We start from the raw sequence: 288,358 nt of genomic DNA on the forward strand, positions 1-288,358 counted from the left end.
CCAACCCAGCGCCGTCACCAACACGACAAGAGAGCCTGGCTGCCCCCCAGGAAAGCCCTTTTCCTGACTTGGACAGTCCAGTCCTTGTTTTCATAGCCTAAATCATGATTGGTCATCTTACAGCACTTAAAATTATAAGTGAACTGGTATACTGTCGCCCCAGGTAACAGGATCAGGCTGTCAGCGAGCATACGCTCTGCCCTCTGCCCTCTGCCTTTGCCTTTGAAACATTTATTTTCCCTTGTAATGGAAGAACTGTGAAAGGACTCCCGTCATTCACACACAGCTACTGAAAACGCGATGTTCCTGCCACGGGTGTGGCCACCAGCCCTTGGGAGGTGGCGACCAGGAGCTGCAGGGGAGGGCACAACCATCCCTCTGGAGAAGGCAGAAAGAACATTAGGGATGAACAAAGGCTTGGGTCCCAAGGTCTCCCATAGCAGAAGCAAAGTTTTAGAGATAGGGGAAATATTCTTTGGTGTAAAATTCCAACTATGTGCTCTTTGAAAGAAATATCTAAAACTTAAAGACACAGAACAGTTGAAAGGAAAAGGGGTAAAAAGATGAAGTGGACAAACTCCTACCTGGGGGAACTTACGAACTCAGCCTCAAGTAGAAATAGAATACCTAAATAGTCTTATAACCATTAAAGAAATTCAGTCAGTAATTACAAATCTTTCTTCAGATAAAACTTTAGGCCCAGAGAGTTTTACTTAGAACATCTACCAAACATCCAAGGGACAAATACTGCCCACATGACATACACTCTTCCAGAGTATAAATGAAGAAGTAACACTCAGCAATACTGTCTATGAGATTCATATAATCTTAATAGCAAAACTTTAGCAGACAATAGGATCTAGAAAAACCACCAGTCTGATTTCACTTAGGAACATAGGTGCAAAAACCGTAAGCAATACATTGTCAAACGAAATCCAACAAACAAAGTAGATCGTGATCAAGTTGGGTTTATCCCGGAAACACGATTGATTTAACATTGGAAAGTCAATGATCATACTTCACTGCGCTAATAGCTTTGCAGTGCCAAGCAGGGGGTCTTAGGTGCAGCTCAACATTCAGTCTCGTGAGGGGACCACAGGCCTCTCGGTACCAGTATCCTCAGAAAGATACGGCACAGGGACCACTGCTCAACAGGACCATGCCGAACGTTCTTCCTGGGAGTCTGCAGCATCCAGCAGCAGTTCGCACAGTCATCCATGAGCTGTCTTCTTTGGCCTCCCTAATGACATCTCAGATGCCAGGAGACAAGATTCATGTCAGGTGGGTGCAGACGCTCCAGCTTAAAGTCCACATCTCCTCAGAAACCAGTATCTCTTGCAAGCATTCCACAGGCATAGGTGCCAGACTCTTCGTAGACGAGAGGCCTAATTACGTGTTACACACTCAGAAGCGCCCAAAGCTGTGGCTCCCCTATAGCTCTTACAGTTCAATCACAGTCCCTTCCAAACCAGTGCAATTTACCAACCAGGGCTCATTTTCACCATAAGCCCGTTTACCTAACAACATAGGTGACATGCTGTCTTATCAGATAACTAGGTGAGTTAAACAAAGGTCAACTCTTAAGAGAACAGGGAAAGCTTCTGTTAAGCCCTGTTCATAATAGATTAAAGAAGAAAAATCATTTGATCTCTATAATGCATAAGAGCATTTGATATAATTCAACATTTATTCATGACAAGAACACCTGCAGCAAATCTCATATTTAATGGTGAAATATTGAAAGCATTTTCTTTAAGATCAGCAATAAGACAATAATGCTTGAAATCAATATTTCTATTAAACTTTGTACTGCAGTCTAGTCAGCGTAATAAGGCAACAAAAAGAAATAAATGACACTGAACAGGAAAAAATAAGACTATTATGATGCAAAGATTATATGATTATTCAAATAGAAAACCCAAAGTAGCCTGCAGGTAAGTGATTAGAATTAATAGTTTTACAAATTTGTCCCTTAGATGTATATATAGCAGGGGTGCCAAAAAAAAAAAAATGTATACACATTTTAAGAAAGGAAAACTATTAAAATTGTAATACTCAATATACACCGATAATAAACGATAAATACAAGTCACATTTGACTTCTGCAATTACAAGAGGTGCTCAAAGTGGTTCCCATCAGGGTTCAGACACTTCTGATTATGGCGAATTACTGCTTGAGCAACATTGACCAAAGTGTCCACTTGGATACATTTTTTTGGCACCCTGGTATATGCTTGTATAAGCTCTAGCCCAAGGACAAACTATTGAATCTTATTTTGTCTTTTCTAGTTAATTAAGCATTTTGAATTAAATACATGAGGGTCATTATTCACACACTCGCAGCCTCTTAGCACAGGATCTATAGATGTATATGTGTGGGAGTACCTGGATGTACAGAATTGGTGCTCAGACAGAGTAGCTCTGCGACACACACAGAAATGTGTTCTGAGGAATTCTAAAACTGTTATTTAAAATCCTAACTTTTACTTTTTATCATTTGCTTCTTCCTCTTAAAAACAGTCAACAATTAGGTTAAAAGGGCTAAAATTTGATTAGATATAAATTTGAAACATTATCTTTTGCTTGAAGGGTGTCCCTGTGGTGTTTTGATACTAAAATTAGGTTAGATTGAAACAGTAAAATGGAGCTTATAAGTATAGAAATTTATTAAGAAAATTTACAAGCTTAAAGACTGCATACAGCTAATTAATTTATCTCACAAACAAGAAATTAATATTAGCAGTTACATAGTGCAATTCAGAGCTTCCCGGAGAAACACTCGGACTCCTTCGGTGTAGCACTGGGAGGACTTCAGTTCCCTTAACTGCAAAATGATAAAGTTGCATTGGATTCTTTCTGAGATCCCGTCTAGGTCTTAAATTGTTTCTACGTCCTTGAATAACCAAACTGATCAGGATATAGTAGTGGAGAAATAAAATTAGCCAGTTTCTCCATTCTATTCCCTTGTTTCCCCCATGGCCTGGTTTGTTATTTTTTGAGACTGACTTCTCCTCTATTTATGTTTACTACCCCACTGTTCATCCTTTCCCTCTGACTCTTACTTATCTTGCTGGTCTCCATTTCTGTCCTTGGTCATAAATTCAAAGTATTTAATAAACTAGTCATTTAGAAAAGCAGAGACTAGATGTCTTAAGTTCTGTTCTCTGAGCAAGATGAACCTACAATGAGAAATTGATTCAAAAGAGCAAAGCTTTTGGATATATCTTATCTGATACAAGCAATAAATTGAGTACAGGATCTCCGACAACCTTGGACAAATTATTGAAAATGTCAGTTTCTTACCTATAAAATTAGAAGTTTGAAGTAGGTGATCTAAGTTTTCTTCTAATCCAATTTGATGAAATTGATACTAGAGAACGCAATTGTTCGAGGGGGTATCTGACTGAATGTCAGTCCTAGGATATTTACATTGATAGATAAAAGTCAAATTTTCATTCAACAAATTTGTGCCATTCACCATCAGCACTACCTAAGCTTAGGATGCAGAGGGGAATAAGAGAACAGTTCCCACCTAGTTTAATAATTTAAAACAATCATCATAGAAAATACAGTGAGTGAATTTGTTATTTTCACTAAAATAGAAAATGGGACAAATGAATTTTAAAATATTTAAAATTTAAAATATTTAAAATAAAAGTATTAAAATTTGAAATATTTTATAATTATCACACAGAATTAATTCAATTTTTGGATGAGATACTGAGGTTGCTAGTATGTTCTCCTCCTCAAAATTCTTTTCAAATAGTACCTGACAAGTTTAATATCTTTCTTTTCTTTTTTAATAGTTTTTTTGTTTCTTTGTTTTTTAATTAAAGTTTATTGGGTGACAATTGTTAGTCAAGTTACATAGATTTCAGGTGTACAATTCTGTATTACATCATCTATAAATCCCACTGTGTGTTCACCACCCAGAGTCAGTTCTCTTTCCATCACCATAGATTTGATCCCCTTTACCCTCATCTCCCACCACCCGTAGTAGACCCCTTACCCCCTGGTAACCACTAAACTATTGTCTGTGTCTATGAGTTTTTGTTCCTTCATTTGTTTGTCTTGTTCTTTTGTTGTTTTCAGTTTTATATACCACATATCAGTGAAATCATATGGTTCTCGACTTTTTCTGTCTGACTTATTTCACTTAGCATTATAATCTCAGGATCCATCCATGTTGTCACAAGTGGTCTTATTTCATCTTTTCTTACCGCTGAATAGTATTCCATTGTGTATATATACCACAACTTCTTTATCCATTCATCTATTGAAGGACATTTTGGTTGTTTCCATGTCTTGGCCACCGTAAATAAAGCTGCAATGAACATTGGAGCACATATGTCTTTATGGATAAATGTTTTCAGATTTGGGGGTAGATACCCAGGAGAGGGATTGCTGGGTCATGTAGTAATTCTATTCTTAATTTTTTGAGGAACCTCCACACTGCCTTCCATTGCGGGTGTAACAATCTGCATTCCTACCAACTGTGTATGAGGGTTCCTTTTTCTCCAGACTCTCCAACACTTGTTACTATTTGTCTTGTTGATGATAGCCATCCTAACAGGGGTGAGGTGATATCTCATCGGGGTTTTTATTTGCATTTCTCTGATGATTAGTGATGTTGAGCATTTTTTCATATATCTATTTGCCATTTGTATGTCCTCTTTGGAGAAATATCTCTTCAGGTCCTCTGCCAATTTTTCAATTGGGTTGTTTGTTTCTTTGTTGTTGAGTTGTATGAGTTCCTTGTATATTTTGGATATTACCCCTTATCGGAGGCACTGTTTGCAAAACTCTTCTCCCATTCAGTTGGTTGCCTCTTTATTTTGTCGATGGTTTCTTTTGCTGTGCAGAAGCTTTTAAGTTTCATATAGTCCCATTCATTTATTTTAGCTTTTACTTTCCTTGCCTTTGGAGTCAAATTCATAAAATGCTCTTTGAACCAAGGTCCATAGTTTAGTACCTATGTTTTCTTCTATGCAGTTTATTGTTTCAGGTCTCATGCTTAGGTCTTTGATCCATTTTGAATTAATTTTGGTACATGGTGACAGATAGTAGTCCAGTTTCATTCCTTTGTACGTGGCTTTTCAATCGCCCAGCACCATTTATTAAAGAGGCTGTCTTTTCCCCATTGTATGTTTTTAGCTTCTTTGTCCAAAATTATCTGTCCATATTTATGTGGTTTTACTTTTGAGTTCTCAATTCTATTCCATTGGTCTATGTGTCTGTTTTTCTGCCAATACCATGCTGTTTTGATTATTGTAGCCCTGTAGTACAAGCTAAAGTCAGGGAGTGTGATACCTCCAGTATTGTTCTTTTTTCTTAAGATTGCTTTGGCTATTTGGGGTCTTTTGTGGTTCCAAACAAATCTGATGATTTTTTGTTCTATTTCTTTAAAAAATGCCATTGGGATTTTGATGGGGATTGCATTAAATCTGTATATTGCTTTGGGTAATATGGCCATTTTAACTATGTTGATTCTTCCAATCCATGAGCACGGAATGTCTTTCCATTTCTTTGTGTCTTCTTCAATTTCTATCAAAAATGTCTTGTAGTTTTCAGCATATAGGTCCTTCACATCCTTGGTTAAGTTTATTCCTAGGTATTTTATTATTTTTGCTGCAATTGCAAAAGGAATTGTTTTTTCTATTTCTTTTTCTGAGATTTCATTGTTACTATACAGGAATGCAATGGACTTTTGTATGTTGATTTTGTATCCAGCAACTTTACTATATCATTGATTGTTTCTAATAGCTTTTTGGTGGAGTCTTTAGGGTTTTCTATATATAGCATCATGTCATCTGCAAAAGGTGATAATTTAACTCCTTCATTCCCAATTTGGATGCCTTTTATTTCTTTCTCTTGCCTGATTGCTCTGGCGAGGACTTCCAACACTATGTTGAAAAGCAGAGGTGATAGGGGACAGCCCTGTTGTGTTCCTGAACGTAGAGCAAAGGGCTTCAGTTTTTCACCATTAATTATGAGATTAGCTGAAGGTCTGTCATATATGGCCTTTATTATGTTAAGGTATTTTCCTTCTATACCTATTTTATTAAGTGTTTTAATCACAAATGGATGTTGTACCTTGTCAAATGCTTTTTCTGCATCAATTGATATAATCATATGATTTTTGTCGTTTATGTGATGTATCACATTGATGGATTTGCGGATGTTGAACCATCCTTGTGCCCCGGGGATGAACCCCACTTGGTCGTGATGAATAATCTTTTAATGCATTGTTGTATTCGATTTGCTAGAATTTTGTTTAGGATTTTTGCATCTGTATTCATGAGAGATATTGGTCTGTTGCTTTTTTGTGTGTTGTCCTTACCAGGTTTTGGTATCAGGGTAATGTTGGCCTCATAAAATGAGTTAGGGAGTACTGTCTCTTCTTCAATTTTTTGGAAGAGTGTGAACAGGATTGGTATTAGAGCCTCTTTGAAGGTTTGGTGGAATTTACTAGTGAACCACCTGGTCCAGGACTTTTGCTTTTGGGAAGGTTTTGTATGACTGATTCAATTTCATTAATGGTGATCGGTCTTTTTAGATTTTCCAGTTCTTCATGGTTCGCCTTGGAAGGCTATATGTTTCTAAGAACTTGTCCATTTCTTCTAGGTTATTGAATTTGGTGGCATATAGTCCTTCATAGTATTCTTGGATGATCCTTTGTATTTCTGTGGTGGCCGTGATAATTTCCCCTTTTTATTTCTGATTTTGTTAATTAGTGTCTTTTCTCTTTTTATCTTAGTGAGTCTAGCCAAGGATTTGTCAATTTTGTTAATCTTTTCAAAGAACCAGCTCTTTGTCACATTAATTTTTTCTATTGTCTTTTTGTTCTCTATTTCATTTAGTTCTGCTCTGATTTTTGTTATTTCCTTTCTTCTGCTGACCTTGGGTTTCACTTGTTCTTCTTTTTCTAGTTCTTTAAGGTGTAACATGAGGTCATTTATTTGGGATTTTTCTTGTTTCTTGAGATAGTCCTGTAATGAGATAAATTTCCCTCTTAAAACTGCTTTCGCTGCATCCCAAAATTTTTGGTAGGATGTATTTTCATTGTCATTTGTTTCTATGTATTTTTTTTATCTCTCCTCTAACTTCTTCTTTGAACCAGTCCTTCTTTAAAAGTACATTGTTTAATCTACATGTATTAGTGTTTTTCCTGCTTTCTTTTTGCAGTTGATATCCAATTTCAAAGCCTTGTGATCAGAGAATATGCTTGGTATGATTTCAATCTTCTTAAATTTGCTGAGGCTGATTTTATGTCCCAATATATGGTCTATCCTTGAGAATGTTCCATGTACACTAGAAAAGAATGTATAGTCTGATGTTTTAGGATGAAGTGCTCTATAAATGTCAATTATGTCCATTTCATCTAATGTGTCATTTAGGGCTGCTATTTCGTTATTTATTTTCTGTTTGGATGATCTATCCATAGCTGTCAATGATGTATTTAAGTCCCCTAGTATAATTGTGTTTTGGTCAATTTCTCCCTTTAGTTCTGTTAGTAGTTGCTTGGTATATTTCGGTGCTCCCTGATTGGGGGCATAAATATTGATGACTGTTATGTCTTCTTGTTGTATAGTCCCCTTTACCATTATGAAATGTCCATCTTTGTCTCTTGTTATCTTTTTCACCCTGAAGTCTGTTTCATCTGATATCATTATGGCTACACCTGATTTTCTCTGGGTACCATTTGCTTGGAGTGTCAATTTCTACCCTTTCACTTTGAGTCTATGTTTGTCCTTGTAGCTGAGATGTGTCTCATGGAGGCAGCATATGGTTGAGTTTAGTTTTTTGATCTAATCTGGTACTCTGTGCCTTTTTATTGGTGAGTTCAGTCCATTTACATTTAGGGTGATTATTGATATGTGAGGATTTCCTATCATTTAATCTTTGGTTTTCTGGTAAGACAGTGTCTCCATTGTTTCTTTGCCTTTTTGTTGTTGTCTATTATTTCTGTGTGGTGATACTCTGTGATCTTTTCCCCTCTGTTTCTTCTTTTATTTCTTTATATATTTCAGTTCTGGATTTTTGTTTTTGAGTGGTTACCATTAAGTTTATGTAAAAGAAAGTTTCATATTTAGAGTATTCCATTTTCTTCAGCATGCTTACTTTCACCATTCTGGTTCAGGCCTTTACTCTCCCCCCTTTTATGTTTTGGTTGTCACAAATTATCCCTATTTATGCTGGTCGAATAGCCTCCTTCAGTATTTCTTGTAGTGCATGTCACGTGTTAGAAAATTTCCTCAGCTTCTGTATGTCTGGAAAGGTCTTTATTCCTTCTTCATATCTAAAGGATATCTTTGCTGGATATATTACTTTTGGCTTTTAATTTCTTTCAATAGTTGTTTATTTGATTCTACTCCCTCCTGGTTTGTAGAGCTTCTGCTGAAAAATCTGATGATAATCTAATGAGCTTTCCTTTGTAGGTTACCGTCTTCTTTTCCCCAGCTGCCTTGAGGATTCTTTGTCGTTTTTGACAGCGTCAATGCAATGTGCCTTGGAGAAGGCCTGTTGGGATTGAGATAATTAGATGTTCTATTTGTTTCTTGGATTCAAGGATCCAGTTCTTTCCACAAGTTTGGGAAGTTCTCATTGACTATTTGTTTGAATATACTCTCTGTTCTCTTCTCTCTTTCTTCTCCTTCTGTTATGTCCATTATTCTTATATTGGTGTTTCCGATGGAGTCAGAAAGTTCTTGTAGAGTTCTTTGGTTTCTTTTAAGTCTCAAGTCTCTTTCTTCTTCCATCTGTGTCATTTCCAGATTTCTATCTTCAATGTCACTGATTCTTTCCTCCATCTGGTCAACTCTACTACTTACGCTGGCTATTTCGTTCTTAATTTCTTCCATTGAGTTCTTAATGTCCAGAAATTCTATTTGGTTCTTTTTTAAAATTTCAATCTGTTTGGTAAAATGTTCGTTTTATCTTAAACTTTCATTTCATTAAACTTCCTGTCTGTGTTTTCTTGCATCTCGTTGAGTTTTTTCAGAACTGCAATCTTGAATTCTCTGTCATTTAAGTCACATATTTCCATGCCTTTAAGTTCATTTTCTGGAGACTTTCAGTTTCTCCCTGAGCTGTCTTGTTACCTTAGTTATTCATGGCAATTAATGATTTATTTTTTCTCTTCTTAGACATTTACAGGAGGGGGTTCTGCAACAGGTTGATAGAAATAGGTCTTTCTTTTGTTTTCCAGTAGGTGTTGGTAGAATGTTTTATTTTTGCTCCAACTGCAGCCTTTTATGCTCTCTCATACTGTAGTGTTAATTTTCTCTGCACTATTCTGGCTTCTCACACAATGGGGGGAGTCCCTGGAAGGTGGGCGTCTCCTCTGTTAACAGTTCGCCTGGGTCATAGGGCGCCGCCTCCGTCGGGGGATGTGGAGAGCTTCTGAAGTTCCAAAGCTCTTCCTGCACCAAATTCAGAGCCTGCATGTTTCAGCAGCTCTGTTTACTCCTGCAAGGATCCACCCAGAAAGTGGAGACCGGGGTGGGGTGGATTGTGAGAGGTGGCCCAGAGCAATGGCGGCGACCACCACCATAGCCAGCCCCGCTTCCAGGGCTCCCTCCCCTTTGCCGGAACTAGTTGGCTGAGACTCTGTGTCTGCTAAGCAGTCTTCACAATTGCAAATATTCTGTTCTTTTGATCTGACACTGCTACTGTTCCGTTTCTAGCACCAGGCAGGTGGGGGCGGGGCGAGCTCTGGGAGGGTAGGGAGGGGGCGACTAGTCTCAGTGCCTAAGGCTCCGTTCTCTGCTCGGCAGTGAGCGCTTAAACCACCGTTTTCAGCCTTCTTCCCTCAGTCTTTTCTCCGAGGTCTCTGCCGTGAGCGTTGGGTTCAGCCGTGTTATATGCTGCCCCCTCAGCCCTGTGGGCCACAAGTGGAGCCCTAGCAGTCCGAGTTCTTCCCTCTCCCACAGCTGTGGTGGTTCCGGGAAGCAGCAAGCTCGGAGCACTGAGCTAGGTCTGCGTCCTGCACCCAAGTGGCCCTGTCTCCGCACTGCTCCTTCCCCCCCCGCCCTCGGGCGAATCTCCCACCTGTAGGTGATTTCAGTAGTGGGCCTCTTCATCTTGTCAGTCTGCTGTGCATGAAGTCCTTTGTGGAGTTATAGTTGTTTAATTTGTTGTAAATTCCAGGGGAGATTTCCAGAGCCTTTCACACCTCCATTTTTATCAATATCTTTCACTAAGAATAATTTTGCCTAAAATTAAAGAATAGATTAAATAGCCTTTTAATGAAGAGTGAGTGACACAGAGAAAGAGGAATCTCCAGATTGCTGATAGCAGGGTGAAAAAAAATGGAGCTTATCTGTCATTTATATGATTGGCTGAAACAGTTCTTTTTTTAAACATACATTTACCTCCTACATAAACCTGCTGTTTTTCTTCTTGTATTACTGTAACTTAATCAGAAATCATGTTTCTTAAAGATGGTTATTTTTAAATCATGTAATTAGCACATACAATTTTTCACTAATCTTGAGTTGCATATCTTAAGTATTTATTTCAAAATGGGAGCAAGGAAAGAAAAAACAATGTGAAATTATCAAATGAAGGGAAACAGTGTAATTGACAATTCTAAGTATATCTTCAAAAAGCACATGTTTACAAATGGGGTATCCATGCCAGAAAGCTAACAAATTAACTTACAGTTGAGAAATTCAGAGCAGCCATTATCTCAGGTACCATTAATATTTTCTTAGTGAAATTCTGAATTAGACCCAGTTGGTTTTCTTTCAGGGCCTATAACCCCAGCATATTCAGTATTTTATAAATGTGTTTTCTGAAGAAAACAAAAATTTCAATTTCAATACAATTCCAATAAAATCCCAAGGTTTTTTGGTAGAAATTGATAGGCAAATTCCAAAATCTATGTGAAAAAGCAAAGAAGCTAAAATAGCCAAAATAATTCTGAAAAAACTGATGCAAAATTTTTCACCCAGGCATTTGTTACTGTACTTCCACCCACTATGTTAATGATGGGTATCAACTTGCATATTCAAGCAGTTTTCTTTTGAAGCAATAAATGACAAGATTCCACTGTTATTTTCTTATTCCTTTTAGTATGTTGTAGCATTATGTATTTCTGTCAGACCTATTGAAGTGTAATTTCCATACATTAAAATTTACACGTAAGTGTACATTTTGATGAGTTGTGCAAACAATATTTTCCTCCTTGGTAAACAATGATCTAATTTTGGTTTCTATATTTTTGTTTTTTCTAGAATGTCATATGAATGAAATCATAGTATGGAGCCTAAGCTTCCTCACTTAGCATAATACTTTTAAGATTCATCTACGTTTTTGCTTGTATCAGTGGTTTGTTCTTGTGTCAACTTGGCTAGGCTGAACTGTTTCCCAGAATTCTCTTCCTGGTAAGCTTCCAGGCAGGGTGGTTCACAAGATACATTTCAGTGTGAGGTTTGGAGGGCAGACGTAAAGTAGCCGCCATTTTTTTTTCCATGCAGACACTTCCGCAGCTCTGACATGTTGTAACTGACTGGCTGGCTCAACTTGTTGGTGTGGGGCAGCAGTCTGGCTTACAATGTGCCACCTTTCCTTGGGTCCTCCTTCAGCTTCTCTGATTCCTGGGACAAGGCATCAGAATTTAGAAATCTGGCAAAGGGCAACTTTTCCCCAGGATATACACATCATCAAGGCTGGAGACTGAGAAATGACATGGAGGTGTCAGTTCATCCTACGGGTTCCAGCTTGTTCTTGTTTATTTCATGTTATATCTGTTTTTGTTTCCCAACTGCATACCCTGTGAACTCCAAGCTCTAGCACTAGATACATAAACAAGCCTCACCGAGATGGCTTCACCAATTCCAATTGGTGTAACGTCAACTCCCTGTAAACAAATCACTATACAAACATACACGTTGCCTAAAGATATCCTAGCTGTTCTGCTTCTCTGATTGAACTCTGACACATTTTCCCCTTTTTGTTACTGAACAAATTTCCATTGGCTGGAGGTATAATTTGTTTACCCATTCACTAGTTGATGGACATTTTGTTGTTCTCAGTTTGGGATAATGAATAATCATTCATATACAGGTCTTTGTGTCGATATATTATTCCAAAACATGGTATTTATAAATATAAGAAGAAATAGCTTTAAAAAATGTGATAGCCACTGAAAGTAGGAAAGGGACACAAAGGACTCTGATGTTGATGGTTTAAGTTTTAGGTCTTTCTTACCATGATTTTAAAAAAACCCAAAAAACCACTTACTTGTATATTTTAAAAGAGTGAATTTTATGATGTGAATTACAACAAATTGTCAATTTATAATCTAATTTCAAGTTTTATTCACTTTTTTTTTACAATATGCTATCATTTAAAACATACCTAAGTAATTCATGCATAAAGTAGGCACTCTATAAACATTTTGATTTAATAATTAGGTAGAGTTTTTAGAATGACTAAAAGTCCTGATGTAAAATCCCAACTGGGAAGTGCATAATTCCATTGTAGACAAAATATATAACTTTACAATAAACATTTGATAAGAATTTGCCCCAAAGAGGGAACACCCACAATTTGGAAATTAAAAAGTAAAAAGCAAGATGAAACACAATACTAATATACTCAGACAATGATCCCCGCATTTGTGAGGCTTACAGACCACGCATGGGCCACCTGCACCCTGGGGGTGGGAGGCCTTAAGACCATCTGACATTCAGTTAAGAAGATAATTATGTACCTAATAACCTCTTAACTGGAAATGTTACAGAAATATATAAGCAATAGCTTGTGAAAAATTTTTAAGTACATCTTTTGCACGAACACAGAAAATAAAATTTAATTTATATTCTCCAATTAAAAAAAAATCAATACTTTTCATCATAAGCAGCAAGAATGATCCCAAAATAAGCTGAGTCACTTTCATAGAAGCTACGTTAAATTCTGTGGAAAATATAATACTTTGGGAGGCAAGCTTAAGAACCTTAGTCCAAGTGTATAACAAATCCTTGTGTTCAAGGGTCTTTCAGTGTTCACAAAAACAAAACAGGCTATGACCACACATGATAAAGAAATATCTTCTAAATACTTATTTTGGGTTAGCTTTATAACTATGAACATTCATTCCAGCTTGAAAAAGAATTATAGCACTATTATGGTAAAGAAAACTAAAAGCTACCAAATGCCTAACCTTAGAGAAGTACCTGTGCAAACCTATAAACATAAATACTCTATAGCTACAAAACAAAAAGTCTACTAACTATATTTCTCAAAAATATACATAATTCTATAAAAATTTAAACACACGGACAATATCAATACATGGGAATGTATATATAAAATTCTAAATACAGTGATTTAAAATACAGTGATTACAACCATGTAAAAATAAATGCAGAAAGTGCTAAAAAATGTATACACATTTTAAGAAAGGAAAATACTGTATTAAAATTGTAATATTCAATACATACCAATAACAAAAGATGAATACAAGTCATATTTGACTTCTGCAATCACAAGAGGTGCTCAAAGTGGTTACCGTCAGCATCCAGACACTTCTGATTACAGCAAACTACTGCTTGAGCTACGTTGACCAAATGTCCACCACTTGTATCGCTGCACATGTTTCAATTTCTTCCCGAATACCACCAGAGTCATGAATGGGTACAACTGTCAGGCGTGTCGGAGGTTCTGTTGCACACTCACGCCTCCATTGTCATTGTACTTCCACAACATTCTCGAATTTCAAATACCACTTCAAAATGGTCTTGCACTCCTCGAACAACAACTGAGCTTCTGCCATTTTCTTTGACTGTCCTGCCTGTCTCATGGTGACGCTAGCATTCATTTGATTAACGCCATCTTTTGAGCAATCATATTACACACTGCTACCACAATTCAACTCAACTTCGAGAAATAATACATAGATAACATCTTTTAAAATGTGTATACATTTTTTTGGCACCCCCGATATATTACAATAACAAAATTGAAGTGAATTTAAATTTACAGAGACGTGATGAATAGATTCAAATATCCATTAAGGTTGTTTCTTTGTTGCTTAGGATTATAACAGAATAAGAAAAAAATAGATTATTATTTTAGACAAAACTATACTCCTAAACAATAAATAATGAATTATATGTGAAGTCCTAAAACAGAGATATAAAAAACTATGACTTCTATTATTTAAAGTTATCCTATATGGACAGAGATCAGCCCACTTTTGCTGATTTTCATTATCGAACTTTCTGGCAACCTGTACAATTATAACTGCCCTTTTCAAATATAAAGAGAAAATATTTTAGTTCATTGTTCAAATAAGAATACCAAGTAGCATGTTTACTCTGTCCTTAATCTGTTTTGCTCCTACAAAAAGCCACTAACAGAGGGTTTTAAAAAAACTAATTCTATATACATATTTTACATAACATATATTTATGCTATATATTTTAAAGAATGGCTTTTACATAATTGTTTAGTTCAATATATATCATTGAATTGCCAAGTTATGCAAACATAGTCTTTCATATTTATTATTGAAAATTATTTTCTACATGATTTAGAAAATGGTTAGTTTCTTGGATAAAACATAGCATATTTAGAAGTCCGAAAGCCAAGTAAATCTCTTATTTCATTTCGGAATTTTGACAGATCTTGGCGCAGTTCATTTAGATTTTCCACTGTTGCCTGATCTGTACTTTGCATCTTCTGCCTCATAGAAGTCAGGTAACGATGCACTAAGCAGCACATCACTTTTTGGTAGTTTTCATCTCTCTTTTGTTTCAAATTTCTCCATTCCTTCAAAACAAGCAATAATATGATACTAACAATGTGCATAAACAATATTTAAATATGGTGGATTTTTTAAAATAAAATTCACAAATGCAAACACACATCTTCTAATGCTTTAATAGCCTATATCCTTGCCACTGTGTTTTACCAAATAACATTGAACACTTATTTAAAACAAATATAGCCTACATATTCATTTTATTCATTCACCTGTATGCTTATTTAGATTTAAAAAGAGACTTAGGAAGCCTGTTTATAGAAGAGATTAGCAAACTAAGGACCCACAGGCCAAATATGGCCCACTTCCTGTTTTTTATGGTTAGGGAGCTAAGAATGGTTTTTACAGATGAACATTTACAATTAATTTTACAATAGAAAACAGTAATTTTGAACCCTAATTAAACAAAATGGAATTCCATTCTTTATTAATAGATCTGTATTATAAAAATTTATTACTCACTTATATTAAATTTCATCAATAAAAATTTAGTGGAAATTTATGTTCTTTCTTGTTATATTACTACTCACATAAATCTTTCATTTTGTCTTGGCCTGCAAAGCCTAAATTATTTACTATCTGGCCCTTTATAGAAAAAGTTTCCAACTTCTGGTTTATAGCAACATGTATTGAATGATTCATGTGTTGAATAACTTTCAAGAAGAATCAGAAAAATATGAGCTGACTCTAATAGTCAATCTTTATCTATGCTGACAGAATAGGTATTCTGAATATTTTCCATGTTTTAAAACTGAGACAAGATTTCATGAAACAATCGCAGCTTTCTCTCTCATTCTCAATAGTTACTGAGTCCTTACTTTATGTTATATCTATGCTGTGCTTCAGGGATACGAGAGTGGAAAAAAAAAAATCAGTGTCAGGCCTTAAGAAGCCTGCATGTTTATGTTTTAGGAAACATCTGAGGTTAGAAACTGTTAAAACGTCCACGTCGCAGTTCTAATCTCCTACCTTTAAACTGTTTTGCCGTTTAACCTTGCCTTTGGATGTATGCGAGCAAATCCACTTGCTGAGGCTACTGATCATATAGCAGCCTGTCTTTGGTGAGGGAACGATGTTGAAAGGGGGAGGTAAAGTACACTTGTCATCAAAGTAGCTAAGCCACAGCTTGGCTCGAGCAAACTTCCATTCTTTGTCTTCGTGATTCTGTAAGAAGCAAATGAAAAAGTAGTATAGGATGTGAACACACACACACACACACACACACACACACACACGAGGGAGAAAACAGGAGAAAGATTGTTTTAAACTGTCTAAATCTTTCCATACCTTGTTATGTATAAATTTGGTTCAAGATTTGCAGTTAACATACATTCTTTACATTAAAAAATCTAATTTTTAAACGATACTAATACTTACAATCTTCTTACACTTGGCATGATCTGCAGAGACTCTGCAGTTCTAAAGCAATGAACTTACTGCTATCAGCTGGAAGCTTTTGTGCAGCATGGCCACCAGCAGCTTGGTGAGTACAATCACAACCACCACGTTGTAAGTCCCAACGATGACGGCTCCCACAAAGGACTGCAGCTCTTCTCCGTAGCTGAATCTCGTGACAAAGATTGCCACGTGCGCTAAGGAGAAAATATACCAGAACAAAGCAAAGCAAGTGCCAATGAACCTGTAAAGACAATTACATTTCTGTTTAAGAGAAAATTAAAGAAATTAATTAGCAAAAACGAAGAATTCATTTATACCAACATCACCTAAAGAAAACATTGATAATCCAAGAGTACTTTATAAAATAAATTAAGTTGAACCCAGCAGTACAGACGTGTCTTACTTTTTTAAACAAAGAAATAGACTCAAAGGAAGATTAATGATCCCCATTTAATCTCTTATTGCCCTTCTGTCCATTCTCAGCACAGCGGCGTCTACAACCCTATTAATGCCTAATTAGATACTGTCACTCCTCTGCTCAAAAATTTCAAACAGTATCTCAATAGCCCAAAGTCCTTACAAAGGCCAAGCAGGTCCCGCAGGATCCCCGTCACCTTTCTGACCTCATGTCTTACACTTCTCCCTGGGATTCACTACCCACACCTGCCTTCTGGATCTTCCCTAAATATGCTAGCCATCCTCCATCTTGGGCATCTGCTTTGCCATCCCCTCTCTCTGCCAATGCTCTCCCTCCACTATCTCCTTAATTTCCCGATTCTTCACCGGCTTTATACCTTTACTTGAATGTCATCTCTGGGGGGCCTTCCCTCATTTCCTATCTAAAACTGTACCCTCTCTCACATATATCCCTCCTGACCCAAGCTGTGTCTCCTTCGCCCTTATCACTGTGTAATATATGTTTTATTTCTCCTTTTATCACCTATATTGCCTCACCAGAATATAAGCTCCATGATGTAGCTTTGCTCACTGATACTTCATTCACTCAGGTCTTAGAACAGTGTCTGGTATATAGAAGGTGTTAGATGTATATTTGTTGATCATTTAATCTTATTCCTTAAATAAGATGACATGACAGTAACTGAAGAACAGTTGGTACACAACAGGAACTCAACAAAGGTGTAATTCCACACCCTTCCCCATTCTTTTATTTAAGAATGAGGGGAGGTATTTTGTCTGCCTCAAAACTGGTTGTTCAATTCCTTATTGAACATAATTACAGTACACATGTATTATGATGAACAGAAAATTAGAGAAGAAAATTGTTCAAGAAGCTCTAATAATTCTGTTTGAATAACCTCCTAGCAAGTGTTCAGAATGTGAGAGTGTTTTGGTTGTAACAATGACTGAGAGTTGCTACTGACATTTAATTCTGGAGTAGCAGAGACGTTGAACATTTTCCAATATATGGGACTGACAAAGGAGCGCCCTTCCCCAAATGTTAGCAGGACACAAAAAGCCAAGGTCCATCTGTTGAGATGTGCTGTGGGAGGGGAGACGATGAAATAACTTGGGCCTGCTAATCACTTAAGATTCTCTATATGAAGATAACTATCCAATGATTCATGAAAAATAAGTACTTATTAAAAAGGAATTTCTTAAAGAAAATTTGAAGTTCTATTTCTGTAGGTACTAATTCACACGTAACAACAGAAAGAGAGAAAGAGTAGAAGCCACTGTAGGAGACACTCACGAGTGGAAGGTATCATTGCTTTGCTGTTCACAGAAGATGCCTACACAGTCCTTCTGCTCCTTTGGCGTATAGCCTTTATCATACAGTTGTGTCAACCCAATTGTGAAAGAAAACAAAACCAGAAGGAACATCCCAAGAAACTTTCCAAAATCTTGTAGCATCTGTCCCATTGAAATCTGTGGAATATATTACATAGGTATTCATTATCAGGAAAACAAAAATATGAAATATTAAACGACCAAGTAATAAAAGGAAGACAAACACATGAGCCACATCTACTCCTTTTCCTCCTCTGGCTGAGGTAGTTCAGCACGTTTAGAACATCAGAACCCCAGCTGCCTGACAAAAAGCCATTCTGACCACGCCAACACCACCTGTTGAATGGTGCATTACTTGTACCTGGACCAAGTCTGCAGAGGGCACTGTTCTATGAAGGTAGAGAGAGAGATGCAGATTCAAGAAAGAGCCTAATTTGTAAGGGATAAAAGGAAAATTTCTCACTCAAATCTAAAGGAAATTAAATGCTTATGTTTATAGTTTCTTAAAATTTACATATATATAATCATTCTGACATGAAGTATTTCATTTATTTGCAACCAATTCTAAACCAATTCCCAAAGGACAGCATTTCCTCCTCCAGGACTGCCCTAATATCTTCCGCTGAGGTGACTGAGTTTCCTTCATTTGGGGTCCATTCTAAGAAAATATTATGAGTGCAAGTCAAATGAGGGGTCTAGTATTAATATGACTATCTTTTGCAATGTAGACATCTGTAGTGCACCTGGGAGCTTTATCTAAGCCTAATTTCATTCTTTTTCCATACTTCTTCAAAATCTGGGGAATATGTACTTTTCATAAATACTTGGTGTTTAAACTGGCATACAAATTTGGAGAATACCTTGACATTACCCTTTTGACCTAGCAATTCTCTCCCTACAACTTTAGCCAATAGATAGGAAGTACACAAAGGTGCATGTATATATGCAAGGACTTTCACTGCAGTATTGTTACAGGCAGCCAAAAAATCAGAACATCCTAAATGTTGTTTAAGAAAATGAAGTACATCTGTAAGTATGTACTGTACTTTCTATGCTGGCATAGAAAGATATCCATAAAATATTAAGTCAAAAAGCAGGATGTAGAACTGTATTATAACAGCTCCCTTGTCCACTTTTTAAAAGGACATATCAGATACATTATTTTCAGATAGATATGATTTAATATGCACAGGAAACTTCTGGAAGTTTACACAAGAAACTTGGGCTAGAGGTAGGGCTAGAGGTTGGAAGGAAGACTTTCTGATTTGGAATTTTCTTTACTATATACATTTATTACTTTTAAGATACAAAAAGTAGTGTTTAAACATAATGCTTCCTCAAATTTAACCAGGTCAAATTTATATAATTAATTAAATCCAGCTTAATATAAAATTCCCAGTTGCCTCAAGCCTGTCAAAATAACCTATGCTGGGCACCACTGATACAAAGTGGCAGGAGCAGGCAAGTGGTCAGGCCCGTGCAGCCCACCAGTGAGCAGCTGATTAAGTGGGACAGGTACCCTAAAATGTCTTAGGCACACCACAAGCTGGCAACCCGGCTCGGCAGCAGTGAGGTCCAGTATGCCTGCCCTGCACGTGTGACGAGGCCATGTGGTGCTTTTCAAAATCTCATGCTTACCTCACTTGGCCCCATGGCAAAATTCTGACAAAACAAACAGGGAGCTTTTAGAATCAGAAAGCTTAAAGTGTATGGCTCACCTTGGAAAAGACATCATTTACTCAGACTGTGAGTGCTTAGAATAAAGCTGTAACATATTAGTAGAAAACTTAGTAAGTTAAGACAGTAAGAATACAGTAACTGCAGCAAAATAACTTCAGAAAAGATTGCCTTTGAAGAAAATTTAGATGCTGTAAGTTTATAGATAAATAGGCTTTTGCAAGAGTGGCCATATATATTTTAGTTTTAATTTTAAAAATGTAGTCCCAAAGTAGAAGCCTTAATTTAACATTACTAAGTTTTAAAGAGTAAGCATAACTCAATTTTAATATCAAGATGAGCAATATTTAGTCAGAAAACCACAAACTTCATGACTTGTTCTTTAAAAGCATGATATTAGTTCTCGTATAAGATGGAATAACCAAAAATAGTTACACTGGTATCACTAAGGTGAAGATTAGCTCCAAGAGCATACTAACCATTCGTATGAAAGGCAAACATTAAAAACACACATTTATTTCAGCCTGAGAAAGATTATAAGGCTTAGTTATTTGTAAAAAAACATAATGCTTTCTTAAATATTTACTTATTTAAAACTTAGCAGTTTTACTGCAGAAATATGAAGACATGAAAAGAGAAAATTCAAATGTCAATACTGAAATTTACACAGCAGTTAATACTAATACACAGAAAAAAAATCTTTCCTAGTAATCAGAAAGTGGAAATTAAAGCAAACTAGTAAGACAGTATAACCAAAAAAAGGCAGCGCCAAATGCTACTGATGTGGTGAAAACAGTGTGCTTTTATACTGCTTATGTGAATGAAAATGAACACACCCTTTCATAAAGAAACAAACACCAAGGCCCTACAAGAATCATATCTTTTAACATGTTAATGCTACTGAAGACATATCCTTAGGAAACAAATTAACAGAGGTGGAAAAAAAGCCTTCCACACTGAGCCTGTGTAGAACAGCAAAACCACACTGACAAAAGGAAGCAATAATAATAACCACTTCTGGTCACTCTTCCAAATCTTTCTCCAGAAAACCAGTAATTATCTAAAAATTCTACTGAGCCAAGTCATTCGTGCTCAAAACCAACTTCGCGTGTGTGACAATATTCAAATTCTTGGCACAGAGACCTTCAGGGCCCAGCTCAGTTTATCTCTTTCAGCCTCCTCTCCCCAACTGCAACCCATGGTCCAAGTGCAAGGACATCCCGTCTCCTCTAAGCATGCCATGCTTTTATGGCTCCATGTTTCTGTTCACGCTACTCTGCCTCTGTTCTTTGCCAAGTAAGCTTCTCATCCCTTCAAGGCCCAGACCAAATGCTTTTCTAACTCTCTCCGGCCACCTTCTTAGTCATGCTCCAAAGTACTCACTACATAATCTCTAAAACAGTATTTTTCACTTTATAGTAATATTTGTTTGTCTCTTCTAGTAGTCTTTGTGAACTCCAGAACCTGGCATATTAACTAAAATGATACACACATAACTACTTTTGATATGCCTTTTTATCTAACTACTATTTTCCACAAGGCATCACGTTATTTACCCTGCAAGGTAGGGAAGGCTAGTATGATTATCTCTATTTTTCCAAGTGACAAACTGAAGCTCAGGGAGATTTACTGAACTGCTTAGGGTAACAGATGTAACCAGAAGTACAACTGAATTCTTGTTTTTCTAACTCCTGCAACAGCTTTTCTAAAACCACTTTGTGGTTTTTATCTTAGGTTTCTCATTAAAAATTTGGGGCTGGGTACAATTAAGAAGGATTTAGTCTCACATAACAGTCTCCCTACACAGCAGGGCTTCTTGAATTAATACATGAATAGATATGCACAAAAAATGCAATGGTTAACATTTTACACCAAGTCTTTTTTCTAACACTTAGTTTCTCACCTATGAAAGGGATGGCCAAATGCTACATCAAACTCACTTACCTACATGCTGTTAAAGATTTGCCAGACTTAACCACAATCTATTTAATCAGAATCTGCGAGGACAGGACTCGAGAATGTAGGTTTCCCTTGCTGCCAGGTGATTCTGCAGCCTCACCAGTTTGGGAACTCCTAGACTACATGACCTCTAAATTGTCCTCTAGCTCTAACATTCTATGCTTAAAAGAAAATATCCATCCCCAAATGCAAAACACCTGAAATCACTCTTTACTCATCACGAATGACAATGTGCCGTTTATGTTATACAGGCCACCAAATTAAATCTAACAACTCCAGTAAAGGCAGGTAATCCACTAGGAATAAAGTAAGCAGTCGTGTGTCAGACACTAGGTTCCCTCTCCAAGTTTTCTGGCATTATTTTTCAGGTCTGCCATAGTCAGCTCTAAATGTAAACGGAACGGAGGAATGGATCTCACCATTTATGTAAAGCCCATCATGTGTCAGGCTCTCTGCTATGCATCTTATGTACATGGCCCAATTTAATCCTCACACAGACTCAGAACCCTAGACTCACAGAGATGGAGTCAGTCAGTCATGGGCAAGATTGTAACCCAAGCTGTGTGGTGATGTCTTTCCTTTCTGTCTAATCACCCAACTACCAGTTTTCAAGGTTGTTTAATTCATTTGAAACACATTAAATAAACCAGGAAAGTTTAAAAATCTATACATTATTAAAAACTGCCCACAGTATTGTACAGTAGACATTAACGAGGGAATCCTATTACTCTAGCATAGAAAACTGAGGCAGCTAGCTGAGCAGTTAAGACCATTTGCTCTGGAGCCAGACCCCCTGAGTTGGAATCCCAGTTCTACTACTTACCAGTTGTGTGACATTGTTCAAGTTACTTAAAATCTCTCTACCTCAGTTTCCTCCTCTATAAAATGGAAGAGTCTGCCTCTTAGATTGGTTGTGAGGATTGCATGAGGTAATAAATGTAAACAAAGATCTCAGAACAGCATCCCAGTAAGGACTCAAATGTTCAGTTATTACTGCCATCATTATTCATAGATTTCATCCCCATGCCTTTACCTGTTTAAATTCATAACTGATCTATGCCCAACCACGACTCTTACGTGTGCTGAGGTATACTAGCTTCCTTCATAAAATCAGGAGTACAAACATCTCAGAGCAGGTTGGCCTCCAGCGTCAGACAGACTCCAGTTCCACGCTTAACTATCCCTTACTAGTTCTGTGAACTATTTGACTTCTCTAACTCCTTAGAGTCCACATTTGCAAAATGGAATTAAAAATAACAAGGGTTGTGCTGAGGGTTAAATAAATGGAAAACATTCAGCACAGTGCCTGGTCCCCACAAAATGTCCAATGTTAGTTGCTGTTATTATTTTGAATGAGGCAACTACAGCAAAAGCTCTATTTCTCCATCAGCTATGTTCTTCTCACACCATTCAGCGCCAGTTTAACTTTTTTGTGTTTTTTTTAAATTTTTTGCATCATTTTTGTTATTTAATATTTAAAAAATTTTTCAATTACAGTTCACATAATATTTTACTAGTTTTATGTGTATAACATAGTGATTAGACATTTATACAACTTACAAAGTTATCACCCCGATAAATCTAGCACCTATCAGACACCACATATAGTTATTACAATATTTATTATGGGCTATAACTACCAATTCGTACTTCTTAATGCCTTCCCTTTTTCAGTCTCCCCAAACTCCTCCCATCTGGCAACCATCATGTTCTCTGTATCTGAGTTTGTTTCTGTTTTGTTTGTTCCTTTATATGTATATATATATTTAATTCCACATAGAAATGAAATCATATGGTATTTGTCTTTCTCTGTCTGACTTACTCCACTCAGCATAGTACCCTCTAGATCCATCTATGTTGTTGCAGATGGCAAGATTGTAATAGTCCATTGTAAATATGTACACTTCTTTACCCATTCATCTGTTGATGGACACTTAGGTTGCTTCCATATCTTGGCTATAGTACATAATATTGCAGTGAACACATGGATGCACATGTCTTTTTGAATTAGTGTTTTGGGATTCTTTGGATAATTACACAAAAGTGGAATTACTGGGTCCTTCCTTGCTTCTTGTTATAGCCTTTGTTTTAAAGTCTATTTTTCCTGGTATAATTATTGTTATCCCAGCTTTTTTTTCTGTTTCCCTTTTCATGAAATACCTTTTTCCATCCCTTTACTTTCAGTCTGTGTGTTTTCGATCTGAAGTGAGTCTCCTGTAGGCAGCATATGTGAGGGTTTTGTCTTCTTATGCATTCAGCCATCCTACGTCTTTTGGAGCATTTAATCCACTTACATTTAAAATAACTATTGATTGGGCCGGCCCAGTGGCTCAGGTGGTTAGAGCTCTGTGCTCCTGACTCTGAAGGCTGCCGGTTCGATTCCCACATGGGCCAGTGGGCTCTCAACCACAAGGTTGCCAGTTCAATTCCTTGAGTCCCGCAAGAGATGGTGGGCTCTGCCCCCTGCAACTATGACTGAACACGGCACCTTGAGCTGAGCAGCCACTGAGCTCCCAGATGGCTCAGTTGGTTGGAGCGCATCCTCTCAACCACAAGGTTGCCGGTTTGACTCCCGCAAGGGATGGTGGGCTGTGCCCCCTGCAACTAGCAATGGCAACTGGACCTGGAGCTGAGCTGCACCCTCCACAACTAAGACTGAAAGGTCAACAACTTGACTTGGAAAAAGGCCTGGAAGTACACACTGTTCCCCAATAAAAATCTTAAAATAAAATAAAATAAAATAAAATAAAATAACTTGATTGATATGTAGTTATTGCTATTTTACTACTCATAGTTTTGATCTGTTCTTCTTCTACTTCTTAAAGAAGTCCCTCTAAGATTCCTTGTATACTGGTTTGGTGGTGATAAACTTTAACTTTTTCATATCTGGGAAGCTCTTTATCTGTCCTTTGATTCTAAATAATAGCTTTGCTGGGTAATCTTGGTTATCATCACTTTGAATTATTTTCTGCCAATCCCTTCTTGCCTGCAAAGTTTTTGTTGAGAAATAAGCTGACAAGTCTTATGGGAGCTCCCTTGTAGGTAATTAACTGCTTTTCTCTTGATGCTTTAAGATTCCTTTTGTCTTTAAACTTTGGCATTTTAATTATGATGTGTCTTGGTGTGGGCCTGTTTGGGTTCATCTTTTTTGGGACTCTCTGCACTTCCTGGGCTTGCATGTCTATTTCCTTCACCAGGTTAGGAACATTTTCTGTCATTATTTCTTTGTATAGATTTTCAATTCTTGCTCTCTCTCTTTTCTCCTTCTGGTACCCCTATGATGTGAATGTTGGTACGCTTGATGTTATCTTAGAGGTCCTTTAAACTATCCTCATTTTTTAAGATTCTTTTCTCTCTTTGCTGTTCTGATTGGGTGTTTCCTACTACCTTATCTTCCAAATTGTTGATTCGATCCTCGGCTTCATGTAATCTACTGTTTGTTCCCTCAAATGTATTCTTCATTTTAATTATTGTATTCATTTCTGACTGGTTCTTTTTATGTTTTCTAGTTCCATTTTTATGTTTCCCATCTTTTTGTTGAAGTCTCACTGACATCACTGAGTATCTATACAACCTGTGTTTTGAACTCTGCATCTGCTTGTCTCCATTTTGTTTAGTTCTTCTTCTGGAGCTTTGTTCTGTTCTTTGGTTTGGGACGTGTTTCTTTGTCTCCCCATTTTGGCTGCCTCCGTGTGTTTGTTTCTATGTATTAGGTAGAGCTGCTATGTCTCCCAGTCTTAGTACAGTGGCCTTATATAGTAGATGTCCTATGGGGCCCACTTGAGCCAGGTGCTCCAGGTGTGTCCGTTGTGTGTGCCCTACTGTAATAGTTGAGCCTTAATTGTTGTTGGCACATCAGTGAGAGGGACTGACTCTCTGGATGATTGGTTTCAGGATTGGCTGTCACTACAGTGGGGGAACTATTGTGCAGGAGCTGACTCTACAGAACAGGATTCACTTTAGTGGGGCTTTGGTGCCTGCCAAGTCTGCCCTTTGGGTGTACCTTTTGTGGAAATGGTTGGGTGGTGCTCTGGTCTGAAGCTGGCCAGTGGGTGTGTTGGTCTCTTGGGAGGGGTGCTGGTGCAGACTGAGGTCAGCCACTGCCTGTGCCCTGCCCAGTTCCAATTGGGAGCTACAAAATAATCTGCAGATGGTTGCCACTTGTGCTGAGTTTGGAGGTGCTGTTAGTGCCAGGCTTGGGGGCTGCTTAGCAAGATGTATGGGGCACACTGAGGCCAGATGCTGCTTGTTCAGGGTTTGTGAACCTTTGAGAGGTTTTAGGGAAGTCCACAGCATGAGCCAAAGCAGGATGTTTGTATGGAAAAGCCACAGGAAGTAGCTTGGCTGGGCCCACAAGTTGGGTGGGGCAGGGTCTCAAAAGAATCACCAAGGTGGGGTGAACAGTGTTATGTTAGCTAGGTTGATGGAGACTCAGATATAGTGCCTGCCTGTGCAGGCTAGGTGGTGGTGGTGGTGGGGGGTGTCAACAAAGGGACAATGGCTTCTGTCAGCACTTCTGTCTAGGAGAAAGCTGCCCCTCCAGTCCTTGCTCTGAAGTCAGAAGATTCAGTTCTTCCCTGTATGTTCCTAGTGCCTTTTGAGCTGCTGACCCAGTGCTGGAGCCCAGAGCGAGTGAGTCTGTCAGAGAATAAGTCAGTATGCAGGCCCTGTAAGAGGATTGCCTGGGACTCCAGCAGTTCTCTGTCTCACTCATCCACAATCTCCACTGGTTTTCACAGCTAGAAGTTATGGGGACGTCTCCCCCCAGCATAGGGTTGGGAGGATTGGGACCCTGAACTGGGACCCCTCGCTCCTCAGGGGGGACCTTCACAGCCAAGATATCTCTACTGATTTTAACTGCCACAGCTCATTCCACATCTCCACCCTTCCTACCAGAATAGAGGTGGTTTCTCCTATATGTCCTTAGTTATAGGACTTCTATTCAGCTGGACTTCAGGCGATTCTCCATGATGGCTGTTCCGTAGTTTAATCGTAATTTTGATGTAGTCATGGGACAAGGCCAGCACAGCATTCACCTACTCCACCATCCTGACCAGAACTCAGCACCAGTTTCTCAGTTCAACAAAAATTCACTAAGTAACTACTATGGCAAGACAGTGAGTAAAGCACAGATGATGAGAAAAATCCCCATCATCAAGGAATTTTTAATTTAGTAGAAACAACATAACTTACAATTTAAGGCAAACTCAATTTAAATAGTCTTACAATTAAAATAAGCTTTAGGAAGTAGTCATAGAGGTTCAAAGTATTAAGTTCATTGAATGAAGTTATTCATTCCCATGGGAGTAGAAGTGTAGGAATAGATTTTCAAGTGGAGGGGGCACTAAAACTGGCACATGTTCCCTTTCCCTGTAACGTCTTATACCCACTTCCCTGGGAAGCCTTCTCTGATGCCTTAGGCTAAAGAGAGTGTTCTTCCTCTGAGCTCCCTATAGCAGCATTTACCACTCTCAATGTCACTGGCTTGCTCATCACCCTCAGTGAACTATGAGCTCCTTAAAAAGATACTGCAGCTTATCCATTTTAGTATTCTCAGCATCCAGCACCTACCAGGCACTCAATAAATGCAAAAGCATATGACGTATGTGAGATTAGTGATTGGTCTTGAACCAGATGGAGAACTATTTCAGGAAGAGACAAAGAGATGAGTATAGTGAGAGATGCCTAGAAAGCAAGTAGGGCCATATTGTAGAAGGCCACCTTTCAAAGTCTACCTACAACGTAAGTCACAAATGTAATACATTCATACAATCATAAAAATGACAAGTGCTAGGATAAAGGATCCTGCTGAATACAGGATCATTTTATATATTCCACCATGATGTGCCTAGGGCAGTACCAGTTTATACTAATTGTCCCAACTTAGTAGTTAATAGCATCCTTTTCATTCCCCCAAGTGTCTCCATTTGGATGACAAAACATGGTCATTCTACACAAGGCAGAGATCTGGACCCCTACAACAGGTTATATAACCAGTTAAAATAAAAGTCTGTCAACTTCTAAATCTGCAAAGATTTGGAAGGAAAAAATGTTAGTAAACAGGGATAAATTTGACAAACAACTGTAGTAATTATATAAAACATTATCTGAAATAACAGGCTATGTACATAAAAGGGAAAAGGTGCACTTTTGCTAAAGTAGTTAACTTATTGTCAATTTTCTTTTCACATGTCTTTTAGTTTTATATTTTTAACTGTATTTGTCTATTTTTATTTAGTGCCTTACTTATGATGAACAAAATGTAAAAAAGTATTATAAATTTTATACATAAAACTATTCTATAATACTTAGGTCCTGCTATGTAATACAAATCTATCATGTTAATACTACACTAGAAAACAAATGTCTTTATTTGAAAACTTCTTTAAGTAAAAGCCTGAAAATATGACTCTACAGATTCCTATTCAATGCCTATTTTCTGCCCTCTTCTTGACTAACCAGACGTTGATTTTTCTGAGGGACAATATGCTCAATTAAAAGTGCTTATCTCCTCAGATTTTCTTGTAGCTACAAATAGCCATGTGACCAAATTCTGGCCACTGAGATACAAGTGGAAGTATTTGGAAAACGATTGTTCTCTTGATAAAAAAGAAAGACAACTGGACCATGCTTTCTGCTTTTTGCCCTCTGCCTTTCTCCTTCTTCCTGCTGGATGCAGACTTGATATAATGACTTGCAGCAAAGCGTTTGCAACCACGAGAGCCAGTCACACTCTAAAGATGGCGACAACCTTTCATGAGAAGACTGCTTTGTAACACCATATTAATTCCACTTGTACTTCCAAATCCTTCAATTCTGAGATAAACCTATACTAGACAATCACACGGAGATAATCAATGGTTGCCTGGGATGAGGTTGGGATGAATATTAAATGCAAAAAGGTACCAAAAAAACTCTTTTGGGGGTGCAGATGTTCTATACCTTAATTATTATGGCTGTTAAACAAGTTTATACATTTGCAAAACTCATCAGACTATATAGTTAAGATGGGTGCATTTCACTGTATGCAAATTATACCTGAAAGATAATTTTTTAAAAATCATTTGCTGCACTAGATCATGATATTTAAACATGTATTATGATTAAGCTGCAGACATTTTTAAAAAATAGGAACACAATAAATATTTGTTGATCTGACAAATTGTTAGTTCTATGGCTATTAGAACAGTACAAATTATCCTGCTGGAGGAGAAATACACACACAACAGCTGACATGACAAATGCAATATCTGTATACACATCTATAGTTCTTTTGGGAAGCGACTAAGTCAGGAAGGCCTGACGCAACAGTTTTAAGAAAAAGAAATAGATAATTCACTAATGAATAATAATATTCTTTATCCTTTTTAATTCTTTGTAAAAATTTATAAAGAAATTTCCAGTCTAGAAACTTAGTGATATCATCAGTTTTTAGCTGAAAAACAATCAACATGCATGTAAAAATACTGATTCTTGATTAAAACGTTCACAGAAGATATTAGTGGCAAAATTAAATCAAAAGAAGAGATAGTCTAAACCAATGTTTCACATACTGTGTTTCCCCAAAAGTAAGACCTAGCAGGACAATCAGCTCTAATGCGTCTTTTAGAGCAAAAATTAACATAAGACCTGGTATTTTATATTATATTATATTGTGTTGTGTTGTATTATATATTATAGTATATTATAGTATGTTATAGTATATTATATTACACCCGGTCTTCTAGTAAAATAAGACTGAGTCTTATATTAATTTTTGCTCCAAGAGACGCATTAGAGCTGATTGCCCGGCTAGGTCTTACTTTTGGGGAAACACTAGGTACTATGTTTTGGAGAAAAACAGAGACGTGAGCGTATGTCATGAAAAATGGGTATGACACTAAATTTACATAATGATAGTTTGAACAAGGTCAAAAAAGTTTCTTTATTTCTTCCTCACAGGCTTTAATGTGAGTGTGTCTTAAACTTATTTCAGTCAGAGCATCTCATAGCACTCGGTTAAAGGGGTCACACTTCAGGAAACACTGTCGCAGGACGACAGCAGAAGCCAAATCAAATCAGGTTTTTCCTACATATTTTATTTACACATCTCTGGAGAAGTTAATTATGCCTTTTATTTAAAACATCCCCTTTAAAAATATAAGAGAATCTAAATTGTTAGTAAAATTTTACTTATCAAGGAAAAATAAATATTGCTCAGATTTTCAGACTTCTAAGATAACTTAGAGTACATGTAGAGCCAGTCACCTAGCAGAGTTAATCTCACCTTCTAAAAACAACCAACTCCTTAATCTGTGGGGTAAATTCAACCAATTATGAGTCCTTTCTTTAGTGTAAAGAGACCTAAAATTTTGTTGTGGACTCTCATGCATGATAATCATACTTTGAACAAATAACATACCATCTCAAAAGCTCAATTTCTTTAACTATAAAGTACTATAAAGCATAAAGCTAAACTATATAAACTGAAATTTTTTAGCTTTAAATATGCTATTTTCCAACTCATTACATTTAATATTTATTAAGTAACATGAAAGAGTATTTTTTACAATATAGCTTACATATTTTCAAAATCAAGAAGTATGAGTTCTGTTTGCACAACACTCCCCTTTATCCCCCCCTTATATTTATCATTTAAAACTTTAAATGTGAGATTCGTTTTGGTAAAAGGCAGATTTTTACATCTGAAGTGTAACTATACTTAAAACACATCTATGTCTGTGGATTGGGGGAGAGGGACAATGGACCACAGCTTAGTGAAGTGTGAACACCTCAAAGCAAAGGACTACCATTCAGCCAGATGCAAAGCATGAACACACTAAGTCCTTTCAATTGTTAAGTATTTTCCAAAGCAAAGTTTAACATAATGAGAGAACAATGTTCCAGTGCACAAGCAGAAAGACATAATAACAATGATATCTAATAAACGTTCTTTAAGAAATTTTAATTATTTACCTGTAATGGACCCAAGATAGAACTTGTTGTATACATAAAAAAAAGACGAAGATAACTCAGAACATTTGCAAATGCAAAAAGCCCTTCTGCCACCAGCGTAGGATGGAATGCATCCCAGTCCTTCCGATCAGCAAAGTCATGAAACTAAGGTTAGGAAGAAAAAGTCAAAGGTAAATAGCTCTCGATTTAGGAAAATAAAAACAAATATTCTGATTGTTGAAAAAATTACTTTAATTATGTCTCCTAAGGGATCTCCATTTATGTTTCATAAAGTTCTCTTCTTTATATACAAATAACATTTTTTTAACTAAATAAAAGATTCCTACATAGGTGAGGCAATATCAGTAACTCTATATGAGGTTTTGGCACAAACTCTTAGGTTATAAAAAAATTGTCATTAAATTTTTTATGAATGAAATGTTTACTAGTCTTTTTAAAATCCCATTAGACAAACTTTAAGTACCTTTGCGTGTCAATTACTATATTTTGCCGTGAATAATGTGCTCCTGTGTATAATGCACACCCACGTTTTTAGCCCAAACTTTCAGGGGAAAAAATGTTTCGTTTTAATTTTTTAATTTTCTTAGTAATTTTGCAACTCTGGTCATTGAACATACCAAACAACCATGTTCCATACTACCGATTACTTAAAGGAATAGATTTCTTAAATAAAGTAAAATGATGTAAGATAACCAGTTTGCTTTCTCTATAGTCTATGAATTTGTCAAAAAACAGAAAATATTCTATCTTTTATATCCTTGAATGTGACACCTCAGAAGAAATCTAAACTCAAGTTTTCAACAAAGATAGTTAACATAAAATCTATTACATTTTCTAGGCTTGGGGGAGTTTAAATCTTTATAAACGCAAAATTATGTCTATAAGGCTAGATTTGTGCCCAATTCTAAATTCAAAAATACAGGCATCAGAAAAATAATTACATTTACATCACTTTTTAAGCTATGTAACATCATAATCATGATTTGGAATGTGTAAAACACCAATAATGAATTCCATTCAGATAAACTTGTTTTTGTGGCAGATGTAAGTATCATGCGAATCAATGCAAGTAAGTAACTTGGTGTTTCCATTGGAAGTGTACACAGGTTAATGAGATACACAAGACTAGCTCAGATCTAAGGATTCGGCATTTGGGAGAAAGAAAATGCCTAGAAAGAAAATTTCAATCCAGTCTTGGATTCTGACTGTGTGGTCTTGGACAAGTTACTTAATATTTCTGAGCTTCGTTTTCCTGATTTGCAAAATGAGGATAAGGAAGGACATCTGTCTCTTAGTCCCTTTGAGGATAAAATGAGACAAAGTATAGCAAGTGTCCAGCGGGCCTGGCACATGGTAGGTAACCGACACTGAACGACAGCTAACACCCTTCACACTACCAGCAGGGAAGGGAGGAAACAATGCATGGTTCCCTCATACAGGGACCAGTGGAAACGGAAAACACACCAGGTACAGATTTGAGCCAAAACAACTCTGAGTTCGGTGCCCAAACCCCAGTTGTTTCCTGAATAAACTCCATTTGTGCCTCCAATTGACATAGTTAATAGTCACCTTGTTGTGAGCAACCACTTTGAGGGCAAAGGTTGCCAAATAAAGTGAATTCATGACAAAACTGAGCTGATTACGAGATTCTTCTAGAAAGTTTTCCAACCCTTCATACCAGAGTCTTTTAATGTCTGACCAAATCATCCCTAAAAAAAAAGGAAGAAAAAAAATCAGATAGAGCTCTCTTCATTCAATAATAAACTGAAAAATACTTTAAGACTCAAAGCATTAAATAAAACCCTTGCATCAGCCATAGGCTCATTCAGAAGAAAGAAACAACTTCTTGGTAAAAAAAATTCTCAAAATTTGAAAGAAAATAACCTTAAGTTTCATATGACAGTATACTTCCCAGAGAGGAATTTTAATAAGTGAGGTCAAATGAGCCTAAGAAAACAAATAAATTGATGCTACACACACACACACACACACACACACACACACACACACACCCAAAGGCTTAGTTCCTGATCCCTTTCTCTATCTACACTCACTCCTATGGTGCCCTCATCCAGTCTAGTCTAATGGCTTTAAGTATCATCAATGTGGCAGTCTTTCAAATTACTGCCTCTAAACCTCTCTCTTAAATTCCACTTATGTAGGTACTTGGCCACTCCACGTCTCCACCTGGATGTCCTCACATGTCCAAGCTGGACTCCTAATCCCTGCCCTGCAATTTGCTGCACTGGAAGACTTCCCCATCTCGTTTAATGGCAACGCCATCCTTCCAGTTGCTCAATCCAAACGTCCTTGAATCATCCTCGATTCACATTTCTTTGAAACCACACATTCAAAGCAATAGCAAAACCTGTTGGTTCTACTTTCAAAATATATTTAGGAGCTAACCTTTCTCACTACCACTTCAGATTCAAGCCACCATCCTTTCTTGCCTGGATTATTGAATATCCTACCTGGTCTCCATTCTTCTACTCTGATCTCCCTAAAATCCATTCTCCACACAGCAAGCAGAGTAATCCCTTTAAAATGCAAGTGTTATTTCTCTCCTCAAAACCCTGCAGTAACTCTCAGAGGGGAAAGGATTAACTGCAGGTAAGAACCCTTTCTCCATGGGAACATAACCTCATGTTATCTATTACAGTGGTTTCCTTGGAAACACACACTGTTAAGAAAATCATGGAAGGACAGCAGTGTTGAACAGTATGAAAGCAAGCACTGATTGGGAAACTGCATCTGGATTGGGCGGCCCCTGAGGTATGCACAGCAGGACGAGGTAGAAACAGGTTGGGAAATGCAGGCCTCAGCTTCTCTGTGTGATGCCCTTTCCGAGTGTGCCTGTGGTGGCAGCTATTACTCTTGGACTTTGTAACACATAGTTCCTGCTACATCTGAGGTTTCTCTAGCTGGGAAGCCCTCACCCACCCCTCCGGCCTCATCCCATACAACTGAATATGCCCACAAGGGGGCTGGGAAGTAGCCCCAAACTTCTGTAAGAAGTGCCAATAAAGATACATTTGAAGCTGTCAGGCTGTACTTCCTGTTTGTATCCTTGTGGTGCCAGGTTTGTACGTGGTGCTTCCTGTGAGGGTGGGTATCAGTGAGAACCCGTATCACTGCTACTGATTGTGGGAGGCGGGCTCTGCACTGTCACATCTACCCCCGCCCGTCACCCAGTCAAAACCACATGCCTTACAATGGCCTGCAAGGTCCTCCATTAGCTCTCCTCTCTGACCTAGTCTCTCATCAGCCTTTCCTTCAGCTGCTCCAGTCACACTGGCCCGCCTGGATTCCCAGCTGTTCTCGGAACACTCCAGACTCCTGCCTTCAGGCCTTTACACTGGCTCCTCCTCTGGCTGGAAGCTCCTCCCAGGTACCATTTGGCTAACTCCCTCCCTGCACATTGTTACCTACGGCCTACTCTTACCACCTTTAAAACAGCAAACCCCATGCCCCCACTCCCAATCCCCCAATTCTGCTTCTTTCTTTCTTTTCTCTTAGTACTTGTCACTTTCAAACATTGGATATAGTTTACTTATTATGTCTATTATTAACTATCTTCCCACCACTTTGGGGAAGCTCTTCAAAGGTAAGATTCTTTGTTTTATTAACCAATGTCCTAAATGTCATTAATAGTGCCTGATACATAATGGGTGCTCAAAGAATTTGCTAAGTGAATAAATATACACAAATAAAAAACAAACAAACAAACAAACAAAAAAAAACCCTCCCCCTTTTTTGGCCAAGGTTTCCTCCATAGTTATATATTCCTAGGAGTACCAGAGAACAGTAATATAATCCAGGATAGTTTTATGATACATTCCTTAAGATATTTTTAAAAGATTAAAAGTAACAAAAGAATAGAGTATTGCAACATAACATGGATGAAGATCAGGTTAAGTCAGTCAGAATCATTCTCTGCTTTAACAGACGCAGAATAATTCCCCTGGGAAATACATGGAGCATTCTTGAAAAACTGTTGATAACTTCTTAATTACACAGCATCCACATTTTACGTAGAAAAACATTTAAAAATATTTGCAGATCTGATAGGGAAAACTTCAAAAAATTCCACTTGGATGAGTTTCTATTTAAAATGAACAGATAAAGAGGGGGATAAAAAATAATAAAAATAAGATAAACAGATTAAAAACTATCCAAAATGTTAAACAAAATTGCCTACATTTTATTAACGTAAACACTGTGACACTGAACCAAAAAAGATGCTTACAGAAATGTGTTTTATTTCTGTAAAATGAAAATTACATCTAAAGGGACTCGGGAAAAATTACAACATTAGTTGGAGAAGATTTCTGATCAAAAAAGGCAGACATACGAAAAGTATGTTGCAGCTTCTGTGCAACATCCCACACCAAAAATAAAGCTAATACAGTTGGCGTATTTCATATTTCTGAATTGCACTGGAAGAACAAAGAATTTGAAACTATTATAAGCAATGCAATCATTACATAAACATGTACTATACCTTAGGGTCCTTTTTGTTTTTGTTTTTTAGAATTAGTAACTATCATTAGTGAGCCGGAATCCCATCATTTTGGGATTCCTCAAGGCTTGCTCCTAGGTCCTCTCCTCTTCTCATTTTATACTTTCTCAAGTGTCTCATCAATGCCCACAGTTTATTCATACATTGCCAACACAAGCTTAGACTTTCTCTTGAGCCCCAATTATGATATCCAATTGCCTGACTGACATCTCTTTCGGGTACCTCGAAGCCTTTTCAATTTCAGCAGATCCATAACAACTCAGGATCTATCCTCTCACAAATCCCCAAACCTACTACTCTTCCAATCTACCTATGTTTAATAATCTCCCTCTCCTTCACCTCCTACATAACATGTATTTCCATGTCCTATGGGCTTTACTTTGTAAGTATCTCTCGAATCTGTTCCCTTCTCTTTTTCTGTCACAACCACCCTAAGTCTGAGTCACCATCAACTTTCACTGGATTACTGCAACAGCCTCCTACGGCCTCCCTCCATTTACTCTTGCCAAAGCCCTCTCCTTCTAACCCATTCTCCACACTAGCCAGAATGAGCTTTCAAAAGGCAAATCCGATCATGTCACTCACCCAAAAACTTCAATGGTTTACCACTGTTCTTAGTACAAAGCCAAAATCACTTAACGCAGCGCCTGTTTCTACAAGCTTCATCTTGCTCTCCTCGCTCCAGCCTTCACTCAGTGCCCCCCGGGTACCATGCTTCCTCTTGCCATGGGATCTCTTTTCTATCAGCTTGGAATCCTTTCCTCTTCCAACTCTGCTAGTTGATTCCTTTTTATTAATCAGATCTTAGCTCTTTTATCACTTCCTCAAGATAGCCTTACCAGTCTCCTTGACTATGTAAAATGACCTTATAAACATGCTTCCTCTCCTAACTCCACGGCCTTTACTTACTAGCACTTAACACATTCAAGATTTTAAACTTTATATGTGTAATTCTCAAGTTATTGTGTTTTTCCTTTTTTTTTGCCTTAATTAGACCATAAGCTCCGTGAGTGTTGGGCCTTATCTGTTTCTGCTTGTATGTGAACAAAGTAGGTATACAACATTTTTAAAAATATGTTTTTATAGTTGTTGTTACATTCTAATAGTAAAATATTAAGTCAAAGGATACCATTAATATTCTGTACAATTCATCAACATATTGTTTCAGTTTTCCTACCTTGCTTTTTATAATGTAGCCCTACTTTTTTCTGGAGGACTAAGGAAACGAACAGGAAACAAACGTACAGAAGTCAGTCATCATGAGTCAAAAGTCACTGTGCTCACTGCATGAAATAATAAGTTGAAGGAGTGCCTTTAAACAAGCAGGCAAATGGTTCCTAAATGTACACTGAGAGCACATTCAGATCTATACGTTGAAGGAAGCCAGAGTGATCCAATCACATAACAGGCTGAAGAGACATCCTTGGCAAGGATTATTTAGATCTAAATGATGTAAAGCTGTGCTGAGAAAAGTAAAATTATTCCAGGTATTTTACTGACTTAACTCACACGGCACCCTTCTACTGAGGCAGACTATGGTTAGAAAATCAATCATATCGTGTGTGTGTGTGTGTGTGTGTGTGTGTGTGTGTGTTCAATGTTATTGAAAACATGGCCGTCATAATGAAAAGGAATAGCCGTAGTTTTACTATTTTTATGAAATTCAATGACAGCAGCATATTTATGCTGTCCAAAGAGTGGTTATGACTCTGAGCTCAATGAGTTCTTCCTCACTGTAAGAAATATAACTTTAATTTGATTCCTATACAGACATGGGTAAATTGAATTTTATTTACAAAACAAAGAAAATATTATTTCTTTCTCACTAGGATTTAAACAATAGGTTACAAATAAACAATATAAAATTTCCTTTCTTTGTGACTAAGGTATACACAACAATCTTTCAGAAGGTTAAATAAATAGAGGGAAAGTGCTTCTTAGAGATTCCTTTCAGCCTAATATTTTTTAACCTATTCAAATAATAATAGAAACAAGTTTCACATTGGGAAGACCTACAACAATGCAATTTGCAACTATCTATGATAAAGTACAAATTATTTCCTAAACTAAAATATTAAATTTTAGATAAAATGGCAGAAACACAAGAAATGTTAACAAGAAGAAATTATTTAATTCTCTTTAAACTAGAGTTCAGATGTGTATCATTTTTACTCTATCTACCTAATTTTAAACATTAATGCATCATGGATTGCAAACAGCTAAAAGTAAAACACACTGAAATCAAATTACTTGAAATTAACTACTTCCCAAGCAAAACTAAAAATCTCAAAATACACAAATTCTTTTTATAGCTGAAGAACTAAAGGTGAACATTTTATATTAACTCATCTCAAATTATTTAATTGAAACAATCAAGAACATATTAACCAATCAGTGCCTTATACCACTGAAGACTAAATTTCAATACCCTGTTACCCCACAGCAAATAGAAAGATAAGTGGGAAATGCTGAGGCTAAAAACAAGTTGAAGATCCAGAGGGAAACAAAGGAGCTGTCATTAAAAGCCCATCGAAAAACAATGGATTATACCTGAACTCCTCACCTTCCCTGCCACCAAAAAAGGGCAAGGGCAGCAGAAGGTCATTTAAAATCTTTATTATACAGCATAATACTTATAAAAAGCAATTTTCAGAAAGTAAGATGTCTTATGTATTTTTAAAAAACCTGTAATTTCTCAACAGATCTAGCTATCATTACAAAGAACTGATTTAGAGTGAGTCACCAGGGAATATGTAGCTACAAAAGTTCACTGGTTCTTAAAAGGAAAACTAATGATATAAGAAAGCAAAATAGTTAACTCTTAAAATGCAACTGAGTAAAAAATATATTACATTTCAAAGTACCTGAGAATAGGTTCAATCTCTTATACCAAAAAAGCATCCATGAGAAAAATTTGTTTTTCTAACAATCATGAACAATTTCAGAGACTGAGAATAAAACCACTGTACTTCCACATAATTAGGTAGAATATTGAATAAGGTCTCTGCTTCCTTATCGAGTTCAGGAACATTATCTTTACAAAAATGTTAGTTTAGTCTTCAATGATCATGGAAGTGTTCAAATTCCTGCTGTGTAAACAGTGTAAAATTACAAAGTGAACACAGATGTTTATGACACCACCAAGCAAGAGAGAATGAATAGGCCAAATAAAGGCAAAACCTTTCAAACGAACATGATACTTACCAATAATCCACAGTATGAGAAGATAGTCTATTCTTTCAAGGGCTGGCCCCATTGTGTTTTTCTTATCCTCATTGTAGACAAGAGAGTATAGGTTTAGTAACAGCAGGAATGTGAAATATGATGCTCCATGGATAATAAATTTCATAAAAGGTGTATGAATGATTCTGCCAAACTGAGACTTGGGAGCTATCAAATAGCACAGTGACAACACTGGCCAAAAGATGCCAACTGTTAAAACAGTTATTATCTTCTTACAGGTGGGCTTCCGTCGGTAACCTGACATCTGTCCAAACCAAACAGTGTTCAGGAACTGCTGGCAGTTAGACTGGGAAACAAACTGAGAAGGAGCACACACATACAGAGAAATGTAAAATAAAACCTGTGAATAGGATCTGACAATACCATTATTTAACTGATATTCAAAGTTTTAATAATAGTGTTTCTTTTATTTTTCTAAAACATAGGGAACGCTTCACGAACTTGCGTAGCATCTTTGCGCAGAGGCCAGGCTAATCCTCTCTGTATTGTACCAGTGTTAGCACATGTGCTGCCAAAGTGAGCACAATAATAGTTTAAAATCAATTTTACACAGTCCACATAGCTTTTTTTTCTTTCTTACATGTAATAAAGAGAATAAAGATTAAGAGCATAGACTCTGGAGCCAGATTACCTAGACTCAAATCCAGGCTCTGCCACTAATTAAATACCCTGAACAAGTTTTTAAACTTCTCTAAGTCTCAAATTTCCTTTCTGTAAAATGGGGATAATAATAGTATCTACTTCATCAACTTGTTATAGGATTGAATGTAAAGCTCCTAGAACAGCACCTGGTTCAGAGCAGTCACTACTGAGTATCAGTGATCATCACGAGCCTACTTTGCCATTTTTCAACATTCAATTTATAAAGACTCATAATAATATTTGTGAAATTTCAAAGTTATCAAACACAGTCCACAGAAACAGACTTTAGTCTACAAAACTAACGATCTCAGTTACAAGAAACCAAGATGCCAAGAGAGCAAAGCAATCATAGAAAAGCAATCAAAGTATAAACATCAGACACATTTGTGATGCATGAAAACACTGAGAATTTAAAATGCACTAAAGATACTCTTAAATCTGCTTACAACTGAATTCTGTGTGAGAAGAAAAGGAAAGATATTCCCAGATAAGAAGGACATTCTAGTTCAAGTACAGAAGTTAATTTACCAAAGTTTACAAAGCTTCCTGGTTTACAAATTCCAAGAAGCAGTATTTTCCCAATGCGTATAATGCTCACGCTGTGAAGTTAACTTAAGGATGCTGGTAACTGGACATAATGATGTGATCAGGTGTGAAACTGCCGCAGTAAAGCATAAGTGATCACAGCATCATTCAGGCATCGCAATAATATTTGATCACTCTTCTGTTTCCAAATGATTTATCCTGAGATCAATATAATTTGTAGAAGGTAATTTGCAGAACACTATAGTAAAAAACTATTATTGTTGTTTCTGTTGTTGTTTCTTGTGCTTATCAAGAAATTTCCTAATATGCTATACTTTTTTTTGGCACTTAAGTCTTACTTCATTCTTGATTCTTCTGCTCAGATTCAGGTGTTCTGAGGGAATCTTAATTTGTCCTTCAAGATGAAATACTGGAAAGAGAAATAGCCTTTCCTCCAACCCATTCCCCAGTGTAATAGCATCCCAAACTTAGTATCCAAGCAAGTATCCAAGCAATCTCATGACTGTTAGCTGTCCTTGCCATCCTCTACATAAGGATGATTCCATTAACAGTAATGCTGAATGTGCAATTGGAAAAGTTCTAAGTCTGTGGTGGATTTAAAACGTAGACACAATTTTTTTGATACTCTTTAAGAGGTGGGCTATCAGTGTTCCCTATGTTTCCATTCAATAAGCTTATGATTGCTTTAACCAGTAGGTTCTGGAAGAAGTGATGCTATGTAACTGCTAAAGGTCGGTCGTAAAAGGCCGTGCAGCTCCCACTCTGAGGACACTTGCTATAGGAGCCCTAAGTTGCATGTGAGACGTCCTGCTCCACTGAGGCCACCTTGCTGTGAGGAAGCCCAGGTTTCATGCAGGCTCGGCTCAGCCCTCAAGGCTTCTCACTCTACAGACTGTATTTAGCTACAATATGATGACACCGTGAGAGCCAGATTCGACTCCATTATCACGTCATGAGCCTCTCTGACTTGGCGTTACACAACAAGTGAACAAATAACAACGAGGAAACATAATATCGGATACTCTATTTTTAAACAAAAAGGCACTGTTACTATAGATGGAGCTATTATTACTAGATATAGAAAACAAACTATGACAGACAAAACGCAAGATGGAAACTTCTTTATGAAGTCACTTACGACATCTTATCTGCATAGCCACTATTTTGTAAAAACATTAAATTAATATCCCTATTATAATATTAATTGTTAAAAATAATAGCAACCATCACTGAACACTTAATGCTAGTACTCATTATACTAATGCTAGTACTCATTATACTAAACTCTTTAAATATGTATATCCTGATTTAATTCTTAAAATTAAGTCCAGACAAATTCAATAACTTTCCCTGGGACACAGTTTTCCTGAAGCAGAACTAGAATCTCAAGCTAGATGTGCTGCCCCAAAGCCATCAGACTACCGTGGAGGAAATAACTTAAAAATACCACAGAAAACCTCATACCTCCTTTTGGTTATATTTGATAGCAAGCTTGAGACGACTCAAATTCATTCTTTCTTCTAGTAATCCCCGTTTGTCCAGGGGCTCATCACTAGATGTGTGGTTTAGAATGACTTCCAGTTCACGTGAATTCCGGGCTTGTGCAAGCAAATCTTTAGCAAACATTTTACACTGCCGGGCTAGTTCCTCATAATCACTCCTGCAAAATGCAACAGTGGATTACTAGAAATGTCACTTCCATTTTCTATTTAAGCTATTTGCACTAGAAAATGTCCACTCAGTAATATTTTAGTTCCAATAGTGGTACACAAAATCTGAAGTCATTCTGTGCTGACAGCAAAAGAACCTATTGGTGCATTAATTCTCCACAGCTTTGGAGAAAACTGTAACACAATTATGTTCTGTGTTCACACCGATAATCTTAGATGAGCACAGTATTTCCTTATATATACTGATATTCCTAGAAATTCTGATAGTATTTATCAACCAGTTCTTCACTTAACTCCTTTGCCCTTATTCTCTGTAAGTTTGGTAGAAAACTTCCTTTTATATTACTTATCTAAGCAATTGATGATAATATCTTAACGCTATCCAATAAATATTATTACATAGTTTTTAGCTAAAAGTGTTTTTAATAATAGTCTTCAATATGTTTATGCTACTTCTGATCTTAAAATAGTATTTTGATTCACTTTTAAAGTGTTCATTTGAACAAAATACACGTTAGAAAAAAGATACTGTAACATGCCTAGTAAAGAATTCTCTTTCAGAATCACTGTTCTTTGAAACTTAAGATTTAACGTTTAAAAACTTTAAACTTTTTAAGGGCAGGCCTAAATCAATTTGTGAGAAACAAAAAAGTTTTAGTGGATAATTCTTTTTAAAAATATCAATTACGTAAAATATATGATTGAGTGTAATAACAATAAAGTTAGAAATAAATAATTATCAGTCAATTGGACTTCAGAAAATAATATTTTTATTCAATTTTTTTAAAGGGAAAATAGGAAGATTTCCCATTAATTAATTTTTCTATACAATGGGGTTTTCCATGAACTGGCTGCATAAAAATATAACTCAAAGAATTAATAGCTCTTTCATAGACTCTTAACATTTTTCTCTTCCATTCTTTGGTTTCCTACGTAACCAAAATACCTAAGAATAAATAGCTGTATTTCTTTAACAAATGAAGTGTTACCTGCTTTTTAGTCTAGAAACTAACTGCAGATGGGAACATTCTTCAAAAGTGTGTATTATTTCAAAGATATCTCATTTTCAGAAGATAAACACTGTAAAACCACTAGAGTCAAAGGTAAAATTAATACATTTTATATTTGCTTAATCGCTAATAGATTACTGGAAGACTAATAAATAGCTGTACAGTTTCGATGGAAATGTAGCCGACTAGACACAAGGAGTCCTGTGTTCCTTACAACTGCTCTTACTTTCAGTGTCCACTCTGTTCCTAGTTAGATGCTGGTGTAAGACATCTAACCTACGCGATCACATCCTTGCCTAAAACCAAGGGATCCTAGAAATGGATTCTGTGGTAACTTCCAAATCTAACTTTATTATTCTATGATTACGATATAACCATAGCAGTTGCTTCAAATCCTTTTTGGAAGGCTTTGAATGAATTCTATTTTACATGGTATTCTTGATAGCTCTGAGTTCTAGAAACTTTATTTTATATGGTAACTCAGAACTCCAACTATAAGATTATAATAGAAAATTCTTCATATTTAAAGGAATAATTTATTAACAGCCTCGTGTGCTAATAAAGTTAAAAGTAGCATCAAGTTACATTTTCACCATGTTCATCCAAGACTCTGTCATTTCAAGTTTAAATAAATTTTAATTTGTCCAAATTAAAATACAGTGGTTACAAACTGGAAAACTTATAAGCAAGTAGTTTTAAAAAGTTTCTAGAACTCACAGCTATCAAGAACACACTATGTACTGCTATAAAGGCAAAAGAAAATCACGGGCTTCTTTCTGTCCTCCCAATGAGAAATTTGAATTTTCCCAGTCTTAGCAAGGCACTGGAGGAGTGCAACATAAGACATGGGGCTCCCACATCAGCTGGACATGAAAGAGGTAGGGGCAGGTGTCCCCCCACCCTGAGACCGCACAGCTGGGACTGGCAGGAAATCTATTTTTTTAAATTAAAGTTTATTGGGGTGACAATTGTTAGCAAAGTTACAGAGGTTTCAAGTGTACAATTCTATAATACATCATCTATATATCACATTGTGTGTTCACCACCCAGAGTCAGTTTTCTTTCCATCTTGATCACTTCCTCCTCCTTTGGAGGGCCCCGGGGTACTTTTACAAGGGAAAGTCTCAAAGCTTTTGCTCAAGTTTACCAAATGTAGTTTTCTAAGGATTTTTAATGTTTAAATCAGTAGTTTAATACCTGCTTTTTCTAAAGTCTTTTTTTCCCTCCAACTTACTTCTCTAAGGGAAAACGATAACAGTGATTCTTTGGGTATACAAAGTGCCAGAATTACACTTAACTGTTAATTTCAGAAGAAAACTCTGATGCGGTCTTCATCCCTCTTGATCAGTAGCATTTTATTTATTTCTACATGTTAGGTTTCTCCTAATAGAAACTCTTACCAGACAGCGAAAAGGGAATGAGTCTGTGTGTGTGAAAGGTCCCTCACATACATAAAGTATTCCATACACTTCTGAAAGTGATGAAGGATCACGCTCCAAGGATGACTATGGAATGTGGGAATGGGGGCGGGGGGATTGTACAGAGAGCAGTTATAATAAGTCTGCTCTTGCTCAAGGCCACCTCCCCCCCTCACCCCCCCCACCCCCGCCCCACTAATCTTCACGCTGTCCCAGCAGGGATTTAAGGGAAGGAGTGATCTAAGAAGAACCAGGATCTATTCCACTGAGGGAGAAGGAAATCCCAAGTAGGTGGCAACAAGGTCTGGTCATCTTGGATCAAATGTAAATAAGTATAAATTATAATTTGGCCTGTGAAAAAACTAAAGCTGAAAAGGCTGTTTTGTTTTTAAAAAAAGATATAATTCATAATTTCCATTCATTCCTACCTGAATTCCACCTCCACAAGGCTTAGTTCTTTTAAATCAGCACTAAGTTCAAATGCTCTCAGAATGGGATCCTCCTCTGTTAACATTATTAGAGCTGGACTGGCCAAACAACGATATATATCAAGACGAAACCTGTGATAAAATTTGATTCCACAATATGAAATAAAATTATTATACACATATGATTAGTAATTGTAATTCACAATTTTCATAAATTTAAAATTACAGTATTATAAAATCAGAAGAAAACAAAACCAATATAATATACTTATTACAAGATAACCTGAATAAAAAGACTTTAAAAATATTTTGAGAAAGCATTTGAGATCTTGCTCCCTGGCATATGTCATCAGTTTGGCTCAAATAAACTCATAAAAAGTCAAAATAAATAAATAAATAGACAGATAAGTAAATAAATAATTTTGAGATATAAATATTGAAACATTTTATATCTATTGCTTCTGTTTTATTCTTTTCATATTCATAATTCATAATTGTTTTATTTCTTTTCATATTCAAAATTTTGTATTCTTGAATGCAATTAAAAATTTTTCTATTCTGAATCCAATATTATTTTAAATGAAATATGCTAATAACTAATACATTTTGATTACGATGAGGATGATTATTAAATTTTTCTTTCCCCAGTGATAAGATCACTTTAATATGCTATAATGCCATATATATATATATATGTATATATATACATATATATATATATATATATACACACACACACACACACACATACACACATACACAAACACGTATCACATGACTCATTCAACCAGGTTATTTTTTAAAGATGTTTCAAATCTTAAGAATGAAACCATGCATTTATTCATTATTTCTAGCTACCAGAGTACTCCCTTTATCTTCTGTAAACTAATTAATGTTCATATTAAATATCTAAACAGAAACCAAACCAGAAAAAGTTTGCTATAATGCTTACATTTATAAATACAGAATTCTTAATTTCTAAATTTGGTAGCTATTACATAATGTATTGTTTAGTTCATATATCCTTTACATATTAGAATTGCTAGATAAAATGGCATGTGTATTTTAAATTTTGATACCTATTTCCAAAGCACTAATAAGGAGAGCTCGCTTCCTCCCACATCTTCATTAACACTTTGCCATGCTAACAGATGAAAAATGGAATTTTAGAGTTATTTTACTTTGAATTTCTTTAGAAGCATAAGCATCCTTTCATGTTTACTATCTATTTATACTTCTTCTGTGAATTGTCTGCTCATTTTCATTAACCTATTTTTCTGGTGATTTTTTAATCTTTTTTAAAAATCAATTTGTAAAATCTTTTTTACATATCAAAGAAATTAGCCCTCCGTCTAGTCAAAAGTATCTTAAATACTTTTTCCCAGTTTGTTGTTTTTTTAACTTTGTTTACAATGAAGTTTTTCTATATGGAAGTTTAAAATTTTTATTTAAACAAGCTTATGGAAATAGTCCTTATTTACCTTATAAGTTTCATGTCTTACTTAGATACAAAAGTAGAGATTATGTAAGCCAAAGAACAAAGAGAAGAATGAAAATAAAATGAACAGAAATTCAGAGAAGTGGAATACTATTAAGTATAACAATATACTCGTAAGGGGAGTACCAAGAGAGAAGAGAAAGGAGAAAAAAATATTTTTGAAAATGGCTAAAATCTTACCAAATTTATTGAAAAACAATAAACCTGCACACCCAAGAAACTCAACAACGTCCAAGTAGAGACCCATAAACATGGCAAATATGCTAAAAGTCAAAGACAAGGAGCAAAACCTTAAAAGCAGCAAGAGAAAAAAGATGAGTCACTTACAAGGGAACCTCAATAAGACTAACAGCTAAATTCTCAGCAGAAACAATACAGACCAGGAGGCAGTGGGATAATACATTCAGAGCACTCAAAAGAAAAAAAAAAGAGCAAGCAAAAAAAATCACCTGTCAACCCCAAATCCTATATCCAGGATTACTGGATAGCTACTATTCAAAAATGAAGGTAAAATAAGAAATTTACCTAGTAAACAAAAACTGAAAGAATATGTTGTTAGCAGACCCGTCTTATAAGAAATACTAAAGGAAGTTCTTCAGGCTGAAAGCAAGTGATGGCAATTCAAGTCCACATGAACAAAGAACACAGTAAAATTAAGTATATAATTATAAAGGACACTATAAATGCATATTTTTTCCATTCATCTCTTAAATGATTTAAAAAGCACTTATTAAAAAAAGCAATTATGTAATGATATAGATATCTATATACAATGTATTGTTTGGCCTATAACACAGAAAAATGTAATATACTCGTACATTTAATATATTTGCCAATAATAGTATAAAGTAGGTGACTGGAATTAAAGCTGTAACAGGCGCAGGAAATGATGACAGACAGTAAAGTAATAAGTATAACAATACATTGTTGGGTTTGCAACATTAATAGATGTAATATTATAACAATTATGTCATTAAAGGAAGGAAAAGAGAATACAGCTAGCTGTACAGGAGTAACATTCTACATAATTTTAGAATTAAGCCAGTATAAATCTGAAGCTGATTCTGATAAGATGTATATGGTAAGTCCTAAGACAACCAGAAAAAAAAGAAACCCTGGAAAATTCATTAATAAAATTAAAATGCTACATTAGAAAATATATATTCAATGCAAAAGAAAGCACTAATAAAGGAATAGAGAAACAAGAGACATGAGACATATAGAAAACAAAAAGAAAAATGAGGCCGGCCCGGTGGCTCAGGCAGTTAGAGCTCCGTGCTCCTAACTCCGAAGGCTGCCGGTTCGATTCCCACATGGGCCAGTGGGCTCTCAACCACAAGGTTGCCAGTTCAATTCCTCGAGTCCCGCAAGGGATGGTGGGCTCTGCCCCCTGCAACTAAGATTGAACACGGCACCTTGAGCTGAGCTGCCTCCCGGATGGCTCAGTTGGTTGGAGCCTGTCCTCTCAACCACATGGTTGCCGGTTCGACTCCCGCAAGGGATGGTGGGCTGTGCTCCCTGCAACTAGCAACGGCAACTGGACCTGGAGCTGAGAGGCGCCCTCCACAACTAAGACTGAAAGAACAACAACTTGAAGCTGAACAGAACCCCCCACAACTAAGATTGAAAGGACAACAATTTGACCATTGTTCCCCAATAAAGTCCTGTTCCTCTTCCCCAATAAAATCTTTAAAAAAAAAAAAAAAAAAAGCAAAGCCAGTTATTTAAAAAAAAAGAAAAAAGAAAAATGACATGTGAATACAATTATATCAATACCATTAAATATGAATGGTTTGAACAATCCAATCAAAAGGCAGAGGTTGTCAGACTAGATTAAACAAAACATGATCCAACTATATGTTGTCTGTAAGAGACACACTTTGGATTCAAAGACACAAACAGATTGAAAGTAAAAGTCTGGAAAAAGATCTAGCATGCAAAGAGCAACCCCAGGAAAGCTGGGGTAGCTATAATAATATCAGATTTTAAAATAGAAAAAAAGTTACTAGCAATAAAAAGGGACATTTTATAATGCCAAATGGGTCTATCCATCAGGAAAATATAACAATTATAAACATGTATGTAACTAAAAAGAGAACACCAAAATACATGAAGAAAAATTGACAGAAATGGAGAGATTGGTAACTGAACAAGGAGAGTTACAGACCTCTATTCCCCACTTTCGATTATGGATAGAACAACTAGACAGAAGATCAACGAGGAAATGGAAGAACTGAACAACACCATTAACCAACTGGGTGTAACAGATATCTATAGGACACTCCATCCAACAAGGACAGATTATACATTCTGATATATTCTGAGATCTAATATTCATCTCCAGAAACTGATAGAACACATAGACAGAAAACCAGTAGGGACAAGGATGACTCAAACACTATGAAACAATACACATATGATCACACTGAAATTTCTGGAATGCTCACCCCAAAACAACAGAATACATATTACTTCAATAGTACATAGAACGTTCTCCACATTAGACCACATGCGAGGCCACAGAACTAGTCTTAATACATTAAAAAAAGAATGAAATCATACGAAGTACATTCTCCAAATAAAGCAATGTTTTCTTAGCTATGATACCAAAAAAGAGATAACTGGACTCCATCAAAATTTAAAACTTTTGCGCTTCAACGTACAATTTAAAAAAAAATTTAAAAACAAATAGGATGGGAAAAAAATATTTGCATATCATATACCTGATGAGAGACTTGTATCCAGAATATATAAATAACACCTACAATTCAGCAAAAGAGCAGATAACCAATTAAAAACTGCAAAAGAGATTTGAATAGACATATCTCCAAAGAAGATATATAAATGACCAATAAGAACCTGAAAGATACTATTTATATTAAATATCTAGAACAGGCAAATCCATAAGAACAGAAAGTAAATTTAGTGGATTCCTGGGGCTGGGAGAGTGACTGCTAACGGGTATGCGGTTTCTTCTTGCAGTGATGAAAATGTTCTGGAATTCAATAATGATGATCAATGTATAACTCTGTGAACATCATAAAAGGATGAATTTTATGGCATGTGAATTATATCTCAATAAAGCTGTTATTTAAAAAATACAGTATATTCTTCAATCACAACAGAATGAAATTAGAATCACCAGTAGCAACAAGTCTGGAAAATCCTCAAATGTATGAAAGTACAACAACACACTTTAAAGTAAACCACAAATCAAAAAAATTGAGAAGACAGTAAAAATCTTACTCCGGGTAATGTCTGTGAAGTTTCTTCCTATATTTTCTTCTAGGAATTTTATGGTTTCAGATCTCACATTTAAATCTTTAAGCCATTTTGAATTTATTTTTGTATGTGGTGTAAGGAGGTGATCCAGCTTCATCTTTTTGCATGTGTCTGTCCAAGTTTCCCAGCACCATTTATTGAATAGACTGTCTTTACCCCACCATACATTCTTGCTTCCATTGTCATAGATTAAATGGCCATATAGGCATGGATTTATTTCTGGACTCTCTATTCTGTTCCATTGATCTATGGGTCTGTTTTTATGCCAGTACCATGCTGTTTTGATTACTGTAGCCTTGTAGTATAATTTGAAGTCAGGTATTGTTATACCTCCCACTTTGTTCTTATTTCTCAAGATTGTTGAGGATATTCGGGGTCTTTTGTTATCCCATATAAATTTTAGGATTATATGTTCTATTTCTGTGAAAAATGTCGTTGGTAGTTTGATAGGAATTGCGTTGAATATGTATATTGCCTTAGGCAGTATGGACACTTTAACTATATTAATTCTTCCTATCCATGAAGATAAGGGGTTAATATCACAAATTTATAAAAAACTCACTCAACTCAACTCCAAAAAAACAAACAACCCAATTAAAAAATGGGCAGAGGACATGAAGAGACATTTTTCTAAAAAGGACATACAGATGGCAAACAGACATATGAAGAAATGTTCAACCTCACTAACCATCAGAGAAATGCAAATAAAAACCACAATGAGATACCACCTCACCCCAGTCAAGATGGCTATCATCAATAAATCAACAAACAACAAGTGCTGGCGTGGATGTGGAGAAAAGGGAACGCTGGTGCACTGTTGGTGGGAATGCAGATTGGTGCAGCCACTATGGAAAACAGTTTGGAGGTATCTCAAAAATCTGAAAATGGAACTACCTTATGATCCAGCAATCCCACTCCTAGGTATCTATCCGGAGAAATCCAAAACTCCAATTCAAAAATCTTTATGCACTCCTATGTTTATTGCAGCACTATACACAATAGCCAAGACCTGGAAACAACCAAAATGCCCATCAGTAGATGACTGGATTAAGAAACTGTGGTACATTTATACAATGGAGTATTACGCAGCCATAAAGAAGAAAGAAATCTTACCATTTGCAACAACATGGATGGACCTAGAGAACATTATGTTAAGTGAAATAAGTCAGAAAGAGAAAGACAAATACCATATGATCTCACTTATATGCGGAATCTAAAGAAAAGAATAAGTGAATGAACTAATCAGAGACAGTTTTGGAAACATGGAGGAAAAACAGAGGGTTGCTAGAGGGGTGGGGGGGTGGGGATAAGGGGAAGGTGAGAGGTTTTGAAAAATAGTCGGTAACCACAAGATGGTCATGGGGGTTTGAAAATTAATTTGGGGAACGTACAGAGGGATAGTGGATGGGGGAAAGGGGGTTCACAGTGTGAGGGATATAAATGATAAACGTCTAAGTTTTGCTTTGTCTTGTGCACCTGAAACTAATAAAAAAAAAATTGAGAAGACAAACCACAGGCTAGGAGAAAATTTTTGCAAAAGACCTACCTGATAAAGTACTGTTACATAAAAATATACAAAGAACTCTTAAAACTCAACAATAAGAAAACAAACAACCCAATTAAAAAACAGGCAAGAACTATATAGCCAAGACATGGAAACAATCGAAATGCCCATGGTAGACAACTGGATTAAGAAACTGTGCTACATTTATACAATGGAGTATTACACAGCCATAAAGAAGAAAGAAATATTACCATTTGCAACAATATGGATGGACCTAGAGAACATTAAGTGAAATACGTCAGACAGAGAAAGACGAATACCATATGATCTCACTTATATGTGGAATCTAAAGAAAAGAATAAATGAATGAACTAATCAGAAACAGTCTCAGAGACAGAGGAAAAACTGAGGGTTGCTAGATGGGGGTGGGGGTGGGGATAAGGGGGAATATGAGGGGATTAGAAAGAACAGTTGGTAACCACAAGATTGCCATGGGGATATCAAAGTCAATTTGGGGAATGTAATCAATAATGTTGTAAAGATTTTGCAGGGTATCCAATGGACACTTGTCTCATTAGGGAGACCACCTCAGGGATGATATAGATGCCTGATCACTGCACTCACTGTACACCTGAAGCTGAAAAATAACGAATGTCAACTGTAATTTTATATATATATACACACACACACACACACACACTCACACACACACACACACACACAGTTACAAGAAGCGGAGTACAGCATTAGGAATAGAGACAGTGGAAATGTAACGGCTGTGTGCGATGTCAGAGGGGTAGTGGATGGGGGGAGGGGGGTTGTCACAGTGTGAGGGATATAAATGATAAATGTCTAACTATTACATTGTTTTGTGCACCTGAAACTAATAAAAACAATAAATAAATAAATGGGGGAAAAAAGAAAAAAAAACAGGCAAGAGATCTAAACAGATACCTTACAAAGAAAGATATACATATAGCAAATAAGCATATGAAAAAGATGCACATCATATGTCACTAGGAAACTGCAATTAAAACAATGAGATACCACTACATACCTATTAAAATGTCTAAAATCCAAAACACTTACAATACGAAATGCTGGTGAGGATGTAGAGCAATAGGAACTCTCACTCATTGTTCGTAGGAAAGCAAAATGGTGCAGGCACTTGGGGAAATAGTTTGCTGGTTTCTCACAAAACTAAAAATATTCTTACCATATGATCCAGCAATTACACTGCTTGGTATTTACCCAATGAGTTGAAAACTTATGTCCACACAAAAACCTGTACAAGAATGTTTATAACAGCTTTATTCACAATTACCAAAACTTGGAAGCAACTTTGTCTTTCAGTAGACAAATGGATAAACTGTGGTACATTCATACAATGAAATATTATTCAGTGTTAAAAAGAAGTGAGTTATCAAGCCACAAAAATACTTGAAGGAAACTTAAACACATATTAGTAAGTGACAGATGCCAATGTGAAAAGGCTATATACTATGACTGCAATTATATGACATTAAAGAAAAGGCAAAACCATGAGGAGAGTAAAAAAAAAAAATCAGTGGTCGCCAAGGGCTTAGGGGGGAGAGGGATAAATAGGTACAATGTAGGGGACTTTTAGGGCAGTAAAACTATTATCTGTGATACTATAAATGGTGGCTACATATTCTTACACTTTTGTCAAAACCTTCAGAATGTAGAATACCAAAAGTGAACCCTAATCATTGGGTGATAATAATGTGTCAATGTTTGTTCATCTATTACAACAAACATACCACACTGGTGAGATGTTGATCAGCAGGGTGGCTGTGGGAGGGGGATAGGGATTATGTGGAAACTCTCGGTACTTTCCAGTCAATTTTGTTGAACTTAAAACTGCTCTAAAAATACAGTCTATTAATAATAAAAATCCATCAAAGAAGAAATCACAAGAGAAATGAGAAAATACCTTGAACACATTTACATTAGAAAGGAAGCAAAATCTAAAATCAATAAGCTCAATTTCTAGCTTAAGAAGTTAGAAACAGAGCAAATCAAACCCAAAATGAATAGAAAGAAATAATAAAGATCCAAGCAGAAGCAATAAAATAGAAAACAGTAAAACATTAGAGAACATGACTAAAATTAATGTTGTGTTTTGGAAAAAGTCAGCAAAACTGACAAGCCTTAGTTAGACTATTATCAACAAACGTATTCTGCAAAGGCTCAGATAATAAATATGTTAGGCTTTGAGGGCCCTAATATTTATATTGCAACTACCCAACTCTGCTGTTATGCAGTAATAGCAGCAACAGATAATATATAAATGAATGGGTATGGCTGCATTTCAATAAAACTTTATTTATAAAAAATATTGGTGGGCTGGATTTGGCCTGAGAGCCATAGTTTAGCAAACTGAGCTATAATGACCAAGAAAAAAAAGAAAAGGCACAAATGTCAAGAATGCACAAGAGTGCAGGCAGGAAAAAGACTATAAAGGATTGTGAACAACTTTACACCAAATTATACAACACAGGCAACATAGATGAAATGGAAAAATTCCTAGAACATCACAAATTATCGAAACAGATTCAAGAATAAGCAGCCCTATTGTAAGAAAATTAACTTTATATAATAATTAAAAATCATCCTGCAAAGAAAAGTCTAGACACAGATGACTTCACTGATGAATTCTATCAAACATTTAAGGAATAATGCTAATCCTAAACATGCTCTATTAGAAAACAGGAGGTGGGAACATTTCAAAACTCATTTTATGAGACCAGTATATCCTGATATAAAAGTGAGACAAAAACATCAAAGAAAAGAAAGCCATAGAATAGTATCCCTCATGAACATAGACACAAAAAATATTTAATATGTTAGCAAACTGAATTCAGTAACACATAAGATGAATTATGTAACACAACCAAGTGGGGTTTATCACGGGAATACAAGGTTAGTCTGACATTGAAACATCAATTAACATAACATATTAATAAAAAGCAAATACCATATAATCATCTTAATAGATGCAAAAAAGCATTTGACAAAAATCCAAAATCAATTTATAATTAAAAAGAAAACTCTCAAAAACTAGAAATAGAAATTTCCTCATTCTTACAAAGGATATCAATGAAAAACTTACAGCTAACATCATACTTAATGGCAAAAGACTTAATTCTTTCCTACTAAATCCAGAACAAGACAAGGATATCAACTCTTTCTACTGATATTCAACATCACCCTGGAAGTTCTAGCCAATGCAGTAAAGAAAAAACAATGAAGGCTTAAAGATTTGAAATGTACTGTCTTTATTTACAGATGACACAATCTTATATGTATAAAATCCTTAGGAATCTAAAAAAAAACCTATTAGCACTGATAAGTGAGTTTAGCAAGATCACAGATACAAAACCAATATACAAAAAAAATCTATTTCATTTCTATATACTAGCAATAAACAATATTCAAATGAAATTGAGAAAGCAATTCATGTACACTATTATAAAAACAAATAAAATACTTAGGAATAAATTGTAAAAAGGAAGTACAAAACCTATACACAGAAGACAATAAAACACTGCTGAAAGTAATTAGAAAGCTCTAATAAAATGGAGAGATATACCATGTTCATGGTTTGAGAGATTCAATACTATTAAAATGGCAGTTCTCACCAAATTGATTCAATGCAATTCTTCTCAAAATCCACGCAGGCATTTTTGTAATAATTGATAACTGATTTCTAAACTTTATTTGCAAATGCAAAGGACATAGTATAGCCAAAAGTTTATTATGTATATATAAAATGCAGGGCTTATACTATCTGATTTTAAAGCTTACTATGAAATTATAGTAATCAGGACAGAGTGATATGGGTTTAAGGGTAGACTTATAGATCAATGGAACAGAATAGAGTCTAGAAATAAAACCACATATATATGCTCAAATAATTTTCAAATAAAGGTATAAAGATAATTCATTGGGGGAAACAACAGTCTTTTCAACAAATGGTGCTGGAACAAATAATTGGATACTGCAAGTAACAGAAAAAGAGTTTGCCAAACTATAGTCCTCAGGCCAAATCCAGCCCACCACCATTTTTTATAAAGTTTCATTGAAATACAGCCATACCCATTCATTTATGTATTATCTGTTGTTGCTATTACTGCATAACAGCAGAGTTGAGTAGTTGCAATATAAATATTAGGGCCCTCAAAGCCTAACATATTTATTATCTGAGCCTTTGCAGAATACGTTTGCTGATCCCTAGTCTAACTATAAAGGCTTGTGAGTTTTACCGACCTTTTCCAAAACACAACATTAATTTTAGTCATGCTCTTTAATGCAAGGCTTATATTATCTGATTTTAAAACTTACTATGAAATTATAGTAATCAGGACAGAGTGATATTGGTGTTAAGGGTAGACTTATAGATCAATGGAACAGAATAGTCTAGAAATAAAATGTTAATCCTTACAAGGATACTTACAAGGATACGACCCACCAATTAAAAGGAACAAACTACTGATATATGCAACAATATGGATGACCCTCAAAAGATTATGCAAAGAGAAAGAAGCTAGAGACATAAGACAACATATTATATGATTCTATTTATATGAAATTTCTGGAAGAGAAAAAAACTAGACAGGAAAAGATCTGTGGTTGCTTGGCGCTGGGAATGGGAGCAGGCGTTGACCGTAAATAGGAAACTTTTTCCAGTGATGGAAATGTTAGAACATTGGATTATGGCCATGATATATAACTATATACATTTAGTACAAGTCATCAATCTTAAATATTTTTTTTAAAGCACTGTTTTGAGGCCTGTGGCATTATGTGATTATATTCTACATAACTCTCTGGGGTTTTGGTTTCATCAACACGCAGAATAATACGAAAATGTGTAATTCCATATTGTCCAAAGTCCTTTTAAAACTGTGATTTCATATGGTTCAACCTAAATATTTGTACAGCCATAAGAAATGGAGTAGATGAGGCAAGATTAACAACAGAGGCAAAATTAATGAAATAGAAGAAGAAACTTGAATGCAACCTGAATAGGCAGAAATTGGCAGAGGGAATTTCTAACTTCAATATGTAGCTGATAGCCATTGATGAGACTCAGTTTCCAACCTAACACTGCAGTTCAGAATCACATTTTGCAACCACTGCAGACCATCAAACTGGTAAGAGTGGGTAGCTCTATAGAGAGGAGGAGAATTAGGATTGCTTAAGGGACTTCCAATCAAAATTAAAGTTAGATTTTTTACAAGGATTTAAGCATTTATTCACACATTACTTGTATAACTAAAATAAATACTTCTTTTTTTTAACTTTTATTTATTTTTTAAGAGTGTTTTTCTAGGACGCACCAGCTCCAAGTCAAGCAGTTGTTTCAATCTAGTTGTGGAAGGCGCAGCTCACAATGGCCCATGTGGGGATCGGACCCGCAACCTTGTTGTTAAGAGCACCACGCTCTAACCAACTGAGCTAACCGGCCACCCTAAAACAAATATGTTTTAATAAAAGAATTTCATATTGCTAAGATAACTCTAAGCCTCACAGTTCACTGATTCTAAATGCCAACACCCTAATCTCTTGGTAGATACCTAGCTACCGGGTTTCCCTGAAAATAAGACCTAGCCGGACCATCAGCTCTAATGCGTCTTTTGGAGCTAAAATTAATATAAGACCCGGTCTTATATTGTATAAGACCGGGTCTTATATTATATTACAATAAGACCGGATCTTGTATTAATTTTTGCTCCAAAAGACACATTTGAGCTGATGGTCCGGCTAGGTCTTATTTTCGGGGAAACACAGTAAGTTTTACAAATTGAATTGCTCTTAGGGGTGAAGTGGGTAATAATACAAGAGAAAAGGGGAGTGTACATGAGGCTTACAGGCATTCAAATTCAAAATTATAAAATTATGTACATTAAACAAAGCACTTCTGCAAATTAAACTTAACTGGCAGTCCTTTACTTTGCTATCTCTCCCAATTTCAGTGCTTCTCAACTTTTCAAAACCTTTGTCTTCCTTTAATAGATAATAAAGATTCTGAACCTTAAAGTTACTTGAAATTTCACAACACATCTAATTTTTGAGACTAAAACCAATTATATTACTGAAAATGTTTCCCGAAACTAAATGTCCCACTACCTTTCCCTGCCCATTTAAACTTACTGCCCCTGGACGTCACCATCCCCTGGGACTACACCATCTCTGAAATTGAAAAAACAGTATCTCCTAGATACAAACTGCCTCACTTCCTTATTGACAGTACACCAAAACCTTTACCCATACGTCTTTTTACTCATTTTGTTGGCCTGCTTTCTTCTACATGTCTACTTAGCAATTCCTGGAAATGACTTTAGTCAGAGGCCTAAGACATTTGTTATAACTGTTTTCTCAAACATCGGTAACAAACTCTCAATCGCTTCTGCAAACATACCAAACCACTGGCAGTTCTGCAAATAGACCACAATCACATACTGTACTTTCTGCATAAAATGACTTTCACCTTTTAATTCTTATTCAAACTTAAAAGACTGAACTCAAGCCACAACTCTTCCAAAAGCTTTCAAAACAAGTAGTCTTCCCACCTCAAACCAAGCCAGGTAAAGAATTCTTTCCAGCCCCAAGCCCCACCCCGGCTACTTCAACTATAAACATATTTAACATGCTACTTGGAAAACAGCTGGGTATTTGGAAAATATTTATATTTAATATTAGTAAAGGATTTTAAAATGAGACAAAGCCTTAAAGATCATTTCTCCTTATCATTTATGAACTAGTCATTTTAAAACTATTAATAAAAGGGTAAGTTATATAGCCATAGCTATCAACAGATCTTGTCACAGAAAAATGCAGATCTCATTGTAAAATAGATTTGAAAATAGAAAAAATTTCCAGTCCAACCTCTGCAAATAAACATTACATTGATACCCAGGAGATTTTTCCACTTTATGGATTTGTGACTGTCAATCCACCAAAGATCTGTTCTTAAGATGAGGAAGGAGTGAGGGTAGATGGTTTACAGCTTGAAAGCTAATTCATATACTGTACAACAACCTTTAAGAAACAGGCTGCCTGGGACTTCCAGACCACATTTTCCATAGTAAGTATTATACGTGATACTATTTCAACCATATTTGATTTATATATATGTATATATATATATATATGTGTGTGTATATGATTTATATATATGTGTATATGTGTATATATATATGTGTGTTTTCATATATATGTATATATACATAAATAAAATGACTATATAATATGGAGAGAGAGAGAGAGAGAGAGAGAGAGAGAGAGAGAGAGAGAGAAGGCTTCTGCTGAAAATCAGAACCCAAGTCTGCCCAGACCATGCACCCATACACCTTATACAAGGTATGGGGTCTTGCTCAGCCTATCTAAGATGGGGTACTTTCTTGTTTATTCACGCCTCAGTTTTCTTACTATTTTCAACTGGGGAGAATAGGAAGAAAAATAGATTTAAATACAGTGTGAGAGAGGAAGTAAGAGGCATAACAGGTTGAATATTTAGTGAGATAGAAAACAATTTTCATTTTCTTATAAATAGTAAGTGGTATCTCCAGTCGTTTCATTATTGGAAATTCTCTTAGATTAATAAACTCTGCTTCTAAAAAGCAAACAGTGCTCCCACACCCCACCAGCAGGAGTATGGGATAAATTGGAAGGATTTTTCTAATTATTCATCATTTAGTAAACATTTCTAAAAAATACAGGACTCATTGCATCAAGCAAAAGAGGAAAGGAGGTAGAAGTTTGGCTTTCATAAGTCATCCCAGTACCATATTTTTAAAAAGCTACATAGAAAGAACAACGATTAAAAAAAAAAAGCTTCACTGACAAATACCTTACACTGCTGCATCCCACATCTATCTATTTATCAAAACCTTAATTTTCGAACCTGGAATGTCGGAGGCTGTCCTTTTTGTTTTTTGCAGAACACAGAGTGCACTCACAGCCAACCGCATGGGGCTTGGGCAGAGATACATCTTGTTTTAACAGCATGGTCAGAATTTCATAGTTGTTCCGGTGAGCAGCTAAAATGACAGGTGCAATGTCCATAGTTGTCGAATACTCAGGATTCTGAATTCGCTCCATTAGTTTCTGAAAAATATTTATACAAACGTTCAAAAGTTATTATTTGTGACTTCAAAAAAACGTATTTCTCTGAAGAATAAAATGAAAAAAATTAGCAGGCACGAAGACCATAAGAATTATTTTAAGGAAAATGGTAAACATTTTACTGAGATGAGGTTTTTTTTGAAACTTCAAAACTTAACTTTAATTAATATATGCAATATAATCATGACAAACAAAATCTTCAATAGGAAACGTGCACACAACTAAAGTGCTGTTTTCCTAACAAAGAAGTGAACATATCCAGAGAAATATTATACATTAGGAACAAGTGTTTAATATTCACAAGATTATGGAAACATGCATGACAAAGATAAAGAACAAGGATTTTAGAAACGGAATATGATGGGAAACAGAAATGTTAAAAATCGGCAGAGCATAAATGTGTGAGAAATACTCTAAATATTCCTCCTCTCTGGCACACCTTGGCACACTGAGAGATACGAAGCTACTTGAAAGGGGTAAGTAAGTAGGAAGCACTCATGATTCTGTATAATTAATTATCTGCATACTCCCAACAGTTACCCATACTATTCCTCTTGCAAATGCACAAAAACACTAACAATCGTAGCTCCTACTTAACAAATCCTGGACTGTTAGGTACTTTACATTTATCATCTCATTTAATCCACACAATACTCTGCAAAACTGAGCATTATGATCCCCATGGAGAAACTGAGGCTCAGAGAGGTTAATGTGCCGCGGTATGGAGCAGAGGGCGAGGTGCACATCGGCACCCCATCTGTATTACACGGGGGCCTGCTCTTGGGTCCCCACACTGCCTGGTGATGGCCTGACATTGGGAAAACCATAAGCAAATAAAGAATCAGGGTTAAATAAAAAGGTGGACTATTTTATGACTATTGCATATTCTTTCCACTGCTTCTCACTGTTTCAAAGAGTTTTCCCTGTGAGTTGTTTGATTCCAATAGTAAAAGCTGATCTAGTTCACAGTAATTTTATTAACATTACAAAAGTAGTGCACAAACTTTATAAAATATCTGAAAAATATAGAAAAGCAGAAAGAAGACTAAAAATACCCATCTTCCTACTACCCCAAAACCATTTTACAGTATATCTTGCCTGCCCTTACTCTATCACACCCCCATTTAAGGACATCTTTGGCATAAATGATTTGGCACCAATGATCAAAAACAATAGTCCCTAATATTCTGAAGATCAAGGATACTTTTAATGATCTCATGAAGTGATAGCCCAGAATCTTCCAAAAAAAAAAAAATTTCATGTACAGAATTTGGCATGCAATTTAAGGAGGTTCATAGACCGTATGCTTAAGATATTTTATTTTGCTAATTTAAATAACACTACCACAAACATCTTTATGAAAACATCTGTTTTGAAATTTAGTATTATCTCATTAACATAGAATCCCTGAAGTGGAATTATAGATCAAAAGGCCATGAACAGTTTTGCTCTTGATACATAGTATCAAAGTCCTTCAATAGCTTATATTACCAATAATACAAGAATGTACCATCTCACTCTTCAGGTTTACTCACCAGCACTAGGCATGATCATTCCCAATTTAGGAGTGAAAAAACTATCATGAAATATTAACTTACTTTCTTTTGAGTACTGGTAAATTTTACTATTTTCTGACATACTTATCTTTACCCCCCTCTTTTATGAATGGTTTATATATTATTTATTGGGGATTTCAAATTAATGAATTCATTTTAAAATTACACAGAAATTTAAAAATTTAGAACTTTTCTCCCTTATTACTGGTTATAAATAGGAGAAAATTGTATTCAATCCCTTAAGAGAAAAATGGTCCTCATTTTTCCTATGAAACACACTTAACTAGATGAAAAACACTATTAGAACTAGATAAAAGTCTATAATTTCATTGTTTATACTATAATCTAAGTACTATCAAAAACAGCTTGTATTAGAAAGTCAAAATTTATCTAAAGATAATTATGATAAGCCAAGAATACAAAATGAATTCACTGAAATGGTTAAGAAAATATCTGACATTGCCGATCTAGAAGTAATAGGGCTGTTAATATGTGATCTTGCTGTCACTGGAAGTATGCAAAGGAAGGCTTTTTGTTAAAGTTGAAGTGCTTTTTCGCTGAGTAGATGAAGACTACTGCAGCCTTACAACCCAAGATTCAATTGGCAGCGATGATTCAAATGGTGATGAAATATGAGACAGTTGCTCAAATACCCTAGCCCACCCACCCTCCCTCCAAGGAAGTAAATGGGTTAAAAGGCTAGACGGTGGACTAGGCATACCAAAAATAATAGTAACCGCAGGATAGATGACAAAAAATTGAACAGGACTGTAGATATTTCTGATCCTTTGGACAGGGGCTATATTCTTACCCCCTTTTTCTCTGCTCCTGTTGGTCTCTTACCATCACTTAAACTACTAGTTGGTACTATATTCTGGAGAAAGCCACGCTTACACAAACTTTTTCATAGTCTAAATTTGAGTAAAATATTTCAGTTAATTCATGATAAAGCATGCATTAGCGGAGTTGTTCGTCATTCTCAGATAATAGCAGATAATCTGCAATCAATTTATAATTCTTTCTTAAAATAATATTTTTCTTCTGAGTATAGCTGCCAGTTTATACTCCCAGAGTTATTTAAACTGCTTGTTTCACTAATCCTCATCAATAATGTTATTAATTTAAAAAATTTTTATATACAACAAATACTTCATTGTACAATTTGTCTGATTATTGATGACAACCTTCTACTCACAAAAGGAAGAAAGAAAAATAAAAAGAGTAAAAAAAAAAAAAATATCCTTAATCTGGCAACGAGATGACTGCTGTTAGGTAACATTTTGCTACATTTCCATACAGTTCTTTTTCTACACATTATTTTTAACTTTGGATAATATTATATGTACAGTTTACTATTCTCATTTTTTTCACTTCCTATTATAGTTTTCCATGTTCCTAAATACTCTAAAAAATACCACTTTAATATATATGTCATTTACATTTCCAATCTTCTATTTGGGGATGTTTAGATTATGTTATATGGTTTTCTGCATTGCTATAAATGAAGTTACAATTAACATTTTTATCCACATTTCTGACCATTTCCTTGGTAAGTCCCTAGACGAGGAAGCGAGGAAGCGTAAGTTAAAAAATATGAACATGGTACTTATTTACGCCATATCCTGCCAAAGTGCTTTCCAAATCACCCTTGAACCAATGGTGTAGGAAACTGTGTTATTCCCTTGCTATTAGTGATTTTTTTTTTTTAAATCTCTGCTAATTTGATAAGCAAAAATTAGTAAATTTGATTTTCAGTAAGGTTTAATAGTTTGTATTTTATTTTTCTGAGGTTTTTTTTCCATATCCTTTTCTGATTTTGGTGTTTTTCATTGGTTTGTCTAATAAAGAGTATGAATTTGTGATATATGCTGAAAATATCTTTTGCCAGTTATCTACCTGCTTTATAAATTTTGCCAGATGTCTGAATTCCAGAAATTTGAATCCTATACAGCCAAAGGCTGTGCCACTGTGATTTTTCTTGATTGCTTTTATGCCTGGAAAGTCCTTCCACTCCCAATCAGTTAAAATATTCACCTACATTTTCTTACAGTTTCATTGTTTATATTTAATTCTTACATTAATGTGGAAACTAATTTGTATTTTCAACTTAACCTGCAGAATGTTCCAAACTCAAAATACTGGTCTACACTGACAAAATTATGGAAATACCACTAATTTCAAAAAGGTTTCCTAAAAGCAATATTCATTATTCTTACAAGTGTCTACTTCCTTTAAAGCAATAATTTTACAGATTAAAAAAAAAATTTCTTTAAGACAAAATAAATTTGGGGGAAGAAAAAAATGGCAAATGGGGCAAGAGATCTATTTTGGTTTAGAAATCCAAATTAATAAACATTTAAGAGTACTAACTACTATACTTGGTCTTGATGATCGTTTTGGTCGATGATTAAGTAGTATATCAACAGCTCCCACTACTTCAGAGTCGATTGCCACCAAAAGTGCATCTGTGGACTTTAAAAAAAAAAAAAGTTAAAAATGAAAATGGAGAATAAAAAGGTAAACTATTTTTATTAATTCATAAATAAAACTCTTTTTAAGACTGAAACTGTGTTATATATATAACTGAATTTTCACAAATACAGACGCCCAACAGCACATCTGCTCGCCGTCGCAGTTCTGTGTGCACAACACGCATTTCTGAGTCGTCAGTAATGAGTGCTTGACAGAAGGCCTTGTTAATGGAATGCTGTGACCTACGCAATATTTAAAGGGGAAAATTTTTTTCAAGATCTTTACTCTTGAACTTTGGACCAAAAAATTCTTAACATTCCAAGTCTATAAAAGAAATTGCCAAGAACTGTTACTACAGTAAAGGGCTGTGCTCAGTCTCATAAAAACGATCATCAATGCAAAAGTGCTGATAGGGGACAATGGAAAAATCGGTAAGCGCGGCGGGTAGAGAAGGCTCGCAGCTCTCATCCTGAAAACGCACTCGGCTGACTGACATGGCACACGCCTGACATTAACATCAACAATCTTATCAAGTAACAACCACAAAGAACTAGGCTCCCAATGTCGTTCCGGACAGGGCGGCAACGTGACTGAAGAGCTTTCCTCCCAAACTACAGCTCATTTTGAAGCTTCAACTTTGACGAGGAAAAAGTTCATAGAAGCCGAGGAAATGGGGACTCTCAACTCTCGGTAACAAAGTCTACATACGGTTCTATCATGATCCTGGGCAACTGTGATATCAGGGTTTGGGGTTTCCTTTTGTTTGTTTGTTGTTGTTGTTTAAGGAAAACCCTTAAGACAGAAGGGAAGATGGGGAGAAATAACCATTTAATCTAAGAAAATGCCGCAATTATTTTCAATCTGTACATTTTTAACTGTTATAATCTTTATCAACTATTTAATGTTCTCTCTCTTAAAAATTAAATGACATCATATCTTTAATATTCTTTGTAGCTAAAAAGAATAAAAGTTTCATCTACTTTATCTGGATATATAAAAATAGGATTAAGCATCCCCAAAAATGTGTTGGGGCCCACATTCTCACCCCGTTCTCACAACCACCTATGTATTCTCACCCTTATGGAAAATTTAATTCATTATTTTATCCCTTAAAACTTTTAGGGTTCATTGGACTGCAGGCTGTTCTTTAAAATTTAGCATTATTATTCTCTTGGCAAACATTTCTCTTAGGTTTTTACTGTACTTGGTCAGGTGAAGCAAACAAACCAAGAGAACCATGTGTTCATTACTACTTAACATTTCATTTTTGATTTAAAATTTTAACCTATAAAGCTTACTATAGAAATGCCACTGCTCTCAAAGTCAATAACCAGGCAACTCCAACAACCTGAAATGTAGCCATGGGTGAATGCTGCGAATTTCCCCCCCCAAACAGTACTGAGCCATCACAAACTAACTTCACGGGCATTAACTCCCAGAAGGAACTGCCTCAACCACACAGACTTATGAGTATAGTTGTCTATAAATGTCGGGTATCTGGTTTCCCCAAGTACCCTTCAGATCTTTACTGAATAAGAGAACAGCGAGATTAAAACCAACAAAGTAGAGAACAGAATAAATGAGCAAATAAAACAGAAATAGACTCAGAGATGTAGAAAAAACAACAACTGTTGGTTGCTAGATGGGAGAGGGGAGGGAATGGGGGAGAAGGTGAAGGGATTAGAAAGAATAAATTAGTAGACACAATATAGTCACGGGGATATGAAATATAGTGTGGGGAATATAATCAATGATGTTGTAAAGATGACGTAAGGTGCCAGATGGGTATTAGACTTATCAGGAGGATCATTTCATAGACTGTGTAGATGCCTGACCATGGTGCTGTACACCTGATCCTGAGGTAGAAAAGTATTGTATGTCAACTATAAGAAATAAAAAAAAGAACACACACATACACACACATATATATATATATACACGCACATATATACATACATATATACTCATGGGAAGTGGAGTACAGCATGAGGAAGATAGTCAATCATATTGTAACAGCTATATAAGATGTCAAAGGGGTAGCAGATTGGGGGAGGCGGGTTATCACTTTGTGAGGGGTATAAATGTCTAACTATTACGCTGCTTTGTACACCTGAAACTAATAAAGTTTTTTTAAAAAACCACGGAGTAGGGAGAAAGGAAAAAAATTGCTAAAAGTTTACCATTGAAAAGAGAAGCACAGCAAAATCATTATCAATACACAGCAGTCTAAGGCCATTTAATGTAGGAACAAACATGTTAAGAGTTTGACTCTATGAAGCAAAGTAGAATGATTGCATTCTCAAAGATTCCCACTTACAATGGTAAAGTTAAATTATATTCAGGTACACTATTTAGTAAAAAATAAAGAAAGATTCATGTTAAATCTTTCAATTCTTAAAAGGATAAGCTTCAGGTATAAAAATATTTATATAAAAAAGTCAGATCATTTAGGAGTTAGTGTACATAAATGGTATGTTAGTTGAGAAATCAAAGGCATTTCTGAAAAGAATGTTTTAAATTATTTAAAAATATCTATAGGTATACAAAATACCATTAGTTTGGCTTCCCAATTTCTCAGATACTTGACCATTCCTTATTAAAATCTATTCAATTATATACTTACTATGTATTAATGAGGTTGCTATCTTGCTTCTTACCTCAGAATTTTTGACAATTCCCATGCTTTCTCTTCTAAGCTCAGAGTAAAAGCTACTTACTTCTTTTCTGACACTAAATATTTCACCTTGGTATTCTGTTTAATGCTCTTCTTTCTTCTATAGGACCTTGGTCCTTCATTTGCAGACAGCCCAGTCATAGTCCCCAGCTCCCAAAACACGAACTACATCCTTACCTTTGCTAACTTGACCTGATCCTATCCTTCTCTTTTCACTCAAGTTTTCTTCCTCTCACTTGGTCTAAGTTCTAAAATCCACGCATATCATTTTCTCTAATTCTATTGATGCGAGTTTCAATATCCAGTGGTCTTCCGTACCTTCTCATTTTCCTTGATATCTAAGCAACATACTAAAACTGTGTCTGGGTTTTTCACAACGCTGCACTATCCTAACTCCTTCAGTGAATTCCTTCCCTTCTGATGCCCTTTGTTAGTGGATATGCTCCCCAATAAAGAGCTGGCACCAGCCATGTGCTCTCCTCTGTGATTTCTCCCACTCACGATGTTAGTGATCCCCATGTCTCTGACTGCTGTATCTTTCCAGCCCGACCTCTCCCTAGAGATGCAATCTGCATCTGTAACTGTCCCCTGGAGACTGCCTGATACCCCCAAATAAACAAGAAATTCACATTTCTTTGCCCCAAGCTTGACTATTCTTCCTCTTTTTCTTTTATCCGCAAGGTCACCCATGTTTAAGATTTCCAAATCATCCTATTCAATTCTCCCCTCCAAATTTAAACACTAAATTCTATCAATTCTTCCTTCATAACATGTCTCACACCTGCCACTTTCTTCCTATTCTTACACACTATTCCAGTTCAGGCTTTAACCTCTTCATGTCTGGATTACTATAAAAACTACTCACCCAAGCAACAGTCTTCCCCATTTTCCATTTTTTAATGTATGGTACTCAACACAGCCACTAAACACAACACAACACTACAATACCACTGGACATATCATATCTTCCTCAAAAATCACTTCATGACCCACTATCTATCAGATAAAACCCAAATTCCTTAATCTGCAATCAGATCATTTTCATCAGTTTTGGTTTAGTTATTTTTCCAAATATTTCCCACTACTATCCAATCCAAATATTTTAATATAAGACTGGGTATAATATAATATAAAATAATATAATATAATATAATATAATACTGGGTCTTATATTAATTTTTACTCCAAAAGATGCATTAGAGCTGATGGGCCGGCTAGGGAAACACTGGTAAAACAGGTTTTCTCAATACTGGCCCTGCTGACATTTGGAGCCAGATAATTCTTTGTTTTGGGGGGCTGTCGGCTGTTCAGCAGCATCTGTAGCCTTTACTCACCAGATGCCAGTAGTAAGTCACTCCCAGCTGTGAAACCAAATATGTCTCCAGACATTGTCAAGTGTCCCCCGGGGGGGCAAAACTGTCCAGTTGAGAACCACTAGTGTAACACAAGATAAAATACATGCAAACACTCAGAGCGATATACAAGGGTCAAGTATTAGTACCACTCAGCACTTATCAAATATACTTTTGTACTTTTTAATTGACTTGAAATTCATATGTACTTTCCTTGTCCAATTAGTTTTAATATCCTTTAGTACAGAACTCATGTTTTACTTATTCATTTCCACAATCACACCCAATGGAAGGCCTTAGACATCTGCTGATTTATAGATAAGATACAGGTAATCTGAGATAGAACATGGGGAGCTGGAAAGAGCAAGGGATTTGCAGTCAGAAGATCAGGTTCAAATTTTAGATTTACCTTATTTTAGAGCTTTGGGCAGTTCATTAAAGTCTATGAGCCTCAGTTTTCTGACCTATAAAAGGAAACATCTATATAGACTGGCCAAGAGGTTCACATGTAATCAGGTATGTGAAGCACCATGTATGCTGCAGAATTATTATATGCATAACCATATGTGTAAAAAGACAAAAATGGGACCAGCGTGGTGGCTCAGGTGATTGGAGCGCCGTGCTCCTAACGCTGAGGTCGCTGGTTCTGTTCCCACATGGGCCAGTGAGCTGTGCCCTCTACAGCTAAGACTGTGAACAGTGGCTCTCCCTGGAGCTGGGCTGCTGTAAGCAGCCGGAAGTTGGCACATCGTGAGAGGCCACCAGCTGGTGAGAGCTGGCGAGAGCCGGTGAGACCTGCCTGAGCTGCTGTGAACTGCCAATCTACAACCGGCGACCAACTGCCTCAGACTCATAACACCAGCAGGGGCCAGGGAGCTGTGTCCTACACAGCTAGACTGAGAAACAATGGCTTGAACCGGGGTGGTGGGGGGAGGCAGAAGACGGGGGGGGGGGGGGGGACACAAAAATGATTATTATACCATAACACCTTTTTGTCCAGAATCGTCCGGGACTTCCTTTATAACCTTATTTTCTAGGTAACTGAAGCTTATGCCTTTAAGTGTTTAGTTTAGAAATTTAAACTATTTTGATGGAAGTTTTCTGCTTTTAGAAGTACTATATATAGTCTTCTTTCTTCCAAAGTAGTAGGCACTGAATATAATTTAATTTTTTTTACTGACTCTGGGCCATCGTTATAGACATTAATTACCACTCTACCTTATAGCTACCTCAGAGATGATCACAGAAGTAGTGCTGTTGACCTCTTTATTAAATAGTCGAGGTACAGTGCCTCATTTTGTTCCACTACAGCCCTCATACCCTTCTGTTGTCCCTCTAATTCTCTATGGATTAAACAACTAAGTAATGAAGTTTGTTAAAGTGGACTCTAAAATGAGAAAAAAGAGACCCTGAAGGAGGGCCCCAGAAGTACTCTTCCGAATAAAGTTCATAAATAGGAAACTTCACGTCATCTACTCTGGTTGCTCAGGTATTTTGTACTTACTTTCTGGTTCTCGCTGGTGCTCTGGATAACTGAAATTGCTAGGAAAGCAATTTCTTTTTCTACTCTAAATATGTATATGTAGAGATATTACCATATGTTGCAATACATATATAATAGAAATGTACATAGAACCAACCTACTTATATTTTTAAGTGTTCTGAGTGCTTCCTGATGTGTCTGTCTGTCTGTCTGTCTCTCTCTATATATATGTAGATATATGTATATATACATATATAATTACATTAAAGCTACAACAGAGCAAACAATAATACTATCTGAAAGAAAAAAAAAAGGGCCAGAATTCATGTGCTAAGTCCCATCACAGGCAACTCAAAAGGAAAAAACATTACTGAATTTCCTTAGAATCTCCTGACCAAATTCTTTCAAGACTTAAACACATGCCTGCTTTTCTGCCTGAACTGATAAAGACAGGAAAGGTTAATATTTTCCAGTTTTAAAAACTTCATTCACCTTTCGTTATAAGCAAACACTACATTTCAGGCAGAAAGGAAAATTTAATAAAACAGAGAAAAATCAGCAAATTGAAAATTATTTTGAGTCGGAGCATTTTGTTCTTAAGCTTGTAAATTATATAGGTCACAGAAAAACCTATTCCCCTGATACTTCCAGAACACTTGTACATTCTTAGATATATAATAATATAATCAAAACAAAGTCATCTTTAATAAGTCATAATTTTACCTGTCAGATGTTGTAAAACATGTAAGGGAGAAAAGTGAAAGTTGGGAGGAAAAAAAATAAACCAAGTCAAAATATTATAGTTTTTAAAAATGACTTTTGATGTATTTTTAAAACTCTTCGTGGCTCAAAACCAAATAAAAAGTGGAAGAGAGAGAAGAGAGAGAGAAAGGGAGGAAGGAAAAGAAGAAAGATAAAGAAGGAGGGAGGGAGAGAGGAAACTAGAAAGAAGGAAACATGGCACATCTAACAGTACTTAGAAGCTACTGGATCAAATTTTCTAGCCTTGTACCTGACAACCGTAGTCCAAAAGAAGCTGCAGTATATCCAAGTTTTCGTTTTCAATAGTTATGGTGACAGCATTTCTCCCCAGCACATCTATGCAATTTATGTTCAAATCACCTGAATTGTTTTCCTCCAAAATCTTTTTAACCATATAATAGTCACCTAAATAACAATACACAAACATAATTTAATATTCATGACATATTAAATGACTGTAAAGAAAACTTAGCCTGTTGATTTAAAAGATTAAAAAATATAAATTCATTTTTGTATATGGAAATGTGCAAAGAAAATGTGAACATTTCCTTGCTGAAAACATATCCTGATAAAATAATATTTACAACGGCTGCAAACATGAAAAATAGAAAAATTTTAATGTGCAGTTTGAGTAACTTATTAGTTTAAAATTCATAACTGAATGATTATAAGGAGGGAAACATTTAGAAGATATTTAAAAGTAATAAAGAATTTCCAGAAGCACAGACTGGAAGCCAGAAAAATTAGAAGCTTAAAGAATTTAAGTTTTACATCTCAAAAACAAACATGCATTTACCCCCACATCATAATGGTTTAAAATGAGATCTAATAAGTGGAGGATATTATGAAGAGGTTCTACGTACTTTGGAAAGGCAGTGTGAACGTGCACATGCTTGAGAAAAGAGTGCCTGAAATTCCTCTCCTCCCCACCACACACACACACACACACACACACACACACACACACACACACACGCCCTACCTCATGAATGAAACTGTTTAAATGACCTAGGGAACATTCAATTCACAAAACTCTAAGGCCGGACTACGATTAATGCTGGTAGAGGCCAAAGTCAGAATATTTCAAAGTAAAATTTTGACCTGTCAGGAGCACAGATTTCCTTCTGCCTAACTCTAGCCCACATTGAAACAGTTGACCCCTGGGGGAAAATGAGAATAATTAAGGAGGTAATCGTTTTCATGGAGGGTCCACTGTATGTCTGCTGATCAGCTGATGCAGTAATAAAGGGAATAAATTAAAAGGGAAATGCTAATTAACTAGACTAAGAAAGCAAAGTGGGTTTTATTTCATTTTACTTTGGAATAAACCATTTTAAGTGACTTGCAAATATAGTTGTTCCTTAGACATCTATGAATAAGAAACAGGAAAATAGAATAGAAACCAGAAAGAAAAAGAAATGAATGATTTCATGATAAAGAAAAATTGAATCCTAAAACTTGACTAAATGACTGAGTAAGAAGGTAAAATATTTGTTAAAATTTCAAATAAATTTGCTATTACTTTAAACCAATGACTTTAAAGTCACCACATATTTTAGAAGGTAAATGGTAATTATTTTTATGGCGTATTTCCTTGGTTCCCTCAAGAAAACTAGTCACAAAAAGAAATATTTTCCTCAGAGCAATACTAATTAAGACACTAATGCTCCACAGCAAAAACCTTCAAAACGCTTTACAAAATGAAGCTTAGTCACAAGTTGAACGAACAGTGAATACATAGTGAAAATGTATCACTACTACTGGAAAACAACATTTAAAACCTTATTTCAGATGAATTTATTTCAGTATCTTAGAATACTCTACATTAAAAATGCTGTATTTTCTTGGGTTTCACGATGTGTCTAAGTGAAGATTAATTTTTAATTTATCCTGCTTTGAATTCATTAGACTTTCTAAACTAAGAACTGCCCTTCATTATGTAATATTTTCAACCATTATCACTTCAAATATTGCTTCATCCCCATCTTATTTTTCCTCCTATTGGAACTTCTATTAGATATTATGTTGGATTGTCTCATTCCAACTTCTGTGTTTATTATTTTCCTCTTTCTTTTTCCTGCATTCTGGGTTAATTTGTTCAGATGGCTCTTCTAGTCACTTACTCTTCCTTCAATTACCTGCTGATTAACTCATTCATTGATTTTTAAAAATATTTTTAATGACTTTTTTTATTTCTGTAAGTTTTATTGTATTCCTTTCCAAATCTTTTGATTTACGTTCTCATGTTTTCCTTTCCTTATTTTAAGCTTTTCGTCATTTTAAACATACTTATTTTATCATCTCTATATGATAATTATCTGAAGGTCTTAGGGATTTAATCCTATTTGTTCTATCCACTGATTTATAATAATGGATGATGGTTTTCCGAATTTTTTAATTGGGTACTGCAAACTCATCTTCATGCAGCTTACCTGTGGGAATCCTGGCAGGCTAGTTTGAAAACTTGTCAACAAATATGACTAGAAAAGAAATACGAGTTCTTTTTTTAATTAACAGAAACTATTAATAACAGTGTTGATCACCACTTTATGTATCACACAGTTTTGGCATCCAAAGAAATTCCACTGAATCTCATAACTCTATTGATATGGTACTGGAATTCTTTTAGTCCTGGTAATTCATTTAGGCTCTTACAAGTCACAACTTATCATCTCTTAGTGATAAGCTTTTGAGCTGCTCGTTGCATATTAAACTACTAATCCTAGATCTTAAACTTCTCAGTATCACTAAATTTGGTGGAGTCAGTTATGAAGAAGTTATTTATAGAACTGGAAGCAGGGAAGAAGAGGAATTATTCTTGGGTGGCAATGATACCCACACAGTAAAATTTAATCCTTTAACATCTTTCCCCTCAGTCTATAACATACAAGATAAAGGGGCTTGGCTTGGGTTACACTATTTTTAACTGCCTAGATAGAAGACTGCGTACTAAGAATATCTCATCCTCCAAATCATGAAGAGGCCATTTTAGTTAAACTGAGCATTTGTTTCTTCCCGTCAGACAGATTAGGCACAAACATATTTTTTTCTCTAACAGAGCCTCACAAAAGCACAGGGGAGCATGTCCATTACACAGAAAGCTCCTAAAGCATAGGGCTGTGGTCAGTTCTTTCTTGGTAAAGCACTTTTCCACAGCCTTAACACAATTAAGAACTCGATATATTGGGATGATGATTTATAGAAAAGAGCAGCAAATTAAAAATGAAATAAAGAACACTTATGGGATCACTGCAGAGAAATGCCAATATTACAGTACTGTGAAGCAGCTAGCCGTTCAATGATTAATTAGTCAATGATTAATTATAAACTACCCACCAAGAGTTTGGTGATTAAAGTATTTTTTGTTAAAATAGCAACGAACCATATACTATAGCAGCATCGGTGATTTAAAAAACTCTCCTGCACAAAATACTTAAATGCTATGCTTAATGACAGTTTGTGAAATGTTTGTTGAATTTTGTCTACCGTACGTTCCTTATCTCTCCTTTCTGCAAAGTGTTCTTCCCCTTGTCAACATAAAACTTCTTAGTACCCAGGAAGTAGTCAACATAAACTACCCAGTACTCTGTATTTTTTGTTCCCACTGCCATCTTCTCCATCCCCTTCCTTCAAAATCTCCTCAAACAGCTTAAAAAAAAAAAAGTCCCATTAAATAGTATATTAAAGTGTTATTAAAACAGCAGCTTACTATTACTTCTCGCAGAAATGTTGCCCACTTTAAAAGTATGCTTAACCCAAAAGTATGCCAAGTTTATGTAGGAATTCAGGCATCAAAGCCTTAAAATGTAGCAAATCATCCCACAAAGGTGACACCAGACTCCATAGACTAGACTGAACCCAATGAGAAAGATGACATTCAGCTCTCTCCATCTCTTCCCTGACGCCAGGCTAAAATTTCGAGAAGAGCCTCCTGACTCATTAATTGCAAATAACTTTCCTGAGAATGCTGTTCCCGGAGATTCGGCAAGGCCTGGATCCTGGACTGAAACCTTTCATCAGTTCCTTTTGCTACGCAGAACTGATTAGTGATTATCAGCAAATTCAGGGGTTTACATAGGTTTAGCTCATAAATACATACATACTGAAAGCTACCATCTCCTCAACAGGTACTTTAAAAGAGATGAATTAGCGTGAGTTATATTTAGTTTAGATGTTGCCTAAATATATTAAATAAACCTTTCTCCAGCCAGCAGGCCTGAGGCACCACAGACTTCCACAAATGCAAGTGGCTCATTACCACACCAACTCTTCATGGGAGAGGAAAAAGACATGGGCGGTAGGAATTACTGCTTAATATTTCAAAAAACCCATTTATAGACAGCTCTTGCTTCAATTAACTTTTACCTCTGAATTGCAGCATTCTATGTCTAAAACTGTGCTTTCTGAGAATTTTACTTGGGGGTGGGTCTAGACTTAACTTTATATCACTGGCACAGGAACTTTCAATTTATCTTTTGTTCCAAATTTTATACAAAGAAAGAAAACAGTGTTGAATTTGAGATGATTCTGACCCATTTTCAAAATCAGTTAACACCCACTACTCAGTCGCCACTTCCTCAATCAGCACTTAACCTAAATCTATTGAACTTACTTACATAAAAGCTATAGAAACTATAAAATCTTTTTCTTTCCTAGTTTTTTTCTTTATTCCTTAATCTGTACACATCTTTCAAAGGCCCACCCATCCACTAACGTACACATAACCACCTCATCTCCACAATTTTTACTTTGGGAATTTTCCCTAAGAGTAATATACTATGAACATTTTGGATATGTAGAGTAAGATTGCTAAATGACAAGAATAAGAAACATATGAGATTTTCCACAGCAGATTTGCTCTGGTGCTATTAAAGTTTTTACTTTTACCGGATAAATATAATCCACATGAATCAAGGTTTATAAAACATTCATTGAGCAAGTTAAATCTATAACTAGTAAGTCCAAGTGTGGATGTGTCTTTTCTAACACACATTATTTCCATTTATTTACCTAAAACTTGATCAATATAACATAGTGGTTAAGAGTGCAGGCTTAATTTAAGTTAGATCCTAGTTCTACTACTTCCTAACTAATATAAAATGGGGGTAACAACAGGAATGGCACATGGGGTTGTGAAGATTAAATGAAATCATCTATGAAAAGCATATGCACTCTACTCCAAATAGCTGTCTTAGAAAATATCAGCCATTTGGTTTGATGAAACCTCCAGTGTGTAACAGTGGAAGCTATAGCTACTTCAGGAAACTTTTCACGTTTAGATTTGGTTTAGGTAACACTAAAGAAGGTTTAACAATATTAGTGAATACAAACATGAAAAACATAACACTACTATAACTCATTTTTTCCATGTAAAAATAATTTCCACAAGTGTAAGAAAGAAGTCATTTTTCCAACTCTAACCCAAAAGCTCATTTTAACATACCTGAAACAAAAAATACCTATTAATCTCTCATTAAAAATTTATATGGAAGGCAAAGCATGCATATTTACTTTCCACCCACACCCAAAAGTCAAATCTCTCCAAGGATCTTAATGATGTTATAAAATGGGAAACTGACAGACAATACCAAGGTATTTCAACTGGTATTACTAGACAGGCTACAAAACTGTCATATATTAAAACTCTTTTGTTTGAGATACATCATGCAATAACCCTAAACATATCTACTATACAAGTACTTACTCAACCATATGGCACGCCTCTGTCCTCAGTTTGACAGGAATGTGAAATTCCCTTTCTTGACATACTTTCTACTTGCTTTAAAATAACCACAGCTCAGTAAGCTGGGATAGTTGCAGCAGCCTCTAGTACAACACCATCTTCTCTCCTCCCCTCTCAGAGAATTTCTGAGGGAAAAGAACTCAGACAACCCATTCCAGTAATACTAAATAATTTTACATAATCCATAGCCAATGATCTTTGTGAGGTTACAAACATATATTCTGTTTCTTTACATTTTTAAGACAAATGCTTTTATAATTTAATACTATTACATAAGTACATAAAAAGTGGCTGACAGCAGACATAGGGGGACTTTCCATGTCAAGGTGTTTCCAAAAGGTGTGTAAATAAAATCCTATTTCAAAAGCAGTAAGAGAGGTTAAAGAGGCTGTCATTTATTAAAAACACACTCACACATACAAAAAATCCTCTGTAGCTAATCTTTTCACAGTGTAAGTTGCCCTTTGGGTTTATGTTCTGAAAGTCTGTATAATCCTAAGCAGTTTTCCTAAGTGAGCATGGCCACTGTTTAAGATGTGAAAATTGAAGGGAAACTTCATTTGAAATGATGTCAGGACAGAAGGGGGTGCTTACACACACTACCTGGAGAGGTCAAATTACAGGAAGGACTGATGGTCAATTACAGACCCCAACAGAAAATAGTCAACAGGAAAGAATTACCAATGGTAGGTCCCAATGTAAAAGATATACATCGGATTGAAACCAACAAAGTTCTCCGATCAACTTTTGTTCAAAACTACCCTTTCCAACTTCCTCCATTTTCTCCATAAAATAACTTTCTGAATCTCCTTTGTTGGTCTTGCCTATGGCTTTTGCTACAGCTTGCTCCTCCTGAATTGCAATTCTTTGTTGTTCCCAAATAAAACCATTTTTTGCTAGTAAAATACTGTTTTATTTTTAAGGCAACAAAGGCAAACTGAATAAATTTAGAATAGGGGCATTTACAGCACTTTTTTACACACAGGAAATAAAAGCAGTCTTAAGGCAATCAATTTCCCATTCCTTTTATTATATGCAACAATAGAAAGCATGCTTCAGTGAAAAGACTTTATTATGACCATAAAAGTGATGGATCTCTAGTTGTTTTTTTTAAATGAAAAACATTAAATGTGTTCCACACTTTTGCCCTGTAATTATTTTGCACTACTTTTATTTCCCAAAGAAGGCTCAGGAACAACAAACCTTTCTCTTCCATAAAAAGCACGAACAAAGTTGTTCTGTAAATTTGGATAAAGTCTGGGACTAAGGCTGAATTTCAGCAGTCCTGTCTTTTTATCACCACCTACCATACTGACATTCCTAATCCCATTCAACAGTCACAACACCAAGGCACCGGGTGGCTGAATAGAAATACTGTAACACAAGAAAGATTTTAAAGGAAAGGGAAAAACCAGGTGAGAGCCCATAAATACAAGGAGCCGTAGGCAAGGTCATACAATTTTCTCACTGGAAGGTCTGCAACTAGACAAATCCTTTGAGCTTCCAAAAAGGAAGAACCGAAGCCCTGAACGGGAGACCAGATCATTAAGGTGGTCAGCGGCAGAGATGGGGCGCATACCCTGTGGTCCGCGCCCCCACGACGCTACCTAAATACCGACTCCACCAAAGGAGGCCACGGCCAGAGTCGTCGCCCAGGTGCGGCGCGTGAAGGGTGGCATCCGGGCTGCTCCCGCCCGCCAGCTCCCCACTTAAAGGGCAGAGGCGAAGTGCGGCCGAAGCGCAGCGGGCTCGGCGGGACCGGATGCTCGGCGCGTGAGGAGGGGGGGTGCCCCAAGTTGAGGCCGCGGAGAGGATGAGGGTATAGAGGGCAGGGGCGCCCAGAAGCGGAGAAAGGGGTCTAGCTCTCACCCTTGTCGCACGCCAGCAAGAAAAGCTTCTCATTTAGGGTGTTCTCCTCCTTCACCTCCCGCACATCTTTTAGCGCCATCACCTCGTTCGGCGGCGAAGACGAGGATGGGGAAGAAGGCAGGGAGGAAGAGGAGGCGCCCGAGAGGTCGCTGCCCGGGTACAAAGCCGCCATCATCGCGCCCCAGGAAAGGGGCATGCCAGGAGGCGGGGGCGGGGCCCCCACCAGCCCCGACACCGACCCCAGCCCCGCCCCAGGGCTGGAAAAGGGGTGAGTCGTCCCCATGGCTGCTTCGGGGCGCGGCCCGTTGGCCCCAAAGGGTGTCGCCTCCCCTGGGAGCCAGCACTCGCCCTCCACTGACAGCCCCAGGTTGGTGGCGGCGCACGCGCGGCCCCGGGGCCAGCGCCCCCTGCCCAGCCGCCTGCGCCCAGGCCGAGCCGGTCCGCGCCCATCCGGAGACGACAAGGTGGCGCGCGCCAGGGCGGCAGCCGAGCGCGGGGCCGTGCCAGGAGCCGCAGGGGCCGCGCAGGGGGGGCGGCCCGGCCCAGCAGGAGGACGGGAGATCGGCAGGTGAGGAGCTCCGAGAGGCTATTCTCCGTCCGTCGGACTCCAGGGTTGTGGGAACCGCGGCCGAGCTGCGCAGCGATGAGATGCTAGCGTCTCTTCTCACGTCACTTTCCGCTGTGATAGCGAAGACACCGGGGCGGGACCTGCTGCCGGGACCGGCTCGATGGCGGGCGGGACCTGTCGGGGGGCGGGGCCTGCGAGCGCCCCGCCCCCTGCTCCTAGCTAGCGGGCGGCCGCGTGGAGGGCTTTTAGCTGCTGAGAAGAGGCGAGCGGCCCGGTGCACCCACTGCTTACCGAGGTTGCCGGCTCGAGGTAATTTCCCCGCCGTCTCCTGCTGCGCATAAATAAATATGCAGCGGTATGGTTAATGGAGCCTCTGACGACTTGGCGTTCTGTTGAAACCCCTTGTGGAATTGTCAGATTATTTCATATTCTTACGTCCTCTGCCTAAAGCAGAAAGGAGAGGGCCGTCGCCGTGCGGCAGACGTGTTTGTGTGTACTAACATTGGGCTAGCTACTCTCATTTCTAAAGACTATTCTTTTAACAACTCGTTTTATGATATAAAATTGGCATAACATTCTTGATGTTATGCATTCATTCGCATGTAATTCAGATGTACTGACATGTAACCACTGGATAAGCACATTTTTAGGATCTACTCTACATCACCCCTTCCAGTGTTTTCTTGTGTAAGAGACCTTTAGCATGAGAACTGCTACTTTAAGGTCAAGGTAGGGTTAACAGCCCTGAGCTTAAAATAACCTAATGGCCTAATTGTTAATTCCAGGATGTGGGCAGTAGCAGCACGGAGACCAGAAGTCTGGTAGCTTATCTCCTGCTCTCTGGAGCTATGTAGACTTTGTAGCTTATTTTAAACTCTTTGAAGCTGTGAGACTTGTAGTTCATCTTGTACTCCCTAAGACTATGAAAAATTACTAAATGCCTTAGCTATGTGAGAATTGTAGTTTATCTTGTACTCCCTAAGACTATGGAAAATTACTGAGTGCCTTAGAAACGCTATAAAAACCCTTGGCTTTAAGGGCTGGGGGTCCTTGTTAAAACCCGCTGCGTCGGGCAGAGACTGGGACCCCAGCTAGCTGGAAATAAACCTCGCTGTGTGACTTGTATTATCGTGTGTGTCCTCTGTCTGTCTGAGGGGGGACGATTCCAGGACTTAACATTTGTTCATCTTCACATGTCTAAATCTGATTTTAAAAGATGAGTGTTATTTTAGGCAAAAGCTAACTGAAGCACGGTAAGTGCTACTTGGTTGAATATTTTTTAATCAAGCTTTTAAAGCAGATTCTTGCACCTTCAAAACCTGGAGTGGGGAGAATGGAAATTTTCTCTTCTTGAGTAATTATTGCTTCCCACAACCAACCAGGCAAAAATCTAAATTGTGCTCTCAAGGCTTTACATTTTTAAGGCAATACATAAATTTACTTCAAAATATCTTATATTTGAGAGAAATATGTCCTGTTCTGTTCAGGTTGATTTGTACCGTCTCTGTTCCTGACACCACCAATTCCCAAATTTCCTAAATATATCTTTCTCATCAAAGTCCTCTTTAGATCTTCTCTAAGACGCCTTACGAGACAAGATTGCCACCTTTCCAAACATTTTCATGTATTTACTTCCCAACAGTTGATTATCTATTTTATCATTTTAGCTGTTTTTTTTTAACTTTAGTCGATTATAACACTCCTTCATTGTATGATGTTGAATACAGTTCCAAGTTTGTGTATTTGGTGGAATGTCAAAATTGCTCATTGTAAAACTGTGGCCAGTGAACACAGTGGTATATATTTGAGTTTATGTGTGTGTACTCTTTGTAGCCCGGTAAAATTTTTCTCAGTAGCAGAACCACTCTAACCATGACACATCCAAAAGTTCCAGAGTGTTTGAGGGTAAAATTTCAGATGGCTCAGAACCATACATAACACTTTAAAATCTATTCAAGCTTCTGTGTTTAGGTGATTCCTTATCTGTAGGACTGGCACAGGGGGCTGGATTAATTTCTTAGGTTCAGGGGAATTCCAACCTACTTTAGTAGACAATCCTAGGAGGCATTCCAAAGTATCAGAGGGCTTTTCCTCCTTCAAAGTAAGCCAATGTTTCAACTGCATCCTATCCCTCAGAAGTCTTTTTGAATCATCTCAGGTGCAGTATTCTCTCTTGCCTCTCTGGTACATTCTTTATCTAGCATAAAGTGGGATATTTTATCCCCTATATGATCTGTTTATTTTGCATCTGTAATATGGAGACCAGTGATGAGTTATGATAAACAATGGTATGCAAGATTCAGAAGGGACATTACTCAAAGCAACTCACCAAACCACTGGTACAAAAGAGAAGAGCTGCCACAGCTCAGTTGGGGAGGAGAAAATCCAGATTCAGATCTAGTCCTATAAGTAGAATCAACCCTCTCTACATCTCCCTCACTACTCCTAGGTCACATTGGCCTATTTCTTTTCCTTAAATGCCTACAAGACTCTTCCTGCCTTAGAGCCTTTGCACTTATGCCCTCTACTGAACGCTTATCACCGATATCTTCATAATTCATATCTCAGTCCAAATATCACATCCTTAGAACTTCCCTGGCCACACCAACCAAAATAATCTTCATCCCAGTTCCCAAATCAGTCTCTATCACATTTCACATTACCCTGTTTCATTTCTCCTACTGCATTTATCACTATCTAAAATTCCCATTTGTTTATTATCTGTCTCTCTCCACTAGGATGTAAGATTCTTGAGATCAGGAAATTTTGTCTGTATTTTTCTCGGCTAAATCTCAAGTGTCTGGCATCATACCTGGATCATAACAGACAAGTTTATGTTATTGAATTGACTGATTCACTAAATTATTTCAGCACAAACTAAATTTGTAGTAATCATACAGATGGTCTTTACTAAAATTCTTCATGTTAAAGGACCATAGAACCACCTTCACTCCCCTAAAAATAATCTAATAAAATTTTTGTTTTTATAATTAGTTTAGGAATTCGTTTTACTAATTAGGAATTAAGAATTTTGTTTTATTAACTATTTTCATTTCACTTTTCTTTTTTTGGAAAATAAGCTTATGATAGATTAAGTTTCAAGATTGTATACTTTTCTTTAAATGAAATTATTACTGACACATTTGTACATACACAGAATTTTTATTAAATATACTTTGTGAGAAAAAACCCTCTAAAGTGCTAAATTTCATGTAAATCAGATAACTTAGTAAATATAATGGTGAAAAAAATCAAAAGGGCAAACATGATTTAAATAATCTCACAAAAGAACAAGAACATATCTTAATCTTCAATAAGAAAACAATCATCAAAATATAAAAGGAAAGGAAATCTCTTGTAGAAGAATATATTTCATAGTTCCACCTGTTGATGATTTCAGTTTAAAAATTCTATTCTAAACACATGAACAGTCTCACTCTTACCAACACGTATATTTTAATCAATGGCAGAAGGGGGATTAGACTACTCATTCACACTGACATAAAGTGACAGCATTTATGTTCCACAGCAGTATTGCTCACTGGCACTAACAGTGGAAGATAGAGGAAGTAGACTTCTGAATTCATTTGTTAGCAAAAGAATTGGTCTACTGCTAAAATTTCAGACAAAAATAGTTTTCAGGTTTAGTTATTCCCGAGTAACACAAGCATTAACCAAACATTGCCAACTTGTAGGAGGCTGTGGAAAAAACATGTGAAAATACATTGAATATTAGCTTTGTGTTATTTTCTACTGAAGATACTCAGTGGGCGTGTTCTAAATTATTTAGGGCTTTATTATAGATCAAAATTAGCATCTGTAGTATGAAGCTAACATTATAGTGTCAACATTTCTTGAGATCCTCTAGCCAATGTTTGGCTATAAATATATGGAAGAAATCAGTCAAAAAATAACTATATGCACATCCAAAATGAGTATTTCTAAAAGAAATCTTCATGTACCAGATATCTACAAACTAAAAAGTACACACAGTGGGGGCACAACAAATACTTAATGGTTGGTTGACTGACCAATTATACATACTGTTTAAGAAAACCTGGGTAATTCAGATGCTATATATATATATATATATATATATATATATATACACACATTTCTCTAATAACATCCTACCAACATATATATGCTGCCTGTCATAATTAAAGCTGTATTACCAAACTAGCATATGTAAAGTATCAATGCAATTAAAATTGAGTTTTAAGTAAAAAGCTCTGGATTCTTCCATATGAGAATGAACTCCGGTTTATTCAAGAGTTAGTTCTCATATATAAAAAATTTAATGTTAATGGAACAATACTAGTCACTTAAAAATTTTAGGCAGTATAGAAATTTACAGAAAAGTTAAAGTTTTAGACCACATAGTTGGAGGAAAAAACAAAGGGATTAAACTGGATTATGACTTTGACATTTACGATCAAAATTAACACACACACACACACACACACACACACAAAATCAAAACACATTTCACAGCAGGACCTGCAAAAAATGTTTTGTATTGATTTTTTAACTATGAAAAAGAATGAATGTCTTGTTTTAATGAGACTTTCAGGAAACGAAAATAATTTAATCATGAAATATCAGCTTGATGATGAACATATTCTATTATGAGTATCTACTGGTAAATTAACTTATCTAAAAAGGTCGACAAATTCTATCTAGTATGAACAGGAAACTGAACTCTAATGAATTATGTACCTGTTTTAATCATACAAATAATCTGGTTTATTACCCACTGCATTTCAGAATTCTGTAAACTGGGAGGCATTCACTGTGTTTAATGTGGCAGAAAAATCATATTAAATGTTTATTTTAATCTGTTCAGTCCTTTTCCCATCAAGCATGCAAACACCGTCATAACCATCTTTGGTTTCACTTCTACGAGGTCATCAGGTAAGGCATATATCCGGGCACCAATCTTTCGAGCAACTGAAATGGCATATCTTGAAAAGACAAGAAAAATATCTTGGTATTTGTTATCTGCTGTGTTTTCACTTAATATATGTTAACAAAATAATGAAAAATTTTGATAAGATTTAACTTTACAAAAAGGTTAAGTTTGTTGAGTCTTTAAATCATATTCTCCATACAAGTTGTACTTAAAAATGGGAATTTTAAGGACATTGTAACCTTACTTGTAAGGATTTAAGAAGTTAAAGAGCCACTGCATTCTAATATAAACCATAAAGGCTTACTTAGCATTGTTCAGCTTGTCCTCATCAGAAAAGTCTTCTCTCTTGATCATTTCTTGACGAACTGCATTAGGTGCGATGGCATCTATTAAATCTAGGACAGGTAAACTAGTGCTAATAGATTTGTCCTAGAAAATAAAAAATAGATGAATATTCATAAACACCTTTTTATTTTCATAAATATCAGACCAGAAGGTCATAACGACATAACTGAAAGCAATTTATAAATTTTCTTTATACTTAACATTCAGCTTTTCTGCAACCATCACACATCACCAACCATTAAAAAAACACTTTTTGTTCCATGTTTACAGTGCTCAGTGTAGAGAGTTACCACCATACCTGAGGTCTGTGGATGTGACAATTCCTAACGTATGCTAACTACAGTATCCATTCTGTGAAAAATAAACAACTTTTGAAAGGGAATAGATAATTTTAAATTAATCGTTTTATAAATTCTAGCAATAATGTATTTCTTACACCATGGATTCCTAAGCCTTCACTTAATATTTTTCAGAAAGAAAAATGAAAATAATAATGGAAAGGAACTAACATATTCAAAGGCATTGTTCTTGTTGTATTTTACATGTTCAGCTTATGTAATCCTTCTAACAGCCTGATATGAAACAAATTATAATGTTTTAAAGATGGAGAGCATAAAGTTCATAGAGCGGAAGTGACTGGTTCACACAACCAGTAAGTATTTGAACCCATACTATCCCACTCTAACGCCCACGATGCCCTCCATTTTTGAAGTTACCTCCAAGGCAAACTAAACAACTAAACTCTAGTGGATAGAGCATTGCAGTTGAAGTCAGAAATCCTGCTCTGAATTGATTTTACCACTTATCAGTACCTGAACAAATGATCTGTTCTGTCTCTCAGCTTGAATAGTGGCCACTGTGGCTTGCCTACCCAGAATCCACTCATTCCATACTACTTTCTCCATCCTAACAGAACTCACTGACTCTGTATCCATACCTCCCTCACATGGACATGTGCTTCAAGGAAAGTTGACCTATCCACAGCCGCCAGGGTGAACCTAAATTTTGTGAGTTATTTGCAATAGCAAATAACTATTCATTCTTTACATTCTCAGTGTTCACCCCCAACTCCAGAGCCGTATCACTTCACACCTTGAATGCAGCCTCAACTTCTCATGCACTACCCTTGGATATACACCATTATTCTTCCAATCCATCCTGCTCACCACATTCAGAATAGAATTACTAAAATACTTTCCTTACATTACTCCCCTCACCAATATCCTTAAGGCCCGATTCCTCCACAATATTGACCCAGCCTACATCCTGCATGTCTTCCTTAGGAACCACCCTTAGGAGCCACACTACTTCTCCTAACCTTCTTGGATTTGCTTTTATACAAGAAGGACCCCTTCTTGCTTGTTACTCCCCTCTTGTTCTCCACCAGTTCAAGTCCCTCCTCTATCTATGATGTGCAAATTATTTCCAAATTTCTCCATCCACTCTTCACTGTCCATTTAGTTGGAAATGATCAGTTAGATTTATCCACAATATTAGTTGTATTAATTCTTTGGATTTTATCATTTATTGTGTATTCTTACCATCTCAGTTACACAAATTTTGTCTTTCAAATAAATGGTGAACATTCTGAGGGCCAAATTAATTTCTTATATTCCAAATCTTTTTCTTTACCTAGAAATGTTACTTAATATTAAGAGCTCAACAAATACTTATTAATTTGTTTCTAAATATTTTCTCATTGTATTTGATTTAATTATACATATGCTTATTATTTTTCATAAATTAATGTACAAATGCATATAATTTCAGTATAACAATTTTAAATGACTGTCGATCATTGAATTGTGTATGTCCCCTTTCCTGTTTTACATTTCTCAAATATGCAAACAAATCATGGACTGAAATTCTTTTTTTTTTTTAATAAGCATCATTAAAAATTCAAGGTCATTACTTCCTTCCAAGGTGGGGAAAAATAAAACAACCAAACACTTGCACTAGGGCTCAGGCAACATCTCTGCCAACATCCAGCTGTGCTGTTAAAATCACCTGCGGGCTCAGTTTTGGGTAAAGATGAGAAGACTAAATTTATCAATTTCTGACATTTCTTCTGCTCTATACTGTCGTTAAACATACAGAGCCAAGACAAAGAAGAGAATGAAGATGGGTAGATAACTCTTATGAGAATTTAGGGTTCAATCTCTTGACACTTTTATTTCACTAAAAAAATATAAATAGCCGATTTTTCACTTAAATAAAATCACAAACACAGGCTCACTGAATGAATGTGTACAAGCAGACATGCTTATTGGTAGCTACCATCAGCTTTCATGCAAAAGCAAAACAATAGAAATGCATGAAAATTAGTGGGTATGTATGTACAAATCACATTGAGTGCTTTATGAATCATCCACAAATGCTTAGAAGTGAGTGGTAAGAGCCATTATGAAGCCACATGAGAAGATTATTTTTTCCTACCAGTTCTCTCATTTCCCACTTGGATCGGTTTGGCTGGCTCTGTTAGGCCTTGGAAATGATGTCAATACAATTCTGAGACTGCTGCTAGGGAGTACAAAACAGTACAGGTCCTATGTAAACAATGGCTTTTTAGCTTTCTTTTTCATTGACAATTCGATGTTTTGGCTCTATTCTTTTTCTTTTTTAAGATTAGATTACCAGAGCCTGGTAATATTAACTTGCATTTATAGTCAATAGGACAACCAGTCAAAAACACAAGAAGTCAAACTATATTTTTGGTTTACACATGCCAAAAAGTTAGTATGCCTAAGCTCACAAATTGTGTTTCTGAGATATAACATTGACGTAATTCTGAACCTAAACCAATGTAACTTCCAATAAAAATTTCTTCCTAAACTTAATTTCTTACCGAAAGAAATTTGCTTAATGGTTTTTGATTACCTTGAAGCTGGAAATAGAAGTATTTTTGTTTGCACTTTTAAGAGTCTGATTGACCCATTTAATAATAATTTCATCATTTACTTTTTCACCTTCTCCAAGATCTGATAACACATTCAGTGTGTACCTGTAACAGAAAAAATGCATATTTGAGACTGAAAGGGGTGAAATTTGCTCTCATATCATTTACATCAATATTTAGATAAGTATTTAAGAAATATTTCTAATCTAATTTTAGTCTGGTATTTGCACTTAATTACACTCCAAAGTTACAAAGCTCAGTAATCAGAAACAAAAACTCCTTTAAAACTCCTTTTAAAAAGGAGTTTTAAAAAAAGTAAAACTCCTTACAAAGCAGTTTTTAAGGGACATTAGTAAAAGTGTTTCTAGAGACTGACCCACTTTTAAAATATGGGATAATTTACAAAGACTATATTAGCAACAGTAAATCATTTAAAAATTAATATTTTGCATTGTATATTTCTTCTGTTTGTTATTCTTCAAAATGAGCTAAAATTTTAGTTTAAATGATTTGTAAAGGAAACTGACAGTGTTGCTATAAATAGGTCAGCCTTTACCTTCTCATCAGCTGCCACACCAATGCCAGAGTAAGCGTTGAATTCCCTTCATTTAGGTCCTGCCCAGCAATGCCAACCAAGGAAAATTTGGCGTCATTCTTCCCCAATTCTACTGCATAGTTACAGTTTTCAATCTATAAATAATAAGTCAAAGTTTTGGTATAAGAACACATTTTAAAAATATATCTCTTGAATATGCCAGCCTAGTTCAGTCATCTGAAAGATAACTATGATGACACCTTAAATTTATGGCAGAATTTCATTTCATAGTAACCCAGTGAAATTAAGGAAATAATTATTCCTATTTCATAATTGAAGATATCAAAAACATTGAGGGGTTCACCTAGATAAACAACTGGCTAGAAAGTTTTAAATCCTTTCTTACCCTAAAAGTCTTGACTATCCAAGATTACACAGCTCCATTAGTGACAAATCTGTAAAACTCTAGGTTTCCTGCATTCTGTTAATAAAGGTGATAAATATTATTTTGTCTAAATTTAAAATTAAGGAAGAGAGAATACATTATTTCATTAATAGTCTATCTTCATCTCCAATGTTTTTAATGTAGATCCTCCTCATCCTCTGAAATTCTTTTAGCCCACTTTTTTCAACAAAGGCTGGTAACGATCTATCCTTGTTTGAACTCCTAATAATGCTTATTTTGTAATGCATACGCACCAACTTACACTTAACATTTTATGTACTTTTGCCAACCACAGCATAAGCTTCTTTTAAAGACAGAATCTATAGGGGCGGCCAGATGGCTCAGTTGGTTAGAGCATGAGCTCTTCACAAGAAGGTTGCCCGTTACCTGCATACGAGTATATAAATTCTTACGTATTTGAGTTTTTCTCCACTGAAATTGTAAGCTCTCACAATTTTGTAATATCCCCAGCAGTAAAAAGTACTTACTAAATACTAAACATTTAGTTAAGACAAACAGTGTAACAGGTTTCTCCTGATTTTCTTTCCCAAGTTAATTAAGGCCTCATTACAAAACAATTCCACCTAAGATGCTCCCGAGAAACAACTCCCTGCAGCAGGCTCTTTAGCACAGGCACTTTTCTACCCCGAGTGGTAGGAAGCCTCACTTTTGTACCACCTCAGCTCTCAGCACTCAGTGTCTCATCCAGCCGACTCACTGACCTAACGCTGCACTTGGGATTTCCTCAGGAAGACCTGGACTCAGGTCCCTGAGCAGCTAGAGTGGCTGAAACCACCGGGGTGGCTATGCCCACAATGAAAATGCACTGGTACGGGATTCGTGGGGCTGAAGCGGCCTGCAGTTTTAACTCAGAATCTGGGAAAACCAAGCCCCAAACCAACCTTGCCAGTTCTCACTCGGTAGGAAACTGACAAAGGTAGGAAACTGACATCAGGCTCAACTCCTTGCGTGTCTGGCCTGATCCTATGGGTATTCTTTAAAAAAGAGAATCCAAATTCCCAAAGGTCGGTCTCTTACAAATAAAAATGCAAGATCTTTTGAACCTGCTGTAACATACACCTGGTTCCCTTAATAAGTTAAATAAAATCTTTGATACGTATTCATTTCTTTAAAATACAAGGAAATAAATAATATTTCAATATTCTTTCTTTTTCCTAGTAGTCGTGCTACATTATAAATTTAGTCTGCCTAACAAACAAATATATGCTATGGAAATGTACAGAATTGAAAAAATGGAATAGATTCCTAATTTATGGGAAACAGCATCAGAGCTCTGATTATGTAACAGTGTGAACAGGAGAGATAAAAAACCAGCATATTCTCCAATGACACCCATTTCATTGAGAGAATTTTCAAAGAAATTAATATCACTTATGTATAAAATGTGTTTCAATGAAAGGCCACCTATTTTATAATTAGTTTGACCAAAATTCCTCAGGGGAATCATGGTGAGAGGAGCTCAGAGTTACTAGTCTAGAGTCCTAAGATGTGGATATGACCAGCAATGAAAGGGAAACTGGAAAAGGATGCTGGCATAAGGGAAAAGATGTGTTCTATTTTTTTGGTACCATTTGATTCCAAATTTGGCAAAACACTTCTAAGATCTGGAAAGGCACCAAACTAAAGAAAAAATAAGAAATTAGGTTCCTAGAGGAAAGCCATGTTTCTGGCAGTACTTAACACTCTAAAAATGGATCTGCTCCCTGAGGATGTAAGTATAGAATGTTAAGAGTCTAAGTATAGAAAGAACTGGGGCTTGAAAACTCCTAGAATTGACAGGCTAAAAGATGAAGACCCGGCCGGCCCGGTGGTTCAGGCGGTTAAAGCTCCGTGCTCCTAACTCCGAAGGCTGCCGGTTCAATTCCCACATGGGCCAGTGGGCTCTCAACCACAAGGTTGCCAGTTCGATTCCTCGAGTCCGGCAAGGGATGGTGGGCAGCGCCCCCTGCAACTAAAATTGAACACAGCACCTTGAGCTGAGCTGCCGCTGAGCTCCCGGATGGCTCAGTCGGTTGGAGCGCATCCTCTCAACCACAAGGTTGTCGGTTCGACTCCCGCAAGGGATGGTGGTCTGCACCCCCTACAACTAGAAAACGGCAACTGGACCTGGAGCTGAGCTGCGCCCTCCACAACTAAGACTGAAAGGACAGCAACTTGACTTGGAAAAAAGGCCTGGAAGTAAGTACACACTGTTCCCCAATAAAGTCCTGTTCCCCTTCCCCAATAAAATGTTTTTTTAAAAAAAAAAAAAAAAAGAAAGAAAGAAAAGATGAAGACCCTGTGAAAGGTAAGAAGGAACACAAAGAAAGCAAGGAAAAATTGGAGAGCGTAGTCTCACAGAGTTGATGGAAGAAATGATTACCAAGCACTTCAAATCCTTTGGACAAAAGTGAAGCTTAGATCATTTGAAAAATGAGAAAATCACATGATGGGACGCAGGTTCCAAGTGAAAAGGAACACTAAAGAAATAATGAAAAGACTATGTAAGTGGTGCGGCTTTACGGACTTGACGAATGAAGTAAAGGGATGTCTGCTGGTGAATGTCCTAAGTCCATCCAGTAAGTCTCTGTGACACTGTGTCATGAAAGTGCTGCTGCTTTGTTTTCTAAACATTTATTTCAGGCCTTATGTTTCATTCTATAAACAGCTAGTACTTCTTAAAAGGAAGCACTCTATGTATGATTCATTTGTGACATAATTAACATTTAAAAATTCCAGGTACAGGGGCGGCTGGATGGCTCAGTTGGTTAGAACGCAAGCTCTTAAAAAGGTTGCTGGATCAATCCCCGCATGGGATGGTGGGCTGTACCCCGTGCAACTAAAGATTGAAAACAGAGACTGGACTCGGAGTTGAGCTGCGCCCTCCACAACTATACTGAAGGACAATAACTTGGAGCTGATGGACCCTGGAGAAACACACTGTTCCCCAATATTCCCCAATTAAAAAAAAAAATTCCAGGTATAATGACTGGTTCAATTTCTGTTTTCCTTTCCCCAACATTCCCCAATAAAAAATTAAAAAAAAAAATTCCAGATGCAATGACTGGTTCAATTTCTGGTTTCCTGTTGTTACATTTTGCATCTGAAATTTTTATTTAACAAAAGTGAAATTAGTTAACAAAATTTTCTGAATTCTCATCCATGGTTAGAATTATAGGCAAATCAAATAAAATCTAAAATGTAAGCAAGCCCAACCACTAGAAATACTGAAAAATATTAATATAAACCTCTTATAATTACACTATTTAAGTAATTTTAATATTATGATTTATTTCTTTTGTCTTTCTTTTAAAAAAAATTTTTTAAGTTATAGTCTATAAATACATATTCATTCTAGAGATCTAAAGAACAGAAGTCACTTTTGAATGCATGTCTCTTTGTGTGCATTTTAAATCTATTAGATTCATATATATACAAGTATATGTGATTTTGTATCCTGCTCATTTCCATGTCACTACTAAAAAATACTAAAAATGCTATTTTTTAATGGTACATTCTTTTCCTTATGCATGTATCCTAATTTATTAACCTGTTATAAAACAACTATTGTTTTCTTTTTTTTTTTTTTCTCTGTAAACATTAATATGATGACTATTTTGGCACACAACTTCATTATTTCATCAGGATAGGTAATAAGTGAAAATATCAAGTCAAAGGACTTTTTGAAGACTATTGATAATGTATTACCAAACAGAATCTAGAAAGGTTATGCAAATGAACACTTCCTCTAACACTGGATGTAGTACAATCCAATTGTTTCTTATTTTAAATTGCATTTCTTTGTGTGGAAAAAAAAATTCATTATGTGTATTTCTTTTTCTGTGGATTGTTCATCATGTTGTTTGTTCACTGTCCCATTTTGCTATTACAATTTTAGTCACAGAATCAAGTTTTAGAAATTGATTTGTATGAAGTATTCATATGTTAAGTGCATACAACCACTTGTCGTATTTGTTGCAAATATGTTTCCAAGTTTACTGTTTTTATAGTTTGCTTTTTAATTTTGCTTATGGTGTTTATTTTTGCATACAGAAGTTTTAAATTTATATGTAATCTACTATATCAACTTTTTTCTTTGTAATTTATCATTCCATCAGTAGATAATCTTCACCTTTTTAAAGTGTTATTTATTACGTTTAACCCTTTAAGTCTTTACCTTTAATCCATCTGGAATTTATTTTGGTGGATGATATATGGTGAAGATCACTTTTATCCCTAACAAAATAGTTAACCAGCTGTTTTGGCATCATTTTTTGAATGATCCTTCCTTTCCATACTGAATTTAGCAAGTACCTTGTCATGTATTAAGTTCTTCTATTTAGGATAGGTTTCTAGGCTACTGTATTCCATTCTATTCCTTTATATGTATTAAACTACTTCATTACTTTCGCTTTATAATAAATTTTTAAATATTTTCTAACAGCTCCTCCCCTCAATATTCTTTAAAAATCTTAATGATTAGGCCTGTGTCTTGTTCAAATGGAACTTTAGAATCACTTTATAAATCCCATCCTCCAACATACACGTATATATGCCCACATACACACAAAAGGAGACTTAGAATTCTAACTGAAATTATTTTCCACCTAAAAGTTAATTTGCCAAAATTTAATATCTTTATAATATTTAGTTTTTCTATCCAGGAATATGGCTATATTTCCATTTATTCAACTAGAGATAGTTTTTCAAGCATGAGAATGCAAGTCAATTTCATAATAGCCATATTGATAACCTATAGCAATTTGAATCCATTAATTTGTATTATATATTTGGATTATTCACATCATTTTAAATGAAAGGATAAAGTTAACTGAAAGTATAAACATTTAAAAGTCTTAAAAGCAGGGGTGGCCGGTTAGCTCAGTTGGTGGGAGTGTGGTGCTGGTAGCACCAAGGGTGCCGGTTGGATCCCCATAAAAATTTAAAAAAAAAAAAGTGTTAAAGGCAAATGAGCCTAATACAGAGGATAGAAAGGAAAAGCAAAAACAGAACCAAAGCTGAATATTAAAGCAGCAACTTAACAGAGCAAACACGAACACCAAGGACACCACAGATCCCCCATCTGAGGAAGAATACTGGAGATGTGTACTTTTCTTTACCCTTCATCCACCAGATATTCTCCCATTAACTGTCATCAAGTCACTGCGCTGCTCAAAAATGTTTAATGGCTTCCCATTGCTTAGAGTTTAAAACCCAAACTCTATTTTTATTAATTTTTATTAAATGTATTGAGGTGGTATTTGTTAGTAAAGTTACATAGGTTTCAAGTATACAATTCTGTAATACATCATCTCTATATTACATTGTGTGCTCACCACCCAGAGTCAGTTCTCCTTCCATCACCATATATTTTACCCCTTTACCCTCTTCTGCCACCCCTCTCTCTTCTCCCTTACCCTCTGGTAACCACTAAACTATTGTCTGTGTCTATGAGTTTTTGTTTCTTGTTCGTTTATTGCTTTCAGTTTTATATCCCACATGTGAGTGAAGTCATATAGGTCTCGACTTTTTCTGACTTATTTTGCTTAGCTTGATAATCTCAAGATCCATCCATGTTGTCGCAAATGGCACTATTTCATCTTATGGCAGAGTAGTATTCCATTGTGTATATGTATCACATCTTCTTTGTCGAATAATGCTGCAGTGAACCATTATTAATAACCACTGCAGCATTACTCACGTGGCCAAGACATGGAAACAACCAATGTGTCCTTGGACATTCAAGGCTCCCAGTATCTAGCTCCAACCCAAACTCTCAGTGTTCACATCCACTTCTTATCTACCCAAATCCTCTGCTACACACAAACCATTCTCCCCCATTCCCAGAAACACTATACTTTCCCATCTCTATCCTTTTTCCTAATCCTCAGCCCTTCTCCAGTCTCCTTCTGACAAAATTCTATCCATTTCTGAAGGACTAATTCAAAAACCTCCTCCTGCACGAACACTCTCATACGTGCAGCCTGTGGCCTTTTCTTCCTTAAAAGTCGTAACATTCATGTTAGTGTACGCTGTGCCCAACTGTAGTTGTCTGGACACAAGTCTTGTCTCCCTAACTTCCTTAGGGCTTCCTGAGGACCAGCTCCATGCTTTGTACTAGTCTGTTTCTTGCACTGCACTGTACAGGTAATCAATAATATCTGTGAAAATATTAACGAATAACCAGTAAAGATTTGGCAAATTCTGGTGATTAGAAAATAATAGTGCATTAATGATGCATCTCAAACAACGTTAAGTACTACAACTTGCTAATGACCAAAACAGTGATATAAAGTGTCTGACTGGGGAAACTGCCTTCACCTTTCCAAACATTTCTTAAAGCACACTTGTAAACAGGCTAGTAAGCTGAACACATTTGGGGTGGAATCAGAACTGTGGGAACAGAGCACACTTTACTAAGCTTTGTAACTCTAACCCTCTGCTTTATGTCAGGAAAGTGACACATCCATGGTCATTATTGCATTCACCTTCTTCATGTTCCCTCCAAGAGCAGGATAAGGAGGTTTGTTGACATGGCTCCAGTTGACTGGCACACGGATCATTTCATAGAGCTGGAAGATCACCAAAGCATCTGCGAGATCACTGAAATAGGAGGGAGAGAAGGTGAAGGAGGAGGAAATGCTGGTATGACCTAATTTTATTCAGCAAACTGGAAATGAACTTACGGCTAAAAATACAACAGGGTCATTTAATGACAGGATATATAATCTGACCCAGAACTTCTAAGCTAGGAATTTCTCCAAATTTTTTCATAAATGTTTCTAAAGATACACGGACAAAGACATTCACTGCCACAGTATTTATAAATTTGGAAACTTAATACCACGCGGAAAGCTGCTGAATAAACTGTCCATACCATGTACTCCTCGGCCAGCATAAGACATAACAAGACACATCTCTATGTACTGACACGAGAAGCTTTACGAGACATATTATGTTTAAAAATGCCACTGGCATGACACTACACAGAGTTTATTAAATTTACTTTCAAAATTAGGGTATTTAAATACCTGTATGTGCTATCGGCTGGTAATAGTGATTATCATTGGGCAGGGAAAAATAAGAATATAGGAAGGGTAAAGGACGGAGTCGCATGTTTTATTTTATTCTACATATTTATTTCCTGAAACGTGTACAGTAAGAATGGCGTCTAGGTATTGCTTATGTATTATGATTTTTAAAACTTAAAAAGTCCTCATAAAAATCACAATAGCTACCCAGTAGGCAGCTGTTCGTGTTAGATAATGAGGGTTAAGAGGAAGGAATTTATGAGCAAATAGGAGTCATTGCAGCAAGAACAGTACCTACTTGGAATTCAGAAAACCATGTTCTCCTGAGGCTCAAAGTATACCTGTTGAGTCTGTTTTCAATTCTGTATACTAAGGACACAAAGAAACAGCAGTGGATCTTAAACGTGCTAGCTCTGTGATACATTATGTGGCTTTTTTCTCTCAACAGCTTGTTCACTGAGTTATGTTTAGCTAAGAGTCATACAAAAATTCCTTTGCATCTCTGAGCACACACCATATGGCAGTAAAGGGGGCCAGGCCCGGCCCTGAGCGATGAAGAAGCAAGTCTATTATCAAAGTACTCAAGAGTTGACGAGCTTATCTGTAAACACATAGAGAACTGTGTATTTTAAAAATCACTGAAGTATTTGAATAGCTTCTGGAATCTCATCTATTTCATGAATTTTTCTTTTTACTTTAAATGAATTCATTCTTATTTCTATGTAGTATGGTATTATCATTCATGTTTTGCAAGTAGGGATACTGAGGCTCAGAGAGTTAAAATGATTTCCAGAGAATTCAAGATGCATTCCAGAACAACTTGTCATAGAAAAATCCTAGGACTAAATAGTTCTTAAAATATATTTACTACTTATTTAGAGGAAAGAACTTTCGGTTAAAACTGATCTACATTATTCTAATGCTTTGGCTCGGTTTGCATTTGGTAGACTGTGGATGGGGAGCTAAAATCACTTAGTGGGTTTAGGAATATGATCCAGACACAAACGCATGGACACACGGTTCTGGTGCCAACTAAACTTCTGGTTATTGTTTTTCTACATATGGTTCTCTGTAAGGTTATGTTACTTTCGAGAATTTTCTAAATTCCCTTTCCCAAGACAAGTTTCATATGCCTAGAAGCCCTGTGCTAGCATTTCAGGATCTATATAACTACAAATAATCTTTAAAAAGTTTGGTCAATTCTCTTCGCCAACGAGAGAGAACTCTAGTGTTCTTCATATTTATGAAGAAGTTACCATGAGTTTCAACAAATCTTAATTCCCTAGTTTTAAATTTACTTTTTAATTAAAAAAGAAATACATGTTCATTGTAAAAAATACATATTTATTTAAATTCCTAAGACTGAAAATAAGTCTCCTCACTACCCTTCATTGCTACTCCTCAGGTTGTATAGTTTGGTATTCATCCCTCCAGATTTAAAAGATATTCATATACAGATATGTATACACTCAATTTTAAAATAAAAATGGGATCATACTAGACCTATTCTTTTCTTTCAATTATATATTACAGACATTCTTTCAAATTTTTCCATAAAGGTCCAATCCTTCCTCACCTCCAGGATCTGAGTCCTTTACTGCCCTGCACAATAATGGCAGTTCCAGTCTAAATGACATTTACCTCTTGTATTTAGCTGGAATTTACACACCCTTAAGAGTTTATCAAATATGAGTCTATCACATCAAAGCCAGTTACTATAATAAGGCAACACTGGTTTTACATTTTAAAGACTATTTTGAATATACACCAAGCAGAAATTACTCCATCATAAATCCTCAGTTAGCCAGTGAACTTGGTCTTTTGTGGCAGTAATCTTCAGTTCATATTTAAATAATAATTTAGTTAATGCTCATTAAGGAATTTCCTTGGGTGTGCAAATTATTAATAGGTTTAGTTAACTGAGCCTTTTTCCTAAAAAATATACAATTAGCTAAAGTTTAGTTCTTTCATATTTTTGAAGGCAGGGTAGATCCTATAATAAAGAGAGAAGGCAGGTTTCCTTTTCAACCACACCTAGAAAAACATGTTATTAGTACCACCAAAGAGTACAGGAAATAATTAAGGAAAATATTTTCTTAGTTCTACCAATGTTAATAATGTGTTATCATTTTCAAGCAAGAAAGAATAAGATAAATTGTAACAATGACTCAGGGAAAGCAAGTCACTTCTACAAATTACAAAAAATATACACAATTGAGGGTTTGGGAAAAATAAATAGAATGTGAATTATAATGAAAAAGATTGATATAATGATAACTATTTATAAAATATTACTATTCTCCTAATATGTTAAATGGAAATAATTTATTATTTTCCTGATCAATAATTATAAAAGAGTAAGATGGATTATCTTTACCAAATTGTTTATATTATCAAAAATTGTAACTAATAACATATCATTTTTTTAAAATAATACTTTACTTTTCTTTTAGAATCCTTTCTATTGCCAATTCCCAGCATTCTGAAACTCTAAATATTGGCTAAAATTCTTGTGATTTTTATAAAATGTTCTCATGAAAACATACCAATAGCTTGAAACTAGAAAAGTTGGATCCTGGCCATGAATCTGAAATACTTACCTGTACAAATGATTAATGTATGGGTTGACCCCCAAGGAATTCATCCAGTTCCGAAATGTCCTCTCTTCCTTGCTCTCTCCTAGGGTAGACACAATTTTACACTGATGATTCAGGACAAAAGGAATCAACAACTACATTTTAAAACATTCAGGCAGATAAAAACTGGCCATCATACTTTGACAAGGTTCCTATGATACCAAAATATTTGGGGGGGGGACGGGGAATCTCATTGCCAAAGTCCCTTTTGACCCCTGCTGTCTAGAAAGCTCTATTTGCTCTAAATTTCTCCATCTAGAGCTCCTTACTTGATGTCTCTGAACTACTGAGCCCTGGGTTTCTCTGTCCAGAAAAGTAACAAACTTACGTGGTCATATCTATATTTAGGATTACATGCCAAGGGATTGGCTAAAAATGAATGAAAGAAAACTTTTTAGTAGTCAGAATAACTTTAGCACATTAAACTGAAATAGAAAGGCTGTACCTTTCCCAAAGCAATGTTACTAAATTCGTACTGACAGGGTTTTATATAGGAAAGATTCAGGGCACATAAACCTACATTTTAATTACACCAAATAGCAATGAAGGGGACAGGGGACTATAGGGAATATAAAAACAAGCAATGAGGGGATATAATTATTTTACAGGACTCTTATTTTAGATTGTCACCACTGAAAATACATAAGGGACACAGCACCCACACAGGGTACTAAGAGAAAGACACATTTCATGCTAGTACCCAGACCTCAAAGATCACCCCAAGAACTCCTATAGGCGCTACTGTTTAACCTGTAATTACCTAAACTCCCCCAGCATTCCCTTCACAGCAGTGCTTACATCACGAATAAGGAAAACGGGGGCTGTGGTGTGACACAAAGTGAGCAGAGACAGATGTACGCTCTCCTTGCCATGTCTGCCTTCTCGTCATCCCCTGGATTGCAAATAGTCCTAAGTGACCATACTATTATAGCAAAGTTAGGGGACAATGAAATGGCCTAGCCTACATCTCCTCTCCAGACTCCGGAAAAAACTAAACATTTACGTACACCTCTCATCACTTGTAAACCAGACAGTGGTTTGGGTCACTCTCCAGACTCTGGCTCATGGGAGATTCCCAGGACAGTCTGGCCTATAAATCTATAAGCATCTGAGCTCCAGGGGCCCATTCCCATACAGGCAGTGCTGCAGTCACCTGCAGTCATCTAAGTGTCACCGATAGCATAAACCTGCACACCCACAAGACAAACCCAAGCCTTGTAAGATTCTGGTTTTCTGTGCCAACTGTTCAGGAAATAATCTGCCCACTGTACTTTCATGTGGTTTTCAATACCATCACCTAATGGCTTTCCCAGAATCTGCTTTACTTCTTCTTACTCGATGATGTTATATAACCATGTAATTTCTTGCTTAAATTTTGTCCCCTCTTGTCTGCATAAAAGATAACTGGTCAGTCTACTGTACATGCCACTATTACTTTATAATAAATAGCCTATGTGAGAACCTTTTTAAAAAGAACCAAGTGAAACTAAATATTCCTAGAAACCATGCTTACGGTGCTTTATTCAACACATGCAAATTAAATATTTGAACGTCCCCAAGTGGCATAAATATGTCATATTATGATTACCAGTTTGATGCATGTGACTTGGATTTACCTTTTAGTTGTTTTTTTATTACAGTCTGTTATTTGCTGTATATTTAAATTTTTTCTAGTAATTAGAGAATTTTTACATTATTTCCATCTCTGAAAATCAAAATGATGTTCTAAAATTAGAAACATTGGTAGTGTAACAACAGTTTAATTTTTAATTAAAATAACATCCAAATTCTGCAGAACTTGATGATATAGTGAATAATACTTTAAAGGACACTAAACTTCTATCTTGACTGAGTTCTGACAGTATTATAAGCTTCAGAAGCTTGTATCTTTCCCTATTATTCTCAATTAATTATATCATTATTATTTTAATTTTTGGTACCTGGAAAGTAAAATAGATCTTATAAGGGAACATTTATTTATCTAATGCCACTTCAAGTTGTCTTGGTAAATAAATGCTCAAAGCCAGAAGCACTATGTATTTGTGCAAGAGTCATGGTAAAGCATTACAAAAACATGTATTCCAAATTGGAAATGTTGTCTGGATTGTAGACAACTAAAGCAATTTTAGAAGTAAAATCTTAATTACTGATAGTTAAAAAAAAAAAAATCAAAAAAACTATAAAACACTCCTTTCATTTTCAGGATCAAACTGATATCTGCAATTGATAAACGTTTCTGGAAAAATAACAAGTATATCAAAAATAGGCTACTAAAAGGAAAGAAAAGGACCTAACATGGATTTAACACTCACTAAATGTGCTAAGGGATGTTTTGTTTTCCTCTTCTGACCGGACCATTATTGAGCACCTACTGTGTGCTAAACTCTTTCATTCATGAAAGGTCATTTTAACTTGCTCTATAACTCTTCAAAATAAATATTATTAGTCTTGTTTTATATATGAGAAAACCGAGACTCACAGATGTCACTCAGATATTAAATGGTGGAACCATGATTTGACGAAGATTCTGTAGCCTATGTATTTTCTATCACCACAAATGAATTCTGACCTGGTCTCTCTATTGTAGCCCCCATATTTGGCTCAATTTAATATAAAGGTTTAATATGCAGTTGGGCTTTTAACTTCTTTAATTCCACATAGATAAAATTCTTTGCCAGTGAGGACATACTAATATATGAATATGGGATGTGATAAGGCCAAGCTTCAAATTTCATAGGATCTATAAAAACAAATTTACAGAGGAAAAACTTCCAATGACAGTCAAAGTCAAATACATTTGTGGCAGATGTATCAGGACATACATATGTTCTAAATAAAGATGATTGATAAATATTTCCCACAGTATCTTCTAATATAAATATAGTAAATACTAATGGAAATATTTAGCAATCTGATTCACACTGAAAAATTCCAAAAGCATGCTGAACACTAGCAAAAGAATTCAAACGTGACAAATAGGAGAGCGAGCGAGTTGGAAAAGATAACTAGCAAGAATTCAGTGACTATAAAAAGCAGATCATTTTTAATATGCCACTCTAAACAATGCCTTCTAATGTAAGACACAGAGGGATTCTGAAATTTTCCAGACTCATAAAAACTTAGCCATCTTCTTTTTTATTTGTTTTAAAGTTCTAATCTCTAACCCTAAATTTCTCTGCTGAAAAATCTACATTTTAATCTATATCCCCTCTCGGTTACATCTCTAAGTAGAGAAAATAGTCTTTATTTTACTTTACTGGACCTCAGGAAGAGTGAATTAAATTAATCATGTTCCTCAAAGAACATATTTGTTAACTCTGAAACATCTTTCATTAATCAAAAAACTAATTATAAAGTGACAAGGACATTGGAACTTTGGTTGTGGCAGTCAAAGAGAAAAAGATCATGAAACTGACTTCTCATTCTGTCTCACTGGGGAAGAAGGGAGTAACATGCGTGATGTGAGAGAGTGAATATTGCAGCATGAAATTCTCCCCACTGAGAAGAATCCTTCTGTGAGGACCACCTTCTCCAAACCAGGGCACCTAGTGAGAATATTTCAGGATTGGTTCCCACCTTTGACAACTGCCGCCACTGTTTTCACTTTTAGTTCATACTAATATGGTTTTTGGTATGCATGTGAATGAGAATGGTAGAAGAAAAGGAGAGAGGCTGGGAAACAGATAAAGAGAAAGCACTAGATATTAATGTATTTGTCATTATGACAATTCATATATTGTAAGCTTCAGTGACATTCAGTAAATGAAACATAGCTAAATATACAAAATAACATGTTTTAGAACCTAAATAGAACCTTTCAAGGATTACTTGTGATAAAAGATAAATTTGTTTATTTACAAGAGAGGGATAAAGGCTTTACATCAAATCATAAAATCCAATTGTCAAAATTGACTTCTGTGTTTCCAATTACAATATCCCATCATTACAGAAGGCAAATTATGTGGATAATTTACATAATCAAGCCTTGCTCTGTTATTCTAATTAAGTTTCATTTGTGTTTTTTGCTTGTCATCATTCATTCTTTAGGCATATTAAGACAGAAAAAACACAGCATGAACAATGCAAAAAATAAATATCAACTCAGATAGAATAAATGGTACTAATAAAAAGAACATTCAGAATGAATATATTTATATAGAGTATAGAAAAGTACTAAATACAGTACCTACATTAGGAGGGGTCAAATCTGCATTTCATGAAGCAAAATAGGAAAGTATTATAAATTATGAGACAGATAACAATAGCCCACACACAAGACAAGTAATGAATATTGTAAATTTTTTCATGTACACGAAAAACATTAAAAAGAGAACAATACTGGAATCAAACTGTAGCTTTCAAAGAAGAAAAAAAGCTACAAATTATTTTTTCCAATAGATAATTCATTGTCCATATTCGTGGTGGAGTTATGTTATGTGGTCATTTAAGAGATTATTTTTAATGTATGACAGTTTTCACCAACGTCTTATGGAGAAATGACAGACAAGTAAGATTTACCCCAGCATTCTCTTTTAACCAAAACCAAAAACTACTTTCTTTAATTGGAACTTTTTAATGGATGCACAGACCTATACACAGTAAACTCCTTTCCCAGCACAACCCCCTACCTCCGACAGTGAAGTAGGACAATACCACAAGAAGGCACAAACAGTGAATCAATTAAAGGCAGAAGGAACATACCTTCCAATAAATTCATATCGATGTCGTTATTGTCAGGCTTGTGTAGGCATGGGTATGTGTTAAACAGATTAGCTACAAAAGCTAAATTAAGTTTGGGATTGCCCGAAACCACATCTGCAGGAGTAACAAACTGCCTGCAGCCCAGTTTATCTGCTTCTTGAAGCATGAATCCAGCACGCTTCAGGTCATTTTTCTCCTAAACAAGGAAATAAATTAAAAATTGTCAAGATTAAACTTTCCATTGGCATAATTTTTATTGATTGGCATAATTTTTACATGTTTATAAGGAATTATTTTTCTGGAAATATATCTGATAATAGCTCCAAATAAGGTCAGAATGTGCAAGAATTACAAATCAACTTCCCCATTTCTTTTAAATCGATAAGAATAAGTCTCTAAGTTTTCTTGCTGGGATCAGAGTAATATTTCACCCCCATTTATGCAGTACTCAACAAAACTCTCAAATATTGTATCTGTAAAGTACTGATCAAATTATAGATAACTTGATCAAGGCCACACATTAGGGTGACTTCTGGAGAAGAGGCTGAGGTGTCTCACCCATTCTACCCTGAATGATATTTCCAGTAGACTCTTTCCTCAATGAAAACAAATTGGAATACATACAAAAACTATTAAAATCAGAAGGAACAGCACTTTTCACAACCCTGGAAACAAACCAAATGATTATATCAACAGGAGAGCAGATGGATAAACTATTATAGTCACACGATGTGAGCTGGCCACCGACTGTTGTGGGGAGCGCAAGGCTCATAATACCAGCATGGGCCAGGGAGCTGTGTCCTACACAACTAGTCTGAGAAACAACGGCTTAAATAGGAATGGGGGGGAGGCAGAAGAAAGGGGGGAGAACAAATCTTAATAGTGTGGATACTGCACTTTCAATGTTTAGATAGAACCATCGTTGGTATTTACAACTTATGCTAACATAACGGACTTCCTAGGAAATGTATTAAATGGCTCAGGAGTTGTACAGCCCCTCCAACACGATCAATACCAGGAACTGCCGCTTTTAGTTTGCGTATTTCTGATTCTAAGTTAGAGAATTGATCATCAATGGCTTAGCAATGTAATACTGGCTTGTTGCTACCTTTCCTAGTACACAGTGACAGTCATAAAGACGCCCTGTCATTTCCAGTTACGCAGCACCAGGGAAAAGCAGATGGAGGGTTGATTCCACACACACTCAGGTTTAGACACCTGCAGTTCCCTTTCTTCAGTCATGACAGCCAGATTTCTTAGCATGGAGACCTGGAGCCTGGACCATGAAAAAACTACTGAAGAGCAGAAGGCCGAGTTTTACGGAAGGGCTGGGGATCCACAAGGGAATGCTGCCTGTAGAGAACTGCACTCTACATGTGACGGTACTCACTGGTCAAGTTCATAGAGACAGAACGTGGGAGGACAGTGGTTCCCAGGGGCTGGGGCAGGGAGAATGGGGAGTTAGTGTTTGATGGGGACAGATTTCACTATGGGATGATGAAAAGCTCTAGATATGGATAGTGATGACGGTTGCTCATGAAGCGAATATACTTAATGCCACTAAACTGTACACGTAAAGATGGTTAAAATGGTAAATTTTATGTTTATTGTATCAAAATTTTAAAACATTTTCTTTAATTAAAACTTCTACTCACATTAAATCCTGAAAGGTCAATGGCAATGGCAGGTCCATCATCACGGTCTCCTTTAGGTGCAATCTGATTAAGCAGATGAAAATAAGCTCTTGAATCCTTCAGGGGAAAAAAAAAAAGAAATAGAATTTTAAAAATGAATAAAATCATCATTGGATTTAGGAAAAAAGTGCTCAAACTGAAGAAACTACTCTCATCTCAAAGAATGGGATAATAACAGTAACTTACTACTTCCGACTCCTGAATGCACCATGCTATTTTGCACTTGAGAGTTCTAGCAATACTGTTTCCTACACTGGAATACCCTTCCCCATCTTTTCATTTGTTTACACTAGCAAGCATTAGCATCAGTGAAGGTCAGGGTCAAGTGCTATCTTTTGGAAGGCTTCCCTGATTCTCTAGCATGAATGATGGGCCCTCCTCTTTACTGTGCAGCACCCCATGGCCACCTCTATAAATAAGCTGTGACCACACTGTAATAAATCACCCACCGAAGTCCCACTCAAAGGTGGCTATCATTAATTCTTCCCTGTACATTAAAAGGCACAATCTGTTCCCCTCCCCTTTAACTTACACTGGACTGTGATTTGCTTTGACCAACAAACATAGTTAAAGTGATGTTCTGGGGCTTCTAAGTGCCTTAAGAGCTTCTGCTTCCATCCTCTTGAAATTAGCTTCCACATAAGAAGTCCAATTTTCTGAGACTAGCCCGCTGCATGGATGCCCAAGCTAGCCACATGGAAAGGTCTCATTGGAGAAGCAGTGTCACCAGACCTGTGAGTGGTACCCTTGCACACATTCCGGACCAGTCCACTGACAGCCATATGCAAAGAGTTAGTAATCCCAACCAAAATCACCTGAAGCAGAGTCACCCAGCCAAGCGTCATTAAGCCACAGCAGCATGACAAACAGCAAACTGTTACTTTCAGTTTTGAGTGCCTTATTAAGCAGTAACTGAAATATCCATCTATGGGATGTTTCTCTCCCTGTGCAATCGGGAATCTTCTCAAGAACTAGGTCTTTGCATGCCTCTTGCCCGGCATAATGCCCCACAGGAGGATTTACTGAATGAACTGATGAACTGAATTTTAAAATAAGAGATTCCCTCAAAGTAAAACTTTAAATGAGCATATAACAGACGAAAGCAAAGAAATGTTACAATGCCACTTCAAAGAGAGAGATTGTCATCTGGGCCATTATGGCAGAACATAACCTGACTGAAGGTTAATATCTAAAGAGAAAATATGAATTAATGCCAACACTGATTAGTCTGAAGCAAACAAAAGCACAGAGCAGAAAAAGTCCAGGCAGAGGCCATGAGAGAGTTATTAGGCAGACTGAATGTTACAGTTTCCTTGACAAGCCTCCCCCAGTAGGTAGGGGAGTGTTTCAGGTTGAGGGACATACCTGAAGACCTCCTTTCATCTATGGACCCCATGTGCCCTCAGATAATTTCGTTTCCTATTAGCTGGTTACTGTTAAAGTGGGAGTAAGAGTGAAGTGGGAGGAAGTGTGGTGAACTGGTCAGGCCCATAAGGGCTCTAGTCCAACGAGCAGGTGTAATTCTCAGGCCAAATTAACAGACTGACATCCTCATTACAATTTGGTCTATCTGTGGCATATAAAATGGAAACGAATGTTTTAATCTGCTAAAGCTAGCATCTCCTTCCTCTCACAGCAAGCTGTATTTCTTATTAAAAACCAATAAACTACTTTTTGTAAAATAACAGATTCTGTGATTATAATTCTCAAAGAAATGCAAAATTTCATTTTCGACACTGTGTCCCTGTGAATTAAACTTCAATTCAAATTTAAGTCTGAACGCGTTTTGTTTTTTTACATTCTACATCCTTGCTGTGTGTCCCAAATGTGAACATTAAAATCCAACCTTAATGTCTTGGCTGAAGTTGTTGATGGGATGCCATCCTGCGTTGGTCAGGTGGTAGTTCACCCATCGCAGCAGCAGCTCCTCTGGAGAAAGCTTCATCAGCTCTTCTAGTTCCTCACCTTCATGCAGCAACGCAATCAGAGCTGAAAGGAAAACACTGAAACATAACTCGTCCTGTAATAAGCATAGCTCAATGAAGAGGAAGCCTTTTTGATGGCCTTACCTTCATTTCGGGAAATCTCAATATCAGCAAAAAGACCGACTTTGATGATCTGCCAGAGAAGTCCCAACACCAAGTGAGGTTTCCCTTCTTTCAGATCCTGTGCACCAATGTTGACCACTGTACAACCAATGGCTGAGGCAGAATTCAAGGCCAGGTTTAAATTTTCCTAAATTGCCACAAAGAAAAGCACCCATGAGGAGGGACTTTCTAAAGCTTATCAGCAAGTTGTGCAGGTAAATAAGAAAGAATGGATTGTGAAATTTCAGATCTTTAAACATAAGTAATATTTATACAAGCAGAACACCACTACTCAAAAAAAAAAATCCCAGTTTTAACTATTACCTTTATATGCCAGTGACTTTCAAATCCGTATATCTGGCCCACACCTTCTTCCAGCCCCACTCTGAGCTCTTTGCCTATGCGTATATGCTCACTGGGCTAGGTCCACCGGGTACCCCACAAGAACCTCAAAACCAGCATGTCTAAACCTGCAGCAGTTCTTTCCACGCTTCCTTGGTCTTCCTCTAATGTCATTAAAACTGGCTTTTCTTTACTTATTTCCTGTGTTGGTTGATAGGACCTACCTTCATTCTTGCCTTCTTTCTTCGTAAGTCATAAATCTAAGCAGAATCCTTGTTCTTCCTTGCCTCCCACACCCAATCACCAATATCTGTCAGTTCTACCTTCTAAATACATCTGGAAACTATCAATTCCTTTATTCAGGTTTCTTAATTCCTTCCTGACCTCCATCCTTAGACTCTCTACAAGATGGCTTCCACAATACTCTGCAGTAGGGATGTTACTAAGGTAGAAGCCTGAAGGTGTTCTATCAAATTGAGTCTGTCTCTCCCACTATGTCCTCTCACTCACTCTGCTCCAGTTACATAGAGCCTTTGAACATGCTATTCCGTCTGCCTGGAACACGCTTTCTGAGTTCCTTTAAGATTGCTCAAATGCACTAATGACCCTCTCTGATTACCCTACACAAAAGAGTAAGCAACACTACGACGTCTTCCTGACTGTACCCTTATCATTCTCAGACATACGTGTTTCCCCAAAAATAAGACCTAGCTGGACCATCAGCTCTAACGCATCTTTTGGAGCAAAATTTAACATAAGACACGGTATTATATTATACTGTATAATATATTATATAAAGATTATTAATCATTGCTCCAAAAGACACACTAGAGCATATAAAATATATACGCATATACTTTGGTATCTGAGAATATTAATTGCACTGGATTTTTTTACATATTTTAATGAACAGATTCAATTTCCTATACCCATTCTTATTAGTTTCCTGACTTTTAGATCCCTAAATCACCAATCTGCTTTTTCAGTCTTATATAACTTATTTTTCTTTTGATAATGATAAGTAAGCAAGAATATACAGCTCAGTAGTACACTGAGCAAAAGAAGAAAAATGAGAAAGTCTCCAAGATCAAAAATGAGTCCTGCTATTGATGACTTGACCTATTCCTTCCCCGTTTTCATCGTCGCTGTATGCCCTCTTCATCCTTTTATATTTATTTCTCTTCTTTCATACATCATGATACTACATAAACCCATCATCATAAGGTGAAAAACTGTTATCACTATCTTTGCAATCTTTTACAAATGAATTAGGCTTCTTCAGGATAAAGTTTCATGGGAAACTGGTAGTTTGCTAGGAGATCTATTCCTAGAGCTCTAAAATTACTGAATAAACAAGACACATTTAATATCCACTGTAACACTTTGCCTCTTCCCAGAGGCCTTCCTTTTCTCATTCTACATTAGTACACTCCTTCAAGCATCTTTGAGACCAAGACCATTACCCCCTACTCACATTGGAAGAATGCTATCTCTAAAAATAAAACCATAAAAGACTTAGCCCCTCACACCCATCCTGTAGCTATTACAAAATAGTTACAGAATTTTTCTTTATTTTATTTAATGCACTGCATACAATTATCAAAAGCAAAACCGAATAAATTTATACAATAGTAAAAAATGCTGCATTGCAGATTCAGTGCCATAAAAAAATTATGCAATGTATTCTAGAAATAAGACATATATAAATATTTTAAAGAATCATAGATACTAGATGAAGCATCCTGACACAAGATGTGAAAAAAAATAATAACCTTCTGCCAATTGCCATTGGAAATGGCCTTCTTCAAGAATGGTAGTTTCTGCTAGGGACATGCAACATTATTGGCTTATTAGAGTGGGGGACAAAAAGCCATGTTAGTCAACATCTAATTCTATAGTTCTCAATGATAACAGGAAATGGGAGTCCCCCTTGGATAGTCCAAAACTAACCACGTGCCACTGCTCGAAGGTCACAGATTCCTTATAGAAGAGACTTAACAACTTCAGCAAAATCAAGGATTGTACAAAATAGCTTAGCAGTGGCTCCCTTTTAATAGCTACAGTTGTGACTAGAACATTAAACAGTTGCTGCTACTACCACCACAGAGAGTGGCAGTATAGCACGGTGATTGAAAGGATGGGCTCTGGAGCTAGACCACTGGGCTCCTAGTCCGGCTCTGCCTCAGTTTCCTCATCTTTAAAATCACAGTATCTTATTTTAAGGCTGCTAGGATGAGTCAAAAGGGTAATTCATGTGATATGTTTAGAACAGTGACTGGTACGTAGTAAATACTTGGTAAATATTTGTATCTACCCATTGTTCTAGACATTTTGAGGGAAACAGTATGGTGACTATAAATTCCTGGGCTTTAACAAGACGTAAATGGACATCTCCCTATAGAACTATTTAGTATAATGAATAGCTAAAAATGTTGTGAAATGGTAAAACTATGCACTATTCTTTTTTTCAACCAGCCCACAAAAACACTGGCATCAAGCGAAGATTCATTAATAAAAATAACAATAATTACAATAATAAAACCTGAATACTATTATCTTAAGTAAAGAAGTTCATCCAAAGTATTTTGGATCTTAATTTTATTCACGACAAAATGCAGTTGAACTTTTCTTTAATAAAAACCTAGTTTTCACATGAGGCTGAAATTACATTAAATCAAAGGTTGTGCCTGGGCCTGAACATCCATTACGAAAGGCTATGATTCACAGCACTATTGCATGAAGACTGGCAAAGCGCACACACTTACGGAAACAGTGAAAGGGGTGAGCTTCTTCTTATTAATGGCTCTTTCGTCAATTGTATCTGGTTCAGATAAGTTGATCATTTTGCTAAAAAGAAAATGGGAATAATTTAGTGCAAGACTCCCAGAACTGTTTTTCCAAGCAATCAGAATAGTTAACTTTTGAAAAGTAATAATAACCTATTTCTTTAAAATATTATACAGTGATTCACAGTAGGGACTTAATTTTAAAAATCTGAGAAATATTCCCTAACGTAAAACAAATCCATCACTCACTTCAACAGTAATCTTAGCACTTCCTCCTAATTTTTAAAAACACTCCTGCATTTTCCTTACGTGACTCTGGTTTTTATTTCATTTAATGATCAACATTCAACAGCCTGAAATGTAAACAAAAAAATTCTCAAGAAGCCAAGTTTCATAAAGTGGTATCAACACTGTGAAATTGCTGATGTTGCAGAAAAATAAGGAGCCAGAGACTTAGTCTTTCTAAAACTTCAGTAACTCAAACATTTTAAAAGAAATTGATATAAATTTTCTGTCTGTATGTTAGAATATATTTTATACTTTAAAGATAGGTAAATACCCATTCAATTCATAACAGACATTTCCTCTGAAGCAGAGGAAGAGACCAGAATTACAGGTAGAGCTCACAGTATATTTTATATGTAATGTCCTAAAAACTAATACCCTGTACTCACGGGTAGGTTTTTCTTTTTCTTTTCAAGTAAAAACACTGAAGGAAATGTGCCAGAATGTTATAATAGTTAATTATGGGTGATAAGAATATTTGTGATGGTTAGTTTCTTCTTTGTAAGTCCTGTATTTTTATAAACAACAAAATGGGGCACTTTCTTTGTACAAAGAAGTATGCTGGGACTATGGTGTATGCAACAAAGATAAGACATGCCCTTGGAGAGTTTACGAGGGAGTGAGCAGGAACAGACTGCAAAGCGCCAAGGATGTGAGCATGCTGAATCCCAGCATTAATGTCACCTCAGTCCCCACGTTCCTGTGCTAGTCAATAATCAACGCTCCCGTGCTGAGAAGTGAAAAAAGACACCCTGTGACCATATTCAAACACATTAGAGCAGTAACTCAGAAGTTGCCTGGCATTCTTAAGGAAATAGAGGAGAAAGGCACCAGAAAAATAAGAGATTGTATTTGAAGGAAAATTCTAGAAAACATTTAGTACTTAATTTTCTAGGTGACATAAATTCTTCAAGACGTATGTAGAGCTGCTTGCTAACTAATTCCGAAAGACAACAGATTTGCTGAATGGTAGTTTTCACTGAATGCTCATCAATGGAGACAGTAAGAACACAGCTCCCTGAACCCAGTGCTCAGCTCACCAGAGAAGAATGCCATCCGCAAGTGATTTGAAAAGGCTGCCATCGCTGGGGTTCATGGGTATGAGATGCTGGCAGTCAGGGTCATTCTCCAGGGCTTTGTTTATCCAGTTAACAAAGGCCACCTTTTCTTCCTCTGCAAAAGAAAATCTTAGTAGCAAACCCCACTTCACAAAATTCCCTGCACTATAAAAATATCATTTTAATTTCTGTTCAAAGATTGCAAATGCCAATTATTAAAACTCTACTAAAACGCTAAAGGGTTTAAGAAGAAAGGGGAATTTATTCCACTTTTTTGTCTGATATATTAGGGGAGAACAACGTATATACTTTAAGTGAGCACAGTAAATATTCAGTTTGGTTCTAAAATCTTTCCAAATATATACTGCTTCTGAGAGCTAATGAATCAGAAGCCACACATCAGAGGTCAGTCAGACACACACACACACACACACACACACACACACACACACACAATCAGGGGGAAAATACAAGAAACAAATATCCACAGCAATAAATTCCACTCTACTCCCACCCCTGAAAAATGTATAGACTTGTTATTTGGGGCTTACAACAGAAATACTGATTTAAATCAGGAGTTATTCAAATAAATAAAAGTGGTCCATTTCTGTGGAATTTCTGCTATAAAAAAACTGACACAAATCTAGATACCAGTGCTACCCTCAGCCACCTTCCTCCTTGGCTTTTCAATACATGGCTCCTAGCGTGGGTACATTGACCTTTAGGCAGAAAGTGCTGCTGGGCTATGCAGTGGGGAAAATAGGAAGCAACTTAAAGAAAAAGTGTTGTAGTGCTTTATTACTATTATGTAGGTATAGAAATCATTTAACAATATGAAACCTAAAAGATAATAATTCTCATTTCCATCACTGGGTAACATACAGTAAGCTGACCTCCCCCATTATTGCCGCAGTTCCTAGAATTAGGCAGTTTTCCTAAGGGCTTATTTGGCAGATAACCCCCCAAATTTAATCTCTCTCTCTCTCTCTCTCTCTCTCTCTCTCTCTCTCAGAGAGAGAGAGAGAGAGAGAATCAAAAAGACACAAACGTTTACTAAGCTTTCTCTTTTGTACATATCATAATCTGCCTTCTTCTCTCCTTGCCTCACTGTACTTCCTCAGGAACTTAGAATCTAGGGATTCAAAGATCACTAAGATATTGTAGCATAATGACAAAATACATACACCAAAAAAATGCAACATAAGGAAAAAAACACACCACAAGAGACATAAGCAATGTTTTGAAGAATTTAAAGAAAGAAATAATCACTTGTAGTTTGGGTGGATCAAAAAAAAAAAAGGCTTTCTGGAGAAGGTACTGTTTGAAAGACAGATTTGTAACACGTGAAGACGAACAGGGACAGGGAGGATGCTCCATGTGTAGGAACCAGGAAGCAGGAACCACTTCACAACCACTAGAATGGCTGTAATAAAATGGAAAGTGCTGGTGAGAATGTAAAGAAACTGGAACTTTCATACATTGTTCATGGGAATGTAAAATGGTGCAGATACTTTAGAAAACAGTTTGGCAGGTTTTGTTTTGTTTTTAATGATAAGCATAGAGTTACCATATGACCTGGCAAATCTGCTCCTAGGTATATACTTAAGAGAATTCAAAGCATATGTCCACAGGGAAATGTGTACACAAATGTTCACACAGCATTATTCATAATAGCCAAAACGTGGAAAGTCAAATGTCTGTCACTTGATGAAAGGATAAATAAAATGTGATACCACAGAACAGAGTAGTGTTCAGCAATAAAAAGGAATGAAGTACAAGATATGCCACAACACAGATGATCTCTGAAAATATTATGCCAGATAAGAGTGTCAAGTGAAAGGCCACTACTGTATGATTCCTTATATAAAATTTCCAGAATGGCAAATCTACAGAAATAGAAGTCGACTCATGGTTGCCAGAACCTGGGGAAGGGGGCGATGGGGAGTGACTGCTGATGAGGATAGGTTTTCTCCTTGGGCAAACAAAAGGGTTCCAAGATTAGATAGTGGTGATGATTGTACAACTCCGTGAATATACTAAAACTACTGAACTGTACATTTTAAAAGGGTGACTTTCATACTATCTCAATTATATCTCAATAAAGCTGTTCTTTTTTTAAAAGCCATTAAATGTTCTCTTATTCTAGATAATGGTTACATGGGTGTATTTCTATGTAAAAAAAATCATCAAACCAGGGCCGGCCCGATGGCTCAGGCAGTTAGAGCTCCATGCTCCTAACTCCGAAGGCTGCCGGTTCGATTCCCACATGGGCCAGTGGGCTCTCAACCACAAGGTTGTCAGTTCAATTCCTCGAGTCCCACAAGGGATGGTGGGCAGCGCCGCCCCCTGCAACTACGATTGAACACGGCACCTTGAGCTGAGCTGCCGCTGAGTTCCCGGATGGCTCAGTTGGTTGGAGTGCAACCTCTCTCTCAACCACAAGGTTGCCGGTTCTACTCCCAGAAGGCAGGGTGGGCTGCGCCCCCTGCAACTAGTAACGGCAACTGGACTTGGAGCTGAGCTGCGCCCTCCAAAACTAAGACTGAAAGGACAACAACTTGAAGCTGAATGGCACCCTCCACAACTAAGATTGAAAGGACAACAACTTGACTTGGAAAAAAGTCCTGGAAGTACACACTGTTCTCCAATAAAGTCCTGTTCCCCTTACCCAATAAAATCTTTAACAAAAAAAATCATCAAACCATATACTTAAAACTAGTGCACTTGATGTACTTTAATATGGGTAGACTTTGATAAACAACTGAAAAAATCTATGGTGATAGACATTAGAAAAGTGGTTACATCTGGAAGGAACAGTTACTGTTAGAAACCTGAGGGAGCCACTCAGGGTCATCTTGGGCTTGTTGGCAGCTATGTGGATGTAGTTACAGGATGTATACACAGGTAAAAATCCACTGATCTATACACTCAAGATTACAGGATTTTGCTAAAGGCGTACGTTACCTTAATAACAAGGTTTTATTTAAAAAGGAAGAAGCCTTTTCATTAGAATGGACAGGCAGAAATGGAGTTAAAGAGTGAATACCTTGCAAAAAATGGATATAGAAATCACTTAACAGTAGCTGCTGTAGACTGTGGCCTTTACTACCACACTTTTCCAGTGGTGTTGTCACACAGCAGCCTACCCATCTGTCCCCTCATACCTGCCCTAAAGAAAGGAGAGTCTGTGAGACTAATCCTTTCAGGGACTTTGCTTCACCTTTGTGCTTACACCTGATGTCTCCCTGTTTGGCCCCAGAGGATGGCTGGTCAGCCAATGACAAGTAAGATTCCCCACGGGGGGGGGGGGGGACAACTCAAGCCAGGCACAGTCGAGTGGGGACCTACAGGAGAACCCACGGGGTTGATAGAGGTGGGCATAGACCCCCACCTTCCCCGATTAAGGAGAGCTTCTGCCTTTAAGGCTGCATTCCTTCCCACAACCTGCTTGGGAAGAGATTCAATGGTGTAATAACATCAGTTCTCCATCTATCCATTTCAGTAAGTTTCAGCATAAAGGTTTTGTCCCTTTGGGAGGTACATCCTGAAACTGACGGTTCAGCTGCTTGCAGGCAAGGGTTATTAGTTCACATCAGTTTCTTAGTATAATGTGTGAAATTCACAGACCTTGGAGAAAACAATGTTGCTTTCTTGTGTGTGCATCAATAAAAGCCACAACTGGCCGATTTGGGGCTCTCAGTCCTTTGAGGCTCTGAGACCCTTGGCCCCCTGTTTCCTAACTTTCTTGATTTCTGTTTCTTACTTTCTTAACCCTTCACCAACCCTTCACCGCCCCTTCTCGTTTGATCACTGCCTGTGTTGCTCTGGACGCGACACAGTGGGAAAAGGTTAGGGAAAAAAGTACAACAGGGAGAAGTGCAAGTGTGCAAGGGGGAAAGTTACAGTGAGTGTGGGGACAGAGCCCCAGAGAGTAGTTTACAGGCTCTCGGCCTCACGTGAAGGGGTGCTGGCTCGGGTGGTGAATGGCCAACGGCTGTGGCTGATTGGCCGTCGGCTGTGGCCGGTTAGCCAATTGGCCGCAGGTATAACTGCTGCGGCTACGGAGGGCTGCCGAGGATTGCCGAGGAGCCGAGCAGAGCGGAAGAGGGAGGAGAGTCGAGAGAGTGGAGGAGAGTCGTTGGTCGGTCGGTTGGCGGAAAAGCAGACGGCAGGTCAGCGTCAGGTGGGCCCAGCCTCCACTGAGACCATAGTGGTATGACTCCCCTACCTATGGCTCCATGGGTGTTCCTTTTCAGCGTCACCATATCCTGCGTTCTTGTGTAGGGAGCGGGAGCAGAGACCCCGCAGACCACCCCGCCTGAAAGATGGCACGGCGAGAAGGCCTCCGTGCACGACAAATGGCGCAGCGAGCAGGGCCCCCCGCACGACAGTGAGTTTTTGTGAAAAATCTTAAAAGCATAGTCCTAATTACGTTGTGTTATATGAATGAAAGGAACTTGGCCAAAGATTCTCAGACATCTCAACCCCGAGAGGTAAGCTTAACAGGGGAAAAGGCATCTCATCTTAAGAGTTAATGTGACTGGATTTCCCACTGGGCAACAGTCCAGTGCTTCTATCAGATCAAGTAATCAGGTGTGGTGCTCTCCAGTCACTTGGTTGCTTGATAAAAGGTGAATCAGGAATCTCAGCTCCCAGAAAATGGAAGGGAAACGTCCTTGCAATAAACCCTTCCACAAATTCCTGGATTAGGTCTAAAGCTAAACTCACCTCACCAGTCAGAATGAAAAATCCATCCAAAGTTAATGGTCAAACCATTCAATGCTAAAAAGCTAAATAACTTATTTTTTGTTGTGCACTGTGTCTGACACATAGTAGGAACTCATTGTTTTCATTGATTCTAGGATTTTTCATTCTGACATCTCTGGAATTCAGATGTATTTCAAATCTGATGGAATGTTATAATTTAGTGTGATTTTCCCTCAATGGTACATAAAACAATGGTGTGAATTACAATGAATACCATCTTAGATTTGATGAACTATGAGACTTGTTGAATGAATCAATGGCTTAAAGCTCAAATCTGGAGTGGGAGGTTACCTGAATAAGAATGCTGGGTTCCCTCACTGGAAATGGATGAAGTGCCTCCAATAGCAGTAATCCCTTCCCTCTTGTTAATTATTTTTCGGAACGTTTTGCTGACGTCTTTGCTTTTTAACTCTTGCATTAGCTGGAATGGGATAAAAGTAAAATTGAGTCTTGATCAGATAATATAGGAATACTTGGAACATGAAGGAAAATTATTTAGACTTCTTTATTTGGAATGACATCAATAAATACTAACCAGGCATTGTTACACTTTACTGCTTATGTACACAGATAACTCTGTCATTTTACCAATAATACAAAATGGACAAATGTTTGCACCCCAACCACTAGAAGACATTTTGTTGTAATTAAGCTTAAATTGAACGCATTGAAATGATTCTTCTAGACTTGCCATAATCTCTTTGTACTGAAACTACAGAACTGATTAAATGATAAAGAGTTTTCAGTGCCTTAATGAAAGTATTTTCCTGTCTGAATATCTCAAACGTATGCATGATGATGTAAGTAAGTCAGCTCTTGTAGGAATAACACAGGCTTAGAGAAACACCCTCTCCCAAGTACTCACTGGACTCTTAGAGGTTGACTAGACTGAATTCACTTGGTTCTCCAAGCAGCAGCCAGTGTGAGTTTTTAAAAATGCAAATCTGATGGTGTCACTTCACATTCTTTTCCTCCCACATCACTGGCTTCCTATTGATCACAGGCTAAAAATGAAAATCCTACAAGACCCTGTATGACCTGACCTCAGCTTAGTTCTCTAGCATGTTCCCTTGCCCTTGCATCTCAGCTCCAGCCACAGGGACCTTTGCTCCCAAGTGCTTGAGAGTATCTACCATCCCAACAGCCACAAGGCTCTACTCAGTCTGTCGCTGCTACCTGCCTCAGGCATTATTCCTTTCCCCTATCCCCCCCTTTTGCCTGTTTAACATCTTCCTTCAGGTGTCAGCTCAGTCTTCATAGCTTCCAGAAACCTTACCTGAGTCCCTGGGTTCTCTAGCCTACCCACCAAGTTCAACTCCATCTACTATAAACTTGCAAGAGGCCTGTACTGTGCTGTCACAGTTATCTTTCACCCATTTTGGGGATGCTGCCTTCCCGACCTCATTGCTCCTCCATGAAAGCAGGGGTCACATTTCTTTTCGTTCAGCAACTTTTTATTGAGCTCCGGCAAGAATGGAGCTCAAATATTTGCTTATGAGTAAAGAATGCAAAACCAGACAATTTACATCTCATAAATATTTACTGGATTGCACTAATGCTTGTACATTCATACAGAAAATACAGTCACGGTGGTGTTGATGAAAGGAACTAAGAGCCCTTGCTCAACCACCAACTGGCATGGCAACCTAGCCAAGCCATCTCTCTTGGCCTGAGAGGTCTGAAACACATAATATTCAATACTCAGTTCTATAATCCGTTTCTCTTTTCTTGGTTGAGTCGTGTATTATTTTCCATCTTGTTCAGTTCCCTGCACCTTGAGATAGTTTAATAATGAAACAAAGCTATCATAGCTAGCATCAAAATTGACCTGATGGCACTCGCTGAAACTGAAGATGCAAATTCAGTTCCATATCAGCTTCCATATCGTAGCTGTTTCAGTTCAAAAAATATTCAATTTCTCAAAGCCAACTACAAAGATACTAAAATATTCCCCACACACAGATAGTCACTAAGCATTGAATTCAACTGTAGTGTTACTAGGGCATGAACTATTATTATTCTCTAAACCGGACTTCCATTCCAACGATGTAAGAATGGTTTTTTTCTTTTGTTTTGTGAATTATTTGTGGACTGTTATTATCATCATCATTGATTTTAAAGTAGTACTTTTTCTGGTCTCCGTAGCCAGATTTAACCAAAGAGAACAGTGACATTAAAATTCTTCTCGAAGCAAAATCATCAGTAGCCATAGAGGATTAGATTACTTACTGACACAAATTCTTCGAAACTGATTTTGCCATCTTTGTTGTTGTCAGCAACAGCTAGAATTTTCTCCACGATCTCGCGCACTTTATAGCCAGGCAGGGGAAGGCTCGCTTCCTTGAACAGGTCCTGAAGCTCGTAGTCACTAACATATCCACTGTTGTCAATATCTGTAGGATAAATTAGGGGTTGTCAAGTGTCCACTGTACTCTGCTGCAGATGGGTCCTCAGAAGGCCATGTGGGAGAGTCACACGCAAGTAGAAGCTTTCTGGTTTGTTCCACAAGGGGCGGTAACTAACCTTCCCAACTGCACCTGAACTGTACAAGGGATTGTCTACACTTTATCAAAAAAGTGATATTTAAATGGACTTTCTCCCCATAGGTTTAGGACTACCATGCGTATTTCAAGTGCATAAAACAAACATTACTCTCACAGATGAAAAACTCAAGTTTAGCACATGACTAGGTTTCAAAGAACTAAGCATGAAGAAGTCTCAGATATCTGTAAGAAATACAGCAGCTATGGTCTAACTTTTTCATGGAATTTACAAAATGGACCTGCTAGACACACAGTTCACATAAAATATGCGCATATAAAATACACAGAAGGCATTTCTGTTCTATATTTCACCTTGTGGCAGTTCTATCTCATTTGTCAATAATTCATTGCTTCTTCATTATGTATTTATGATACCGTTATGTAAGCTGAATCACGTTTGATGTCATTTTGAGATTAAGTGTTCAAGAAATAATTTCACACCTATATTTAGACTTTGGGAAATTGGTTTCTGGGCATTTTCATGTCATCGCTGAGATGGCCTTCCCTGGGTTTTCCCTAGAGACTGGCTATCACTCCTTAACACAGAACAAAGGCGACACAAAACACTTCTGCCCAGAGTTGGCAACAGAGCTGAGGATTGTTTGGTGAGTTGCCGAGCTCCAGCTGCACAGGCTCTCTGGGCTCACCTGGGGAGTTTCTTTGTTTCCTACATTTCTTTGTCCTCTCAGTAAAAGAGTTGCCATCACTACAACGGAGTTAATGATAAAGGACAGAAACTTTTCTTTTAAACTCTCATGCACAAATTTTATAATTAATACTGTTCAGAACAATGGAACATTTCTAAACTGGAATCTACAGTAACCAAAATATTGCTATCTCAAAAGTCAGTTGGGAGATAAATTGCTTGATACTGCAATAATTAATATGGCTTTCTTTGAATTTTGAGCAAACTCTCATTATTTAGCATATCACCAGTTCAGAATTGTTTCCTATAACTCTGAAATAGAGAAATAGACTAGGCTGGTTTATTTCCATACCAGCCCTGTGGTGGAGAGTATTTAAAAATAAACAAGACTGAGGAAAAGTTATTTACCTGCTAGCCGTCATGCTAAACTAACAAGAACAGGTAAGAGTTAGGGCTCTGAAGACAGACAAATCTGCGTGCTTATATCCCAGCTCCATCCCTATGACTTCTGTGGTTTAGGTGTGATGTGACAAGAAATAATACCATGTTTCTCCGAAGATGAGACCTAGTCAGACCATCAGCTCTAATGTGTCTTTTGGAGCAAAAATTAATATAAGTCCCGGTCTTATATTAAAATAAGACCGGGTATAATATATAATATAATATAATATAATATAATATAATATAATATAATATGATATAATATAATACCAGATATATAATGTAATATAATATAATATAACATAATATTGTTATAATATTATAGTGTAATATAATATTACAATGATATAATTCTGGGTATAATATAGTATCAGGTCTTAATATTAATTTTTGCTCCAAAAGATGCATTAGAGCTGATGGTCCAGCTAGGTCTTATTTTCGGGAAAACACGGTAGATACCATTTTACAAGCACATATTTGTGCCAAGTGATTTGTTAAGCACTTGACTTACCTTATCTCATGAAATCCTAACAGCCTTGATTTAGTTAATAATACTATTCTAATTTTAAAGATGAGGAAATCAAGGGTCAGGTTAAATTACCACAAAGATCATAGTTCAGAAAGAAACAAGACTTTCCTACAACTAAACAATAAAAAAAAATCGATCTGATTAAAAAATTGGCAAAGGACTTGAATAGACAGTTCTCCAAAGAAGACATACAAATGGCCAATAAGCACACAGAAAGGTGCTCAACATCACTAATCATCAGGGAAATGCAAATAAAACCACAATGAGATACCACCTCACACTCATGAGTGTGGCTGTTGTATTAAAACAACAACAACAACAACACAATACACAATCACAAATGTAAATTGGATCCCTTGTGTACTGCTAGTGAGAATGTAAAATGGTGCAGCCACATGGAAAACAGTATGGCAGTTCCTCTTCAAAAACTTAAACATAAAATTACCATATGATCCAGCAATTCCATTTCTGAGTACATAACCTAAACAACTGAAAGCAGAGATCTGAACAGACACTTGCATACCCATGCTCATAGCAACATTATTCACAGCAGCCAAGAGGCAGAAATGACTCAGTGTCCATCAACAGACCACTGGATAGACAAAATGTGGTACTGACATACAATGGAATATTATTTAGCCTTAAAAAGTAAGAAAATTCTGACAAACGCTACAATATGGGTGAACCTTGAAGACATTATGCTCAGTGAAATAAATAAACCAGACACACAAAAAAACAGATACTGTATGATTCCACTTATATGTGGTACGTAGAGTAGCCAAATTCATAGAGACAGAAAGTAGAATGGTGGTAGCTGTGGTGGGGTGTGGGGAAGGGAGCCTGTATTTAATGGGTAAAGAGACAGTTTGGGAAGATGAAAGAAAGCGTCCTAGAGATGGATGGTGGTAATGGTTACAAAACAATGTGAATGTACTTAATGCCACTGAACTGTACACTCAAAAATTGTTAAAATGGTAAATTTTATGCCTACCTTACCACAGTTTATAAAAGAAAAAAATAAATAAGACAAATATTTTAATCCTCCCTTCCCCCAAGGGACTCCAAAATATCCCATCTAGTTAGGTTGCATGGGCAGGTCCTTCTGCCTCTGAGAAAAGCTGTGTGGTACAAATATGCAGAGGGATTACTGAGTTTATGAGTAGCAATTTGTCTTGTAAATAAAGTAAACAAGTACATATTCTGCTACTGTCAGCACTTCACACACAGAGCTAATTATCTTGCTGTCAGAAGTGTTCCATCAGTAAATGATTTATTCAGAGCATCATTAAATAAATATTACAGAATTATATGTCCATGAGTCATAAAGGTTCAGGTTGGTGTGCTAAATAAAGAAACAGATTACTAATTCATTCATTTTACTAAGATCTAGGTAGCACTTTTATTCAAGCTACCAAACTGCACGTAGAAAACAACAGAAATGCCAAATGAAGAGATAAATTTTTATTACTTCTTCTGTTTCAATGCTCAAAATGAGCAGAATATTCTAATACTGTGTTTCCCCAAAAATAAGACTTAGCTGGACAATCAGCTCTAATGCATCTTTTGGAGCACAAATTCATATAAGACCCGGTATTTGTTATGTTATATTATATTATATTACACTATATTATATTATATATTATATTACATTACATTATATAAGACCCGGTCTTATATTATAGTAAAATAAAACCATGTCTTGTATTAATTTTTGCTCCAAAAGACACATTAGAGCTGATTGTCCAGCTAGGTCTTATTTTTGGGGAAACACAGTAACTGCCCAATTTCTGTCTTGCAAAGAAGCTGGGCACTACATACAATATCCTATAAACTTTATTAATAACTATAATGTTTTGGAAATCAAACCATATTCATGCAATGATCTAATGACAAGTGCGTCTTTCCCAAAATGAAGACAAGACCAAGATTAAGGCATTCACTCTGAGCCTACTTCATTCATCATGTAGATCATGTAAACTGTATTCTGAAGGTCTGAGTTACCCTGAAGATGGCTGTACAGGGAGAAGAGATTTGAAGAAGTCTCCAAAACAATATTATTTTATAGCAATAATTTGTAAGTCATGAGCTTTCTGAGAGATTTAATTGTTTTTTGTTGTTGGTGGTGGGGTTTTTTTTGAGAACTCTATGTTTTAAACTTAAATCTTTTTCTTTGCATTGGTCTCTAAATTTTATTCTGCATTGCATTTCATCTACATTAACTTTCATCATTATTCACTCATTATTCACTAGGTTTGTGAGAAATCTAGGCACCAATGGGATAATTATATCCTCCCTGGTCCACCATCTGACTCTGTTTTTCATGGTCGGCTCTGCTGCGCTAGAGAAGGAGCAGGCTGAGGAAGGGGCAGGGTTGTTGGTGTCACCCCGAATGTCGAATGTCGATTGGCTGAGCTCACCTTTCACTGGGTTCATCTTTCACTTATATGCACTTGCAAACTAGAGCAAAAGGTGGTATTTATTCTCCTGTTTGTCACAAGTTTCCTAAGAACAAAATACAAAAGAACTGCGATCCAACAGTATAAGGGAATTTTTTTGGAAGAAATATCCAAAGCTGTCAAAATGATAATGTCATAAAGACAAAACACTGAATGCCTTTCAAAAGTGACAAAAAAATAAGATAAATGACCTTTAAAAACAACCCTAGGATTTTTAAAAATAATGCATGAGGGAAAAGGAAAATAAGACACACAGCCTTTAAAAACAATATTAAGGTTTTAAAACATTCTGCATGAAGTCAGAAAGTATTATCATCGATGACAAACACATGAAGGTCAGAGTTCAATTTACAGACAAGGAAGTGTTTCTATATTTTTTCTGTCTAATGAGGATATCATGTTAAGCGTATTCAATTACACTGTCATTCATTAACCTGGATTATTCTCTGCAAAGAAATGATCAAAGAATTCAAAGTCCAATTCTCCTAGAAATTCAAGCCAGTTTCAGTCTACCTTTCAGACAGAAAGAAAGAATCCAGTGAAACCTAGATAGAAAAAAAAAAAAAAGGAATAAATCTCGGGGTGAATGGGTGGTGGCAGAAGCAATAAAAGGAAATGTTCCATTCCTGGAAGTCTGACATCAAGCAGAAGAGTAAGATCACATTTAGCTTTTTTCACGCATACCGATTTTATTAAATGCTTCTTGTAGTTCCTCCAGCTCTTCTCGAGAAATGGTTGTGGTGCTGTTTTCCATCTTTGAACAGGAAAGACAACCTTTGGGTCTTGATATCTAAAAAAGAGCAATGATACAGAAAGAGCATTAGCCCTTTAGAAATGTTTATCTAAGCAACCCAGAGTACACAGGCAGTAAAACATCTATTAGAGGTGGCCGGTTAGCTCAGCTGGTTACAGCGCCGTGCTCTTAACAACAACGTTGCCGGTTTAATTCCCACATGGGCCACTGTGAGCTGCCCCGTCCAGAACTAGATTGAAACAACTACTTGACTTGGAGTTGATGGGTCCTGGAAAAACACACTTAAATAAATATAAGTTAAAAAAATAAAAATAAAAAACACCTAGAAGAAATCACCTGAGAGGTCTGGCTGACAAGGAACAAACAGAAGTACATCCTCGGTAACTTTTCCAGCACAGGTCAGCCAGACAATAGCTGAGATTCGGTAAGGGGAAGAAACACCTGTTTTTTACACCCTGTGATTTTACAGGGATAGACATTTCTTAGTAGCCTGTGTCATTTTCCTTTACATTTTACCCTACTATTTCAGTAAAATATGCTCCTGGAGTTTGAGACAAGTATAGCATTTGTACATGTAAAGAAAGGTCAGAAAGTACAATTTTAAGACATAAACAATGTTCAAAAATAGAACCAAGTGCATAGAATCTGATCATCTAGAGATGGAGGCTGTGGCTTTAATGCCTTGCTTTATAATGTTCAGCCATGGTCATCAACTTTCCCTTTCCCTCTGAGGGGTTTCCCAGGTACATGGGTCCCCTCGTAGTCTGAATAAGCGATACAAACTGAAAGGAAAAACAATATATAAAACTGGGTTGTAAGAAAGGCAAGCAGGTAGTCTCACTGTAGAAAGTAATTGGCAGCATTTACCCAAAACAGAAAATTAGCATTGGTGGTATAGTGGTGAGCATAGCTGCCTCCCGAAGCAGAAAATTAAAATTACCTGTAATCCTACTATCCAGAAATATCAACCAGTACCATTTTGTTATCTACCGTGTTTCCCCGAAAATAAGACCTAGCCAGACCATCCGCTCTAATGCGTCTTTTGGAGCAAAAATTAATATAAGACCCGGTATTACATTATATTATATTATTATGTTTATTATATTATACCCGGTTTTATATAAGACCAGGTCTTATATTAATTTTTGCTCCAAAAGACGCATTAGAGCTGATGGTCCGGCTAGGTCTTACTTTTGGGGAAACACGGTGTACCCTTCTGTTCTCCTTTTCAAGTACATGTGTACCTTTGGGGAGTGAAAAATATGAGTACACTACATTGTAATTTTTTTGGACTAATACATGATATGTTTCCATGTTCTTTATTAATACAATATTTAATGGCCACATATTACTATAACATAACTTATTTGGTAAATCCTTTGTTTCAGGGTATTTCCATTGCTTCCAATTTTTCATTAGAAACAATGCTGAATGAAGATGCTTGTAGATAAATATGTGTACATATCCATATTTATTTCTGTAAGATAAATATCTCAAGGTGGAATTACTTACATTAAGTAGCAGGACAACTCAATTTTAAAATTACTTCAATGTAAAGCTATTCAGTGCAAAGCTAAAGATGAATACAAATCATGCTGCATTCCTCTTACGTCCACCTAATTACATTCTAGAGTTACTACGTTATTTCAGAAAATAAGTGATCATGAGTGTTTCATAAGATAACAAGAACTGTAGCTAAACAGAGAATTCTCCTTTTTCATATGTTTATATTTATGTAGTGGTACAACATCAACTCTGAACATTTCTAACTTTTCAGGGAGTCTCACCATTTTTGAAATTATTTATTTATTAAAATTTTTCAGTTATCATTTTAAAATCATATTAAATTATGTGAAGCACTCTAAGAGTATAGCTCATTTGTCATTTGTAATCTGTATACCAACTTATTCAGTGTTTTTGGAGTTCTTTCAAACTGATAGATTTCTATCTCTTAGTTATTCTGGGGCCTGGCTCTAATTAAATGTGTAATTAAATATTTTGAGATATATATATACTTTTTTTTTTTAATGCTAAAATGTAAGAAACTGCATCTGGGGAGTAAGATGAATTCCATCCATCCCTTTTTCCTACTCCACTGACTGGAGCTTTTCAGATTGTTTTTATAAACTCATCTTACTCCCCAGATGCAGTTTCTTACATTTTAGCATTAAACATCCACATTTTATTGAATTCTCTTTTAGAATGTTTTACTATGTTTAAAACTATTTACAGGGAAACTTATTTTCTGTTGAAAGAGATTAACAGTCCTTTCAGGATTTTTAAGCACAATCCCCCACTTCTGCAAAATGCTAATTCTGTCTTGACTGGCTTTGGATCCCTGTGGTCTCTGGTCAATCCTGCACACCTTGCCCATATTCAAAGTGGTTTCTATCCCTTGCCTCAAGTTTTAAAAATAGTAGTCCAATTTTGCAATTTGCACTCCACAGAAAGACTGCAAATTAAAGGTCCTTGTGTTGACCTTGCATTTGAAGTGCTAAATTATACCTCGGGTTCTATTCTTTGCTCATGTCTACTCAAATTTACATCATTTGTTATTACATAAAATACTTTTATTCTTCTATAATCAGGCAAAACCAGCACATAAACTCATTGAAACAGAAAATTACCCATACAATATTATGTTTCTTAATTTTAACATTTTGTTTTTGTAAGTATATAGAAGCTGCTTCAAGTCCTTTGGTATTTAAATGAAATAAACAAAAAACTTAGAATGGTCTTCAAGATATACTCTTAAAAGAACAAAGCAAAGTGCAGAAGACTTAAATATGGTGGTGAAAGGGAACCATGGAGTTGTATGCTTGTAAAACATTTTTGGAATGATACAAGAAAAAGGTAACACTGATTCACTTTCTAGGGAAAATGGGGGATTGGAGGTAGCATGGGAAAGAGGTTGACTTTTTGTTACATATGCTTTTATTCATTTGGGGGGTCGGGGGGGAACATAAGTCTACCGAAATTAAAACTAACTGAAAAACAATAGAGGCAGTTGTGGAAAACATCGGAAAAAATAAAATTTATACTAGTGGTCTGAAGGTACACACCACTGAATGCTGATAATGATATGCTTAAAATATATAACTACCTATATATGTTGTAATTTTAAACAAGAGCACCTATATGTCATTACAAAGCAAAACACTGTGATTAAAATAGTGAACTAATTTATAGCTTTCCACAAAGGCATGAAGATTTAGCAGTAGAGTGGTTAATGGAAACTATGTTGCCTCTTTTATTAATACAAGTATAGACTCATGTTTAAATATATAGGATCAATATTTTTCCAAGTTTTTACAAAATTATAATAATGTTACGATTCTTCAAAAACTAAGTACTATTTACACTATACCTAACAGACATTTTTACATAGCACAATAAACATATTGCAGTATATACTGTTGGCTAAGAAAATACAGTTATTTGATTTGGTGTGCAAAAGACTTTTCTAGTTACGTGATCCCCAAATAAATTGCTTACTATGATATTTTTCAATGAAAAAAATGTTTCTGCTACAATAAAACAGCACTAACTTCTAAAAAATTTATGGAAGAGAATGTATTCCACCCACAAATTTTCAAAGTCAGATGTAACATTTTAGAACAAAAGCCCAAAGACCCTAATAGTAACCCAGTATTTACTTTTCTCACTAAACCCACACTTAGATGATTAATGTGTTATGCACTTCCTAACTAAGTACTGTGTGTCCCTTCTCATTTACTCCTCAACACTCAGAGGCAGGTGCTGTTCTCACTTTGGTAACCGAGGAAGGGATGCTGCATGGGATGGAGCAACATTCTCATGGTCTCAAAGTGAGTAACTTACGTGATTAAGTCCCCTAGTTAAACTGTGTCAGAACCCAAATCTGTCTCATTGCTTCCTCTAGGTCAGTATGGTCTGCAGTTTCTCAAATATAATCTGATATGAAGCCATAGAAACATATAAATATGTATTTGTATAATAATCATACAATAATTTACATAATATATAAGCATATATTATATAATTGTGAAATAATAATTTGCATTTTAAGAGAAATCAGCCTCTGTAAACTTCTTTGTAAAGTTTTAGGGGGGAAAATTCTAGCTAGACCAACTCATATTTATCAAGCACATTACTTGTCAGTCCTGAAACACTCTAGAAAACAGCTAGTAGAATGCATTTTGCAATTTTGGAAATGAAGAACTTACCATTTAACGAGTACACAAACAGTGGCTTGGCACTGAGGAATATAGCCCTGAACACCTGACATAGACAGATGCCTGTGACAGCTCAGCAGAGCGTAGTTTTCCAAAGTAATTCCTGAAAGACGCAGCCAGAGGCGGCCAGGGTCACTGACCAGAGATCCATCTACCAAAAGGGCAGGTTACGCTGAATTCTGTAAATAGATTTGTCTTCCCAGGGATTTTAACATGCACCCTACATTTCTTCAGCAATTCCAACACTGCTTTCCTCCTCTGCTTTTTCTTTAAGCCCACATGATTGTAAGTGAAATCTTTTTTCCCCAATCAAAGCCTTTTTTTCCCTCTCTTAATCCTCAAGTGTACCCTGTCACAACTGAATATACATATTTGGAAAGTTAAGGAAGTAGATTCTAAAAATGAACTTCTCAATTTAGATGAAATTGGATCTGATCTTTCATCCTCCCTCAAATTTCGAATTTCCTTGAGACTTTAAAAAAGCTTTCCCAAAATTAATGTAGGCAATCCTTCATGCCTGGCAGGATCTAAAGCGCTTAGAATAGTTTCAGAGAAAAAGGTGTTAGGAACAGCCCTAAGACCAAGAAGATTTTGATGCCTTGCTACTAACCCTTAGCTCCCAACCGTGAGGGACCACAGCTGTTTTCACTGGCACCTTCTGACTCCTGGCTGTTCTGTTTTCCTTCCTCTCACTGGGGCCCTAGCGTGAGTCTCCTGAGACTGAGTTCCAGAGGTAGCCACTGGCCCTGGTCAGGCAGCCTTCCCGCTAGTAGATCCTCCATATGGTAAATTACAAAAACACAAAATACTATATATGCTTTTAGGTTGCCATACATATGCAGCAAAACTTAAAAACACATGGGAATGGCACAACAAATGCAGAGTAGTGGCTGTCTATGGAGAGAGAGGCAAGGGACACAGCTGGGGGCTACAGCAGGATCTATTACTTTTTTAAAAAGATAGATTTATAGCAATTATAGCAAAATTTTAATATCTGTTCAATCTGAGTATAAGTATATGGATATCGGTTATAATTGTTATTGTACTTTTGAGTATCTTTGCCTTAAATAACTCATAAAAATTTTAAACTAAGTACAATTAATAAGTAAAATAATAAAGATAACACAAGAATAAGTTTTGAACAGAAAAAAATTCCCAAAGCCCCTCAAGGCTTGGGGGAAATTCTTTTTTCATTACTTCAATGTTGAACAGTCGAAACAGTTAATGTTATTGTGGCAGAATAATTTACTGAAATATCAAGCTGTGCTTATTCTTTTCTCCCCCTACCCATCAGTTAAAATAACTACCTTTTATCTTAGGAATTCTGGCAGCACAGGAAGAAAACCAGCCTGGCATGGGTCCATCTGGGTTTGGGTAGAAGCATAAACCTTAGGGCTTACGCAGGCTGGTGTCGTGGGAATGGGGTGGCAGGAGGAGGGTATCTCTGCAAAGCCAGAAGATGAGGGAGACAGAGAGAAGGGAGAGAGTATCCCCATGGGGAGGGAGGGAACTCCGTGGATGCCAGCAAGGAAGACCACTGCCCCAGAGATGGCAGAGACAGACACAGACACCAGACAAAGTTAGTAGAACCTCCGAGAAATCCATGGACTGAGCCAATGGGCATTTCCCAGGTAGCCACAGAGAATTGAAGACTGAGAATTGGTGACCGAGGCTAGAAGAGTTTCCTTCAAGCTTGGCTCTGTTTAAGATGCCAGGACAACAGACACTGAGGGGCAAATTCCAGGTGCCTGAGAAAGACTTGACAGCACCAGGGCAGAATGAGGCATCCAACTCAAAATAAAGTTGCCTTAAAAAACACAAATGTTCCGATAGAGTTTCTCTGGAGAACTGACTAGGATCACAGGTTCCAAAGCATTTCAGTATCTTTGTTGAGTAAAGTAGCAGTTCTACCATTGTCCTACCGTGTTTCCACGAAAAGAAGACCTGGCCAGACAATCAGCTCTAATGTGTCTTTTGGAGCAAAAATTAATATAAGACCCGGTATTATATTATATTATACCTGGTATTATATTATATTATATTATATTATACCCAGTATTATATTATATTATATATTATGTTATACCTGGTATTATATTATATATGTATATATATTATACCCAGTATTATATGTTATATTACATTATATTACATTACATTACATTACATTACATTACATTAGACCAGATCTTATATTAATTTTTGCTCCAAAAGACGCATTAGAGTTGATTGTCCACCTAGGTCTTATTTTCGGGGAAACACGGTATATCCTCCTCCCTTTCTTCACAAACTGTCTCTCATCTCCCACCACAACCCTTCTCTTTTCCTGTTACATCCTATTTTCAGCTCTCCATTAGAAATTTAAAGGTGACAATGTCATTGGATTAAATCACTATGTGAAGAAATAAACAGCTAAGAAACATAAATTAATTGAAGAATTTACTTTCTAGTTTAAAGGAAACCTGGAAAACATTATCCATATTTCCAGCTATCTCCTTTTTCAACCACATTTCACAACAGGGAGCTGCATTACTGATTTTGCAAAAAAGCAAACCTTCATATTTCATATCAACCTTTTAATTTTTCTTTATTAAAATGTCTACTGATGCTCTAATATGAGTGTGAAGTGGGATGCCACTGGCTTTGTTAAATATTAGTCTCCTACTCTACATAGCAGCCAGGACTGCTCTTTGGACAGAGCAAGTTATTAAACAGCACAATGTAATTCAGACTGTCCCTGAGCGTCCTTCTGCACTGAAAGAACTGAGCTCCAGTTTTTTCATTCCTTCTACAAGAGACAGCTATGCTAGGTCAACTTTCCTAAAAATGACCAATTTAATAGCCAACAGCTTGGATTTGCCAAACCCCAATCTACTTGAAAAAGGTAGTTGCTAAAAGACTTTACTATCAAATAAGCAAAATAATTTTCTCAGTGCCTGCACAATCCCAGAGATCACAATTATGCACCATTATGAAGAATTAAGCCAGGTACAACATGCCTAGGATGAAGTGACACTTGATTCCAAACTGACTTACTTGTGACCTCTTAAAGGGAGGCCTGGCAATCTCCTACAAAAAAATAAAAATAATAATAATAATAAACAATACAGTTGACCTTTCAACAACATGAGTTTGAATTGCATGGGTCCACTTACATACTGATTTTTCTTCAATATACTAGGAAAAGCTATGCAACAATTTGAAATAAACCCAGAGATGAACTGCATGGCCTAGAAATATCAAAAAAAATTAAGAAAAAGTTAGGTATGTCACGAATGCATAAAATGTCACCATAAAATATACACAAATCTATTATTAAAAGTTAAAATTTATCAAAACTTATGCACCGCAACACTTACAGAATATATGGCACCACTGGCAGCCAAGAGAAACGCAAACAAACATAAAGATGCAATAGTAAGTCATTACTACATAAAACTAACTGTAGTACCTATTGAACTACTGTAGTAATTCCATAGCTGCCTCCTGTGTATTACCAAAAGTTATGTGCACATTTTTCATTGTGAAGGGGTTAGCACCCCAGCTCTTGCGTTGTCCAGGTGTCAACAGTATATTCTTATCTTGATGCTGGAGCGCTTTTCTGCTTCAGATTTTCCAAGTCTGACCCATCTTGTTACTCTTACACTACCTCACTAACATGCTTTCAATTCCACAGCTTGGACTTCCAGTCTTTGCATGTCCACTGGCCACTTCCTACATCCTTAACTCCTTCCACCGTTGTCAGACATGGTGGCCCCCCAGCAGGTGGCTAATGGATGTGCCATGCCTCCACTGGCACAGGCACAGCTAGCCAGCCTGTCTACAGGGCAAGAAATCTTTGCCCCTTTGTTAGCCAAGCCAAATTAGTAAACTTTTCAGTTGAGAAATAGGAAATCGCATTAAATGTACAGATAAAAGATACAGAGTTTATTGATGAGTACTTAGGTCGGGAGCACCCGCAGAAGATTCTCAGTGGAACCATTGAGGAGTGCGACAGAAATGGAGCACTCAGTCCTCAGTACCTTCCTGAAGCCTCACGCTCTCACTGAATTTAACATCAAATGAATGTAGCTAACTTATATAAGGTGAAGAGATGACCATCTATGAAATGGGAGTCAGTTCTTCTCAAGACCTGCTGATCAATGATGACCCATGGCCCTAAGCTCGGTAACACTGCCATTCCATAGCCCATGAAAATTCTCCCTGGTCCCTGAAGTCTTGGAGGAGCAAGGAAGCCTTCACACCTGACTCCCCAGCCTTCACCCCTTTCCTGATGTGTCCACAATGCCAGTGGGGTCTCGGAAAGGGGAAGCCATGCCTGAGTTCCAATGGACTGTGGCCAAAGGTGGCCAAATCTTCTGACTTTTAAAGGGAAGCCAGAAATCAATTACTTTTATCTAAAATTTGATTTTTAAACTTTGGCAAACACTTTGAATTATGCTAAAGCTACATGTGTGTCACACTAGAACTCCAGCCTATTAATTTGCTTCCACACCTCCCTAATTCTAAACTACTTCACTTGGCCTCCCAAGAGGTCTTGGCGGAAATGCTGTGTGACTCTCTAGAAACACTCCCTTATGTTTGCTCCTTCTAAGGGCCACAAGAAAACATTCTGCCTCTGTGCCAAAACGCAGCCTCAGTTATGTGCCACTCACCACATTCCTGATCCCAATGGCGGACATTTCTAAATGTCAGCTCCTCTGAGAGAAGAGGGGCCAGCAGGTCAGGAGCCCATTAATTACAGATTCCTAACTCAGGTAACTGGATCTTTCCACCATCACAGGATCTTTTTCTTCTAGTTTATTATTTATATCCCATCTACTCTCCCCGACCCTCACTCCCCACTTCAGAACTTCTCTGGCTCTCCAGGAAAATTCAACACAGGAATACTACCCAAGTTCCTATGTTACAATATCACCAACACTTCAAGTATAATTTCCTTAACACGTTTTGTTTTCTCCTCCAGCAACTATTTCTCTTCTTCTACTAATAGCCCCAGTTGTAGTTTGGGGGTTCCACTCATTCCCTATATTCCATCCATGTTATTTGAGTGAAGCTCCAGGTCCAAGCCCAACAGCGCATTATATTCTCTGGCCATTGATTTGGTTTAGGGATAGGCATATAATCCAATTGGAGCCAATAAGATATAAGAAGGCTTTTGTGAAGCTTTCCGTATGAGACTCCCTTGGATCAATATTCCTGAAGAAGTAGAGGCCGGAGCAGCTGCAGCCATATTGCATCCACAAGGAGAGGTCCTGGGGCTGAGAAGGAAGCCAAAACCAACACAGCCGGAAGCAGAACAAATGGGTGAAGAGAAAACAGGCCCTGGCAGAGATGAGTCCACTGTGCTAAAAGCTGAGTCCACTGTGCTTATACTTTTTTGGTTACTTGAAACAATATTATTTTAAAAGCCAATTAAACTGGGTTTCTACTACTTGCAACAAAGAGTCCAAACTGATATACAAAGAGCAATAAACATATACAACTTACAAAAAGAAAATGGAAGGGGGGGTGTCAATTCCTCAAATAATAGAGCGTATTGGGACACTGCGAATTAGGAAAGAAAATTAACCATAATTATTCAGAGGGTGGCAAAAATATATATACACATTTTAAGAAAGGAAAACTGTATTAAAATTTGTAATACTCACTATACACCAATAACAAAAGATGAATACAAGTCACGTTTGACTTCTGCAGTTACAAGAGGTGCTCAAAGTGGTTCCATCAGTGTCCAGACACTTCTGATTACAGCGAACTACTGCCTGAATGACACTGAGAAAAGTGTTCACCTGTATACATTTTTTTGGCACCCCCGGTATTTCTGAATAAGTTTACAAACAGATAAGGATTATTTTTGTCATAATTTGTACTTTACCGCCACCACACCTAATGCCAGAAATTCAGTGTATGTTTATAGTTGCCCCCATAGCAATCATCAGGGAAGATTATATTCCTAGCCTAATGGCCTTCAGGCCTATGGCTTCTTTTGTATCTTTTTTCCCTTTCCTTTATCCAGAAAGACTCCCCATTTCTGTGCTAATTTCATTTCTAGCTAAAGATGACAAACTGAGTGCTAATATACTATGAGAAATGGCAGGCTTCCTGGTGTGAGGTATGGCAGGGCAATCTAGCTACGATAATAAACATTCAAAGTCAACAAATCATCAAAATCAGGAAGTTACTAATGCATTGCAGATAGAGAGGGGGCAAAAATAATTTACCCAATCCCAGAGAATAAAAATATGTACATCCAAGGTATTTGCAGGTTTATCCCCAAGCATCACATCTCTGCACGTTGGTTCAATTTCCAAAGGCGGACTTGATTCGGACATCAGCAGGACCCATACCACCGTCACCGCGTGGCACAGCACTGTTCTTCCAAAGCACAAAGGGAATGAGAAAGACGCATGGCAGACAGGAGTTCAGGAATGAATGAGACTGAAAAAAATTAAACTCCAACTATTCTGTAATAGCATTTTTATACATGATCAGATATCTAATGTAGTTATGGCTTCTCAAAGAAATTGGCCTGAAATAAACTTTAAGTAGGAACATTAGAAATAGCAGGCTTCTTTGTCAAATCTATTTGCTGCTGTTTTTGTTGTTACAATAATTTCATGAGATGTCACTATATCTCTGTTCCAAATTACACAAGCTGCCCAGTTACTTTCTACTTTTTAAATTCTAGAGGAGGAAAACCTTCCAAAAGCTGGCATCTCCCACAACTGAATTTTCTCTTCTCTTTTTTGTTGTTGTTCCTTTAAACTATACTTCAAACAACTTCCTTCATCAGATTTTGGCCTCAACAATTTCAGCTAAACCTATGCCTGGAGACTCTAATCCTTCCCTGTTAACAACAGCCTGAGAAAGGCCTTCTCTTTCTCCTAAGGCCTCTTCCTGATGGTCCTGTAACGTTCCTTCTTGTCATTTCCTGACCCTAGAACTCTATTCTCCTGCACCCAAATCTTTACCTGCCCTCAAAGCACAGCTCAAATTTCCCCATGAATTTCTCCTCTGCCCTCATTTCATTTTAGCACAGGTTTCCTGGGAACATCTAGGGTGCCAGGTATTGTACCAAGTGTTGAAGGCCATCAAATGGTGACTAACAGGGACCAGGCTCTCGAAGAATTTGCAGTCTAGTGCCGGAGTCAATGAAGCACATACCAGTGGTGGCAAACACAGGAGGCTACCTGCCTCTGGCAGTTCTTTCCCATTGAGCCTTGAGTCACCTCGGGACCCCTTTCGACGTAGCCTCATCCCTCCCCCCAGCCGATGCCTAACCGTCAGCCCTCAAAATGAACTAGCATGCTACCTCCTGAACCACGCTACAAGCTATGATGGAAGAATCTTCTAAACAGGAAGAACATACCACTGCCCTTGAGAAACTTAAAAAAGTCAAAGTGGGAAAAAAAAGGAAAAAAACTCAAAGTGATAAGATGATGCAACATAATATAAATACTTGGCTAAAAACTCTACTTTTGGGGTGGCGGGTTAGCTCAGTTGGTCAGAGCACTGTGCCAATAACACCAAGGTTGCTGGTTCGATCCCCACATGTGAGCAGCCCCCTCCTTTAAAACAAACAAACAAACTCTACTTTTAACCTCTTGGTGACAATGATGGTGAGTGATCCTATCAAAAGGTGTCACTCTTTTGAAAGCCTTAAATTTTTCTGTTAGTCTCGTTTTGCCTACAAGGTAATTTCCATCTCTGACATGAAAAAAACACCCACTGTCTCCAAAGTCTCCTGCATGTTACAACTTGTATTGGAGCCGACCAGTGCTAGCCAGCCAAAGGATTCTTCCTTTTTCCATTCAACTAGGTAAATAATTCACTTTTTATACGCCACAAAAAACAAGTGATATTCTCACTCCAAGCCACATTTTCTAAGGAGGAGTTTCCTATAACTTCCAAGACTCTTGGGCTAATCTGTGTCCTCTTACCTACTGACAATGGAAACATTTAATCTACCTACTTGGTATTTGTGCCAGTTATTATATTTTGATTGTAAGCAACAAAAACTCACTCTGGCAAAATCTGCCCCAAAAAAGGAACACACAGGAAGGGCCCTGGGAATTGGCTCAGAGTCAAGACAGGCCTGAACAAGCAGGCTCTGAAGGGCAGCTGCCAGGCAGCTCTCAGGAGCTCCACAGTGGAAACTGTAACATGTGACTTCATAGCACTGTCTCCAGGTGCCCCAACCACCTTCCGTGCATCTACGTTCCAGGACGTTAGTCCAGTTGGCAGAGCTCAGGCCACATGCCCATCCCTGTAGTCCGGGGATACTGGGAGACCAGACCTACAGCTGGAAAGAATCTTTGTCCTGGGTTCAGTTGCCCTGTGCACAGTCTCTAAGTTTGCACAAAGCAAAGACAAAGGGTTAAACCTGCCTCCCAGGTAAATGCAAGCATGCTACCCTAAGGCTTCTCCAGACCAAAACTCATTTCCCTCAATCAAAAACACCTGAAACAAGACTCCTAAAATCTCTCCCAAACTCTCCACCCAAAACCCCACAAATACAGCTCTCATACATAATGGCAGTCCAAATGAGGAAAGGGAGACTTCCTCTAACCCTCCCTTTAATTACTGTTCTGTAAATATTTATGGATGCACACCTATTTTCTAAGTATTATTTAGTCACAGGATATTATACACTGGGGAGATAATTGCCCAGATTGTAACCGGCTTTAATGCGAAATGCCTCATTCAGAATGAAAGCTTCAATGCCAACACCCGTAAGGCTGTCAGGGGACAGGAAGCCGACAGTCACTTCCAAGTGCTCTGGAATAACCCAGCATTACTTCCTGTTTATAATGTGCTTCCTCCATTTCCAGCCAAGAGTTTCTATGTAAATGATTCAAAGCAACACAGACATTCCGGTCCAGCTTCTGTCCAAGTGAGCAGAAGAGTCCTCCACAGGATGTCTCCGTGTCAGGATGTGAAGTTTAACCTCCAAACACACGTTGGTTTCAACTTGAAGTTTTTCACTTTTTACCCATATAAATGAAAACAGTGCTTTCAGGAGTTGAAACTCTGAAGTGCTTTATTTTACAATCTGCAGACCCAACTCTGAACCTCTTTATTAATGGCAAAAGATGGAATTGTCATATATGTGTGTGTGTTTGCAAGGATCCATAGAAATCTTTCCCCAAATCCTAAGTTTCTATAAATTACAGATAAAAATCATTAGCACCAAAAATATTTTCAAACAATTGCAAAGAATGCCATATAACAAAGAATTAACAACTATCAAACTATTACCACACTTTTCTTCAAGAGTACAGCTACTAGCTAACACAACTAGTTTTATCATTCTTTTAACAACCTGCATGCCACCAATGGAAGGATTCTACCAGCCCAACACACATAACAGGTTGGAGTTTTTTCCTACTAACAAGAGATGGACACCCTCATCCTAACTAGATATTCGCCCAAGAACCTTTAGTTATTAATAAATGGAATGAAGCAAACCCACTACCAGCTCTGGGAATTCTGTCGCCAGAATCTTGGCATTAGAGAAGTTAATAACAGCACTTTATATTTATCAAGCATTTTATACTTTTCAAAGCAGGCCCCATCCACTACCTCATGATCAGACATAGGTATCCCAACAAGGAAACGGAGATAATGAAGATTACTGATTTATAACATTTATAAGATCCAGTCCACACTCTTCACTCCACAGATTAGAGAACTGGCATCTCGACTGGGGAGCAAAATGATGTGCCCAGAGTTCCAGAACAAGTCATTGGCAATGCTGGGGGAGAGTGTTTACATCAAACTAGGACTCAAAGCAAAAACCATCAAGAAAAACACAGTCAACATTAAGACACCAAGGCATCAATATCTAGATACCACGGTTGTATATACAACTTTAGAAATAGAAGAAATTAATGAAAGCACAACTACGATAGGAGGTGTTACCCTGTTTCCCTGAAAATAAGACCGAGCCGGACAATCAGCTCTAATGTGTCTTTTGGAGCAAAAATTAATATAAGACCTGGTATTATATTTATTATATAAGACCCGGTCTTATAGCAAAATAAGACCTGGTCTTATATTAATTTTTGCTCCAAAAGACACATTAGAGCTGATTGTCTGGCTAGGTCTTATTTTCAGGGAAACAGGGTAACTGTTGATAGCTTAATTAGTATAAAATAAATAAAGACATAGAAAATTTGAATAATAAAATTGGTAAGTTGTAAAGGTATAAAGTCTTCTACAACTCTCAGACTATGTTCTGTATTTCCCTGAGTTAAATCAAAGCTAGCACTAAGGCTTACTTCATACGATCACTTGAGAAGACCAATGCTAGTTGTATAGATCCCTCTCCTTTCTCTGAGCTATAACAGGACCCTAGCGCTTCTATGAGAACAGGAACAATGGGGAAGACCCCTTTCATCATCAGTGAGAAGAGAGACGCTTCCTCTCTGGGCCCTCGTCACCCATCCACAGTCCCACTGACAAGCCTGCAAACAGTGACTTTTCCTCCCAAGGTCAGTTCCAGTCATCTGGGACATCTCGTATTTATAGTCTCCCAAGCTGTAAGCCTCGAAGTCATCCTGACTCCATCACCCTCTCACCTCCAAACACCGTAACTTACCACCGAATCCTCTGAATTCCGGAATAACCCCCACCTCTCTGTCTTTATTTGTCACTGCTTTAATCAGGTGTCTTACTGGCGCTACCTCAGGAGGTTCCTTCCTGCTCTTCCCAGCTCTCCTCATCAAGTATTTGGCTCTTGCTTTGTGCCCATCAGCTTCAACATATTCCCCCAAATAAAGCCAATGAGAAATATTTTACTTAAGATTTTGTGGAGAGGTAGAGAAGAACATCTACATTGCACACCATTGGGCAAAACTCTGCAAAATTGCCTTTAATTACTCCACCTTTCCTCAAATGTTCTCTCTGGGAGAGGGCCTCCTCCCCTGCCCAACTCGTGGTCTTCAGCCTGCCTTCTCTAAGGTCCTTTCTTCCTCAACCTCCAGCCCAATCACTTTTCTTATGTTGAGCAATTCAATTCTTTTCTCAGCCTCTATAATACAACTTGCATCCTTTCACCCATCATGCGGTCACCAAACAGAACTTCCACCTAAGATCCAACTTTGTTAGAAGACAATAGGAGAAAAGTAAATAACAATAGGACAAGTTAGTGGTCACACAAGGTCCACATGACTGTTTAAGAAAAAAAACTTAAAGTGAAAAACCACTGACCTACTCAAAATATCTTCTTAAATGGTCATTAAACCAATGGAAATTAAAATCACAATGAAATACCATTGCTTTGCCCAGAAAATTAGCAGCCATATGTTTATAAAGATAAGAATCAGCAGTCATGGGGGCGGCAGGTTGGCTCAGTTGGTTAGAGCGCAGTGCTCATAACACCAACATGCCCGGTTTGAGTCCCACATGGGCCAGTGAGCTGCACCCTCCACAACTAGACAGAAAAAAAAAAAAAAAGAATCAGCAGTCACAAAATAGTCATGGGGATATAAAGTACAGCTCAGGGAGTATAGTCAATAATACTGTAGTAACTATATAGTGTCACGTGGGTGCAAGACTTATTGGATCATTTCGTAAGTTCTATAAATGTCTAACCATCATGCTGTACACCTGAAACTAATATAATAGTGAACATCAACTGTAATCAAAAACAACAACAAAAAAAGAAACATAAGAATCAGAGAAATGGTTCTAGGAAACATGGAGACCTGCTGTATGGGTTACAAACTGACTACCCCCACTTGTGAGGTGCCAACTCAAAAAAAACCTTGTGTGGGATAATTTAGCAACAACATAATCAAAAGTCTCAAAAATGTTGATGAAAGAATTCAACTTGTAGCAATTATTCTACAGAAACAATGTGAAATGAGCAGAGATATATTGTTATAATTATGTTCATTTCATCATTACAATAACAGAAAAACTAAAACAACCTAGACTTCTAACAACAGATTTGTTTAATAAAAATTGGTAAACTCTTATAAAAGAAGCATCAGGCAGTCATTAAAAATCATGTTCTCAAAAATAAGAGAAAAAAATTAACAATATATTATTAGGTTAAAAAAAAAGGAGATTATCTGTATGTGTAGTATATTCCCAACTTTCTTTAAAGTATATATCTATGCAAAGAAAAGAGTGGGTAGTCAAGATCGTAGAGGTAATAAGGCAAGTTTACCCTCCTGCTTCAAACATATAGAAATGCTGGATAACATACAAACCTTTCAATTTTTTCAGTAGGTATCTGAGCCTCAGCAACAAAAGAAATCTTCTGGTACCAGAAATGAAGTCCAGCAAGCGCAGGTCTACGTTCACATTTCAAAAGACAGAAGTTAAAACCCCAGCCCTAAACACAGCAGAAAGTTGGAAGTGGGACAGAAAGCAGGAAAACAGGAAGGGCCGGGCCTCTCTGGGATATTCGCCACAGACTCCAGATAGAAAACAGCACCCATGAGAAATCAGAACCCCATAGCTGCCCTGGGTGTGAGTGCAGGGCCTGAACTCACATCACCTCACTGCAGAAACCAGTGAACCCACAGGAATCTGGCAGAGGCAGAGATGGAAGTGCCCACGTCCATCATCTGGTGTATATGCTGAACTCCAGCAGAAGAAAATGCCCTAAAGATGCGCTCACAGACAAAATGACAAATCCTATAAGAACGCATCACTTCCAAACTGAGAATCATGAGAGAGACTTTGAAACAAGTAGTAAGTCTGAAATGTTCAGAGATACAAGAAGAATTTCAGTCATAAGTCAAAAAAGGGCATTTTTAAAAGTATATTTTTAAAAATGAATGAGATATTATATATAAAATGGCTACTGGAGCTATTTGGGAGGTGAAGGTGGTGAGATTATGGACAATTTAATTTTTTCTATACAGATGTGTATTTTCCACAAAGACTATATATTACTTTTATGACAGGAGATGAAGAAAAGGCAGGGAAAAAGTGAAGATTAACATTTAACCATTCCTACAAGACAGCTAAAAAGAATTTTGAAAAAAGAGGGATAAACCTTGAAGTCTTACTAGAATAAATCCAAACTGATGTCTAGTGAGATGCCTACAACCCTGCCACGTGGTCAGACACCAACACAGCCTTTCCCAGATACCCTTCATCCTTCCCTGCCCTGCCAATTCCTGATTAGCCCAGACCCAGGTTAAAAGCCATTGCCCTGTGGAGTCTTCCTCAGCTCCCTCAGACCAAGCAGCTGTGCCACTGGGTACTGCCCAAGAGTCATTCAACACTCCAGTTCATCCCATCTATTCCTACTTTGATGAGAGTTTTTTTATCAGCAAAGTCAATTTTGTTGCATGTTTTTTCTGTGTCTCTGAAATGACTATAATTTTGTTTATTTACTATGTCAACTTTAATGACTGATTTTCAAATGCTAAACCAATCTTTATTTTCCTGGGGATATTTATATATCCCCCAAGTAGGGATAAACCCTACTTGGTAACGATGCATTATTCTTTTTATATATTACTGGATTCAATTTGCTAACATTTTGTTTAGAATTTCTGCATCTATGTTCATGAAAAATAATGATCTGTAGTTTTCTTGTAATTTTTGTATGGTTTTAGCATCAGAATAATTTTGGCCTCATCAGGGAGTTGGGACACATTCCCTATTTAATTGTCTGAAGGAGTTTATAAATAGGTATTATTTGTTCCTTAAATATTCATTAGAAGCCATCTAGACTTGGAGGTGTCTTTGTGGGAAAGTTTCTAACTACAAAGTCAATTTCTGTAATAAACAGAGGGCTATTCATGTTATCTATTTCTTCTTAAGTAGGCTTTGGAATTTCTCAGTTTTATCTAAGTTATTAAATGTATTGGCATAAAGTTGCTCAAAGTATTTCCTTATTCTCCTTTTAATATCTGTAGAGTCTGTGGTAATGTCACCTCTCTCATTCCTTATATTGATTTGTTTCTTTTTTTATTCTTATTAGTCTGGCTAGATATTCATCAGTTTCACTGATCATCTCAAAAACCAGCTTTTAGTTTCATTGATTTTCCTCTATTGTTTTTCTGTTGTCTGTCCTGGTTTTCTGCTATGATCATTATTATTTTCTTTATTCTGCTTTTGGGTTTACTTTGCTCTTATTTTTCTAGTTTCTAGGGGAAGGTGAAGTCACCTTCTTCTTTTCAAACATGGTTGTTTAGTGCAGTAAGTTCCCCCTGAGTATTGCTTTAGTGGCATCTCACACATTTTGATATGTTGTGCTTTCATCTTCATTCAATTCAAAATACTAATTCCCCTTTTAATTTCTTCATTTATCTCTGGGTTATTAAGAAGTGTGTTAGCTTCCAAATATTTGTGGATTTCCCTAATTTCATTTCTAATTTAATTTCATTGTGGTGAGAACATGTTTTGACTTTTAATTTATATTGAGTCTTGTTTTATGGCCCAGCATATGACCTAATTTAGTAAACATTCTGTGTCTTTTAAGTGTATTCTGCTGCTATTGGGTGGAGTGTTGTAAAATATCAACAAGGCAAGTTAAATGATATGTTAACTATTCTATATCCTTACTGAATTTATGTCTACTGCATCTATTCAATTGAAATCTTCAACTATAATTGTGGATCTATTTCTCACTGTAGTTCATCAAGTTTTGCTTCATTTATTTTGAAGTTCTGCTATTAGGCACATAAATATTTGAACTGTTCTTTTCTCTTGATGAATTGACCCGTTTATCATTTTGAAATAAACTTTTTTTTATACCTGGTAATAGTCTTTGCTTTAACAGTCTACTTTGCCTGATGTTAATATAGCCAGAGTCCAGCTTTCTTTTGATTAGTGCTACCATAATATATCTTTTTCAATCCCATTACTTTTAACCTATCTGTATCTTATATTTAAAGTGTATTTCTTTAAGACAACATATAGCTGGATCTTGAGTTGTTACCCAATCTGACTATCTCTGCTTTTCAACTTGGGTGTTTAGTCCATTAACCTTTAGTGTGATTACTGGGTTGCTTCTACTGTGAATAATGCTGCAATGAATATGGATGTACAAATATCTCTTTGAGATCCTGCTTTGAATTCTGTTTGATATATACTCACAGAGGTGGGATTGCTGGATTATATGGTATAACTCTATCTTTTTACTTTTTGAAGAATGATACTGTTTTCCATTATGGCTGCACCATTTTACCTTCCCACCAGCAGTGCACAGAGGTTCCAAGCTGCCCACATCTTTTGCCAACACTTGTTATTTTCTGTTCTTTTGAAATCAGCCATCCTAATGAATGTGAGGTGATTTCTTGTTGTGGTTTTAATTTGCATGTCTCTTATGATTAGTAATGTTGACCATCTTTTATATGCTTGTTAGCCACTTGTATATCTTCTACAGAGAACTGCCTATTCAAGTCCTTTGCCCATTTTTTAATCAGGTTATTTGTTTTTGTTGTTGTTGAGTTGAAGAACTTTCTTATATATTCTGGATATTAACTCTTATCAGCTGTATTATTTGCAAATATTTTCTCCCATTCTGTAGGATGCCTTTTCAACCTACGTAAGGCAAATTCTGTTCATTGTTTTCTTTGATGCCCAGAAGTTTTTAAGTTTGATAGAGTCGCATCCATTTACTTTGGCTTTTGTTGCTTGTTCTTTTGGTGGCATATCCAAGAAATCATTGGCAAATGCAATATCCTGAAGCTTCCCCTTGTGTTTTCTGCTAAGAGTTTTACAGTTTTACATCTTACATTTAGGTCTTTGATCCATCTTGGGTTAATTTTTGTTTATGGTAAACGTATGGTATAAGTAAGGGTCTAACTTACTTCTTTTGCATATAAATATCCAATTTTCCTAACACCATTTGTTGAAGAGACTGTCTTTTCCCCATTGTGCAGACTTGGGACCCCTGTCGAAAATCATTTGGCCATATACACAAGGGTTCATCTGTAGGTTCTCTATTCTGTTCCTTTGGTCTATAAGCCAGTATCACACCATCTTGATTACTGTTGCTTTGTAGTATGTTTTGAAAAAAGGAAGTATGAAGCCTCCAACTTTGTCCTCCTTTTTCAAGATTGTTTTGGCTATTTGCTAACTCTTGAGATTCCATATTCATTTTTTTTTATTTTATTTTTTTCTATTTCTACAAAAAGTACCCCAAAGCTATTCCTGATCTTTGTTCTCAGATGTAAATTACTGAGAAAGACTTTGATCTTTCAGGTCTTGTTCTGAAGTTTTGTTAGGCAGGACCAGAGCAGAATTTACTCTAGAGCTGTGGTTCCTAACAGGCGATGATTATATGCTCCACAGAGGACATTTCGCAATGTCTAGAAACATTTGTGACTGTCATGACTGAGGAGGTGTACTGGCATCTGGTATATTGAGGCCAGACCATCCTACAATGCACAAGAGACCTCCTTACAACAAAGAATTATCCAGCCAACTTTCTACAATGCTGAGACTGAGAAGCGATGCTCTAAGGGCTAAATATTTCCCACTACTGAGGCAAGATGGTTCTCAGTACTTTACCCAATACCCTGTAAATTTCAGTCTGGCTGATGGGAACAGGTACTATTCTAGCCTGCTGTGAGTGCCAAGCATTCTTTTCAATCCTTTCAGGTGGTTTTTTCCTGGCCTCCAGGTAGTTTCCTCACACATATGCCCTGATCAGAACTCTGCTGCATACTGGAGGGGGACCCTCTGAGATCTGTGGAATTCTCTCTGTGTGGTGTTTTTCTCTAGTAGTGTGTACAGTGAAATCTTGATGCCTTTGTCTCTCCACAGTCTCAGCACCGAAGCCCTTCTCTACTCAGTCACCTCCCTGCGTTGGAGCCTGAATACTCTCAAGACTGTAAATGACGCAGTTGGAGGGGTCACCTTGTTTATTTTCTGACTTTCAAAGATCACTGTCCTTGGCTGCCTGATTTCCACAGTTTTCTACAATTTGAAAACCACCATTTCATGTATTTTTTTCCATTTTGTCTTTTTTTTTTATTGGTGATTTCAAACATGGGAGTGAATTCAGTCCCTGGCACATCATCTTATCCAGAAGCCAAAGTTTAAGCTGTACATTTAAATTTTTTTGTTTGTAAATTAGAAAACACTTCATGCTCAGTATAAAAATCTAAAACTACTGCAAAACTTGGGAAGTATCTTTCTGGACTATTTCAATTTACAAAAATTCATGTATATATAAATACTTAGATACATGTATAATTTTTTTAATGGGGTTATGCCATAGATTTTAAACATTAATTTAACAGCTACACAAAATTGAAAATGTAAATGAAAACAATGACCTAACATCTTAAACCCATCAGGCTGCCCAAACTGAAATAGATGGTAACATCAAGTACTGGAGAGGATATAAAAAACCAGAAGCTCTTGTTGCCACATTGGTCTCCAAAGTGGTATGTCTGCAAGAGGTGAAGGCATGCATATTGTATGGCCCACAATTTCACTTCTGGGAATTTATCCCAAAGAAACTCTTACACAAATATGCCAAAATATACTGTTTATAGGATCAAAAATTGTAAACAACCTGAATGTCCCTTATCAGAAGACTAGGTAATTATATTCATTTACTGAAATACTGCACAACAGTTTAAATGAAGTATATATCTGTATTTACATGAGAAAATTTTGGAAATATATGTTAAATGAGAAAAATGTATAGCAGATATCATCTGTGAAAATTTTAAAACATTTAAAAGAGTACTCTATACTACGAAAAGTAATCTATAGATTCAAAGCAATCCTTACAAAAATACCAAAGTCATATTTCACAGAACTAAAACAAATAATCCTAAAACTTATATGGAACATAAAAGATCCCGAATAGCTACGGCAAGGAAACCCCAAGAAAGAACAACAAAACTGGAGGCATCAAGATACCTGATATCAAACTATACTATACGCTACAGTAATCAAAACAGCATGGTACTGGCATAAAAACAGACAGAGATCAATGGAACAGAATAGAGAGCCCAGGAATAAATCCACACCTATATGATCATTTAATATACACAGTGGGGTAAAGACAGTCTGTTCAATAAATGGTGTTGGGAAAACTGGACATTACATGCAAAAAAATGAAACTGGACCACCTTCTTACTCCACATACAAGTATACAAGTAAATTCAAAATGGATTAAAGACTTAAATGTAAGACCCAAAATCATAAAACTCCTAAAAGAAAACATAGGCAGTAAACTCTTGGACATTATCCTTAGTAATATTTTTACTAATATATCTCTTTGAGCAACAAAAAGAAAAGAAAGGATAAACAAATGGGGCTACCTCAAACTAAAAAGTTTTTGTATAGCAAGGGAAACCAACAAAATAAAAAGGCAGCCTACTAAATGGGAGAAGATATTCACCAATGATATATATGATATGCAGCACTATTTACAATAGCCAAGAAGGAGATTCTGGTCCATTTATACAATGGAGTATTACTCTGCCATAAAAAAGAATGAAATGTTACCATTTGCAACACCATGGATGGACCTAGAGGGTATTATGCTAAGTGAAGTGAGTCAGACTGAGAAAGACAAATACCACATGATCTCATTCATACGTGGAATCTGAAGAACAAACTAAATGAACAAACAAAACATAAACACACCCAGAGATACAGAGAACAAACTGATGGTTACCAGATGGGAGGGGGGCTGGGAAGTTGGATGAAAAAGGTGAAGGAATTAAGAAGTCCAAATTGGTAGTTACACAAGAGTCACAGGGATGTAAAGTACAATGTGAGGAATATAATCAATAATATTATAAAAACTATGTATAGTGTCAGATGGGTACTAGACTTACTGAGGGCATCACTGCATAAATTATACAAATGTCTAACCACTACACTGTACACCTGAAACTAATATAAAATAATATTAAATGTCAACTATAATTTTAAAAAATAGTCACGGGGATACATAGTACAGCATAGGGAATACAGTCAATATTCTGATAACTATGTACAGTGTCAGATGGGTAATAGACTTATTGGGGTTATTTGTGAGGTGTATAAATATCTAATCACGATGTTGTTTTATACACCTAAAACTAATAAAATAAATAGATAAAACAAAATAGTACTTTATATTATTAATGGAAATGTTAATGGCAAATATATAAAGCTGGATGAGAAGAACAACATGGGGCAACTTTAGGATTGTTGGCAAGAGGAAGGGATTAAAATGCATGCGGGGAGTGGACCAAAAAAACAAAGAAAAAAGGGGAAAAAAATGGGGGCCCTTCAATCATAGCTCCAATGTTTTATTTCTTATAGAAAATAAAAAGCTGATATATAAAATAAATGACAATTGCTGATATTTCTTAAATCTGAGCAGAGAAAATATGAATAATATTATATTATTCTCATTATTCTTTCGCATGTTTCATTATTTTATGATTTAAAATATGACAAAAATTTAAAGAAAATCGTATCACATTAGGGCACATCCTACAACTGCATACAGTGGTCCTTCTTTCCATAATGCATTTTTCTTAACCATCCTCTTCATCTGGTTTTAAGAAAATATAGCAGGAAACCTATTTTTAAAGCAAATTATATAGCAACTCCTCTAAGTTAACATTTCAATTTTCGAATACAGAGGAAACACTTATGTGTGTCAGGATTTATTCTTAGGCTGAAATAGAAAACATCTGGAATGAAAGGCTAAATGACGAATGGGCCTAAACAGCAGACCTACCTGGACACAGAAATGTACAAACATGGAATTAACAACACTTTTTTTACTGTTGATACTATCTACTATATGAAGTGAATCTATGTGCCAGGCACTTTATATAATTATTTCTAATCTTTAAAACAACCCCCAAATGTAGCAGTTAAATCTCAAAAGAAACTCAAGCTCACCAAGGTTAAGGAACTTGTCTAATAACCTCTCAGCTAGGGTAAGCACTAGAGTGATATAATTTAAACGACGGTGTCAGGGTCCATGTTTCCACTACTCCATATCAGGCTAGGTCTGGGAAGGTACTCTGGACCCGTCACAGGGTATTTAATCATTCTGCTCATAGAGTTAGTCTGACCCTACCCAACTTTTGCAATCTTGGAAAATTTTACTTTAGTTAATTTCAGAATCTTAAAATAACATTAATTGGCTGATTCAATGATTTTTCTTTGTATGTTTTAATATGATGGATTTTTCCTTTAAATCTGTTTATTCAGTTACTATAAGTCTCTCAAGGCAAATTCACTACAGATTTTATTCTTAGTTAATAATAATAACCTAAACTTTGTGAAAGAAAAACAGTTTCAAACTGATTCTTCATAGTGGCCCAAGACCCATGATATTGTAAGGAACACATGCCATTATCAAGAGAAGTAAGTGCCACACTTAAGTGCTTTCTAATTTGTAAAGCACTTTCACATATATTATTACACGTGACTCATGTCAATTCAGTGCATTAAGCAGAACTGAAAATAAAAATTTTACACATATATAATAGCATTATCTGTTTCCTCATATTTTATTCCCATTTTACATATGAAGAGACAGAGGTAGAAAGGTCAATCGACATAGGTAGGTCATTCGCTGGTAAGTGGCAAAGCTGGTACTATTTTCAGTGTGCCTAAGAGTGTGCCCAGAGTCTCACGTTCCTTTCGATAAACCACACTGACTCTTGAATGTCCAAGAGCAATGAAGACATGAAATAGGTCGTCAAGGAAACCAAGAAATCATCTTTCCGCACGATATTTAAAGAAAAGATATGAGCCCTTTTATGTAGACACTGAAATTACTGTGTTTCCCCAGAAATAAGACCCAGTCGGACAATCAGCTCTAATGCGTCTTTTGGAGCAAAAATTTATATAAGACCCGGTCTTATTTTACTATAATATAAGAGCGGGTCTTATATAATATAATATAAAACCAGGTCTTATACAATATAATACAATACAATACAATACAATACAATACAATACAATACAATACAATACAATACAATACAATACAGGATGGGATCTTATATTAATTTTTGCTTCAAAAGACGTGTTAGAGCTCATTGTCCAGTAGGTCTTATTTTCAGGGAAACACAGATGACTAGAGGTTCACAAAAACATGTACATGGTTTTTAACTTCCTCAATTCTAATTTAACCCCCAATTCTCCTTTTTTCTAAGAAGTAAAATTCTATTTATTTATTACATTCAGCAAGAATTACCACTCATAAGCAAGATGATATGAGTACAAAAGTTATTAAGCATAAAGCATGGTGTTTTCAGAGCACAGTACTAAGTAGTACTAATAATGCTACTGATTTTCATAATAAATAACAAATGTTGTAGAAAGTTGAAAACATACAAAAGTGATGCAAATCAGGTTAGAAAGTAAGCATAAATTTAGATGAATAAGTTTACATTGAAATGCCTAGATTATCCCTATGGCATTGATCTTAAAGGTCTTCTGATTTTTTAGCCTTTCTGATAAAAAGCGACAGGCCCACCACACAGGAAAATGCACCAGAGAGGAATTTTCATATTCACGGAGCTGTGGATATACATCCCACCCCCAAGCTCACATGGGCCCCCTAGAGTTCTACAGGCTGCAGACTGTGAACTCCAGCCCAGGTTTTCCCAAAAAGTCCCCTTGGGAAGAAAACATTTAAAAATGATTTCCTACAGAACACGTTCTCAACATCAGTCTTTGACATTTTCAGTGCAAAACAATCGGTTAACCAGCAAGATGTGCTGATGTAAACTGACCAATGAAACACTGCGCCTCAGGAAAGGCAAACATGCACACAGACAACCATGAGTTACTGAAGAGTAAGGAGACTTTTAAAGTTGTGGTGTGGGTGTAACAGATATTTCTAAAATCTTGAGTTAAAAAGCACATGCCAATGTCACTCATATTTCTGAAAATTATTCCTCATAGAAACAACTTCAAGCAGTGAGAGTTACTTACTTATAAGGATGAGTTTATAGGCATGGGCCTGTACCAGTCAAAAAAACAGATGGAAAACTAAATGGGGTCAAAATCCAGATAAAAACCTTCAAGTCATCCACTCCAACCCCCTCTACTTACAAATGAGAAAACAGGCCACACCCTTGTGAGGCCAAACCTTTAGTCCTCGTAAGACAAAAGTCACCAGGAACTCCGGTGGTTTCCACCTGAGTGCAAGAAATATTAGGAAGAAATACTAGAAAATGAAACTAAATTTACAAACATTTAACATATGTATTTTCACTAGCATCCGTTTGACAGATGAGCCTATGTCACAAACACCTCAAGGCATACCCCAGGAGCGGAGAGCACAGGGCACAAAGCCGAGGCTGGATAGTGGGCCATCATTCCTTTGATCACTTCCAGCATTTCTGGCATCCTGCAGTTTATGCATACCTGGTGAGTAGATTCGGGGATTATATAATCTAGCTGATATCACAACTATCTTCACCAAATGGCCAAGGAGCTTTAAAAGACGCCTACAAAGAAACAGGGTACTGAACATATGCCACAAGTACTAAAAAATGGCAGGGCCGACACCTCCACTTCTATATGAGTCTACACCAGCTCCATTAGAAAACAGGGCAAATGTGACTACATGCTGGACAAACAATTCAAAATTATCAAGACTATATAAAATACAGCTTTACACAGTCATGGACAACAAATAGTGCCCTGTGTGCACATTGTGCCATGAGATACTAGTTAACAACAACACACTTTTACTGGTTAATATCAGCATCTCCTCTACCCTGCCAAACTGAGAACTGGGTTGGAAACATTTGGAAGAGAGAGAAAGAACACCAAAACCTCAATTCCAATAGAAGGATGTGGTCAGAAAAGGTCGGTAAACTTTTATAATTCTTAAGGCAATTCAAGCGCAGACACAATGAGCATTAGAGATTAAAATCGTCACTTAGAAGGAAAAACAGACACTCAGTGGAATATATTCAGGAGTTCCAGATGTATGCACTTACAGTGCACACCTAAACCGAAGGCCGCACCATTCTCCATAGGCTCGCATTACTGGGGTCTCAGACAGCAGGGCCAGTTACAGTACGGACTGAAGTCGGCTGAACACGGACTTTTCTAATGGTTAGATAAAGCCATGCCATTAGTAACGTTTGTAGCTACGCAAAGGAACATAATAAGGGTAATCAAATATCATGCTTTGGGTGGTAAGCTGATCCAAACTGGGGATCATAAAGGAATGCTATCCCCCTCCGCAGAAACACAATTGAGCATTTGGCTGGCTGGCTCATTATGAGAGGGCTGGCACAAGGGCACAGCCTTTGTCGGAGTCTGAGTTATGCCAGCCCGAAAGGGAATTCTGGTTCCTAAGAAAGTCATAAAGGGTTTTTTTAAGAACTACGTGAGATTTGTCCATGGCACTCACTTTCCAGAGTTAATTGGTCATGATGTGTTCATTCATCCAAGAAGAGCCACAGAGTAAAGCATACAAAATTAATTTCAACGGTTGCCTTCTTCACGGAGCTGAGCAGATAAGTCTTAACTTTCTACTTAGGTTTGAGAGCTCAGGTCACTGGAAAGGGGACCATACTTAGCTTTTCAAAAGCTGGCTTCTTTTAAGAAAACTCAATAGTATTTAATTCTTTGGCACTAAGACCTGTGCAAATTGCCAGCAGTATCAGTATCCAAGTTTCCTCGACATGCATCATTCAAGAGCGTCTCAGTTTTACATGGACTGAGAACTGCTCATTTTCTGCTTTACTAAGAAAAGAGCTAAAGTTAGGCAGATATAGCTTACAGCGGAAAGATATAGGGTTCTCAGCAACTTCAGAAACCATTAAAAATGCTCCAAGTGAAAGACAGCACACTTATCTGGACACTATTTATAAGGAAACTGTCTTTATGAAAGCCGTCAGCTTCTTCCCAAATTCAATAAAACAGTGAAAAAAAGCTTTGAAGCAAGAACACTGTCTCCAAATACATTCTGGACTTAAAAATGTAGAAAAGCAAAAAAAAGAATTTATTTCAATTTAGGCATTTTCTTCAGAGTCCAGATGCTTGCGTTGCATAGTCTTACCACATCTCTAGCTCTGGTGATATTCTCTACTACTATTTGTTTTATGTGTCTCTGGAATCCCTTTAGAAAAAAGGGTTTGCTTATCCATGACTAGAAAAGCTGTTTCATCAGAGTGAAAGAATCAGGCTTTGAATCATGTACATTTGAGATGGCACAGAAAGAATACATTCAGGCACTTTAGCATTTTCCTAAAACTTTATATATATTTCTAAAGGGAAAGTTAAAGCCAAATCAAAAATTATAAATTCCGGGGCGGCCAGTTAGCTCAGTTGGTTAGAGCGCGGTGCTCTTAACGACAGGGTTGCCCATTCGATCCCCACATGGGCCACTGTGAGCTGCACCCTCCACAACTAGATTGAAACAACTACTTGATTTGGAGTTGATGGGCCCTGGAAAAACACACTTAAAATAAATAAAAGTTTTTTAAAAAAATTGTAAATTTAAACTTTTTTAGCCAACCCTGAATAAACCAAAACAGTCCTTTCTTACCTAACAAATACTGTTTAAGGAAGTAGTTTTCAAAACAGAACAATTAAGAGAGAATTAAGAACTATGTGACCATCACACTATGGTTACTATTTGCATTGATTAGGCAAAGCCCAATCCCAAAAGCAAGAAATGCACTAAAAAGCAAACAAATAAAAAACACAAAAAACCATGAGGGGCCTTATATCAATTTACCAATCATATAAAAAGCAAGTCTAGAATCTGAGGCTAGATTACTGCTATTAACATAGGGATATTTTTGCATACCTGTTTCTGTTGGTCTTGTCACCTGAGATTTGAAGGTCCAATGAAACAATTCAGAAGATTTAAAATTCAGTCTCTCTGACCTGTGTCTATTCTCAAATAATCCTCTGCCAAAATCAGTGTTTGACCAAAGAAAATAAGCAACTCTACACTGAAGTGTTCTGCCTACCACTACAGATTTTAATCTTGTAAGAACTTGGTCTCAAGTAGAAAGGCCAATTTGCAACATGGGTGTGGTTTAGAACTATAAAAAAAAAAAAAAATCAAGAGGCAAAATATAGATGTCATTGCCATTTCTGGCGGATTATGACTGTGGTGCTTAAAATATACCAGGATATATATTTTACTCTTTAACTTCCATTCAGGCAGGTCTTCCTATGGAATGGGACTGCCCTGTAAAGTCTTATGTTATTTTTATAAATATTCCTTTGCCATTTTAATTTTGAAATAGCAATTTGGTTTGCACCATGGGAAAAAATCATCAAGCAATTAAGTATACACTGAGATTCCTGAAAAGAATTAGGAAATAGTGTTAAACTTATTAAAAAACAAAACACTACACCCTACTGAATTTTTTTTTTTTTACAGTGACTGTAAAATTCAAGCAAATGTACAAATTTAACTTTCAATAGTAACTGGAATCATTATGTAGACTTATACAGTGTTAAAGCTAGAAAGTACCTGGAGGGTTATAGTCCAATTCTACTTTTTAAATGAGGCAAGAACAGGTTTACTTATGAAATCTACAGTTGATTTTCACTGAGTGGTTTACTTGCTGAAGAGGAAGTCTAAAATTCCTGTTTTGATAGCTCCATAAAAGTAAAGAATGGCTGTTATAAAACTGCTTCACAAAAGTGAAAGAAAAAGTTAAGGGTTTGTATATCACAAGCCAGTTTAAAAAGGCAAGTACAGGGGGCAGCCGGCTGGTTCAGTTGGTTAGAGTGCAGTGCTCATAACACCCAGGTCACCAGTTCGATTCCCACATGGGCCAGTGAGCTGCGCCCTCCACAAGTAGACTGAAGACAACGACTTGACCTGGAGCTGATGGGTCCTGGAAAAACATATTGTTCTCCAATATTCCCCAATAAAAATTTAAACAATAAAATGAAATTAAAAAGGAAGGTACACAATGTATAATTCCATTTATATGAAATTCTAGAAAATGCAAAGTAATGAATAGTGACAGATGGATGGTTGCCTGGAACGGGGTGGGAGGAGGGATGGACTTCAAAGGGACATGAAGAAACTCTGGGAGGTAATGAAAACATTTTGCACCGCATCTTGCAGTGATGATCTTGTGGGTGTATACTCTATCAAAAAATATTGAACTGTCCAATTTAAATGGGTACAGTCCATTATACTTAAAATATGCCTCAATGACTGTTCAAAGTACACACAGATGAATTTAAATATTTAAAAGGCACCTGCACTGAAGAAGGCTTACTGTTGCTCTTTACAGCCACAGAATGGTAAAACTAGCACCATTAAGCAGAAATACCAGGAGAGAGACAAATTCTGTACCAATATAAGGAAACACATTCTGTCCACGTAGTCCAGACCCAAACCTGACTACCTCGAGAACACCGAGGTTCTCTTCGCTGGGCCTGCTGCAGCACAGGCTCAAAGTACATTTTGGGGGTGAAAATAATGTTGCCTTTGGAATTCCGACATAGAAAGTTGGATGGAGTGACCATCAATGTTTTTTGCATTGAAAATTCTATTATTTCAAGGAGAATCACTTAACGGATGTTTGTGACCCTGCTGCTCTGGTATGAAATTCTGCCAGCATCTTGACTAAAACATGTATTTGCCATGTCTTAAATTTCACTTTGTGGGAAAAATCAATTATCTGCCCAATGCATCCCTTAAAAAAAAAAAAAAAAAAAAAAATGGATCCTGTGTGGTTATTTTATGATTGTTAAAAAAGTAATATATCAAATGAAAACATTTGACAAATAAGAAAATTTAAGTCGATCTTAAGCACATTGTTCAGAAACATTATTTTTACAATATGTGATGAATTTCTTATGCACATGTGCATGAATACACATATTTTGTTTACAAAGTTGGTATCTTTCAATATACAGTTAGGTAAGAAATTTCCCATATCATTAAGCATTTTTTGAAAACCTGCCTTTTGTGCTTCATAATAGTCCACGTTATGACTATACAGTACTATATTTAAGTATTCATGCTGGTAAGTAAGGTGGTTTACAATGTTTTACATTTAGAAATAATGCTTCAACATCCTTGAACTGAGATAAGCAATAGGGGATAAGGGAATTTGTAGCCCTGAATCCAGCTTCTCTAATATTTTAACCACTTCATTTTGTCACAAGCAATTTCACTTTCCACTCTGCCAGGAAGAGTGGAAGACAGTTAAAATTGTCAGTATGGTGGCTCCCACGTTTGCTGACAATAGTTTTTTGTTGTTGTTGTTTTTGGAGTGCCTACTTTGTTTAAGATGTTGCAGGGGCATCTTTAACACTGTACAGATTTAGGGAGGAAGACATCATAAAGAAGAACTCAAAAACTGGCAGTTGACACGGATTTTTTTATCATTGTAGTTCAGCTACTAATCAAAATAAGTAGAGGTCATACTTTTTAACATCTTGGAAAATGTATCCTAGGATGAGTAGGTGTCAAAACTTGTTATGAATATGTATTATCATAGGTAAGTGGGCAGAAAGACTTTTAAAAAAGATTTTCAAAAAGGGCAGGCCAGGCCATTGGAAGGGCACGCACAAAGCAACGGAAGAGCGGGAGCACGTGGTGATAGGGACCTAAAAGCAGACACCCTGGCTGAACAAGTGTGCCTATGTCCCATCGTAATCATTTTCTCGGGATCTAAATTACCAGAGAAGCAGGCACAGTGTGAACCACCTCCTTGGAGACACACAGAAGTAAGTGTTGTGAAGCCCTGCTGGACTATACTGGGTCCTGACACAGCTTTTCCAAAACTACTTGTTTTGGAATCTGTCCCTCAGATGATTTCAATTTAGAAGAATGTCTAGTTCAATCCCATTTTCTCATACACAGCAACATGAGTGACTGGGGCCCCACTGGCAGTGATAACCACTGCTGTCTTATTTGTCAACAAAGGCAGACAAGGTGTCTGTGGCAGGCAGAAGAATTCCCCCAAATACGCCCAACACCTTAAACCCCAGGACCAGTCAGTATGTTACCTTACCTGGCAAAAGGACTTCGCAGATGTGGTTAAGGGAACGGGCCTTGGCGGGTGGATCATCTTGGGTTATCTAGACAGGCCCGATCTAATCACATGACTCAAAGAGCAGAGAACCTTTCCCTGATGGGTGAGATGAACTAGGACGGGGAGGAGAGACTCATGCTGTGAGAGGTGCTGGATGTGAAGACAGAGGAAAGAGGCCATGAGCCAAGAAATGCAGATGACCTCTAGAAGCTGGGAATGACATTTAGTTTACTTCCAGTAGGAAAATGGAGACCTCAGGCCTACCACCCCAAGAAACTGGATTCTGCCAACAACCCAAATGGGCTGTTAAAAAAGTCCTCCCCTAGAGACTTCTAGAGAGGAGCAGCCCTGCTAACACAATTTGAGCCCAGTGAGACCTGTGTTGGGACTTCTGACCGAAAAACTGTAAGACAATAAATGTGTTGTTTAAATCACTATATCTGTGGCATTTTGTATGGGAGCAAAGAAAACTTATATAGGCTCAGACAGTTTATTTAGAACAGGACGTTCTTATTACTTTGGCCTTGCATTGCCCACAAGTGAGAACAGCTATCATCTGGGAGAAGCAGAGGGTGAGGGAGAGTAGGTTTGGGTGGAGGGGCCAATATCGGCTTTACAGCTCTCCATAAATAAATTTTCCTCCTGATAGGAGATACACACATATTGGAAGTTAATCAAATACTCAGGTCAGCACCCTAAAAAAACACACATACTACAAAAATTAAAATATTTAAGATTCTGCCAATAATGACGAGCAGGGGCTCCTCTGTCTTGCCCCACCTAACAGACTAGGGCCCAGAGGTACAAAAGGCACTAAGTGCTACCTAGCAACCAGGGGCAGTGGGTCTCATTAAGTCATAAGATCACCCTATGAGCTTACTGTCAATGCAGATTCCTGGGCCTTGTCCCCAAAGATTCTCATTCAGAAGTTTTAGGATGGGACCCAGGAATCTAAATCAGATCAAAATTAAGAATATCTGAATTTTGTCCCTTAATGAACAACTAATATGCTGAAAGCATTCCCCACTTCTCCCACCAAGTACCTGACACCTCTCCCATTTTGATCAAGGCCCAAAATGCAGTTCTTGTCAGGAGTTAGCCTAGAAGATGTCCCATATAAGAGACTAGATGATTAAGGGTATAGATTTGATATAAACAAAATTGGGTTTGATTCCGCTGCTGTCTCTTACCAATGAGGTGTTTGGGCAAGTCACTTAACTTCTCTATTCCTCAGTTTCCTCCTCTGTATAACAGGAATGGCAAGACCTACCTACCCAGAGGTTTGTTATCACGGATTCAGAAGTCCTTGAAACACATTAACTATCCATATGCTGTGATACCATAATTCCATTTTGGGATGATGTCAAAGCAAAATATTTATAAGCAGAGGTAGCTTGAATTCTTTAGCATTTTTCATTCCTGTACAGTATCTGGAAAGATTAAATATTTAATAGAAACAAGCTTCCACTCTGGACTGCATGGAATTGAGTGTGTTTACAAGAGGTTGTGTTGTGGAAAATAAATAAAGGGAACCATAATATCCCTATCTCTCTAAGGTTACATATACCCAAGGAGGCCTAATTTTATACTACACCTCTCAAAAGGTTGGCTGAAGCAAAAAGACTTTTTTCCCAGGCACAAGATTTAGGAAATATGTCTCTTTTTCCACCTTAGGATATGAAATGCCAAGGAGCTGGACAAATGTTGCCCTCACCCTGAACTACAGTGACTCACCAGGCCTCCATTCTGACTGGAAAACCGCTGAAGGGGAAAGTGAACAACCTGCTCAAGATTACAAAGCACGTTAACTAACCCCCACTGCTGGGGAAAATGAAGGACACAAAGAGTCACGTCACTGAACAATATGTACCATTCAAAACCATGGAAATGAACAGACACAAACAGGACGCACTCAGCACGGACGCTTTGAGTCCCTGCTAATGACTGAGGATCCTGTAGTTGGGTGACAAAAAGAAAAATAAATCAGGGCCGGCACAGTGGCTCAGGCGGTTAGAGCTCCATGCTCCTAACTCCAAAGACTGCCGGTTCGATTCCCACATGGGCCAGTGGTCTCTCAACCACAAGGTTGCCAGTTCGATTCCTCGACTCCCGCAAGGGATGGTGGGCAGCTCCCCCTGCAACTAAGATTGAACATGGCACCTTGAGCTGAGCTGCCACTGAGCTCCCAGATGGCTCAGTTGGTTGGAGCGCATCCTCTCAACCACAAGGTTGTCGGTTTGACTCCTGCAAGGGATGGTGGGCTGTGCCCCCTGCAATTAACAACGACAACTGGACCTGGAGCTGAGCTGCGCCCTCCACAACTAAGACTGAAAGGACAACAACTTGAAGCTGAACGGCACCCTCCACAACTAAGATTGAAAGGACAACAACTTGACTTGGAAAAAAGTCCTGGAAGAGCACACTGTTCCCCAATAAAGTCCTGTTCCCCTTCCCCAATAAAATCTTTAAAAAAAAGAAAGAAAAAGAAATCAGAGACTACATTTCTAGTTAATAAAATATAAAATGAACAATTAATTATAAAGAATGATGTTGGGAGGAATGCAATACTTATTTCATTGCTATTTTCTATATCCTTTAGTGTTCTTCCTCTCTCTGCTTGCATTCATTCTTTCATCATTCCTTTTTCTCTCATTTATCCTTTTTTAGGAAAGGTAGGAAACATTAACAGATGAGAAAAGGGGCATCTGAAGAAAGTCTCCGTGTTGGCACCTGCAGATCCTTCACAGAGTACAATCAGTCCTCTAGGCGGGGCTGGTTATCTGTTGAGGGGACCATTCTCCTATCTTTATGTCTCAATGAGGCCTGCTCTGAAGCAGCACTTCGGGCCCCTTTCTCTGCTCCTTTATCACTCTCCCCAAAGATTCGGAACAGATTCATCTCACCAGTGCGACTGTAAGTGTCTGGGATCCACTGAACCTCATTCCTGTACTGCACTGATTCTCAACCTTTCATTACAATAGAATCACCAGGAAGGCTTTTAAACCATGGGCTCCTGGGCCCCACTCCCAAGAGTATCCCATTGCAGTTTGTCTGGGTTGGAGACCACAAATCTGCATTTCTAATGAGTTTTAAGGCAATGCTGACACTGCCGGTCTGAAGACCACATGTTGAGAACCACTGCTTTACTCAATGGGGCAAAGTGTTCAGGGTCATTATCCTCACATGGCTTGCCCCGTCCCTCTGCAGCAGTAGCTTGTCTTCAGAACACAAGAGCTCTCCCTTTCCTCCATATAGTGAGCAATCCAGAGGCACCCGCCCAGCAGGTCTACCTGGGATGGGGTGGGAAGAAGTTAAAATTCCGGGAGGAAAGATATGAGGAAGACCATTTGACCACACAGGCCCAGGCTGCATTCCTGGTTGGTTCAGCTCCCCCAGCAATAAAGCTGGTATTGTGAACTCTATTGAGAGGCCTCTGTTTCTTAACCAGTTCAGAGAATAAAGAGAAGAAAACGAATTATCAGCATGATTGTGGGAATGCAAGGGCATCTGACTGGAATTCCAAAGGTAGGATTGTTCTGGAGGCACCTTAGATATGACCCTGTCTTATCTAAGCCACAATGCTGAAGCCGCATGTGATCAGCAGACGAACTAATGTCCCTGCTCCTGAACGTGCAGTTCTTTAAGTGGCGAGGAGAGGTCGTAGGGCCTCCAGGAAGTGCAGCCTAGGTTACCTATGTGGGTCAATCATCAACAACCCTCGGACCAGGTTAGTAGGCTCAGCAGCCCCACCCACCCCACCTCCCAGAGCGATGTCAAGCCCTCAGGCAGTTCTTCAGGGCCTCGGGCACCTCCTGACCATCCCTTCCACCCCCACCTTCCATCCTTGGGTCTGGCAGCTCTGCTTCTGTGCCATGGTCTGCCCACCTACCCACATCCTATAATGACACTTCTGATGGATCTCAGGTGACACCGGGCTTCAAACCCTGCAGCGTCGCCAGGCTTGCCCTCCCTCTGCTCTGCCCATTCAGCTCCTGGAGCCCACCCGACTCCGGGAGGTTAATCTGGAGAGCAAAAGGTTTTCCTTAAAAAGAGTAGTAAAATTAAAACACAATCTCATCAGCCAAACCGAAGAAAAGTGAAAAGGGTGAAACCCACACCAGCTTTTGCATTCTATAGCCTCCACATTCCTGGGACCCCCATTTCAGGGCTCTTGTAACTTCTTTACCACACTACGAGCCTCTCCAGACTGCCAAAGGGACAAAATGGCACCCAGGGCCCAAATCCTGCCTGAACACATGAACTCTGTGGCTCACTAAGTGTTTTTTTAAATTTTGGAGCTAACATAAAAATTAGGAGATAAACATAAAATTCAGATTTCTATTTTCACTTTTAGAATCAGAAGGTCTGGCAATACCAAGCCCACATTTCCACATAGTAACATCAGGCCAGGCCAGTGACAGTCACACCCTTTGGATAAGGTATAAACCAGTTTGCCACAATCGTTTGGAACACTGCCCTCCTCCTTCTCCCACGGCCTTTCCTTCAGAGAGCAAACATGAACAAACAAGCACAAGTCTACTTCCTGCCACTGCTAATTTCCTGACATACCCCCGAACTCAAATTACACTATTGTGTGGTAGAAAGAAAGAAACATATGTATTTTTCTTCTCCTCAGCTGGTGGTTGCTTTCATTATCAGTTATGAAGCCATAATTGTAGGACTCATGAACGAATGGGCAAATGTCTATCCCAAAGTGGCCTAGACTCCTGGAGGGTGAGGTGAGAGAGGGTAAAGGGGCTCAAAAGAAAAACATAATCTTCTTTTCAACATCTCTCGTTCCTTCAAAGATTAGGATTCATGAGAAAAAAAAAGGCATATCTTGTGTTATTACAGGAAAAAAATTCCATAATCCAAAGTTACCAAATGTGGAATTTTATGGTACACTTAATTTTTTTAATTACAGCATGGTGGCTGAGGTGGTTGGAGTGCTGTGCTCCTAACACGGAGGTCGCCGGTTCAATTCCCACATGGGCCAGTGAGCTGCACTCTCTACAGCTAAGATTGTGAACAATGGCTCTCCCTGGAGCTGGGCTCCCGTGAGCAGCCGGAGGTCGGTGTGTGCTGCGATGGGCTACCGTGTGCTGCCAGGAACAGCTGGTGGCCAGCGTGAGTGGCCAGCAGCCAGGGTGAGTGGCCGGCAGCCAGGGTGAGTGGCCGGCAGCCATCATGAGTGGCCAGCAGCCGGCAAGAGTGGCTGGCAGCTGGCGAGAGCTGCCATGAGCTTCTGTGAGCAGCCAAATACCAACATGGGCCAGGGAACTGTGTCCTACACAACTAGAATGAAAAATAATGGCTTGAACTGGAATGGGCGGGGGGAGGCGGAAAAAAGGAGGGGAAGATAAAGCAAATAAAACTTTATTGTTTTTGGAAAGACCGTATCACCCGCTAGCACTTTTCTTTTGGCAATAAGTTAGATTATAGAAAAACTTTGAGAATTATTAATTAGAAATGACCACTGTGCAATAAAATTGTACAAAGATCTTTTCTTGTCTCAAATCATATTATTGGCATGTACAGTGAACTGGCTGAAAGTACTGCTAGGCCACCATCAAATGACTGCAGAGTCACAACCAGAGACTGGCTCCAGGGTACCTCTTGAATTTCTGGTCTTTGCCCATAAGATTAGATTAGTGAGTCAGTATCAAGGTAAATATATGATTTTCAAAATCCTTCCTTCTCTTTCTCACTTCTCTCTTTCCAAGACCAGCCCTGAAATGGGAAAATAAAATGTATTACATCTCCCCTTTCTTCTCAGAGACTTCCTAGGACAAGAATGGATTCTGTAGTCCTTCTCCTCTGGTTTCAATATAAAAAACAGGTCCAAAAGTAAATTAGGGGACATTTTAAATAGTCCACTAGGAATCTTGCACAGGTCGTTCTCACTTGAGATTTAACCTTTTCTACTGAGTCAACTGAAGGAACAATGAAACTAGGGCAAAGGCTCTGCGTATAGTGAAACAGCCCACTGAAATGACTGGCAATTACTTTGCAATATGATTTAGAGGTTACAAACTGCTTTAGCATGATGTGTTACATGCAACAGAATACTCTGTAAACTCTATATACAAAGTATCTGTATTGTGATTTTTGAGCTGGACATGATGCATCATTCTTCTACAAATCCAGCCCTGACCTGATTCTGAGTGTGAATTCAGGTAGTTCAGAAAAGGAAAATCTCAGCACACAGTTTATCCCAAGCTAGTCTGAATTAATTATCTTTGCTCATAGACAAGATAAAATTAAATAATAAAAACTATTGGAACACTTACTTCCTAAATGTTTCTTTTCTCAATTATATATTTGCTTCTCAGGAACAATATTCTTAATCTTTATTCACCATTTCTATTTTCCTACATTGCAATAAAAAAAAAACCAGTTTAACTGCTTTAATGTACATATTTCAGTACCTAGGAAGATGTAATAAATATATCTTTAGGAGCCCTGACTCTGGAATCAGAATTCTTGGGAATCTGCAGAATTCTCGGAATCTGCTTCTTGTTAACTTCATCGCCTTGGGCTAGTCATTCAATGGTTTCCATAGCCAAAAAAATGAAAGTGGTGATGATAACATACAAATTTATATATTGTATATTATGCAAAATACATAATTTGCAGAAATGACATTCATCAATAACTGACGGAAGAGTTGTTTATTGAATAAAGATCTGGGTGAAGTTAATTATGTTTAAACACTGAACTTAAATAATTTAAGTAACCATTAAGGCAGTTCACTATCCATTTGTGAGAATAAAACCAGAGCTGGTTCTAGACAGGGGTCAGCAAACTCAGCCTGCAAGCCAAATCTGGCCCACTACCTGTGGGCCACTACTACAACCTGTGAACTAAGACTGGTTTTTGCATTTAAATAGTTGGAAAAAATTTCCAAAGAATGATAGTTTGTGACATGCAAAAATTATAAGAAATTAAAAAGTTAGTGCCCATAACTATAGCTTACTGGAACACAGCATGCCCATTCACGTACGTTTTGTCTATGGCAGCTTTCATGCTACAAGAGCAGACTTAGGTAGCTAAGCGAGAGACCGTATCAACCACAAAGCCTATAATACTTCTTACCTGGTACTTTACAGAAACGTTTGCCACCCCTTGATCTAGACTTGTTTCTCAGAGGGTGGTGACTGCTGGGGCACAGCTCAGGACCTGGCCCAACATCGTGTTCAGTGAATATTTGATCAATGAATATGGCAGCCGCATGAAGAGCCTGAGGCAGGGCTCCTCTCATGTGCTAAAGACTGTTGTTCTCAAACCACAGAGGGCCTTTTTCAAACAGAACAGGAGAGAGGCCTGCTACAGTCTATGCAACCCAACTAAGGTCTTTGTTATCCTATAACTTTAATGGAATTTTAGGCCACACTGAAGAGAATGGAGAAGGGCAGATCATAAGGACCAACTAAAGAGGAGTTCTATATTTTCCAGCAGTCTAGTTTTAAGGAGAAAAAAATGGCATCACAAAAACACAACTGAAGAGAATTAGTTTGGAAAAAGCATTTATACAAATAAATTACACACACACACACACACACACACACACACACACAGAGAGAGAGCAAGCGAGAGAGGGAGAGGGAGAGAGAGAGAGAGAGAGAGAGAGAGAACGCCAAAAAAAACCTATGCACATTTTAAGAAAGGAAAACTGTACTAAATTGTAATATTCAATATACACCAATAACAAAAGGTGAATACAAGTCATGTTTGATATCTGTAATTACAAGAAGTGCTCAAAATAGTTACCATCAGCTTCCAGACACTTCTGATTACAGAGAACTACTGCTTGAGCAACGTTGACCAAAGTGTCCACTTGTATACATTTTTTGGCACCCCTGGTGTGTACCCTATGGCTTTAGTTCACCACAAGCTTATTTCAATATATGGCTGCTAAAAAAGTCTTAAGTTGCATGTGTGTGTGTGTGTGTGTGTGTGTGTGTGTGTGTGCGCGCGCGCGCACGTGTGTGTGTGTCCAAATCACAGCAAATATTCAGTAAATATTAGGTCTCACTGTAATAATCTGTGCTAGTTAGACAACATCCAGAGGTCACCTTCAACCTAAGGAGCCTCATCTGTAAGGGAGGACAGTGACAAGCTCGTTTCTAGGAGAGCTATCAGCATGGTGATGGTTCCAACATAGGCACCGCTTCAAATAAAGCAAGTTGATAGAACTGGAGAATATTTCCATGGAGATGAAATTGCAGTCCTCTATCTGAATTAAATTAATTAATCACTAAATATTTCAGTGCACTTTTCTGTCTTTACTGGAGTTGTTTTTAGGTTTTGTTTTTTCAGTGTTTGTTTATCTTGCCCCAATAAGGTGAGGCAGAGATTTATTGTTTATTGTTCAGTGAGTAGCCATATGTTCTCCCTCAGATCCAGCAGGGTCACGTGATTAGTTCTAGCCAACGGGCTATGAGTAGACATGATTTGTGTCCCTCTAGGCCAAAACATTTCAGTATGTGATCCTCTAGCTCCCCTTCCCTTGCTAAGACAATTTGTAAGCCCATGAAAAAACAACAAAATCACAAAAATCACAGCAGCTTATTTCTCTGAGACACTGCACTGGAGAACAGCCAATGCACACTGACATTTGTGTGAACAAGAAATCAATGGAGATTTCAGGTCAATTTGTTACTGCAGCATTGCCTACTCTATCCTGACTTCTACAGAAAGTCTGAGCAGAAAGAAACCTTGTTTCAGTCTGTGATCAACCAACTTGGGCCATTTATAAGGATTAGCTGAATAAATAGGGAAATTTTCCAAACTTTCCTCAGACAGGTATCTGTGCAACTGTATTATTTCAAGTGCATTCACAGATTATTACCACACTTGATTCTATTCAAAGAAATATTAAAAACCAAATCCTCTATGCCATTCATGTACCAAAAAAACTTAAGAGCTGACTGAGGTATGCACTGAGTAATGTACACTGACAGAGGTAAACATTGACAAACCTTAGCTGAATATATTGTTCATCCATATAGTTCCTTTCCTGCTTTATGACCCCTGGGCTTCACTTTCAGGAGAAACATGTGGCAGTAGAGACAGACAGGATGGCACAGTGCTGTGGGTAAAGCTGGCTCAGTTTTCCTTTGTTAGCAGTCAACAAGTATGCTGTTAATTGGACGCCTGATTTTGATGGGGGCTTCGACTCAGAGAGATGCTATCTCTTCTGGCTGACAGTAAAAATATACAGTAAGATAAGGATGCAAGCCTGTGTCCTTCAGTACATTCCTGATTTAAAACCACTGGAAACTCTGGAGCCGGTCGGAGAGTAGGCTACAAACTCCCAGAGACATAGACCTAGGTTACATTCTCAGCTCCACTGCTGACAGCTGTGTGAGTCCAGCCACATGGCACAGTCTCTGAGCGTCGGTTCCCTCCCACTTTAGAAGGCACTTGGGAAGACTAATGGGATTGATGCAGGCAAAGTACTAACTACACGCTGGGACCATTGCTGCCTCAGTGCCATGGAATTCTTCTTAAAGTTAATCTGAATTTCTGTTAACTTTATGTTTTATTACAAGCAAAACAATATTCTCAATTACATTTAAAGCAGTGAAAAATACACCTTTGGCTTTACCCTTAGAGTAGATGCTATGTAACGACAGTCTCAAAAATAAATTGTCGCGTCTAGCGCAACATGGGCAGTGAGAGAATGAGAAGGGGCGGTGAAGGGTTAAGAAAGAAACAGCAGTCAAGAGATTTATGCACTAGGGGCCAAGGGTCTCATAGCCTCAAAGGACTGAGAGCCCCGAATCGGACCACCTTGTGGCTTTTATTGATGCACACACAAGAAAGCAACATTGTTTTCTCCAAGGTCTGTGAATTTCATACATTATACTAGGAAACTGATTCAAACCAATCACCCTTGCCTGCAATCAGCGAAACCAGAAGTCTCAGAATGTATGTACGTCCCCAAGGGACAAAACCTTTATGCTGAAACTTACTGATATGAATAGATGGAGAACTGTTATCACATCATTGAATCTCTTCCCAAGCAGGTTGTGGGAAGGAATGCAGCCACAAAGGCAGAAGCTCTCCTTAACCGGGGAAGGTGGGGGTCTATGCCCATCTCTATCAACCCCGTGGGTTCTCCTGCTGGTCCCCACTCAACTGTCCCTGGCTTGAGTTGTCCCCCCCATGGGGAATCTTACTCGTCATTGGCTGACCAGCCATCCTTTGGGGCCAAACAGGGAGACATAAGGTGTAAGCACAAAGGTGAAGCAAAGTCCCTGAAAGGATCCGTCTCACAGACTCTCCTTTCTTTAGGGGTAGGTACGAGGGGACAGACGGGTAGGCTGCTGCGTGACAACAAAATTCTACTACTTAATCTGATCATTTCCAATGTGATTAAGTCCTTGCTATGAAAATATATCTTGAGGTAAATTTCTGGTCATCTTCCAGAGGCAACTGAATTTTTTAAATCCCTAAGAATTTCTTAACCATACTTCTGCTGATTTCCAGTTCTGATTATGTATTTTTATACTTCAAGTAAATTGCTCTGGTTTTTTAATACTAAAATCCAATGTCACAACAATCTAATCATTAAGAACAGAAAAAATGAGACAAATTTCAATAGAGGGGCCTCCTACAATATACCTTCTATAAAGACCACCACACCTCAGAACTCTCAAGGTCATCCATATGAAAAGATGCTCAAGGTAACTAATCATCAGAGAAATGCAAATAAAAACTATAATGAGATATCACCTCACACCTGTCAGAATGGCCATCATCAATAAATCAACAAACAACATGTGTGGAGAAAAGGGAACCCTCATGCACTGTTGGTGGGAATGCAAATTGGTGCAGTGACTATGGAAAACGGCTCAAAGTTTCCTCAAAAAATTAAAAATAGAACGACCATATGACCCAGCAATTCCACTTCTGGGTATTTATGTGAAGAAATCTAAAACACTAATTTGAAAAGATATATGCCCACCTATGTTCACTGCAGCATTATGTACAATACACAAGATGGAAGCAACCTAAGTGCCCATCAATAGATGACTGGATAAAGAATAAGTGATACATATATACAACGGAAAATTATTTGGCCATAAAAAAGAATGAACTCTTACCATTTGCGATAACACGGATGGACCTAGAGAGTGTCATTCTAAATGAAATAAGTCATATTAAGACAAATACCATATGATCTCATTTATATGCAGAATCTAAAGAAAAAAATAAATCAACAAATAAAACAGAGAACAACTGATGGTTGCTAGATGGAAGGGAGGGGTTGAGAGGCTGGGTGAGAAAGGTGAAGGGCTTAAGAAGTACAAATTGGTAATTACAAAAGAGTCACTGGGATGTAGGGTACAGCACAGAGAATATCATCAACAATGTTGCAAAAACTATTGGGATGCCAGGTGGGTACTAGACTAGTCAGGGAGATCACTGCATAAATTATATAAATATCTAACCACTAAGTTGTATACTTCAAGCTAATATAAAATAATATTGAATGTCAACTATAACTGAAATAAATACTCTCAAGGTCATCAAAAAACAAGGAAAGTCTGAGAGCTGTCACTTAACCAAGAGGATCCTAAGGAGAAATGACAAGTAAATGTAAAGTGATATTGTCGATAGGATCCTGGCACAGAAAAAGGACTTGAGGTAAAATCTAAGAAAACATGAATAAACTATGCACTTTAGTTAGAACACTGTAACAGTATTGGTTCATGAATTCTAACAAACGTACCATACTAATGTAAGATGTCAATAATAGGGTAAAATGCATGTTGCTATGGTAGTACAGTCTCTGTACTATCTGCTTAATTTCTCGGTAAATGTAAAACTGTTCTATACTATAGCGTTTATTACAAAAAGAAATGTCACCGCAATCAGATACCAACTTCACGCCCACTAAGATGGCCATAATCAAAAAGACAGGTGGTAACAAGCGCTAATCAGGATGTGGAGAAACTGGAACTTGCACACACTGCTGGTGGGAATGTAAAATGGTGCAGCCACTTTGGAAAACAGTCGGGCATTTCCTCAAAATGTTGGATGTTGAGTTCCACATAACCCAGTAATTCTACCTCTAGGATATGCCCAAGAGAAATTAAAACATATGCCGCCCCCCCAAAAAAAAAACGTGGTTCACAAATATTCATAGCAGCATTATTCAGAATAGCCAAAAAGTGGGAACAACTCAAATGTCCATCAACTGATAATAAAACTGAAAATAAAATGTGTTAGATCCATTATTCAGCCACAAAGAGTGAGGTATTGATGCAATGGCAAGAATGAACCTTGAAAACATTATGCTAAGTGAAATAAGCCAAGCACAATATCCATATACCTGAAATTTCAAGAATATGCAAATTTAGACAGAAAGTAAACTTGTGGTTGCCTAGGTGGAGTGGGAGAGGGGAGTGCCGTGAGGAATGAAGATTGAGTGCTAATGGATACAGGGTTATGACAATGTTCTAAAACTGATTGTACACTTTAAATGAATGAATTAGATCTCAATAAGGCTGTTATTTTCAAAAACAATAGAATCATGTGCACCAAGAACACTGATGGAACACCATTTACCACTGTTCAAGGCACAGACTCTGACAATGTCTGGTTGATATGAAACCTTTAACTTCCCTGAGAAGTCTGGCTACTTGACTTTGTAACACCCTTATTGTAGTGTCTAGGATATAACACAATGGAAAGACCCTATGCACACAGAAGGTTTGAATGAGACATGGTATCCTTTTGAAATTAAAAATGAGCAACATTGGACAACATAAGTCCCCCCCCCAAATTGTGCCCAAGATATGCAATATTCCCACTGATATTTAACAATAAATTAACTTGTGAAAACGTGTATCATTGTGTACCCTTTCAGTACACCACCTCAGAATGTAGCCATTTCCTCTGAATTACTAGAAAATTACAATGTTTTCAGTTCTCCCACTATTTACTGTCCTAGTCCTACCAGAAACATTAATACTAACCTTACAGAAATAGTTCAGTAAACGCACAGTCTCCCACAGCACAATACACATAAGTGGAATGCATCAGTAAAATTTTAGAAAGTTTAATCTTTTTTATCCTAAGTATTCCAGGTGCATAGTAACAGGAAATATAATAATTTTAAAAACCAAACTAGCTTGTTCAAAATGAAAGAGATGAATTTTCCCATGTTAATCAAGTCTAATTTCATGAATCAAGAACTGAATTACTGGGGGGCCGGGGGGTTCCAGAAGAGGGTAAACGGAGTCAAATATATGGTGATGGAAGGAGAACTGACTCTGGGTGGTGAACACGTAATGTGAAATATAGATTATGTATCACAGAATTGTACACCTGAAATCTATGTAACTTTACTAACAATTGTCACCCCAATAAACTTTAATTTAAAAAAAACTGAATTACTGTTGGCATTAAAGAAACTGTAAAACCCAAGGTAAATAAAGTAACTTCCAGTTCTCGTTTCATTATTTGCAGGAAAAGCAGGTATCCCCATTTCTAGCAGATTAGTGTATAAATATGCACTTCTCTGAGCACTACTATAAGTTACTCTCCTATTCACTTCTAAGCAGATTTTTCTTAAAACAATAAAAAGTATTTCAAGAGGAATATAACCTCAATTTATATGCATCAGGTTATTTTAGAAGTGAAATCAGTTTTAAACACAAGGATTCTCTACATGTAAAGCATTATTATATACTATTTAATTCATTTCTGGAATTAGTTTAGGATGCATATAAATCTACAAAGATTCTTATACTCGGAACTCAAGCTACGCAGCTGCACGGAGTATCTCTCAAGATTTACTGTCAGTGAAACAAAGAAAGGGGTTAGTAATCTAATAACAAGGACATTAAGTCTACAAGCAAGTAGAAGCTAGAAAATATTAGGTATGTGGTTGGGGAGGTGATGCGTATAGTTTCATACACTCATTCATCCCTGTTTCTCTTCCACTCATGTAACACCTCAGCAAGTGCCTCCTAAGCATCAGGCCACGGGGATACAAAGTGAAGAGACATGATCCTGCCCGTAAGAACCTCACATCCTACACGGCCACAGATGTGGACACAAGAACTTATAACAGAATAAACCTTAGTATTAGAAGATTTTGATCTAAAATGTGTATGGCATCTTTCAATCTACACATTTTATCTTATTTAACCCACACAAAACAGAACAAACAATAACAACTTAGGTTCAGACAGACTTGGAGATTCGCCCACCCACGGAACTTCAGCAGAAAGGATGGGGATGAGTTGGTCAGCAGTCCCACTAACTCACTAAGCTGCCTCTTCTCTCGGTCAGCTAGCAAATGGCAGCACCAGGGGGACAACTTCTACTTACAAATCTACCTTTTTTGCTTTTCCCACCACAGTGTAGTTCTCAGCACAGAATATTTGTTGGAGACACACATAGAAGATTCTCAAAATCCCCAATGAGACACAAATGTCTTTCCCACAAATGTCTGTGGACACTCCCCCAAAAGATGAACAGAAGGGCCCACCCTGGCCTTGGTGTCCTCTAATCCCCAGGCAAGCTCTCTCAGTACTACACCAGTAGGTATGTCTCAAGTTATAGCTAAAGCCGTTCTGAAGAGAGACCGCCATGCCATTCGCCCTCACCTTCGGGATCTCTTAGCCCGTGAAGTCAACCCGAGAGGATCTGCTTAGGACCCATATTTATATCCTTAGCTTTAACTTTTGAATCCCCCGCTTTGCAGAACAAGCCAGGACAAGTACAATAATCACTAGACCTAGTGATACATTTAATTTTGTCTCTTTTTCATAATTTGTCTCTCAGAATTTGAATTTGGTTATTCTTGTATATTTTACATATTTTGAAAGACAGAGCAGCCTTTAATGATGGATTCATTTTTGCAAGTCTATAAGATGCTTTAAAAACAGATATTAAGATGAGAACCAGGAAAAAGCATGTCTTTCCAAGACAGCATGAAGCGGGATCAACGCGCGGTAAGAAGTGTAGTTCCTCCCCTTCTGGTGTGTTTGGGAGTTAGAAGGGAACCTGACGGTCAAGGTCAGCCAAGATAAGCCCATGACTCAACAGTCCCTACAGAGTGAGTCCAAATCCCCCAGACTCATGCTCAAAACGCCTCACACCCTTCCCTAAACGCCTTTCCAGCCTCATCTCCTTTGTATCCCAGGCTGAACCAGCGTACTCATCAGAATGCTGCCCGTTGCACCTGTTCTGGGGTTCAGTTGCCCTTTTGTCTGGAACGCCTCCCCACATGCTCCCTCTGTGTCCACTCTACCTGGTGAGCATCTGCCCATCCTTCAATGCCCAATTCCAACGTCCCCTCCTCCATTATTTTCTTTACGTAGACATAAGCTTCCTCATTTCAGAGGGCTTACAAAGATGGATAAAACACCAGAAGACAGCATAACTCATCATCTCCTCAACTCTGCCCTAAGTGTTACAATGGAAAGTGACCTCCTTTCTCAGGTCTATCACATTTGGTCTCTATCACCCTTAGTGCACTCGGCACCAGCTGCCCTGTACTGGAGCCATGAATTCGTATCTCCTGCAAGACTACATATTTTCCAAGAGCAAGGAAGGAACGTTCTGCAACTGTGTGAGTTCCACCTCTTAGTTCAGAGCTTGCAAGCTATTCCAAACATACTTGTTGAAAAAGTTTAACATTATATCCAGATTAACAAAATAAAACCCCAATACAGGGTAGGAACTTCCAGAGGGCAGCAGGGGGCACAAGGCAGCAACCACTTGGTAAATGAGACTAATAAACAAAACAACAACAACAACGTGAACCGTCAATGTTGTGCTAAGAGTCAAGTTCTAAAAGAAAACCATTTTTTTCTAGCTCATCTATCTCACACCCCTACACTCAAGCCCAGTGCTTCCCAGATCAGCTTCAGCAGCACCCAGGAACTGAAATGGAGTTCTCCGGCCCCCAGACCTAAAGATGGAGAGACTCTGGAGTGGGGACCCTGCAATCCGTGTAACATGCCTTCCCTGCGATTCATAGGGATGCTAAGCTTGTAGAACACAAGAGAGCACCTGCAGGCCAGCTCTCATCTGTCTCCATGCTTTCACTCATGCTGTCCCTTCCCCCATGGAATGATTTTTTCCTCCATCTATTCGCTGTCGATTGAACTGGGATATATTTTCAAGGCTCAGCTCGAAACACTTGACACCTTCCTCAACCCACTAAACATAATTAACTGCTCTCCATTTGTGCTCCCCCAAAGTTCATTCTGCACCCCCCTGGTGCAGGCGAGTACAAGGACTCGCCTCACAGCCCTGCCCCCAACCCAGCTCCCTTTATTCAGTTACATCCCTTTGATTTTGCAGAGGAGGAGAGAAAATATTCTTCTGGAACAAGCCTCTGATTAATAAAAGGGATGCTGAGAGGCCTCAAACCCCTCTCGACACAGCAGAGAATAATAAATATCCTGTCAAGTGAAACCTGAAGTTTAAGGGCAGTTGTTGAAGGCACTTCTGGCAACAGAGACATTACTTAAAGAGCCTTAAAACACATTTAAGATTTTACAAAACCAAATATAAGTTTCAAAGAGAAATTAGTCCCTCTAGTCAGTAACAGAAAATATGGACTAATTGGAAGAGCAGTAGATTTGGGGCCTGTCATGCAGGGTCTCAGCTCCTGCTCCCCACATAAGAACGCAGGATATGGTGAGGCCAAAAAGGAACACCCACGGAGCCATAGATAGGGGAGTCATACCACTGTATTCTCAATGGTGGCTGGTCGAGACACAAAAGCAAACACCCGCCAGAACCCCAACCGGGGGTCTTCCTGCACGTCAGTCTCACTGGCGGCCGGGTGAGACACAGGAAGTAGGATCCACAATCCGCCATCCATGCTTGCTAACCCCACTTGCTAGCTGCAATACACTATCCACTTCTCTGCCAACCAACCAACCCCCTTGCCAGCGTAGGCACGGCAATTATATCAGTGGCTAATGGCTAACCGGTAACAACTGATGGCCAACTAGTCATAGCTGACGGCCATCTACTACCCGAGCCAGCACCTGTCCACATGAGGCTGAGAGCCTCGAAACTGCTCTCTGGGACTCTGTCCCCACAGGACCACAGTGAAGCTCCATGAGGACACAGGCCCTATATCTGTCTTGGCCATCTCAAAGGTCCCAATGCTGTTCCCTGACGTTCATTTCTGCCACTTCCAAGCCAAGTAACCTCAAACAGGCAAGTCAATGTCAAAGCCTCGGCCACTTATCAGGGAAAGGCAGCAAAGTCAGAAATTTATTATAACTATAATAAATACCTTGACTCCTTACCTTATAGTTTACTAACTGCTTTCGCATTCAATGTCTAGTTTAATCATCAAACCTGTTAAATGAAGAAGGCCTCCCTTCTCACGGGAGCAAAAACAGTCACAGACTTTGACTTGCCTTCCACAACGCTGATCATAGGCCAGCTGATTTCAACCACCTGAACTTTAAATGACCTGAGGTCATTTTGAGTGACCACTAAACATTCACAGATTCTCAGGTTACCTTTTTCCACTGACAATGATCCTGGGTTTAAGTTGGGCTGTTTAAGGATAAGAAAGGGGATGGAGCAAATTACTATTATTGTTTTTCCAAAATTAATTCACTTGCATGACAACTTTTGACAAAAATCATCATTGGGTCTTTGTGAGCTGTTTCATGGCTGGCACCTCACTGACCTGATAATACTTAATTCTGCAAGAACTGGGCCACTCTCGGAAACATCCCCTGGACCAAAAGAGTGTCCCCAAGAACCTAACCCGAAAGAGAGAGGAAGGAAAAGGGAGACTTCACAAGAATGGAATGCTGCCTGAGTTTTCAGGTAAGAGTGCAGGAATCTGAGAGTGGTCGGTCTGTTAGCAAAGATTATAAATACTAACTTGGTATCGAGCTAAAGGTTCAATTAGGCACTGATTTGATGTCGTTCCACCAAACTGTTGAATAGCATTAAAACCATAAGCAAAGGCTCATTTATCAAACCTCAAAATTCTAGTTTGCATTGATTTGTATCTATAAAAGTACAGTGAGGCCAGCCCAGTGGTTCAGGCAGTTAGAGCTCCATGCTCCTAACTCCGAAGGCTGCCAGTTCGATTCCCACATGGGCCAGTGGTCTCTCAACCACAAGGTTGCCAGTTCAACAAGGTTGCCAGTTCAATTCCTCGAGTCCGCAATGGATGGTGGGCTCCACCCCCTGCAAATAAGATTGAACACAGCACCTTGAGCTGAGCTGCCGCTGAGCTCCCAGATGGCTCAGTTGGTTGGAGTGCGTCCTCTCAACCACAATGTTGCCGGTTCGACTCCCGCAAGGGATGGTGGGCTGCGCCCCCTGCAACTAGCAAGGCAACTGGACCTGGAGCTGAGCTGTGCCCTCCACAACTAAGACTGAAAGGACAACAACTTGAAGCTGAACGGCACCCTCCACAACTAAGACTGAAAGGACAACAACTTGAAGCTGAACGGCACCCTCCACAACTAAGACTGAAAGGACAACAACTTGACTTGGAAAAAAGCCCTGGAAGTACACACTGTTCCCCAATAAAGTCCTGTTCCCCTTCCCCAATAAAATCTTTATAAAAAAAGAAGTGCACAGTGAGAATATATCACTGAGGGGAAAAAACAAAAAACCAAAAACCCACACAGCTATAAAGGATGGCATTTAAGAGAACAGAGTGAAATGAGATAAAAAGTCCTTGTGCCTTTGAGCATTACAGTTTGATCATTGCAAATGAGTTGGTTCTGAACCTGCTTCTCTTTTATTTCAACAATTTAATCTAGATTCTGAGCACCAGCTATGGGAACAAGTGTGAATGCAGCTGGTACTTCCTATCTAAGGCATTCAAATTGCTTGATCAACATCAGTCTTAGGCCACAGATTGTCATTCATCACTTTGGATTTTACAACCGTGATCCGTGAGCATAGGTTTACTCATTTATTCCCAGAGGACAGAAGGCCCCACAAGGGGATTCACTGTTGGGGCGGTTTAGACAAGCAGACCAGAGCCCAGGGCGTAATTACCATGACTGACCTGTACAAATTCACCAATGTTTTAAACTCAAATTCAATCCCAATTCCGTTTTGACAGCACTAGTATAATAAACTTTCTCGTTTTGTGGTTCTCCAACAAATTGAAGGGGCTTTTGTCATATTTTTATTAAAAATGTGTTATTTCCTGGGACTGAGGCTTTAAACAATTTAATTTATTGAATTTCTCAATAATAAAGTAAATCTAGTTTCCTCTAATATTTTGAGTTGCTACTGTCAACCATTCCCCAAAACCTTCTATTTTTTATCACAAAGAAGGCCCCCACAAAACTTCTTCCCCCTTACAGAGACCTTCGTCCACCTTTCTATCAGAAAAGACAGTTCCTCATGTTTTCTTGGTGGTCAGCCTGGATTTTTTTAAAGGTGACATGTCTGTGTGCAGTGAGTCATGCAAATGTTCTTAGAGGCATAGCTCTGGATTGCTCCAAAGAGGAAATCATAAAAATGTAGTTTATTACAAAGTCTAAAGTTCCCTTCACAACTGGACTTTGTGAACAAACTTGCTGTAACTCTACTAGAAAATAAAATACATTCTGATGAAACAAGTTTTAAATAAAAAAGAAAAACTCTCCTAATCATCCCTCGAACTCTCGCCCTTTCTGTGCCCATAGTATTACTAAAAAAAAACTTGTTTTTACAGAATCCACTCTGTATGTTTCTCATCAAAAAGGCAAACAGGAACTTTTAGGCACAGCAGTACGGAAGAGAAATAAGATGCTCAAAATTAATACAGCTTCACATCTCAAGTGACCTACGTCAGCGAAACTCGCAGCAATCAAGTTGTATAACCATTTCATAACCAATAAACCTGTCTGCAGCACAAAGGCCTCTTTCTCTTTCTCCCCGATTTTCATCATCATTCAGAATAAAATGCTGGTTCAGATCTTTGTTCAGGAAAGAGCTGAGTAATGTGAAGAGTTCCTGGATGTTGAGACAAGCAGTGGGTAGAGGCCAGAAGCAGGTAGGCCTTTCCTTTCATCCCCAGCACAGGCCCTGAGAATGCACAGAGCCAGCCTGGGAGGTGAAGCAGAAGCAGGAAATGGAAAGAAGACTCAGGCAGCACAGGGAGGGGGAAGAGGTTCTCAGCTGCATTCCATTTTGAAACTCCCATGAGAAAGAATTAGATTGACGTTGGGGACAGGGACATTTTCTCACAGGCAACTCCACTGGTCAAACATGGGGCCTGCCGGCCCTGCTTCTGCATTACTCAAGTCTGACCTGGAGCCTTCCCTGATGTGTCACACACACCTCCAACTGCAGCAAGTCCTGGCTGACTTCAGAACTTCCTGACCTGGAGGACCCCGGGAGAACATGTTCAGGTCTGGATTCTCCCTGGGGGTTTGACCACAATCAAAGGCCTGAGATCAGGGTAAGGTCAAGGCCTACAATTTACTCCACAGCGTCCAGCCGTGGATCCCATCACCCCAGGGGAGAAAATCCTTACCAACCTGGTCACCCTAGAGTCCTTCGCTCACATACAGTGTTCCCCAGCACCACTCCCCAATCCAGAGGCATCACTCCATCACCCAATTCACCTCCATCACCCAGTTCCACCTGAAAGAGGGTGGGAGCAAACAGAAATAGCTTTACGGAACAAACAACAAGTGCTGGCGAGGTTATAGAGAAAAGGGAAGCCTGGGGCACTGTTGCTGGGATTGGAGATTGGTGCAGCCACTATGGAAATCAGTATGGAGGTATCACAAAAAACTGGAAATGGAACTACCTTATGACCCAGCAATTCCATTCTTACGTATCTATCCAGAGAAATCCAAGACACTAATTCAAAAAAATATATGCACCCCTACGTTTATTGCAGTGCTATTTACAATAGCCAAGACTTGAAACAACCGAAATGCCCATCGGTAGACGACTGGATTAAGAAACTGTGGTACATTTATATAATGGAGTATTACTCGGCCATAAAGAAGAATGAAATCTTACCATTTGCAACGATATGGATGGACCTAGAGAACATTATGCTGAGTGAAATAATTCAGTTGGAGAAAGACAAATACCATATGATCTCACTTATATGTGGAACCTAAAGAACTGAATAAATGAGCAAAGTAAATAGAAATAGTCTCAGAGAGATGGAGGAAAAACTGATGGTTGCTAGAAGGGAGAGGGGATGAAGGAGAAGGGGAGGGGATTAGAAAGCACAAATTGGTAACTACAATATTGCTACGGGGATATGAAAGACAGTTTGGGGAATATAATCAATAATGTTGTAAAGATTTTGTAGGGTGTCAGATGGACACTTGTCTTATTAGGGAGACCACCTCAGGGATGGTGTAGATGCCTGATCACTGCATTGTACACCTGAAGCTGAAGCTGAATAATATTGCATGTCAACTATAATTTTATATATATATAGTCACGGGATATGGAGTGCAGCACAGGGAATAGAGTCAATGGAATTGTAATAGATATATACAATGTCAGAGGGGCAATAGGTTGGGGGAGGGGAGTTATCACTTTGTGAGGGGTGAAATGTCTAACTATTGCATTATTTTGAACACCTGAAACTAATTAAAAGAAAGAAAGAAAGAGAGAAAGAGAGAAGGAAAGAAAGAAAGGAAGGAAGGAAGGAAGGAAGGAAGGAAGGAAGGAAGGAAGGAAGGAAGGAATAGCTTTACAGTACACCCAGAGAAAGAGCTGCTGTCTCTGCCTCCAGGAATGCTTCAAGAATAAAAATGAGGTGAGGACTGCGTGGAATAATTTAAAAACAAAAAGCAGAAAGATTCGTCTCTGTTGTTTTTTTCTCAGATGAAAGTCTGGTTCATAGAATGCTGGGTTTCACCAGCTAAAATCTGAATGGGTACAGCCTAAGCATCTGTCAGGGTTACCACAGATAAAGTTTTGCATTAAAATATTTGATTGTTATGTAAGCTCTTAGTGCCTGAAATCAGGGAGGCTTGGGATCAAAGCTCAGCTCAGCCACTTGTCAACTGTGTGACCTCAGTAATGTGATTTGATCTAAGCCTTAGTTTTCTCATCTGTAAAATGGGAATAACTGCACCAATCTCATAGGACGCTTTGTAAAGATTAAATGATATATTGCTTGTAAAGTACAATGTCCAGTCCATGGAAAGCATTCTATAATACTAGTTACTAATATTACTGTTATTATTTTGAAAAAGTTACATAATATAGTCATTTTATACAGGGTTGTGGTATATAACTCTAGATTTTAATATTTGGGCTTTTTTCAAGTATATGAGACATTAACTTCAACATACCTCCTGATCTTGCATTTGGCTGTCCAATCAATTTTGAGTAATGTCATGATAAAAAAAATAAATAAGTAATCCTGCTATAGTTGGCCAATCGTACCCTTCCCTTCAGGAAGCTGTGTGTCTCCCCTCAATTGCTCTCTCTTCTTAATCCTTATATGAGAACAAGCATCACTGCCAGTTGAAGACAGTGATCAATTTGCATGTGAATGTCAATGGCAGGATGTACCATCCAACAGCTCCCGCAGTGCTGGGTGCAGCTCAATGGGAAGGCTGTGTTTTGATTTGTAAAACAGCTATTTGCAACATCTGTTCCAAGTAAACAAATATTCCAAACCACCTCCTGAACTGGGATTTGTAGTTCTGACACACTGCCTTCGGTCTTGTTTTGCCAGTTAGAGTCTGATCATAATTCTATCTCTCTCATAACCTTAATCCCACTGACCTGGGTCATACCCACCACAGCCATCACTCACCACCTCCTGGTAGTGTAGAATGTCTCTCCCAAATACATTCTCAGTCCAAGGACTCTGGGCCTACCTGTTTATGTCCACTGCCCCTGCTAAGCTACTGTGACCTTTCCAGACTCCTCCTCACTCCTTCATGTGCAGATTCCCCAAAACCCCAGCCTCACCCCTGCTCTCTTCCTATACTCAGCCTTGAATGGGCCAGTCATCCCATGTCTCATCTCCTCCAGTGACACCGATATGTACATTGACCACCCAGTCCCCCCCTTTAGATTGCTCTCTGAGGGCTTTAGATCCACAAACATCTTAAACCAAATTGTCCTGCTGCCAATTCAACTTCATCTTGGGACCAGCAGCCTTGAAAAGTAATAAAACCAGCTTGGGGCTAGTAGGAGGAAACTTGAGTAGAGGCTCTGGCAACACCACTAACTAGCTTAGTTACGCATATCTCAGTTCTTCCTCTCTATAATGAGGGGATGGTCTGGATAAAGTGGTAACTTACAGCTCAAAGTTCTTAAATTCCCACCTTCCCCGTGTCAAAATACACTATTTATTCACGCAATAACTACTGAGTGTCTAATAATGCCAAGCTACAGTGCCTGGCATTGGGAGGGGTTAAAGATAATCCCCCAGAGAGCTTATCATCTAGGATGAGAAATAAGACCATCACATCAATAACTGTAAGAAACAGAAAGAGATAATGTCCTGATTGGAGGTAATTAGAAGATAAAAGAACATTACAAGCCCATTACCAACATATCAAGCCTGAAACTAAGGTCATTTTCAACATGTCTTTCCCTCTCTGCATCTAGTCTTTCATTAAATGCTTTTTCCTTTACACCATCTCCTAAATCTGTGCTCTCCACTCTGCACTTATAGTGGCCCGCTTAAATCCAGGCCTTGGGCCAAACTCCCCCATTACGATTTTACCCATGTCTCCAGCACTCCCCTAATTGGTGCATGATCGCTCATCAAAATATGAGAATCAGCCCATCAGGCTGGTTTGACTAGACAACTGTCCTGCTATGGCGCGAAGGCGACCTCCTCCATGGGACATCCACATCAAAACTATCAAAACTATCCCTGCTTCACTTCCTCCCACAAACAGTGACTAAGAACACACTCTGTGTTTAGTGCTGGGTGGGATATCTGAGGCATAGACTTTAACCTCCAAGACATTATACACCAGTCAGGAAGTTGAGACATGTGCTAAAACATAACAACTCAGGACACTAAAGATGGGGATGCTAGCCGCACAGACAGCTGTCATACATGCTAGAGGATTCAAAAGAGGGAGAGCAACTTCCTGCCACAGTGATCAAGGAAAGCTTCTAGGACGAGGCCACACCTGAGCTACTTCTTGCAGCTCCAGCAGGACTTCAACAGGGGGGGAAGTAAACAGGTATTCTAGCCCAAGGGCCCAATGGGACTGAGCCAAAGAAGGAGGGCAGTTTCCAGACCAACCAATTATTAGGTGGTGCTTGACTGCGAGGGTCATTTTTGAAAGGACTTTACCAGCTTAAGGAGCAGGAATAACTATCTGCTCAAGCCATTCTACACAGTATAAAGATGTAGAAGAGAAAACAAAAGTTTAATAATCTAACCAAACTGTGAGGAGAGTATCAGCAGGAGGGTGGTAAAAAGAACCCTGGAAATCAGAAAACCTGGGTCCCGGGCCCCGCCTGGCCACGGAGGGGCTCCAGCGGCCACAGCAAGTCATTTAACCTCCTTGGTCTCAGTTTTCTCATTTGTAAACTGAAGCAACTGAACTGGGTGACCTCGAAGGTCTCTACAGTCCTGCACGAAACCAACTGTATATTATTTCTGCCATTAAAACATTCATCATGGGGGTGGAGGGAAAGGCAGGTATCTGTATTCCCTTTCCATATAGGTTTCTCTTCCTGAACTAATCATTTCTTTTTCCTATATTCATTACTTCTATGTATATGACTCCCACACCATAAATTGAACAATTTACCTAAATAATATTCAGTGTGTGTGCCCCGTGGCCTAAAATTTTCCTTATGGCTCACAGGTTATCCAAGAAATTTGTGCAGCTCAACCTTAGGCTCCTAGGACTGTAACCAATACTGCAGCCCCAGGGTAAAATATCTTTGTATGAGCCATGAGATGGGACATGGTAAATAAAGGGAGAAAAGTGAGAACTCTGTTACTGATCGAAAAGACTGCTTCCTTTTAATAGAATCAAATGAGGCCTGAAATAACAGTAATGCAGAAAAGTAAGGGGTCGGGTAGGTAATCTTAAATTTTAGAAAGTCACTACTTAAAGATGCAGCTGAAATGCAGAAAGTTTTTGGCACTGAAATTCGCTGAAAGTTTACTTTGTAAATGCCGCATCCTGAGGCCCCCTGCTCCAGGAACGGCACCCAAACCAGAAACCACGGATGCGCTTTCACGCCAGCCTTATTGATCCTATGCACCAAAAGGCCAGAGGCAAATAAGCAGTCAGAGACATAAGCGAAACGGGCTGGATCAGACAGCCTCGGCAGCAGCTACCCAAAGTTTAAAAGAGAGGAAACAGAAAAGTTAACAAAATGCCTAACTTCACGCAAGCAATCATAATGCAGTTCTCAGGCTTCCTGTGTAAGCTGTGTAAACACACGATGTAACACCAGCCCGCATTCCAGCCTCCCCGCTTGGGCAGGAGCGCGCCGGGAGGTCGGCGGGGGGCCGCCTCGCCAGCGAGGGAAACCCAAAGAGACTCCCCCCGAGCGGCTCGCTGTGCGCCAGCGACAAAGCGAAGCTTTCTTTTCTGCCTATCTGCCCAGCCCCCCTCTGAGAGCCCACTGCCGCGCCCCGGTACCTGCCGAGACTGTCCTGCCAGCGCCACCAAGTCCGCTCTGCGGCTACCTCACCGTGCCTGCCTCTGTGCCGCGCTCACGCCACTACGCATGCTCCGCCGGCACCCGGGCCAGCAAACTCTGAATCCACTGGCCGGGTTTTGGCTTCGGCTCCCAAGGGAAAGGACCCGAGGCCAGGAGCCTGGGTTCTGCGGGTGGGTGGAAGAGTTTGCAAGTGCGTGGAAGAGTTTACAGGTGCTGGGAGAGGCGAGGGGGAGAATGGATGGGCGCTGCGGTAACGTTATCCCTGCTGCCCAGTTACCTAGGACTTAATGCTCCTCCCAACCTAAAAGATGACCACATACACCCATGGAATGAGCTTAGCACAGTGGTCCTCAAACTTGAGGGGGATCAGAATCACCAGGAGAGCTAGTTAAAACACAGATCCCACAGGCAGAGTTTCAGATTCAGTAGGTCTCGAGCGAGGCCCAACAATTCACATTTCTAACATTTTCTCAGGGGAAACTGCTGCTAACTAGTCCCAGTACCACCCTTTGCGAACCGCTGATCAAGAGAAAAGAGGCAAGTTTTCTCTCCCCTTCCTCCTTTTGGAATTTCACAAAATATTTCCTCTTGGTTTCACAGCCACACCTACTTTAAAAATAAGTAACTGCAGCTCACACTCAAAGATGGGATATTTCCTCCAGCATGTGAGTTAAATAAATGGAATGACGCCCCAAGAGTTCTCACAGTTTGCAGTAGCAAAATCTGTCATTGTGGTCATTCAGCTCTGTCCAGGCAACAAGGAGGGGTCCCTATTTTGCTGTCCCTTTAACTCAAAGTCCTGTGTGTCCCCTCAGTGGCTAGCACAGTACTTGGTACAAAATAGATACCCAAGAAATACTGAGATGATATCAATATGGTAGGAGAGATGGAGAAGAAAGATGTTAAAATTATTTCAGGAACCCAAAGGAGTTGATCAGCAATTAAATATGGAAGTAGGTGGGGGAAAGTTGGGGAGGATAAGGCTTTCTGTATCCCTTCCACCTAGAGAAATCAATGGATTTAGTATCCTTATCTGAGACAGGTACACAGAAGGGGGTGAGTATATAAGTTCTCACAAAATGTTTCTTAAAAAGTTAAACACACATCTGCAATACAAGCCGACCATGGATTAAAAAGGGGTTCTGTAAAAAAAAACTATCAAGTCCAGTGACAGAAACTAACCTCACAGGGTGATATGATCATAAATTCCTAACTGGGCAGGTCATGGTGGGTAGTCATGCCCCAGGCCTATGACTTCTTTAGTAAAAGGTTTATCTTCACCTTAGGCCAGCCCTGTTTTCTTAGGCATCTAGTTTAACACACTTTTGAAATGCCCGCAAAATCCTCTTTTTGAGACTCCTCAGAGGAGTAACCACCTTCAAGGGAGCACAATCTTGTTAACCATTCTGTACCTTACTTTCTCCCACCTTCATGTCATCTTCCTTACATGCCCTCCTTAACTCTAAATGCATAAAAGAAATGGCAAAACTGTCACTCTGAAACATTTGAGATTTTGCTTCTGGCAATTGTCCTCAGTTTGGCTCAAATAAAGTCTTATAAAAAAATTCTCCACAGGTTTGGACGTTTCTTACGTAAATATTACCCAAAAGAAATTAAAATATGTAGTCAAAAACTTGAACACAAATGTTCATAGCAACTTTTTTTCAGAATAGCCCCAAACCAGAAGGAACCCAGTGTCCACTAACAGATTAATGGATAAACAAATTGTGGTACATCTATGCAATGGAATAGAATACTACTCAGCAAAAAAAAAAAAAAGAAAGAAAAAAATTACGCATACAGGCTTCAACATGGATAAATCTCAAAATCATTATGCTAACTGGAAGATGGCAGAGACAAATATGTATGATTCCATTTATATAAAGTCCAAAGTAACAGATAGTGACAAAAAGGAAATCAGTAATATTCTGGATGGAGGGATGGGCTGTAAAGGGGCAGTAAAAATATTTTGGGGATGATGGAAATCTTCTGTTGATTGTTGTAGAGATTTTATAGGAGTATACACTGTCAAAACTAAGTTGTACACTTTAAATTTACTAAATTTATTTTACATAAATTATTTGCCAATAAAATTGATTTTAAAAATTAATCAAATACTCCTATTAGCTATTGGGGAATACTGACCAAGATAAGTTAATGGGGAAGTGTAGACTCTAAATATGGTTTAACCTGATTTGGAGGGAAGGCAAAAAAACTTAAAAAAACACCCTCTGTAGAGGAAGCTGAAAATAAACAGTACAAAAAGTCTGGAACAACCCACCTCTAAAAGTAACCAACTCCAAGATGTGATTTATAAATTGCTGATAAAACTAACATATTTCTCAAAAGTACCTCTCAAATATAAAACAGTAATAGAGTATATTGTTAGAAATGCACAACCAGTGCTTAATAATTATAAATAAAATTATCTGCTGAACTGATTATATCACTAACAACAAGAAATAAGACTTTCAAACTGTGTTTCCAGGAGCCTGGGGTGTCATGGAGATGATAAATGAGCAGGGCTCTGGGTCAAGGACCCCAATCCAGCCAGCACACTACTACTTCCATACTGCACATCCTCTGAGGTTTTATCTGATAAAAGGGTTCCACTGATAACTAGAAGAGCAATAGTTTAAAAGCAATGGCATCAGGTGGGAAGAATTCACAGAGAAAATTGCTGTATTTGGTGGGGCACCAGCATTCTGATCATCAAAAGCATACACTCTACTTATAAGGACCATATGTTCCAGTTTTTCCAGAATAGTCCCAATTTTAAATCTTTCTTTATCATATAAATTTATGTCCTATCATACTCCAACTGTTGGTTGAAAAAAATAAAATCAACTTAAATTGAAATAGGGATAATTTTCTGGCTCTTCTATAGCTTATATAAAATATTAATAATATAATAATAAATATTAATAACATAACTAAGAATTATTGAGCTCTTGCTATGTACGAATAACTGTTTTAAGCACTTTAGAATGTTTTCTCATTAAGTATCCATGGCAACCCTATTAAGTTATCCTCATTTTATAAGTAAAGTGAGGCACAAAATATTAATTATTTTTGTCATAATAAAGCTAAATGAAGACTGAAAACTAAATAGAAAACTGTACTTTATATAAATACAATCTTTGCTGATTTCACGCTTCCCAAGGAATAGTCCTTCTGGATTATGAATTTATCTTCCCAGGCTCATTGAGAGTGGGAAGGGGACCACAAAGAGCAGAACTCCAGTGGTCACCACCATCACCATCTACACCACCATCTCTAATGTCTATTCCATATTCCCTGGGTGCCAGCTGCTGCGCCAAGGGCTTCATGTTCTTTAGCTCATTGAAGGCTTACAAGGACAAAAGTGGAGATTCAGAAATATTAAGTAACAGAGAAAGTGAATGAATGGTGGAGCCAGGATTCCAACTCAAGTCCAACTCCCAATTTGTGTTATTTATCACACGCAGCCCCTACAAAGCTATGTGTATCCCATACTCTTAACAAACAAATGAAAAAGCATTCTGGGTTATAAAGAGCGTCTCTGTGAATGGTTAGTGATAGTTCCCCAGAGCCTTACAGTTTCTAAAATGCTTATACCACAACTCCCAATTGCCACCCAGCTCTCATCCTAATCCTAATTAGCTGCTACTCGTGGGCACCAAATTTACCTCCCATTTCAGGAAAAGTGGGTAAATTTTGAATGACACTGGGTAACACCAGGAAGTTATGATGGGAATATATTTACTTTAGCCATTTCTCCAGAATACAGGGAATAGAGAAGGAAAATATAGGTGAAAAAGGCTAAGATTTAGTTCAACTCTGACTTTATTTTATTTTATTTACATCATTTGGAAGAGAAAAGAAAAATCTGAGAAATGAGAAAACAAAATAAGGCAAAATCTCCATCTCTCTCTCTCTCTCTCTCTCTCTCTCTCTCTCTCTCTCTCTCGCTCTCTCTCTCACACACACACACACACACACACACACACACACACACAATTTAATAGATATTGGATCAAAATAGCTAACCAAGCACATAAACCTATACCCTATCTACCACATAAAATTCCACGAAATAATAGAGAAGGTAATTTTTAAAAGTAAATAATATCCTAGGAAAACAAGCATAACAACCAACAACAAACCAGAAATATTGAGAAAAAACAGAATACAGATAGGATCACATCTCAGAAAAACAAAATGGAAGGAAAGTTCAGCTCAAATCACACAGAGGAGGTGGCTAAGGCAAAGGAAGGAGCATTTGGGAAAGGGTGTGCAAGCTCACAGTTAACAGACCGAGAAGTGGGCAGCGGGCACTGAGGTGCTGGTCAGAGTAATTGGGGAAAGAGCTTTAGCGTGGCTGGGCTAGCCGACAACTCTCTCCTCCCCAGCTGGTTCTAAACTGTGGCCCTTTCAAGAAGGGCACCTTGAGGATGAGCCTCTAACACACACTAGACTGTTGGGTGTTGTTACTTACCCCAAAGTGGCAGAGGATGGCTACAGTTAAAAGGCAAAGTGAATAGATTCTAAAATACAAAATTGAACAGGTAACTAAACATTATCACACATTTGGGGGGAAAAATCACCACAAGAGACGCGCCGTTTCTACAAGTAATGTTAGTAGAAAAAACAGAGCCAGAGAACAATCAAAAGAAGACATTTAAAAAGTATACGTAATTAATACCTTCAGAAAAACATGAGAAGACATATGTACAGAAAATTTAACTAGATATTTGGGAATTTAAAATTTTGATGACTGAGATAAAAAGCTAAATGTATGGTATAGATTTATGTCTGTTCTTAGACAAAGATGGTGAGCAATTAGGAACTTGCTCACTATTAGGAACTTCATTCCCAGAATGAAGTCAGCCTAACAGGCATTGGGAGAAAGTGGTCTATAGGGCATTGGAAGGATGATGTGGGGCAATTTACTACATCCTCCACCCACACACACACACCCTACACATACTTATTTTAAAAAAGTGAAATGTGCAACATTAACTGAAACTGACTGGGAAGTGGGAAAAGAACTGTAGAGTGAGGCGGAGACTATTCATTGTCCCTGAATCTTTTTGTCTATAGTATTACAGGTATCCCCCCCTTTTGAAAAGTTCACATTATCCCACTTCGCGTTTATGGAAGACCTACATTAGTACCTGTTTTCGCTAACTAAAAGAAATCTGAAGATTTTTGCTTTTAGGAAAAAAAGATGAAAAGCAAAAGTGGTGTTCAGCGTTTGTTTTGCAGCGAGCTGTTGTACAGGTAACGTACACGCTGCTGCAGTGAGTGGCTCTGCCGCTCCTTCCCCTGGAACCACACTCAGCATCTCAGTATCAAGCCGCCAGAGCTCTGAACAATGTCCATGAGCATCCGTGCTTTATCTCAGTTTATTTTGTGCATGATTAGCAAAATTGTTCTAAGGTATCAGAAAAGCCTGAGAGTGTGTAAAGGTGTTACATTTAGAGTAAAACTGGATGTAATTCAATGTATTTGGTATGATTTGGAAGGTTATTTTTGGGATCTGGGAATGCTCAAACACTTTTCCTTATAAAGTAATGGTCTTTGCTTTATGCCATTTTGATTTGTGAAAGGTTTCATGGGAAGCCTCTACTTTTGAATAGCAAGGGAAAACTGTATTTATGAAAGAATGATGGCATATCCAAATAATGGGAAAATTATGGACTAGTCAGTAACAGATACTACCATGGATGGCCCCATCTCTCTCCTTGGATGCCTTCCTGGAAAGCCAAAAACTGCATTCCTAGATTCACTTGCAGCCATGGTTCCGGATGTGATTTAGGTCCACCAAGTCAGTAAAACTTGGGTGAAAATTGAATTACATGAGGAAAGAGGCAAGGCATGATCCTCTCTTGGCAGTTTCCTGATTCTTTCAGAGTTAACAATTGCCTTGAGAGATAATTTGGGGAATTCTTGGATGATCATGATAAAGTCTGTGTCTCCCAACGAGTCTGTATATTATCTGTACCTCTTAAGAAACCTCTTTATTTTTAAACCAGTAAAAGCAACTTTAATCCTGACAAGCGCACTATCCATCTGGGAAAGAAATCTCCTTACTCAAAAATGATCAGTAAATGAATAAGAAAATGAATAGTAGCAAACTGCAGTACAAAATGCTTAGTAAAAAGTACAGAAGAACATTTTATTTATTTATTTCTGTTTGTTTTTAGTATGCAAGCAGGGTTTATTAGTGAAACCCACAGGGAAGAGAATGGGCCTAACCAAGGTGAGGGAGAGAGAGAGTGAGAGAGAGACAGAAAGCGAGAGACAGAGAGGGAGACAAAGTGAGAGAGAGAGAGAGAGAGAGAGAGAGAGAGAGAGAGAGAGAGAGAGCCCTTGCCCCGAAGACTTACAGTTTGCTGGCTGGGGTGAGGGAGTTACACATTGATTTGGCAGGAAAAGTGGTGCATGCTCTTCCATGGGATGGTGTGACCTCCTAAGATGGGTGGAAGTCTGTTGACTCAGATCCTTATCTTGCTCCAGACAACCTCTCAGTCATCTGTTGTAAAAACAGATGCGTGGCTGGAGGCAGTTAATCAAAGCTAGTCATGAGATTTTTCTGTAGGCACTATGGGCCCCTTCCCATCCCCTTTCTTCCTATATTTTCTAACTTTTACCTAACATTTTCCCCCTCAAGCATTAGTGAAACCGGGGGCCAAACATGTCTGGGGCACATGCTGCCTATGCAGCTCAGTCAATAGACCGACACAGGAGCTGGGTGGTAGATTAAGTGTTAATTATCAGAGCACTGGTGGTGTGAGAAGGCAGCAGGTTAACACCTCCCAAAACTGCCTTAACATTCTCAGACCGGCTTTGGTTTTGTTTTTGTATTTTGTTTCATTTTTTGAGGTTTCTTTCTTTCTCTTTCTTTGTTTCTTTCTTTGTTTCTTTCTTTTTTTGTTAGTTTCAGGTGTACAAAACAATGTAATAGTTAGACATTTCACCCCTCACAAAGTGATAACCCCTCTCCCCCAACCTATTGCCCCTCTGACATCGTATATATCTATTACAATTCCATTGACTCTATTCCCTATGCTGTACTCCATATCCTATGACTATATATATATTAAATTATAGTTGACATACAATATTATTCAGCTTCAGCTTCAGGTGTACAGCGCAGTGATCAGGCATCTACACCATCCCTGAGGTGGTCTCCCTAATGAGACAAGTGCCCATCTGACACCCTACAAAACCTTTACATTATTGATTATATTCCCCAAACTGTCTTTCATCACCGTGGCAATCTTGTGATTACCAATTTGTGATTTCTAATTCCTTCCCCTTCTCCCTCATTCCCACCCACCTCCCATCTAGCAACCATCAATTTTTCCTCCATCTCTCTGAGACTATTTGTATTTACTTTGCTCATTCATTCAGTTCTTTAGGTTCCACATATAAGTGAGATCACATGGTATTTGTCTTTCTCCAACGAACTATTTCACTTAGCATAACGTTCTCTAGGTCCACCCATATCATTGCAAATGGTAAGATTTCATTCTTCTTTATGGCCGAGTAATACTCCATTGTATAAATGTACCACAGTTTCTTAATCCAGTCATCTACTGACGGGCATTTCGGTTGTTTCCAAGTCTTGGCTATTGTAAATAGCGCTGAAATAAACATAGGGGTGCATAAATTTTTTCAAATTAGCATCTTGGATTTCTCTGGATAGATACCTAGGAGTGGAATTGCTGGGTCATAAGGTAGTTCGATTTCCAGTTTTTTGAGGAACCTCCATACTGTTTTCCATAGTGCCTACACCAGTCTGCAATCCCACCAACAGTGCACGACGATCCCTTTTCCCCACATCCTCGCCAGCACTTGTTGTTTGTTGATTTATTGATGATAGCTATTCTGATTTGGGTGAGGTGGTATCTCCTTGTGGTTTTTATTTGCATTTCTCTAATGATTAGTGACAGCTTGGGGTTTTTAAGGGAAAATCTGGGTGTTCCTCCAGAGACTACGTGAGGGCTCCAGGGGTCTTCATGGAGCCTTCTCTGATTGTATGGTGGATTCTATGCCACGTGATTCTATGGAGTCAGCAATCCAGGAACAATGATGGGATTAGCCTGATAGACCATTGAGAATATGATCAATAAGCCTAAGAGCATTAGTCAAAAATTTCAGGGTAATTTTCTAAAACAAGGAACTGGATGGGACAGGGGACATTTCAAGCTCAAGCCGCAGGGGGATGATCTATTGTTAAGCTATAGGTAGGTCAAGAAAAAGTGAGGGCAGCAATGTGGAGAGGCCTCTACTATGTAAGTACCAACCAGGCCCTGTTTCATTAGGAACCCAAATCTTTAGGGATTTTGGGGTGATGACTGCTCTGGCTGCTTCCTGCTGTAAAGGGACGTTGAGACATCTTTGGGTTCCATCTGCTTGCTAACTATTGATTGGAGAAGGCAGAGGGAAGTTTCCATCCATTGGCCCATGATAAGTGTCTGGAGCTCGGGGTCCCAGGGGTCGATAGTCGTTCTTGACAATCACTTGTAGCTTTGTAGCCTTGTGTTACAAATGGCTGGAGACGAAAAGGGTACAATCCGAGTCACGGCACCAAAATGTTATGGGAGTCTCGGTTCTTCTTGCCGACGCAGTGAAGAATCAAAGGTCAGCAAGCTGATTAATATGCAAGCAGGGTTTGTTAGTGATATGTTGTCAAGGAAGAGGTTGGGGAGAGGGAGAGAGAAAGAGAGAGAAGCCTAGGTCCCCAGTATTAGTGATACGTTCTCAGGGAAGAGAACGGGGACAGCTGAGGTGAGAGAGAGCCAGAAGAACACTTTACTTATTTGATTTATTTATTATTAGTAAGCTGGATTTTTGTTGTTGTTTTGTTTTCTGTTGTGTTTTTTTTTTAATTGGGGAACAGTGGTGTGTTTTTTCCAGGACTCTCATCAGCTCCATCCAAGTCAAGTAGTTGTCCTTTCAATCTTAGCTGTGGAGAGCGCAGCTCAGTTCCAGGTCTAGTTGCTGTTGTTAGTTTCAGGAGGCACAGCCCACCATCCCTTGCGGGAGTCGAACCGGCAACCTTGTTGTTGAGAGTCCGTGCTCCAACCAACTGAGCCATCTGGCCATTCGGGAGCTCAGTGGCAGCTCAATGACTTCATTCTAGTTGTGGAGGGAGCAGCTCACTAGCCCATGCGGTAATCGTACCAGCAACCCTGTTGCCCAGAGCCTGCGCTCTAACCAACTGGGCCACCAGTCGGCCCCAAAAGAACACTTTAGACCACCTTGGGGTTAACTTCCTAAGCAAGACTCAAAACCCAGAAGCCATAAGGAAAAGATAGATGGGTTTGATATAATAAAAATTAATATTTCTGTGGGACAAGAGCCAAGTGACCGACTAAGAGAAAATATTCCAATTATAAATATTCATAATATAAATTAGAAAATGGTTTCTATCCATAACATATTAAAATGTCCCTATAATTCAGTAAAAAGATACAACCAAATTAAAACTGATAAAGTACTGAATAGGTAGTTTACAGAAAAAGAAATCCAAATGATTAATACACATATAAGTAGACACTTGAGCTTGTGGGTAGAGAAATGCATATAAATATGTATGTGCCTTACCCCCAAATCAATCAAATCAAAATCTCTGGGATTTAAAAGCTTCCCACCCACCTAATTTCAGTGTGTAGCTAAGGTTAAGAACCTCTGTTCTAAAACATATTAACTCAAAGTGTGGTCCGTGGACAAGTAACATCAGCATTACTTAGGAACTGGTTAAAAATGCAAATTACTGAGTTCCCTTTCAGACCCATTAAATTAGAATCTCTGGGACAAGAAGCTCAGTAATCTATTTTACTAAGCCCTCCAGGTGATTCTGACACACACTCAAGTTTGAGAACTCAGAACCTCTCTTCCCGACCTTAATTTATATTACAGAGCTACTGGGAGGATAACAGTAGATGAAACAGATAAAAATATTTTCAGGAAAGGAAAAATAATGATTGCTAATGCGAGTAATCATTACTATTCGAACAAATTTGATGTACTCCTTGGGCCATACTCAGACCTTAGCAACATAAATGACAAACATTCATTACTGAGATAGATGACATTTCCTGAACATATGGGAAAGTAGTGCATGTCCTTATCTCTGATTCCTCTCCAAATGCAGTGCAGTCCTAGTTCTGTAACAGCCTCCATAGATGTGAAACTGCCCCAGGGATAGGAGGACAAATAGCTTTACTTTTAATTTCCTTAAATATTATGAGAACTAGATGTTTTGGAATGGTTTTTTTTTTTAGTATTTCTACTAAATGGGACAAGCGCATTTGTGCAGTTTGGCTACACAGGATCACTGATTCTGCTTTAAGTTTCAGAATGTTGCCCTGTGGTTATATTTGTCTCTTGTGAGGCTTTATCCAATTGAAATGAACAAAAGATGTGTGCTTTTTTTTACCCATTAATCTGCCTGACAATATTCAATACATAGTCAAGTTACTAAGGCAGGGGAATGTCATAATAATCATAGTTGGGTTTTGAAAAGGTTCTGTCTGCTGTATAGAACAATTCCAAATAACATCAGCATTGCCTAGGAGCAAACTCTTTAAAATTATTAAAAATGCAAAAAATATTAAATAATAATACTTTTAAAAATTGTTTAAAATTAAAATTATTAAAAATTATTTAAAATGCAAATCATTGAGTGTACCAAGGAGGTGTATATTGAAGTCCATTCAAGTCTGGAAATGAACTTGTATGTAATATTTTATTTTTTATCTCATTTTTTAAAGCTATTTTAGTGTATACTTTATGATATTAATTATATAGTAAAATTTTGAAAGAATACCACAAATGGAGTAAGAAAAATCCAATGCATTATGAAGTTACACAATTAGGCAGCCAAGAGTTTGGGCATCTGAGAACCAGGTGATCTTGGTCTCATTTGAGTTGTAGTGCCACCTCGTGGTCATTCCAACCCTAGTTTAATCATCAGTGGGGACAATTCTATATACAGGCTATATGAAACGTCCAGGAGGACATAGGTTTATGCCCATTTGTCGAATTGATATGGGACACTGGGCATAGGAAACACCAAGATCCCAAGCACACTGGGACCCACCTCAGTCTATCTGCTTCCTGCCTCACTCTCCCCCCACACTTCAATCCCTGCCCCGCAAAAGATGAAAGGGGAGGTGAGAGGAAAACAGGAACAAATCAACAGTTGTGTTATGTCCAAATTTACATTATCATGATTTTATGTTATTAGAATATAGTACTAAATATATGTGGTTAATAAATAAATATGCACATATTAGGGTACATATTTTTAAGATTTCAATATTGTTGAACAATCAAAAAGGTTAGGGGGCTGCCAGATGGCTCAATTGGTCAGAGCACGAGCTCTGAACAACAGGGTTGCTGGTTCTATTCCCACATGGGCCACTGAACTGTGCCCTCCACAACTAGATTGAAGACAATGAGCTGCCGCTGAGCTTCTGGAGGAGCGGCCGGATGGCTCAGTTGGTTATAGTGCAAGCTCTCAACAACAGGGTTGCCTGTTCAATTCCCACATGGGATGGTGGGCTGCACCCCCTGCAACTAAAGATTGAAAACGGTGCTGGACTTGGAGCTGAGCTGCACCCTCTGCAACTAGATTGAAGGACAACAACTTGGAGCTGATGGGCCCTGGAGAAACACACTATTCCCCAATATTCCCCAATAAAAGTTAAAAAAAAAAAAAAAGTTGGGAGACTTCCAGTGTAGAGAATGGATTGGAGGGAAAACACGCCTAAAGGAAGAAAGGCAAGCTAAAACACTACTGAAGTAATTTAGGCAAGAGACAGTGATGGTCTGAAACCAGAATGATAGTAATGAGATTTGGAGGGAAGTGGATAGGTTTGATATTTAGAAGATAGAATTGAGTCCTTATCTTTAAGAGATACAAACTGAAATAAGTACAGATAAATTGATATGATGTCTGGGATTTTCTTTAAAACAATCCAATTAGGGAGAAGGGAAATGGGAAGGGGGGTTATAGATGAAACAAACACTGGCCATGTGCTGATAATTGCTGAAGTTGGGTGATGGGCATAAGGGGATTCTTTATTCTATTTTCTCTTACTTTTGCGTATATTTGAAACTTTCCATAATAAAAAGTTAAACAAAATTAAAGTGCCTGGGAATAATTCAAGGGCAAAAATTCAATAGGAAGGTAGACGTATGAAATATAAAGCTCAGAGAGAAATCTCAGCAAAGAATTTGGGAGTGGTCAGCAGGCAGAAAGTTAACTGAAGCCTTAAGAGTGAATGTGGTCACTCTTCTAAATTAGGAAGCTAAGTTAGAACCCTGAGGAATACCAACAGTTAATGGGATGGCAAAGGAAGTGTTGCTAATAAGAGAGTAAGTCATGGAGGCCAAAAGAAGCAAGTGTTACAATGAGCAAGCATTAGTCTATGTTGTCAAATGCTGCTAGGAGGTCAGGAAAAGAAGAGCTGATCAACAGCTTTTTTGGATTCAGCCATATGAAAACCACTGGTGTCATTGGTGAGAGGCATTTAAGAGGGGGCGGGCAGGACAAAGAGCATTGTATGTAGGATTGAGACTGAGTGGGAGATGAGGAAATAGAATCAGCTGTATGAAAAACTCAAAAAGTTTGGTAGAGTTGAGAAATATATAGGTAACTGGAGAAAGGATGTCTGCCTGGAATGACATCAACTGCTCATTTATTGATATATTGCTTAGAAGTTTTATTTCTTTAAATGACCTACTACCCCCCTTTTATTCTGTCCTGTACCCTCTTGCTAGATTTGAGTGTAGCTTTGACTGGGTCACTCTTTATATAAGATCTCCCAGTGCCTCTCCATTGCTTACTGAGGTCTGTACCAGTGTCTAAGGCTACTTTTCCCTGACATCAGCCAAAATGAACCACTCATCTCTCCTTCAGTATGCGTTTTGTTCAGATATTTGCCTCTAGCTAGAATATATGCCTCTTCTCCAATCTTTGTCTCTTAAAATCTTGCTCATCTCGTCTAGCATATGGTGCCACATTCTCCTTGAGCCCTTTCCCGATATACCTCCTCTCCACTGGAGTAGATACGGTCTCTCCCTCCTCTATTTTCCCAACACATGCTATTTATATCTCCTTATGGCATCCATCAGATTTTGCTTTGCATTTATTTTTCTGGGTTATTACATCCACAGATTGTACATACTTGAAACTGACTTTATCTTCCTCATCTTTATGTCGCAGAAGTACCTAACACAGTATCTTGCACAAAATAACTTTTTGAATTAAATTGGATTCCTAAAGCTGTTTCTAATGCTTGGGGGTTTACACTGCCTTTTAGAATTACAATGCTATTCAGCTACTGCCTTCCATGTAATGTTGTAATTTTTATAATCTTTCTTCATATGATCCAAAAATAATACCCAACATTTATTACTTTTTAGTTATAAACTGGTTTTCATATGGGTTATCTAATTTAATCTTTAAAAAGTATATGTATTTGTTTATACATTTTGAGATACAAAGTTATATAACCTCCATCTAAATATAACAAATGTTTAATTTGTCATGATTAATCAGATCCTGTTAAAAGAAAACCCTTACAGATATGCTGAAGCCTTATAATTTCATCTCCTTTTTACATTCTCCAGAGGTGCAACTCTCCTGGAGTTGATGTATATCCTTCCCAACCATGTGTTTAATCTTTCATCATCTATGTATTTATACTTAACTCACACAAAGTCTTATTTTGTGGTTTAAAAATGGTATGTAAGTGATATAATGTTATTATGTATTCCTTTGCGATTTGCTTTTATCTCTTGACATCATTTTCAGGATTTATCTTTGTTAGCATGTGTTGCATACTTCATTTTGACTAAAAATGGTATTCCAGTGTATGACTCTACCACCCCTTACTTAACCTTTACCTTAATTTTGAGGTAGCTATTATTAATCTCATTTTATAGATGAAAAATTGAAGTACAGACAGGTTAAGTAACTTTAGGTAATACAGGTTCTAAAAGATGTAATGAGAACTTGTGCAGGGCCTCTAACTCCTAACCCCATCTTCTTTCCACTTTATCATTCAACTAGTTAACAAATATTCACAGAATACCAAGTATGTGCCAGGCACTGTGTTAGGTCTTGGGCATCTAAGCAGTGAATAAAACAGACAGGATTCTGCTCTCAAGGAGCCCATGTTCTAATTGGAGGAGATAGTCAATAAAATAGTATGTAATGTATCATTTGGTTTTAAGTGTTATGAAGAAAACTAAAGCAGGATGGAGGGGGGAAAAGTGTGAGTTTAAGTGTGTAGTCTATATGATGCTCTCTGGTGACGTTTCAGCAAATACTTGAAGAGGGGTGATGAGAGAAGTGTGGTCAACGTCAAGGCTAAGGGTACAACAAATGCAAAATCCCCCAAGCAGGAGCATATATGGCTGTCATTCCATCCCTTTGATTTTTTAAAAAATACTGTATCAACCATTATCATTAAGTGCTAAAGAACAAATGTAAGCACACTGCATTGCTTTGCCTGATTAAATACCTAATTTTGACATGTTCAGTCTCTTATGATGGCCACCTTTAGAATAAACAAATTAGGTCGAGCCAGAAAATGTCTACAACCAGAATCCATTAATTTAAAAATTAAATCATATGTAGTAGATGCCCATAACAGTGACACACAGTACTGCTGCTGCTTTGATGAGACACATATAAATATAATTCAGCCCCCTTTTTAAATACGAAAGGTTGGGAGAATACTCAAGGAAACCTAAGAAGACTTGAGTTTAAAAAAACTGCTGAAACAGAAAGGAGAGAGAGAAGCCCACCTCTTGCACCGTATTTCTCAGAAAGGATGTCAAGAGTGGTAGGCAACAGAGGACCTGAGGTCGTTACGCCGTGGGGAGCCTTGGGGAGATCTAGCCTTTACTCGCTTAAGTGCCTCAGTTTTCACATCTGCGATACGAGGCAGTCTGGCCTGGTGCCCTTCAGGCCCCTCTGCTCCTTAGATCCGGTGGTTTACTTTGCTGAGCCTCCCAGGCATGGCCGCTAAGCCCCCAAACTCTCCGCGAATCTCGCGCGGGGCATTCCGGGCTCAGCGAGAACCCGCCGGGGGCGACTGGGCAGGCGCGGGCCCCGCCTTTTGGCCCCGCCCACTCGGGGCCTCCGGACCTCCCCCAGCCCCTGCGCAGAACAGGAAGAAGGCCAAGCACGCGGGGCAACCGCGGCTTCCGGGAGGAGTTTTGGGCGCCGTGAGGACCCGTCGGGCGCCGCGCGTTTCCAAAGCTGTGGAGACGCCGGGAGCCCGCCTCTGCGACGCCGGCGAGCGCAGCGCATCCTCAGCATGGGCGAGCATGGTTTGGAGCTGGCGTCTATGATTCCCGCCCTGCGAGAGCTGGGCAGGTAGGGCCAGGCCCGGCCGTCATGGGCCCCGCGGCCTCCTCCGCTAGGTCCGGCTGGCGTCTCACGTGCTCTCCCCGACCGCTCGCGTCCCGGCTCGGATCCCCTGAATCCCGGCCGCGACTCTTGTGGTGGTGCTCCGGGGCTGACCAGCGCTTCTGCCTCAGAGAGGTGGTCAGGGCGTCGCTGCAGACCTGCGGGAACAGTCCGAGAGGGAAACGCCTGCGGGCTCCGCTTTACCTCAGCGGTGCCCGGGAGCTCGTCCCCACTTGGGTGCTCTCTGCAGCTGGAGGCAGGGCCACTTCTCGTCACTTTGTTGCACTTATTTGCTTCTCGAAAACCTCTTGCCGTACATGAGAGACTTGACCCATGGACTTCTCCCAGTTTCAATTTATGATCAGTTGTGGACGAATTGGGTTTTTAGCTCCACGTTTTGATCCAGAACTGCACATGGCAGGAAAATCACTAGTTCTGGTTTTGTGCAAGGAAGGCCAATTAGAAAAGGCAGCTTCTATCTTCGAAGTGAAACCATAGGCCACTCTGAAGATAGGACCTCTTGCAATCTTCAATCCGTTATTTTAGTCAGAAATTCCAGGGAGAGGCCATAACGTTCACAAAATATAAATATGCACAGAATGTTGCCAAAACATGAGGATAATTTAATATTGTTTTATTTGCAGAAGCTTGTTTTCTGAAAACTCAGGAGTAAAATCATGTAAACCAGTATCCTACCCTATGAGAAGGGACAGATGTTGATGGGTGCCACCTCCCTTCAACACACACAGCCCCCCCACAACCAGGCCTAAAGACTAGAAGGCAGGGTTTATCTGTGTTTGTTTCGTTTTTTAAAAATTGTAACCCTCTGCAAACAAGAAGTAAGTGGGCTTGTACTACTATTGCAGTTGAACTGTCAGTTGGAATAATTACCTCCCAATTTCTTAAACTGTTTGACAACTTAGCACACAAAGTCAAAACTAACATTAAGCCCACCATATACTTAATTTCCTTTTCTTTTTTGCTGCGCAGTTGTGTTTATCTCCACTTGTTGGCCATACAAGGATGTTAGTCTTCCTTCATTACATAAATAAGAGGATAAATGAAGGGACCATACTTGTCTTAAAACTGTTTTTGTGTGTGTTGTTTTCACTTTGCATTAGATGGAAACATTTTGTATTAATATTTTGTAAAGTAAGGTCTACTTTTCTAAAAAGCTGAATACAGGTGCTCATTTCAGGAAGTTGATGTACAGATTTCATCTTTCAGGCTCAGTTTGCTTCCCCCATCTTGCTTTAATGGAGAATTAGCTTATTAATACTTTTTTCTTCCCTCTTTGCTCTTCCTCTATGAGACTTGTTAATAAAAATAGTATCTTAGATTTATTTATAGTCTCTTTCGTCAACAGAGCTTACTCCTATGTTATCTTTCATTTCATTCATTTGTAATTCTGCGAATGAATTGAAAAACTGACCCACAGAGAATTGTATAATGGTAGTTTTTAATTGTCATGACTTTTTCATTGCAACTGCTTCATTCAAGCTTATTCAGTCTTACAGTATCTCCATGATATAGAACATGACAAATATTATCACTAGTAAGAAACTGAGTCACAGAAGTTGAAGAAACAAAGGCAAAGAGACAGCAGTTATCAGAGCTGTGTTTCAGATTGAAGACATCAAGGCATTTTCTCTCATATTTGTTTTTCTTTAATTGTGGCAATTAGATTTATGAGGAAAAAAAATGAGATGTCGCAGTTCTAATGTGTGGCGCTCTACCTCTATCTCTCAGGGATAAATTTTGTTCTACTTTTTTGTTGTTGTTAGCATTCTTTACTTAGCATAGTCTTTCTGGGTGATCTCATTTGCTGTCTTGCCTTCAGTTACTGTCTGCTATTTGATGACTCCAGATGTGTTTCACCAAATCGTATCTATCTCCAAAAGAATTATATGTACTGCTGGATAACGGCAGTTTTACCTAGGTGTCCCATATGCAGTTAAGACTTAACATATCCAATACAAATTCTCTACATATTCCAACCTGCTCAAGATTTTTTTTTTAATTCCTCTCATTCACTGAGGTAGGGATATTTCAGTAAATGATGCCATTCACTCATTTTTCCAAACCAGAAATCCAGGAATCATTCCTGGCTCCCTATGTGTTTTTGGCTATGTCCTTGGTTCTTTTTTCATCTCCATTCTCTTCCTAAGTTGCGTTATCTAGTCCCATGACTTTACATATTATCTATATGCTGATAACTCCCAAACATATCTCTAGCCCAGAAATATGAATTAGGTTGCTTACTCAACATCTACACCCAGAAATGAAAATTAACATATCCAAAGCAGACCTTATAATTTACTGTCCTTTAACCTGTTCCTTTTCCAGGGTATTATAAATGTACCAACCAAAAGCCAGGGAGTTAGCCTTGATTTTTTCCCTAATCCCTTAATAATCCACCAGCAAATCTGTCAATACTGCCTTTGAAATACACTTCTCACCATCTCCACGGCTACCATCATAATTTCTTATCTAGACTATTACAGTAACCTCTCAGTTTCTCTCCATTTCCGTTTTTACTCATTTACAATGGATTTCCTATTCAGCAATCAAAGTGACTTTTATAACTACAAATCGTATTGTAGATTATATAGCATTACTTCTCTGCTTAAAATCTTCCTTTGGCTTTCTAGCACACTTAGAATAAAATCCAAACTCCTTACCAAGGCCTCTAAATGCCTGCATAATCTGCTCACTGTATTCCAATAATATTGGTCTGTTTTTCATATACACCAAGGTCCTTCCTGCCTTCAGTCCTTTGCACTCTTCTCTCTGAACACTGGTTGGTTCCATTAAGATCTCATTTCAGAGGAGCCTTCTCTGACCTTCCTGTTTAAAATTACTTTGTAATCACAAGATATTTTCTGATAGTGACAGTTATTATTAAAATATAAAACAGGGAGGGAGATAAAGGGTCTGGGAAGCAGCAATAGTCACCACTAGAGGAGATTTGGATGGTAAGAGGAAGCCAGTCATGTGAAACTGGGAGAAGTGTCTTAGATGGAATAGGATGTACAAAGGCCCCTACGTAGGAGTGATTCTAGTTGTTAAAGAATAGGAAGAAGGCTGGAACATAGAGTAGAGGGAAGTGGTGTTAGTTAAGGATGGAAGAGCAGAAGGGCCAGATCCTTTAAAACCTTACAGGCCAGGATAAGGAGTTGGATTTTTTAAATTCAGTGGGAAGCCATTGGAATGTTTTAAACAGAGAAATAACACAATTCATGTTTTAAAAACACGTTTAACCTTCCTGCCTCTTCTTAGAACACTTCAATGTCTTACTGCCTTCAGTACAAAATCCAAACCCCTTATTTCATCCTTTGACCTTATCTTCCCTCTTCAGCTTCATCTCCAGTTACTGTCTCTCTCTTCTTTAGCCATATAGAGCCACTTAGAGTTTTTGAGCAGCCTATGTTCTTGTTCCTGAGCCTTTGTTTCCGCCACTTGGAATACCTCCTTCCTTCCCTTGTTTTATCAGGCAAGCTCCTTAGGGCTCAGCTTTTTGTATCACCTCCTCCAGGGAGCCTTGACTCATAGGCCCTGCTCAGGGCTGAGTTCTCTTGTTTTCAATCTTGGCTCTATTAATACTTAACCATGCTGTGTTAAAATGATTTGTCCTTTAATTTACAACTACTTTTCTGGCAGGTGCAGGGTATCTTGTTTGCTAAATGTATCAATGTTTCATGTAATACTTAAATATCCACTCAAATATTACAGTATACTTTTCAAAAAGTACATCCTTTCAGTTCAGTTCCAAAACTCAGATGTTGCAAAATAAAAATGCTCATTATCCCATGAGTTTATTTTGATAGTACATTTAATGAATAATAATCAATTCACCTTTTTAAAAAACTGATTTTAAAAAATTACACAAATAACACATGAATGCATTATCTTTATACAAAATTAAACTTTATGGGAAACAGTCTACCACCCACAATCCTGGTTCCTCTCCCCAGGCACCTCTTCATTCACATTCTTACTGACACTTGCCAAATTACATTTGGTTTATGAAAAAAATCTCTTGACTTTGTGTAAAACAATTCATGTTACCTTGTAATTTTAGACTTAAAAAACATGTTTCAAGTTTCAAGTGTGTAATATGTCATCTGTACATTGCATTGTGTGCTCATCAGCCAAAAGTTTAGTCAAATGAAATATGTGAAATTAATTTTTAATATTTTATTTAACTAAATAATATACCCAGGTAACATTTCAACATGTAATTAACATAAAATAATGAGATACTTTTTGTACTGAATATTCAAAATCCAGTGTGTATTTTATATTTATAGTACTTTTCAATGTGGACTAACCACAGTTCAGGTGCTCAATACTTACTGCGTGTGGCTACTGGCTACCATATTGGTCAGGGCAGGTCTAGGTTTTGCAGATTGGATGCCTGTAGTATCATTTAGCATGTTCTTTCTTTCCCTTGTAAATTGGTAACACTGGTATTTAGATTTTCTTTAAATTTTTATTTATCTATTTATTTACATTTATTTATTTATTTAAGGAGGGCGCAGCTTACGGTGGCCCATGCCCAGATCGAGCCGGCGACCTTGGTGCCATCAGCACCAAGCTCCAACCAACTTGAGCTAACCGGCCACCCCCTCTTTTCATGTTTAAGTAGAAAAATACTGTGAATGTTAAAACTAAAAACATTTGATCATTCAACTTTAGCGAGTTTTTTTACAAATGAACTTGTGATTCCCTTTAAGGGTTAAACACTTTTTATTTATATTTTAGTGCCAGTCCAGAGGAATATAATATAGTTGTACAGAAGCCAAGACAAATTCTGTGTCAGTTTATTGACCGAATACTTACAGATGTAAATGTTGGTAAGAAATAATTACTTCTTATATAAGCTTTATAAATTAAATTGTTTTCTTTTTCGTATATACGACATTATGCAAGCATTTTTCTCCTGTAGTTTTTATAGAGTTAGTTTTTATGACAGTTAACTGTTTTCAAGAAAGTTACAGAAAGTATTATTTGTTACACAATGTGCATTCGGCTTTTAAAGTAATTCTGTTTTCCTATTTGTTATGTAGATTTCTGCTGTTTACTATGAGTTCTTTGATATAAGGTATTATTATAGATAAAAAATATTTGGCTATTTCCAATGATGTAGACTCCATTTTAGCTAGGTCTTGTGTCAGTGGTTGAGAAAAGGCAAATGCCATAAAAAACTCTTTAAATAAGAGTTGGTGACTTTGTGAGTTGTTGAATCAACTCCTGTTTGTGTTTCCTGTATGTAGCAATCTAAAAGAAATTACAAACTTGGCAAGATGGTCTCCCATCTGTCTGGCTACCATATTGTTACCATACCTGTTAAAATTACATTGAAGGAGTAATACAGAGTGCCATGTGGCTTATGGTGTATAAATTTGATTCCAAATTTGGCACAGATTTTATGACTTGTGATATTTATTTACCCTCTTTTATCAGTCAATAAAATTATGAGTTGCTGAAAAATAACAACTACTGAATACTTGGAAGATGTGTTTTCATATGGTGCTCCTTCTGTTTAGACCGCTAGCCCTTCTCCTCACTGCTTTACACACTCTTCATCATCTAGGAATCAACTCCTTCACATCTTCCCACACACTTGTTTCCTCTATTCTGGATTAGTGTAATTATTAGTGTTATTCCTCTATTATTAGTATTATTCCTCTATTCTGGATTAGTGTAATTAGTGTAATTATTACTTTATTTGCCTGACACTCACCTGTTTGTGAGTTTTTGTTTTTTTTAAATTCTCACATTTAGCACAGTGCCAGGCATACTATAGGCCTATAGTACATGTTTGGTGAATGTATGCGTAATAGATGAATGAGCATGATTATTAAACATTTAACATTAGAAAGGTAGGATTGTAGTGTTTAGTCCCATCAATTTAGCATAAGCTAGACATAATTATGGTCACCAAAGTCTAGTTTCTTAACAAAAGAACTGTCTAATTTGTCACAACACTTTAAAATGAATCTTTTATTTTTAAGTTGCTCTAGAACTTGTAAAGAAAACTGACTCTCAGCCAACCTCTGTGATGCTGCTTGATTTCATCCAGCACATCATGAAGTCCTCCCCACTTATGTTTGTAAATGTGAATGGAAGCCATGGGCAAAATGAGGCCAAAGGCAGTTGTATTGGTAAGTCCTGCTATTTGTACATTCATTTGCAATCTGTTTTATGAAATCTACCTCTTCTGAAATATAATATGTACATTAATAGACATTTTGGTCAAATTTGTTATAAATTGAGGGAGCAAAATGGTAATGGTAGTTTTATTTCATGTATCCTTATTGTTTTCTTGTGTCATGAGCTAGATACCCAGAATGGAATAGAAGTTAATCAGATTTGTTTATTTTCCATTGAATACTTGAGCAACTGTCTTTTTTCTGGTTTTGGTAATCTTTTCCTTCTAGATCAGGCATCAGCAAACTATGGCCCACAGGCTGGCTGCCTGTTTTTGTAAACAAAGTTTTATTGTAATACAGCCATGGTCATTCATTTACTTATTATTTGTAACCACTGCATAGGCAACATTGAGTAGTTGACGTGGAGACCTGATGGCCCTCAAACCTAAAATATTACCTATCTGGTCTTTTAAGAATGAGTTCGCTGACTCCTGTTCTAGAGGTTGACTTTTTTCTAGGCTTTATGCTTATTGTTCCCACTACTTTTGTCCCTTTTTTGGCCTCCTCCTAAAGAGATGTAAAGCAAATATCTTCTTTTTATGTACAATTCACAGAGTATTTTGAACTTCTTTGCTTGACTTTCAAGACTCATTTTTGATAGCATGTCCCCCAAAGTCTTATCACTGCTCCTGACTACATGCCTTAGGACTGGCTTGATTGCTTCTTAATGTTCTGTTAGTACAGAGTGTTTTGCATTTCTTCTATCATAGTGGTTTTTAAACTCTTTTATAAATACCTGTTGTCTGTATTCTTTAACACACTGTTTTTTAAACAATAAAATGTCTAGAAAGTATCATAATACACTGCACTTAAGAATAAATACTGTTTCATGAAACTTTTGTTTCATATATTTGAATAAATATGTATATATATACTGGGTCATGTTATAAAATATATCCTTAGTTTCTGTCAACAAGTTTAAGAAACTTTAATATAGGATTTATGAGGACAGGACTATGATTTGTTCTTGTGCACTTGGGACAAAGTTGCCACTCAATAAAATACTTGTTGAAGGGGTGGTGATAATAATAACTACCATTTATTGAACGTTTATTTAACTTCAGGCATTATGCTGACAATTTCACATATATTATCTTACTTGATCATCTTGGTAACTGATAAAGTAAATGTCATTATTCCCCTTTCATAGTTGAAGTTACAGAGGTTCAGAGAAACAAAAATTCACGCAGCTAATAAGTGGAAAGCTAGGACCTTGTCTGTTGAACTCCAAAATTGGTATTCTAAATTACTATATTTCCATTGTTATAGAGAATGTTTTAGACTATTTTGTTAGTGAAGTTTATACTTAAAAAATAGATCATCAAGCATTTAGCAAATTAATTAGTACATTTTTGTTTGTTTATTTCAAAGATTTCAGTAATTGGATCATAACAAGACTTCTGCGGATTGCAGCCACTCCATCCTGTCATGTGTTGCACAAGAAAATTTGTGAAGTTATCTGCTCATTATTGTTTCTCTTTAAAAGCAAAAGTCCTGCTATTTTTGGAGTACTGACAAAGGAATTATTACATCTTTTTGAAGACTTGATTTCTTTCCACAGAAGAAATGCAGTGGGACATCTTGTGGAATGGCCCGTGGTAGTTAGCCGATTTTTAAGTCAATTAGATGAACATGTGGGGTATTTACAACCAGCTCCTTTGCAGTTCATGAACATGCAAAATTTAGAATATATTGAAGTCACTTTATTAACAGTTCTTATTCGTATTATTGCAGTTGTGTTTTTTAGAAGGCAAGAACTCGTACTTTGGCGAATAGGTTGTGTTTTGTTGGAATACGGTAGTCCAAAAATTAAATCCTTAGCAATTAGCCTTTTAACTGAACTCTTTGAACTCGGAGGACTACCAGCACAACCAGCCAGCACTTTCTTCAGGTCATTTTTGGAATTAATAGAACATCTTGTAGAAATGGATGCTGACGAACTGAAACTCTATGAAGAGCCATTGTCAAAGCTGATAAAGACACTCTTCCCCTTTGAGGCAGAAGCTTATAGAAATATTGAACCTGTCTATTTAAATATGCTGCTAGAAAAACTCTGTGTCATGTTTGAAGACAGTTTGCTCATGCGGCTTAAGTCTGATTTGCTAAAAGCAGCTTTGTGCCACTTACTGCAGTATTTCCTTAAATACGTGCCAGCTGGGTATGAATCTGCTATACAAGTCAGGAAGGTTTATGTGAGAAATATTTGTAGAGCTCTTGTGGATGTGCTTGGAGTTCAGGTAAATGCAGAGGTAAGTCATTTTTAAGGTTACTTGTTAAGTATATAGATTTCCCCCTAATTTAATTGTATGCAAGATGTATGTAACAATGAGAAAATAGAATATCTTTAATAATACTGTACATTCAGAACAGGATGATTTTCATCATCTACTTTGGCTCCCTCTAATGGATTTTTACTTTGATTTCAGAAGGATTTGTTCAATAAGGTAATGAACTGCCAGAGGAGTAGAATGATTTACAGTAGAATTTGTGAAGTGTAAGCATGTTTGTTGCATTATTAATTAAAAAGGGGCCAGTTATCAACTTAATTGCAAAAACTTTGAACACTCACGTAGATTTTATCTTTGACGGGTTATAATCAATCACTTTTAGAAAACCTATTGGTACATTATACTAGTCATGCCAGTTATGCTTCTTTTCCTATTTGGACTGTGGGAGATGGGCAGTACAATGAAATAGTCAGATATGCAGTAACTTGATTAAATATTTCATTTTATCTATAAGACTTGCTGGATTTGTAGTATGAAAGAAGTTAGTAATTCCCTTATAGAATTATTTTGTGGCATTTTGACAAGGAAAAACAGGTTATAGGGAGAAGGATTTGTTATATCTTCTAAGACTATAGAACCATAGTTCTAGATATAGAACTATATATATGTCTATAGATAGACTGTGAAATAATATAAATTAACTTAGGTTTTTGTTTTGCCTGATGAGACTCTGAAAATAGTTTACCTTATTAGAAAACTTATGACTAATACCTAATATATTTTTGCTGTCTATGGATAATAAACATTTTCTAGAGATAGTTTTTGAAATTATTTTTGCTTTCTCAGTATTTGTTGGGCCCACTTTATGCAGTCTTAAAAATGGAAAGTGTGGAAATTATTGAGGAGGTTCAGTGCCAAATTAAACAGGAAAACCTCAGCAGTAATAGTGATGGAATATCACCCAAAAGGCCTCGACTCACCTCATCACTAAACTCTTCCGGAAGAGCACCAAAACAGGCCGATGGGTATGACCTTCATTCAGTTTTTGTTTAGTCATTTAGTAAAAATTTATTTACTTTAAAAAAAAAAAAAATCACCTTTAGTTTAGTGCCTTGACTTAAATACACAAAGAACATTTGTTCTTTCTAAAAGTAGACAAAGAAATGCTTAAAATATTTTAATAGTGCTTATGTGAAAGATTTCATGGATAAATATGGTTACTTAAAAAACTTTTTAAGGTCTTTACTTGCCTGTCTAATTTAACTTTTTAATATATGAAACATCTCAGGCTATATACATCTATCAGCAATTTAAAAAAATGTGAGCAGGGTGGCAGGTTAGCTCAGTTGGTTAGAGTGTGATGGTAATAACACCAAGGCTGCCGGTTTGATCCCCGCACTGATCACTGTGAACTGCATCCTCCTTAAAAAAAAAAAAGTGAACAAATAAATATTTTTTTGGAATGTGGCCAAAGAATTCCCATATTTCAGTCATCCCTGAAAGTTGTTTTAAATCTTAAATTTCAGTAGTTGACATTACATGTTGTCTTTTGTTTTAAATACTTTAACATTTGAACCAAACATATTAAATATGAATATATTTATACTGTGATCGTAATTAATTACAGAATTAAGCATGTGGATATGAACAAAAAGAGCATATTATGGAGTGCACTGAAACAGAAAGCTGAATCCCTTCAGATTTGCCTTGAATACGGTCCTCTAAAGAATCCTGTTACTGAGACTTTAGAAGGAGTCGCTGCTGTCCTGCAACTGACTGCTCTGTGTACTGTTCATTGTTCTCACCAAAACATGGACTGGTAAAGCAACTTGTATTTTCTGGGTGGGTTTCTTGCAATAAATTTGGATTTATTGTTTAGGAGACCTCATTCAATTCATTTGTGTGACTTTAGAACGCAAACTTTTTGGTGAAATAGAAATGTTTTTATTGAGCACCTGCTATAAAGGCTAGGAACTGTACAGGATAAGTACTATCCATGACTTACTTAATTTTTACAATAATTCTGTGAGATAAGTGTTATTATGTCCAGTTTACAAATTAGAAATCGAGGATCAGAGAAATTGAGGTTCTTTTTTGTCTGAAACCTAAACTAACTTTTCTGGGCATACATTTTTAGAAATTACCAGACCACAGCTTTATACAACTCAAAAGCCAATGTTCTTTTAGTTAAACATTTAATTAAAAGAACATTTCCCTTTCATTACAAGAGTAGGAATTTATAGTTCTTACCAGAGGGAACTGGGAGTGGGTAAGGGGGGGATGGAGGTAGAAAAGGGTAAAGGGGGTCAAATATATAGTGACGGACGGAGAACGACTGTGGGTGGTGAACACATCATATGATGTATAGATGATGTATTACAGAATTGTACACTTGAAACCTATGTAATTTTATTAACCAATGTCACCCTGATAAATTTAATAAAATAAAAAAATAAAATAAAAAGGATTCTCTGATAAAAAAGATGGAGGAATTTAGTACTTGTTAGAGGTATATTTTTGGTTCAGCATTCTTAGTATAGGTTAAGTATTTTATCAGAAGACCCAAGATGTGTGAACACTAAAGATTTTGTCTTATTTTTAGTGCCACATTATAGACCAACACTCCTTGTTAATTTTTTATGTGATCATTTGTTCTGTATTTGCTGATTGACTCTTTTAATTAGCCAAAACAAAGTTATGGAGGCGATTTTAAAGAAACTATTAATTCACATTGCATTAAATTTGGAATTTGAGAAATTTGAAGGAATAACTAATTAAGCTGAGGTCTACCCATGTCCTATTAGTAAGAAAGCGTTTACTAAGCCAGTTAATAATTATGCAGACATATCTTCTGACATTTTAAAGCCTGGTAATGCCACATTTAAATATTCTAGCTAGAGCATGTGGCCACATCCAACCGTTGATCGCCTGGCTGCAGCCCCAATAAACCTGTTTGCCCTTTGGGGCGGCACAAACAAACAAAAAAATGAGATTAATTGGAATTATCAAATCCTAAGGGTGATTTAGACAGACATAAAGAGATTTAAAATAATACTGACATAGTGATTTGCATATTTACTTTGAATTGGTTTAAAGTTATAGGTTAGTTTTGTACTCAGTTTCTTTTGCCTTACAATATTAGGTTTGACTAACAAAATTAATTTTAATTCTGTCTCTAAAAATATGTATTGACTGCAGCCATAATTTCAAGGACTGTCAACAGCCATGTAAGAAGAAACCTTCAGTAATGATAACTTGGATGTCTTTGGATTTTTACACAAAAGTGCTTACAAGCTGTAGGAGTTTGTTAGAATCTGTTCAGAAACCTTACCTGGAGGCAATTATTGATAAAGTGATGAAAATATATGATGCTTTGATTTATAGTCAAGGTGAGTATAAATAAGCAGTAGATCAAAATAACCTGTAAAGATAATCAGTATAGAAATAGGCTTTCTCTTTTGCCTAAGGCCTAAATGAACAAGTGTTTGGAATGCACAAAAATTTTCTTGCTTTCAGTTCTCTTACGCTTGTCAGTAATTTCCAAGTTCCAAATTCATTTGTGTAATATTTTGATTTATTTTTTTTCAGTCAATAGAAATTATTTATAACTTTAAAAATTTTGAGTTGAGAATCTAAAGAATGCTATGATCCTTTTCCTTAAAAATGCATAGATGCATATTTTTATGAAGTAACATTTAAGTTTGGGGGGTTCACAGACCTCAGAACTTCATCTCTATGTTAAGAACACCTGTTCATTGAATCTTAGTTCTAACTCCAGTTGATGATTAAGTAAATATGATTAAGGAAAAGAGAATTAATCACCTATTGTGTGTTTCGGTAGTAAAAACATCATTTGAAGATCACATTCTGGAAGATTTATGTGGAATGCTTTCACTTCCATGGATTTATTCCCATTCTGATGATGATTCTTTAAAGTTGACCACATTTGCCACTAATCTTCTAACATTAAGCCAGAGGATTTCGGATAGCTTCTGTAAGTGGTCACAAAATTCTGTGTGTGTGGTTTGTTTTGTTTTAACTCATCTCTAGATGGGACTTTAACACTTATCATTTCAATTTTTTCAATAATTAGAAGAGGCGGTACATTTCTAATAATTCAAAAAAGAGACATGTAAAAAAGTTAAAAATTGTAGGATTTGCACATCCTGAACTCTGTTCTGCCTCATTATTCTCCAAAAATGTCATTCCAGTTTACATTCCTATTAGCAGAATATGGGAGTTCCCATTGTTTCACATCCTCACCAACACTTGGCATTGTCATAGTTTAAAAGTTTTGCTATCTAAAAAAAAGAAAGAAATGTCAAGGTAATTATCTAAAAACACATTTTTTTGTTATCTGATGGGTGTGATTTTCAATTTGCATTTTCCTGATTATGTAATAATGTGCACCGACCTTTTTAAGTGCATATGCTTTATTTTTGAAAAGAGAACTTAAATGAAATACATATACAGCCAAAAAAATGTATATGCAGCCAAAAAAATGTATTATAAGAAAGGAAAACTGTATTAAAATTATAATATTCAATATATACCGATAACAAATGATGAATACAAGTCACTTTTGACTTCTGCAATTACAAGAGGTGCTCAAAGTGGTGTTCCCATCAGTGTCCAGACACTTCTGATTACTGCGAACTATTGCTTGAGCAACGTTGACAAAAGTGTCCACTTGTAGGGTTTCCAGGCGGGAATTCCCACTTGTTCTCAGGGAAATTTTTTCACTTTCCCCTTCCCGAATCCCAAGATATAAACTGTTTTCTGTTCTCCATGATGAATCATTTTCACAAAGTGACGGCTGATACTGCCAACCACCTGGGTTCAAGGAGCCCATTTTCCCGATTTCCTGACCAACTTTTCTTGGGATTCGGGAACAGGAAAACGAAAAAGTTCCTAAGAATGGGTGGGAATTCCCGCCTGGAAACCCTATCTACTTTTATACATTTTTTTGGCACCGTTGGTATATTTAGATGTTATTTGACTTTACAGCAAAGAATGAATGTGTGTGTCTGGGTGTATGTATGTATATGTATATAAAATTAACACTTAGAAACCTTATTTAATAGACTTACTTTTTCAGCACCACAGGCACAGTCACGGTGTGTGTTTCTTCTGACTCTGTTGCCAAGAAGAATATTTCTTGAGTGGAGAACTGCAGTTTACAGCTGGGCCCTGCAGAGCTCCCATGAAGTAATCCGAGCTAGCTGTGTTAATGGATTTTTTATCTTATTGCAGAAGCAGAATTCTTGTCACAGAGTTCCCAAGATTCTTATGTATGTATGAATATTTTAATTTGAATATATAACCTGATTGGGAAGATCATATTTGTAAATTTATGTTAAATGCTGGGTATATAGAACAAATACTGCTTTTAGTTTTACAATTTAAATTTTTTTCTTCCTAGGCTTTGTCTTACCACTACTTTTGCCCCAAATTAATTAATTAATATTTAGACCACAAAATTAAGCAAGTTTTATTACCTTTTTCCCCCCAGAGATAAAGTCAAAGATGATTCTGATATTGTCAAGAAAGAATTTGCCTCTATAATTGGTCAACTTGTCTGTACACTTCATGGCATGTTTTATTTGACAAGTTCTTTAACAGAACCTTTTTCTGAACATGGACATATGGACCTTTTCTGTAAGAGCCTAAAAGTCACTTCTCAATATGAATGTTCATCTTCTCGACTAAAAGCTTCTGTTTGCAAGCCGTTTCTTTTCCTACTGGAAAAGAAAATACCTAGTCCAGTGAAACTTGGTGAGTGATTTATCATTTAATATTTTAAAACCTTCTTAAGCTCTGTTTTAAAAATCAATGACAGAATTAGCCTGAAGCCTTAAAAAATTAGACTTGCTTGATAGACTCAATGTTCATGTAATTATTGATAAAAGGGAAGTCTGGTATTAGACTGTATCCCAGGGCAGTAGTTTTTGTATTTTTAAAATGCTCTTGTGGTTTGACAGCATAATGGGGCACACCTGATTTTTGATTCAATATTCTGAGGTTCAGTATCCTGTCTAGTGAAACCAGGGCCTTCCTAACGTGTCCCCTGTCACTGCCTCAGACATTCAGAACTTCAAACAGTTAGATACTTGGCCCAGCTGAGGACTATGGATTGTATCTTCTTGACCACTTTCCAGTGGTTTGTTGAGACCATGACATTTTTACACAATTACAAGGTTGTTTGGGTTCTAAGTTGTAACTTGTTCTCAAGTTTTCAAAACAGTATGTGATAGGTAGTTTCTAGGTCTTCCTAAGTCTTTTAATGTGAGATTAATAGTAAGGCTAAAATTGCCCTTAGTTCACAGTTCTTCGGATTAGTGAAATGTGCTTTTTAAGTCTATCTAGGTTACATACAAAATCTAAATGACTAGTCATTTTATGACTTAAAAAATGTCTATAATTTATTTTAGATTTAAATTATTTATAACTTATTAAGTATAAAGTAAATTTAGAATTATAAGTGTTCATTTTAATTCTCCACAATTCTGTGTGCTCTACAAATACTAAATTTTGGAATTAAGTACTAAATACTACATTATAAGGAATCTTAGGATTCTATGTAGTACATTATTTATTGAAAATATTTTTACAGTGAAACTTTGACATTTAATGTGATAAAGTGGGTATTACATGCTCTCTCCCTTTAGCTTTCATAGATAGTCTATATCATCTTTGTAAGCATCTTGATTTTAGAGAAGATGAAACAGATGTCAAAACAGTTCTTGGAACTTTATTAAATTTAATGGAAGATCCAGACAAGGATGTTAGAGTGGCTTTTAGTGGAAATATCAAGCATATATTGGAATCCTTGGACTCTGAAGATGGATTTATAAAAGAGGTTGAGTTTTTATTTTTAAATATTTGTGTTTTTATAAACCTGGCCCGAAAAATTGAACTAATTAATTAATTTTATTGTTCTAGCTTTTTGTCTTAAGAATGAAGGAGGCATATACACATGCTCAAATCTCAAGAAATAATGAGTTGAAGGATACTTTGATTCTTACAACAGGGGATATTGGAAGGTATGTTTTGTAGCATTTATATACTTTATTTGTTTTGGCCGTTTCCTTATTTGCCTCGTGTTTGAAATAGTGATATGAGAGATGTGATATTATAGAAAGAAATGTGATATCAGCATGGATTTATTTGTGGATTTCCATTTATTTCTGAGACACTGATGATAACTTTTCTGTTTTAATTTTAGGGCCGCAAAAGGAGATTTAGTACCTTTTGCACTCTTGCACTTACTGCATTGTTTACTATCCAAGTCAGCATCTGTCTCTGGAGCAGCATACACAGAAATTAGGGCTCTGGTTGCAGCTAAAAGCGTTAAGCTGCAAAACTTCTTCAGCCAGTACAAGAAGCCCATCTGTCAGGTGAGAGTCAGCGTTGCCCTCGACTGTGGAAAATAGCAGTACTTTGTAAGAGTTAAAAAAAGAACATATATGTGTTTTATTTTTCTTGCCTTAAAAGATAAGTTTTTAGAAATGATGTATTCAGGTTATTTAAGAGAACCTAAATCTTGCCAGTTTTATATTTTAGCGTCTTGGACTAAAGATGTAGATTGTAAATGGGAGATGGGAAAACTATCTTATAATATATTGGATAGTCATGCTCTATTGTTAATCTAAAAGAGATACCGTTCCTTTTTAGCCATTCTTTTAGTGATGATAAACTCCTTTATGCCTTGATATTATGGCTAAGGCACTTTGTTTTAAAAAAGGTTGATTCAATTCATGGCTGAAAAGTTAGGATATACTAAAATACTGGCTTTGCCCTGTGTTGATATAATCCTAAGCAAGATATTCAAGTTTCTTAAGTAAGCCTGGTTGGTTTATCTGTAAAAGGGAGATTATGCATAACCCATTTCATTAAGGTTGTTGGAAAAATTAAATGAGTGGTAATTCAGGTAATATGTTTCTAATACTATCTGATACTGTCGTTTATGTTACCTTAAAAAGTATTAGTTAAATTTTCTTCCTTGTGTGAAAAGTAACAAATCATTTTGCTCCAGTTTTTGGTGGAATCCCTCCACTCCAGTCAGATGACAGCACTTCCTAGTACTCCAAGCCACAGTGCGGAGATGCGAAAACAAGATGTGGCTCACCAGAGAGAAATGGCTTTAAATACCTTGTCTGAAATTGCCAATGTTTTTGACTTTCCTGATCTCAATCGTTTCCTTACTGTAAGTGGCATAGCATAGTCGACTTAATTGAGGTTTTTCAATTTAATGTTCTGTGTGTGTTCTAGATTTTTTAAAAGAAAATGTGGCAGGTACATTGAGGAGTGTATAGACCCTAGATTTTCAAATTTATGTTTTCTTTTGACTGATAGGACAATGTTACCTATGTTATAATATTTAATTTCATGTTGATTTGAGTCATTGCTCTGTATGGTTAGCTATTTTGAAAGGTTAATGCTAATTGATTAACACTGGTTTATTCAGTTGACTGAGCCCTTAAGTCTTTTTTTTTCACAGTTGACATTCAATATTATTTTATATTAGTTTCAGTTGTACAGCATAGTAGTTTGACATTTATATAATTTGTGACGTGATCCCCCCAATAAGTCTACCTACGTGGTACTATACATAGTTATTACAATATTATTGACTATATTCCCTATGCTGTAGTTTACATCCCATGACTATTTCATAACTACCAATCTGTACTTCTTAATTCCTTCACCTTTTTCACCCAGCTCTCCCACTGGCAACCATCAAAATGTTCTCTGTATCTATGAGTTTGTTTGTTCAGTTATTTTGTTCTTTAGATGCCACATATAAATGAAATCATATGGTATTTGTCTTGGTGTGACTTTTTCGTTTAGTATGATACCGTCTTTGTCCATCCATTTTTTCGCAAATGGTTAAGAGTTCATCATTTTTTGTGTCCAAGTAACATTCCACCATATGTATATGTACCACCTCTTCTTTACCCAGTCTTGTATTGATGGACACTTAGGATGCTTCCATATCGTGGCTATTACACATAGTGCTGCAGTGAACATAGGGCTGCATATATCTTTTCAAATTAGTATTTTGGATTTCTTAGCATAAATACCCAAAAGTGGAATTGCTGGGTCATAAGGTTGTTCTATTTTTAATTTTTTGAGGACCCTCCATACTGTTTTCCATAGTGGTTGCACTAATTTGCAATCCCACCAACAGTGCACGAGGGATCCCTTTTCTCTACATACTTGCCAACACTTGCTTGTTGGTTTATTGATGATAGCCATTCTGACAGGAGTGAGGTGGTGTCTCACTGTGGTTTTTATTTGCATTTCTCTGATGATTAGTGATGTTGAGTGTCTATTCATATGTCTATTGGCCATTTGTATGTCCTCTTTGGAGAAATGTCTATTCAGGCCCTTTGCCCATTTGTTAATTGGATTTTTGTTGTTGTTGTTGTTGTTGTATGAGTTCTTCATAAATGTTTCATATTAACCTCTTATCAGATGTATTATTGGAAAATATCTTCTCCCATTAAGTAGGTTATCTTTTTGTTTTGCTGATGGTTTCTTACGTTAGTTTGATGTAGTCCCATTTGTTTATTTTTTCTTTTGTTTCCCTTGGGTGAGGAGATATATCAGTAAAAATATTACTAAGAGTGATGTCACAGAGTTTACTTCCTATGTTTTCTTCTAGGAGTTTTATGGTTTCAGGTCCTACACTTAAGTCTTTAATTCATTTTGAGTTTATTACTGTATGTGGTATAAAAGGTGGTCTAGTTTCACATTTTTGCATGTATCTGTCCAGGTTTCCCAGCACCATTATTGAATAGTCTGTCTGTACCCCATTGTAAATTCTTGCCTCCTTTGTCACAGATTAGTTGACCATGTAGGCATGGGTTTATTTCTGGCCTCTCTATTCTATTCCATTGATCTAAGTGTCTGTTTTCAGGCCAGTACTATGTTATTTTGACTCCTATAGCCTTGTAGTATAGTTTGACATTAGGTACCTTGATACCTCCAACTTTGTTCTTCTTTTCTCAGGATTGTTGTAGCTATTTGGGATCTTCTGTGGTTCCATACAGATTTTAGGATTATTTATTCTAGTTCTGTGAAAAATGCCATTGGTATTAATATTTTCATAGGGATTGTATTGAATCTATAGATTGGGTAGTTTGGATATTTTAACGGTGTTATTTCTTTCAAATATTGACAGTTTTACTTGCCCTTTCCAGTTCAGATTCCTTTTATTTCTTTTTCTTCCCTGATTGCTGTGGCATGGACTTCCAATACTATGTTGAATAAAAGTGAAAGTAAAAATGCTTGTCTTGTTCCTGATCCTAAAGAAAAGCTTTCAAGTTTTTACTGTTGAGTGTGATGTTAGCTGTGGGTTTGTCAGATATGGCCTTTATCATGTTGAGGTGTGTTACCTCTATTTCCACTTTGCTGAGTTGGTTTTTTATTTTTATTTCATTTTTTTAAAATCATAGATGCTGGATTTTGTCAGACATGTTTTCTGCATCTATTAATATGATCAGATGGTTTTTATACTTCATTTTGTTTATGTGGTGTATCACATTAATTGACTTGCAGGTATGGAACCAGCCTTGCATCCCAGGAATAAATCCCACTTGATCATGGTGTGTGATGTTTTTAATGTGTTACTGAATTACTGTGTTTCCCCAAAAGTAAAACCTAGCTGGACAATCAGCTCTAATGTGTCTTTTGGAGCAAAAATTGATATAAGACCTGGTCTTGTTTTACTATAAGACTGGGTGTTATATACTATAATATAATATGAGACCAGGTCTTATATCAATTTTTGCTCCAAAAGACACATTAGAGCTGATTGTCCGGCTAGGTCTTATTTTCGGGGAAACAGGGTAGGTTTGCTAAATATTTTATTGAGGATTAATCCCCCCTTCTTTCGCCTCCCATCCTCCCCTCCACTCCAGTTCAAGCTGTTGTTTCTCAGTCTAGTTGTGTAGGACACAGCTTCCTGGCCCATGCTGGTATTTTGAGTCTCGCGCTCCCCCAACTGAGGCAGTCGGTCACCGGTCATTGGTGGGCCAATCACAGCAGCTCAGGGCAGCTCTCGAGGGCTGCCGGCCACTCACGATAGCTGCCAGCCACTCACACTGGCTGCCAGGCACTCAACGCTGGCTGCCTGCCATTCATGCTGGCCGCCGGCCGCTCATAACAGCGCACAGTAGCCCACAGAAGCCCACAGCAGCACACTGCAGCCACGGCAGCTCACGCTGGCTGCTGGCCAGTCACGCTGGCCGCTCATGGCGGCACATAGCAGCACACTGCAGCCTGTGGCAGCACTCAGCAGCCCACGGCAGCTCACGCCAACCTCCGGCTGCTCACGCCAACCTCCAGCTGCTCACAGCAGCCCAGCTCCAGGGAGAGCTATTGTTCACAATCTTAGCTGTAGAGGGTGCAGCCCACTGGCGTATGTGGGAATTGAACCGGTGACCTCTGCATTAGCATGGCTCTCCAACCACCTGAGCTACGGGGCTGGCCCTTGTTGAGGATTTTAGCATCTATGTTCACCTGGTTTTGGAATCGGTAATGGTGACCTCATAAAATGAGCTTGGGAGACTTCCCTCCTCTGGAATATTTTGGAGTAGTTTGAGAAGTATAGGTGTAATTCTTTGAATGTTTGGTAAAATTCATCTGTGAAGCCGTCCAGTCCAGGATTTTTGTTTTTTGGGAGCTTGTTGATTACTGATTTGATTTTGTTAGTAGTAATCAATCTGTTCAGATTTTCTGTTTCTTCTTTTTTCTAATTTAGTCTTGGAAGATTGTATGTTTTTAGGAATTTATCCATTTCTTCCAGATTGTCCACTTTTTTGGCATATATAATTGTTTGTAGTATTTTATTATAATATTTTATATTTCTGTGGTGTCATTTGTCACTTCTCTTTCATTTCTGATTTTATTTATTTGGGTCCTCTTTCTTTTTTTCTTGATGAGTCTGATTAAAGATTTACCAATTTTGTTTATCTTTTCAAAGAACCAGCTCTTGTTTTCATTGATCTGTTGTATTGTTATTTTAGACTATTTCATTTATTTCTGCTCCGATATTTATTCTTTCCTTCCTTCTACTCACATTGGGCTTTGTTGTTCTTTTTCTAGTTCCTTTAGGTGTAACATTAGAGTGTTTATTTGAGATTTTTCTTGTTTTTTCAGGTGGGCCTGTATTGCTATGAATTTTCCCATTAAGACTGCTTTTTCTGTGTCCCATAGATTTTGGGCATTGTGTTTTCATTTTCATTTGTCTCAGGATATCTTTTGATTTCTTCCTCGATCTTATTGTTAACCCATTCACTGTTTACTAACTTGTTATTTAGCCTTCATGTGTTTATGTGTTTTTCAGTTTTTTTCTTGTAATCGATTTCTAGTTTTTTGCCATTGTGGTTAAAGAAGAATTGATATGATTTCAGTTTTCTTAAATTTATTGAGAGTTAACATATGGTCTTGTGACCTGACATATAGTCTGTCATCGAAAATGTTCAGTGTGCACTTGAAAAGAGTGTATATTCTGCTGCTTTGGGATGAAATGCTCTAAAAATATCAATTAAATCAATCTGGTCTTAATGTGTAATTTAAGGCTGCTTTTTCTGTGTTGATTTTCTGTCTGGAAGATCTATCCATTGAGTCAATGAGGTGTTAAATTCCCCTATGACTGTTTCACTGTTGATCGCCCTTTATGTTAGTCAAAATCTGTTTTATATATTTAGGTGCTCCTATGTTGGGTGCATAAATGTTTATAAGGATTATATCCTCTTGTTGGATTGATCTCTTTATCATTATGAAATATCCTAATTGTCTCTTATTATAGCCTTTGTTTTAAAGTCTCTTTTGTCTGATATAAGTATTGCTACCACAACTTTGTTTCCATTTGCATGAAATATCTTTTTCCATCCCTTTACTTGTAGTCTTTGTGTAGACTTGTAGTCTTTCGATCTGAAGTGGGTCTCTTGTAGGCAGCATATGTATGGGTCTTGTTTTCTTATCCATTCAGCCACCCTAAGTCTTTAGATCGGGGCATTTAATCTACGTACATTTAAAGTAGTTATTGATAGGTATGTAGTTATCATTTTATTGTTCATATTTTTTACCTTTTTTTTTTTTTTTTCTTTTTAAACAAGTCCCTTTAACATTTCTTATAATACTCGTTTGGTGGTGATTAACTCCTGTAGCGTGTTTTTTCTTTTTGTCTGGGAAGCTCTTCATCTCTCCTTCATTTTTAAATGACAGCCTTGCTGGGTAGAGTACCCTTGGTTGTAAGTCCTAACTTTTCATCATGTTGAATATTTTGTGCCAATCCCTCTGGCCTGCAAAGTTTCTGTTGAGAAATCAGTTGACAATCTTATGGGAGCTCCCTTGTTGGTGACAAACTCCCTTTCTCTTGCTGCTTTTAATTTTTTTTGTCTTTAACCTTTGTCATTATAATTATGATATGTCTTGATGTGGGTCCCTTTGTTTGTGATTCTCTGTGCTACTTGGGCTTGTATGTCTGTTTCCTTCGCTAGTTTAGGGAAGTTTTCAGTCCTTATTTCTTCAAATAGGTTTTCAATTCCTTGCTCTCCCCTCCTTCTAGTAACTCTGTGATGTGAGTGTTTTTATGCTTGATGTTGTCTCAGAGGTCCTTTAAAGTATCCTTTTGTTTTTTCTTTATTCTTTTTTTTGTGTGTGTGATTGGGTGTTTTCTGCTACCTTGATTACTTCTAGTGTATTCCTCATTTCAATTATTGTATTCTTTATTTCTGACTGGTTCTTTTTCATGGTTTCTTTGCTCCTTTTTATGCTTACTATCTCTTTGTTGAAGTTCTCACTAAGTTCCTTGAGCATCCTTATAATCAGTGTTTTGAACTCTGTATCTGGTAGATTGCTTGCCTCCATTTTGTGTAGCGCTTTTCCCAGAGTTTTCTCCTGTTGTTTTCACGTGGGACATGTTTCTTTGTCTCCTCATTTTGACTGTCTCTCTGTGTTTATTTCTATTTATTAGGTAGATCTGATACATCTCCCTGCCTTGGTTAGGTGGCCTTATGTAGTAGGTGTCCTGTGTGGCCCAGTGGTGCAGTCTTCCTGATCACCTCAGCTGGGTGCTCCAGGAGTGTCTTTTGTGTGGACTCTATGTGCCCTCCTGTTGCAGATGGGCCTTGATTGCTTTTGGTATGTCAGTGGGTGGGCTTGACTATAGGCTGACTGGCTGTGAGGATTGGCCATGACACTGCATATGAGCTGCTGTGTGGGGGCTGACCCCATAGAGCAAGAAAAGCCCCAGAAGGCTCTGTGCTTGCTGAGACCATCCTTTGGGTGTGCTTCTTGAAGGGCTAGTCTGGCGGTGCTCTTCTGTGTTCTGAAGCTGGCCAGTGGGTGTGTTGGTTCTGGGGACTCTTGTACGGGGTGGTTCTGGTGCAGGCCAACCGCTGCCTATATCCAGCCTGAGACTACCTGGGAGAGCTAAAAAGTGGTCTGTGTTTGGTAACTGCCTGTGCTGGAACTGGAAGCATATGGGAGAGGCTACGCCACGAACCAAATCTGGATGACACCAGTACCAGGCCTGTGGCAGTTCAGCAAAGGGCACAGGTCACCGTGAGGCCTGCCAATGCTAGCTGCCCATAAGGCTCAGCTGCTGAAAGAATCCTTATGTTGGGTGAGGCTTGGTCTGTCTCCAGGAGTCACCAGGGTGGGGTGAGTGGTATTCATGAAGTTAATGCAGATTCAGATATGGCACCAGTGCTGAGCTTTTTTCCACTCAGCAAAAGGCCCACGGCACACTGAGGACTGCCACCACCTGCCTGGGTCCTGAAGACCTCTGAGAGTGTTTTAAGAAAGACTGCAGCACATGCTAAGGCCTGCTGCCTACTGCTGAAAGAGCCTGTGGCAGTGTTGGGTAGGGTGGGGTTTCAGGGAGCCACCAGGGTGGAGTGAGCAGATTTCACCAGGCCAGTGCAGATAAAGATTTGGTAATGTCGGGGGAGAGCTCAACACAGTAAAGATGGCACCTGCCTGCTGGCTGCGTGGGAGGAGGGCTCAACATAGAGATAATGGCTGCTGTCCCTTTAGCCCTTGTCTTGAAACTACACAACTCAGCTTTTTCCTTTCTGAACTGCTGTCCCTCTGCTGAAGGGTGAGTGCCTGGGAGCAAGCGAGTCTGTGCTCGGGCAAGAGGATGCCTGGACTTCTAGCAGCCTTCTATCTCACCCAGTCGGACAGTCACCCTGCTCATTATCATAGCCAGATGTTGTGGCAGCAGCTGTTTTTGGCACTGGTGGTCTGGGCTGGGGAGTCCCTTGTGGGACTGGATCCCCTTGCTCCTCAGGGGGTCCTCTGCAGCTGAGATATCACTCCCAATTCTCAAACACCACATGCGCGTGAGGCCAGCCTGTTTCACATCTCCACTTCTCTTAACAGCCTCGACGTGGCTGCTTCACTGTATCCCTAGTCATAAGACTTCTGTTCAGGTAGTTTTCTGATGGTTCTCCAGGTCGATTGTTACACATTTTGGTTGTAATTTTGATGTGGTCATAGGAGGAGGCGAGCACAGTATTTACCTTACTTTGCCATCTTGACTCCGACAGTGTTCTTGTGTCTTCAGTGCTATGTGCGGTTTCATTGGTAATGCCAATTCTAATATAATTTCAATCCCTAAGGAGATGGGGTAATATAGTACAAAAGTCGTAGTATAGATAATCTGTGAATTCAAAGGACAAGTGGAAATATGGAGTGGTTGGGGAAGCCTGTGAAAAGTCATTAGGGCTGAGATTTGAAAGATGATGGAGTAGATTATCTTGTTGTTACCTCTTCCCAAAGTCAAAGTTTATCATTACTCTTAGCTAATAACAATAGTGATTCATACAGAATTTTTCCCTCCACTGTTACTATATTTTAACAAACTTAAACTGCTTGTATAATAAATTGGTCAAACTCTGGAAGGAAATATGACAGTGTATAGTAAGGACCACAGAGATATACTTACCTTTACATTCAGTAATTCCACTCTGGGAACCAAAAAGCACAGGTGTTTACTGCCGTATTTTCCAAGTAGCAAAACTAAATAAAACCGGGGTGGCTGGTTAGCTCAGTTGGTTAGAGCATGGTGCTGATAACACCAAGGTTGCCGGTTCAATACCCGCATGGGCCACTGTGAGCTGCACCCCCCTTAAAAGAAAAACCCAAAAAACTAAACAAAAACTTGAGAAGAAACTAAATGTTTAGGTCATAGAATGTTATGTAAACATTCACATAGTAATTATGAATACTTTGTAGAAACTACTTTATGGTGTTATAACAGTGTTATAGGATTAATATTAAGCTGAAAGGCATAACACAAGAAGTGTCTAAATGTCTCTGAGGGCAGGGCCTGAGTCTTGCTCACTGTCACATCTCACTGCCTAAGATAGCGACTGACACATAGGAGGTGTTTATTAGATACACGTCGAATGAATAAATGAAAGGCAAACCATTTTATGTTGGGAAGTTTGTATACATTTTGTGAATATGATCTTAAGGGAAATAGACCAAAATCAAAATAGATTTATTGCCATGGTGGGATGGTGGGTGTGTTGAAAAGATTTACTTTAATGGTACGGCATCAACTTTTTAATTTAAAATCTTAAACTATTGTATTTATGATTACTCTTTCTTATTGTCTAAATCCAAGTTAACTCAAATAATAAATCAGGCTTGGAACTACTGCCGTAGAGCATGAATATATTTTAACAAATACTCATGAAAAATTATTTTCTTTACTTATACATTAGCTTATTTCTTGTCTGTCTCTCCCTCTACAATGTAAACTCTGTCACTAAGGACCTTGCCTTTTTTTCACTACTGTATCTATAGTGCCTGAATCATAGTAGATGCTCATTAAATATCTGTTGAATGAATAAATGGTAAATCTGAATTCAAGTATGTCATATGTGGGCTTCAGATTTGCATGGTATTTGAAAATATTTTTGTGCACAGTTTATTTTATCACTTGGACAAATGTACTTTTTGGTAATTGTTGTGTTTTTTTTTCAGAGGACGTTACAAGTTCTGCTACCTGACCTTGCTGCCAAAGCAAGCCCTGCAGCTTCTGCTCTCATTCGGACTTTAGGAAAACAATTAAATGTCAATCGTAGAGAGATCTTAATAAATAACTTCAAATATATTTTTTCTCACTTGGTCTGTTCCTGTTCCAAGGATGAATTACAACGTGCCCTTCATTATCTGAAGGTAATTGAATATTTATATATATTTTTACTCTTGCTTAAATTAGCATTATTGGAAAGCTGTGGTAACATTCTTTAGGAAGGAGAATGGGTAATTTATAGCCTATCCTAGAGTAATATAAGTTCAAATGGTATGTAAATAAGCTTTGTCCTGGGCCTAGAGGGATTTATTAAGTAGAATTATTATTTTGTTATTTTCTTGGATCAGTTCACCGTAATGTCATGTGATAATCATCCATTCATGGATCAGGTTCTCAGCTAATTTCATTTTAGAATTTTTTAATTGATTGGAACTATAAGTTGACTAATGACATGTAGGTAATTATATCTATAGGAAGAGGCAATGCCCTTCAACTGTAGTACAGTGTCAGTATTTGGTTTGGTTAATTAATGCTCTGATTACAATTTGACCTAGTTTCTCCCTATTTTTTTATTTTATTTTAAGGAGGGTGCATCTTAACAGTGGCTCATGAGCGGATCGAACTGGCAACTTTGGTGTTAGTACCACACTCTAACCAACTGAGCTAACCGGGCACACAGCTCTCTAGTTTTTTAATTTTAAATTATAGCCTGCTTCTTCTTTGGTGTCATACTAGCAATATCTTTGAAGAATATGAGACTCTAATAGGAGAACCTGTCAGATACGCAGATGTGACTTTACTATTAGTATTTTCTCTGATGTTAATTTATTTCGTGTGTTTCATGGTATGACAGCAATAGATCTCTTTCCATATAAGAGTTACTGAATAGTGAACATAGTTATTCATTTTGAGAAAGAAAATCTGTATTATAGAGGTGGACTGATAATAATACCGTGTTTCCCCCAAAATAAGACCTAGCCGGACAATCAGCTCTAATGCATCTTTTAGAGGAATAATTAATATAAGACCCGGTCTTACTTTACTATAATATAAGACTGGGTCTTATGTAATAATAATAATAATAATATAATAAGACTGGGTCTTACATAATATAATACAATATAAAACCGGGTCTTATATAAGACCGGGTATAATATAATATAATACCAGGTAATATAATGTAATACTGGGTCTCATATTAATTTTTAATCCAAAAGATGCATTAGAGCTAATTGTCCAGCTGGGTCTTATTTTCAGGGAAATACAGTAAGTATTTATAGAGTGCTTACTACATGTCAGAAACTTTATATGGATCATTTCACTCATACTATTATTTTTCCATTTTAAGATGAGAAAACTAAGGCAGCGAAAGGTCAGATTAGATAACTTGTTCACGTCACAACACAACTAATAAGTGACAAAGCTGGAATTTAAATCTCAGCAGTTTGATTAGGAAGACTGTGCTCTAAGCCAGTACTATCTTTCTTCTCGGGTTATGGATATTTGAATAATGAATTGATGATATTTTAAGACCTTATAGAAAGCTGGGACTTCCTTTTTAAATTTTTATTTCACAATAAAATCTAATCATTTCTCTTCATTATCTGTAGCCCATGGGAGACCTATCAGGAGAGAACAAGATTAGAATCATTTTCCAATGCCTTTAAAAAATATCATTAATAAATCTTGTCACCTGATCCAGAGCTTCTGACTTACTATTAGTGTGTGAAAATGAATATACTTATTTCCAGGGTGTTAGTATGTAGAAAAAAAAGTTTAATTTTTTAAAAATGTGTCTTTTGATTAGAATGAAACAGAAATTGAACTGGGGAGCCTGTTGAGACAAGATTTCCAAGGACTGCATAATGAGTTATTGCTACGGATTGGAGAACACTATCAACAGGTTTTCAATGGCCTGTCAATCCTTGCCTCATTTGCATCTAGTGATGATCCATATCAGGGCCCAAGAGAGATCATATCACCTGAATTAATGGTAAGGAATATGTTATGTGAGTTTTTTTTCCTTCTTTTTGTAGCTTAATTATGAAATTGGAGAAACAAATGTTTCGTGTATTTTTCAAATGCTAGACATTAGTTTAAATTTTAAATTGGAAATTTTTTTTTGAAAGGTTGATGATTTAAATTGCGTGGTCACAGCAAGGCATTAACAACATATTAGCACTGAAAAATATATGTTTTCAAATGATTTTAGATTTTATTTTCTCACTGGGTGAAAATTTTTATTTACTTTCCTTCACTATTTTTGAACTATAGATTGAAATACATTTGTAGGTTGTCGCTACTACCCCCCAGTTACCCTTTTTTGGCATAATATACTAACCGTATCAGTTCTAACTATATTTAAATCCATTGTTGGATTTAAGGGAAATTAGAAGATATATTATCTCTTTTGATATTTTCCTATCTTAAATTTGTAATTGAAATCACTTTACTATTTTATTTTCTATCTGAAAAAATAATATAAATCCTCAGGCTTATTACTATTTTTCCCTTTTGGTTGCCGTCATTCCTTCAAGAAACTCAAAGGCCTATCAGTAAAATATCTCTAGACGTTTTTGTCTTTGCTTTCCCATTTCCCATTCGTTCTTTAGCTTTTTGTACCCTGACTCTGTTCTCACTATTCTACTGAAATTCTTTTTGTCAAGGTCAAAAATAGTCTTCCTGCTGTAAATCCAGTGGTCACTTCTCTTTCCTGTCTTATTCAACCTTTCAGTAGCATTCAATACCACTGACTATCCCGTCCTATTGTGGCACCTGTGAGATACCACATTTTTCTCGATTTCCATTTTTACTTAACTTTGCACTCATTTTAGTCATTATTGGCTCTTTCCCTCTACTTTATCCCCTAAATGTTAGATTGATTTAGGACTATGTAATTGGGTATTTTCCTCTATCATCATTGTCTCCCTAAATGAGAACAAATCTAGTCCTTTGCTTTAACATGATTTTATAATTTGACAATACACAGTTGAAATTCCAATCCAGACCTCTCCTGAGCTTTGGACTTGTGGCTTTATACAGGTAAGATCCTGGCAGGACCTAACACACAAATGCAGATGGCACGCACACAAAAATGTTTTACTAAAAATAATTTAATAAAGGGGCTATTTTCATTGTCATGGGCAAGATTAAGAGAATGAACATGGAATGTTAAGGAACCCAGGGACTAGGAACAGCAAAAAACGTATGCTCCTCTTAGTCCTGGGCAAGGAGGAAAAATGGTGTTACCAGAACCTGGCTGAGAGCTATAATCATGGTGAGGGGGGAGGACTCTCATTGTAAAGGAATGTGGCCACTGCCAGAACCACCTCAAAACCCAGAGGGAGCAGGAAATGTAAATACCATGTTCTTTCCTACTGCCCTCTGTTCCGCATCAGTGCTCCCTGTTGACTCAATTCAGTGGGAAGTCAGAGAGTAAGGGCTTTTGAGTGATCTCATCTGGTAAGCCCAGGCACAGAGCGGGTCAGAAAAGGGGAGAATGGATCTCAGGGTGAGAGAGTGTGGCAGACACAGATCATCCAGCTTTCTCTTTGTCATCTCTACTTGCCTGTCGTATAAGCATCTCAAACAAGTCTAAATATAACATGTTCTTTAGAAATGTTGATTTTTCCCTCCCTAAGCTATTTACCTCCAAGTCTTCCCTATCTCAGGAAATAGTACCACTACCTACCTGATTGCACAAATCAAAACCTGGGAGGTATTCATGAGCCCTCCATTTCCTTCATTCTTTATAATTAAGTATCAGTAAATTCTATCAAATCTGTCTCCCAAATATATCTTTCCATCTCTGCTGCCACTACCATCATACAAATGACCGTCATCTTTCTCTGAGACAACTGCAGAAGACTCCTAATTGTTCTTTCCCTTCACTTTTCCCTCCCTACATCTTTACTTAGTTATTTACACAGCATTTGAAGTGCTCTTCTTATAACTTAAACTCAGGTCATCGTTCTGCTGCAGTTCCTTCCATGGTTTTCATTGCTCTCATAATAAAACTTACAAGGCTACATATAACCTGCACACCTTTCCACCCTCATATTGCACAACTCTTTTCTTCGTTTCTCCCTATGTTTTAGCATTGTTTTATTTGTGTTTCTTAAACTTGTCAAGCTTTTTCCTGTTTCAGAGCCTTTGCACTAGATAGTCTAGTGCAGGGGTGTCCAAACTTTTTTCAATGGTTTTCACCAAGGGCCATATGCAGTAAAATACACAAACAGCCGGACCACTCACTCGAGGTGAAGTACGTGTTGCCTCATCTGGTTTATTTAAGTAAACAAAATATATTTTTGGAATTTGCTGTGGGCCAATTAACAATGGATTGCAAGCCCCAGTTGGCCCGCGGGCCGCAGTTTGGACACCCCTGCTCTAGTGGAATAATAATACTTGGAATCATCTCCTGGGTCTTTCTCATTCTTTAGATCTCAAGAGTTTCCTGATTACTCTATGTAAACTCCCTCATCTGTTTTCCTCTATCATGTGATCATGTTTATTTCCTTTTAGCACTTATCGCAACCTTATTTATATATTTACTTATTAAATGTCTTCCACTCATATTAGTCTCCCATGTAAGCTAGTAGGGAGAAAGTGACTTTGCTTATCTTGTACACCTGTACCTGGCACAGTATTCTAGGCATAGATAATAAATACTTGGTCAGTGGCAGATGAATGAAATCTTTGTCTAAATGCAAGAGCTTTAAAATTAGGATGTTGACTTCGACCATGTGAATTGCATCTATATCTGCTTTTCATTTAAGAAGCATGGGCTGGATTCATGCAATTAATGAGTTACAGATTATTAAGCCTAATCTGAAGTTCACAAATTAAATGTAATTTTGGGCTAAAACAACACACGATTTTCTATGCTCGGCTAGGAAAAGTTTATATCAACATCTAATCTGGAGGGATGTGTTGAACACCTATAATAACTTCCTCTGTACGGTGTGTAGTACACACCCTCCTGCCCCACTCGGCCCCCGGTGGTGTGTGTAACCTGGAGATACCAACATCAGGTGCCTCAGCATCAGCAATGCAACTTTCTTCCAGAGTTAGAAAATACTTTAAATTGTTACTCCCCCCAGCTCTTTTTCTTTCACCTTTCCTTGCCTGTACATAAAGATTTTGAAAGAGAGGAATATTCTTCGTTGCAGATTACTCGCATTCCCAGTGTGTAATAATATTAACAACTTAAATTTATTTAACACTTTATTATATTCTAAGTGCTTGGTGCATCTTATTTAACCTGTACAACAACTCTAGGTAATAGGTGCTTTTGTTGTTCCCATTTTACAGATTCAGAGGAGTTAAGTAATTTGCTCAATATCACACACTAGGAAGTGTCAAAACTGGGGTTCAAACCCAGGTCTGGCTGACTTAAAGTCCATACCTTCTCCTCTAGGACCCTCTTTCAAGAAAGAATTAACCCAAAGTGCCATGGTCAGTGGTACCTAATCTGTGACTGTTGATGTCTGGAGCCTTCCATCCCTCTATCACTGTTAACTCAGGATGTTGATCCCACGTCAGACCTTTGTTCTGAGGGTACCTTTTCTTTAATCAAGCCTGTTTTCCCAAGCTTAGCTCTGAATGCTCTAGAATGGTGGTCACTTGTCTTTTTCTATTCTTCTTCTCCTTAAGATAAATCTCCTTTCCACGCTGGATCCTGACAAGAGTCAGATCCTGAGGACCCCATTGCTGCTCCTTCCATAATCCAAAGCTCATGTTTTCTTATTATACAGGACTGTTTAATCATATTTGTCATAGTGATTAGAAATCAGCTTCACTAGTTTTTTTAAAATAATAGATGTGAAAATATATGCATGTGGAGAAATTTAATTCACCAAGTGTTTATTTCTGTTATTCTGATAGAGTTAGGTAAAAATAGAAACATTGTTAGTTAAATAATTAAATTGTTGGTTTATGAAATTTGATCTGTGTAAAATTTATGTAACATCTGTTTTATGTGTTTTTGTTTTTCCTTAGGCTGATTATTTGCAACCTAAGTTATTGGGCATTTTAGCCTTTTTTAACATGCAGTTACTGAGCTCCAGTGTTGGCATCGAAGATAAGAAAATGGTAGGTAGTGATAGTTGAGTTGCAAAGCCAAAGCACTGGAATAGAATTTGTATAGAATATGCAGATATGATTTCTGCTCCTACCTACAAACATTCAAAGATAAGAAGTAATCAAACAGGATATTCTGCATTACTGAACAACTTGTATAAGCTTTTGGGGAGTGAAAAAAGAGGAATTATATCATTTACAGTTCTTTTTTTAGTAAGAAACAGAAAAGCCAACCCAAACTGGTTGAAAGGAATTTGTTGGCTCTGTAACTAAAAGTATAACGATAATATAGTTTCGGGCGTTGCTTGATTTTGGACACAGTACTCTCCAAATCAATTTCTTAGCTCAGAGTCCCAGGTGATGGTGCTAACAGTTTCAGGCTCATGTCTACCTTAGTGGGTAAAAAAGAGACCAGTAATCCCTGATCGCTCAAAAAAAAGTTGCATAGTGGAATTCATTGGTGTGATGTGGGTCATGATCCATGGTGTTTTTGAATACCAGAAATACTAGGTTATACATAGTGAGTAAAGTAACTTCAGTTATTTGTCAGTTTATGTTTAAATATATTTGGCACAATGAAGTTTCATTATGACTACTTGTAGCAGTTGGTCACCCTGGAAATTTTTGTCCATAGATTGGGATAGAAGTTTAAATACTGATTTGCTTTCCACCTCTACAGTCAGTAAAATTATAGTGAAAATACATGAATGGAATTTTATTTCAGTCTGTACTACCCTTCTCTTAATAACCTTAAGGAGCTAAGAAAGACATGATACAATATTAAACTCTACAAACTCATCAACCAATACTTGTTCTTTTGGTGTTGACTGTAAATTTAATCCCCCAAACAACTTTTCGTCCATCTACATGGAATCTTTCTTATTGTTGTCCCAAGTGAGAGAATGACTTTAGATCTAAGAAAACTGTAGAGTTTGTCTTAAGTCATAAAGAGCTTGCATGTTTTGGCATATAGTTAACGTTGACTAGAGAGTTTCTTTACCCCTTCATTAGATCTGGAGCTATTGCTACAAGTCTGATTGGGTGTTCCACACACAATAAAATGTGTGTATTATTTTCTGGATATGTCATCAGTGACTTATTTGTTTTACTAAATTCAGAGTACCTTCAGTTTAGTACCATTGGGATGAAAATGCATGTACTGCATAGCAGTTTGGGTGGATATGAAGAAAATTAAACAATAGATATTATGTTCTTAATAAATTTGAAAATCATTGCCCAGAAAACCACCAGGACCAAAATAACAAATCACCTTCAAGGGGGAAAAAATACAGAACAGAACTTGTATTTTTCAAACTCATAATTCTTATGTAAGGTTGGAGAAAATGAACTTGCCAGCATGTCTTAGACCTTGTGTTGCCAGAGCATAGATACTGCTCTGAGATTCGGGTGGAATGCACTTGTCTTTAGGGCTCACCTCTTGTCAGCTTGCTTTATAGGCTTTATTTTAAATCCTGAATTACTTTTTAGGCCTTGAACAGTTTGATGTCCTTGATGAAACTGATGGGACCCAAACATGTCAGTTCTGTGAGGGTGAAGATGATGACCACACTGAGAACAGGCCTTCGATTCAAGGATGATTTTCCCGAATTGTGTTGCAGGTAAAAGACTGCCTGAGTTATTAGGTGTTGTGCATTTCCCAGGAGCACTAACTTGGATTCTTATCTCTTTGAGGGAAATTGGATTCTAATGGTAAATAATTAAAATACAAAGGCTATTTGTATTGAAAAGGGATGTTTACTTCTTTCAAAATATTTTACTGTGAAATCTTTTAACAAAATCTTTAAACAGAAATCTTTTAATAGAATAATGTAGTGAACCCCTACATATCCATTTCCTAACCTCAGCAGTTGTCAACATTGCTAATCTTATTTAAATCGTTTGTCTCCTATTTATTTATTTATTTATTTTTTTTCCACCTTTCTCCCCCACTGGTACAAGTACAAGCCATTGTTTCTCAGTCTAGTCCCCCTGGTTGGCCACTCACAGCCCGAGGCAGCTCACACCAACCTCCGGCTGCTCCCAGCAGCCCAACTCCAGGGAGAGCTGTTGTTCACAATCTTAGCTGTAGAGGGTGCAGCTCACTGGCCCATGTAGGAATCGAACCGGCGACCTCGGTGTTAGGAGCATGGCGCTCCAACCACCTGAGCCACTCGGCTGGCCCCATTGACCTTGCTTTTTTGACCTAATATATTAAGTTTTTGAGTATACAGTACTAATCTTTATTCCATTTTTACAGCTACCTTGTAATTTTATTGTTTGTATTGTTTATTTAGCTAACAACTCATTGATGGGGCTTTACAAATAATAAAAATAATACGACTTTTAACTTTTATTTGTTTTTTCACATAGAGCTTGGGACTGTTTTGTTCGTTGCCTGGATCATGCTTATCTAGGCTCCCTTCTCAGTCACGTAATAGTAGCTTTGCTACCTCTCATACACATCCAACCTAAAGAAACTGCAGCTATATTTCACTACCTCATAATTGAAAACAGGTATTGTAACTGAAATTGAGAATAAAGATAGCAACTTTTTATTACTGTACTTTTATGTCTCAAGATATTAGGCTTACTGTTGGTAATACGGAACTGTTCATGTTCTGTTTAATTTTGAGTCCATCAATAAACAAAAGTAATTGACATGCTTAAATCAATACATATTGAACTGATGCTGTTTTACTTGTGACATGGTTTCCATTATAATTATATTTTTAATTAATTAGTAGGTCAGCAACTCAAAATTATTTTTCATCAGTTTTGAAAGGTTGAGGCTAAATTTGCCTATCTTCTCACAGTTAAAAGGTGGATAGTTGGATAACATGAGAAAGGTTAGGAGGGATATTCACCCACTTTCTATAGCTTACCTTAGTTGCAACATTTATTACTTCATTAGATTAACCTTTAAACCAGTTTCCCTTTTATAAAGATTTTATTACGTTTCTTCATACTGTTCGTATTTAAAAGCATTTCTTTAATTTGTGTCATTCCAGGATACAGATACTCTGTGGTTGCCTATTTCCTAACTGACCAATTCCAAATTTCTTATCTTGGCAAGCAAGGCTTTCGAAAATCTGGCCACATCTTAGTTCTTAAAATCCTTTCCTAAGATTTTCCAAAACACACCAGGCTGTAACCAATCCAGATTGCTATTGCAAGAGCATATATTATTCCTTTCCATTTTTAGTTTTCACTCAGGCTGCTTTTTAGCCTGGACTATCTTGCTAGGCATTTTAAATTTTTTTCCATTTTTTCACTTACTGTTGTTATTATCATAGTTCATCTGCTTCTCAAAAGTTAGGATTTAAGTACTAATTTATTTCTTGCTCATATGCTATTGCTGTTCCCATTAATTATTTTCAGTAACTTTCTAATCAGGGACAAAGTATAGAAAAAAAGGCTAATGTTTTTTTTCCAATTAAAAAACTTTTATTTTTGTTAATTTATACATGAGAGGACAACATAATCACTGATCTAGATCACTTCAAATACTTTTGGATTATACAAGTAGATATCTTTGCTGTTTATTATAGAGCAATCATTTCTCTACCTTTTTCATATCATTAAATTCTCTTTCACTCTGCTTGAGAAAAGACCTTAAGCTCCCTCAGTGAAGGAATTATTTCAGCTTTCTTTATTGTTACATACTCATTGTCTAGCACATAGTAGTTACTTAATGCATATTTTTGTATGAGTTAATGAAGACTAGAATTTAGAAGCACTTTATTTGGATCCAGAAATATTACAATATTATATTTGAAGCAAATTAAAAATTGTTGCCTCAATAGGAATTATTTGAATATTTTCCTCTAAAGTACTTTTGAGAATTTGTGTTTTGGAGTTGGGTTGGCTATCTATTGCTGCATTACTTAACACTCCAAAACATAGTGTCTTGAAACAACAAGCATTTTTATTTACTCATAATTTTGCAATCTGGACTGGGTTCAGCTGGTTGATTCTTTGGCTGGTCTTGCTAATGGTCATTGGTGTTTTTCCGTGTAGTCTCAGAGCCTCTCTTTCCATGTAGCCTGTCCTTGTTGGTGGCTAGACTTCTTATGTGGTGACTCAGGACTCTCATGAGCACAAATCCAGAAACTGCCAGATCTTTTTAACGCTTAGGCCCCAAACTGGCACAGCATCTCTTCTGCCATATTCTGTCTGTTAAAGCAGGTCACACAAACTAGCCCAAATTGAAGTGGAAATGACTGTACATGTGTGTGTATATCAAGAAGTACACTTTGTTCATGACCACCAGTGTAACAGAGTGCCTCAGGGTGATTTTCTTAGTTTTGACTATTTGCCATGTTAATTAGCTGAGCATCCTAGACAGGGGTAGGAATACTTTGCATGGCAGTAATCACCTGGGACTTTCAGATGTGGATTAAGTTGGCTGTACTTTCAACCTCTGTTTTATATATTTTAAGTATTCGTACTCTGCAAATAATTATTTTTTTTCCATCTGACTATTAGGGATGCTGTACAAGATTTTCTTCATGAAATATATTTTTTACCTGATCATCTAGAATTAAAAAAGATAAAAGCAGTTCTACAGGAATACAGAAAGGTATTTACTTTTTTGTTAATGGTTGAGGAGATTACTATTGCAAAATTGTTTCCAAGTTCCAATACATTCAAAGAAATTCTTATCTAGAGATAATATAGTCATATTCTCATGGCTAATTCCTGATGACTAGATAATCTTACCATGAATCCATGATTTTCAGAGGGAAGTTTTAGCATTTAGATAAAAAATACAATAGCATTTGATAGAACAGAGCAAAAAATACATTTCTTGTGCCTTTACTACCCAGGTCAGTATGCCCTTCAGTATAGTCCCCCCAAGGAAGCTACTATTATAGCTGCATGCCCTGAATAAAGAAAGAAAAGCTTTGGTAGGATCCTAGTTGTTTTGTGCTACAAACTATGGTATGGATAGTCAGGTCTGACTGAGTCCTGAGCTTTAGAAGGGGAATACTCTATAGTTCCATCATCTTGAAATCTAATGAACTCTCTGAAATTGTGAAAATATTAATGGTGATTTCATAGAATTTTAGGGCAGGAAGTGGGGTTACCCGATCTTGGGTCAGAGTAACAGAGATATTTGCTACAGACCCCAAAATTAGTTCTGAAGACTTTATTTCTCCTTTACTGGGTAAATCATTCTAGTCATAAAAAGTAAGTAGTCAAAGTAAGGTGTGAATTATCTGCGTAATCTATAGACCTGGTTCAAAGCTGTTATGTAGCCCTTTGTAAGTGAAGGGAATCTTGTATTTCTTACCAAGAAGGATTCGTTTTAGATAAGTAAATTCTTACTTAGTTGGAAAAAAGTTTTCTCCAGGGCTAAAGATTTTAGAATGAAATCCCTTTCCCTGAAAATTACTAAAAATGACATATGCTATGTAACAGAAGAAATGGAAATTATTTTTTTAAACTGCTTTTAATAGGGGTCTAGTTTAATAACTCTAGAGGAACACCCAGACTTCCAAAGTGGGTTCTGAAGTGGTTAACTGATAAGAGTCTCTCTGTGCTCTTCACATAGGAAACCTCTGAGAGTACTGACCTTCAGACAACTCTTCAGCTATCCATGAAAGCAGTTCAACATGAAAATGTAGATGTTCGCATTCATGCTCTTACGAGCTTGAAGGAAACCTTGTATAAAAATCAGGTATGCTAAGATACAATTAAAGAGCTATAGAAAAGAACGTTTGGTAGTTTAAAGAAAAGATGACAGATGACATGTTGACATATTTGCTTGAGACTCAGTAGAGTCAATGAAAGAAGTGATTTTTATTTTATCTAGATTATCAAATCTCCCTCAGCGTTATTAATCCATGACATCCCATTGAGGCTGAATATCAGTGATGTGCAGAGTTTTTTATTGTTGTCTTTGAAGTTATGATTTGACAGTTATATTTTAGGTTACTGCATCTTCCTGACTAAGGGCATATGTGTTTGTACAGTAGCAGCTTATGTGAGTCTTTTCATGTAATTTCTTATATATACTTGTCATACAAAATTTTGGTAATTTTGTCATTTTACATTTTGACTGCATTTGTTAGTTATGATGAAGCTAAATTTTTAAGTTTACTTTTTCATGGGGCCAGTGAACATTATTCTTTACTTTGTTAATATAATGTAGATTATCTCTAACGTTGATGACAGTGGGAACTGATATTTAAAATACCAGATCAAGGGGCTGGTCCGGTGGCTCAGGTGGTTGCAGTGCCGTGCTCCTAATGCCGAGGTCGCTGGTTCGATTCCCACGTGTGCCAGTGAACTGCACCCTCTACAGCTAAGATTGTGAACAACAGCTCTCCCTGGAGCTGGGCTGCTGTGAGCAGCTGGAGTTTGGCGTGTGCTGCTTTGGGCTGCCATGGGCTACCGTGTGCTGCTGTGAGCGGCCAGTGGCCAGTGTAAGCTGCCGTGTGCTGTCGTGAGCGGCTGGCAGCCAGCGAGAGCTGCTGTGAGACCAACTGGAGACCAACTGCCTCACGGGGGGTGGAAGGGTGTGGGGGTGTGCCAGGGAGCTGCGTCCTACACAACTAGACTGAGAAACAATGGCTTGAACCGGAGTTGGGGGTGGGGGAAGGCAGAAGAAAGGGGGAAAAAAGTTTTAAGCCAAATAAAACAGACTAGAGGGGGGAAAAAACAGTAATTATAATACATACATTGTTATAATTAAAAATCAGACAGACTTGAGGCCAAAGAAATCAGTCATATTAATAAATGTGAAAGACCTTAAAAGAAAAGACTTACAAAGCAAGAAACAACTCTATACTGTATGCTATGCATACATCTAAAAAAAGTGGTATAGAAAGGTTAAAAATAGAGAGATGAGCAAATTTATAACAGATAAATTGAAATAATAAGAAAGCAGGAATTCTCATTCTACCACTAGACAAAATAGAGTTGAAACCAAAAGCATTAAATATGACCGAAGGGGACACTTTATAATTAATTCCAAAAGCCATAATTCACAAGGAAGATACGTTATGAATATGTGTGTTCCTGAATGAGCAAATCCATAGAGACAGAAGGTAGATTAGTGGTTGTCTAGAGCTAGGAGGTTGGAGAAAAAGAGGGGTGACTGCTAATGTGGTATAGTTTCTTTTTGGGGGGGTGATAAAAGTGTTCTGGAGTTAAAAATAGTAATGGTTGCACTTGTAAATATAGTAAACCTTGCAAATATACTAAAGATCATTGATTCGCATACTTCAAAAGAGTGAATGTCTAGTGTGTGAATTATAATTCAATAAAGCTGTTTAAGAAAAATGGCACAGGAAGAAAGTAATAAAAAATAAAAGCAGAAAGGGATGTTGAAAACAGAAAAAGAGAACAGATTAATAAATAAAAATTCTGGTTCTCTGAAGAAAACTACCAAACTAGGTAAATCTCAAACCTGAAAAAGAACAAACAGCAGAAAGCACAAATATGCAAATAGAAAATGACAAGCCAGAAATAACCATTGAAATAAAAGAAATATTTTTTTTTAAATAAGAAACTACTTTGTACTCTTTTGTGCAAACAAATATGTAAACCTGGATATTTTCTCTGGAAAATCAAAATTGACTCCAGTAGAAACAGAAAACTTAAAAGACTAATTTCTGTAAAGAAATAGGGACTATTACAAAAGAACTGCCAGTAGAGAAAAGCACCAGGCCCAGTGGCTTGGTAAAGATTTTTACCAAATCTTCAAAAACCAGATAGTCCCAATGTTGTGTAAATTGTTCTGGAGCATAGAAAATGAAGGAAAATGCCAGTTTTTTTAAGGAGCAATATGTAACAGTGTTCACTAAACTCCATGAAGATAGCATAAAACAATAAAATTAATATCATTATTACTTATAGACATCAAAACAAAATATTTAAGTGAAATATTATCAAACAATTCAGTCTCACATAAAGAAATTAATACCCCACGAACTGTTGTGATTTATTCCAGGATTGCATGAATGGTTTATATTTGGCAATCAATTAATGTAATTCACTTATTAATAGATCTAAAGAGAAAAATCATACTATTATTTCCATAAATGCTGGAACAACCTTTGACAAACTGTAATAGCTACTTCAGATAAAAACACTCAAGAAAGTAGGAATTGATAGACACTGCCTTAATATATTATAAATGTATGTATATACTCATGTATGTACATACATGCACATACTTAATTGGGAAATATGTGTTTCCACTAAAAGCAAGCTTGCTCATTAACTCCACTACAATTTAACATTCAGTTGGAAGTATTGGCCAATAAATTTGGCCAGAGGAAAAAGCAATCAGAAGCATAAGAATTGGAAAACATTTTAAACTATTAGCAGGTGATATATTAATACATTAAAACTGTAGAGAAGTATCAATAAAACTCACACAACAAACTAAATAAGTAAGGTAGGAGGATATAAAAATCAATAATCATATAACAAGCAATAACCAGGTAAACTTGTTGGAAAATCTAACTTACAATAATAACTGAGAAAGATAATATACTTAGGTTAATTTATAAATTTAATGCCATCACAAAGAAATGTTTCTTTTTTAAACTTTTTAAAAAAGTTCATACTAATGTTCATATGGAAAAATAAACATGTGAAAATAGCTAGGAAAACTCTGGGAAAAAAACACACAACTATGAGTGCTTAGTAGCCCTTTCAGATATTAACATACCTTATAGCCTCGGTAATTATAACATTGTGATACTAATGCGTGAATAAACAAACAAGTGGGAAAGAATAGAAAGTCCAGAAATAGACCCAAGTATATATGAACATTTAGGATATGATAAAAATAACATTTCCAATAATTGGATTTGGTTTGACAACTTGTTAGGCATTTGGAAAGTGATACAATGGGATCCATAAAAAACCAATTTAAAAAGCCTATTTAAGTAGATGCATTGAACATATACTCACTTAAAAAAGTCTTTGGAATTCAACATTGTTTGCGGAAAACTAAAACCCAGTTTAACTAACCCAGTAATGAAGTAAAATGAAAACATTTTTTTTATTAGTTTCAGGTGCACAAAACAAAGTAATACTTAGACGTTTATCATTTATATCCCTCACACTGTGTCAACCCCCCTCCCCTATCCACTATCCCTCTGACATCGCATACAGCCATTACGTTTCCACTGTCTCTGTTCCTAATGCTGTACTCCGCTTCTTGTAAGTATATACATATACATATATACACACATATATATATGTGTGTATATATGTATATATATACAAATTTGTAGTTGACATTCATTATTGTTCAGCTTCAGCTTCCGGTGTACAGTGCAGTGATCAGGCATCTACATCATCCCTGAAGTGGTCTCCCTAATGAGACAAGTGTCCATCGGATACCCTACAAAATCTTTACAATATTATTGATTACATTCACCAAATTAACTTTCATAACCCCATGGCAATCTTGTGGTTACTGCTGTGCTTTCTAATCCCCTCACCCCCCCTCCCATCTAGCAACCCTCAGTTTTTCTTCTTTGTCTCCGAAACTGTTTCTGATTAGTTCATTCACTTATTCTTTTCTTTAGATTCCACATATAAGTGAGATCATATGGTATTTGTCTTTCTCTGCCTGACTTATTTCACTTAACATAATGTTCTCTAGGTCCATCCATGTTGTTGCAAATGGTAAGATTTCTTTCTTCTTTATGGCTGTGTAATACTCCATTGTATTAATGTACCACGGTTTCTTAATCCAGTCATCTACCGATGGGCATTTCGGTTGTTTCCATGTCTTGGCTAGTGTATATAGTGCTGCAATAAATATAGCAGTGCAAAAATTTTGAAAACATTTTTAAGCACTCAAGAGGTAAGTATATATATATATATTTTCCCCCCCTTTCTTCCACCTCCCCCCTCTCCCTGGGTTCAAGGCGTTGTTTCTCAGTCTAGTTATGTAGGACACAGCTCCCTGGCCCATGCTGGTATTATGAGCCTTGCTTTCCCCCCGGCTTGGGCAATTGGTCGCCAGTCATGGGTCGGCCGGTCACAGCAGCTCCTGGCAGCTTTCGCTGGCTGCTGGCCACTCACACCAGCTGCTGGCCACTCATGCAGGATGCCGGCTACTCATGGTGGCACATGGTAGTCCGCAGCAGCACTCAGCGGCCGATGGCAGCTCACGCCAACTTTCGGCTGCTCATAGCCGTCCAGCTCCAGGGAGAGCTGTTGTTCACAATCTTAGCTGTAGAGGGCATAGCTCACTGGCCCATGTGGGAATCGAACCTGTGACCTCGTTGGGAGCATGGCTCTCCAACCACCTGAGCCACCAGTCCATCCCAATAAGTATATTTTTAAATTACCTTTCATTTAGTGTTTTATTATTTGTATTGCCTTGATTATGACCTACATTTGTCTTTGCCAATTAAAGTGTCCTTTTCTTTACTGTTTTATAATTGTAGTAAGTGAATAAGTATGTAATATTTTATATTTGTTTTTCTGTTTATTGGTTACTAGTTTATCCTTTTAGATACGTCTGAATTAACCTATAATTTTATTAAGTGATCGAATATCAAAGATTCTGGATGAGATAAAATGTCTTTATTTTTCTTTTGAAATGTATTAACACTACTTTGAATCACAGTTTCTTTTTTTGATAGAATTTTTCCTTTTTATATTATTTTTTAATTTTTCAATTATAATTGACATGGAGTTTTTTCTTATGTTAGTTTCAGTGTACAGTGTGGTGGTTAGACATTCTTATACCTTACAATGTGATCACCCCACTAATTCTAGTAGTTATCTGTCACTGTAAACTTATCACAATATTATTGACTATATTCCCCTTCCCTTTTTTTAACCCGTCTTCCTACCTCCTCTTTTCTGGTAACCATTTCTTTGGTCTCTGTTTTCATGAGTCTGTTTTCGTTTTATTTTGCTGTTAGATTCCACATATACATGAAACCATTTGGTATTTGTCTTTCTCTGACTTATTTCACTTTGCATAATACCCTGTAAATCTATCCGCGTTGTCGCAAATGGCAAGATTTCATTCCTTTTTATTGCTGCATAATATTTCATTGTATATACACCAGCCTTTATCCATTCATCTATTGGTGGTCACCTCAGTAAGTTGCTTCCATATCTTGGCTATTGTCACTAATTCTGCAATGAATACGAGTACATATGTCTTTTCAAACTAGTGGTTTCATTTTTTTGCATAAATACTCAGAAGTGGATTTGTTGGCTCATATTGTATATCCATTTTTAGTTTTTTTAGGAACCTCCACTCTGTTTTCCATAGTGGCTGCACCAATTTGCAATCCCAGCAGGGTACAAGAGTGCCCTTTTCTCCAACTCCTCACCAACATTTGTTGTTTGTTGATTTACTGATACTAGCCATTCTGACAGGTGTGAAGTGGTATTTCACTGTGGTTTCAATTTTGCAATTCTCTGATAATTAGTGATGCTGAGCATCTTTTCATATGTGTTTTGGCCATCTGTATGTTCTCTTTGGGGAAATGTCTTTTCATGTCCTCTGCCTCGTTTTCAATTGGATTCTTTATTTTTTTGTTACTGAGTTGTAGGAGTTTCTTAGTATTTTGGATATTAATCTCTGATTGCACATGTCATTTGCGGATATCTTCTCCCATTCAGTAGGTTGTCTTTTTGTTTTGTTGAAGGTTTTCTTTGTTGTGCAGAAGCTTTTTCATTTGATGAAGTCCCATTTGTTTATTTTTGCTTTTGTTTCCCTTGCTCGAGGGAATGGATCCAAAAAGATACTACTCAGACTGATGTCAAATAGTTTACTTCCTGTTTTCTTCTAGGAGTTTTATGGTTTATGGTCTAACATTTAAGTTTTTAAAAACCATTTTGAGTTTATTTTTGTATATAGTGTAAGATGGTGGTCCAGTTTAATTTCTTGCATATATCTGTCCAGTTTTCCTAACACCACTTGTTGAAGAGACTGTTGTTGCTCCAGTGTATATTTTTACCTCCTTTGTCATAGATTTGTTGACCATATAACTGAGGGTTTATTTCTGGGCTCTCTATTCTGTCCCATTGATCTATGTGTCTGTTTTTGCGGGAGTACCATAATGATTTGATTATTATAACCTTGTAGTATAATTCAGGGAGCATGATACCTCCAAGTATGTTGTTCTTGCTCAAGATTGCTTTCATTATTCAGGTCCTTTGGTGTTCCATATAAATTTTAGTAATATTTGTCTGGTTCTGAGAAGAGTGACATTGGTATTTTGATAGGAATTGAATTGAATCTGTAAATTGCTTTGGGCAGTATGGTCATTTTAACAATATTAAGCCTTCCAATCCATGAGCATGGTATATCCTTCCGTTTATTTGTGTCATCTTCAATTTCTTTATTCAATGTCTTAAAGTTTTCAGAGTACAGGTCTTTCACCTTCTTGGTTAAGTATATTCCTAGGTATTTTATTCTTTTTGATGCAGTTATAAATGGGATTGTTTTCATTTCTCCTCCCAGTTGTTATTAGTGTAATGGAATGTGACAGATTTTTGTATATTACTATTGTATCCTGCTGCATTACTGAATTCTTTCATTCATTCTGTTAATTTTGGGGTGGATTCTTTAGGCGTTTCTATATATAATATTATGTCATCTGCAAATAGTGACAGTTTTACTTCTTCATTTCCAGTTTGGATACCTTTTATTTCTTTTTCTTGTCTGTTTTCTGTGGCTAGGAATTCCAGTACTGTATTGAATACTAGTGCTGAGAGAGGGCATCCTTGATTGTTCCTTATCTTAGAGGAAAAGCTTTCAGCTTTTCATCATTGTGTAGGATGTTAGCTGTGGTCTTGTCATATATAGCCTCTATCAAGTTGAGGTAGGTTCCTTCTATTCCCACTTTATTGGGAGTTTTTATCATATCGATGTTGAATTTTGTCAAATGTTTTTTTCTGCATCTGTTGAGATAATACTATTTTTACCCTTGGTTTTGTAGATGTGAATCACGTTGTTTTGCAGATTTTGAACCATCCTTTGCTTGCATTCTTGGTATAAATACTACTTGATCATGGTATATAATCCTTTTAATGGACTGTTGAATTTGGTTTGTTAGTATTTCATTGAGAATTTTGGCATCTATGTTCATCAAGGATATTGGCCTATAATTCTCTTTTTGGAATGATGTCTGGTTTTGATATCAGGATAATGCTAGCCTCATAGAATGAATTTGGAAGTGTTCCTTATTCTTTTAATTATTTGGAATCGTTAGAGAAGGATAGGTACTACCTGTGAAGCTGTCTGGTCCTAGGCTTTTGTTTGTTGGAGTCTTTTGATTTCTGCTTCGATTTCATTGCTAGTAATGGTCTGTTGAGATTCTCTGTTTCTATCTGGTTTAGTTTTAGAAGGTTGTATGTTTCTAAAAATTTATCCATTTCTTCTCAGTTGTTGAATTTATTGGCATATAAATGTTGATAGTATTCTTTAATGATCTTTTGTATTCCTGTGGTATGGGTTGTAATCTCTCATTTCTGATTTTATTTGTGCTCTGTCTCTTTTCTGCTTGATAAGTCTTGTTAGAGGCTCAGTTTTATTTGTCAATTTTATTTATCCTTTGAAAGAACCAGCTCTTAGTTTCATTAATCTTTTTTAATTTTTAAAAATTTATTTTCAATTACCATACAGTATGGTAGTAGTTTCAGGTGGAAGCTTTACTAATCTTTTCTATTATTTTTCTATTTCACTTATTTCCACTCTTTATTATTTCCTTTTTTCTACTTACTTTGGGGTTTGTTTCTTTGTCTTTTTCTAGTTTGTTAGGTGTAAATTTAGATTGTTTATTTGAGATTTTTCCTACTTCTTGAGATAGGCCTATATAGCTATAAACTTCCCACTTAACAACTGTTTTTGCTACATCCCATAAATTTTGTAATTTTGGGTGTTTCAATTTTCATTTGTCTGAAGGTAGTTTTTAATTTTCTGTTTCATTTCCTCTATGATCCATTGGTTGTTTAGAAGCATGTTTTTTAATCTCCACAGATTTGTATCTTTTTTCTAGTTGTTTTGCTATAGTTGATTTCTAGTTTCATTTCGTTGCGGTCTGAAAATATGCTTGATATAATTTTAATCTTCTTGAATTTATTGAGGCTTTTTTTGTATGGTCTGCCGGGGAAAATGTTCATGTGCACTTGAGAAAAATGTATAGCCTGCAGTTTTTGGATGAAATGCTCTTTGTCAAGTCAAACTGGTCAAATAATAGCATTTCAGGCCATTGATTTCCTTACTAAATTTCTGTCTGGGTGATCTATTCATTGAAGTAAGTGGCACATTAAAGTCCCCAATTATTGTAGTATTATTGTGAATTTCTGCCTTTATGTCCATTAATATTTGCTTTATACACGTGAGTGCTCTTAATGTTTGGTGCATAGATATTTACAATCCCTTTAAAATTATGTAATTTCCTTCTTCATCTCTTTTTACATTCTTTGTTTTGAAGACTATTTTGTCTGATGTGAGTATGCTATCCCAGCTTTCTTTTCATTTCTGTTTGCATGTAATATCTTTTTCTATCTAATCATTTTCAGTCTGGGTGTGTCTTTCAATCTGAAGTGGTCTCTTGTAAGCAGTTTATAGATGGCTCATATTTTTTTTAGTCGATTCTGCCACCCTGTGTCTTTTTATTGGAGCATTTAATGCATTTACATTTTGAGTAATTATTTGGCAGGTGCCTCACTCACTGCCATTTTGTTAATTGTTTTTGGTTGTTTTTGTTGTTCTTCTCTGTTCCTTCTCTTGATCTCTTTCCTTTTGGTTGTTTGGTTTTCTTTACTATTTTGATTGGATTCATTTCTCCATTTTTTTGTATATGTTTTGGTTTATGGTTACTATGAGGTTCATATATCCATCTATATCTTTGGTACTATTTTAAGCTGATAGGCATTTAGGTTCAATTGCATTCTCAAAGCACTACATTTTTACTCCTCTCTGTTTATGTCTTTTATATCATGTTTTATATCTTTTTGTTTTGTGTATCTCCTGATTTTTTTCCCCGTCCCCCTATCTTTCCCTCCCCCGTCCCCAGCTGAGGCAGCTGGTCACCAGTCTTTGGTTGGCTGCTCACAGCAGCTCAGGGCAGCTGTCGTCAGTTACAGACCGCTCACAATGGCTGTCAACCACTCATGGCTGCCAGCCAGTGTGGCCAATGGCTGCTCACTGCAGCATACATCAGCACACAGCAGCCCACGGCAGCACACAGCAGCCCATGGCAGCTTACGCCGACCTCCGGCTGCTCATGGCAGCCCAGCTTCAGGAAGAGCCATTGTTCACAGTCTTCCCTATAGAGGGCGCAGCGGGCTGGCCCATGTGGGACTCCAACTGGGGCTTTCGGCTGTGGGAGCACAGCCCTCCAACCGCCTGAGCCACCAAGCTGGCCCATCTCCTGATTATTTATTGTAGTTATAGATCATTTTGCTAATACTGTTTTTTAACCTTACTGTTGACCTTTTAATTAGTTGATTTATTGTGATTGTTGCATGGATGCTTTTACTAATGAGTTTTTTTACCCCCTTTCCTTTCCTATTTCTGGTTATGGCCTTTTCTGCATAAAGAAGACCCATTAATATTTTTTATTAGGCTGGTTTAGTGGTGGTTAAGTCCGTTAGTTTTGTTTTAATTTTTATTGGGGAATGTTGGGGAACAGTGTTTTTCCCAGAGCCCATCAGCCCAAGTCAAGTCGTTGTCCTTCAGTTTAGCTTTGGAGGATGTAGCTCAACTCCAAGTCCAGTTGCCGTTTCCAATCTTTAGTTGCAGGAGGCACAGCCCACCATCCCATGTGGGAATCTAACTGGCAAACTTGTTGTTAAGAGCTCGCACTCTAACCAACTGAGCCATCGGGCAGTCCTCTTTCTAAAATTTTTTTAATTTTTTATTTTTTTTTCAAGGAGGGCGCAGCTCACAGTGGCCCATGCGGGGATAGAACCAGCAACCTTGGTGTTATAAGCACCGGGTTCTAACCAACTGAGCTAACCGGCCACCCCTCTTATTAGTTCTTTATTCCATTTTCTGTCTCTTTGTTGAAGTGTTCTCTGAGTTCCTCTAAAGTTTGTTGAGCATCCTTATGACTGTTTCTTTGAATTTTTTATGAGGCAAATTACTTATCTCAGTTTCATTAGGGTTTTTCTCTGGAGTTTTTTCTTATTACTTCATTTGGGGTATAGTCTCTGTCTCCCCACCTTGTTTGACTTTCTGTGTTTATTCCTACCGGTTGAACAGGATAGCTCTCTCCCCCAGTCTACAAAGAGTGATTTCTGAGTAGGCTGTGTGTTGAATAGTTTTGGCAGGCTTCTTGTAGTGGGAGCTGTGCCTGGTGTGTCACCTGGCCAGAAGGAGTGGGTTCCATGGAGGGTGGCCTAGTGTGTGCGTGCTTCCTTGCACTTGTAGTCTAGGCTACTCTGTGTGCGTTGGGCTTGCTCTGTTGCTTTAACGCCCTGTGGCCAGAGCTGGGGCTGGGCAGGGTTGCTTTGCATTCTCAGCGCCCCACCTGCTCCGCCCCTTCTCTGTTTGGGGCGGGCCTGTGTTTGGCACCTCAACACATTGCTAGTTATGCTCCGGTTCCAGGCAGTACAGGTCCTTGGGTGCTCAGCCTTGCCACGCCCCACACGCTAGTGCCCTGCTGCCGAAATTCTCCTGTCAGAGCAGCGTGTGGGCGGGGCTACTCTGCCTGCTTGGTCTCAACGTTCCATTAGCACAGCTCTTTCTCTGATTAGGGCAGCCTTGCGTGCACGTGCATCTCTGGGCTTTGCTATTTCTGCTCCTCTCCCAGTGGAATCGCCCTGCTCCCGTGCCCAATGGAACCCCTCACCCCGCCCCTGCAGCCCTTCCTGTGTGTCGTGCTGCTTTGTCTGCAGTCAGGGTAGGCTCTGAGCGGGGCTTCTCTTTGTGTCTGTCCATCTCCACCCTTTGTGAGGGTGGGCAGCCTCACGTGCATGCACAGCTGTACTTGGGTAATACTCAACTCTCCAGGTGGGGCACAGCAGTACCCCACTCACTCCGTACAGGGCAGCCTGGCATGTGGGTGCTGCAGAGTTTTTCTGACTCCGCATTAGCCTTGGGCTGGGCAGCCCCACCTGCGCATGCAGCAGTGCCCCACTATCTCCGCACTTCCTCTGGACCCTTCAGTCCTGTGTGTGGGTACCGCAGTGTTTTGTTAGCTCCCCACTCTTTCTAAGAGGGAGAGTCCCACATGAGCACACAGTAGCACCCCACTGTCTGCACTTCTCTGGACAGGATAGCCCTGCAGGCGGATACTGCGATGTTTTGTTGGCTCCGCACTCTCTTCAGGTGGCGGAGCCCCATGTGTGCGCAGCCCAGTGGGAGTGGGAAGCAGCCCCCTGCTGCACCTACTGGATCAGTCTCCGGGTGGAGGGGCCCTGTGTGCACGCTCTCCTCTTTCTGCTGGGTCTGGCTCCATTAGGGGCAGGTGGGACAGGCTTCACGCCCTGCAGGTGGACCAGAGAACCTGGATGGGGCTCCTGCTCGTGGTCCAGGGGCCCGGCAAGTGTAAGTAAACAATGGTGCTTACCCATTCCTCCGGTCCTGGGTTGTTTCCTCCGCTCCCGGAGAGCTCTCCTGGTTCCCCAGCCTTCTCTATGTGGCCACTGTCTTGCTGTCTTGCTTGCTGTGCAGAGGCTGACTAGTTGGCTCAGTTGTCTCTCAGGAGGATTTGCTTTAAGTATAGATGTAGAGTGGATGTATTCTGTGAGGTGCTAGCTCAGCATCACCTGTGCTTTACTTTTACTAGAAAGGAAATCATATAAATAAAGTAGTTCTAAAGTGGTCACACAAGTATAATATCTAAATCTTAACTGGCTTGAGAGTAGTCTCTCTCTCTTTTTTTTTTTTTTTTAAAGATTTTATTGGGGAAGGGGAACAGGACTTTATTGGGGAACAGTTTGTACTTCCAGGACTTTTTTTTCCCCAAGTCAAGTTGTTGTCCTTTCGATCTTAGTTGTGGAGGGTGCAGCTGAGCTCCAGGTCCAGTTGCCTAGTTGCAGGGGGCGCAGCCCACCACCCCTTGCGGGACTGGAGGAATTGAACAGGCAACCTTGTGGTTGAGAGCCCACTGGCCCATGTGGGAATCCAGCAGCCTTCGGAGTTAGGAGCATGGAGCTCTAACTGCCTGAGCCACCGGTCTGGCCCCAGTAGTCTCTTTCTTAACAGTTTTTCATTACAGCATCCTCAGGAGACAGATTAAAAAAAGATTATTTGAACCATTGTATTTTTCATTAAGGCTACCTCTTTCTTCTTACCTCTTTTATTTTTAAATCATTTCCCTTTCCCCATATCTTTTTCTCCTTCTCTAGTAGTTTTTTATGTACTTTTCAGTCTTGTTTTAAGTAATAGCTGTTCCTCCTTGATATATTTACTAAAATATCTGTTGACTATCCTGAGTTCTTTTTCATCTTCTTCATTGCTTCTTTACCTTGTAAATGTTTTTGTTATTGTACATATTATACGATAATTATTTGTTTACATGTCTATTTTCCCATTAGAATGTGAACTCGTTGGGGTAAGAACTATGTCTTACTTATTTTTGTATGCTGAAGTAATAATACTCACTACCTGTAGCTGTTTGTTTAAAGAATTAATGATTAAAACTTTCAGATACACTTAAGGATTCTAAGACTGTGGAACATATTGTGAACTCATCAAAACTAGGTGAACAGACTGCAGATATGGGAATTTAATTTTGTCATCATTTATGTCAGATATTTCTTAACATTTTGAGCTTTCTAATTTCTAATATACTAGTTTGTAAAAGTTATGTATAAACTTTTTCTCTTTTATTTTAGGAAAAACTGATAAAATATGCAACAGATAGTGAAACAGTGGAACCCATTATCTCACAGTTGGTGACAGTGCTTTTGAAAGGTTGCCAAGATGCAAACTCTCAAGTTCGGCTGCTCTGTGGGGAATGCTTAGGGGAGCTGGGGGCAATAGATCCAGGTCGACTAGATTTCTCAACAACCGAAACCCAAGGAAAAGATTTTACATTTGTGGTAAGTAATGGTAATTTGGAATGACGGGGAGAGTTCTCTGTCCTATTGGGGTTTCTGTTCCATTTATAAAGAGCTATTCAGCTTATTATAAAGTTCCTTAGTGGAACTTGATCTAAACTAGGCAATATAGATAATTTCTGAATTTATTTTTTAATCCTGTTGTAGATATCTTTAGCCAAAAACAGTGAAGTTTGAGCCCAGTCTAGTTTGCTGTGTACTTTTAAATAAGCTTCCTAACCTAATTTTGACAAATATTTAAAACTTAATTATTTAAATATTACTATTTAAACACTATTGCTAAGTGTTTTCATGGGAAACTAATTTCCCAAGGTGTTTTAATAGTGTGTGTATAAAGTTTATGTGATCAAATGAGTTTGGAAGTCCTGTAAAACAAAATTAAACAGAACCTTTAATATACCGGAGGTGCCAGAAAAATGTATACACATTTTAAGAGATGTTACTGTACCTATGCTCAAGCAGTAATCAGAAGTGTCTGGATGCTGATGGTAACCACTTTGAGCACATCTTGTAATTGCAGAAGTCAAACGTGACTTGTATTCATCTTTTGTTATCGGTATACATTGAGTATTACAATTAATACAGAGTTTTCCTTTCTTAAAATGTGTATACATTTTTTTTGCATCCTCTGTACTGATACACATTATGAATCTCCAAGAGAAAGTTATGTTAAAATTATTTCTCAGAGCTTCTCAAGGGACCAGTGTTCCACAGAATGCTATTTAGGAAATGAGATAAATATAATTTTCTAAGAGTTAAAAAACAAAAAATGAAAATTACTAGAGCTATACAAAAGTTGAATGATTCTAATATACTTTATAAATAGCCTTAAAAACCTTCGATTTGGCTTCTTAGCTACACATTATATTTTAGCCTTGGTACCAAACTTAATTTGAACCTGACTGTCCTTTCCTTTTCTAAGTTAACTTCACTTAGGCAATTAAGTTAAATTCACAATGGAAGGCAGAGTATGGTTTAGAGAAATTTATACAAAATATCCTTGAATTTTTTTCTTGTTTTTATTGAGACTGGAGTAGAAGATTCAAGCTTTGCCTATGGATTATTGATGGAACTAACAAGAGCTTACCTTGCATATGCAGATAATAGCCGAGCTCAAGACTCAGCTGCTTATGCCATTCAGGTAAGAGTTCACAGTCATTACTGGCTTTATGTTATTAGGTTCTAGTAAGAAAGCTGTAAATTTTATAATTTGGAAACTCTTAGTGTTTTAACTCTCATTTTCATTATCAAAGTAATACAAGTTCATGATAAAAATTTCAGAATTATTACAGGTACTTTGAACATTATTTATGTATATTTAAATATGTATGTTTTCTCCACCAAACAAGGAGATTATATTACTTATGATGTTCTGTAGCTTGATTTTTCTTTTGTGTTTCATAGTCTATCTCAGGCAATTTTCCATGTCAGTACAATTCATTTTTTTTCAGTAACTTAATATTCAATATAAATATACATTTTATTTAAAAAATTTATTTAACACATTTAGGTTGTGTTTAATTTTTTTTGCTTTTATTAAAAAATGATTTAGCGAACATACTTATATTTCTGAGCACTTGAGTAAATATCAGACTAAATATCAATAATATAAATACTCAGAAATTAAAACATCTCAGAGCACATGCAGAGCATATTTTTTTTAAAATTAAAGTTTATTGCGGTGACGATTGTTAGTAAACTTACATAGATTTCAGGTATACGATTCTATATTACATCATCTATAAATCACATTGTTCACCACCCAGAGTCAGTTCTCCTTCTATCACCATATATTTGATCCCCTTTACCCTCATCTACCACCCCTTTCCCCCCTTACCCTATGGTAACCACTAAACTATTGTCTGTGTCTATGAGTTTTTGTTTCTCATTTGTTTGTCTTGTTCTTTTGTTGTTTTCGGTTTATATACCACATATCAGTGAAATCATATGATTCTCTACTTTTTCTGTCTGGCTTATTTTGCTTAGCATTATAATCTCAAGATCCATCCATGTTGTCACAAATGGTCCTATTTCATCTTTTCTTACCGCCGAATAGTATTCCATTGTGTATATATACCACAACTTCTTTATCCATTCATCTATCGAAGGACATTTTGGTTGTTTCCATGTCTTGGCCACCGTAAATAAAGCTGCAATGAACAGTGGAGCACACGTGTCTTTATGTATAAATGTTTCCAGATTTTTTGGGTAGATACCCAGGAGAGGGATCGCTCGGTCATATGGTGATTCTATTTGTAATTTTTTGAGGAACCTCCACACTGTCTTCCATAATGGCTGCACCAGTCTGCATTCCCACCAACAGTGTATGAGGGTTCCTTTTTCTCCACAGCCTCTCCAACACTTGTTACTATCTGTCTTGTTGATGATAGCCATTCTGACTGGGGTGAGGTGATATCTTATTGTGGTTTTGATTTGCATTTCTCTGATGATTAGTGATGTTGAACATTTTTTCATATGTCTATTTGCCATCTGTATGTCCTCTTTGGAGAAATGTCTCTTCAGGTCCTCTGCCCATTTTTCAATTGGGTTGTTTGTTTTTTTGTTGTTGAGTTTCATGAGTTCCTTGTATATTTTGGATATTAGCCCCTTATCGGAGGCACTGTTTGCAAAAATCTCCCATTCAGTTGGTTGCCTCTTTATTTTGTCGATGGTTTCTTTTGCTGTGCAGAAGCTTTTAAGTTTCATATAGTCCCATTCATTTATTTTAGCTTTTACTTCCCTTGCCTTTGGAGTCAAATTCATAAAATGCTCTTTGAACCCAAGGCCATAAGTTTAGTACCTATGTTTTCTTCTATGCCGTTAATTGTTTCAGGTCTTATGCTTAAGTCTTTGATCCATTTTGAATTAATTTTGGTACATGGTGACAGATAGCAGTCTAGTTTCATTCTTTTGCACGTGGCTTTCCAATTCTGCCAGCACCATGTATTGAAGAGGCTGTCTTTCCTCCACTGTATGTTTTTAGCTTCTTTGTCAAAAATTATCTGTCCATATTTATGTGGTTTTATTTTTGGGTTCTCAATTCTATTCCATTGGGCTATGTGTCTGTTTTTCTGACAATACCATGCTGTTTTGCTTAATGTTTCCCTGTAGTACAAGCAAAAGTCAGGGAGTGTGAAACTGCCAGCGTTGTTCTTTTTTCTTAAGATTGCTTTGGCTATTCGGGGTCTTTTGTGGTTCTGTACATATCTGATGATTTTATGTTCTATTTCTTTAAAAAATTCCGTTGGGATTTTGATGGGGATTGCATTAAATTTGTATATTGCTTTGGATAATACGGCCATTTTAGCTATGTTGATTCTTCAATCCATGAGCACGGAATGTCTTTCCATTTCTTTGTGTCTTCTTCAATTTCTTTTAAAAGTGTCTTATATTTTTCAGCATATAGGCCTTTCACATTCTTGGTTAAGTTTATTCCTAGGTATTTTATTCTTTTTGTTGCAATTGCAAAAGGAATTAGTTTTTTAATTTCTTTTTCTGAGATTTCATTGTTAGCATATAGGAATGCAATGGACTTTTGTACGTTGATTTTGTAGCCAGCAACTTTACTGTATTCGTTGATTGTTTCTAACAGCGTTTTGGTGGAGTTTTCAATATATAGCATCGTGTCATCTGCAAAGAGTGACTATTTAACTTGTTCATTCCCAATTTGGATGCCTTTTATTTCTTTGTCTTGCCTGAGTGCTCTGGCGAGGACTCCAATACTATGTTTAAAAGCAGAGGTGATAGGGGACAGCCCTGTCGTGTTCCTAAACGTAGAGCAAAGGGCTTCAGTTTTTCACCATTAATTATGAGATTAGCGGAGGGCTTGTCATATGTGGCCTTTATTATGTTAAAGTATTTTCCTTGTATACCTATTTTATTAAGTGTTTTAATCATAAATGGATGTTGTATCTTGTCAAACGCTTTTTCTGCATCAATTGATATAATCATATGATTTTTGTCCTTTATTTTGTTATGTGATGTATCACATTGATGGATTTGCATATGTTGAACCATCCTTGTGCCCCTGGGATGAACCCCACTTGGTCGTGATGAATAATCTTTTTAATGCATTGTTGCATTCGATTTGCTAGAAATTTGTTTAGGATTTTTGCATCTGTATTCATCAGAGATATTGGTCTGTAGTTCTCTTTTTTGTGTTGTCCCTGCCAGGTTTTGGTATCGGGGTAATGTTGGCCTCATAAAATGTGTTAGGGAGTATTGTCTTTTCTTCAGTTTTTTGGAAGAGTTTGAGTAGGATTGGTATTAGATCCTCTTTGAAGGTTTGGTAGAATTCACTAGTGAAACCATCCAGTCCTGGATGCTGAAGAATAGAAATAGTAGCTATGGAATAAGGAATAAAGATGATAAATAACATCTTGCTTTGGAACAATTCAGCAGAAAGGAGAAAAGTGATGATGTAGGAGAGAAATGGTGTAATACTATTTTAGTTGTAAAGAGATGTGGAACATAGTGTAGAAGTGGAAGGGGTAACCTTAATTAATGGCAAAAAGAATTCATCTGTAGTAACAAGTGAGAAAGCAGAGCCTGTGGCCCTGATACCGATATTACTGAGCTCGGTAGATAGGAGAATGGAAGCGGTAGAGGTCTCTTCTGATTGCTTCTGTTTTCTCAATGAAATATGAAGCAAGTTCCACATTTGTGAATGTATTAGTGTTTTTAAGAGTGTAAATGGTCCCGAAACAAAAGTTATGGAATTGTTGATCAACTGAGTCCGTCTGGAGGTTGATGAAGAGGGCTCCTGTTAGCACGAGCAACTTTGCCAAACACCAGGCAAGGCTGGCTTCAAGACAGATTTTAATAACACTTCAAAGTTAATGAGGATGAGTTTGGGATACTTCTGTATTTGAACTTAATGATATGCTACCTTTTATTTAAAAATACGAAATACAAGTGTGAAGTACACGTTTTGCTAGACAGTGCTTGCTTGTATTTTGTAGGTAGGTATCTATTGCATATGGTCATTTTCAGTGGAATTGAAAAGAACAATAATAAGTGATGGAATGTGTTAGGGTATCCTAACAGGTTATCTTGTTTTAAAGATTAATGTTAACATTTTTTTCTTCATTTATAAAATCGCATTTGTTATATTTTCAGGAAAGTAAAATAATCATTTAATTCTTGGGCTTGAGTAGTAAATTGGTCTTCAACATTTGCATCTTATTTTCAAAATTTTAAGCTCAGTATCTTTTATCTAGAATTAGAGATATCTTGAATTTTTGAGCTATTTTGAATTTGTAGTTGCTTTCATTAAAATTCAAAAAGGTCAACTTCTAAGAATTATGCTTCTGCAAATATATAAAATTTCAATTTTTCTTCCAAGTAGCTCTTAATCTTATATTTCGATACATATTATATATAGAACACAAACTGCGTGTTCAAGTACTGCTACAGCTTTGTGACCTTGTCACCTAAATGATTCTAAGCATTGAAATTAATGTCCTAAGCAAGTTCACAACCCCCAAATTTTAGAATTCTGTGTATTTTTCTATGTATTTTTATAACTATAATGTGTAGAATGTTGATAAATGTAAAGGTTTATCTGTTTCATTGTGGATTTACAAATGTGAAATAATGTGTTTGTAGGAATTACTTTCTATTTATGACTGTAGAGAGATGCAGACCGGCAGCCCAGGTCACCAGTTGTGGAGGAGATTCCCTGAGCATGTTCGGGAAATATTGGAACCTCATCTAAATACCAGGTCGGTAGACTTATTAAAACTATTTTCATAAAATTGTTTTAACTTTACAAAATTTATTTGATTAAATTTTGTAGCATTCAAAGTATTTTTAATATGTTCTCATATGTATTTTCCCTGTGATTTATGCTTATAATTTTGTCGAAATGAGAAGTACAGTTTACTCATTGGTTAAATTCTGTAAGTATTTAGACAAATTTATTGAGGCTAAAAGGATTGACTTTTTTAATTGAACTGGCAGTATTTTGAAAGAATCTCCTTTAAGTTGAGTATGAATTGAAGCTTTTGATAAATGTAATTAATGTAGAAATTTAACGTTTAAGGCTAGTTTCAAAGCCTTTAGTAACCCCAGTTAGAGATAAGAGATTTTCAACCTTAGCCAGTTTCTCCTCCTGAAGAGATTTTCTTCCTCTACTTTTTAAAAAATATTTTGTAATATTTTTTTTTCCTTTTTGACAACTTAGGACTGATTGAAACACATAAATTATAAAGGATTTTTATTGAGAAACTGTAATTTTAGGTACTCTAGGTCACATTCTGATTAGCTATGTCACCTTGGATAAATTTACTTCTTTGAGCCTTAGTACCATGCCTAGACTTGTAGTAACATTATTTATAAAAGCCCTTAAGTATGCATACTTGTTATCTACCTTTTCATGTTTAGAAACATTTTAAACATAATTTTATTTCTTATGGACAGCATTATTTAAAGACACAATTTATTAATATAAAGTAAAAGCCTATAATTAAAATTTGGTGGTTGTTTTTGAGGATCCCACTCTTCTTCATTTATTTATATTTTATAGCACCTATGGATTGATGATTAAGAGTTTCTGTGACCTTGTGGAAAGTTCATAGCCTTTGGAGTCACATAGACCTAAATTTGAATCTTGGCTCTGCATTTGCTTGCTCTAAAGACTTGGGCAAGTTACTTAACATTTCCAAGTCTCAAGTTTCTCATCTGGAAAATGTGGATAGCCTTACTTCCCTTGAATGATCATTGTTAGGAATAAAGAAGATAACATTAAAACGTACCTAGTAGAGTGCTTACCATTTAATTAATACTCAATAGTAAATAATTATTCAGTTTCAGCTGGTTGAATACATTCCTTGCTTTTTTTATTTTTTTTTTTTATGAGGGGTAGGGTGGCTATTGCCTACTTCATATGAAGTAGAAGCCCACATTTTGGCCTACTTGCTATTCAATTTAACTTTTCATAAGAAGCCAGCATTGTTTGCCTACTTGTTAATTCTTTCATAAGAAGCAGTATTTAAGTGGTGATTTATTAGAGTAATCTTAGCAAAGCAATGAGAATTCTTTTCTTTTGTGATTAAAGTTTATTGGGGTGACAGTGGTTAGTAAAGTTACATAGGTTTCAGGTGTACAGTTCTGTAATACATCATCTATATATCACATTGTGTGTTCACCACCCAGAGTCAGTTCTGTTTCCATCACCATATATTGAATCCCCTTTACCCTCATCTACCACCCTCCTCCCCCCTTACCGTCTGGTAACCACTGAACTATTGTCTGTGTCTATGAGTTTTTGTTTCTTCATTTTTTTATCTTGTTCTTTTGTTGTTTTCAGTTTTATATACCACATATCAGTGAAATCATATGATTCTCTACTTTTTCTGTCTGACTTATTTCGCTTAGCATTATAATCTCAAAATCCATCCATGTTGTCACAAATGGTACTGTTTCATCTTTTCTTATGGCAGAATAGTATTCCATTGTGTATATATACCACAACTTCTTTATCCATTCATCTATCGAAGGACATTTTGGTTGTTTCCATGTCTTGGCCACCGTAAATAAAGCTGCAGTGAACATTGGAGCACATACATCTTTATGGATAAACGTTTTCAGAATTTTGGGTAGATACCCAGGAGAGGGATTGCTCGGTCATATGGTAATTCTATTCATAATTTTTTGAGGAACCTCCACACTGCCTTCCATAGCTGCTGCACCAGTCTGCATTCCCACCAACAGTGTATGAGGGTTCCTTTTTCTCCACAGCCTCTTCAACACTTGTTACTATTTGTCTTTTTGATGATAGCCATTCTAACTGGGGTGAGGTGATATCTCACAGTGAGAATTCTTTTGATTCTTCTGCTTTTGTATTTGAGAACTTAAAGGAACCTCTCAGATGGTCCCTCAGTGGTGAAAGTTAGGAGCTTTATATAGTTGGGATCTGCTCACTGAAATTGTTGCCTCATAAAATTAAGAGGTCAGGGCCGGCCCGGTGGCTCCGGCGGTTAGAGCTCCGTGCTCCTAACTCCGAAGGCTGCCGGTTCGATCCTCACATGGGCCAGTGGGCTCTCAACCACAAGGTTGCCAGTTCAATTCCTCGAGTCCCGCAAGGGATGGTGGGCAGCGCCCCCTGCAACTAAGATTGAACACGGCACCTGAGCTTCCAGATGGCTCGGTTGGAGCGCGTCCTCTCAACCACAAGGTTGCCGGTTCGACTCCCGCAAGGGATGGTGAGCTGCGCCCCCTGCAACTAACAACGGCAACTGGACCTGGAGCTGAGCTGTGCCCTCCACAACTAAGACTGAAAGGACAACAACTTTACTTGGAAAAAAAAAAAAGTCCTGGAAGTACACACTGTTCCCCAATAAAGTCCTGTTCCCCTTCCCCAATAAAAAAAAAAAAATCTTAAAAAAAAAAAAAAAATAAGAGGTCAATAGATGACAATATTAATGGAGTTGATGCACTTTTGTTTGACAGCTTCTGTATGAAACACCAGGACAGCAGGTTAGCCAATAGGTCAGTTTTATAGCTTGGACTGCTTGATATTTGCTTCAGAGGTCCTGGGGGAAATAAAGAATTTTCTAAAAGTATATCTCTGTTTTTGCTGCCTTAAAAGTATGTTCCTATACTCACCTTTGTTTATTTTTTTCAATTGGGCTGTTTATATACAATCAGAAACTTAGATAAAAGGATGGCTATGTTTGGGAGATTTGATTTTTAGAACTAGATAAATCAACTACAGTTCAAAGTTGACATAGAAATAATTTTAGGAAAAAACATTTGGTTGCAGCTAGGTAGAACCTGGCTTGTACCCCAGTATCAACAGTATTTTAGCTAAGTTCACCATAACACTTGGTAAAATCATCTAGAGAATTATGTTTATAATGATTCAAAAGAGTGATGGTTAGTTGAGAGATTATTGGGCTTTTCAATTTTTAGAAATTTAGACTGTGGTGAAATACATAATGTTTGCTGAGGTCTCTACTCAGGGCATTTATTATATTTGTCATTTTCTAACCTTAATTGGTGATTGACAGGGAACCAACTACCCTCAAAAAAAAACAAAAACAAAAAAACGACAACCCGCTACAGACATGTAGTTGTAAAATGAGAGTGATTTGAACATGTTTAAATGTTAGTGCTGAGGAGCAAATGGAAAGGATCATGTTGAAGTTAAGGAAGAGAGAAGTGGTAGGTGATGCAGTAGGACCCTGAGGAGCATCCCGAATGGTAGCCATACCCCTAATGGGAGATCCAGAGGGAATATAGTCCTTTTCTTTGCAGTCGGGGAAGATAAAATGATGGACATAACTCAGCTAAGTTTACAGATGTGATTATGGCGCGCAGTGGTTTTTGTTTTTTCCCAGGAAATGTGAGATATAGAAAATGAGATTATTGGTGGAAGTGGCAGTGGAGTTGGGATAGGTGATAGGAGGAAAGCGATGATTTGAAATAGCTGCTGTGGAACCCTGAAGGGAGAACTAATAAGGAAAGGTCCATTGGGGTTAAAGACTAAGAATATGTAGTACTGATCTCATAAGCAATTAAGTGATTTTCTGTTGTCAGTGCAGTGGCCTGGATATCATTTCAGTGAAGGCAAACCTTTCTTTTTTTTTTTTTTTTTTACTTAAAATTTACTGGGGTGACAATTGTTAGTAAAGTTACATAGATTTCAGGTGTACAGCTCTGTAATACATCATCTACATATCACATCGTGTGTTCACCAGCCGGAGTCAGTTCTCTTTCCATCACCGTATATTTAGAAGGCAGACTTTTAGATGAATCCAAGGTTGGGAGGTTGGCAGATTGGTACAGCTGGTAAAGACAGTGGCAATGGAATGGGTAGAGGATATCACCAAGAGAGTGCTTAAAGTGAAGGAGCATGGAGACCAAGCTGGTTAGGGAAAGAGGTAATGAAAGGAAGGTATAAATTGGGAGAGTTTAGCAGGGTCAAAAGATGAGAGAGAACAGATGCGTTAGAGTAACTGGGTGAAAGAACTGTAAATTTGGGAAACTACGGATGGCCCTATATAGAGTAAGTTTTCTAAATAGTTCATTTTGGAAGTGACGAAGTTTCTTTGTATTGTCAAGGGAATCCTGGTAAAGAAGTAGAAGAGAAAGTCATTGAGAAGTTTTGAATTAGATTAGATGGTCCAGCCAGACATTGAAGTCACTCAAGATGATAAAACTCAGGGAAGAAAGAAAACACTGGGTCATATACTAAAGTTATAAATGAGTTTGGTAATCAGTGAGTTTGGTAGATGCCCATAATGAGGAGTAGAGAACACTATACGTGGGTGGCTTGAAGCACAAAGGAAAGTTCGAAGAAGGGAGTTTGAAGGATCTGAAAGGAGCGTTGAGGAGGAGGCAGACGCAGATCCTTGGAAGTACTTGGCATGTGTAAGAATGACCTTTCACCCCGCCATTAAGAAGGATATAGGAAAAGTAGTATCTTTAACCAGATTTCAGTAAAGGCAAACCAGTAGTGGGATAGTCAGTGAAAGTTGATACTGTTTCTTAAATTTTCTTTGCTAAAGTTCTTAACAGATAGACATATTTTTATATATTTTTTAATACACAGATTTTCAAAATTGCAGGTACAAGAGTTCTCAGAAGTCAACAGATTGGTCTGGAGTAAAGAAGCCAATTTACTTAAGTAAATTAGGTAATAACTTTGCAGAATGGTCAGCATCTTGGGCTGGTTATCTTATAACAAAGGTGAGAGAATTCTGTTGAGAATTTGTTAACAAATTCTAAAGGAAATAACATTTATCTGAATGCATAGCATGTTCGGCAGGCATTGACATATTTGTGCTGATAATGATAGAAATTTTTGTAGAAAATGTTTACTAATAGAAAGTAACAATTTCTCTATTGATACTAGTATGTTTCTTAGTAAGAAGGTAATTGTTTTGTCAAGCAGATTACTAAGGTCTTAATGCGTTTGTAAAATGTCTATTACGTTATTTCCGTTCGTTTTACACTTTTAAATAACACTGTTTAAAAGGAAGTAAATGCTTTATCAGAGTTTATTACATAATAAAAAGATTTATTAAGTAATTAAAAAATATATTATCCTTTAGTAACTACTTCTAAAAGAGGATACATTATCTGAGCTTACTCTAGAATAAAAATATTTTTTTAAATAAAATTTCATGGTAAAATAGAGGTGTATTTCTGATATTTTTCTAATATGAAATTTTTATGTGCCTGGCAGACAAAAAGATACTTTGTGTTCCAAGAAAATGTTTAAGGCGTATTTAAAATTCACAACCTTTGCTTTTAATTCACATTTCTGTTAATTAGTATTTAAAAATAAAATAATTTATACCTGATAATTTTAAGAAAGTTTATCTCAGTTTTTATAAATATATTAAAAATGTATTATGTGAAATGTAGACTATGTTAATTACTTCCAGCTCTGGAATTTTTTGTTGTTTGTTTTCTTAATTTTTCAGTTAGTGTGATATAATTGACATATAACATTGTGCAAGTTTCAGTTGTACAACATAGTGGTTTGATATATGTATATATTGCAAAATGATTACCGCAGTAAGATTGGATAACATCGGTCACCTCACATACATTTTTTCCCTTGTGATGAGAACTTTAAGAAGTAATCTTAGCCAATTTCTTTCTTTTTGTATTTTGAATTTAAGTACACAAGTATAGGTGGTATACAATCTTACACTGGTTATATTAGTGTCAGGTGTACACTATAGTGATTCAACATTCTGATGTGATCACCCCACTAATTCTAGTAATCATCTGTCACTGTAAACTTATCACAATATTATTGACTATATTCGTCTTCCCTTTTTCTCCCATCCCTGCACCCCCTCCCTTCTGGTAACTGTCTCTTTAGTCTCTGTTTCTGAGTCTGTTTTTGTTTTTTTGCTTTTAGATTCACATGTAAGTGAAACCATTCTCTATTTCTCTTTCTCTGTCTGACTTATTTTACTTAGCATAGTACCATGTTGTCACAAATGGCAAAATTTCATTTTTTTTTATTGTTGCATAATATTCCATTATACATACAAAGATGAATGGATAGATCTTTATCCATTCATCTATTGATGGACACCTAGGTTGCTTCCATATCTTGGCTATTGTAACTAATCCTGAAATGAACAAGGGGGTGCATATATCTTTTTGAACTAGTGGTTTCATTTTCTTGGATAAATACCTGGAAGTGGAATTGCTGAGTCGTAATGTAGTTGCGTTAGTTTTTTGAGGGACCTCCATACTGTTTTCCATAGCGGCTGTACCAGTTTGCAGGCCCACCAACAGTGCACGAGGGTTCCCTTTTCTCCACATTCTCACCAACACATGTTTGTTGACTTTTTGATAATAACCATTCTGACTGGAGTGAGGTGGTATCTCATTGTGGTTTTTATTTGCATTTCTCTGATGATTAGTGACACTGACCATCTTTTCATATGTCTATTGGCCATCTGTATGTCCTCTTTGGAGAAATGTCTATTCAGGTCCTCTGCCCATTTTTCAATTGGATTGTTTATTTTTTTTTGTATTGAGTTGTTAAAACACTAAATTTAATGTTAGCTAAGTAAAATATACTGTAATTAGGGAAATTAATCTGTAACAAAGCATGATGCATTTAAAAATGAACTGCAAGAGAGGAAGAGAATTTATGCTGAGATAGTTGGCAGCCCAGGTAACTCTTTTGCCTATAGAGGTCTCAACCCTTGCGGAAGCTTGGTGACACTGAGTTACCAGAGAGGCAGCTTCCTGCTGTGTGCACACGCCTCTGTAACAGAGTACCCGCTGCAGCGGTAAATTAGCTCATGTGTTCTTTGGTATTAATCAGTAGAATAAAATGTATAAAACTGCTTACTCTCTCTAAACCATTTGAGTTTCCAGGTTCGGCATGATCTTGCCAGTAAAATCTTCACCTGCTGTAGCATTATGATGAAGCATGACTTCAAGGTGACCATCTATCTTCTTCCGCATATTCTAGTGTATGTCCTGTTGGGTTGTAATCAGGAAGATCAGCAGGAGGTGAGAGATAGCATTTTACTTAATATTAGTGGGAAATGTGGACCAGTGTATTCTATGTATGTGCATGTCTAAGTGCTTACAATATCCTCTTTTACTTTTTATTTACCAAAAAATGATAGAATGCTTAGTGTAGAAAGTTAGAAAATATATATTATAGATGCCCAAATATACACAGAACTTGTGAGAAAGATGTATAAGTAAGTGTTGATGGGGGTTTTTCCTGGGATTAAGGTAGGAGAGTATTTTGTTATTCATTTTATAATATTTCGTAGGTTTAATTTTGTAACCACATACATATAACATTTTAAAATGATTATTTTAATAGCATAAGTAGCATATTACTATGTTCTTAATGTAAAAATGCAAATTATACAAATAAATCAAAGTGTACCCTTTGACTTCCATTTCTGATCTCATATCCTCAGAGGTCATCACTGTTATTAATTTGATGTATATTTTTCAAGACCGTTTTTTTAAATGCACTTGGTTCTGTTTTATTCTTTGTGATGGTATCCTGTTGTAGGTATTGTTCTGCAACTTGCTTTCTTTAATTAATTAATTAATAGAGAGAGAGAGAGATAGTGTATCACTGTTTTACTAATGCGGCATAATATAATCCTTGCATTTTATAGTTGTACCATAATTTATGTAACTATTGCCATAATAATGATTATTTCCAATGTTTTGCTTTTATAAACCATGGTAAGCATCATGGCAGTTCTTACTTATGATAGTGTGTATGTGTATCTAGAGTAAATTCCAAAAAGCAAAACTGTTGGGTTATATGGTATATAATTTAAAATCAATGACTGCAAAATTGGCTATACTGATTTATAGTCCTACCAGCAGTTCACAAGTGTATCCATTTCCCATATACTTGCCAGCACTTGATATTTTAAAACATTTAAAATTTAGGCAACTTGGTGGATTAAAAAAGAAAAGGACATTTTATTTTTAATTTTCATCTTCATTATTACCAGTAGTTATGTTCATTGGCCATTTTGATTAGTTTTCTGTAAATCGTCTGTTCACATCCTCTACTTATTGTGTGTGTGTGTGTGTGTGTGTGTGTGTGTCGGTGTGTGTGTGTATGTGTGTGTGTTGTGTGTGTCCCTTTTAATTAATTGGTAGCATTTCTGCATATATTCTGGATACCAATTTGTGCCAGTTATATCTTGCAAAAATCTTTCCTAGTTAGTAGTTTTCTTTTTAACTTTTGTTTATGCCTTTTTCCATGGAGAGATTTTAAATGTAAATTCCAAATTTATAAATCTTTTATAACTTGCGAATTTTAAGCATTTTTGTTTTGCCTTCTCTTAATCCTATGTCATGTACATACTTCCTACATTTTCTTTTAATCCTTTTGATTTTACATTTAGCCTTTCAATTATTCCGAAATTGATTTCTTTGGATAGTATGAGATATTGTTTTAAGTTGTTTTACTAGTAGTTAATAATAGTTTCATTTTCATTTATTGAATAATCGAGAAGAATTTAAAAATATTTTTGTACTTCCTTTTATGACTTTTCTTTTTAGGGTAACCTTTTATTGGCTTAATAAGAAAGATAATTTATTATTAATCCATTGTGGGTTTTTTCTTTTCAAAATTGTTGCCTAAGAATGGTTAGTCTTATATGTTAGATAGTAGTAAAATGACATTATATAGACATATTACTAACCATAAAATTAATTCTTAGGTTTATGCAGAAATTATGGCCGTTCTAAAGCATGATGATCAACATACCATAAGTACCCAAGACAGTGCATCTGATCTCTGTCAACTCAGCACACAGACTGTGTTCTCCATGCTTGACCATCTCACACAGTGGGCGAGGCACAAATTTCAGGCACTGAATGCTGAGAAATTTCCACAGAGCAAATCAAACAGAGATAAGGTAGACTCAATGGGTGAGTTATAACTTCTCTTTGTTTTCTTAATTATTAACCAATTAGCTTCTTTCTGTATCAATTCTATAATTTAAGTATTAGCTTTTAAAAGACCTGTTTTCTTGTATACCATTCTTTTTCTTAAGGTGGCCATTTCACTGAGAAAGAGCAGTGATTTATAGTTAGAAAACCTCTATAAATTCTGTCACATTCATTGCTTTAGGCAAGACACAACCTAATTTTTCTTCTTAGAAGATTGAGTATTAAAGAAGATGATGAATATATGAATTGTAAAGTGTGAAATAAATGCCGTGTTACTATTGTTACTAACCTACCCCTAACTGTTAACATTTGCTGCGTGTCACCTCAGTGTATTGTGTGCATTTACTTTATGTCCCCTCAGTATGTGTGTATATACATATACATACGCATACATATACATGTAGTGAACTGTTCCTTATCCTTTTTCACTTGTGAAATACTCTGCAATCTTTTTCACATTTAAGTTTTAAATTTCAAAGATTTTAATTTCATGGCCTCCCCCTGCCCGCTCCTCACATACGTTTTTTATTCATTTCCTGACCTCTTTCGGGTAGTTTTTTTTATCCAGCAGCTCTCCAGAAAATGCCTAATACGTGTTACTACACTATGCCCTGCTGCACCTACTGTTGCGCTCTTTTTCCCTGTGGTATCACAACTCCCACTAAGGTGATTAAAAGGGAAATCTTATTAGCGTTAAAAATGACATCTGCCCCTATGGTATAAGCATTTGGTGAGAAGAATAAAGATAGTAATGGATTCTCTTAACATTTTGGAACCTTTTTTTTTTTTTTCATTCTTGTAGCAAGTAGATGAACTATGTTATCTGTCTGCTTCTGTATACCTCAGCCATTTTAATGGACATTATATGTTTTCCCCCCAAGGCTTTGGGGTTAATTGAACAAATTGACTAACAATTCTTAAAGAGGCCTCCACTTACACAGTTCTCAGTTTCTGAGCATCTTTCTCTTGTTCTTATACCTGTGAAAGCACATACATTCCTCTTGTTAAGCACAATAGTTTATTTTTCTAAAAAATTTTGAGCTTGCACTAATTATCTGTTTGGGGGAATTTTTTTTTCCTGGAGTATGGCTAATATATTTTTCCATTAATTTAACATTTAAATGTTCCTGTTTCTGCAAGTGAAAATGTTACTATAAAACCAAGTATGAACTCTGTTATCACCATTTCTACTAACATTGCGATGAAAATTCTAGCATTTAAGAATGTTTGCTATGGTTCAAAAGTACAATACCTTTAACATTCCTCATAATTTGAAATGGTCTACAAATTTTGATGGAAGTAAGGGACTTATTTTAAATATAATTTATTTTAAATTTACTATCTTGATTGTTTAAATTTTGGAGAAATTTATATTTCCTGTTTTCTACATACTGTTATGAATCATTATTAAAATTAATATGCTTTAAACAAGAATTCACAAATTGGACTGTCCTCATTTAGAAGTTTCCAAATTACGTCTTTTCTTAGACTCTTGAAAAAAATTACCCTTTTAAAATATTTGTGATTTTACTTCAAAGGTAATTTTACTTTCAGTTTCCATTGTAATAGTTGATATTGTATATGTGGCAACGCAGGAAAAACATAGATTGTTAAAGAAGTCTAAACTTTAAAATGAAAAAGAAGTCTATTTCCATAATTCTGCTTTTTTCCTACCAATAGCTGTACTCTATTGGTGTTTTTTATAGTTATCAGTATAATTAACTAATCTTTATATCTATTCTATCATGTTTCTATCTTTTCAACATTTGCTAAAATTTACATTTAATCCTCACTACAACATTGTAGGGATGGCCAGGCAGATACTAATACTTCCCTTTTATTTATGAGGAAACAGAAACTCAAATGAATGTCTGAGATAAGTAATAAAGGTGAAGTTGGAGCAAGAATCCTTTGATCAAGCAGCTTGTTGACAGCTACATTCTAAATATGATACCTGAAAACGTTTAGATTAATTTAGCTAGTGAAATCAATTGAATTGAAAATAAATATGTTGAAATTAAAACTGACACTTCAAATTTCATCCTCTAAGTCTTTAATTACTGAATTATCTTTTTATAACCTAGTGTCCAGTGTGGATTATGAAGACTATCAGAGTGTAAGCCGTTTTCTAGATCTCATACCTCAAGATACTCTGGCAGTGGCTTCCTTTCGCTCCAAAGCATACACACGAGCTGTCATGCACTTTGAATCATTTATTACAGAAAAGAGACAAGATATTCAAGAGCATCTCGGATTTTTACAGGTTTGAAATTAATATAGTGAACTTAATAATGGTATTTATCGCCAGTCTAGTACATTTTTATTGTTCATTTTACCAAGTCTTTTAGATGCTGTGCTAGGCTCTAGATATTTTTGTAATAGAAGCTTATAGATTGGTGGAAAGAGAGAAGCATCAGTTGGGTGTAGTGTCTTAAGTACAGGGACGTAGATATGCCCTGAGGAAGGACAGTTCACTCATCTTCTATGTGGGGTATGGTGAGAGATGGGAGTGGGGAGCAGGGGTCAGTAAGGGCTTCTTGAAGATGCTGTCTGAGCTGGATCTTCAAAAATGAATGAATGACAGGTAAAAGGAGGACAAAAGGTATTCCAAGCAGAGGCATCCCTGTGGATTTGGAAGAGTGTGGATATGTGCCAAAGAGGAAAGTGTTAGTTTTAGAGTGGCAGAGGAAAGATAGAGCTTTGGGCAGAGGAAAGGTAAATCACAGAGGACTTTTAAGTTGCCCAAGATTCTTAGAGGATTTGAACCAGGGAAGTGCTTTAGTCAGATGACACTTTAGCTGACTGCCTGTGGCAGTCATGGAGGAAGGGTTTGAAAGGGCTGTGCTTTAAGGCAAGCAGGCCATTACTAGTGTCATGAGAAATGGGGGCCTGAATTTGGGGTAGGTGGATAGAGGGATGGACTGGTTATAACAGGAGTCAACCATGACAACGCTGGTGAAGTAACGGTTTAGGTGATAATATTATGACTGGGGGAAGACCGGAAACTAGGGGTAGGTGGGGCTAATACAGTGGGATTAAATAAAAGGTCAAAATTGGTGGGCTTTTTTCAGGTCAAAAAGCAAAGTGTAGTGGGAGAATGGAATATGAGTACTGGTATTCTGGCTAAATATTAGCCCTTTCCTATCTTTGCTTTCCTCCTTATCCAGCTGTGAGTCTGTTTGTTCATTGTTCAATCATTCCCTTTACAAGGACGTTCAAGTCCCTTGTCTTTCTCCCTCTGTTGTACACACTTTGTAAAACTTGAGCCCTGGATACACTCACCCTCTTTCTTCCTAGTGTCTGCATGTAAGCAGCTGAACATTCTAGAGAAAAATCACGCAGTCACAGATGAGGTTTTTAACTGCTTTTCAGTTCATAATCTCAGACATCAGCAGGGCTCTAACTTGCCTTCAGTCCTTCTAGGTTTCTTTAGTAAGCCACACGCCCACTCTTCAAGATGGCTCTTACCTTATCTTAGAACATTTCTCACCGCCACCTCACTGACTCTCAACTGATGGTCTTACTCCATTTGTCGTTAGGAAAATAGAAGCCACATGTCTGCCAAATCTGAAAACACACTGGCTTCTGCGCCGTATTCTTTTTCTTCTCTTTTGTTGTTCCTAAGGAAGTATCCCTTCCTGTCAAAAAGTCCTACTTGTATTCTCAATTTCAAGGATTTAGCTCCTTGAAATATTCCTGCTTTCTCTAGTACCATTAATTTCTCTTTCTTAACCAGAGTATACAGAGTACACAGACATGCTCTGGTATCTCTTTTATAAATTTTTAAAATTTCATCTATCTTAGGTTTTCCTTCAGGCACTTCCCACCTCTCTGTTTCCATTCACAGCAGTTTTTAAAAGAATTATCTGTCTTCCCTATTTTCACTTCCCATTTACTCTTCCCATTCCAACAAGCCTTCTTTCTCCATTCCACTGACACTGCTCTTGCCAAAAAAGTCAGCTGCCTCATGTTATCAGATCCACACAGTGTTTCCCAGTCCTCATTTTCTTAACCTCACAGCACCATCTGACCACTCCTTTCTTAGTGAGACATTTGCTTTTCTCCCACGGCTCCTGTGATACCACGTTCTCCAGGTTTCTTCAGACTAGTCTGGTTTCTCCTCTCACTCCTTTGTTAGTTCTTCCTTATCTTTAAATACAGAGTAGAAGCACTCTGCTTTCCCTCCCTCTCTGGTCTCTCTCTCTCCCCCCCCCCCCATCCTTCCCTCCCTCCCTCCCCCTTTCTGTCCCTCCCTCTTCTCATTTCCTAAATCATGCCAGCCTTTCCCCTGTCATCTTTGAAGTTTTTGTCTTAAGCCTGAATATTTCCTTCGAACCCAAATTTGATGTCTTGGGTTTCTTGAAGGCATCTAAATATCAGTATATTAAAATGATTGTTTAATTTTTTTTTGTTTTAAAATTTAGTGAAACACTTATAAATTATACTCAACAGAATTTATTATAAATTGGGTTTGAAGAGAGTTCAGAACCTTGAGGTTCCTTATAGCTCTTATTATCAATAACAGTTACTAATGTACGTTTGTATTTAAGTGGAATAAGTGTTGTGGTAATAGAATGGCTGGGAATAAAGTTGTAATTTTATTGTGAGTATGCCTTGAAAGAAAAACTTATTATTGCTTTGAGAAAAAAATTATCATGTGTCCTTTTCACATAAACTGGTGGTTTTATAGTTTTATTTTCAGTTGTATTTTTCCCTTCATGTGATTGTTTTTTAATGGTGAACAAAGAAATTATATGCTGCTATGCATGAACCTGATGGAGTGGCTGGAGTGAGCGCCATTCGAAAGGCAGAACCATCTCTGAAAGAACAGATCCTTGAACATGAAAGCATTGGCTTACTGAGGGATGCCACTGCTTGTTATGACAGGGCTATTCAGCTAGAACCAGACCAGGTAAGATAATAAATAAAAGCAATGTAATGAAGAGCCCTAAACTAGGAACTCTGGAAAACTTCATTTCAATACCATCTCTCCCAGTGTCCCAGTGTGTCTGGAAAATATTTAACCATCTCTGAGCTGGAGTTTCCTGATTGATAAAATAAAAGACATGCTAGATGATCTCAAAGATCCTTTCCACTGCCAAATTTCTGTGACCTTAGAAATCCCCCAAGTGAATGAGATTTACTATGGAGTATGTTTCCATTAAACTGTGTGTCCAATTGCTCTAAACTTTATATAATTTTAGTTTGCTAGTAGAAGTATAAGACATACATCAATTTTTAATAATAATAATAATGATTCTCTATAGTCTAAGAAACTTCTTCAGATTTCACATGCCTCCTACCAACATATGTGAATCTCTGAAATAATCCCAGAGAATCAGTGAGTTAGTTACCAATGGGGTTATGTTACATATCTTATGTTTATTGGGACAGGAAAGGGGCTTAGAATCGTTGATTTATACTTGTTGGTTTAGATTCTCTCTAATCTTGGGGTAGTGCTTTTTGTCATGTTTGACATGTTCATTTCTCAGAAGCTCAGTGTCCAGGGCCTTTATTTTTCACAATCTTGTTTTCAATTTTAAAGAATATTGCTAAATAATCCTATTTAACTTTTTAGTTCTAAAGCTCCAAATCCACAGTAACATTATAACCTTGAGTATTCCTTTTTAATGTGACAAATAATCTTTAAATAAAATATATTTGATCTGAACCAAAAATTAGACCAAATCCAGAAAAAAATACAATTAATCTGCGATTTTTAAGGTTATTTGTATTTAAAAAAATAAAAAATTCAGATGTCTGGCCAAACTAAGAAGGGTAGGCTCAATGAGGTAAATCGTTCTGGTTTTTTAAAAAATAAATATTGTTTAAGCTGTTACTGGTTCCCAAGATATATTTGAAGTGACAATTGTTATTTTAAATATTTTTAAAATTTTAGATCATTCATTATCATGGTGTAGTGAAGTCCATGTTGGGTCTTGGTCAGCTGTCTACTGTAATCACCCAGGTTAATGGAGTTCATGCTAACAGGTAGTATTTTTTAAAAGAACGATTTTCTTTTGTTATTGTATCTTAATGGGGAATTTATAAATTAATGAATTGGGCTGACATAATGTTTAACTGAAGTAATGAAATATTTTTGTTTTCATGCATTGGAGATAAGCACCAAAAAATAGTTTTTCCTATTTTCTTGTAAGTTGATCTGACACTTAAAAACTTACCTTCTGTCCAAAGAGTCATCCTTGAATTAGATCTGCTTTAAGACAGGAACCTTCCAAAGCTCACTTACTCCTGATGAAGCTCATAGAGGCACTTCCAAAGGGGATCTAAGCTCTAATGATGCCTAGGTTATCAGCATTAGTTATTTTCTGTGTTGGGGAGGGAGAAACTTTGTGACTCCATAACTCCATATGGAATACCACCAGATTCTGTGTTTTTTATTTTCCCCTAATGAAAGCAGCCTTCCTTTCATAAAGAAAGTGGGTTTGTTATAGCAAACCAAATGATACCCCCCACCCCCGCCCCCAAATAGCACTTACATGTGGCAAACATTAGGCCACACAGTTCTAATTTGGAGACCGATTGTGGAGGTTGGTTCTGTTCTTGAACTGCCTTGCTCTGAGAACTGAAAGCCGTATTGCTTAATGTATTTACCAGACCCCAACTGAGTTTTCTGGCCAGTGAGATCTGGTTGAAAGGGATGGGATCTTAGTTAACCACAGAGCACACAGGCCACTGTTTTCAGTTAGATGACTCTGAGAAAGCTCTTTTAAGTATAGCTAGTTTCTATCAATCCCAAAATGTGATTTCTAAAGACCACCATTCTGAAATGTCTCAGAGCAGAAGAGCTCACTGTTGGCTACATGGTTTCGTAGTTGTGGAATTTATGAAACGATGGAGGAAACTTTGTAGAAGCAGGGAAAGAATGGTTGTGTGTTTTAACTATGTTTCTCCAGAACATATTAGTTGAGAGGCCTTATGAATAAAGGGATTGCAGGGATTGGGACTGTTTCTCTTGGCTGAAGCCAAGGTGTCAAATTTCCTGATGATGCTTACTGGACAGGCAGACTCCTCTTGTCTTCTCTTTGGGTTTGGGATGCCTACAACCTCCTGATCTGTGTGAAAAGGCAAGTGTCAGTATTCAGGGAATGCCACTGTACCATATGGGAGCAAATGGACATTGAGGGGGCGTGTTTTCCTTGGGCGAATATTTGCATTTAAACAAATATTTTTCCAAAATTATTGACTGTGCTTGACCTAAACAGTCATTCTTTTTAATGCATCCATTTATGGGGCCAAGTCCTCACAGCCTGGTCCCCTTTGCCATTTCGTACTTTTTGCTATCATGCTTGGTATGACACATTCCTCTGGATAGCAAATCCTGCTAATGCTACTCAGATTTTTATCCTAAAACCTTGATATTCTAGCATCTGGTGATAAACTTGTAAAGTTATTAAAAATTGTACTTTTGAAAATTATATTTCTATTGCATTTCTTTAAATTGTTTTTGGTGGTATTTCATGTTTAGGAATTAGGTAATATTAAATATTTATGATATTTTAGATTTTTTAAAATAAAAATTGACTCATTTATTACATTTTCTTTATGTGTTTTTACCACAGAAGAGCAAGGAGAGCATTTATCCCAGCCTCTCTGAGTCTGTTATTTATAATATGGGTATATGTGTGCCTTTCATTGTCATTAGTTAATTAAATGGCAAAATGTGCCTAGCCCAGGGTCTAGCATATATAGCAGGTATTCATTGAAATGGTATGATTAATAAAGAGAAAATATGGGGAAAATCTAGCTGCTTTTATGCAGTCATGATCCAAAATGTCACTAGCCATCTTAGTGTCATAGAAGTAGAATACTTAGGAGAAATAATTACTTATATCATACTGGTTTTACAAACCCAAATTTTAAAGTAACTGAAGATGGTTTCAGAGTAGGTATATATTTTAGTTAGCTAATTTTGTATCCTTTGTTATGCCATTGACACATCATTTGTTTTTCTTATGCCTTTATTATTGAGTGTTCTATGCACCCCCCAACTGCCTCTGACCACCCCAACAGCTGTTATATTTTTATCTTATATTTAATTCAAAATCCAAAATTACTAGAATTGCTTACTTCGGAATGCTTGTATGGTCAGTTCGCTGTTTTCCTATTTTCCGTTTGTTCAAGTTAAGCATAGCGCTAATCTTACAACTACAGTTCGTAATTATCCAAGTATTAGTTCTGCTCTAACACGTGGCACAATTTAATTCATCAAGGAATGGCATTTTTAAATGGCTCTATCAGAAGTAGTTATTGAAGAAATGTTTTCAGGGAATGCAAAGATTAAAATTTGAGAGGTTCTTTTGGATACAGATAATTATTTTGTATCTGTGTACAAAATACAATACAATACAAATATAATAAATAGAGTGATAAATAAATATATTAAATAGAGTATTTAAACCAATGAAAAAAATCTTTAAATGCCATTTTAAATAAATAGAAGATTGGTTGATATGGGTTTCTTTTAATAGGTCTGAATGGACAGATGAATTAAACACGTACAGAGTGGAAGCAGCTTGGAAATTGTCACAGTGGGATTTGGTGGAAAACTATTTGGCAGCAGGTAAAATTACTTCTTGAAATATAAGCAGTTTTAATATCCCATATATATTCAGACTTAAGTATCTAAGGAACAGTCATAAACTTAGCCTGTTTTGTGATAGCATTGTTTAGTTGTTCCAAGTAGAATGAAACCATCTGTTCACTATTTCTCCTGACCATTTTACCAAATGAAATAAAGCTTGTTCTTGGACCCAGCTACTGTGGTCCTTGACTCTTCATTTGTTTTTCAGATGGAAAATCTACAACATGGAGTGTCAGACTGGGACAGCTATTGCTCTCAGCCAAAAAGAGAGATGTCATAGGTTTTTATGACACACTGAAACTAGTGAGAGCAGAACAAATTGTACCTCTTTCAGCTGCAAGCTTTGAAAGAGGCTCTTACCAACGAGGATATGAGTATATTGTGAGGTATTTAGAAGTTTCTGTTTTTATATCTCTGGTCTATAAGTGTCATTTGACAGGCTTAGAATTCTTTGATTTGTGCATAACTGACAGTATGTTTGGTATCATGCGTAGCTAGACAAAATTGCTCTCATTCTTTAACTCACAATCACCCTGTAGTTTTTAAAAAAATGTTCTAACATACGTGCTGTTAATTAGAAAGGCAATTATGAGACTTCTAAAAAATAACCAAAAAAGATTTGTCCTGGTGTAATCCAAAGTTTATTTTCTATACAACTAATCTAAATCTAGATATCTATTGTACTCAGCACACTGGTTCTTGGTGTTGTTGGTTCCTTTTCTCTCTTCTCATTTAGAAATACATTACATTATTAGATAGGAATATTGAATTTCAGAGGTAAGAAAGAACATCATGGAAAACATTTTAGATTTGTTAATTCATTCTCTGAAGAAAATAATTAAACAAATTTTTTAATGAACTATAATAAATTAAAAAGATAAGTATGCAATATTTTTAGAAGAATTTACTATATTTTGTATCAGCTCATTTGGTAACAGCTTAATGAAACCAGAGATTGAACGACAGAGATTAATTCTGTTCTGTAGTTACTCAGCTGCATTCTTTTTTTTTTTTTTTTAATTTATTGGGGTGGCAATTGTTACTGAAATTACATAGATTTCAGGTGTACAATTCTGTATTACATCATCTATAAATCCCATTGTGTGTTCACCACCCAGAATCAGTTCTCCTTCCATCACCATTTATTTGATCCCCCTTACCCTCATCTCCCACCCCCCACCCCCCTTACCTTCTGCTAACCACTAAACTATTGTCTGGGTCTATGAGTTTTTGTTTCTCAGTTGTTTGTCTTGTTCTTTTGTTGTTTTTGGTTTATATACCACATATCAGTGAAATCATATGGTTCTCTGCTTTTTCTGTCTGACTTATTTCGCTTAGCATCATACTCTCAAGATCCATCCATGTCACAAATGTTCCTATATCATCTTTTCTTACCGCCAAATAGTATTCCATTGTGTATATATACCACAACTTCTTTATCCATTCCAACATTTTGGTTGTTTCCATGTCTTGGCCACCGTAAACAAAGCTGCAATGAACATTGGAGCACACGTGTCTTTATCTCTAAATGTTTTCAGATTTTTGGGGTAGATACCCAGGAGAGGGATTGCTGGGTCATATGGTAATTCTATTTGTAATTTTTTGAGGAACCTCCACACTGCCTTCCGTAATGGCTGCACTAGTCTGCATTCCCACCAACAGTGTATGAGCGTTCCTTTTTCTCCACAGCCTCTCCAACACTTATTACTATTTGTCTTGTTGATGATAGCCATTCTTACTGGGGAGAGGTGATATCTCATTGTGGTTTTGATTTGCATTTCTCTGATGATTAGTGATGTTGAGCATTTTTTCATATGTTTATTTGCCATTTGTATGTCCTCTTTGGAGAAATGTCTCTTCAAGTCCTCTGCCCATTTTTCAATTGGGTTGTTTGTTTTTTTGTTGTTGAGTTGCATGAGTTCCTTGTGTATTTTGGATATTAGCTCCCCGCACTGTTTGCAAAAATCTTCTCCCATTCAGTTGGTTGCCTCTTTATTTTGTCGATGGTTTCTTTTGCTGTGCAGAAGCTTTTAAGTTTCATATAGTACCATTCATTTTAGCTTTTACTTCCATTGCCTTTGGAGTCAAGTTCATAAAATGCTCTTTGAACCCAAGGTCCATAAGTTTAGTACCTATGTTTTCTTCTATGCAGTTTATTGTGTCAGGTCTTATGCTTAAGTCTTTGATCCATTTTGAATTAACTTTGGTACATGGTGACAAATAGCAGTCCAGTTTCATTCTTTTGCACGTCGCTATCCAATTCTCCCAGCACCATTTATTGAAGAGGCTGTCTTTGCTCCATTGTATGTTTTTAGCTTCTTTGTCAAAAATTATCTGTCCATATTTATGTGGTTTTATTTCTGGGTTCTCAATTCTATTCCATTGGTCTATGTGCCTGTTTTTCTGCCAATACCATGCTGTTTTGATTATTGTAGCCCTGCAGTACAAGCCAAAGTCAGGAAGTGTGATACCTCCATTATTGTTCTTTTTTCTTAAGATTGCTTTGGCTATTCGGGGTCTTTTGTGGTTCCAAACAAATCTGATGATTTTTTGTTCTATTTCTTTAAAATATGCCATTGGGATTTTGATGGGGAGTGCATTGAATCTGTATATTGCTTGGGTAATATGGCCATTTTAACTATGTTGATTCTTCCAATCCATGAGCACGGAATGTCTTTCCATTTCTTTGTGTCTTCTTCAATTTCTTTTAAAAATGTCTTGTAGTTTTCAGCATATAGGTCTTTCACATCCTTGGTTAAGTTTATTCCTAGGTATTTTATTCTTTTTGCTGCAATTGCAAAAGGAATTGTTTTTTGCATTTCTTTTTCTGAGATTTCATTGATAGTATATAGGAATGCAATGGACTTTTGTACGTTGATTTTGTAGCCGGCAGCTTTACCATATTCGTTGATTATTTCTAATAGCTTTTTGGGGGAGTCTTTAGGGTTTTCTATATATAGCATCATGTCATCTGCAAAGAGTGATAATTTAACTTCTTCATTCCCAATTTGGATACCTTTCATTTCTTTCTCTTGCCTGATTGTTCTGGCAAGGACTTCCAACACTATGTTGAAAAGCAGAGGTGATAGGGGACAGCCCTGTCGTGTTCCTGAACGTAGAGCAAAGGGCTTCAGTTTTTCTCCATTAATTATGAGATTAGCAGAGGGCTTGTCATATATGGCCTTTATTATGTTAAGGTATTTTCCTTCTATACCCATTTTATTAAGTGTTTTAATCATAAATGGATGTTGTATCTTGTCAAATGCTTTTTCTGCATCAATTGATATAATCATATGATTTTTGTCCTTTATTTTGTTTATGTGATGTATCACATTGATGGATTTGATGTTGAACCATCCTTGTGCCCCGGGATGAACCCCACTTGGTCGTGATGAATAATCTTTTTAATGCATTGTTGTATTCGATTTGCTAGAATTTTATTTAGGATTTTTGCATCGGTATTCATTAGAGATATTGGTCTGTAGTTTTCTTTTTTGTGCTGTCCTTACCAGGTTTTGGTATCAGGGTAATGTTGGCCTCATAAAATGAGTTAGGGAGTACTGTCTCTTCTTCAATTTTTGGAAGAGTTTGTGCAGAATTGGTATTAGATCCTCTTTGAAGGTTTGGTAGAATTCACTAGTGAAGCCATCTGGTCCCGGACTTTTGCTTTTGGGAAGGTTTTGGATGACTGATTCCATTTCGTTACTGGTGATCGGTCTGTTTAGATTTTCCAGTTCTTCATGGTTCAGCCTTGGAAGGCTATATGTTTCTAAGAACTTGTCCATTTCTTCTAGGTTGTTGAATTTCGTGGCATATAGTCCTTCATAGTATTCTTGGATGATCCTTTGTATTTGTGGTGTCCGTGATAACTTCCCCTTTTACGTTTCTGATTTTGTTAATCAGTGTCTTCTCTCTTTTTATCTTAGTAAGTCTAGCCAAGGGTTTGTCAATTTTGTTAATCTTTTCAAAGAACCAGCTCTTTGTCATATTAATTTTTTCTATTGTCTTTTTGTTCTCTATTTCATTTAGTTCTGCTCTAATTTTTGTTATTTCCTTTCTTCTGCTGACCTTGGGTTTTACTTGTTCTTCTTTTTCTAGTTCTTTAAGGTGTAACATGAGGTTATTTATTTGGGAGTTTTCTTGTTTCTTGAGATAGGCCTGTAATGAGATAAATTTCCCTCTTAAAACTGCTTTCGCTGCATCCCAAAAATTTTGGTAGGATGTATTTTCATTGTCATTTGTTTCTATGTATCTTTTGATCTCTCCTCTAATTTCTTCTTTGACCCAGTCCTTCTTTAAAAGTATGTTGTTTAATCTCCATGTATTTGTGTTTTTCCGCTTTCTTTTTACAGTTGATATCCAATTTCAAAGCCTTGTGATCAGAGAATATGCATGGTATGATTTCAATCTTCTTAAATTTGTTGAGACTGATTTTATGTCCCAATATATGGTCTATCCTTGAGAATGTTCCATGTACACTAGAAAAGAATGTATAGTCTGATGTTTTAGGATGAAGTGCTCTATAAATGTCAATTATGTCCATTTCATCTAATGTGTCATTTAGGGCTACTATTTCGTTATTTATTTTCTGTTTGGATGATCTATCCATAGCTGTCAATGATGTATTTAAGTCCCCTAGTATAATTGTGTTTTGGTCAATTTCTCCCTTTAGTTCTGTTAGTAGTTGCTTGGTGTATTTCGGTGCTCCCTGATTGGGGGCATAAATATTGATGACTGTTATGTCTTCTTGTTGTACAGTCCCCTTCACCATTATGAAATGTCCATCTTTGTCTCTTGTTATCTTTTTCACCTTGAAGTCTGTTTCATCTGATATCATTATGGCTACACCTGATTTTCTCTGGGCACCATTTGCTTGGAGTGTCAATTTCCACCCTTTCACTTTGAGTCTATGCTTGTCCTTGTAGCTGAGATGTGTCTCTTGGAGACAGCATATGGTTGGGTTTAGTTTTTTGATCCAATCTGCTACTCTGTGCCTTTTTATTGGTGAGTTCAGTCCATTTACATTTAGGGTGATTATTGATATGTGAGGATTTCCTGTCATTCTATCCTTAGTTTTCTGGTAATGTGTCTCCATTGTTTCTTTGCCTTTTTGTTGTTGTCTATTATTTCTGTGTGGTGGTATTCTATGATGTTTCCCTCTGTTTCTTCTTTTATTTCAGTATATATTTCAATTCTGGATTTATTTTGAGTGGTTACCCTTAAGTTTATGTAAAAGAAAGTTTGATATTTAGAGTATTCCATTTTCTTCAGCACGCTTACTTTCTCCATTCCCATATTCGGTTCAGGCCTTTACTCTCCCCTTTTTGAGTTGTGGTTCCCACAAACTGTCCCTGTTGATGGTGGTCGAATAGCCTCCTTTAGTATTTCTTGTAGTGCAGGTCGTGTATTAGAAAATTCCTCAGCTTCTGTATGTCTGGAAAGGTCTTTATTCCTCCTTCATATCTAAAGGATATCTTTGCTGGATATATTATTCTTGGCTCATGGTTTCTCTCTTTCAATAGTTTGAATATTTGGTTCCACTCCTCCTGGCTTGTAGAGTTTCTGCTGAAAAATCTGATGATAATCTAATGGGCTTTCCTTTGTAAGTTACCGTCTTCTTTTCCCTGGCTGCCTTGAGGATTCTTTCTTTGTCGTTGATTTTAGACAGCTTCAATACAATGTGCCTTGGAGAAGGCCTGTTGGGATTGAGGTAACTAGGTGTTCTATTTGCTTCTTGGATTCGAGGGTCCAGTTCTGTCCACAAATTTGGGAAGTTCTCATCGACAATTTGTTTGAATATATTCTCTGTTCCTTCTCTCTTTCTTCTCCTTCTGGTATGCCCATTATTCTTATATTGCTCTTTCTGATGGAGTCAGAAAGTTCTTGTAGAGTTCTTTCATTTCTTTTAAGTCTCAAGTCTCTTTCTTCTTCTATTTGTGTCATTTCCAGGTTTCTATCTTCGATGTCACTGATTCTTTCCTCCATCTGGTCAACTCTACTACCTAAGCTGGTTATTTCATTCTTAATTTCTTCTATTGAGTTCTTAATCTCCAGAAATTCTATTTGGTTCTTTTTAAGATTTCAATCTCTTTCGTAAAATGCTCATGCTGTTCTTTGATTGAGTTTCTGAGTTCCTTTAACTGCCTATCTGTGTTTTCTTGTATCTCGTTGAGTTTTTCAGAACTGCAATCTTGAATTCTCTGTCATTTAAGTCACATATTTCTGTATCTTTAAGTGCCTTCTCTGGAGATTTTTCACTTTCTTTCTGAGCTATCTTGTTGCCTTGGTTATTCATGGCGATTACTGGTTTACTATTTCTCTTCCTAGACATCTACAGGAGTGACTTCTGCAACAGGTTGATAGAAAGCGGTCTTTCTTTTGTTTGCCAGTACTTGTTGGTAGAATGTTTTATTATTTCTCCAACTGCAACTTATTTTTCTTCTCCCACACAGTAGTGCTATGTTTTCTCTGCACTATTCCAACTTCTCACACAATGGGGGGATTCCCTGGGAGACGGGCTTCTCCTCTGTTAATAGTTCGTCTAGGTCACAGGGCACAGTGTCCCGGTGGGTATGCGGAGAGCTTTTGATGTTCCAAAGCTCTTCCAGCTCCTGATTCAGAGCCCGTATATTTCAGCAGTTCTGTTTACTCCTGCAGGGATCCGCCCAGATAGGTGGGGTCAGGGGCGGGGTGAGTTGTGAGAGGTGGCCCAGAGCAATGGCGGCGACCACCACCACAGCCGGTCCTGCTTCCACAGCTCCCTCCCCTTCGCTGGAACTAGTTGGGCTGTGAATTTGTGATTGCGGCCCACAGTTCTCAAAACAGCAAATTTTCTGTTGTTTTGTTCTGACACTGCTACTGTTTCGCTCCTAGCACCGGGCAGGTGGGGGCAGGGCGAGCTCTGGGAGGGTAGGGAGGGGGCGGCTGGTCTCAGTGCCTAAGGCTTCGGTCTCTGCTCGGCAGTGCGGGCTTAAACCACCGTTTTCAGCCTTTTTCCCTCAGTCTTTTCTCCGAGGTCTCTGCCTTGAGCGTTGGGTTCAGCCGTGTTATATGCTGTCCCCTCAGCCCTGTGGAGCCCTGGCGGAGCCCTAGCAGTCCGATCTCCCGCAGCTGCGGTAGTTCCGGGGAGCAGCGAGCTCGGCGCACTGAGCTGGGTCTGCGTCCTGCGCCCGCGCGGCTCCGTCTCCGCGCGCTTCTCCCTTTCCTCCTCCCTCCACTCGCGCGAATCTCCCACCTGTAGGTGATTTCAGTCGGTAGTGGCCCTCTTCGTGTTGCCTGTCTGCTGTGCAGGGAGTCCTTTGTGGAGTTTTTGTTGTTCGATTTGTTGTAAATTCCAGGGGAGCTTTACAGAGGCTCACCTCACTCCGCCATTTTTCCGGAAGTCCAGGTTACTGTCTTCTTTTCCCTGGCTGCCTTGAGGATTCTTTCCTTGTCGTTGATTTTAGACAGCTTCAATACAGTGTGCCTTGGAGAAGGTCTGTGGGATTGAGGTAATTAGGTGTTCTATTTGCTTCTTAGATTCGAGGATCCAGTTCTGTCCACAAGTTTGGGAAGTTCTCATCGACAATTTGTTTGAATATACTCTCTGTTCCCTTCTCTCTTTCTTCTCCTTCTGGTATGCCCATTATTCTTATATTGCTCTGTCTGATGGAGTCAGAAAGGTCTTGTAGAGTTCTTTCATTTCTTTTAACTCTCAAGTCTCTTTCTTCTTCCATCTATGTAACTTCCAGGTTTCTGTCTTTGATGTCACTGATTCTTTCCTCCACCTGGACAACTCCACTACCTAAGCTGGTTATTTCATTGTTAATTTCTTCTATTGAGTTCTTAGTCTCCAGAAATTCTATTTGGTTCTTTTTTACAATTTCAGTCTCTTTCGTAAAATGCTCATGTTGTTCTTTGATTGTGTTTCTGAGTTCATTAAACTGCCTTTCTGTGTTTTCTTGCATCTCATTGAGTTTTTTCAGAACTGCAATCTTGAATTCTCTGTCATTTAAGTCACATATTTCCATATCTTTAAGTTCCTTTTCTGGAGACTTTTCACCTTCTTTCTGAGCTGTCTTGGTGCCTAGGTTATTCATGGCAATTAATGATTTATTATTTCTCTTCCTAGACATATACAGGAGTGACTTCTGCAACAGGTTGATAGGAAGAGGTCTTTCTTTTTGTTTTCCAGTAGTTGTTGGTAGAATGTTTAATTTTCTCTCCGACTGCAGCCTTTTTTCTCTCTCTCACACGGTAGTGCTATGTTTTCTCTACACTATTGCATCTTCTCACACAATGGTGGGATTCCCTGGGGAGACGGGCTTCTCGTCTGTTAATAGTTCGTCTAGGTCACAGGGCGCAGTGTCCCGGTGGGTATGCGGAGAGCTTTTGAAGTTCCAAAGCTCTTCCTGCACCAGATTCGGAGCCCGTATGGTTCAGCAGTTCTGTTTACTCCCAGAGGGATCCACCCAGTTTGGTGGGGCCAGGGGCGGGGTGAGTTGTGAGAGGTGGCCCAGAGCAATGGCGGCGACCAGCACCACAGCCGGTCCTGCTTCCACGGCTCCCTCCCCTTTGTCAGAACTAGTTGGGCTCTGAATCTGTGTCTGCAGTCCACAGTTCTCAGAACAGCAAATATTCTGTTCTTTTGATCTGACACTGCTACTGTTCTGTTTCTAGCACCAGGCAGGTGAGGGTGGGGCGAGCTCTGGGAGGGGAGGGAGGGGGCGGCTAGTCTCAGTGCCTAAGGCTCCGTTCTCTGATCGGCAGTGAGGGCTTAAATCGCCGTTTTCAGCCTTCTTCCCTCAGTCTTTTCTCTGAGGTCTCTGCCGTGAGTGTTGGGTACAGCCGTGTTATATGCTGTCCCCTCAGCCCTGTGGGCCATAATGGAGCCCTAGCAGTCTGAGTTCTTCCCTCTCCCGCAGCTGCGGTAGTTCCGGGAAGCAGCGAGCTCGGAGCACTGAGCTAGGTCTGCGTCCTGTGCCCGCAGGGCTCCATCTCCGCACTTCTCCCTTCTCTCCTTCCCTGCTTGAGCGATTCGCCCACCTATAGTTGACTTCGGTAGTCGGCCTCTTCGTCTTGCCTGTCCGCTGTGCAGGGAGTCCTTTGTGGAGTTATTGTTGTTCGGTTAGTTGTAAATTCCCGGGGAGCTTTTCAGAGGCTCACCTCACGCTGCCATTTTGATGACGTCTCAGCTGCATTCTTGTACATTGAGTGATGTTCGTGATTATATATGGAAAAAGCTAATATGAATGTATCACGAGTGTTTCCATCACTCTCAGAAAAAAAAGCGATTGAAATTGCATTCATTTCACAATTTTTTTACTGGCATCTACTATGCTAGGTCTTCTTACAGTAGCACCAGCAATATATGCAAATATTTATGTTGATTTATAATGGATCCATATCTTTTATTTTCATATAGGTGGTAAAGTTTGATTTTCATACAATTGAATTTAGTTTTATATACCCTTCTCTAAGTAATACAGTTTGGGGGCCATAGCAAAGCACTAAATATTTAAATCAACATAAATTGGTATTTATACCGAATTTGAAAAGATATAAATGTTAGTGCTTATATATACCACGAATATATATTTGTTAAAAGTCTTCCGGAGAAAACTGCACATTTCAGATTCTTTATGGCTAATTTAAAGTACATGCTTTATATGTGAGATTAACAAGGCTGAATATTATAATGTTTTAACATAGTCTCTATCTCTCTTCAGACTGCACATGTTGTGTGAATTGGAGCATAGCATCAAACCACTTTTTCACCAGTCTCCAGGTGACAGTTTTCAAGAAGATTCTCTAAATTGGGTGGCTCGACTAGAAATGACCCAGAATTCCTACAGAGCCAAGGAGCCCATTCTGGCTCTCAGGAGAGCTTTATTAAGCCTCAACAAAAGGTTATTCCACTCGTTTTTAAAATGTCAATTATCGTGACTTTAGTATTATATTTACATATTATTTGGGAGCATTTACTTTTCCTGATTTTCTTTCTGAATCTGTATTTTCCTATTTTTAATTGTCAAGGCTACTCTATATAGTTGAAATGAACTTAGAACTTAAGAATTACGTGTATATGCAATATATCTTTTCTAAATGTTAAAAAACTATCTGGGGGAGGTACAGATACGAGCCAATAATAAGGTCTTCATAGACTCATAATAAAAATGGAGCACTCTAAGAAAATTAAAATTAGTTTTGAACAAATTAGTCTTTGATTCCTTTGAACTGCTATATTGAGAATGTTCCGTGTTGGGAAGAGATATTTTAATTAATTAATTTTTTTGGAGATATTTTAGTTGTTGTTAAATACACTTGAAATGCTCTTTCCCCCCGTTTTGTCATATTTCTTCAGACCAGATTACAATGAAATGGTTGGAGAATGCTGGTTACAGAGTGCCAGAGTAGCTAGAAAGGCTGGTCACCACCAGACAGCCTACAATGCTCTTCTTAATGCTGGAGACTCACGTCTTGCTGAGCTGTGTGTGGAAAGGGCGAAGTGGCTATGGTCCAAGGTAAGGGCCAAGGGGAGGTCTCACAGGTATGTACTGTGTTACGGGGGTGTGCTTCCTACAGAGGCCTGAGTGGGAGACCACTGCTAATCTGAATTCAGAACCTCCCTTTTTCCGTCACCTTTCTCCTTCATTTATCTACCATAACTGGGAAGAAACTGTTCTTTCTATCCTAAAGTTCCCAAATATTTTTCTATTTCAAGATTGAAAGTGTAGTTCATTCAATTTTCATGTTTTTCATTTTTTCCTTGAGGGAAGTGACCAATTTTTGCTTTGTTTTTATCTTCTATACATATAAAGGGTTCATGTAGTAAGCAATCAAAAAATATCTGTTAAATGAACACAAAACTATCCTTACATCCTTGGCAATAATTAGTTTTGTGTGGACTTGCCAGTAGTACTGTCAAGATTCACTTCCAATTAATCTAGTCTGCTAGGAAGGGCTTAGTTTTGGAACACAAGTGCCCAGCAATCCTCAGATTAAAGCTACAGTGATGATAAAAGGGCTTTTTAAATAGCTAAACTATTTGCAAACCTTATGCTTCAGATTTAGATGGCTGTTACTTTAATATCTCATGCTTGGCATCAGTCTAGAATTGGTAGGCATAGAGTGTTCCAAAATTGACCTTTACCAACTTTATAGGTGGCTAGAAAAGGACAGGAGGAGATATTTCCTGGACAGGAAGTGAAAGTAATAATTCAGCTTACTTGAGTCAGTACCTGCTCCTTTTTTGAGCTCATACTAAGCTATATATTGTAATACATACCTTAAACTCAATATGTTAAAAATGCAATTCGTCATCTAATATTCAATACCTATTTCTCCTCCCATATTCCTTATTTTTCTAAGTAGGGCTCTATTGCCTTCTCTCATCCAAAACAGAAATCTGGACATCATCCTGAACTTCTTCCTCTTCCTCACTTTCCACATCCAGTTGGAGACTCACTCTACCTTAGAAAAGTGTTTTGACTCTTCACCCTTTATTTATCTCTGCTGCTTTCATTCATGGCCTTAGAATTTACAGCCTATAATAATACTGACAGCCTTTTTGGGGGTCTCACCATTTTTCTGTATACATTACTGCAGTCTGTGGTCTTTCTGGAATGTACGTTAAATCATGTTGTTCCGTTTATTAAAATCCTTCAAAGTATTCTTTATGCGTTTCGGATTAAGTCTGAATTCTAGGAAGTACACAAGGCCCTGTGTGATTGAGTCCAGTCTGTCTCTTCAGTTTCATTGGTCACTATCTCTCAAAACCTTAGGCTTCAACTAAAACTAGATTACTTTCTCCCAATTAAAATAACTTCTTCTACCAAGAATGTCTTTCACTGAATTCTCTGCCATGAAAATTTATACTCATTCTTTAAGACCTAAGTCAGATTTTTTTCATTTGGTAACTTTCCTGACTGCTGCTCTTCCATTTTCCCATTTTTTTCAGGTAGACATAGGGGCTCTCTTTTCTTTCCCCTTTATACCAATGTGTATTCCTCTATTACTAGCACTTAGCACTTTGTATTGTTAATTTATATAGTCTATTTTCTCAGTTGACTATGAGCTTTTTTAAGCCAGAGGTTTTGATTTATTCATGTTTGTTTATCCCCAGTCATAACACATTATCTTCAGTTCCCTGCACTTTGATTAACTATAAAACGAATGAGTAAATGAATGAATGAATATAAGAGTTCTACAGGAAATGCAGCAATGCTTCCTTTTTAGGATTTTACTTTCATAGGATTGAAATAAGAGTTAAATAGGAAATTACAATTGGATTTATACATAAAATATCTAATGAACTTTAAATCCTAGCAATTTTATTTGTCTTTCAGAAAATGGTAATATGTTCTTAAATTAAAAGACTTGTTGTTCCTTTTTTTTTTAGGGTGATGTTCACCAGGCACTAATTGTTCTTCAAAAGGGTGTTGAATTATGTTTTCCTGAAAATAAAACCCCAGCTGAGAGTAAGAACAAGTTAATACATGGTCGAGCTATGCTACTAGTTGGCCGATTTATGGAAGAAACAGCTAACTTTGAAAGCAATGCCGTTATGAAAAAATATAAGGCAAGTGTATATGTGTAATGCAAATTTCAGTTAGAAACTTTTTTTTTTTTTTTTTTTTTGAAAATGGATAAAGTGATTTTAAAGTCCATATGGAAGAATACATGTATAAAAATAGCCAGGAAACTTTTTTGACTTTTTAGTGAGTATATAGCATAAGTATATAGCTGAAGGAATTTTTATAAAGTAAATACATTCATGAAACCACCACCCAGGTGAAGAAGTAGAATATTATTAGTACTTCACAACCCACCCTTTCACCCTCACTCCCCAAAGTTAACTGCACTCTAGCCTGAAATTTTTTTTTTAGCCGGAAAATTATTGAACAAACACAATATATATCTTCCTTACTAGTTATTAAGCTTTATATAGATGGTATTATAAGACAGATACCTCTCAGTAACCTTGGGTCAAATTAAAAATTGCAGTGGGAATTTAAAAATACTTTGAACTGAATGATAATAAAAACATGACAAATCAAAACATGTGGAATGCAGCTAAAGCCATTCTTTAAATGTATTTTATTTTATCTGCATATATTAGAAGAAAATAAAGGCTCCAAAGTTAATGAGCTAAGTATCCACCTCAAAAAGTTAGAAAAGGAACTGAAAAAAAAAAAAGAATGTAAAAGATAGGAAATAATAAAGTAAGAGGTGGGGCTAGAATTTGTGAGGCAGATTGATTTAGAGAAATTAAACAGGCAAAAAGCTCTAGACCTGTGTTAGGAACCCCCTGAGACTTTGACATGCTAACTCAGAACTGAGGCCCCACTGCAAACAATTGCTGAGGAAAGAACAGTATTTAGAGAGCAGATAGGTCCATTGATGTGTCCATCAGTGTCAATCTTTTGGGAAAGAGCAGGATAGAAAAAAATAAAATGTGACAAGTATATCTGGAACGGCAAACTGAAAATAACAAGCATACGTATCAAGATTTATTGTAAAGGTATAGTAATTAAGATGATTTTGTATTCATGTAAGATTAGACAAATAAGCTGATGGAACAGAACAGAGAAACGAAACAGATTCCCGATAATACTGTACAGCAGCGAGGAACAGTCTTTTCAATAAATGGTGTTGTGTCATTTGGATATCTTATGGGGGAAAAGATCAAACTTGAGCCCTTCTTCACTTCATAAACAAAAATAAACTTCAGGTAGATTGTAGCTCTAATTGTGAAAAACAAAACTATTAAAGCTTCCAAAATATAAAAGAGTATCTTCAAACCTAGAGGTAAGTAAGGACTTCTTCAACAGACGAAAAAGCAGTAACTGTAAAAGGAACAATTAGTAAATTTGACTAAATTAAAATTATGAATTTCTGCTCGTCAAAAGATACTATTAAGAATGCTTAAAAGTCAATAAGAAAAATACAGATAACTCAGTTTTAAAGTAGGATAGAAGACTTCACAGAAGTAAATATAGAAATGACCCCCAAAAAGAAAGAAACATGTTGAATTGTAGTAGACAGGAATAGATGCAAATGAACAGTTTTATGAGATAACGCTATATACCTACCAGAATGGCTAAAATTTAAAAGATTGACAATTTCAAATGTTAGAAAGGCTATAGAGCATTTAGACTCTCATAAAATGCTGCTGGAAGTATAAATTGGTACAGTCATTTTGGAAAACAGTTTGGCATTTTATACTAAAGGTGATAATACTATGATCCAGCCACTGTACCAGTATTCAACATGACTCCATTGGACATGTACAAAAATGTTTTTACTAACATTATTTGTAGTTTTAAACTGGAAGTAACTCAAATGTCAACTGGTTATAGAATGGATAAATTAATTGTAGTACATTCTTACAATGTAGTAATATACATATATGGCAATGAAAATCAACAAACCTAAGTAACATGTAACAATGTGGATTGATCTCACATACATAATGTCGAATGAAAAAAGCCAGATACAAAATACTACATGTAGTATGATTCCAATTTTAAAGTTGGGCAAAACAAAATTATAGTATTAGAAATAGAGACAGTGGTTGTCTTAGTCCATTTGGGCTGTTATAACAAACATACTGGGTGGCTTAAACAACAAAGATTTATTCCTCACTGTTCTGGAGACTGGGAAGTCCAAGATCAAGGCACTGGTCGGTTTGGTGCCTGGTGAGGGCCTGCTGCCTGAGTCATAGACTACCATCTTCTCATTATAACCTAACATGGTGGAAGGGGCAAGGGAGCTCTCTGGGGCCTCTTTTCTAAGGGCATAGTGGGCCATCCCCAGATTACACCCTCATGACCTAATCACCTCCCAAAGGCCCCCGCCTCCTAAGACCTTCACATTAGAGATTAAGTGTCAGCATATGAATTGGAGCACAACATTCAAATAGTGGTTATTTTTTGGGGGGGAAGGAAAGGGAGGGAATGGGGAGACTCATGTTTCTGGAGTTCTTGTATGGGTGTCATCAATTTGTGATAGTTGATCAAGTTTACATGTAAGATTTATGTGTTTTTCTGTATGTAAATTTTATTTTCCAAAATATAATAAATTTTGAAAATTTAAACCAAAAGAAAGGAGGGAAAGAAGAAGAGAGGAAGGAAGATGGAAAGATGATAAAACTAGATTGAAAAATACCTTTTATGAAGAATTCTTAATTAGTATTTTCCTTTGTTCCCTTTGCTACTCTGTGTTAAATGGGAGATGCCCAATGGCTGCCTTGTCTCTGTGGCTGGTTGGGTACCTGAATCCAGCCTCTGTTCCATACATCTAGTCGTGCGTTCCTCTCCACAGGCAGCTTTGCATATGTATGTTTTCATGATTAGAGTCAGGAAACTCAAGATCTCATTTAAGGTTCCTGGTCTAAACTATGTTCCCAAACTTGCTTGGATTAAGAGTGGAAATTGATTTTTAAAAAATTGTTTTTAGTCAGCCATTCTATGTATTTTCCATCATTATTTCACATATTATTAAGAAATTAATAAACCCCACAAACATTTAAAGGGCAAGGAAACAGAGAGGAAATGACAAAGGAGACTGAGTAGGAGTGGCCAGTAAAGTAGGAGAAAATTTGGAAGGTTATGACCTCACAGAAGCCCAGGTAATAAAGTATTTCAAAGAGAAAATTGGGGGTGGGTAGGGGAGACAACAGAAACAGGTGCCAAAGAGAGTTCAAATGAGACCAGAATGGGAAAATATCTCTTGGAATTAAGGATCTGCTTTACTACAGTGGTGAAAACTAAAGCCCAAAAGAAATAGTTTGAGGAATGAATGTAAGGTGGAGAATTCTTTTTAGAAGCCTGATTACGAAGGAGTTAAGAGAGGGCAATAGGTGAGAGATCTTGAAGAAAAGATATGTGATATATTTAAAATGACATTTTTGTGCTTTTAAAGTCCTGTCCTTTTCAGAGATTTGATGTTACCTCTCCTTCCTTTGAGGGTTTTTTTTCTTAACTATAAATATATACATATACACACATATATAAAATAGTCCATCTGGAAATTATTTTGATGTATTATATAAAGTGGCAATGTAAATGGAGTTTTCTTCTCCTGTGTAGCAAATTATCACGAGATATTGCACAGTGGGCCATCACCAGAACCAACCAGCTATCCCGAGAAAACTTTGTAAGAAATTAACTGTTCCTTCTCCACATCAGAGTCAGCCTGCTTTGACTTTGCTCTGCCGGGATGTGACTCCCTAGTCATTTGTTCATATTTTCCTTCCCAGCATAGTGTGAGGTTTTCTTAGGTGAGCACCCTGTATTCTCTCTTACAGGATGTGACCTTGTTCCTGCCAGAGTGGGAAGATGGGCATTTCTACCTCGCCAAGTACTACGACAAATTGATGCCCATGGTCACAGACAACAAGATGGAAAAGCAAGGTGACCTCATTCGGTACATAGTCCTTCATTTCGGAAGGTGAGTCTGAGTACTGCAGGTTTGCTGACTGAATGTGTCAGGTGACTGTTGATACGGAACAGTTATCACAGACCGTAGCATATTCAGTGTTCTCTGCTTTACCACTGATCCAACCTATCACCTTAGATGAGACGATTTTTTCTTTATACAATGTTTTTCCCTTTTAAAAATAACTTCTAATGGAATAAGTAATGTGTACATATTTTTTAAAAATTCAATAGTGTCCAGAATAGACAATGAAAATTAAGTGTCCTTCCCATTTCAGGCCCTCATTCCCTGAGCCACCTTCCCTAGAATTCCAGAAGACCCTGAATCTAATATAATTAATGGTTGTATTTAATTTCTGGTGGAATCTTTCCTTCCAGCCCATTCTGCTAAGTAGTATGTATGAAAATGACTTTAAAGTTAGACGTGTAGAAGGAACTTATCTCTTAAACTAGATAACAGTTGAAATATAACTTAATTTCATATATTAGTGTATTATCATCAAATAATACATTGTCTATGCCTACTATTAATATTGTCAAAATTATTAATTCCTAAGAAATAGTAGTGACATTCCACTCATTCTTATCATACTCACATACTATTGCTTTACATTGAAAAGGAACTTACTTCAGGGCAATAAATCTATTTAAAGTTCTATTATCTATTTAAATTATCTATTTAATTATCTATTATCAGGTATTTTGACTTCTCATTTCAGCATTGTCAGAAATCTAAGCAATATTTTTTCATCAGTGATGGTAGGATTGCAAGATTTGGCCAAGCCTTTCTTCCTACAATGGAATTCAAGTTTTATAAAATCCAAACGTAATTTTATTAACTAATGATTGTTAGTTGTTTATTGTTGAGGCAAAATTCCTGGCATATTGATGTTCTGAAATGGCAGCAGAAGCAGAGAACAGTTATTAAATGCATTTTCTTTTCTAAAACAAGTGATAGCTTTCATTTGCTCTTTAGTACTAGCATATATCATGTGAGTTAGTATACAGAATTGATTTAATACATTTCTTCTAAAATGGAGTTACTTAGTGTCTTTAACGTACATAACACTGTTAGGTATAGTGTGAGATTTTTAGAAGTACAGCTTAAAGTGAGTCTATTTTAGAACATTTTATCCATAGTAGTTAAAGTAAAGCATTTGCATACTTAAAGGAGTAAACTCACCTGGCTAGTAAACTCACGAGACTTATCTCCTGAGTGATTGAATGACTGTGTTATTCCTCATAAATAAAGCATCAGTATTTGCCGTCAGAGACCTATAATCCAATTATTAGGTTGGTGCAAAAGTAATTTTGGTTTTTGCAATTCTTTTTAACCTTTTAAAGCACAATTACTTTTGCACCAACCTAATAGATAGAGAAGCCTTAAGCTCATAAAACATTTTAAATAATGGTACATAACAGAATGTGTGATCAGATATCGAAATAAATGGTATAAATATCAAATATCTTTTTGATATTAGCAAGATACTAAAAATGAGCCAAACAAGTCCAGAAGTCAGTGATTTTGGGCAAATCTGAAGTCAAAACGCAATCCACTGGCTTTATGATTTCCAAAGCATACCTCTTCGCACTGGGTTGCTACAGAAGTCCAGTAGGCCTCATGTAGAAGGTAGGATTTGAAAGATAATTCAATTCAAGAAGGAGAGGACATTACACTAAGTTTTCACAGGTTTGGCAGAGAAACAGGGTTTGACTGATTTGTTCAGAGGATGGTGAGGAAATTAGCCTTGATGGAGGATGTATGCTGGTGAGTAGTGAGTGACTAAAATTGGAATGTTATAAAGAAACAAGATTGTAAATATTTGAATCCCAGGCGGAGCCATTCATGTAGTTTTAATATATAGGCAGTTGATTCTTATTTTTGAACAGAGGGAGAGCATGATAAAACTAGAATTTAAGGAATGTTTGTCTGGAATTTATTGCAGGGAAGTAATGTAGAATTAGGGAGACTAAGTTATTGTAATTTCCCAGAAATTGAGTGATTGGGCCTGACCTAGGTTTATGGTTATCGAATGCAAATGAAGGCACAGATCCTAAGGGTTATTTGAAAGAGTATCGACAGGACTTTGACTAGGTCATAACTTGTATTAATTTTGGAGTAGGCAATATGGGGCTTAGTGAGGAATATATGTAGTAAGAAAAAAAAGAAGAGAGGAGTCAAAGTTAACCTCTGCTAGGAAGAAATACTGATACCATAATTTTTGTCAGAGGGCTATATATTACTCAAGTAGCAGTTTAAATCTTAAAATTTTAATTTATATAATACAAACAAAGAACACTATTAATAATATCTTTGTATAATTGCAGATCTCTACAGTACGGAAATCAATTCATATATCAGTCAATGCCACGGATGTTATCACTATGGCTTGATTTTGGTGCTAAGGCCTATGAATGGGAAAAAGGTATATTAATTTTGTATGTAAGAATTTAAGGAACTGAGAAGAATTATAATTTTGGTATGAAGTCAGATTTGGCTTGACAGTCTAACTTATTAAAAGCTAGGAATGAATTTGATAATTAAGATTTTATAAATTAAAAAAATCAGCTGTAATTGAAAAATAAATTTAAAAGATTTTATATAAGTGTGAGCAAGAAACTAAATATTAAAAAGGGGAAAGACTAAACAGACTTTTTAATTAAAATACAGTTAATGTATATTAGTTTCATGTGTATTATATTAGTTTCAGGTGTACAGCATAGTTATTCAACATTTACATACCTAACAAAGTGATCACAATAAGTAGTAACTGTTACGGTACAAAGGTATTACTATGTTATTGACTATATTCCCCATGCTGTACAGTACATCACCATGACTTATTTATTTTATAATTGGAAATTTGGACCTCTTATTATTCCCTTTCCCCCTTTTCACCCTTCTCCCACTTCCTTTCCTTCCAGTGGCCATCAGTTTGTTGTCTGTATCTGAGTCGGTTTCTGTGTGGTTTGTTGGTTTGTTTTGTTTTTTAGATACCAAACATAGATTTTTTAAGTAGTTGTAGTTCAGGGCCTGCAAATGAAAATCTGCTCATTCCTTGATGAACCTAACACATACTGACAAATATTAGTTTAAGCCAAATAATTTATTATAAAATTACAAGGGATTGTGGCTTGTTCTGTTTGTTTCTAGTGAAAATTAATGGCCCTTGAATTTTTCAATGGCCCTACATATTTTGTCTTACTTGGACAGAAAAAACTATCTTTTCACAAATTGGCAAGTGATCTGGCTTTGTACACAGGAATAACATACAGTAGTCCCCCCTTGTCCACAGGGTACACGTTCCAAGACCCCCAGTGGATGCCTGAATCCGTAGATAGTACCAGACCCTAATAAGCTGCTTCAACTCTGATGGAAATGTGGCAGCAGGTTCTTCATCAGCAGGCGTAGCCTCTCCAGTAACATTTATATTTTTTAGTCCAAACCTATTTTTCATGTAATATTTTCAGACAACAGTTGACTGCAGGTAACTGAAACTGGAAAGCAAAACTGGGGATGGGAAGACTATATCTTGAAGCTATTTTTAAAACAAAATTTTTCTTCTGTGAAATGAACTGATATACTGTTTTATTCTTTACTATTTTTTAACTTTGATTTTTCTTCCAGCTGCCCGCTGTGATCGTGTACAAATGAGAAATGATCTAGCTAAAATAAACAAAGTTATCACAGAGCACAAAAATCACTTAGCTCCATATCAGTTTTTGACTGCTTTTTCACAATTGATCTCCCGAATTTGTCATTCTCATGATGAAGTTTTTGTTGTATTGATGGAAATTATAGCCAAAGTGTTTCTGGCTTATCCTCAGCAGGCAATGTGGATGATGACAGCTGTGTC

The 288,358-nt window shown here is 37.3% G+C and overlaps 3 protein-coding genes and 1 non-coding gene across 18 annotated transcripts in view; 1 reads left to right on the forward strand and 3 right to left on the reverse strand.

Annotated features, from left to right (window-relative positions):
• Positions 1-12,299: 12,299 nt before the first annotated feature.
• TRPC1 (transient receptor potential cation channel subfamily C member 1) lies at positions 12,300-77,900 on the reverse strand. 5 transcript variants are annotated; one of them, XM_019753587.2, is made up of 13 exons: positions 76,331-77,900; positions 68,969-69,123; positions 62,346-62,447; positions 58,199-58,401; positions 43,985-44,116; positions 40,923-41,118; positions 38,232-38,568; positions 32,078-32,217; positions 30,509-30,652; positions 17,880-18,055; positions 16,208-16,409; positions 15,740-15,934; positions 12,300-14,778 (listed from the first exon to the last, which is right to left on the reverse strand). In XM_019753587.2, the coding sequence occupies exons 1-13, from the start codon at positions 76,611-76,613 to the stop codon at positions 14,551-14,553; spliced, it is 2,493 nt and encodes an 830-aa protein (XP_019609146.1). In that variant the 5' UTR covers positions 76,614-77,900; the 3' UTR covers positions 12,300-14,550. The 5 variants fall into 5 exon arrangements, with proteins under 5 accessions (XP_019609146.1, XP_019609147.1, XP_019609148.1 ...); XM_019753588.2 differs by lacking the exon at positions 62,346-62,447 and having other exon boundaries at positions 76,331-77,895; XM_019753589.2 differs by lacking the exon at positions 68,969-69,123 and having other exon boundaries at positions 76,331-76,508.
• LOC141568023 (U6 spliceosomal RNA) lies at positions 38,688-38,794 on the reverse strand. Its single transcript, XR_012491038.1, has one exon. It is a non-coding gene; the product is annotated as a U6 spliceosomal RNA (small nuclear RNA).
• A 3,499-nt stretch (positions 77,901-81,399) lies between the features above and the next one.
• On the reverse strand, positions 81,400-178,618 carry PLS1 (plastin 1). 6 transcript variants are annotated; one of them, XM_019753596.2, is made up of 17 exons: positions 178,517-178,618; positions 120,718-120,823; positions 115,648-115,811; positions 113,710-113,839; positions 108,634-108,766; positions 107,288-107,369; positions 104,163-104,328; positions 103,940-104,082; positions 102,055-102,150; positions 100,400-100,595; positions 99,885-99,905; positions 95,663-95,741; positions 92,520-92,634; positions 85,608-85,741; positions 85,033-85,156; positions 82,115-82,239; positions 81,400-81,862 (listed from the first exon to the last, which is right to left on the reverse strand). In XM_019753596.2, exons 2-17 carry the CDS (start codon positions 120,785-120,787, stop codon positions 81,727-81,729), a joined length of 1,914 nt encoding a protein of 637 aa, XP_019609155.2. In that variant the 5' UTR covers positions 120,788-120,823; positions 178,517-178,618; the 3' UTR covers positions 81,400-81,726. The 6 variants fall into 6 exon arrangements, with proteins under 6 accessions (XP_019609155.2, XP_074190121.1, XP_074190120.1 ...); XM_074334020.1 differs by having other exon boundaries at positions 178,521-178,558; XM_074334019.1 differs by lacking the exon at positions 178,517-178,618 and adding an exon at positions 149,735-149,896.
• A 15,111-nt stretch (positions 178,619-193,729) lies between these two features.
• Positions 193,730-288,358, forward strand: part of ATR (ATR checkpoint kinase) — a 118,552-nt gene continuing 23,923 nt past the window's right edge. For 3 of the 6 annotated variants that reach the window (XR_012497057.1, XR_012497058.1, XM_074334043.1), the window contains exons 1-38: positions 193,730-193,926; positions 198,724-198,815; positions 199,977-200,126; positions 201,546-202,423; positions 203,249-203,427; positions 204,030-204,221; positions 205,601-205,791; positions 206,244-206,396; positions 207,501-207,693; positions 207,915-208,177; positions 209,071-209,261; positions 209,345-209,445; positions 209,628-209,799; positions 210,438-210,608; positions 219,413-219,607; positions 221,272-221,457; positions 225,462-225,554; positions 227,031-227,161; positions 227,913-228,056; positions 230,028-230,121; positions 231,097-231,222; positions 244,332-244,538; positions 245,584-245,697; positions 250,164-250,279; positions 255,128-255,248; positions 257,412-257,549; positions 259,247-259,457; positions 261,563-261,741; positions 264,226-264,390; positions 265,378-265,469; positions 267,971-268,062; positions 268,292-268,469; positions 277,791-277,970; positions 278,426-278,585; positions 280,463-280,642; positions 284,372-284,514; positions 286,830-286,927; positions 288,130-288,358. The exon at positions 288,130-288,358 is cut by the window's right edge and continues 4 nt beyond it. Coding sequence is in view for 4 of the 6 variants with exons in the window: in XM_074334043.1 (XP_074190144.1) it covers positions 193,868-193,926; positions 198,724-198,815; positions 199,977-200,126; positions 201,546-202,423; positions 203,249-203,427; positions 204,030-204,221; positions 205,601-205,791; positions 206,244-206,396; positions 207,501-207,693; positions 207,915-208,177; positions 209,071-209,261; positions 209,345-209,445; positions 209,628-209,799; positions 210,438-210,608; positions 219,413-219,607; positions 221,272-221,457; positions 225,462-225,554; positions 227,031-227,161; positions 227,913-228,056; positions 230,028-230,121; positions 231,097-231,222; positions 244,332-244,538; positions 245,584-245,697; positions 250,164-250,279; positions 255,128-255,248; positions 257,412-257,549; positions 259,247-259,457; positions 261,563-261,741; positions 264,226-264,390; positions 265,378-265,469; positions 267,971-268,062; positions 268,292-268,469; positions 277,791-277,970; positions 278,426-278,585; positions 280,463-280,642; positions 284,372-284,514; positions 286,830-286,927; positions 288,130-288,358 (6,557 nt within the window). In the remaining 2 variants the exon portion in view is untranslated. Of the gene's footprint in view, positions 193,927-194,779; positions 194,799-198,723; positions 198,816-199,976; positions 200,127-201,545; positions 202,424-203,248; positions 203,428-204,029; positions 204,222-205,600; positions 205,792-206,243; positions 206,397-207,500; positions 207,694-207,914; positions 208,178-209,070; positions 209,262-209,344; positions 209,446-209,627; positions 209,800-210,437; positions 210,609-219,412; positions 219,608-221,271; positions 221,458-225,461; positions 225,555-227,030; positions 227,162-227,912; positions 228,057-230,027; positions 230,122-231,096; positions 231,223-244,331; positions 244,539-245,583; positions 245,698-250,163; positions 250,280-255,127; positions 255,249-257,411; positions 257,550-259,246; positions 259,458-261,562; positions 261,742-264,225; positions 264,391-265,377; positions 265,470-267,970; positions 268,063-268,291; positions 268,470-277,790; positions 277,971-278,425; positions 278,586-280,462; positions 280,643-284,371; positions 284,515-286,829; positions 286,928-288,129 lie in introns of those variants that run through there. The other 3 variants (XM_019753574.2, XM_074334036.1, XM_074334028.1) reach the window with 3 other exon arrangements.

The sequence above is a fragment of the Rhinolophus sinicus genome, linkage group LG01, assembly GCF_036562045.2.
Source record: "Rhinolophus sinicus isolate RSC01 linkage group LG01, ASM3656204v1, whole genome shotgun sequence".
Lineage (NCBI taxonomy): Eukaryota > Metazoa > Chordata > Mammalia > Chiroptera > Rhinolophidae > Rhinolophus > Rhinolophus sinicus.

Coding starts and splice junctions, on each gene's coding strand:
- PLS1 (XM_019753596.2), bottom strand. CDS start 120,787: ATGGAAAACAGCACCACAACCATTTCTCGAGAAGAGCTGGAGGAACTA. Junction 95,742..99,884: donor TTTGACCCCTCCTAATGTAG/GTACTGTATTTA, acceptor TGTCTACCCTAG/GAGAGAGCAAGGAAGAGAGG. Junction 85,742..92,519: donor TTGGAGGGAACATGAAGAAG/GTGAATGCAATA, acceptor TATTATTTATAG/ATTGAAAACTGTAACTATGC.
- TRPC1 (XM_019753587.2), bottom strand. CDS start 76,613: ATGGGGACGACTCACCCCTTTTCCAGCCCTGGGGCGGGGCTGGGGTCG. Junction 58,402..62,345: donor CATCAAGACCAAGTATAGTA/GTTAGTACTCTT, acceptor AATATTTTTCAG/AAACTAATGGAGCGAATTCA. Junction 18,056..30,508: donor CTATCTTGGGTCCATTACAG/GTAAATAATTAA, acceptor TATATTCCACAG/ATTTCAATGGGACAGATGCT.